The following is a 288,358-nucleotide window of genomic DNA, read 5'->3' as shown; positions in this document are numbered from 1 at the left end:
CGTACCCCACCCACCACGCGTTACAACTGGCGGCCGAACATTTTAACTGGATCCTCAGTCAAGTAAGGGATCCGTCTATTTTCTGGATCCGACGGTCCCACCACGTCTGCAATACTGGTTTCGGATCTGTCCATTTTTTTGATTCATCGGTCCCACAGCGGCTTTTCGGATCAGTTTATTTTGTGGAATCGACGGCTGCGACATTGCCATGGGATCGGTCTAATTCCTGGATATTCAGGTGAGTAAAAAAGGCGGATTTGGATTATTATTGCTCTTTTATGTTGACTAATCTTCGTGGGAGTTTTCCCCAAATCATACTAAATAATTAAAGCACTATGGCACGCTACAGTGACGACAGTGTCTCTGACATGGACCTCACAACAATGTTGGAGTTCGTCAGGGAACGCGTGTTTGCTTACTGCTGAGCTCCCGAGTGAAGAGTGGTCAAGGTGAAAATATTATTTTTTGTGAATAAATGTGCATATTGGAAGCTTCTCCCCTTTTTGGTACTTTTATACACGTATCCTGGCTACCACGCGTTACAATGTACAAGACATGGATTACACAAGGTGTGCTCTTTGGCCTGTACTGTATGTAAAGCACACGACAGCTCTGGATGCTAACAATCTACATAATTATATTGGGATAAGTTTGAAAACGCAATAGGCTTACCTTGAAAATCTGCTAATAAAACCGGACAGCATACACTCTCGCTCCCAACCGGAGTTCCAAACAGCATACACCCTCGCATCACCAGTTTTGCCCAACTTTTGTCTTATCAGGTATTTGCTGCACGCATTTTTCCCTGAAGCTCGTCTTGTGAACGACCGACAGTGCTGTCCTGCTCTTCACTTTTCAGATCTGGTGTCAGGGATTGCTGGGCGGGCAGGTGTGTGAGGACCCAAACGCAGGAAAACAAAAGCAGCAAAGCAGGTGGCAGAGAACTCAAAAAATGGTTTTAATTATAACTAACAAAAGCACAAAGTACAAACAAAAAGACTAGGGATCAAAAGGCAAGGTTCAAACCAAAACTTACTTAAACAGAGGGACTTGTACACGAGGGCGTGGAACAGACTCGACTTTGGCAAAGACGGACATAGACATAGACATGACGCAACAAGGAGTGACAAGAAACTGGGTCATTATATACGCAGACAAGGGGTAACGAGACGAGGAACAGCTGGGTAACACAGGTGGATGCAGATTGCAGGATACACTGGGAAAACACACACAGGTGAGAGCAATGGGTAATCACAGGGACAAGTCACACAAGGAGAAACGAAACACAAAACCTAACAGTACCCCCCCCTCAAGGGACGGATCCCAGACGTCCCGAGGAAACAAAAAGTCAGAAGGTTGCTCGGAGGAGGGAGCAACACCAGCCCGTCACGGCCAGTCAGGCGGGCGTCCAGGACGCCAGACGTTGGCCGATCGCACGGGTCGATCGGGAGGGCGCCCGGGGCGCCAGACATTGGGTGACCGCACGGGCAGATCAGGCGGGCGTCCCAGACGAGGTAGTGCTCGGTCGTCCATACCGCCACGTTGTGGGAGGAAACTGGGAGCAGCATCATCGGGGCGAGGGTCAGGAACAGAGTCGGAGTCGTCGTGCGGACCAGGAACGGAGTCGGAGTCGTCGTGCGGACCAGGAACGGAGTCGGAGTCGTCGTGCGGACCAGGAACAGAGTCGGAGTCGTCGTGCGGACCAGGAACAGAGTCGGAGTCGTCGTGCGGACCAGGAACAGAGTCGGAGTCGTCGTGCGGACCAGGAACAGAGTCGGAGTCGTCTGCTGGCGTGACAGCAGCGGAGTCGTCGTCGTCGTCTGCTGGCGTGACAGCAGCGGAGTCGTCGTCGTCGTCTGCTGGCGTGACAGCAGCGGAGTCGTCGTCGTCGTCTGCTGGCGGGACAGCAGCGGAGTCGTCGTCGTCGTCTGCTGGCGGGACAGCAGCGGAGTCGCAGGAGTCTGCTGGCGGGACAGCAGCGGAGTCGCAGGAGACTGCTGGCGGAACAGCAGCGGAGTCGCAGGAGACTGCTGGCGGAACAGCAGCGGAGTCGCAGGAGACTGCTGGCGGAACAGCAGCTTGGTCGTCTGCTGGCGGGACAGCAGCTGGGTCGTCTGCTGGCGGGACAGCAGCTTGGTCGTCTGCTGGCGGGACAGCATCTTGGTCGTCTGCTGGCGGGACAGCAGCGGGGTCGTCATCTGGCGGGACAGCAGCGGGGTCGTCATCTGGCGGGACAGCAGCGGGGTCGCAGGAGTCTGCTGGTGCAGTCGGCGCGGGCACTTGACTGCGGGGAGTCGGCGCGGGCGCTTGACTGCGGGGAGTCGGCGCGGGCGCTTGACTGCGGGGAGTCGGCGCGGGCGCTTGACTGCGGGGAGCCGGCGCGGGCGCTTGACTGCGGGGAGCCGGCGCGGGAGGCGCTTGACTGCGGGGAGCCGGCGCGGGAGGCGCTTGACTGCGGGGAGCCGGCGCGGGAGGCACTTGACTGCGGGGAGCCGGCGCGGGAGGCACTTGGCTGCGGGGAGCCGGCGCGGGAGGCACTTGACTGCGGGGAGCCGGCGCGGGAGGCACTTGACTGCGGGGAGCCGGCGCGGGAGGCACTTGACTGCGGGGAGCCGGCGCGGGAGGCACTTGACTGCCTGGAGCCGGCGCGGGAGGCACTTGACTGCGGGGAGCCGGCGCGGGAGGAACTTGACTGCGGGGAGCCGGCGCGGGAGGAACTTGACTGCGGGGAGCCGGCGCGGGAGGAACTTGACTGCGGGGAGCCGGCGCGGAAGGAACTTGACTGCGGGGAGCCGGCGTTGGAGGAACTTGACTGCGGGGAGCCGGCGCGGAAGGAACTTGACTGCGGGGAGCCGGCGTTGGAGGAACTTGACTGCGGGGAGCCGGCGCGGGAGGAACCACTGCACGCCGTCGGCGTTGATGACCACGCCGAGGCCTTTGGTGAGCGCCTTCAGGTGGCAGGGGTGGCAGAACGGCCTCATTAGGCCGCCTTGTCCCAGGGCGACCCCGCAGACCACCCCGGGGGGGTCCCCGATAGATGGCCCAACGGGACCCCAGGTAGGAGTCTCTGGCCAGGAGCTCCGAACGGGACACAGTGGTAGGGGGGTAGAAAGAAAAACGATCAGAGGAAACAGAGGCTGTGAAATCAAAATCCGGGTCAGAGTCAGAATCAGAAAATAGGAGATCGTATAAATTATGATCCTCCTCAAAATCAGAAAAATCAGAGTCTAACAAAATGTGCTGTGGTCGGGTTCGGGTTGATGGCCGTCGGCGTGCCTGCCGAAAATGAATTTTTCCCGCTGGTTGCGTCATTGGTTGCGTCATTCTGTCAGGAATTGCTGGGCGGGCAGGTGTGTGAGGACCCAAACGCAGGAAAACAAAAGCAGCAAAGCAGGTGGCAGAGAACTCAAAAAATGGTTTTAATTATAACTAACAAAAGAACAAAGTACAAACAAAAAGACTAGGGATCAAAAGGCAAGGTTCAAACCAAAACTTACTTAAACAGAGGGACTTGTACACGAGGGCGTGGAACAGACTCGACTTTGGCAAAGACGGACATAGACATAGACATGACGCAACAAGGAGTGACAAGAAACTGGGTCATTATATACGCAGACAAGGGGTAACGAGACGAGGAACAGCTGGGTAACACAGGTGGATGCAGATTGCAGGATACACTGGGAAAACACACACAGGTGAGAGCAATGGGTAATCACAGGGACAAGTCACACAAGGAGAAACCAAACACAAAACCTAACATCTGGTTCTAATAGGAATAGTAGAACTGACGACATGTTGGGAAAGCTAACGAGTGACATGCTGGAATTTCGGCAACGGGACCAGTGACATCACGCACTGCGACGTAACAAGAATGTAAAATTATTTTAAGTGATAGGTCGCCAAACAATATTAAAACAAAAACATTAAGAAGGGTATTAATATCAAATTATTATAACTCATACTAACATTTATGTTTTAAGAATTACTGTTCTTAAAAATAGAGGATCCCTTTAACAACACTGTATCTGAACATTTAAATATGTAGACTAAAGTGCAATCACATTCGTAAATGAATGACTTCTGGTTTTTGACATGTAAATAAACCATTCTATTGTGATAAAACAACAAAATTGCAATAACTGCATTAACCATCAAAGTGAAGTCTAACTGTAATTTTAGTCTTGAAACAAATCTGAATAAGGAAAAACATTGCAATAAAATAATGCAAACTGGTTAAACTAGTAGCTGAGATCTGTCATGATAGAACATCGCTTCAATGATATCTGGCGCCATCTAGCGTCTTGAATGGGGAGAGTAGCTGAGATCTGTCATACCAGAACATCGCTTCAATGATATCTGGCGTCGTCAATGGGTATAATGTCTAGACCGCGAATATAAGACTACCCCGTCTTTTTCAATCTTATTTCAATGCAAAAAACTCTGTCTTATATTCGGGCCAATACGGTATGTCATCACCAAGTAAAGGGACTTTCGCTGGAAATATCACGATCGCTGATGCACTTATGGATAAAGTTGGCCATGTCTTCTGTTGCCTTCTGTAAATGACGTCACACCTCTGGGGTTAGAAAGGCAGTATTGAAGGAGTGCTAAAAAACTAATAAAAACGCAAATTCTTCATAGTCGTTTCGACAAACATGTCCAAAGTTTAAATTTGTCAACTTACCCTGAAATCCAACAAACTCTTCATCTGCCCTTTAAGTGTTATTGTTGTAAATCTTTCAATCCATCCCTGAAAAAAGAAAAAATCCAGCATGTGCTGGTCTCAGCACAAGCAAGCCCAAATCCAACCTTGTATTTTTGATCTTGCTGGCACAGAAACCTGCATATTTCTTAGCAGGGATCAACACAACTGTTTTTTTTTTTATTTTTTTATTCGGGGGAGGGGGGGGGGGGGTCATTTTCAAGCCAGCGGAGGTATGAAAGTGGGCGGGAACGGTCAGGAACGCAGTTCCGGTATAAGATTCAGGGCTGGAACGCAGTTCCGGTGTAAGAATCAGGCCCAGAACGCAGTTCCGGTATAAGATTCAGGGCCGGAACGTTGTTCCGGTATACAGTGCTTTGATTCTGAAAATATGAAGGCAACTGTCCAATTGCTATGTAAAAAAATTAAAAAAAAATACAAAGCTGCTACACATGCATTTCTCCAAGAGGAAAACAATCTATAACAATCAGATTTACATACACAAGTGTTAACAACAAGCATAAAAAATTGCTTGTGTAGCGTAATCCGTTTCCACCGATATTTATTATTTATTTTATTCCACGGACGGCATGGAGGTTTCCCCAGCTGCTGTAGTTATCTGAGTTTGACGATGACGAGTCACGTTAATATACGAATGCACGCAGCAAAGCAAAACACCTGGACTTATTTATCCGTTTATTTGGCTGACATACTGACATGTGATCACCAGAGATAGTTAGCGCTGATTGGTTCAAATGTGTGTTTTCTGAAACAGCAAAAAAAAAAAAAAAAAAAGGGGGGGGGGGGGCAATGCCACAGAAAATGGATCAAATCTTTAAGAGCAAGGAAAGAGTTAAGGTGGGTTATTTATCATATTTAATTTTATTTGCTCTGATGGGGAGCTTCAGAACATCTTAGCTGTCAATGTGCACTTTGGACTTATATTTGTTCATTTATGTTAGGCTACTTATTCATTTCCTTTTAATTTAAAAAAGTCAATGTTTGCGCAATCTTCAAAATATATTCCATTTCATTCTGCATAATATAAGTCATTTGTACTTATTTTTCTGAATGTATGTTACTTATATCTTTATTATTATTTTTAAAAAAAAGTAAGTAATAGTAAATGTTTACATCAACTAAAATTTTAATATACATCTGATGTTCTTAATTAGTTAAAATTGAGATTTGGCACTTAGTATGTGAGGAGAAATAAAAATTAGGAGATGGAGGTTGGGGTTATAGCAGTTTTTGTTGACTTTTATTTTGTAAATCATTGAAAAAATACAATTTTGAATGAAAATCAATTTTTGTTTGTGTTATACAAATAACTGACCAAAAACAGTTTAATTTGCATTTCAGTAGTTTTGACTCCCCCCCCCACCTCCACCCCCCCCCGCCCCCCAAATAAATAAATAAATAAATGAATAAATAAACTAATAAATAAATAAATACAATTTCTGGCTCCGTGGTGACCTTCATGTCAGGGAGTTCCGGCAAGAAATCCTAACCACTTTCACCCCTGCTCTTGCATCACAGGTAGCTGAGCTACCTTCAATTCACTGAGATTTGAGATATGGATAACCTTCACTTGCAACCTGCTGTTTTTTTTTTTTTTTTTAACTTATTGAGGAGGACATGCATTATGTTTGCCTCCAATAACCAAGGACGGTGCACGGCAAATTCCACAGATCATGTCCTTTACGAAAATAGCAGTAGTCAATTACATTAGTCAACAGACAGCAGTGCAGTCAATTGTATTAGTCCTATACAGAGCGCCACCACATAGAGCAGACCAGATGATGAGAAACGTTCTGATTCACACAGCCAGTCTGTTGCTGTTAAGCTTCACACATAATTACAAATGCAATCTTTGAATCGTAGTCAAAATTAGTAAAGGTCCAAATGAATCAATACTCTATTAAATCATTGTGTGAGATCAGTAGCTCATTTATATAAATGTTATGTATCGTATGCATTTGTGGCCTCCTATTGAGCCAATTTGATACAGTTCAACAAGGGTGTCTGGTAGAGGGGAAATTCATGCTTGTTCATCACTGCAAGAAAATAAGAATGCTGTGCAATATTGATCTTTAAATTGAAAGATCCCAGGAACATGACCATCACATTGTGAATAATATCGCTATTCCAAATAATGGGATAAACAAACATTGGGCGTCATTCAGTGTCCACCACCCCGAGTCATAAAGCATTCGTAATGTGCAGAAAACTGAGCAGCCTTTCAATATACAGTGGTACCTCGACATACGATCGCTTTGACACACCATCTTTTCAACATCCAACGTAAAATTTGACTCGACATTTGTTTCTACATCAGACGACATGCTCTAAATACGACAATCTATGACAGCGGCAGTTTCTTTGTTTTCCCACAAGGCGGACGCACAGTAGATTTTCATGTGAAAGAAATCAACATGGGTTCTAGCAATGTTAGTGCAGGTGTTGAGAAAAAAGGGGAAAAGGTGATACTTACCGTTGAAATGAAATGATAGAAAAATATGAGCGTGGTGTGCGGTCCGTGAACTGGCTCGACAATACGGCCGTAGAATGTTTACAATCTCGACGGTCCTCCTCCGACCTCTGTTCACCAGTCTTTATAAGTTAAGGTCACAATTATTGTGATTGTAAGACTGCCCAAAAAATCGCCAGCTTCGTTAGTTTTTTAATCATTTATTTCAGAACGTGTGCAACACAACATTCCTACTGTCCGTTCCAGCTGAGCATGAAAAGTGAAAGTAAAAAGTCCTCTCTCACTCTGTCAAGTCAGCCATGTGGTGCATTCAGGTACAGCACGCAAAACACAACCGCCACATTAGAACCCGATTCGTTACATTATTACAGGTATTACTATTATTACTATAATCACTATTATCATAGTATTATTCTGTAATACCGTATTGGACCGAATATAAAACGGTGTTTTTTGCATTGAAATAACACTGAAAAAGAGGGGGTCATCTTATATTCGCGATCTAAACATTATACCCATGCACGACGCTAGATGGCGCCAGATATATTGAAGCGATGTTCTGTCATGACAGATCTCAGGTACTAGTTTAACCAGTTTGCATTATTTTATTGCAATGTTTTTCCTTATTCAGATTTGTTTCAAGACTACAGTTACAGTTAGACTTCACTTTGATTGTTAATGCAATTATTGCAATTTTGTTGTTTTATCACAATAGATTGGTTTATTTACATTTGAAAAAACAGAAGCCATTCATTTACAAATGTGATTGCACTTTAGTTTACATATTTAAATGTTCAGATATTAAGATTTGAATAAGGCAAAATAACATGCTTTTTCTCTCAAATATATTGTTATAATCATTTGTTTCGGATGTACTGTAATTATTTTCTGTATCCAAATTAATTTGGTGTTCAAAAAGTCTTTTTTCAAACTTGAGTCTTGAAAAAGGGGGGGCCTTCTTATAATCAGGTCCGTCTTATATTTGGGCTAATACGGTAAGTAATATTGTAAGTAAGCCTGTTGCAATATGCAATAATTCCATTTATCGCACGATAAATAAAAATGAAAGCGGTAATTTTTCCGCTGTGATTTATCGCCTCGCGTGTACGTGCGTGCGCGCGTGCGGCAGACGTGCTGTTAAAAGTTTGGATTCCTTGTTACCAACTGCACAAAATGCATCTTCGTTCCAGGTCCGGCATAAAATAGTGCCAGAGCCAATCGTTCCCACTATATCCTATTGTTCAATGCATACTGGCCGGTGGCCAGTGCTCCGGATTGACCATCTCCGGCACGCCGGTGTTGTTGACGTGTGGGCGCTCCCATCAGGGGTGACATTTCATGCGGGGCAGCTATTTTTCGTCACAACGCCGGATATTTACAACGAAGTCCGCCAAAACATTGTTACCGACTTGGCTGCTACGAACAACCTCGCTTTGACAACGGACAGCTGAATGGACATGATGAACATTGAGTGGCAAATTAAGAGCGCTGTGCTTCAAACTCATCCTGTTTATGAAAGTCGATTGTCATATGCTGGTGCTGTGCAGTAATGAGCAGACGTGACTTCAGCGGCGTTTGCTAACTTTTTTAATGCGCGCACACTAGATATAATGAAATAGCAACCTAGATGTGCTCCCATGCCATTGGCTATGTGAGCCCAGAGTGATTATGGGACACGTAGTCCATATACTACACCGATGAATTCTAAACTGTCATGACTGAATGGAAGTTAAGCAGTCCAAATCAATCCATACCAGTGACTATAGATAATGCTGCACATATTGCTAATTCAGTACGTGACAGAGATGGATTCGGACCACAAATGGGATGCCTTGCTCATGTAGTAAACCTAGCTGCTAAGAGAGCTGTAGCAATCAACAGTATGCCCCGCCTCACTTTACAAACAGTAAAGATTGTTCTTAGCACTTTTATACAAAATTTTTTCTGATGAGTAAGTAAGTAAGTAAGCATATAAATATTTTGCACTAAAATGCATGTTTATATGATGGCAATTTAATTTTTGCGCGTTAGCAAAAAAACAAACAAACAAACAAACAAACAAAAAAGAAACAAAAAATATAATTATTTTTTTTCAGAGCATTAAATGTATTGAATCGGATCGAAAATCGTGTCCCCCGTATCAAAAATCGTACCGAATCGTGACTTAACTGTATCGTTGCTAGAAGTGTGCATCGGTACTGCCCTCACGATTCGATTCGATTACGATTCGGAGGGCCACGATTCGATTCATTTCGATTCGATTCGATTCAGAGGGTCACGATTCGATTCGGTTCGATTCGGCAATGCATCGCGTTGCCTTAAAGCCTGGGATGCATTAAAATTCTAAAGCAAAGCATATTTTTCGTGAATCATGAGGCAACACAAGCGGTCAGACATTAAACAACTTTTTATTGGCTCTTGTGTCATTCCTGGTTTAAGTCAAATGAAAATACTTTTAGATATATATTTAAAAAAAAACAAAAAACAGATCACAGCATTTAATTGGTGCTTTGAATGAGACCAGGGCTTTCTCTTTTTTTTTTCACACAGTAGCAGCCTTTCACACAGTGCAACATCTGAACTCCTGTGCAAAATCAGTAATAACAGTCACTGTATTTTAGTCACAACAACCCATCGACAAAAATATTCAAGTAAATATTAAAGAAAGCGACAAATAAAATATTGTAGTGCAGCAGCATCTTTATCGCAATATCAATCCAGGGATCAGTTCAGTTGCAAACAAAACATCCAACTAAATTGCAATGTAGAACAAAAGTAAAATGTTGGCCTAGCCCACTATATATGTACAATCAACTTAGAAATGCAATCAGTAACTACCACATAACAATAAAAAATAATGAATTAAAATGAAGTGTAGCAGCATTTTAGCAGCCATAACAATCTGTTTCAACATGAGGAAATATCATTTTTTTTTTGCAATTGAGAGAGCAGAGAGATAGTAGAGGTTAGATGGGGCCTAAAAAATCCAGCCCGACCCGACACAGCCCGCTGGTATTGAAGCCCGACCCGGCTTGGAGTGACGCGAAAAAAAAAAAAAAAACGCAGCAGCAGCAATTTATTTTCATTTCTTCGAGATGGCAGAAAAAAACGCATGTTTCTTAATGTTTAAATAGTCTACATATTTTTGTGATCATTATAGAAGCATTTGCACAATGAAATAACGCTGGGAAAGTTTAATATAAAAAAAAAAAACGAGTTTGCAGACACACAGAGGAGAGGATTCAAAAGGATCACATTTGTGTTGCCTTTGTGTGCATAAAAAAAGTGTCTTTCGTTACAAATTCTCAGTTGGCAGAAAAAAAACGCAAGTTTTCTTAATGTTTAAATAGTCTACATATTTTTGTGATCATTATAAAATCATTTACACAATAATGAATAACGCTGGGAAAGTTTATTAAAAAAAAAAAAAAAAAAAAAAACGAGTTTGCAGACACACAGAGGAGAGGATTCAAAACAAGGATCACATTTGTGTTGCCTTTGTGTGCATAAATAAAAGTGTCTTTCATAACGAATCGCAAGCGCCACAGCGGAGGAGAAGAAGAAAAAGCGGGCGGCGCCACTGCTTCATGTGAGTGCACAAGCAAATGCACAATACAGAGAGCCTGCTCTCGGTTTTATCCCATTTTTTTTTTTTTTTTAAAAATAATTTATTAGTCCGGCGCGGGGCGGCCCGACCCGACCCGACCCGACCCGACCCGAACGTGAATGCTTAACATTTTGGGCCCGAACCCGAACTCGGGCACAAGATCTAACCTTTAAGAGATAGGACATAACATAACAATGGCTGAAGCGGAGAAAGAGGGAGCAAGAAAGATTCTTGATGCACCTAAGACATTGAAAGCTGACATCTGGAGACATTTTGGCTTCTATGAGGTTGGTGGGAAACTTGACCAGAGTTATGCAGTGTGTAAAAAATGAAACATGACAATAATAATACAAATGGGGAAACCAAATCCATTGCATCACCGGAATTGCGCAGGGAAGATTTTTGAACGTACTTATATATTTTAAAATGCGCTGAATCGATTCGGCTTGTTGCCCGCATCGAATCGAATCGTCCATGCTGCGCATCGGAATGCATCGCCGCATACTAATCGTTGCATCCCTATGGAACACTATTGCAGAAGCTATGAGGGGAAATGTTTTTTCATTTGCCTAAATGCTTAAGTTATTAAGTGCAATTTTATTTTATTTTTTTTCTTGAAAAACACATTTTATTTATTCTGTGTTTCTGTGCGGTATTAATATTGTTGTCTTTTACATGAGAGGCATGGTCAATATATACTGTATTCTCACTGTGTTATTGTGAATTGGTTTTAAAAAAATGGGGGCGCGCAATAATATCGCATATAGCAATAATTTGTGGGATAAATTATTGCACACTAAAATTTGTTATCGCGACAGGCCTAATTGTAAGTAATATTCATCTCATACTGTATTTGTATCACACTAATAGTGTAAAATGGGTTCGTATCATTGGTCAATGTATGATCGTGATTTGTTGTTTTTTGGTGGCTTGGCAGTCATGAATTCATTAATTTTCCATACCGGTTTTTCCTCACAAAGGAGGTGGCTCGGCAATCAATCACAAATGTGCTTGTACAGGCGCTCTCCCTGACCCTTCACAGGTAAAGTCGTGTAGAAAATAGATAGCTGATGAATATTTAAAACATTTATTCATTATGAAGTGGTTTACTCAATTTCAACTGAAATGTAGCTTGACCAATGAATTGTTAACCAGTGTATTCAAATACCACATTTCCTCGAAAATTACTTGAACATTGTATGAGAACATGTTTTTTTGGTAATCAGTTATAAAGTTTCAAAAGCAATAGTAAAAATATGTCTTTCACCCAGGGGTGAAAGTGGGCCAGAACGGTCAGGAACGCAGTTCTGGTATAAGATTCCGGGCCGGAAAGCAGTTCTGGTATAAGATTCAGGGCCGGAATGTTGTTTTGGTACACGGTGCTTTGATTCCGAAAATATGACAGCAACTGTCAAAGCGCTATGTAAAAAAAAAAAAATGCTAGACTGCCACACATGCATTTAATCTCCAAAAAGAAAACAATCTACCAACATCAGATTTACATAAACAACTGTTAACAACAAGCATAATAAAGGGCTTGTGTAGCGTAATCCGTTTCCACCAATATTTATTATTGATTTTATTCCACGGACAGCAAGGAGGTTTCCCCAGCTGCTGCAGTTATCTGAGTCTGACGATGATGAGTCACGTCAATGTGCGAATGCACGCAGCAAAGCAAAACGCCTGGAGTCATTTATCCATTCAAATTTGACATACTGACATGTAATCAGCAGAGATAGTTAGCTCTGATTGGTTCAAATTTGCATATTTTCTGGAACAGCAAAAAAAAAAAAAAAAATGTTTATTGAATTGATGCGACAAAAAAGGGCAATGCAACAGAAAATGGATCAAATCTTTGAGAGCAGGGAAAGAGTTGAGGAGGCTTATTCATCATATTTAGTTTTATTTGCTCTGATGGGGAGGTTCAGAGCATCTTAGCTGTCCATATGTACTTTGGACTTATATTTGTTAATTTATGTTAGGCTACTTATTCATTTCCTGATGATTTAAAAAAGTCACTGTTTGCGCGATCTTCAAAATATATTCCATTTCACTCTGCATAATATAAGTCATTTGTACTTATTTTTCTGAATGTATGTTACTTATATCTTTATTATTAAAAAAAAAAAAAGACAGTAAAAGTAAATGTTTACATTTACTTCAATTTTAATAAATATCCTATGTTCTTAAGTAATTAAAATTGAGATTTGGCATTTAGTATGTGAGGAAATAAGGGAAAACAGTAAATTAGGAGAGGGAGGTTGAGGTTATTGCTGTTTTTGTTAGCTTTTATTTCGCAAATCAGTGAAAAAATACAATTTTGAATTAAAATCAGTTTTTGTATGTATTATAGAAATAACTGTGCCAAAACAGTTTTCTTTCCATTTCAGTAGTTTTAGGAGGTTTTAATTTCTGGCTCCATGGCGACCTTCACGTCGGGGAGTTTCGGCAAGAAATTCTAGCCACTTTCACCCCTGCTTTTACCATAATCTGTGATTTGGAACTCTGAGCAAGAGTGCAGATATCTGCGATTAAAATGGGAAATATTAAACTGAAGGGGAAAAATACCCAGCTAAATTTGGGACTACTAAAAGATCATTGCTGATTCAAAGATACGCTACCACATAATTGGTGTTTTGGAAAATATACAGAAGATGAAAACTAAATTATACAACAGCAGCAGGCAGCAATAGAAACAAAGGAGTCACAGAGACGAACGTTATCTTTGCAATTATGAACACAGTAGAGAAGGATCAGATGATAGCGTGACTGTCCCTAGGGGTCATTGCCTAGAGTCTCGCATGCCTTTTGTGCATCTCATTGGTTGGCATCAAAGCACAAGATAAAAGCTTGGAATTCATCTTTTGAACTCAAATACCAGATAATTTACTCACACATGACATGTTTCTGTAATGTTAGTAAGTGTTGTTTGTAAATGCAAAACGAGCAAGTAAACATTCAAAAAGAACATGTGAGCCAATCTTGTTATCTCCAGTGTCCTCATGTGCTAGCTTCATTCTGTTGCTGCACCTTTCCCGCGTTGCCAAAAAACTTTTCATTCGTAATATCGACACAGTGCCTTGTTGATTCAGAGAGTCTCCTTCGTGAACCTACCTGCTCCGATGCAAACCACCTGTTGAATGAATTATTCAGGTTACCCCTGGTGAGCCTGTGTTTCTACTGGCACTACTCTTCCAGCATCAGAATACTACACAAATAATGTTCAGTACAGTATAGGTAGGAGAGCTTCTATATTTCCCTTTCACAATTATTCATAATGCTTGTCTTCACAGTGAAGATTTCTTCACAATACAAAACAGTTTAATTTTTTCCACGACCAAGCTCGGAACTTAAAATAAAAATAAAACATAATAGTATGTTTATTATGTAATTATAAAATAATAGTAAAACAAAATAAAAATGCGGCCAGCGCAAAATAGGCTGACATAAATGCTGTCAGAAAGTGAAAAGCGATACTCCAAGCAAATTGACGATCGTCCAAAGCACCAAAACCTTTTCATTGCTGCACAACAAAACAGCAACTTTTCCTATTTTAATGAGTAGGGGAGATTATAATGGCCATGTAAAGAGTTTTGCAAGTTTCAGCAAGGTGAGTAGGCTTTTTGTCATTCATTAACTGCAGTCCACATGCATCAAGATATAATTTAGCTTAGCAAGGAGAGTTGTGAGAACGTTTTTGAGTGTCCCAGAGCTTGCGAAACTAGACGCAGTTATCAAGGTTTTGTTGGCCTTGATTTGTGTGTGTCTATCTGCCAAAACAGCCCAATAGCACGGATATCAGCACACCTGCCACGCCGCTATGGGATGTGTTGTTGACCTCGGCGTGGCAACACTGAAAATAAAAGTTTCTTGTTGTTAGTATGCGTTCCAGATTTTGAACTTTTTGAAGGTAATTCCAAACACAGCATATGTGATAGTCATTCCCACCTACTTCCTTTTTTTTTTTTTGTACCACCTACTTCTAATAAATGAAGCTGACTCACATAGCCCCCTACGGGCGGGTGGTGCGCGGAGAATACCTCAAGTGACTCGTCAAGTAAATTATGATGTCTATGGACAGGGAGTCCTCTTTTGCCCGGACATGTTCACTTTTTTTCATCCTGTTCTGGGCGTCGGGCAGGGTTTTATAATTTCAAGAAAATGTCCGCTTTTTTGACTGATGAGCTGCACAGAATACTACGATACTAGTAGTATTGTATGATACTACGTGCTCCCAAAGAGCCTGCTCAATTGTTAAGACTTGTGTTCAAAACGTATATAGTCAAATGCTCATGCACTTAAAAGTGTAATTAAGTCAAAAACAGTGTTGTTAATAACGGCGTTACAATATAACGGCGTTACTAACGGCGTTATTTTTTTCAGTAATGAGTAATCTAATTAATTACTTTTCTCATCTTGGCAACGCCGTTACCGTTACTGAGGCGGGAAAGGCGTGCGTTACTATGCGTTACTAAGTTGGTTAAATTAAAAAAAGTCTGAGAGAAACGGACTCACGGGGACGAGAGCAGAGCAGGAGTGGGGAAGACGCCGTTGCAACCGCGATGCTAGATGGCTCCAATAATACCTGACTGCAGCCATAGCCGACAAACTACGCCCACATGACACGGTAGATATCATATTATAGAACTAGATGCAATGACAGACACCGCTGCATTGCCAACATGTTTTAAGGACTACATGCGTTTGTAAACAGCCGCCATCTTAAAGCAGTAAGACCTCTCAGGAAGGCCCTGATGTAGAGATCCTTCCTAGCGAACCTAAGTAATTTTTTAAAATCTAAAATGCTCCTAAATCGGCAAAATCTTAACTTAAATCTATCTTTAAATGATGAAACAGTTTTAAAACTTACACATGTTTAAAGTAGACAGAAGGGAACTAATGCAATAACGGGAGAAATTTTAACAACTTTAACGATTGATTCACAACTTTAAATGACTTCCACACATAGCAAAGGTTACTAGCTAGTTATCGCAATACCCTTGTGTCTAGTTAAGTGGAGGGTAAAGAATTGGGCTTGGGCCAATTGTCCCCCAAACCCTTTAAGCTTCACATTGTGTGACCTGTTTTTTTTTTTTTTTTTTTTTTTTTTTTTTTTTTGAGAAAAAAAAAATATCACTAGTTACTTTGCCAAGTAACTAATTACTCTTACATTCAGGTAACTGAGTTACTAACACAATTACTTATTGGGAGAAGTAATTTGTAACTGTAATTAATTACTTTTTTAAAGTAAAATTAACAACACTGCATGGCACTAAATGCGTTAGTAGACAGCCGCCATCTTAAAGCAGTAGACTTTTTAGGACGGCTCTGTTGTAGAGAACCTTCCTAGCGAACCTAAGTAACTTTTTATCTAAAATACTTCTAAATCGGCAAAATCTTGACTTGAATCTATCTTTAAATGATGAAACAGTTTTAAAACTTTCATATGTCGAAAGTAGAGAGAAGGGAACAAATGCAATAATGGGAGCAATTTTAACAACTTTCAACAGTTGATTCAGGGTAAAGGGTAAATTAGGGTAAAGAATTGGGCTCGGGCCAATTGTACCAAAAACCTTCACAAAAAACTTCACATAGTGTGGCCAATGTTTTTTTTTTGTTTTTTTTTTTGAGGAAAAAAAAAAAAAGTAATTATCACCAATTACTTTGCCAAGTAACTAATTACTCTTACATTCAGGTAATTGAGTTACTAACGCAATTACTTTTTGGGAGAAGTAATTTGTAACTATAATTAATTACTTTTTTTCAGTAAGATTAACAACACTGGTCAAAAATACCTTTATTCTACTTTGAATACAAATTTGCGCATGCGTGCGCAGTAAAACACTGGCTTTATTATGGCGTCAACTGTCAATTCTTATACACAAACAAATTTTCGTCACGACTGGAGCTCACAGGTACAGTGGGGCAAATACGTATTTAGTTAACCTCTAATTGTGCAGGTTCTCCCACTTGAAAATATTAGAGAGGCCTGTAATTATCAACATGGGTAAACCTCAACCATGAAAGACAGAATGTGAAAAAAAAAAAAACCAGAAAATCCCATTGTTTGATTTTTAAAGAATTTATTTGCAAATCATGGTGGAAAATAAGTATTTGGTCAATACCAAAAGTTCATCTCAATACTTTGTTATGTACCCTTTGTTGGCTATAACGGAGGCCAAACGTTTTCTGTAACTTTTCACAAGCTTGTCACACACTTTTGCTGATATTTTGGCCCATTCCTCCATGCAGATCTCCTATAGAGCAATGATGTTTTGGGGCTGTTGTTGGGCAACACAGACTTTCAACTCCCTCCACAGATTTTCTATGGGGTTGAGATCTGGAGACTGGCTAGGCCACTCCAGGACCTTGAAATGCTTCTTACGAAGCCACTCCTTTGTTGCCCTGGCTGTGTGTTTGGGATCATTGTCATGCTGAAAGACCCAGCCACGTCTCATCTTCAATGCCCTTGCTGATGGAAGGAGATTTTCACTCAAAATCTCTCGATACATGGCTCCATTCATTCTTTCTTTTACACAGATCAGTCGTCCTGGTCCCCTTGCAGAAAAACAGCCCCAAAGCATGATGTTTCCACCCCCATGCTTCACAGTGGGTATGGTGTTCTTGGGATGCAATTCAGTATTCTTTCTCCTCTAAACACGAGAACCTGTGTTTCTACCAAAATGTTTTATTTTGGTTTCATCTGACTATAACACATTCTTCCAGTCCTCTTCTGGATCATCCAAATGCTCTCTAGCGAACCGCAGACGGGCCTGGATGGGTGCTTTCTATTGCAGTGGGACACGTCTGGCAGTGCAGGATTTGAGTCCCTGGCGGCGCATTGTGTGATAGTAGCCTTTGTTACTGTGGTCCCAGCTCTCTGTAGGTCATTCACTCGGTCCCCCCGTGTGGTTCTAGGATTTTTGCTCACCGTTCTTGTTATCATTTTGACGCCATGGGGTGAGATCTTACATGGAGCCCCAGATCGAGGGAGATTATCAGTGGTCTTGTATGTCTTCCATTTTCTAATAAGTGCTCCCACAGTTGATTTCTTTACACCAAGTGTTTTACCTAGTGCAGATTCAGTCTTCCCACCCTGGTGCAGGTCTACAATTTTGTCTCTGGTGTCCTTCGACAGCTCTTTGGTCTTGGCCATAGTGGAGTTTGGAGTGTGACTGAGAGAGCTTTTTGACAGGTGTCTTTTATACCGATAATGAGTAAAAACAGGTGCCATTAATACAGGTAACGAGTGGAGCCTCGTTAGACCTCGTTAGAAGAAGTTGGACCTCTTTGACAGCTAGAAATCTTGCTTGTTTGTAGGTGATCAAATACTTATTTTCCATTCTAATTTGGAAATAAATTCTTTAAAAATCAAACAATGAGATTTTCTTCTTTTTTTTTTTCCACATTCTGTCTCTCATGGTTGAGGTTTACCCATGTTGACAATTACAGGCCTCTCTAATCTTTTCAAGTAGGAGAACTTGCACAATTGGTGGTTGACTAAGTACTTATTTGCCCCACTGTATGTACACTTGCTAAACTTACCTTTCGGCAACTGTTTACTTCTGTCGGAGCTTTGTACTGGTGTGATCTGTAAAATCCCGTTTGGTGTATCATCCTTACGCTGCCGATGATGGTAAACTTTTCTAGCAATGTTTGATTTTTGCCTCGGTTACCTGTGCTAGCTGTCAGTGAGGTAAGTCGCACTAAGCATTATGGGCTATGTAGTTTTGAAGTGTTACGTTTGGAAACATGCTGGTTGAATCTTTTGTTTGTTTATGAGAATAATAACTGAGAGGGAACAATGACAATTAGTGGTAGTCTTGAGGCTACGGATAAATTTCCATTATTTGAAATGAGCTTTTTGTTAAAGCTGGATCTAAAGAAGAGGTATTATTTAGAAAATTGTTTTAGATTATTTATTTGTACAGTAAGAATTGAAAAGATTAAGGGGCCGTTTACATGGTGACTCTCCGAGAATACGAAAAATGTCAAATTTGCATTTGCATTTGCGTCTCCATTTGAACAATGTCGCGATTCCGCATGAAAACGATGTAGTATTCATGCCAGGCCCTAGGGGGCAGTGCAGATTTACTGGGCGACAGAGAATGATGCACTTTGACCCCAACAAGCTCCCTCAGCCCGGAAAAAAAATATGCACGCCCACTCGAAGCAATGTCATTTTTCTTTTGCTCAAAAAGGCACAAAAATTGAAACGTTCAACATATTTAATTTAAAAAATATTATTAAAACAGTAAATTAAAGCCAACTTTCCGCCATATTTGCTGGTTTTAATGTTTAGTAGCACCGCTGCGCACACCGAATGTGACGTGTACGAGTGCTGACGTTAACGACGCGGTCTTGCGCTGCAGGAGCCTTTGATATGCATGCCGAGGACGCCCCCCTCAACCCCCCGCAATCGGATTCTTCCACTTTGGAGGCAGGATTCATAATTTTTCGTCTTCGCCGACACCATATGCATGCGAGGCGAGTCCACAACTCAGTCATTGCGTCTTTGTGTGGCAGAGTCTCCATGTAAACTGCCCCTAAGCTATTATTTTGTTCAAGAATTCAAAGATTCGCCAATACCGAAGCCAGTGTGTCACATGGTGGAACACCAAGAGAGACACATTAAATTTGGACTGACCCTATTTCCACTGTGTTCATCAATACAGGACCTGGTCTGTTGTGTTATATCAGAAATGTTGCCTGAGAGACCCCTGTACCCTTGAGCAAGACACTGAACTTTCCCACCAAAAACATGAATGGTTCCCATTTATTTACAGTGTCATATGAGACAAAAAGTTAATTTCCTGCGGGGATTAATTATGTAATTCTTATCATCAAAACCGATCTTTCCTCGTTTAGAAAGTCATAAAATTATCCCATGAACTGACAAAGAACCAGCAAAGTACTCACACAAGGGCAAGAGACATCGTGATAACAATCTAGCATTTTTTCCCAAAGGCTAATTATCAATTACCAGGCACACTGTTGTGAGACCAAGTGTACTAATGACTAACGATATTTGCGTCTCAGCGTAATATATTTCAGACTGCATGACAAGATCCCAACATCCTGTAAAACCACACCCACCCATCTGTCTTGATAAAATATAGTGTATGTGGGGGAGAAGCAATTTTCACTAATATTGATGCCCTGTGCATCCCTTATCGCATTACAGAGTTTCCTCATATGTTAATTCGTTTTCAGAAATACATGTGGTAAGCTGTCGGTACTGATCACTAATTTAATTGAAGTGTGTTTACAGCTTTTGGGAAATTCATTAAATATGGAGTGACTAATATACATCAAGTACTCAGTTTGCTACATTGCAAGAGTGTCTCTCTTCAATTCTGTATAATAGAGGATATTATGCGGGAGAGAGCGGAGTGGTCGGTTCACCTGCTTATACGGTTGGCCGCCTCGGCACGTGTTGCTTCTATCAATGAAGATAGACTACTTCCCCTGAGGTAGCGCATTAGAAATCCGATCACGATTTTCTGGGCTTTCATTGGAACATCTATTCACGAGTCTGTGCCGAATAATTGTGTAAGTTAGTGAAGCATGAAACTGCGGGCACTGGTGAATGTTAAATTCATCAGGTGAAACACCTGCATACAAAGGTAGAGTTGAACGGTCCAAGTGAAAACGTTCAAAAAGAACAGCCTACAACTCCAGTAAGTGAACATTCTGTACAGTGGAACCTCCAAGACAAACCCACGCCAAGTTCTAGGAGTTGAGTGGACGCTCATGATACGAACACCTCCCCTTACGAACTGTTCATGATATGAGAATCATCACGAGAGGAAACGAGTCTCATGATGCGAGCAAATTTCCATGATACGAGCAGTCTCCAATATTCCAGAAAACCTTCCCTCTCGTGTGTTCACTTACACCAAAAAATTTGTTCATGTTATGCTATCGTTCCCGCATATCATCTTTGAAGCCTATAAATGGTATTTTTAATGTATCCCAAGTAATAAAACACTTTCTGTTCGCAGATGACGTAAATATTTTTTACAGTAGTGATAGTTACACTGAACTTGTAACTACTGTGAAAAAGGAACTAAGCTTAATTAAAGAATGGATGGATCTAAATAAATCATCAATGAATATAAGTAAAACCAAAAGCAATGATTTTTGGGAATGTAAAAATTGATACTGAACTAACATTTAGTATTGAAGGTGTACAAATTGAAAATGTTGTTGAGAATAAATTTTTGGGGGTTACAATTAATAACAAACTGCCTTGGAAACAAAAAAATAAATAAATAAAAAAATAAAAAAGCTACAATGCTCAAGTAGGTTGAAATCCAGCGTAGGACTACTGCACCTTAAAACATGTCTTGTTTTCCCCTTTAGATAACTGTTGTTGTGATTTGGTCTAAACAAATAAAAGTTGATTTAATTGTATTTGACTTACAACACATCCATAACTGAATGGTATGGACATGCAGGTGACAATGTTTTTTTAGGTAACCTATTGTGGTTCCTCGGTTTTATTATTATTATTATTATAGTTATTCTTTGTTCCGCAGTCACTTTGAGCTCTATTTGACCCCCTTAGAATGCTTCAAAATGCACCAAAATCGACAGGCAGGTCAAGACAGGTGCAATCTTTGAAACCATGTAAAGACAAATTCCGAATACACTATGTAGCGCCCCCTAGCAGTCATTCTTTGTCCCGCCGACACTTTGAGCCCTACTTTGACCCCTCAGAATGCTTCAAAACTCACTAAACTCAACAGCCAGGGGAACACTGGTGAAAACTTTGATTAAAAAAAAAAAAAAAAAATCTAAATATGCGTAAATGTGTGTAGTGCCCCCTAGGAACAAAACCAACATTTAATTTAATTTATTTTTTTTTTTCTTTTCATTATTATTATTATTTTTATTTTTTTAAAGGTGAAAGAGGAGGTAACAACACAAAGGTTAAAACTTAGAACATATCAGTATTATATGAATGGGATACCATAATCGGTGCCCAGACTGCCGTTAGTACTACATCCAGTTTTCTTTGAGTGGGCGGAGCGTGTCCGTAGGTGGGCACTTCCCACTCCTGCCCCCCTTGGTAACACCCCTGCCTTGAATTATTATGTAGGAAATAACATGGGGCGTCATGGGAAGTGTTGCACGCATCAACTGAAATCCAGTTATTTCTTATGGAGAAAATCCATTCATGATACGAGCGACCTCACGTTACGAGCTGGGTCATGGAAATGATTGTGCTCTTATCATATCGTATTGTATATCATTACTTTAAAAAGAAAAGGCAATTTAATTAAATGAATTAATGCCTCAGGCTTCTGACAATCATATTGTATATCATTATTTTAAAAAGAAAAGGCAATTTAATTAAATGAATTAATGCCTCAGGCTTCTGAAAAACATTTCTACCATAACACACATCATAAAATGAACTTAACTAAATAAATGTTCAGAAATCAAGATATTATTATTTTTATGGACCATATTTGACATGTCTACTTTAGATATAAATGCAGCAATAAAAACCCAATTGAAGGGGAAAACTGTAAATCCCATCGGAGCGGAATGACTTATTGTGTCAACTTCATCTTTAAATGAGAATGTCACCACACAGTTAGAAAGGATAACAGAGTTGATGACTGCAGAAATTAAACCCTTGACTCCACCTTCATGAGACACATATGACTGCTAAAATTCACAATGAATCATTCTAACAACAAAGCAAAATGGACTCCTTCCCAGTGAGGGTTGCTCACGATTGCAAGTGTTATAGCATGCTCACTGTGGGAGCCACGCAGAATCTAAATGTACTTTGGATGACAAAACCCTTGGGAGGTGGCCCAAATATTCATGTGATGAAATTGTCCCACTGTAACCTATATGTTCACACAATTTTTCCCTGTTTTTCTATAAATGTATATAGTTGAGTTTCTTTTGGGTTAAAATACAACTCAAGCCCCCTGGTTAGAGATGTCCCGATGCCGATCGATTGGGTCCAATCACGTCATTTTCAAAGTATCGGAATCAGACAAAAAAATATCGGACATGCCTTTTTTTAATATATATATAGTATATATTTTAATTAAATCGTTTTCTAATTGTATTTAACGTTACAGACATAATATGTTACACTCATCCAGAGTCTTTAGTTTAGGCTTAAGGTAGGGTTATCAAATTTATCCCGATGACGGCAATAATTAATTTTTTAAAAAATGTATCACGTTCAAATATTTAACGCTATTAATGCATGCGCTGCACGACCCACTCACGCATTGTCGCGCTCAATCTGTAATGGCGCCGTTTTACCTATATAGAGAGCCAAAAGGCAGCCTAATATGAGTAGAGTGAATTTTGGCAGCCTTTGAAACCTTTTTTTAATTGGTTAAATCCTTACAATCCCTCTCCCTACAATTAGAAATATCGTGGGAAGCAACGTGGGGAAGCAAGGTAGCAATTGATCTTTTTCTTAACACCCTAGGTTATTTCCCAACGCAGAGAGGATATATCAATTGGTAGCACCACGCACAGTCATGGTTGCACTTCCAATCATGCATTTGGGAATGGCTACAGTATCATTTACTGAAAGCTCAACAAATACACTAGATGGCAATATTTAGTCACAATATACAAAGTCACATTTATCCTTTAAGAAGTACAAGTCTTTCTATCCCTGGATCCCTCTCACAGACAGAATGTTAATAATTTAAATGCCATCTTGAGGATTTATTGTCGTAATAAACAAATTCAGTACTTACCTGTATGTACTGTATGTTGAATGTATATATCCGAGTTTTATTCATTTTTTTTCTTAATGCATTGCCAAAATGTATATGATCGGGAAAAATTATCGGGAATGATTGGAATTGAATCGAGAGCAAAAAAAAGCAATCGGATCGGGAAATATCGGGATCGGCAGATACTCAAACTAAAACGATCGGGAGCAAAAAAACATGATCGGAACAACCCTACCCCTGGTAAATATGGGAAAAGAGCCTGGTGAAATACAAGTAAGAAACCTGTCCTGCACGTAAACAAAAGGTAGGAAACAATACCTCAACTGACACATTTTAAAAAGGCCAAGTAAACCCAGTTTACTTTAATTAATTGCGTACATATTGTTGCCTGTAGGTTCTGGGTCAGCCAGTAGAGGGTATGTGTCCTCTTCGGTTGTGCTTTTCATGTCTCTGAGCTGCGAGACGTTTAGGGAGCTGGACGGGCGGTAGTTATTCATTTTGAACTTGTTTTTAATCACTTACAGTACAAGCAATCATGGCTCAAGTTCATGACAGTTTTCAACGTTGTCTTTTCAAGATATTAGTCAAAGTAAATTGGCAACGGTCAATTGATTGAAACGTAATTCAAAAGTGACGACAGGTCATCCAATCATGTCTTTCTCAAAAATTGCCATGAAGAGAAATGTTGGTGACGACTGTGAACATTTTCAGGAAAAGTGGGAGATGTGAGAGGAAAGCGGGTCACCAATCTTCTTTACGTTCTGAAGAACCGTTAATCCTCGCAACTGTTTGAGAAGATTGGATCATTTGTAATTTTGTATTAAGACTTTTTGTGATATACTTCATGTGATCCATACTTGAAAATTGGAATTAGTTTTATTGTCGCACAACTGCCTAGAAATGGGGGTTGTGCACCAATTTATAGATGAAATCTGCCCAGTTGACGACTTCACATGAGAAATTTCTGGGGAAAATGCATGCATTTTGATAAAACTCACTATGTTTTCTGTTGGTTAAATTAGATGTGAGAGGAAAGCGGGTCACCAATCTTCTTTATGTTCTGAAGAACCGTTAATCCTCACAACTGTTTGAGAAAATTGGATCACTTGTAATTTTTTATTAATACTTTTTGTGAAATACTTCATGTGGTCCATACTTGGAACTTGGAATTAGTTTTACTGTCGTACAACTGCCTAGAAATGGGGGCGGTGCACCAATTTATAGATGAAATCTGCCCAGTTGACGACTTCACATGAGAAATTTCTGGGAAAAATGCATGCATTTTGATAAAACTCACCATGTTTACTGTTGGTTACAAAACAAAACCAAAAAACACAACAAAACAACAACACAAAACAACACAACCCAAAACAAAAACAAAACAGGAAATCTCTGCACATTTCTGACAAGCAAATATAATCAGGGGTGCACATATTTTTTTTGCCCAGGTTCTCAGAGGAGGACCTGGCGATGTGACTTGGTCCTCATTGAGCTTGAGAGCCGACTCGCCTGATGCGATAAAATTATGACAAGCTTTACTTAGAGCCAATTACCTTTAATTAATTATATAAACAATTAACGCTTGATTAACATCAACTGGCACAACAAAATTGCCATTACTTTGAGGTGGAATGTAAAGAAATATACATAAAAGCACTAATTCAAAATAAAGGGCATTCATATGCGGCTCCCACATTAACTCCAAGTCTTTGTAAAAGTGGGATGTCCTCCTCATAAGAGCTCATTGAACGTGCATGTTTAGCTCTGTGAAATGCGAGCAGAAACACGTTTGTCAGTGCATGGCGCTGTTCTTCAATAACTTTTTTCCGCCACTTGTCCATAGGGCGAGTGGGGTCCTGTCTGACATCGATAGTTTGCTTAATTGCCACATGCTCTGTTTTTTTTCTTGCTTTTCAAAGTTTGGATGGCTAAAATTCTTTGACCCTACATAAAATGCGCTGCTCTTATTAACGACACTGGGATTCTCACGGCAAATGTTGCACCATATTTCCGTGCGAGCATCATTTGCTTCTAGCCATGGTACCTCCTGCAGCCACTTTTCAGCAAAAGTCCTTTTTTCCGGTAGCTCCGGTGACATCTCTGTCGTCTGTCTGTCTTTTGACGGGGGTGGGGGAACACGGAAATAATTACTCAGTGTTGCCTGCCTCTTTGACATTTTGAGAAGTGATTTTCTCGTGTCCGCCGCAAATACAGTCGTCAGCCATCGGTACGCAAAAGCGTATGGAAGCCGTTGAGGGCCAGCGCATTTGTCTACCTCCAGTACGCATGCGCGCATGCGGACCACTTATGTGTGCACCCCTGTGTATATTATTTTCCCCAAGTGGGAGCTTCCATGATTCTAATAAATATAATAATAATAAAAAAAAAAATACATAAATTATATATATATATATATGTATAATATATAAATTGATTATTGTATTAAATAAAAATGCACGTTGATACAACGCACATAAAGGTAACTTCCATTTTAAAAAACATCGTTACAAAGTTGTATGGACTTACAATCCGCTAGCTTGTTGTTTCTTGTTGTCTTCGAAAATTATACTGGGGTGACGGCGCTTCAAGTGTTCGTTCATAGCCGACGTGCTACCGTGGTATGCGAGCTCAGTTTAGCAAAGAGTACACACAGTGGCACCCTCCATATTTTCCTTGAAATAATTCCAGGCTCTGGCTATTCTGGTCCACTTTTTTGGCTTTATGCCACTTTCACGTGTCACCAATTCTGCCCTTTTTGGTAATTGGCGGTGTTTTCAACTCCTCGCCGTAGTGAAGAGTGAACCGGCGATTCACTTGGCTCGTTGTCGGTTCGTCCGATTTCCTCCTCAGGTAGGTGGCGGCATGCATAATAACACCGAGAGGCGTCGGATGACTCTTTATAGATGGATTTGTTCCTTGACCAAAACAAAAACGTGGGGGATGCAGCAACTTTCCCAACTCACCAATCTCGCTCCCTCTCTCTCGCTCGCCCACTTTCTTCCTCTTTGCACAATCTGACAATGCCGGTCACATTGAAATAACAGCGGCCCCCTTAGGGGTGCCAGTAACAACCGCTTGCATCGCGAGCGCCCGCCATTCTAAACTTTATCCGCATGTAATTTTTTTTTTAACCCGTCATTACCTGTTGACTGTATGTTTTGCCCGTCGACGCATTTACGTCATCGATGACGTAGACAACGTCGACTAGTCGGGACAGCTCTAGTGCCGACTAACATCAAACCCTTCGTGGGGCATACCGGTGAGCGGTGACTGTAGGGTTGTGGGGCTGGCTGTAGCATCCGCACCCCGCTCTAGCTCCAGAGCTTTCACCCGAAGATGCATGGCTTCCAACTCCATGTGTCTCACCTCAACCTCTTTTATGCGAAGCGTTATTCTCAGCTCCTCGGCCGTCATGGCAGCCCGAACTGGGGAGGTACGGAGTGGGGGAATACCAGGCACAGCACCTGGCCCCTCTAATGGGGCTGGCTCACCGAACACACCCCTTTCATTTAAGACGTTAAACAGGAGCTCACGTAGCTCAGTTTTCCTGATGTTAGGTGGTACAATCACCTCAAAAGCGTGTGCAATTAGAACAAGATCGTCCTTTCTACATTTCTCAAGTACCTGTACAGTCGGATTATTAACAAAATCATCTACATTAAACTCCATTGTCGGCTTGTTGGCTTGTGAGTTTAAAAACAAGTGTATACAAGTTTTAATCATGCACTGTGTTTCTATGGCAAACAAGAAAAACTATTCAGACAATACAAATAATTGTGTTGACTTTAGTAGACTGGGCAAGTTTTGGGCCCTTTCGACATTGTATAGAACTAGCATAAAACTAATCACTTCCACTTTTGCTTTTACCTGCATTCACCTCTATTGAGAGAACAGATAGCATTCTGATGAGTACCCAGAAACTCCACTGCGTGCAACTTATCGCAGAAAAGAATCTGCACAAAGGCATTATCTCCAGGAAACAGTTTCACTTGTGAAATAAAAGAAAAACTTAAACAGGTCAAAATATGCCAAGACTGATATGAATATGTCTACCAATTGTCTTCTGAATTAATGTAAATGCTTGTTTGTTTGTTTTTGTCACACTGTGGTGAGGTTCTGTCATGTCTTGGTAATTTCCTGTTTTATTTTGAAAGTCTTTCCCTCCTTGTTTCAGAGCACTTGCCCTTCCTCATGTGCTCCCTAATCACCAATTGGTTCCACCTGTTCCCCATTGACTTCTGTGTGTATATATAGTCAGTCCCCCCCTTTGTTTTGTGCCAGAGTGTCATTGTCTGCCGTCGTGTCACCCCAGCTCACTTCTTGTCCAAAGCCACAGAGGAAAACCCAATCTTGAATCTTTTTTAAAGCATTCTTGAGTTTGCTTGCTACTTTGTTTTTTATAACGTTTTTGCCTTCCTTGATGAAGTGAATTTTTGTTGAAGAACCAGCCTTGTTTGTTTTCACCTTGAGAGACATTGTTAAAAAAATCATTTTTTGTTAACCAAGAAAACTGTGTTTGGGTCCTCCGTTGAGTCCAGTCGTGACAGTTTTTCAACAAGCATTTCTTTTTATTTTACAAATATTTTCTTAAATCATTCACCCGTCTGGGGGTTGCATTTTATTATATTGTTGTTTGGTCTGGTACTGTGTTGTGTTGTCTACGATGTGATGATTATGTACTGATGCTCTGTGCGTCCAAACTTCCTAACGGCCTAATAAAGTTTTTTTAATTTGTAGTAGTCCGGCTCCAAACCAGAGAGGTATTCAGTTGGAGCAGTCAGGGTGTAGTGCCTTGTTAAAGTGCAATTTTGTTGGTCCATTAAGCACATCTTTTACAATAAATGTATACTGTGTACATACCCGTATTACAAAAGGAGTTGCAACATATGTAGTTGGGTTAAGGCAGGGGTCCCCAACCTTTTTTGCACCACAGACCGGTGTGCTTTGGGTCTTTTTTTTTCACGGACCGGTGTTGTCAAATTTTGCACCCTTATATAATTTTGCTCCCAAAGCTTTTGTGGCGGTGAAAAAAGCCCTCTTTATATTCAGTTGGACTCTCAATGTTATCCAGCAGTGCTAAAAAGCTATTTACATCATAAACATACATGTGAAACACGAAAATGGTGTAAATTAATGCTTAACAACACGGCGAAGTCGTTAACTGAGAGAGCTGTGTGCAGTTGCTGTGTGCAGCTAACATGGCAGACGTAAGTTAATATTTGTTTCTTTAAAGAAATTTTATAGTGTGTACTTTGGAATCACTGCATTTACAGTCATTTTTAAAGTTAAGCGCATGCCAAATTTGTCAGAACACCGGCAATGTACGGCAAAAAAATACATCAAATATGAAATAACATTTAAGCCCCTTCACAAAGATACGATGTTGGAAATTGTAGCATAGTTTTCAGTGTTCTCCTAGCAATGTCAGGATATTCCGAAATGACTTTAATCCAGAACCTCGGTAGAGTTGTCTCAAATGTAAGTTTAAGGTCGCCATGATTTGCGATTTTTACAAGCTGATATTCCTGTTTCACAGCCATGCTCGAATCACTCGGTGTATTCATATACGGGTTACGAATCCACTCTTTCGCTGTTCGTGGGTCATTAGTGATTGAGAAGTAGCATAGATTTTGTTTTCTTCGAGGTTGTAGGCTCATCTTCTGGCTCGTCAGGTTCCCTTTTCCCTGTAAAAAAAATCTGTCCAAAGACATCCGTTTTTCAGTCATTCAAGTGCGGGGGCTAATTATTTCCGGGAACAAATGTGATGGGCGAGGACCTACATCATACGTTATTATCGAGGCCAAGCGCACATACAGTAGATACGTATACAAAACAAGATGTACTGCTAGCAGTCCAATCAATGCATTTCTATGACAACCTCCTATCCTGTAGTTGTATATATCTAGAGTAGACAGGGATATTGGTGTGTTAAGCGGCACAGGCCAAAGTCAATCAGCCATAATGCATTTGTTATTTCTGTGTGGCCCGGTACCAAATGCGCCACAGACCGGTACCGGTCCGTGCAGAGGCGTAGCAAGGGTCCCTGGGGGCAACAGGCAACATGGGGCCCTTTGAGCATGTGCAAGTAAGGGGGACAGTTGGACTTGGAGCAATAGCATATTTAATAAAAGTCTAATATCGCCTCGCTCTCATATAGCGCTTTTTAGAACACTCAAAGTGCCCCCCCCCCATTGCATTATTCATACACTTCACACTATCCTTAATTATTTACACACATTGCCTTAATAAACAAAATGTACTTCAGATTATTATTATTATTGTGCTTAGTACACATACCGTATTCTACTGACTAGCTGGTAAGTTATATTGCTTTTACTTAGTAAGGATAACATTCTGGCTCAGAAGTGAATCATGTAACATTTCATCAGTTTGGCTGATCAGTGTGTATGGTGATTCAATGTTCTAGGTAACATCTTTATGTATGAGGAAACGCTAGCATGCTGCAATGCTATTAGCAAACGCTAACAAGCTAGTTAAAACAAGTCAAGGCAGTTAATTGGTTTAGGACATAAAAATACTACTACTACTACTACTAGTCTGCAGTGTTTCGACTACATTAGGATATAAAACTACAGTAACATAGTACACTCACCGCTGTCTTGCTTCCTTTTCTCCTCTTCTGCTTTTTTTCCCCTTTCTTTTTTCATTTCCAGACGGATAACTTCTCTTCATTTTGCCAATTTAAAAAAAGGCCCGATCGCCGCCCACTCTCACTCTGAGTCACGTAACACACATACATATTTGCGCAGTAAAATGAACACGAAGGTGGGGGTGGGGGGGGTTCGAGTGCGCGCTGCGTGCGGTCATCTTGGTAGCTATTTTGAATTAAACATAAAAATTACATTTTGTGCAATATGGATTTGAAAACAAAAATGAAAAGGCAGAATGGTGTTTTTCGAAAGTAGTTGTTGTCAGAACAGTATACCACCAGTGTGTCAGTCAAAAACTGGCTTTGCAACATTGCAATGCAAACCAGTTTTGGAGGCTCGCTTCCTGGAGGAGGCGAGCCTTGTTGACGCCTTTAGTCATACACTGATTGTACATGGGAGCAACACGCACATGTCTCCGGGGTGGGATTATGAGGAGGAACCCCGTTAATGATTGTTATTAGAGAGCACTTTCACAAATTTCATGTGAAGTGGAGGACAGCACTGATGGATTATTCAGCCGCATCTACTGGCCAGCTCAGGGTCTTCAAGAAAAATGACTTTGAAAACGACTGGACTAGAGTGGCAGAAGGAAAATTCAGCAATGTTTATCAAGTCAAGATCAAGATTTGGCGTGAAACATTTGCCCTGAAAGTCTACGACACAACTGATGGTATGAACCACCTTCACAGGTGAATAGCTACACAATTTATGTTACACAAAAGTTGTTTTATTTATTAGGCTCGAGCGTATGACATGGCACTCGCGAGGTTTCTGCCGCTATTGCTATTTTGGAAGCGGGAAACATAAACAGTAAGGCATTTCAACACAGGTCGCTCTTTAAAAATGGTTGGAAATTATTGTGCGGTAAAGAATTGCAACAACCGATCGAGTAGAGAGGAGAATGTACAGCTCGATGGAACACCATTGAGTTTCTTCCGGATCCCTACATGGAGAAAAGGCGAGGGAAAGGTCATATCTGAACTTACCAAACGTCGAAGAATGGCATGGGTGGCCTCGATCAGAAGGAAGGGCATAACGTTTGATTCTCCAGTTACACACAGAGTTTGCTCTATGCACTTCCACTCCGGTAAGTTAATTTCGTTTGTTTACGCAAATGTCGGTTACTTTATGCCCTAAGTCGGCCTGTTGTTAGCTATAGCTACAGCTAAACAACTAGCATGCATACATGTGCATTGTCTTCATAAGACATAATCCCTGTCGTTGCTAAATGAAAAAGCTGTAATATTTTGACGTGAGAGAGTGGCAAAGAATTTGTACACAGGCTACATTTTCTGCAACAAAAAAATTGTACATCCGTGGTCACAGACTAATGTAAACACACATTGCCTACCTTTGCTAGAAAGATGGTGTTGCCGTATGCTATGGTCATAATGTGCAGATCCTGCACCCATCCGCAGCAAAACTGTTCGTAGCTTTGTAGCGATTTGTAGTTTCGGAATTGCTGATGAGTGTAGTAACTTAAACCAAACACTAAATACAGCATGATGTCCATTTCGCGTAGCGGTGGAAGCTTGTCGACATCTTTATTCCATTTGTGTTCGGCTTGCTCGTAAGGGTCAACATTGTTCACATCCTTAAAATTGCTCACATATCTGTCCTTCGCCGTGGTTACAAGTTTGTCTCTGTATCGAACTGGCAAGTTTTCCTTACTTTTTTTCCATCTTTGGCACTCGTAGTTGAATTCTATTTGCCGTTAAGTTTAAATGTCCCTTGATGCAGACGTGCTTCCGAATTGGCTGCGTTGTCGCAAATCTCGCATGATCCCGTGCTGCTGTGACGTAAACGCTCGAGCCTAATTAAAAAAAAAAAAATTTTTTTTACATTTTGTGCTGTTATGTTGTACCACAAAGTGGTCGTTGAAGACCATTATTTTGTTACAGGAAAGTAATGGAGGATGTATCCAACATAGTCAAAGTGAAATTCAAGTACATAGTGGCAGTCTATGGAAAGTGCAATGATGTGCCTGCCATTGTAATGGAGTACATGAGCAATGGGTCACTGGGAAATCTTATAAACAATACCAACCTTATGTGGCCCAAGAAGTTCCAGATGATTCACGAGATCTCCATGGGCATGAATTTTCTCCATAGCTTGAAACCTTCACTATTCCATCTCAACTTGAAACCATCCAACATTCTACTGGATGACCATCTCCATGTCAAGGTTAGCTGTATAAATACACAATATAGTATAATGCACATTTGTAATGAAATTTGATCATCCTTGATGAATATTGAACATGCCAGGAATGCTGGCTTTCAAGGCTATCTACATTAGGACGGATAATGGCCTTAAACGTGTAATTAGTTAGACTATACGGGATGTCGGTTACACTAATCTGCCTCGTATCCGTGTAGGAAATGATATAGATAAGTTAGTCGGCTAATAGTACCTGCCGCTTATTATAGATTAGTGCGTCTGTACAGCAATCAGATACTAAGGAAGTGATGTCATGCCGTCGCCATTTTTAAAGCGGCATCGTAAACAACGGAGGTGGACGATTAAAACATGGCATGCCTATTCTTTTCTTTTGCACACATTTTCCTTGAACCTTCAAACTATGTCGCACTAATGTGCTTCAATTCAGTGCCCATTTGTGGTCCTCCCATCGGGGATTACGCGAAGATGAACATTTTCTTTCAGAGCTCGTCTGCCGCGTCTCTGATCAACCAGCTGCGAGGCTGACTCCTCCCAACTCAATGCAAACCGAACATGAGTATATAAAAATTAGGGCTGTCAAAATTATCGCGTTAACGGGCGTTAATTAATTTTTTAAATTAATCACGTTAAAATATTTGACGCAATTAACGCACTAGGCCCGCTCAGACAGATTTAAATGTCAGTACAGTGAAAGGCCAACTTGTTAATTGTGTTTTATGGAGTTTTTCCGCCCTCTGCTGGCGCTTGGGTGTGACTTGCATATGTTATGTGGCGTAATGTCGCCCTCTGCTGGCGATTCAGTGCAGCTGATTATTTGGGTTTCGGCGCGCTTTTCTGACGTGATTATATGTCGACGCGAACTCACACTAATAGACAGTGCTATTCAGACCAGCTAACGTCCGCATCCAGTATTCAGTGGCAGTTCTCATAGCCCCATCACACTGTTTGTGTCTAATACATGCACCGCTTGTGAGTTATATTCCTCCTTTGTTTATATTCATGAGCATTAGATAGTTATTGATGATGTGTATTTGAATTTGTTCACATATATGGTGAAATGCAGTTACATTGTTAGATGCTTGTGAGCTAATTGGCTAGTGCTACTGCTCAAATGGACACGTGTGTGTACATTTTATGTGTTTTTGTGATTTATGCAAGTTATTGACACATTGCCTTGTTTTTTTCAGTTTTACAAAAATACAAGAAATGTGCTCCTGTCAAAAATAGATGACTTCAGTAAAGCCCATGCAACTTTGCCACACCGTCTGATTTCTTTTTGGAACTTATGTTCGCTATCTGTCAATTTGTGTACTCACACACATTGAGGACAGAATAGGGCTACTAGTTTATTTTTTGATTGAAAATTTTACAAATTTTATTAAAACGAAAACATTAAGAGGCGTTTTAATATAACATTACTATAATTTGTACTAATATTGTACTAATATTCATCTTTTAAGAACTACAAGTCTTTCTATCCATGGATCACTTTAACAGAATGTTAATAATGTTAATGCCATCTTGTTGATTTATTGTTATAATAAACAAATACAGTCCTTATGTACCGTATGTTGAATGTATATATCCATCTTGTCTTATCTTTCCATTCCAACAATAATTTACAGAAAAATATGGCATATTTTATAAATGGTTTGAATTGCGATTAATTACGATTAATTAATTTTTAAGCTGTAATTAACTCGATTAAAAATTTTAATCGTTTGACAGCCCTAATAAAAATGTGTAGATGAAAATTAAACCCCAAAAAGTGAACTGCGTGGTACCCCCAGTCAAAGAGGCGCGCTATCAGTTTTGTCATGAAATTTCCGCCTGTCAAAAGTGTCGCCACTTCCAGGACCGTCACTGTTATGCACAAGCACTCCCGGTTGCGGCTTCCAGGAAAAATATGCAGCACCACACCATATGTTTCTATTTGTCATTTTCCAAGTGGTGAGAACGCAACTGAGCAAGGATTGTAACATCCCAAGTAACGATGTCAGGCTTTCGTTGTTGCTTTCTAAATATTTATGTCAATCCCAACTTGGCGACTGCTCGTAAAAGCCGAGCAAGCTCTTTCTTCTCTCTGGCTCCCGCGTGATGCATTCAATTGCATTCATGAAAAAAAGTGTGATCACAAAACGGAGTTGCCGACCCCTGGTCGAAAAGTTGTAGTCATTTCGAAATTTCCTGCCGGCGAGCAGAGGCGTAGCAAGGGTTCCCGGGGGCCCCAGGCAACATGGGGCCCTTCAAGTGTGTGCAAGTAAGAGCGACAGTTGGACATGGAGCATTAGCATATTTATTAAAAGTATAATAACGCCTCGATCTCATAGTGCGCTTTTTAGGACACAAAACTACAGTAACATAGTACACTCAACGCTGTCTTGCTTCCTTTTCTCTTCACAAGGCTTTCACTGGCACTGTCGCTGTGACAGTGCAGTAAAGCTGCGTGTGCTAAATCTGTTGGCCCTCTGGGGGCCCTGCTGGCCGGGGGGCCTAGGCAATTGCCTGGTTTGCCTAATGGAACGCGACGCCTCTGCGGGCGAGTAATGAGTTTCCGGTTCAGAAGTAAACCGCGAGAGCGATGACGTAACACATGAGGTTGCTCCTTACAACGCATGTGTAGTTTGCGCATATGAAGGCGTACCTTGCAGAAGCGGGGGGGGGGGCTTAAACCCACCTTAAACGTAGTGCGGACAAGTATAAAATAGTCAGAAAAATACCCTGGAGAAAATTATCTGTCCTACTGTAGATGTAGTCAAAGTCAGACTTTTTGGTAAAAAAAGGAAGAATGGTCACCCTCCCTCCTTGACAATTAAAAGCTTGTTAGAATTTCATGATTATTTTCTAAAATATCTTTAAAATAGTTAGATCAACCACCTTTTTACTGTTTTATTTCCTTAGTTTCAAAGTTATGAATGACAACATTCCAAATTTACTGTGTAGTCAATGTAAAAACGTATTTTTTCGAGCAGATGTGGTTCATCTAGCTGCTAGATGATTGTAGCCAATGAGTTAAAAAGTACTTATACATTGAATAGTTGGACACTCAACAGAAAAATAAACTGTGTGGTATTGTAAGGTAGTTAAGATTTGCCACATTCCATATATAAAATTAGGGATGGGAATTCATACGATTTTTAAGATTCCGATTCCATTATCAATACTGCTTAACAATTCAATTCTTGATTGATTCTCTTATCGATTCTAATTTGGGGAAAAAGAAGAACAAACATTTTGATTGGCATCGAGTTTGTTTAACCAGAAGTCACAACCTTACAAACACACAACGAGGTCAAAAGAGGCCCAAACCCTCTGTTAACTGTGACAATATGTAACTGGCGAATACACAAGGATGTGTAACATTTTACTAAAACATTTTTCTAATAGAAATAAAAAATATCCTCCTTTTTAAAAGGACACATGAGCTGATAGCACTCAAAAATAATAATAGAAGAAAGATAAATAGAGTCAAATACAACAGAACAGCGTGTAGTGCAAATGTGCAAAATTAACGATTCTTTTGCAGAAAAATAAGCATGTCTGCTTTTTCAGGAAGGATACGTGATCTTTCTTCACTTATTGTGTCTCCAGCAGTGGAGAACACCCTCTCAGATGGGGTGGAGGAAGCCTGCACACACAGAAAATGTTCAGCTTGTCCAGACAGCAGGGGCAAAATCTACGTGGTGTCATTGTTATGTTTACGGCTGCAATGCGTAACCTAATCACGTAGTCGTACCTGCTGAATCGAGCGTGCGTAACATGTGTAAGTTAGGTGACGTAATTCGTGTTGGTTGGAATCGATAAGACAATTGGTAGATAAACTGCCAAACAATTCCATGGAATTGAAACATACGATTCCCATCCCTACATATAATTCCCAAGAATCACAACACAAAGAACTAATCCACCAAAAAAAAAACATTTTCCCAAATGTTTAGATTTCAGACTTTGGTTTAATCCACTGGGAAGCGGGGACAAACAAGAAGCTGTTCTTGGAGCATCTGACAGTTAGAGGGAACATAAACTACGTCCCTCCTGAGATTTTCAGTCAGTCCTGTGATCCTCCCGGATTTTCCTTCGATGTTTACAGGTGACTTGCAAATCGCATGCATGCCGGGTTCATCAAGTCTTCTTGCACAGACGGAAAATAATCTTACTTCTCAGTGCAATATGTGTAATTGAGCTCATGTGGGCTTGAAGTGGTAGTGTATTCACATCAGATGAAAGCAGTAATGCGAAACTTTATTTTCTCCCACCTCTTTTATCTACAGTTTTGGAATTATAATCTGGGTGATTCTGACACAACAGAAACCTTACACAGGTAGGGAATAAGCAATTGAACCCACATTAAGGATTTTTTCAAGAAAAAAAATAAAGATAAGAAGAAACAATACAAAGAAATAAGGAACACTACTTTCATTGATGTAGAATGACAAAGATAAAGCAAAAAGACATATTCAATCAATGTGTATCATTTATATATTGCTCAGGCCATTAAATTACACATGCATTTCTCATTTTTACAAGTAGCATCTCTCACAAACACTGTATAGTTTGGATTCTATGCCAAAAAAGTAAAGTGAAATACCATTTTGAAATGGAGCATCCTTCATTTGTCACACAGATGTATTTTCACAGGGCTTTTAGACCACTGTGGCTATGCATGACCAATTACTTTTGCATCATCTTGGCTGATATCTATTTTGTGGATACAGGGTGCAGCATGACCACCGTGCTCTTAAATGTCTCACAAGGCAGGAGACCCTGCCTGGAGATCATTCCTGAACATAGGCCATTTCAGTGTGGTGAGATGATAAACATCATGAAGCAGTGCTGGGATCAGGATGAAAATAAGAGGCCACCTTTCTCAGGTACGATTCAGCAAAATACTGTAGCTAGTAATAATTTATTTATTTAAAAAGTTGTTTTACTATATATTGAGGGGAAAAGAGAGAACGCCTTGCATTGGTTTATCACGTTTGTTTTATATCCCTTGTCTTGTGTTAGAAATGAGCCCATATTTTTGCTAGTGAATTAAAAATTTGATCTGAAAATACTAAACCTTTGCACTATATGGTTTTCGGGTCAAGAAGGACCCGCTTTTAAGTTTGGGTACTGTATGTCAAAAGTACCATTGATTTTTGCATACGAAAATTTGAAAACGGGTCAATTCTGACCCCAACACAATACGACAGTATTCCAAACTCTACTTTTCAATTGGGGATTGGTTGTACAGTTAGTCCCGGGGTTACGAACGAGTTCCGTTCCTACGCAGGCGACGTAACACAAATTTCCGCGTGAATTGAAATGAAAGGCAATTTAAAATACAATAGAGAAGAACAGGCAGAATAGGTGTACGGTATGCTAATATTACATGACGCTAGAGGTTAGATCGTGCCTAAAAAATCCAGCCCGACCTGACCGGCTCGCAGGTATTAAAGCCCGACCTGGCCAGCCGATCAATTAACTTTATTTGCAGGCCCGAGCCCAAAAACCTCCCTGAAATTTTATGTTTTGTTTGTAGGCACGATCCCAAAAAAACAACTGAAATTCTATGTTAAATTTGTGAGGACTCAGGAGAAGGAGCAAATGCGAGGATGCGATGTGTAGTTGCGCTTTTTGTGATCACATTTGTGACGATGCCTGTGCATATACAGTATGCATAATGATAACAAATTAAAGCCTGTCTTTTGTAACAAATTCTCCCAGTAAACAAGACTAAGATGAATATTCAATAAACATTTATATCTTTTATATTTGTTTGTCTGTCCTAACAGGCAGATAATGGATTTTTATTTTAATTTCTTCGAGTTGGCAGAAAAAAAAACTATTATAAATGCATTTACACAATGAAATAACGCTGGAAAGTTTTGCTAAATATATTTCTCGTATGAGACCAAAGCGCCACATCAGTTTACATTCAGCGAAGCAGACACAGGTTTCTGTATAGCATCTTCAACAATTTGAATCCTTTCCATACCCCACTCCTACCACAGTTGTTTGCTTTTCAATTTCCGTGTCTTTAGTTTGTGTTTCATTCCTAGCTGCTGCATATCGAAAAGGAAGTACTAGAATGCTGACTTGCGGAGGGCGCCAGGGCAGGAGGGGAAGATTGAAAAGAGAGCGTTGCCACAGCGTTCACAGTGCCTTCTCTGTTTTAACCAAATGATTTATTTTATTTAACATCCATACATCGTTTTAATATAAATATATGAATATATATTTATTTTATAAAAACTTAGCGAGAGAGAAGTCTGGCCCGACCCCACCGTAAATAATCACACATAAGTCGCTTCAGAGTATAAGACGCACACTCTGCCTACATACGAAAAAACTGCGACGTATACTCTGAAAAATACGTAAATATGTATTTACAGTATGTATACTTACACACACCTCCACACATGTATAATATGAAAGAGTTAGAATGAATGTACCGTCTGTATTCTTTATACATTAATGTTTGTAATTTATATTATTTATATTTTATTTACGTTTCAAACTATTATTCAATGTTCTAATGATAACACATGCATTTATAGAGTTTTATGTACACTTACTGATATTATATAGACACACAAATAATTTATATTAAAAATGGGGTGGGAGCGTTACAGTACTTCGTTTTTTTACTTTACGCAGTTGGTTATGGTCCTCATTAACAGCGATAAGTGAAAGATAACTGTCTATACATACTGTATGTGATACTCTATTTACATAAAGGATTTGGTCAAACAATATTTTCTAAGTTAATTCCTTCGTAGCGGACACACACACTCACACAAATCAATGAATCACTCATGTGGTTGAGACAACTGACTGTGATCATACACTTAACCAGTAGGTGGTACCGTTCTCACATGAAGTTTTGAGAAATGAACCCTTTCTCGAAACAATTGGCACAGGTGGTTCAATGCCTCATGAAACTTTATCTCACCATCACTAGTAGTTATCATAAACACAAAATAGCCAACAAACTCAGAGATGCTTACGAAGGACTCAGGATCAGATTTTCTTCTATGGCTCGGGTGACACGTTGGCAGACGATGACACTATGGCACAAAACAAAGGGGAGACTCCCCATATATACACACAGAAGGTAATGGGAAACAAGTGAGACCAATTGGTGATTAGGGAGGACATGAGGAAGGGCAAGTACTCTGAAACAAGGAGGGAAAGACTACAAAATCAACAACAAACCTCACCACGGTGTGACATGCTCCATCATTATTAATTTATTGTCAAGTGTCTAATTGGTTTAAAGTTTCTGCGACAGCATAAGAAAAATCTTAAATAGCCTTATTACGTGAATTTGAATCATATTTTGAGACAATTCGACTGTATACAACAATTTGGCAAAGCGCAGATGATGAGAAATTAGTCTTTTAATCTGCCGTTTAGCCATGCCTATCAATATAGCGCTCTAACGTCCCCAGCTGGAGGATGACGTCGGCAGGGTCCCGGTTTCAGCTGATTTAGAATTCAGCCCATTGAGAGGAAAAATTAAGACACAAATATGACACAGTGCAGCAAAATGCCCTTATTGTTTCAATCGCTCTACACCAATATTTTTACAGGATATTCTTTTTATCGAAGCATTTTCTCCAATTGCTAAATAAATGGTATGGTCATGACAAATAAGTCTTGTGCAAAATGTTATGTGAAATATTAAAAATGCATTTATTCAGTACGGCAAAATTACTCCATAATGGTCAAAACTATGTGTTTATGCCACCGGAGTTAGTCTGGCTTTTGTCATTTCCATGCCCCCGGCTTCGGAGAGCATAAACAAACCAAGAGGCGTGACAGCTAGCCGACATGCTACCAAGAACAGAGTAATGTTTCATAGTCTATTCTTGGCTTTCCAAGCGAAAAATCACGCAAAACTACCCGGGGATCATGTCACACGATGGTGGGGTTGTCGCTTGTCTTCACTGATCGGCAGCTCGTCCCATGCTTCGGGCAGGAGAGTATGTTTGCCGGAGAAACTGCCCGATGTCGTAGGAGCGCATAGCTGCCACATTGTCAACACGAATATGGCGTAACCTAACGCTTAACTACTTGACGAAGACACAGCGTGCAGTCGTTGTGCAGCTAACAGGGCAGAATGTGACTGATGAGAACTTTTCTACATGTTCGTCCATGACTAACCTAAGTCCTTTATTTAAAGAAAGTTTGTAGTGTGTACTTTGTAATCGCTGTATTTGCGGCCATTTTTAACACAAAGTTCCAATTTCTGATCGGGTGGAAAATTTCACAGAACACCGGGCACACGAAGAGGGCAATAAGCCGAGTATAGCGCTTTCTCTGCGGGGGGATGTGCGGCAAACCGCCGGTCGTCGGCAGAGTGGCATTCTTGGTGGACAAGGAGCATATCAGCCACAAAATGCAAGCCACCTCCGTATTACAACGTATGCCACGATCCCAGTATTTGACATAATACAAAACCCGATGTTTACTCACTTCCTCGTAAATCCAATGGTCCCACAGTAGTAGGGCTTGCTTTGGCCAATATCCGCCGGCGAATGGGAACCTTTTGAAAACCCAAAAAGGCTCACACGCCTCTCCCTGGTGCAGCAACAATTTTCTGCAGCAGTTTGGCTGGCGTGATGCGACAAATAAACGAATTACTCTGCAGTCCATCTGCAATGCTGTATTGTGAGATGATGACCCGGGTGACGTCACATTCACATTCGTCCTAAACCCGAAATTGGAGCCAGAAGTAACTCATTTTCATGACGCGGGATTGAAAAATTGAATATAAAACAGTTGCTTCCACACACATCCAAGTGGTCCATTTCATTCAGTAGCATAAAACACTGTGTGAAATATAAAATAAACATGATTTTTGGTGTCATCCACACTTTAAGTGTTTTTTTTTTCTGTCAGTGAGTGTTATGTTTGAGTGAAATCAGTGCTTTTAAATGAGAGCTGATGCCTCACCTGTCCCGCTTCTGCTCATACAAGCTCTTAAACCTTCAGCGGTTATGGTTATTCATAGACAGCTGCTAATAAAAGATAGTCTTAGAGAACATGAACCGCCAAGTCATGCGTGAAGTTATGTTCAGTGATGGGGCTGCAGTGATAATGAGATCCCACTGAATAATTTGGATAAATAATTTGGTTTAATTAGTCAAATGTATGCCAGTCCTTGACTACAATTGTTGTTGCAGAAACTGTGAGGCACACGGAAGCCCTGAGTGAAGTTTTGAAGATCCCAGGACCAATTGATTGTCACAAGAGCGGTGCAAACGGATGGAGTTTGGAACCCCAACATCCATGTGTTACAACTTATGAAGTTAATACCATTTGATAAGTATAAACACATAGCACGTCACACTATCTGTTTAACAGTGTTTCATAACCTATTGAGCAAAGGAACCCATTGCTGTGCTACAATACAAAATTATGACAATAAGTTTGAATACAAATGTATTCATTATATCTTGATTACTCAAAAATGCAGTGTGGAATGAAAGTAATCAGCAGTAGAACATGTTTTTCCCCCTCTAAAAAATCCCGCCATTCCTTCCAAATCCAAATTTCCACTCGTGCCTTTCAATGGACTAAAATTTCTCCCACAATACTGATATACTGTAATACAGTTTTGAGGTTGATTGTTTGGTAATTGTATAGCTATAACAAGCCAAATGTAGTCTCTATTGCTCTGAAGAGACATCAAATAAGACACCATTGTTGTTTTGTAGGGTCTTAAGCTTAATGAGTAGATGTCGAACCACAGCCAAAATTACTATTTTCTTGTTTTCCTTCTATATTTCTCTTCTAGATTCCTTCACCTGAGTTGCCTGACCTTCCTACAGGTAAACACAGAAAAGAGTATCATGGTAGCCATTTTAGAAAAAATGTGTCACATTATTAATACGACTGCAGTGCGAAGTCAACAATCGGTGCATTAATTTACAGTGTTGTTAACCTTACTTTAAAAAAGTAATTAATTAGTTACAAATTACTTCTCCCAAAAAGTAATTGCATTAGTAACTCAGTTACCTGAATGTAAGAGTAATTAGTTACTTGGTCAAAAACTGGTGATAATTTTCATTTTTCAAAAAAAATAATAAATAAATAAATAAACCAGGTCACACAATGTGAAGTTTGAAAGGTTTTTGGGTAAATTGGCCCTAGCCCAATTCTTTACCCTAAACTTCGTTTTATTTATTGTTTTGCGGATATTGCGATAACTAGATAGTAACCTTTGCTAAGTGTGGAAGTCATTTAATGTTGTGAATCAACCGTTAAAAGTTCTCCAGTTATTGCATTAGTTCCCTTCTGTCTATTTTCGACATGTGTAACTTTTTGAACGGTTTCATCATTTAAAGATAGATTTAAGTTTTGCCGATTTAGGAGCATTTTAGATAAAAAATTACTTAGGTTCGCTAGGAAGGTTCTCTACAACAGAGCCTTCCTGAGAAGTCTACTGCTTTAAGATGGCAGCTGTTTACTAACACATCAAGTTATTTATCATACATGTTGCTAATGCCGCCCTGTCTGTCATTGGCATCTAGTTCTGTATGGCAGAAAACACAGACAAGACTGAAAAGGGAGTTTCTACTCTTGCACCCCTCTGTGAAAGAAACTGCTGTATTTTAAGCCAAAACTGTTATGTTTGATAGAACAATATGTCTATATGCTGCCATAGCAGATTCATGGCACATAAAGCCCCCGAACTATTTTCAATGTGTCTATTTTACCCTGAAAACCCCCGTTTACAGACGTCGCGCAACCGCTTTTGTTTCAACCCAGCCATAAAACCAAGGTAATTAATTATATTTATTATTCAAAATGTCTGTCATTTTTAGCTTAGAATCATTAATTGATGTCTTATATTTCGTTTAAAAAAAAAAAAAAAAAATTTTTAAATTAAAAAAATATTCACTCGCGTATTTTAAACTTTTAAACAAATTACGTCAAAATGAAAAAAAGGCGTCTGCAAAAAATGTCACGGATATCTACCTCATAACTATGGCTTAATTGTATTTTTTTGTTACTGTCGTATTTTCCCCGATATGTTAGATGATAAAAAAAAATCGATCCAAACAGAAAAATTGGAAAAAACAAACGTTTAAAAGGGTAAATATATGAAAAAGAAAATCTCGACCACTCCTTGATGTCTGCGTTGCGACCCTTGTTACATTCCCATGTTTCACAGATAAAATCCCCTAAAAACCCAGCTGTGGCCATTCACAGCTGTGTCTTGACACTCGGTGATACATGGAGTTTTTGGATAGAAACAAGGTAGGTACGCGATATCTTGTTAAAGTCATGGCGTCTGTAATTCTGCTCTCGCGTGCGCTCACCTCCACATATGGTTTTGCTATTTAAAAAAATAAAAAAATAAATAAATTAAATGCCCTCTTGTTCAAAATTTTTCTTCCCCCAGAAAATTGAGATTTTAAGATTTCCAATGATATATCACACATGCATAACGGACAATTTTGAAATGTGGCCAAATTGGGGGTCTCAGAGCGGAACCTCAAGTCACCTGTTTTCTGCCGTATATATGTGATATCTACCGAAGCGTCATATGGGCGTAGTTTGTAGCCTATCGGCTACAGTCAGGTAATATTGGAGCCGCTTAGCATAGTAGCATTGCGTTTGCAACAGCGTCACACTCCCTTGCCTCCTCCCCACTCCTGCTCTGCTTTCTCGTCTCCGTGAGTCCATCTTTCTCAGACTTTTCTCGCGTCAGTCAACCAACATAGTAACGCTGCACGCATAGTAACGCATCCCTTTCCCGCCTCAGTAACTGTAACGGTGTTGCCAAGATGAAAAAAGTAACTTACTCACTACTGAACAAAATAACGCTGTTAGTAACGCTTTTATATTCTAACGCCGTTATCAGCAACACTGCCATTAAAGCGAATAAATAAGATGTTATTACAGAAATGAATCACACACAATCTCATTGATACTTTCGTCGGTAACCTCGACCGAGTAATATCTATAAATGCTACTGCAAGGTATGTTTTTTTTGCAAGGTTAACATTGAGCACCACTACATACAAGAGTAACTTGACTTGAAGTGTATTCCTGGAACCGTCGTGTCTATTTCTCTCGTTTGACAGAGGAACAATCAAGCAAGGATAGAGTGCTTTCGCTGCTCCTTAGGAAGAACTTCGGTAGTTTTCGAACGTCGGTGAAACGGGAGCATGTCAGCACGCAGTTCATAGGTACAAAGAGTCTCCTGCACTACACGGTAGCCAGCGGGGATGCAGAGAGCGTGGAGCATGTCCTGAGTCTGGGTGCTGAAGTCAACTGCGTCATGGCCAAAGGGTACACACCGCTGATTGTTGCTGTCCTCAATCGGTTAGTATTGTGACAAATTTATGCCAACTATAAAATTTGGGTTTATTTGTTTAAATAGAAACCTGTTTGGCCAGTTTTGGACACTTATCGAAGCTCATTTAAGTCTGTGAGAAAATAAACAGAACTCCTAATAGATTAGCTTTCCATGAAACTTTAAACATTTGCCAGGTTAAGATGTAATGAGGTGCAATGCGTTCTCACAATTCCTCGCAAGGTAGGAATAGCAAGTCTTAAAAACAATTATATCTGTTGTTCCAAACACATGTGCTAATGCTTTGACGGGCGTGATGGTACTTACTGTAATTATAAAACACATTGTGCTTTACTTGTGGTTACAGGGGATTTTTTCTTTTTTGCTATCTACTTGAAGTTGCTTAAAGGGATTACGCTGAAGTGTGAGATGTGCAGAATTGAAACGACACATGCTAAAGAGACAGACCATTATTCACACTCACGTTCACCCTTAAGGAAATTTAAAGTCATGGTGGAATTGAAAGGTGATTGATAGATGTTTCTTACTCGGGTTCGGAATGAACTAGGATGCCCAATAAATTGATTCTGAAAAGAAAATTAAAACGAAATAATGGAATTCAGAATCAAACTATTTTAAGACTGTTTTTCTCTTTCGTTGAGGATTAGAGGTTTATTTTTAAAATGATTTTTTATTTTTTTTTGATTGAAGGAACTATTTGGTATTGAATGATCTAGACACAAATGTCCTAATCATAATATGGCCCAAACATAAAAAGGATTGCTTGAATCAAAGAAAACTTTTTCAATGAAAAGTTAAGTGTTCAAATGCAAAATTTTCAATCTCAAATATTTTTTCGCATTCAAAAACTTTTTGATTGAAATTTTTCTTTTTTTGATTGAAATGTTTTTCTTTTTGAAAATCTATATTTTTTTGAAGCAACTTATTTTTTGATTGAATAATAAAGACAAAAATGTCCTAGCCAAAACGTGGCCCAAACATAAATCAACATTACTTCAATCAAAAAAGTTGCTTCAATATAAAAACAAACAAACAAACAAAAAAATACCTTTCACATGTATTTTTATTTTAGTTTTTTGTTTCAAACTTCGTTTTGCATTCAAACACTTTTTTTTTTCTTTGACTGAAGCGACTTTTTTTGGGGGTTGAAAATATATAGTTTGATTGAAGCAATTTGTTCTTGTTTTTTTGAAGCAACTTTTTTTGATTGAATAACAAAGACACAAATCTACCGCCATATGGCTCCGCCCAGGGATACAATTTTTGACTAGGGTAACTACATTGGCACGACACCGGCGGGCGTACCATATTGAATGGATGACGATCTTGGCGAAAAGTAGCTCGATTTAGAATTCCCCTCAAGAATGATGGTAAACAAAAAAAACGCTCATTGTCAACTTATTATTATAAATATTCTTGTAAGTCAATTTTATTGCTGACACTGCGTTGTGGGGTCATCAACATGTTGTGCCCCCCTACCCCAAAAGGCAAACTCCGCCTATGTGTAAAATGCTTACACCAATTCATGCAACACAGCTGCAAGGTTGCTACTTCCTATATTAAAAATACTAGCTTTTGTTTTCAGCAAGCTTTCTGTTGTTCTTGCCAACACGTGCTTGGTGATCATTTGATTTCAAACTGCAAACATGCAGTCATAAAGTTGACGTGTTGACTTCTCGATGAACCTCTGTTTAAAGGGAAAGACAGAATTCTTCCTGGTATTTAATTAGTCAATTCAAGGTGTCGGGTTGGGTTTTAGATTATGTTTTTACATGTTGAGTTAAGGTACTACTTGATGACAAGTTGAGGGATGTTCTACTAAATATCAAACCATGTAGTCAGAGACCTTCAACGTCAAACACAGAAAAGCCTGAGCCAACAGAAAAACCTGGAACGTTCTTCCTTCAAGGAAGCCACATTAACCAGTACCAGAGAGTCACATACTGGCAGCTGAATAGAATAGTATTTAAAAAATGTAGGTCATGTTTCTTTTGTTCAACCGGTTCTTTCACATTAATTATTTCGTCATTTCCCCGGGTATAGTAAGCAGTTATTGTTATGGAGCGCTTACCGTATTTTTCGGACTATAAGTCGCACCTGAGTATAAGTCGCACCAGCCATAAAATGCCCAACGAAGAGGAAAAAAACATGTATAAGTCGCATTTTGGGGGGAAATTTACTTGATAAAATCCAACACATAGAACAGATATGTCATCCTGAAAGGCAATTTAATATGAAAATACAATAGAGAACAACATGCTGAATAAGTGTACGGTATGATAATGGCGAATATACTGTCCTCACCAGGACGTTACGGCTCAGTCCTGGCTATACAGCGAGCTAAACTCCCAAATGACGCTGCTGGACATCCGTATAATTTGCTGACTTTATTTTGGCCTTCGTTATGACACCATCATTTGAAGAGTGAAACTAAAAATAGAAATAATACTAAACAATTTCGTCCTCGATACCAAACAGGTTTGCATCAGCGTAAATAAATCATAATTAGCTGCTATTACAGCAATGACACAAACTGTTAGCATGCATTCGCTAGCATTAGCACATCGTGAAAAAATACCACACAACAATTTTGCAAGCATAAACAATGAACGTAGGTTCGCAGCCGTGTTACTCTCTCTCTCTCGCTCAGACGCTGCGTAGCTGTCAGTCTTCTTCTGGCGTGTGAGCGCTCTTCTCAGCGTAAACAAGTGCGAGTACGCCCCCACTTGGTCGTGAAAGCGCCACAAACTAAAAGTATGCATTTCAATATAAAAAAGTCAATAATACAATTGAACACACATTACCAAAGGCAGAACACAAACGTGACCATAGCTATTAAGAGTTATTCAGATAACTATAGAATAAAGAACATGCTAACAAGTTTACCAAACCATCAGTGTCACTCCAAAACACCAAAATAACATGTGAAATGATATCATATTGTGTTATTAATATCACACATAAGTTGTTCCCCCAGCCAAACTATGAAATAAACTGCGACTTATGGTCCAAAAAATACGGTATGTCACTTTTATTTTCACTGCAGTGTAAAAGTTAATTACCCTAAACTCTAGGGTTAAATGTTGCATAAGTTGATGGGAGATTTCTTTCTGCAGGTTTCATGATATCATGTTGTTACTGCTGGAGCACGGCGCTGATCCTAGGTTGGGAGACGATGACCAGTGGAGTGCCATTCATTTTGCGTCGCAGAACGGTGATGACAGAGCCGTACGCCTGTTGTTGGACAAAGGGGCCTTGGCAGATGCCTGTGAAAAGTCAGGATGGATGCCCCTTCACTTGGCATGCCAGAATGGCTATGAAACAGTCGTCCGCTTGTTGCTGACACGGCTGTCTGTCAAGGCGATCGGGGAGCAGGAGAAGATGCAGGAAAGGACGCCGCTTCACCTGGCTGCCGCTTACGGACACATCAATATAACCAAACTGCTCCTTTCTCAGGGAGCCAATCCCAACGCAACTGACTGCTCCCTTTCCACTCCTCTTCACTTGTCAGCCGAGGCAGGGCATAACAGAATTGTACGACAGTTGGTGCAGAGTGGGGCTGCGGTCGATATTGCGGACAAAAGAGGGCACACTCCGCTTCACCTGGCAGCTCTTAATGGCCACAAAGGCATATGTAGGCAGCTGCTTACAAACGGAGCTAGCCCAGACTGCAGGACCCACAATGGCTGGACCGCCATGCACTTGGCAGCTATAAAGCGACATGAAACCACCATGGAGGAACTGAAAAGTCTAGGTGCGAATGTGAATGCTCCTGGTGAGAATCAATGGACCCCGCTTCACCTTGCCTGCCAGCAGAGTGAGGCCGAAATGGTGGCCAGGCTCCTGGCTGCCCAAGCCGACCCGAACGTGACCGAGAGCAGTCAACAGTGGACGCCGTTACATCTGGCCTGTGCCAGCCTCAGCTTCCCTAGTGTCCTCCGTTTGATTTCTCATCATGCTAATGTGAATGCTGCGAGCGCAGAAAAAGCAACACCTTTGCACCTTGCTGCTCAGCATGGTAACGTGCCCATTGTTAAGGCACTACTGCTAAATGGTGCAGACAGAACTCTACGAGACTCTTCTGGATCGACGCCTGCCGAAGTGGCCCAGAGACATGGAAAATATGAAATTGTGCAATTATTGGAGGAATAAAATGCAGTATTGGTAGATTGTATCCCTTGAACTGGAAATGTTTCACTGTCCAAGTGGAGCCTTAGATACACTCTCTGGAAATACAGTGGTACCTCTACATACAAAGTCAATTCGCTCTAGGACCTTGTTCGTAACTCGAAATGGTCGTATGTCAAGCAGGATTTTCCCAAAGGAGTACATTATAATCCCATTAATTCGTTCCACAGCCCGAAAACATACACTAGATCCTGAATAAATACTGCTTGTACTATTACACTTCACAATTACACATCGAAAAACTAATAAACTATAAATAAAAAATCACAATGAGATTTCCTGTAGTAATGTAACAAATCGGGTTCTAACGTGGTGCGCGTGTTTTGCGTGTTGTACCTGAACGCACCACGTGGCTCACATGACAGAGAGAAAGGTGCGGTAGAGATTTTACTTTCTCTTTTAGTGTTTTGATGTTGACGTCAACTGCGGAGACAGTAGGCCTGTTATGTTGCACAAGTTCTGAAACAAATGATTTAAATCCTGACGAAGCTGGCGATGTTACCACAATAATAATAGTCACCTTAACTTATGAAGACTGGTGAACGGATATCGAAGGAGGACCTTCGAGATCGTAGACATTCTACGGCCGTATCGTCGGGCTAGTTCACGGATGCGCACATCTTGCTCATATTTTTCTATCATTTCCATCTTCATTTCAATGGTAAGCGCCACCTTTTTCCTTTTTTTTACCACCTGCACCGACCTTCTTGGAACCTATGTTGATTTCTCTCACAAGAAAATCCTCCGTGCGTCCATCTTGCGGCAAAACAAAGAAACTGCGGCACATGTCATCTGATGTAGAAACAAATGGTGAGTCAAATTTTACATCAGATCTCGAAAAGATCGTGTTTCGAAACAATCGTATTTCAAGGTACCACTGTAGATATTAATTGGAACTGCTGTCAGACATAGCAAAACAAAAGAAAACAAGTAATGACAAACATTACACAAGAGTTGTATTTTATATACTACATGTTCAGTGAACACCTATTTATAGTACAGGTTAGATGCCACCCAAACCACGATGAATAAAATTCCACAATATAGAAACCATATCTAATTTTAATATACACATAGTTATACTCATCTCTCATTTATTAAACATATTAAAACTTATTAAAATACAATTAAATTTGACAAATGACAAATAAGAATGTTGAGATATCAAAACAATAATTACCAAGCATATTAAAAACAAAATTGCTCTCCAGAGCTGTGGGCGTGTGTGCTGGATGTGCTGATATTGTCTAGCAACTTTCAATTTCCAATTTAGCCTCCAGTACCTGGAATATATCTCATATGGTTGTTACGGGGCTTTTCCACACCAGCAAAATGAGGTACTCTAAAAGGGTCACCCCCTCACCAAGCCCATGTCCGCACACAATATCACTACCTACCAAGCTACATGACATAACGTGTCACTTGCAAGTTACACCTAGGGTTGACAACTGTCCCTTGAAAATCGGGAACGTCCTGTTTTTACAAACAAAAGTACTCGCCCCGTACTGAGTTTCCAAGGGATGCACTTTGTCCCTTATTATCATGAAACTCTAATATTAGTGTCTTATATTTGTAGAACGAACAAATACAGTCAACATACGATCGCTTCGACACACGATCTTCTTGACATCCAACGTAAAATTTGACTCGCCATTTGTTTCTACATCCGACGAAATGCTTGAAATATGACGATTTATGACGGCATCGCAATTTCATTGTTTTCCCGCAAGACGGAAGCACGGTGGATTTTCATGTGTGAGAAATCAATATGGGTTCCAATAATGTTAAAGCACTTAGTGAAAAAAGAAAAAAGGTGAGGCTTACCATTGAAATGAAGATGGGATGATGGAAAAATTTGAGCGCGGGGTGCGCGTCCGTAAACTGCATGACAATAATCCTCCAAAGAGATCGCCAGCTTCGTCAGGTTTTTGATCATTTATTTCAGAACTTGTGCAACACAACACGCCAACTTCCACCAACAACAGAACCTTAAAACAAATATCGTAATGGCCCGAATATAAGATGGCCCTGATTATAAGACGTCCCCCTCTTTTTCAAGACTCAAGTTTAAAAAAACTTTTTGAACACCATATTTTTATACAGAAAATAATTCCAGTCCATCCGAAACAAATGATTATAACAATATATTTGAGAGAAAAAGCATGTTATTTTGCCTCATTCAAATCTTAATATCTGAACATTTAAATATGTAAACTAAAGTGCAATCACATTCGTAAATGAATGGCTTCTGGTTTTTGAAATATAAATAAACCAATCTATTGTGATAAAACAACAAAATTGCAATAACTGCATTAACCATCAAAGTTAAGTCTAACTGTAACTGTAGTCTTGTAACAAATCTGAATAAGGAAAAACATTGCAATAAAATAATGCAAACTGGTTAAACTAGTAACTGAGATCTGCAATGACAGAACATAGCTTCAATGATATCTGGCGCCATCTAGCGTCGTGAATGGGTATAATGTCTAGACCGCGAAAATAAGACGACCCCGTCTTTTTCAGTGTTATTTCAATGCAAAAAACACCGTCTTATATTCGGGCCAATACGGTAATATCTCAACTGCACTCTCTCTCACTCTGCCATCAGCCCCGCGGTGTGTTCAGGTACACCACGCAAAATACAACCACCACATTAGAACCCAATTTGTTACACCATTACAGGTATTATTATTATTACTGTTATTAGATTATTATTCTGATTTTTATTCATAATGTGTTTGTTTTGCTATTTGCTAATTGCTATTTGCAATAGTAACAGCAGTATTTATTGTAATGATTTAGTGTAAGTTTTCAGGCTGTGGAACGAAATAATGGAATTATAAAGTATTCTTATGGGAAAATCTTGCTCGCTTTATGACCATTTCGACTTACAAATAAGGTCCTGGAACTAATCAACTTCATATGTAGAGGCACCACTGTACTGGTATGGTGCTTTACAAGAATATGCAGGGAAACACAGTCTCCCGCCTCTCCTGCTTTTTGACCAAAGAGCTGTGGGAATTTGACAGTACGAAATCCCACTCATCTCATTGGTCGAGGTACTGTCGCTTACCAGAAGGCAACATAAGAGTGTGGGAGATAAGACGTTTTAGTGAAACATTAGTAAAAAGTCCAAAATGATGATTATTTCTTCTCTATGTACTTTTCATTAATTGTATAATATTTTGGTGTTTTCTTTGTATTCCCACATTATATTTGGAGTGATCAATTGCAAAAATGTGATAGCTATGGGGACTTTAAACAGCGTAAACAAGATGGGCCCGAGGACCGATCCTTGCGGCACACCATAACTAACTCTAGAGTACGATGATGATTGCTGGTTTATATTGACAAACTGGTACCTATTAGATAAATTTGATTTAAACCAGCAGAGGGCTGCTCCTCTAATGCCTATGTCACATTCTAATCTCTGCAATAAGATATTATGGTCGATTGTGTCAAAGGCTGCACTCAGGTCCAACAGAACCAGGATCGAGACTAATCCAACGTCAGCGGCAAGTAACAAGTCATTAGTTACTTTAACTAATGCAGTTTCAGTGCTATGATGAGCTCGAAAGCCAGACTGGAAATGTTCAAATAAACTATTGTCCTGTAGGTGCTGACAGAGCTGTTTAATTACCACTCTTTCAAGGACTTTGGAGAGAAATGGTAAGTTAGAAATAGGTCTATAATTGGCCAAAATATCAGGATCAAGAGTAGGTTTTTTCAAGAGCGGTTTAATAACTGCATATTTAAAGGACTGCGGCACGTAGCCAGTAACTAATGAGGTATTTATTATATTTAAGATAATGTCAATAGTTAGAGGCAGGGTCTCTTTAAAAAGTTTGGTTGGGATTGGGTCGAGGAGGCACGTTGATGGTTTGGAGGACATTATAATTGAAATTACATCGTTTTGGTCTACAGTGGTAAAGTTATTTAATATTTTAGAGGGGCTTATAGGAGACTCTGAATTCTTTTTCTGCACTTTATCAGACCTAATAACTGGAAGTGATTCATTTATTTTATTTCTAATAGTTGCAATTTTATTGTTAAAAAATTTTAGGAAGTCATCACAGCTAAGGGTGGTTGGGATATAAGGTTCTATTGAGCTGTGACTGTTTGTCAGCCTTGCTACAGTGCAGAACAGAAACCTAGGATTATTTTTGTTTTCATCTATTAAGGATGAGTAATATCTGGTTTTAGCCGTACGCAAGGCCTGCTTATATGTCACCAAGCTGTGTTTCCAGGCAGAGAGGGTGTGCTCTGTGTTGGAACGGCGCCAAAGTCTTTCTAATTTACGTGTCGATTGTTTGAGAGCGTGTTTCAGCATTATACCAGGGAGAGGCTCGTCTCGGCTTGACAAACTTTAATTTGGGGGGAGCGACGACATCGAGGGTAGTACGAAGTGTAAACATAACACTATCAACAAACTCGTCATTAACAGCAAGGCCGGACATTATTCCTTCATAATTAGATGACATGGAGGCAAATATAGGCTGAATTATCTGTTTATACTCTGAAACAGAGCGATCACCTAATGTCCTTTTCATCTGAGTTCTAGTCACTCGTGGCGGATTATCTTGAAGCACAAACTGAAAGGTAATTAGAAAATGATCAGACAGTTCGGGGTTGTGGGGATGGACACTAAAATCACTAATCACCGTACCGTAGGTTAAAATCAAGTCCAGGGTGTGCTTGTGACTATGAGTTGGTTTATTCACATTTTTAATGAAGCCAGTCCCATCTAGTAGGTCATTAAAGGCCTTACCAAGGGAGTCACCTTCATCATCAACATGTATATTAAAATCCCCTACAATTATAATTCTATCCCAGCTTAGCAAAATACTAGATAAAAAGTCAGAGAAATCTAACAAAAACTGTGAGTAGGGACCAGGGGGACGGTAAACCACTATGAAAAGAACTGGTTTTTGGTTCTTCCAGTTAGCATCTATAATTGATAGTGCTAGACTTTCAAAGGAGTTATAAATGTAATTAGCTTTACTTTTTGGGCTCATACCTAAACAAGAGTGTGATATTACTGCCACCCCCCCTCCACGGCCCGTGCTTCTAGCTGTGTGAAAATTCACGTGACTTGGGGGTGTGGATTCATTAAGTCTAACAAAGTCATCCTGCTAAAGCCAAGTTTCAGTCAGGGCCAAAATATGAATATTATAATCCCCAATTAAGTCATTAACTAACAGAGATTTGGGCGAGATTGACCTGATGTTTAATAATCCGTATTTTATATATTTATTAAGAGCTATTTTATTTTCACCGCTATCAGGGGCTATATGTATTAAATTCTTTGGTCTCGTTCCGATAGTACTCTGTTTTCCCCTGTTCACTATACGAGGCACGGACACAGTCTCTATCTTTTGTCCTGAATGTTGGATTTGTGACAGCTCGGAAAGAGGCGGGTGATCACTACTAACAGAGTTGTGTTTTACACTACAACACTGCGCCCGGGCCCCCACTTTGAGGTGTCACTTTGGGAGACTAAGTTTGGCGGCCAAATTTCGAGTTAAGAGAGCAGCACCGTCCCAAGTCGGATGAATGCCGTCTCGGCGCATGAGCCCGGACTTGCCCCAAAACGCGTGCCAGTTATCAATAAAGACTATATCGTTTTCTGGGCACCATCAAGACAACCAGCGGATAAATGATGAGAATCTAGAGTACATCTCATCATTGACCAAATTAGGCAGAGGACCAGAGAAAACTACGGTGTCCGCCATCGACTTAGCAAGTTTACACACTGAGGCTACGTTTCATTTAAGCACCTCAGACTGTCTCCGCCGGGCGTCGTTACCGCCTGCGTGAATCACGATACGGCGGAACCTCTTCCTACTCTGCTTTAAGAGCCTGAGGTTTCCTTCGATATCACCGACTCTGGCCCCTGGGTAACACCTGACAGACACCGCCGGGTGCTTCACGTCTCTAACTATGGAGCTTTCAATTACGAGAGTGTCTGGTTCAGCCAGTGTGTCGCTGAGGGGGGCAAACCTATTGCTGACATGAAGCTGCTGGTGCACTAAGGTTGTGCGTTTACCACTGCGCTTCCCCCGTACAGTCACAAATCCGTCCTTAATTTCCCCCGGCTGCACGGGGCTCACTGGGGGGCTAACTGCGCTAGCAATCCTACTACTGCAAGCACGACCTGCGGGCCCTGCCACTACCTGGCTATAGCTCGGACTAGCTTTCGTCTCTAGAGTGCAGAGCCGTGCTTCTAGCTCAGAAACCCTGGTCTCCAACCCTGAGACTAAGCTACACTTCCTACAGCTACTACTGTCCTCGACGAAGGAACCAGGGTGCTCGCTATACATACAGCACACTGAGCAGAAAAGACGGGAGGAAGAAGGCAGAGGGCTAGCCATAGCTCGGATAAGCTAGGCTAGCAAGATAGAGCTAAAGAGGAGAGTAGAGTAGTTTTAATCCACGACCTGTTAAATCGTGGGATAAAACAAATTAAGGAGCACTAGGAGAGCCGAACCAGCCTAGGATCGATTCTCCGATGTGTCCGTGGGATAAAACAAATTGAGGAGCACTAGGAGATTAGCGACTAATAGCAGCGCTAACAAACAAATGATACACTCACCGGATGTGACGTCACCTTCAGTGTCAAAGGGTCAAAGTACATCATTCTCTTTCGCCCTGTAAATCTGCACTGCCCCCTAGGGCCTGGCATGAATACTACATTGTTTTCATGCGGAATTGCGACATTGTTCAAATGGAGACGCAAATGCAAATGCAAATTTGACATTTTTCGTATTCTCAGAGAGTCACCATGTAAACGGCCCCTTCTATTCAAGATGCTATTTGCAGCTATCCAGAGTGAAACCCCTCCTTCACACCTAGGCAGCGACTCCACAGGAGTGTGTAGGGGGGTGGCCTGCTTGATTGCTTGTTTGAGTGGTCAATTGTTTGACAAAGCCCAGTAGTCAGTTTGGTATTGGGGTCATTTGACGGCTTTCTGGTATTTCTTTATAGCCAAAAAAACCACCCCGGACTTCCAGTGTTAATTCAGGTTTGAGTAAAATGAAAAAAAAAAAAGTAAATTAAAAAAATATCATTTTTCTTATACAAAAAAAAAAAATATTTCAAGGGTGACGGTTATCAGGACGGCTGGCTCTATTAATGAGGTGTTCCTAAATTTTTTTCAGGGAATTGTGTTGGGTTTCTGGGTGAGCGGGGGACCCAAGCGCAGAGGAGGCAGGCAAGGTGGGGCAGGGGTTACAATAGTTTATTGTATAATGTGACAGCAGTCTGTGTCCAAGTGATCAGGCAGGCATTTGGTGATTGAGCAAGTGAGCTGACGAGGAATGCAGGTCCTGTGAATAAAGATAAAATGAGCTAAACCAAGGCAATACAGATTTGTAGAATTATCAAGGGCTAGTGTCACAAACTCTTGGAGTGGAGTTGTTGATCTGGCGATGAGGTGAGGCCAGGGACTGGCTTAAGTAAGCCGTTAACGATGATCACCTGCACCTGGTCCCAGGCTCACCCATCTGTCCAATCCTGCAATCAAGGCAGACACACATACACACACACACACACACACACAAAGTGGAGGAGCAGGGCTCAGGGGGCAGGATCCCTAACAAGTTGGAAACCCTAGTTGCACTGAATAAACGTTACGGTGTACAAAAGCTCTTTGAGTGTGGAAATGGCGACTAAAGCTGGGCCCAAGTGGATCATGCACTCTCAGAATTCCATGGAAACTGAAATTTGACGAGTGAACAGTTTAACACTACAGGAATACTACTTTAATTTTCAGTCTAAGTGGACATTTTCAGTAATGTTTTTTTTTTTTTTTTTTTTTTAAATCAAATTCACTTTAGAAGTCTTTTAACTTATCAATTAAAAAATAGTATTCCTTCGCACATTTATAGGTAATTGAAAAATTAAGTAAATAAGTAACATTAACATTAAATAATAACATTAAATAAATAATAAATGGTAAGTGGTTGGTGAGGACCACACCACCATACTAACCTCAGTTGTATTCGATATAAATTCATTGTCTTTTTGTCAAGTATTACATTACATTGTTTAGGTAAGCTCTTACATAAGTAATTGTAATATGTTGTCATAATGTGGGAATAAAAATAAAAACAAAATGACAACTACAAATTTCAAAACTTCTTACTACTACTGCTCTTTTTCATTAGAAATTGTGTGCTTTATTTAGCCGGATGAACATTTTTTTTTCCTGACATGCAAAGCATTAAATTGAAAGTGGTTGTGAAGATGACTGCTCATTGGCTTTTAACAGATCAGAGGTGCAAAATGCACTCTTTCAAATGCATCTGCTTGCGCATGTTTAGCAAATTACTGACCACAAACTGTCTGCTTGCCCATCTAGAAACAAAGCTGGAAATGAAAATAAACCCCCTCAAAGCTTAAAAATCTAGTAATGAATGAAACAAGAAGCTCAATCCTGAAGGTTCTCTGTCATTCGTGGTACTTTGACTTGCTTTACAGAACTTTTCTAATTAAAAGTGCATCAATGAATTGTGGCAAGGTAAGATGTGGTGCTATAAGATAACACCAATGATTAAGTTAGTCCCTGCAGATAGAGAAAAATGTATCCCGCATGCACGCTGCTCGTTTACCACAATGACACCTTATTAAATTGAAATGAAATGCATAAAGTCTGTGCTGTATTGACCCCCACATTCAATTTTAATTTTTTTTTTTTTTTTTTTAACATTTAAGGAGCCACGAGAGAATCAGACTTAAAAACATAGATTTGTGAGCAGAGAAGCATCAAACAACTACCGGTATACATGAATTGAGGAAACAGTTTCCATTTTCAATTCACAATAATGATTGACTGTTTTTTGTCTGATTAAATGAAGAAATCGTTTTCCCCATCATTTCACTGTCAGTGGTTTTTCCACGGTTGCTTTCGTACTTCACTGTGGAAAAACAATTTTCTGGAGAAAGAAATGCTGATCCAAATTTACACTGAGCTGAGTGCAATACAGGCAGGGGTGAAAGCATAAGCGGATTTTAGGGGGGGGGGCAGCCCCCCCGGTGGCCGAAAAGTGTCATTGCATGAAACTGACTTTCCTATATATATATATTAAAGTTGTATAGCAATAAAACTGCGACAAAAATGAATGAAATGAACAAAAAAATACATTTATAATGGGTCAAAATTATTTTTCGAACAGATCATGTGACTAGCACCTTAGACGGTCATTTGCTTTGCATATAATTTTCAAAATAAATAAATAAATAGTGGAGGGTAATTTTATTTTCCAAATGATTTTTTTCTTGGATTGAAAATATTTTTCTTGATTGAAGCAACTTTTTTGGGGGATTGCTTCAATCAAAGAAAACTTTTTCAATGAAAAATTAAGTGTTCAAATGCAAATTTTTTCAATCTCAAATATCTTTTTGCATTTGAAAATGTCTTTTATGATTGAAATGTTTTGTTTTTTGATTGAAGTGATTTTTCTTTTTGAAAAAAAAATGTATATATATATATATATATAAAAATATATATATATACATTTTTCTTTTTGAAAAAAAGTATATATATATATATATATATATATATAAATATATATATATATATATACATTTTTTTTTCAAAAAGAAAAATCACTTCAATCAAAAAACAAAACATTTCAATCATAAAAGACATTTTTAAATTTTCAATATATATATATATATATATATATATATATATATATTTTTTTTTTTAAAGCAACTTATTTTTTGATTGAATAATAAAGACAAAAATGTTCCAGTCAAAATGTGGCTCAAACACAAATCAACATTACTTCAATCAAAGAAGTTACTCCAATTAAAAAAAAAACAAACAAAAAAAAAACACTAGACTCTAATAAAAAAAAGAAAGAAAAATAGCTTTCACATGCATTTTTTTGAGTTCCAAATTTACTTTTGCATTCAAAGACATTTTTTTTTTAATTAAGCAACTTTTTTTGGATTGAATAATAAAAACACAACTCTACCTCCATATGGCTCTCCCCAGGGGATACTATTTTTGACTGGGGTAACTACATTGGCGCGACACCGGCGGGCGTACCATAATCAATGGATGACGATCTTGGCGAAAAGTATTGCCTAAGCAGCCTGATTTAGAATTCCCCTCAAGAATGATGGGAAACAAAAAAACGCTCATTGTCAACTAAACTTAAATATTCTTTTAAGTTAATTTTATTGCTTACACTGCGTTTTGGGGTCATCAGAATGCTGTGCCCCCCTGCCCCAAAGTCAGACTCCGCCTATGGATGAAAGTGGGCTGGAACGGTCCATAATGTTGTTCCAATATAAAATTTGGAGGCGGAACGGGGGGAAACGATGCTTTGATTCCGAAAATATGACAGCAACTGTCAAACCTACATGTTAAAAAAAAACAAAAAGTGCCAGGCTGCCAAACACGCATCTCTGAGAGGAAAACAATCTACTAACTTCAGATTTTTACATAAGCCTAATAAACTGCTTGTGTAGCGTCATCCGTTTCCACCAGTACTTATTATTTATTTATTCCACGGACGGCACGGAGTTCTCCCAGCGTGTATCTGATTAGTCCGACAAGAGACTCGACTCGAGTCGATGTGCGCATGCAAACCACCCTGCCTGGATTCCAGCTGCCCTCTTAATAGGTTGACATACTGACATGTGATCAGCATGGCTAGTTAGCTCTGATTGGTTCAAATGCCAAATGATTCAAACCCTAGCCCCTGCGGCTAAGCCAGGCTGCTAGCTTGCCCGGCTAGCTCACCCAGCTGCTAGTTTCAATCCTCCTGACGCCTTTCCAATCTCATCGGGTCCATCTTTTGTGGGCCCGCGCCAGTAAGAACTCAGCAGCACGCCTCATCACTCGAACACCCGCAACACACCACATCACCCCCATCCTCAGTCAACTTCACTGGCTTCCCGTCAAACAAAGAATCAATTACAAGATCCTCATCATCACCTTCAAAACACTCCATGGCCTGGCCCCTCCCTACCTTTGCAATCTACTCCATTTAAACAATCCACCCCGTCCACTTCGCTCTTTCACTATCCCTCCCCTTTCCGTCCCCCGTGTCCGCCTCTCCATCTTTGGTTCCAGAGCTTTTAGCCAGTGTGTCCCCCAGCTCTGGAACTCCCGACCCCCTGATCTTCGCAGTATATCTACCCTATCACTTTTCAAATCCAGACTGAAAACACACCTGTTCACTCTTTCTTACCCACCATAATCCCTAGCTCTGTTATATCTTTACTTCTCTTTATCGTGCTTTTAATCTTTGATCCTATTAATACCTTTTTTGATCGTACTGTGATTCCATGTCTCTTGTGAGGTGTCTTTGTGTGGTTTGAAAAGCGCTCTAGAAATAAAATGTATTATTATTATTAAATGCACATGTTTCTGGGACAACAACAAAATAAATAGAGCAAGCCTGTTGAATTAATCCGATAAAAAGGGCAATGCAATGGAAAGTTGATCAGATCTAAGAGAAAGGAATGAGTTGAGGCTTATTTTATCTTCCATGTTATAATGCCTGAACACAGAAATAATGTACATACATTTCTTTTTTTTTTTAATTCAAAGCTTTATGTGGTGCTTAAACATACTTTAAAAAAAAAAAACATTTTAAAAAATTAATTTGTATATATACTGTATGTTCTCAAATTTTTATCATAAATGATACATTAAGCATTACACGCAGTGCTCGTAGTAAAACAAATATAACTTATTTATTTCCTTATATAAAAAAAGTCAATGTTTGCATTATCTTCAAAATATTTACCATTTCACTGTGCATAATGTAAATCATTTGTACTTATTTTTGTTAATGTATGTTACTTTTTCAAAAATAATATGTAAGTCAATGTGTAGAATCCACAACGAAAAGCCCTACAATCTGACGCTATCCTCATGTCTTCCTCCTCACCGTGAGACAGCGAGCCAAGAAACACTCTCACGTCGCTCCTTATGTTAGTTCTTTAATGCAACAAAAATTAATCCACGGCTTGACATCAAATACAAACAAAAAAGAGCAACTGAGATCAATGGAAAAGGAGGTAGATATAAAGAACTTAGGTAGTTCAAAACATTTTCTGAGCCCTATCCTTAATACTTCCTGCCGCCACGCCGACTTACTACTCAAAAAACAGCCTCCGCTGCCCACTTATGTCATACAACATGACGTCACTAACCAGTCCCACCAAATCCGAATAAACAAATAGCAATCCTTTCTTACTTAACCAAATAACAATTAACAACTAGTTTAGTAGAACCAAATAAATGACATACAATTATACAATTAATACATAAATAATTATCCAAACGTTATTTTTGGCACCTACACATTGTTTACATTAGCCTCAATTTTAAAGTACTGTACAGCCAATAGAAGTGGGAACCTCTTGATACCTCACGATACGGTTCGATTTGCAATACAAAGCTTACGATAACGATAATCTGACGATATGGTGATACAACGATTATTGATACAAACAACTAATAAACAGAAAAACAAGTTTCTGCTGTGAATTGGAATGAGTTTATCACTAGTAGACGTCCAATCCATTTGAACCGGGAGGGTGGCAGCGAATGAACATATGTTCATTCGCTGCCATCCCTCCCAATTCAAACGGATTGAACGTCTATGGCCGTCAGTGGCAGCCAATGCCAGGCAATGAGGTAATTTCGGGCCATTTCAGGTCATTTACCTGTTGATTTTCACTTACTTCCTGTTGATTTTGGGGTATTTTATGGGCCACTTCCTGTTTTTTTTTTTTTTTTTTAAGTTACAGAACAGGAAGTGACCTGGGAATCACCCAAATAAATAGGAAGTCACTCAAACTCAACAGGAAATGACATAAAAATGCCCTTAAATGAACATCATGTGACCTGTAAATGCCCTGAAAATCGGACAGAATGACTGTGAATGCTCTGGTTTCAAATGAACGAAAGTTCCAAGTCTAAATGGATTGGGCGTTGAGCAACGTCATTGGAGTTAACTGAGACACTATTATGGTGGAAAATTTTGGTAGCAACTTGTTAGTCCGTTCTTATTTTTTTTTTAGACATTGACACCTTTTTAAAACGATATCTCGATTCTCGGCAGGCGCATTTCTATAACCTTTTGGGATACAAAGTATCACGATATATCATCATTTCGATATTTTGTCACACCCCTAACATCCAATGCCCATAAGTAGTTAAAATTGAAATAAAAATTAGGAGATTGATGTTGGGGTTGCTGTCTGGTATTTTCGTTAACTTATTTTGCACATCATTTAAAGAATTTTGAATGAAAATCAGTTTCTCATGTATGCCTTGTTACAGTAAGTGCAATGCAGAAGGCTAACGCAAAACCTGTTTTATTGTGTGTTATAGGTATAACTGACAAAATCAGTTTTCTTTGCATTTCTGTGGTTTTAGGAGGTTTGAAACAAAAAGCTGACTCCGTGAGGACCTTTATGTCAGGGAGTTCTGGTAAGACATTCTAGCTACTTTCCCCCCCTGGTTACAGGCCAAATTGTAGTTGTGGCTGGTTACAATGATGTAACAATAAATTTTGTTTAGTAATGACATTTTGATTTGTCATTAGATGCAGTAAGAGGACAAAATGTTAAGCTTTTGTGTAAAGAAAAAATGATCCAATGATTTCTAAATACCGTATTGGCCCGAATATAAGACGGTGTTTTTTGCATTGAAATAAGATTGAAAAAGAGGGGGTCGTCTTATATTCGCGGTCTAGACATTATACCCATTCACGACGCTAGATGGCGCCAGATATCATTGAAGCGATGTTCTGTTGTGACAGATCTCAGCTACTCTCCCCATTAACGATGCTAGATGGCGCCAGATATCATTGAAGTGATGTTCTGTCATGACAGCTCTCAGCTACTCTTTTTAGTTTGACCAGCTTGCATTATTTTATTGCAATGTTTTTCCTTATTCAGATTTGTTTCAAGACTACATTTACAGTTAGACTTTACTTTGATAGTTGATGCAATATTGCAATTTTGTTGTTTTATCACAATAGATTGGTTTATTTACATATCAAAAACCAGAAGCCAAGAGTTAGCTTCTGCAGCTGGGGTCGGACCGCCAAGGCCCCTGCCTTTGGCTGCCGCCCAACTTCCTACGCACCCGGCCCCTTTGGCCCCTCCCACAGGTGGTGAGCCCATGGGAAGGGGAACCCACATTGCCTTTTCGAGCTGAGCCCGGCCAGGCCCCATGGGGACAGGCCTGGCCACCAGACGCTTGCCTTCGAGCCCCACCTCCAGGCCTGGCTCCAGAGGGGGGCCCAGGTAACCCGCGTCCGGGCAAGGGAAACTGGAGTTCATTTATGTTGCTCATCATAAGGGGTCTTTTTGAGCCATACTTTGTCTGGCCCCTCACCTAGGACCTGTTTGCCAATTGGTGACCCTACCAGGGGCTTAAAGCCCCAGACAACATAGCTCCTAGGATCATTGAGACACGCAAACCCCTCCACCACGATAAGGTGATGACTCACCTCATGAGCTGAGGTGGCCCGGGCATCTGGTTCGGATGCCTCCTGGGCGCCTCCCTGGAGAGGTGTTCTGGGCATGTCCCACCGACGGGAGGCCCCGGGGACAACCCAGGACACGCTGGAGAGACTATGTATCTCGGATGGCCTGGGAACACCTAGGGATCCCGCCGGAGGACCTGGTTGAAGTGGCTGGGGAGAGGGAAGTCTAGGCTTCCCTGTTAAAGCTGCTGCCCCCGCGACCCGACCCCGGAACAAGCGGAAGATAAAGGATGGATGGATGGAAAAACAAGAAGCCATTCATTTACAATTGTGATTGCACTTTAGTTTACATATTTAAATGTTCAGATATTAAGATTTGAATGAGGCAAAAAACTTTTTCGCTCAAATATATTGTTAGAATTATTTGTTTCAGATGCACTGTAATTATTTTCTGTATAAAAATTAATTTGGTGTTCAAAACGTCTTTTTTTCAAACTTGAGTCTTGAAAAAGAGGAGGTCGTCTTATAATCAGGGCTGTCTTATATTCGGGCCAATTCGGTACTAGTATGTTCTATACTAGTTGCTCTCAAAGTGTGGTACAAGTTACATCAGTCGTACACTGGCTTTCTCTAGTGCATTTCTCTAGTGCCTTTTCAATTAGTGGGGCGTGCAAAGCGTTGCCTTGGGTGTGAGGAGGGGTGGATATGACCTGGGGGAACATTCTTTCTTACCGTACTAGAATGAAGTGTTACTTTACATCCACTCAGTGGGTGGCTGTGGCACTCTCATTTTCAGAGTTTGTGCAGTATTTTGCACGCAGCAAACGCCGGGGATATGAAGTGCATTGAACAAACCCTTCAGTGACAACATAAAAAAGTATTTGACAGGGATGTTGGAGATGTCTCCCGAAAGCTTAGACGAGGAAATATGACAAAGTGTATGTACCGCTTGGATTCACTTTTAATACAAGTGGGAGACAAGGAAATACCGGTATATTTACTGTGTCTAAAATGTTGGCAGCGGACAGCATGAAGCTAAAGCAATTAAGACGCCACTTGAAGACATTAGACCCCAATCACATTGATAAGTAGCTTGATTTTATTTTCAGCGAAAACCTGCCGAATATTGCCAACAATCGTCCCACTTTGTGAACGCTACATCAGTAAACCAGCGAGCACTGTAAGCTTCATATAAGGTGGCATACCAAGTTGCTCATTGTAAAAAAAAAACCCAAAACCGTAGCAAAGGAATTGATACTGCCTGCAGCGTTAGACATGGTCTCTGTCATGCTGGACAATACAAGCGCTGCGAATATAAAAACTGTCCAATGACACTGTCATTTTTGTTTTATTAATTTTTGTTATTTCGGTCATCTTGTTTGGCATATTGTGCTCTGAGTTAATGTTGCTAATCAATTTGAATATATTATTATTTACTGATTTTGTAAAATTTTATTTTTCAGTATCAAATGGACAAAAAATGTAGTTGTATTTTAAAGTTGATACATCTCACTTTTTTTCTTTAGTGTTAACGAGGAAACAATGTGATGCAGAGGTGTACTTATAATAAATTTATCGACAAATGATATTATTTACAGTGGCGGCAGAAAGTGGGGTGTGTGAAACCTTTACTTCTATCTGGGGTCAGGGACGTAACAGAAAATCATTGAGAAGCCCTACTGCGGGGGTCAGCAAGATGCGGCTCCAGAGCTCCATGCGGCTCTTTAGTGCTGCCCTAGTGGCCCCTGGAGCTTTTTAAAAAAATTTTACAAATGAAAAAAGATGGGGGAGGGAAATATTTTTTTTGTTTTAATATAGTTTCTGTAGGAGGACAAACATGACACAAACATTCATTCATTAATATTGGAATAAAGTTAAACTTGAGACATTCAGTATTCACATGGCGCGTCATTCTCTATATGATGCACTGCAGGGAAAATAAACATTTAATCATGCAGGCTCATTATGTATTCGTAGTTAACTTAGTTATTTTGGTAGTAGGCTAATACAGCAATTCCTCGTTTTTCGTGGTTAATGGGGACCAGTGTGATCTAGTGATCTACCCCCCCCCCCCTTTTTTTTTTTTTAACCTATCCTGTTCAGCTGCTTGGATACAGGAGATTCTTTTAATGTGTAGTACATTCTGTATATGGCGGAAAACACTCAGGTGACTTGAAGTTCTGCTCTGAGACCCCCAATTCGGCCAAATTTCAAAATTGTCCGATATGCATGTGTGATACATCATTGGAAAGCTTAAAATTTCAATTTTCTGGGGGCAGAAAATTTTTGAACTGGAGGGTATTTTTGGAAAAAAAAAAAAAAAAAAATTTAAACAGCAAAACCCTATCTGGAGGTGACACCACGCGAGAGCAGAATTACAGATGCCATGACTTTAACGAGATATTATTGCGTACTTATCTTGTTTCGGTCCAAAAACTCCATGTAGCATGTATCACTGAGTGTCAAGACACAGCTGTGAATGGCCACAGCTGGATTTTTGGGGGATTTTATGGGTGAGACATGGTAATATAACAAGGGTTGCGATGCAGAAATCAGACATCAAGGAGTGGTCGAGATTTTCTTTTTCATATATTTACCCTTTTAAATGTTTTTTTTCAACTTTTCTTTGTTTGGATCGATTATTTATAACCTAAAATATCGAAGAAAATGCGACAGTAACAAAAAAAAAATACAATTAAGCGATAGTTATGAGGTAGATATCCATGACTTTTTTACATACACCATTTTTTTCATTGTGACGTCATTTGTTTGAACGTTTGAAATATGCGAGTGAATAATTTTTTTAAGGTCGTTTCTTTGTTTTTAAATGAAATATTAGACATCAATTAATGATTCTATGCTTAAAATGACAGACATTTTGAATAAGAAATATAATTAATTAACTTCGTTTTATGGCTGGGTTGAAACAAAAGCGGTTGCGCGACGTCCGTAAACGGGAGTTTCCAGGGTAAAACGAACAAATTAAAAATAGGTCGGGGGCTTAATGTGCCATGAATCTGCTATGACAGCATAGAGACATATTGTTCTATCAAACACAACAGTTGTTTTGGCTTAAAATACAGCAGTTTTTTTTTAAAGAGGAGAGCAAGAGCAGAAACTGCTTTTTCAGTCTTGTCTGTGTTTTCCGCCATATATATTTTTGTGCATACAGTACACTAGTTTGAAACATAAACACAATATTAATATATAATAACATGCATAAGAGGAATACAATGTACTCAGCACACTAATAATCTTTATAAATAAAGGAAAAACTGCAGAACAATGGAGATGAAGAAGGTAAAGATGATTTGTTGAAAAGCTTCTGCAGGAGGTGTCCTGCGCACAAGGAACGTCGTGATGGGGAGTTGTGACCGTTGGTTTTTCTTCTGAGCAAAGAAAGCCTTGCATCTTTACTTCCTCCTTGAAAAGGAACGTCTTGGACTCTTCCAAAAAAGGCCGGTCAATAAATGTTAAACACCTGCTCCAAGAGATAGCAACCCTCTTCAATTTATTTGGGAAATTGGTCCTCGACGTAACGAACAGCTGCGTCATGGTCCGCCGAGGAGGCCTCCCCATGCAATGTAACGCTGCGAAATTTTTCAAACTAGCCCTTGCTGGCAACAAAACCATAATTTTCTTCACTTGAGCACTGGTAAAAAGGCTGTGGTTCATCTTAGTCGTAGTCGTCATCACCTCCATCTTCATTCAACTCTCCTTCAGGAATGAGGCCATCATACAGCGCTTTGGCTTTTGCCCTAATCATGTTTGTATCGAGACTCACCTTCTTTTCCTGACAGTGCGATATTCACACTGTTAGTGAATTTTCATTTTTACAATCCTCTTGTTGCGAGGAGTCACAACTCGCTTAGTGTCCATGGAAAACGACGTTGAGGCCGTCTTACGGATCTTCGCTTCGTCTTTTTTTTATGGAGCAAACGGTTGTTTCGTTTAGTCCGATGTGGCGTGCAACAGACACATGCCTGTGGCCAACTTTAAGAATGTCCAATAATTGAACTTTCGCATGCACTTGCATCATTTCTTTTTATCTTGGGTTCGCTAGAGCATTTAGCAGGTATCGGATGCTTTGGAGTAGGGCTGCAGCTATCAAATATTTTAGTAATTGATTAATCGGATAAAACTTTTTTTTTAGGTAAAGAGCAATTATAAATATACATGAGAAAAAAAGACATTTAGTCCAATATTGAACCATTTTCAGTCAATCAATGTCTTTATTTTCGATGTACATTGTTGAAAACAGCCAACAATTGCATCTCAGATATGACAAGAAAAAAAATTCACTGCTTTCACTCAAAAAAATCACTTGAAAGCTACATTTTTTCCCCATGTGTTTCAATTTAATTTTCATTTGTGTCAAGCTATTTTTAGGTTCTAGTTAAGTTTTAAGTTAGTCTAAACTGTAAGTACTGATAGGATTTTGAGTTTTTGCAGTGTTCAAAATAAATGCATGATACCTGCTGTATTGGAGCACATTAGGGACCAGTGCTACTTGGTTTTTCATTCAGCAATGACTACTGAGCAAAAACTGACAGCTTTATTATGTTTTAATTTTACACCCTCATCACTCTACAGCGCTGTGTTTTTACAGATTAAATAAAGCCTGTAAGTAAGACACGTTAACCACGTATCGACAGTGCTCATAATCAACAGAAACCTAGCCCTCCGAAGGGCTAAGGTTACGTGAGCGAGTGACAGTAACATTATATTTATTAGCGATGAGAAGTCTACTGCTTAAAGATGGCGGCTGTTTACTAATACTGCCCAGACGCAGTCGAGTCTGTCATTTCGCATCTAGTCCTAAATGCATGCGATATCTATGGGACGCATCTGACACTACCTGCTACCACACTAGTATCATGCGGGCGTAGTTTTTAGCAACGTTGGCGTAGTGTGTAGCGGCTGTCAGCTGCGGTAATTTTTAAAATTTATTTATTTATTTTAATTGCTTCTTCCACTACGCACGTGACGTCAGCGCGTTGTCCCGCATTAAAAGTAGTCCGGGCAAAACATGATGCTTAGAGCTGGCTAAATTAAACGATTCCTCGAGGTGAATAAAATTACTCGGATCAGTTTTTAAACTCGAGTTACTCGAGTTGCTCGAGTATTCGTTTCAGCTCTACTTTGGAGCCATTTTCAACGACATCACAAGCTCAAGAAGGTGAGCGAGAGCGGTCCCCTTCGATAGTAGCAAGTTTAAATGAGCTTGCGATATTCCCGAGTGATGCTGGCCAGCGAATCAGAGCGGTGGGTTTTGATTTGGACGGGCTCTTCTTGCCTTCTGCGAGGGAACGCACAGCTTTTACACTATATTCCTCAATTATTTTTTATTTTATTTTTTTTTTTAAATAAATATATATGGCGGAAAACACGGACAAGACTGAAAAAGCAGTTTCTGCTCTTGCATACAAACTGCTGTATTTTAAGCCAAAAGAACTGTTGTAGTTGTTGAACAATATGTTTATATGCTGCCATAGCAGATTCATGGCGCACTAAGCCTCTGAACTATTTTTAATTTGTCCGTTTTCCCCCGAAAACCCCCGTTTACAGACGTCGCGCAACCGCTTTTGTTTCAACCTAGCCGTAAAAAGAAGGCAAGTAATTATATTTATTATTCAAAATCTCTGTCATTTTTAGCTTAGAATCCTCAATTGATGTCGAATATTTAGTTTAAAATAAAAAATAAATTAAAAAAAACGACTTTAAAAAATTATTCACTTGCATATTTTAAACTTTTAAACAAATTACCTCACAATGAAAAATTTGATTTGATTGAAAAAGTCATGGATATCTACCTCATAACTATCCCTTGATAGTATTTTTTTTGTTACTTTTTGTTTTCCCCGATATGTTACATGATAATTGATCCAAACAAAAAAGAATTTCAAAAATAACGTTTAAAAGGGTAACTATATGAAAAAGACAATCTCAACCACCCCTTGTTGTCTGCAATTTCTGCATCGCGACCCTTGTTATATGACCATGTTTCACCCATAAAATCTGAAAAAAATCCGGCTGTGGCCATTCACAGCTGTGTCTTGACACTCGGTGATACATGCTACATAGAGGTTTTGGATCGAAACATGGTATGTACGGAAATCGTATCGTTAAAATCGTAGCGTCTTTAATTCTGCTCTCGCCTCCAGTTAGTATTTTGCTGTTTATAATTTTTTTTTTTTTTTTTAAAGCCCTCCTGTTCAAAAATTTTTTCCCCCCAGAAAATTCAGATTTTAAGCTTTCCAATGATGTATCACACGTGCATATCGGACAAATTTGAAATTTGGCCAAATTGGGGGTCTCATAGCGGGACTTGAAGTCACCTGAGTGTTTTCCGCCATATACACATTTTTTTTTTGACTGAAAAAAATCAGCGATAGACTGAGGGCGCGAAATTCAAAGTGCGAAGTAGCGAGGGATCATTGTATAGCTAATATAGATACATACAGCATGTGTTGCCTTCATTATATAAGGCTATTCCTTTCTTTTTTCGTCTCCAGACATATTTGTCATTTTGTTTCTTTGGTCCAATATGGCTCTTTCAACATTTTGGGTCGCCTAGTCATACAAATAAAATTGACTACTGTATTTTTCAAACTACAAGTCGCAATTTTTTAAAAAATAGTTTTGCTGGGGGTACGACTTATACTCTGGAGCGATTTATGTGTGAAATTCTTAACACATTAGTATATCATTTCACATATTATATTGGTGTTTTGAAGTGACACTGGTGGTTTGGTAAACTTGTTGGCATGTTCTTTATGCTATAATTATCTGAATAACTCTTAATAGCTATGCTACGTTAACATATCTGCCACGTTCGCATTTCTTGTTCATGCATCATGTAACATTATCATACTGCACATTTATTCAGCATGTTGTTCTCTACTGTATTTTTATTTTAAATTGCCTTTCAAGATTACATATCTTTTCTATGTGTTGGATTTTATCAAGTAAAATTCCCCCCAAAAGGCGACTTATACTTTGGTGCGACTTACATGTTTTTTTTCCCTCTTCATTGCGCATTTTTGGGCTGGTGCGACTTATCGTCAGAAAGTCAGTCTGAAAAATACCTTATATTAAATGTTCAAATGACCTTTTTTTTGGAACCCACTTGCATTTATCAAGAACGGTTCAGTTGTTTATTCATTCATTTTCCGTCCCGCTTATCCCAATGAAGGTTGTTTCAGGTACGAGACAGGATAACCAGTTGCGTATCGCGAACACAGGGTTTTATTAATGTTGGCAGGCAATGAAAACAATTAGGAACTGGAGGGATGGCATGGTCGAGTCGAGCAGGTCAGGCTGAGCAGGGTTGGAGAACAGTTGTCGTTCAGACAGGCAGGAGAGGCAGAATGGGTCAATCGGTCAAGGATGGTTGACAAGCAGGAGTGTGCTGAGTCTCTGACAAATTCACACTGACTGTTTAGAGGCAGTGCCTTAAATATACAGATGGGCTTCCTGATAAGTGGAGTGGCAGCAGTCTGGGTGTGCAGGAATACTCCAACAATTAGTGGCAGTGTTAATGGTTTGTAATGACATGACATGACATGATATGATATGACATTTGTTCATTGGATCGCTGCCAACCCTTCCCATTCAAAATGGATGGGACATCTTTAAAGTTGGTCGTGTCAGTGGTACTCAGAAAGTCAAGCATTCTTTGAGGTGGTTCTAGCTTTAAAATGTTTGTGAACCACTTTTCTATACAACTTTGAGTTTACACACTGTCTTATTGCCCTGTATCTCCTATTTATTCATTTGGGCTGTTTTCATGGACGGCACATCTGCACCTACGTGTTAAAACAGGTATATCATCATTTTTGTGCAGAGCAAAGCCTTACTCTGCGTTTTTGCACGCATACATACTGTATATGACAATTTGGTGAATGACAGTCATAAAGATGGGAGGCGTCAAGTTGTTTTACATGTTTGATCAGGTGAAATTTCACATATAGCTGTGGTGATATGCATTTCGTTTAACAGTTGAGGGTGGTGTTGCCGAACATGGCGGGCCGGGCCCCTAAGATAGATACATTTTCCCAGTTCTTAATTTGTAAATCATAAGGTGCCGGAACGCAAAGTACATATGACAGCGCAGGGATGACGAGACGGGCACAGGTCCCGGAACATACGCAGAAAATGGTGCTAAAAACAACACGCAAATCCCCACTTGCCATGCTATGGGACTTACAAGCCTCAATTTCAGATAATATCCATGGTAGAAATGTTATGATAGCAATTTACGATTATTTAGGCTATACTCTGCACAGCACGGGCAAGTGCCCACATAACCACAGGTGGGACTTTATAGTACACTGTCAGCAATGAGTTTTTCAACAGGTCTAACTTGTGAAACATAAGTAAAAATCATAGATTACAATAGATAACACAAACCCATTCTTTTACAAGTTTCATCCATCCTGTCTTCTCTGGCCCCAAAGTTCCCACCACCTTACAAATTGTGCAGCCCAAACCCGAATTTCCCATAAGGCTACTGGCCTGTTGCTCCGGCTGTTGGTGGTTCACCTGGCTGACTGTTGGCGCTGGTCCCCACTCCGGGTGGCGCCGAGCCCGCCCAGCTGCTGCCACGGTAGCAGCCTCCTGCCTCGGCTTGGCTGGCTGTCCGTGAACCTGGCTAGCTACTGCGGCGCTAGCCTCCTGCTGCACCCGGTCCTTCCCCCGTAGCATGATCGCTGCAGCCGCTCTCATCGTTGGTTGTTGCTTTTCTGACTGGTTTTGAACCATCTTCCATAGACTTCATAATATAGTTTTGAAGTCTATGCATCTTCTTTCTTTTTGTAAAAAGTAAATGCAACTGTCTTTTTGGAATGTTGAAATACCGTTTGATCCAGGCTGCTTGCTCCCCAGATGCCGCAAGTTTTTTATGTCAGGGGTGTGATTTGTTGCTCCAGCTTTTCAGTGGATCAACAAATCACTCTTTCAAATGACGTTAAATTTTTATAAACAACATGCAAATCTTGGGATTTGTTCTGTAAATGAATTTATGCATATTATTATTTTATTTCATACATTTAATTTTTTTTTAAATTTTTTTTTTTAATTATTATTTTCTATACACGAGAGGTGCCGGATCTGCCCAAATAAGTCCCGGAACTCAGGGAGGCCAAAATCAAGAGGTGCCGGATCTTGTTCCGGCAGGATTTGGCACAAATTAACCCCTGCATTTTCCACAGATGCTAGCCTCGCAAGAAAAACTGCGTTTTGACAGCGTTGTCGTCCAACCAGCTCTCGGGCCTACAGACCTGACATCACAAGACACGACTATTTGGTTGAATACAATGTGGGGGGAGTGCAAAGCGGTTCTTGTACATGGGTCAATTTCCAAAGTTTTGTCAGAAATACACTCATTTTTCTCCATGAAAGAGGCACATAGAACATCACTAAAAGCATTTTTGACAGGAAACAAGATTTTTGCTTTTTTCCCGTCCAATACTGTGGCTTAATGTGAATTGGTCGATGATGAGTGAGACGAGAAAGCCATTGTCCATTCAGCAGCTGTAAATTTTTTTAAGGTTCCTTCTATGAAAAAGGTCTCAACTGAATCTTTCCCAGATGGATATGTAAAATATTTCCGTGGCGGATGTATGGGGGAAAAAATCCATCTGGTGTGCTACACAAAAGTGTGTTACACAAACGGCATTTTAATCAACGGGTTTGATTAGATAACTTATTCTTGAAAAAAATAAATAAATAAATAAATAAAAAATAAAAAGAGTGAAGGTTTTCTAAATCTGGAATACTTATGGTGATAAAAACAAACAAACACAAAACTAAAATGTCCTTCTCACAATGTTACACAAATTCGTTCTTACCAAGTACAATGGACCCATACTCTTGCTGTAATGCAGTGACTGTCTTTTTCACCTCGAAGTGATCGCTGTACTCCATAAATATCCCCACTTCTTTCTAATCCTTTTAGACAGCAATCAAAGAGAACTTGCAAAAGCTGCCTCTGATTTAGATGGGCAACATGCGGATTTATAAAGTCGTCAAAGAGAACAATCAGTTGACCTTGCAATCGCTGTCATTTATTCACAGGACTTTGCGGAGCGACCGTGCTGCTAAGAAGTCATATTGCAATGGTTTATGGATGCATGCCTTTGGTGGCAGTTTGAAAATGATAACGCCCTCAGCATCTTAAAAGTTACATAAAAACAATGTTGTTATTGTCGTTAAACAGGTGACACAGACATGCACCTGGGCGGACACGTTTACCAACATTTCTGTCCATCCGCCTTTGGGCGGATCCACCAGGGTGGCATGGGGTGGCAACTACCACCTTAAAATACAAGCTTGCCACGCTAGTTGGCACCAACGGGGAAAAAAAGCTCTAGTTTAACCTGACTTTCACAAATGCGCAACTCTAATATGCGACTGCAGTTTACGCAACACTAGTTGAAGTCAGATTAGTTGTGACCTACAGTGTCCGCGAGTCTAATCCACACAGGTGATGCAAGTAGCAAATTATTTTTTGTAAAAGCAAGGGTGCTTGTTTTTACAAAAGAAAAAATAGCAAATTATTTTTTGTAAAAGCAAGGGTGCTTGTTTTTACAAAAGAAAAAAACTCAAGAAAATCAAGGTAGAAATGGATTTACGCTCTATAAAACATTTATATGTAAAAAAAAAAAAAAAAAAAAAAAGGTGTTATTGTACTTGCAATATATTACTACAGTGGGGCAAATAAGTATTTAGTCAACCATTAATTGTGCAAGTTCTCCCACTTGAAAATATTAGAGAGGCCTGTAATTGTCAACATGGGTAAACCTCAACCATGAGAGACAGAATGTGGGAAAGAAAAAAAACAGAAAATCACATTGTTTGATTTTTAAAGAATTAATTTGCAAATCATCGTGGAAAATATGGATTTGGTCAATACCAAAAGTTCATCTCAATGCTTGTTATGTACCCTTTGTTGGAATTTCACACACTATTGCTGGTATTTACCATAGCGATACCACTTTGTTTGAAATCATAAATATATGGCGGAAAACACAGACAAAGCTGAAAAAGATGTTTCTGCTCCTGCACCCCTCTTTAAAATAAGCTGCTGTATTTCAATCCAAAGGAACTGTTGTGTTTGATAGAACAATATGTCTATATGCTGCAATAGCAGAATAATGGCTCATTAAGCCCCGAACTATTTTTAATTTGTCCGTTTTACCCTGGAGACCCCCGTTTACAGATGTCGCGCAACCACTTTTGTTTCAACCCAGCCATAAAAAGAATGTTAGTAATTATATTTATTATTCAAAATGTCTGTCATTTTTAGCTTAGAATCATTAATTGATGTCTAAAATTTAGTTAAAAAAAAAAAAAAAAAAAACGACTTTAAAAAATTATTCACTCGCATATTGTAAACTTTTAAACAAATTACGTCACAATGAAAAAAATAGTGTCTGTGAATAAGTCACGGATATCTACCTAACAACTATCGCTTGATTGTATTTTTTTTTTTTTTTTTTTTGTTAGTCGGATTTTCCCCAATATTTTACATGATAAATAATTTATCCAAACACAGAAAAATTGAAAAAAAAAAAAAACATTTAAATGGGTAAATATATGAAAAACAAAATCTCAACCACTCCTTGATGTATGTGATTTCTGCATTAGATCCTTGTTATATTACCACCCATAAAATCCCCCAAAAATCCGGCTGTGGCCATTCACAGCTGTGTCTTGACACTCGGTGATACATGCTACATGGAGTTTTTGGATCAAAAATAGGTAATTACGCGATAATATCTAGTTAAAATCATGGCGTCTATAACTTTGCTCTCTCATGCTCTCACCTCCGTTTAGGGTTTTGCTGTTTAATTTTTCTTTTTTTTTTTTTAATGCTCTCCTGTTTAAAAATTTTCTTCCCCCAGAAAATTGAGATTTTAAGCTTTCCAATAATGTATCACACATGCATAAAGGACCATTTTGAAATATGGCCAAATTGGGTATCTCAGAGCGGAACTTCAAGTCACCTGAGTGTTTTCCGGCATGTACTAGTATATATACAAAGTGAATCCAGTAGAAAATTTTATTGCATACCTGGTATGGGTGACAACAGTTATATAAACCTTTGGCTGTCAAAGGCCAAAATAGTGCTAAATTTGTGAAATTAAAACATGTATATAGTTTATTCAACATGGCTAGTGCGAGACAGACTTGGTTTTAGCGACTCACTGTGTTTTTGGTCATTTAAAACTGAATTTACCGTGGATAGGAACATATTCTCAGCTCTCCCGTTCGCCATCTGTGTTGTTTTGAAGACGAGTTCCGATCCGCAAGAGTGACGTTGCTCATTAATAACACGTCACACAAATAAACGAATTTGATTGCACGGACAATTTCGTTCTGGTTCAAGAGGCCAATAAGCAGCTCAGTCCCAGACTCTATAGCTGGAATAGCGGTGAGCCTGGAGTTCCAGGCTACTTATTCGCCGCTACAAATGCTTCAATTACAAATTCTGATGAGGGTACAAAATTTGTCAGAACAACGGCTTTGGGCACGAGGGGGGCGTACCTTATTTCTATTTCTGAAAAGTGGCAACCCTACAGTGCCTTGCAAAAGTATTCGGCCCCCTTGAACCTTGCAACGTTTCGCCACATTTCAGGCTTCAAACATAAAGATATAAAATTTTAATTTTTTGTCAAGAATCAACAACAACTGGGACACAATCGTGAAGTGGAACAAAATTTATTGGATAATTTAAACTTTTTTAACAAGTAAAAAACTGAAAAGTGGGGCGTGCAATATTATTCGGCCCCCTTGCGTTAATACTTTGTAGCGCCACCTTTTGCTCCAATTACAGCTGCAAGTCGCTTGGGGTATGTTTCTATCAGTTTTGCACATCGAGAGACTGACATTCTTGCCCATTTTTCCTTGCAAAACAGCTCGAGCTCAATGAGGTTGGATGGAGAGTGTTTGTGAACAGCGTCTTCAGCTCTTTCCACAGATTCTCGATTAGATTCAGGTCTGGACTTTGACTTGGCCATTCTAACACCTGGATACGTTTATTTTTGAACCATTCCATTGTAGATTTGGCTTTATGTTTTGGATCATTGTCCTGTTGGAAGATAAATCTCCGTCCCAGTCTCGGGTCTTGTGCAGATACCAACAGGTTTTCTTCCAGAATGTTCCTGTATTTGGCTGCATCCATCTTCCCGTCAATTTTAACCATCTTCCCTGTCCCTGCTGAAGAAAAGCAGGCCCAAACCATGATGCTGCCACCACCATATTTGACAGTGGGGATGGTGTGTTCAGGGTGATGAGCTGTGTTGCTTTTACGCCAAACATATCGTTTTGCATTGTGGCCAAAAAGTTCAATTTTGGTTTCATCTGACCAGAGCACCTTCTTCCACATGTTTGGTGTGTCTCCCAGGTGGCTTATGGCAAACTTTAAACGAGACTTTTTATGGATATCTTTGAGAAATGGCTTTCTTCTTGCCACTCTTCCATAAAGGCCAGATTTGTGCAGTGTACGACTGATTGTTGTCCTATGGACAGACTCTCCCACCTCAGCTGCAGATCTCTGCAGTTCATCAAGAGTGATCATGGGCCTCTTGGCTGCATCTCTGATCAGTTTTCTCCTTGTTTGAGAAGAAAGTTTGGAAGGATGGCCGGGTCTTGGTAGATTTGCAGTGGTCTGATGCTCCTTCCATTTCAATATGATGGCTTGCACAGTGCTCCTTGAGATGTTTAAAGCTTGGGAAATCTTTTTGTATCCAAATCCGGCTTTAAACTTCTCCACAACAGTATCTCGGACCTGCCTGGTGTGTTCCTTGGTTTTCATAATGCTCTCTGCACTTTAAACAGAACCCTGAGACTATCACAGAGCAGGTGCATTTATACGGAGACTTGATTACACACACGTGGATTCTATTTATCATCATCGGTCATTTAGGACAACATTGGATCATTCAGAGATCCTCACTGAACTTCTGGAGTGAGTTTGCTGCGCTGAAAGTAAAGGGGCCGAATAATATTGCACGCCCCACTTTTCAGTTTTTTATTTGTTAAAAAAGTTTAAATTATCCAATAAATGTTGTTCCACTTCACGATTGTGTCCCACTTGTTGTTGATTCTTGACAAAAAAATTAAATTTCATATCTTTATGTTTGAAGCCTGAAATGTGGCGAAAGGTTGCAAGATTCAAGGGGGCCGAATACTTTTGCAAGGCACTGTACTTTTGAAATAAGTCTCAAATTATGAGACGTATAAGCCACAGCAAACAGACGGCAGAGTGGACAAATCCGCGACGGGTGGGCGTGACGTTGGTAAAGCGACAAGAAACTCTAGCGCGAGGACGTCAACATATGAGGAGAGTGGAGAACAGAGAGGTTTATTCAACATGGCTAATGCGAGACAGACTTGGTTTTAGCGACTCAATGTGTTTTTGGTCATTTAAAACTGAATTTACTGCGGATAGGAACATATTCCCGGCTCTCCTGTTCGCCATCTGTTTTGTTGTGAAGACGAGTTCCGACGCGCAAGAGTGACATTGCTTGTTAAGAACCCTTCACAAAAAAACAAAACAAAAAAAAACTTGATTGCACGGACGATTTCATTCGGGCTCGAGAGGCCAATAAGGAGCTGGGTCCCAGACTAAAGCTGGAACAGCGGTGAGTCTGGAATTCCAGGCTACTTATTCACCACTACAACAGCTTCAATTACAAATTCTGATGAGGGTGCAAAATTTTTCAGAACAACAGCTTTGTGCGTGAGGGGGGCGTCCTTTATTTCTATTTCTAAAAGGTGGCAACCCTACTTTTGAAACATGTCTCAAATTACTGCAGCAATTCTTTCAGTAAAAGACAATAATAGTAAATTAGATGTAGTGAGCTGACCAGGGTTTGTTGCTCTGGTCCAGCCCCCTTTGTACTGGTAGCAGTGGCTGCTTTTGTAGCCTCAAACTCTTTGTGTTCGTTTACGTTTCATCTTCAAATGTTTTATCAGGTTCCAGGTATTGAAACGGGCCGATTTCACTCCACCTCTCGGAACTTTCAGGCATTGTACTCGATGGAGATTATCAGATGAAATATTTCCAGACTGCCGCCATTTCTCCTGGTTTGTTTTTAATCCATATGAAAAAGCTGCCCCGGCATTGGTTAAGAGCGGCTATTGGTCCGCTCTTATTGGTCTGGAGCAGGCCAATAACAATAGCTGCTTGGCATGCAGAGTGATCACCTGTGATCACACAACAGAGAGTGTAGTGAGCGTCAGGAGAAAAAAAGGCTGTGGTCAAGTGTTATAATACTGGAACGGTAAATGGTATCAGCACCCTCTTTTTTGGTACTCGCCGATACTGATAACACCATTTCGGGCTGGATGAGTCCTCCCTGCAGATACTGGTATTGGTATCGGTGCATCTTTAATATTTATCATAGAGTATCAAACGCATATCACTGGAAAGTTAAGGTATTTTTAAAGAATTTGGTCATTATAACATAGGAACAATTTTCTAAATTAAAATACATGTCCACTGGTTTTTATATCATGTTGAATATTATTTGCTTAATATAGACTACAGCTAGGCTAGATTAGTGGTTTGATATTTTTTAGAGTACAAAGACTAATACGGTTTCCACATTTGTCAGTTTGTATCGTATGTAGTGTTTACATACAATTTTTTATTTTTTTATTTTTTTTTAGAAAACTAGTTCAGTATGTTGACACTAGGGGTATAACAATTAATAAAGATATTGATTTGTTAAGCACAAATGATCAAAATGCAAAATGATTATAATTTTGATATTTGTTTTTGTAAAAAAAAAAAAAAAAAACTAACATTTTTTCATTAAAAAAAAGCAGAATCTGATGTTTCATCTTTTTTTTTTTTTTTTTTTGTTTTTTTGCTTTAGGTAAATTGGAATTGTGTTAAATTTTTTCATAATTTTGTGTTAAATTGATTTAAAGGCCCTTGAATATAATTGTCGCAGAATATCATATCATTGTCCAAAAAATCGATATTTTATAATACCATCATGAAATATTTTTGCCACACCTCAAAAAGTTCCTGCCCCCCTCTCGCACTCCATAGATATTTTTCTAGATCCAACCCTGCCTTCGCCTGTCAAATACGGTTTCTGTGGACATTGCTGTCATTCCAGACCCTCAGCCATTAGACTCCCTTTTGAAACAACATTTAATCAGCTCAGTCAATGGTGCTGCTGCAACCTTTGAACACATAGGATGACACATCGGATCCCCTCTATTAGGGGCTAATTGAGTTAAAGCACCTCAACTAATTTTATTTTCAGCAAGGTTTCAGGCAGGAAGAAGATTCCACCCCAGATTTCTGCACGCTTTCACCAGGACAAGGAACACAATGTTATTTGGTTTGTTTAGCAGCATAATGCTTCACTGTAATATTCAATAGCTTCCTTTATGATCAGCAACTAATGAGCAGTTTTACAAAGCTCCTACTGACTTCTAAGTTTGTTTTGATGATTAAATAAAGACACGGTTGATTGCTTCAACTTTGGAAGAGAATTAAAACAACTTGCAGAGCAAATGAACTTTGTTGTTATGGAATCGCAACTCTGGTAAACCTCTGCTTTGATGGAATTTTAAAAATATTTTATAAAACACAGCATTACTCATGCTGATGGACCAAACTGAGAGACTGAACAATGGATGCTTATTGATGATCAGATGAATTTTTGTTTTGATGGTGCATCCACCCGTGCTTCCACTCATCTTGGTTGTGTGATGTGGGGGGATAAGTAAAGGCTTCCTAAAGCTCGGTTTATGCTTGACGCGTCCGCAAGGCATCACATGGAAAATTGATGTGATTTTAGCAGCCGTGCTGTGCCACGCGGCGTATAACCATTTGAAAATTTTCACCCGTGCAGACATTTCAGTATGAGAAATCATCATGGACAAGCTACTAATGCTGTCTTCATGTGATATCGTAATTAATGTAAATACAACTTGTCGAGTTGAAAATTGCATGTGAACGCCCCCTCAAATCGTATTTTCTACTGGGGAACTGGGATTTTATTATGATACCTGGGATTGGACGACATTTTACTTTTCAAAATGGTGGCGTGCGAACAAGAATTTGTGAATGGTAAGAAATGTTTGTTTGCAAACAGTTTGCTGAAGACATGTCAACAAAGCACATGGATTACTGGAAGCATGTCCTATGGTCTGATGAGATGGGCGGGCTTTCTTGTGTAACGTCTTCAGAAGGGTGCTTCTAGGGTGACAGCCATGCACACCAATTTGATGTAGAGTGCGGCGTACGGTCTGAGCACTAACAGGCTGACCCCCCACCTCTTCAATCTCTGCAGCAATGCTGACAGCACTCCTGTAACGAGTCACATGACATTTTGGAGGTAAAATTACAAGCGGTACTCAATTTGGACATTTAGGGATGTACGTAGTTTCTAAGGGGTGTACTCCCTTTGTTTTTATGTTGCCAGGGGTTTAGATATTAATGACTATATTTTGAGTTATTTTGAGGGGAAAATAAATTCACTACTCTATTATATAAGCTGCACACAGACTACTTTTCATTGTGTCAAAGTGTCATTTTGTCAGTGTTGTCCATGATAAGATATGCAGAAATGCGAGGGGTGTACTCACTTTTGTGATACACTGTATATATTTAACCTGTCCTTTTCAGCTGCTTAGACAAGGAGAAGGCAAGGCAAATTTATTTATACAGCACAATTCAACGCAAGGCAATTCAAAGTGCTTTACATCACATGAAGATCATAAAAATCACATTTAAATCAATACAACGTTAAAAACCAAAACAATCAAAATCGGAAATAAAATTATACATAAAAATTGCATTTAATAACAAATAGAATAAAAATAAATATAGTTTAAAAACAATAAATAATATAATATAATAATATAATAATAATATAATAATAATAAAAAATAAAACAAACTACTACTACTAATAATAATTAAAATCAGCAATGGAGATAAGCACAAGAGGAATAGAAAGCAAGTATATTGAAATATACAGACAGTTATGGATATGCAGTGCTAAAGAAAAGCGTTTTTAGCCCTGATTTAAAAGAGCTAACAGTTTGAGCATACTTCAGACGTTCCGGTAACTTATTCCAGAGGTGAGGAGCATAATAACTAAATGCTGCCTCACCCTGCTTGGTTCTTGTTCTTGGAACATGCAGAAGACCGGTTCCAGACGACCTTAGGGGTCTAGATGTCTCATAGGAATCTAAAAAATCAAGCATGTATTTTGGTCCAAGGCCATGAAGTGTTTTGTAGACGAGCAGTAGTATTTTATAGTCTATCCTTTGACTCACTAGAAGCCAGTGTAGCGATTTCAAAACCGGTGTAATGTGGTCCAGCTTCCTTGTATTTGTGAGGACTCTGGCTGCAGCATTCTGTACTAGCTACAGCTTCCTGACTGATTTTTTATCAAGACCCGTAAATATACCGTTGCAATAGTCCAATCTGCTGAAAATGAATGCATGCATAAGTTTTTCCATGTCTTGTTGAGTCAGAAGCCCCTTAATTGTGGTTATATTTTTTAGGTGGTAATAAGCGGATTTAGTGACGGACTTTAGATGGCTATCAAATTTTAGGTCTGAGTCACTAATTACGCCAAGGTTTCTCACTTGATTTGTAGCTGTAAGTGACATTGAGCTAAGTTGCCTGCTTATCTTTGACCTTTCCTTTTTTGGCCCAAAAATGATCACCTCTGTCTTCTCCACATTTAACTGGAGAAATTCTGGCACATCCATTCATTGATTTTATGAATGCATTTACTCAGGGAGACTAAGGGACTATAATCATGTGGGGACACAGAAATGTACAGTTGTGTGTCATCTGCATAGGCGTGATAGGAGATGTCATACTGTTCCATTATCTGAGCTAAGGGAAGCATATAGATGTTAAATAAGAGCGGTCCCAGAATTGACCCTTAAGGGACTCCACACGTGAATCTGGTTCGTTCTGACTGACGGTTTCCGATTGACACAAAGAAATCCCTGTCATGTAAATAGGATGTGAACCACTGAAGTATAGTGTCAGTAAGCCCTACCCACTGTTCCAATCTGCTGAGTGGTATGTTGTGATCAACCGTGTCGAATGCGGCGCTGAGATCCAATAGTAACAGAACAGATGATTTGCCTGCATCGGTATCCCGACGAATATCATTTAGGACTTTGATAAGCACGGTCTCGGTGCTGTGTTGTGGCCGAAATCCAGACTGAAATGAGTCAAAAAGATTGTTTTGCATCATGAAAGTCTGGATCTGTTCGAACACAATCCTTTCGATAATTTTCCCCAGGAATGTCAGATTTGATATTGGCCTGTAATTACTAATGATTGAGGCATCCAGATTAGGTTTTTTTTAGGAGAGGTTTTATTACTGCAGTTTTTAAAGTCTGTGGAAACTCTCCTGTTTGGAGAGAAGTATTTATAATCTGAAGTATGTCTGGGGCTATGCAATGAAAAACAGTTTTGAAAATGTTTGAAGGAAGGATGTCAAGGCAGCATGTTGTGGGCTTTAATTTTGACACAATTTCTGTTAAAGTGGCATAGTCCAAGAGGCTAAACTGTCTAAGATTGACATTGAAGGAGCAATGAGAATCTGAGTGTCCTTATGCTCAGGACAGCTTTAATGTGTCACATGTGGTTTGACATACTCTCTGTGTGGTTGTTAAATGTTTTATTTACAGGCATGAAAATGAGTCAGGGGTTAAAAAGGTGAGAAGGGTGTGGAGGAAATATGTTCCGGTAGGGCTGTCCCAAATGACTAATTTTCTCCCGACTATTTTTAAAATTACAAAACACTTAAATTCTTTATTAAAGTACAAATAAACATGTAAATAACATTAATTAATCACACATGAACACTAAGGTCAAATGCTGATAGTAGGCCTGAACGATATTGGAAAAAACTATCATTGCGATTTCTGGGGAGTTTGCGATATTATATTGCAATATTAAAACGAGAAAATTTTTACCGAATAACTTGAATAGCTCCGTTCGGGATAGCTGCACTGTTGACGAAGAAAAACAATTTGGTCGCACTGCCTAGCAGGAGGGAGAGTGAGACACTACGGTGCTGTATGAGCATGAAGCAGAAAAACATGAATGTATGTTGTTTTTAAATTCCGATGCTCTGAAAAATGGCGCCATCAGCCCTAATTTTTATAACTCAGTTTAATCCAGGATCTGCACACTTGCTGCGTTCATGAAGTAAAACAAAAGTTAAATGTTGAAATTTTTTTTTAAAAATTACACGTCCTGTGACATTACTATTGCGCATGCGCACATTGTGATGGCGATGTTCAAACGATATATTGTGCAGGCTTAGCTGATAGCATTCACTAGTGCGAAAGAATGGAATGTAAACAGATTCAGAACACTGACTATGCCTTTCCAACATTATTAAAAAACAATTCTTATTAAAAAAAAAAAAAAAATGTCTAGCATTATTATTATAGTATACTACTATATATAATACTATTATAATAATTATAATATTAATTGCCAATCTTTTTTTTTTTTTTAAAGGTGTCATTTTAAAGTTATTCTTAGTGTAAAATCTGAATTCTGTTGTATTATAGTATTTACATATTATGGTATTGATACTGAAGTATGTGGGATTAGCTCCAGAGATCGTTATCTATATGACAAACGTGCTTTTATTTTGAAATGTTCACCGGAAATACGTTCACTAAACCACTAACAACTTTACACTCCGCAAAAAGCACTTTTCGTCCATGCTTGTGGTGTCACTAATAGATTATTTTTTTTTTTTTTCATTTACAAATGCTGTTAAGCAGCAATTTTTCATGTTTGAAGTGTCACCTTTTAACCGCAAGCTTGCGTTTTGGAAAAGACTGTGAATGTTTTCTAGCAAGCTAAAGTAGGTTGTCTTTTTTCCCCAGTAGTCTCAGTGTAGCAATGCTAACGTTTACAGTGTATAATATAGATGTGGTTCCTTATTTTGTATGATTGAACTGTAATTCTACGGCGTGTTGTTGACCAATAAACATCTGGACACAACAACTGGAGTCTCATACTGTATGTCATCTACACGTACGCACAAATGTACGCGGTGATAAAACGCAGCCGTGAAAATTACCGCCCTCATTTTTATTTACCTTGCGATAAATGGACTCATTGCATATCGCGACAGGCTTAGGAACTTCAACAAAACATGTCGTTAGTTAGTTAGATGGACTTACGACCCCCCCAACCCTAAAAATTTTCTCCTCGGATCTACGCAATTCACGTAGGTCACCCTTTTTGACTTCAAAACGGTGAATTTCACCGAAAGGTGAGTGATTTTCATGCCTGATTTAGTAGGAGAAAGCAGCGAACAGGAAGGGATTTAGGGGGGACAGAAAGAATGGAAGAAAACAGAAGAGGAAAAGAACAAACAACAAAAAGTACATTATTCAACGCCTATGCTATGTAGTGATTAGGCCGGAACAGGCGTACCTAATTCCGGCAATATGAGGTCTGGAACCAAGTATTATGAAAATCACCTACAGTGGGGCAAATAAGTATTTCATCTTGGCTTGACTTCGCGAATGAAGATTTTATGAAGGCGGTTTCCCACGTCGACTGCAGGCTCGCTCGTGGCTGACAATGCCAATGCGAGATAGGCAGGTGCGGCCGTAGCGGCTGCAGTCAAAGGTCACATCAGGTACGACTGCTGAGGCTTCTTGAGTTTTCCTCCTGAGGCGTTTATCCCTCAGGTTGTTTTTGCGGGAATCCTCGAAGGAGGAGGCAGCATGGTGGATGATGTGGCGCCAGGAGTCGCGGTCAGCAGCCAGATTAGACCACTGTCAATGGTCAATGTGGCAGGTACCGAGGGACTTCTTCAGGGAGTCTTTGTAACACTTCTTTGGTGCCCCTCTATCAGGGTGGCCAGTGGACAGCTCGCCATTCAAGACTATCTTGGGCAGGCGATGATCGTCCATTCTGGAGACATGTCCTGCCCAGCATAGCTGTGACTTCAGCAGCATGGCCTCAATGCTGGTGATCTCAGCCTGTTCAAGGACCTCAACATTTGTGACGTTGTCGCTCCAGTGAATGTTGAGGATAAAGCGGAGACATCGCTGATGGAAACGCTCCAGGAGTCACAGGTGGTGACGGTACGTAACCCACGACTCGGAGTCATACAGTAAGGTGGTGATTACGACGGCTCTGTACACGCTGATCTTAGTGCTCTGCTTCAGATGTTTGTTTTTCCAGACTCTGTTGTACAGTCTGCCAAAAGCGCTGTTTGCCTTGGCCAGCCTGTTGTCTACTTCTCTGTCGATCTTGGCGTCTGATGTGATTGTGCATCCCAGGTAGGTGAACGGTCTTCAACACAGTCTCGCCAATGGTGATGTGAGGAAGGCGATACCCTTCTCGAGGTGCAGGCTGGTGGAGGACCTCCGTCTTTTTCAAGCTGACCTTGAGTCCGACAAGCTGGGCAGATTCTGCGAAGCAGGATGTCAGGCGCTGCAAGGCTCTTTCGGTATGTGCAACTAGGGCAGCGTCGTCGGGAAAGAGAAGGTCTCGAAATAGCTGCTCACGAGTCTTTGTGTGGGCCTGCAGTCTCCTAAGGTTGAATAGACTGCCGTCAAGGCGATAGAGGATGTAGACAGCATCGTCATCGCACATAGAAAATCTGTGGATGAAGTTGAAAGTCCGTGTTGCCCAACGGCAGCCCCAAAACATCACTGCTCTAGAGGAGATCTACACGGAGGAATGGGCCAAAATTACCAGCAACAGTGTGTGAAAAGCTTGTGAAGACTTACAGAAAACGTTTGGCCTCCGTTATTGCCAACAAAGGGTACATAACAAAGTACTGAGATGAACTTTTGGTATTGACCAAATACTTATTTTCCACCATGATTTGCAAATAAATTCTTTACAAATCAAACAATGTGATTTTCAGTTTTTTTTTCTCCATATTCTGTCTCTCATGGTTGAGGTTTTCCCATGTTGACCACTACAGGCCTCTCTAATATTTTCAAGTGGGAGAACTTGCACAATTAGTAGTTGACTAAATACTTATTTGCCCCACTGTATAAGTGTTGATAGGTTGACATCCTATTCTATGCTACCTAAACACTAAACATGGCACTAACAACCTCATTTACTTGAATGTGCTGTACCAATTAGCACGATCGTACGAGTCACAAATAAGTCCTGAGTCTTAACTCTTTTGGCAAGTTGAGTAGAATTGAGTCTCGAGGTCATGTCGAGTCGAGTCGAGCCGAGTCACAAGGTTGTAAAGACGAGCCGTGTCAAGTCAGAAGGTTGTCGAGTCGAGTAGAGTCACAGATTAGTCAAGGACTTCATCATTGTTCCCCAGCTAACCCAGGTTTATATTTGAGGGAAACCTTACTGTCATTTGCCACGTTTACATGGAGCCAAATATTCCAATTACAATCGGTTTAGATGTTCAAACCGAATAAATGTGTTCCATATAAACACCTCATTCGGAATGAACAGGCCCAAACCGAATGGAATTTCATTCCGATTCACAGGGGTGGAATATTCCTTTTCCCAAACCGATTAGAAGTAAAATTATATCATGTAAACAGGGAAGCGGAATGGTGTCTGGTTGCGTTCTTTCTGCACATGCTCCGTACTGACGTGGTGACGTCACTTGGTGATGTAAGTAACGTCACTTGCAACATGGCTTCCAAGCACACGCACAGTGCACCTAATTGGAGTCCGGCGGAAAGTTTATATCCATGAATCCCTCCACCAGCCCACACAACTTTTTAAATGAACGGCGTGTCATTCTGAAGTTTTGTTTCCACTCGAAAAGTTAAAACAGCAGCTGATCTGACGATCGATCTCCATGTTTTGCAACGTGACGCTTTGTTTTGATTAATCTGCGCATGTCAGACGGCAGTTGTCAAACGTCCTTTCGGAATAAAGGCAGACACATGTAAATGCTGGATCGGAATAGATGAAGTGACATGTAAACAGCTGATCTGAAATTTCCATTCGGAATGATTTGAATCGGTATGAATAAAAGTCAGCATGTAAATGTGGCTATTGTAAGGCAATGTGTCTCAGGCTATTTGGAAACCAGGTCATTTGTGTTCTAGGGGTGATTGCTGTTTTTTTGTTTGTTTTTTTAACAATATTGTGTCTTCTGTAGCCTACACAGCTCTTATCAAGATACAGTTGTATTGACCTCGTCTCTTCCAAAAAGTGAGCCGTTATATGATATCACTCATTTCCTCACTGGTGGGTTTCATGTGGCTTTGACAGCTGCAACAGCTGGGTCTTTGGCCTTAGTGTGCCGTTGTGGGCTGCATCTTAATCCCAGCATCTCTTCTGGGGGGTTATTGTCATCTCTTGGTGAACTCTTATTTGACAGTGGAAAAATACACAGGGAGGTTTCCTGTTGTCCTCATGACAGCCCCTCACAGGTTACCGTGAAATGAAATGCTTTAGCGATTAAACTCGCTCGCTGGACTGAAAGACAAGCACACACACAAACACACATGCACGCACACAGTACCTTCTTGGTGAGGAGGTTTTTTTTTTCTTTCTGAAGCTGAATTTATTTTCGGCGCTATTGAAGTGTGGCCTCAGAAGGGCCTCATAGTCTCCAGTTTATTCTTATTATCCCTTTCAAGCTGATTTTTCTTGCTCTTGTCATGTTCCTATGCAATGATTAATGGTGGAAGCTGCTGCTATCTCTCAGGGACAGAACACAACCCCCAACACTCTTCACAATATTCAAATGCAATGCACTTGCTATAGATTGACAACACTTCTCCAAGGAAATGCTTCTGTCTGTAATGGACGCAAGCTTTCTTGGGAAAATCCAAGTGTGAGTCGATCTCACGGTTATTTGATCTAGCAGAGAATATCACAGTGTTATTGTCTTTGACAATAAAGCCAAGTGAGAAAAATATGAATCAGTCTGCATGAACATCTAAAGCGATGTGATTGAAAAAACAATTTAAGTGGGACTCAACAATAAAATATACATACACACACGCATTTATAGTGTTTGTTATAGACAAGTTTCCTGAGCGAATCACGGGCGGCGCCATCTTGGAAAATTCTGCTCCGAACTTCCGGTTTAGAAAGAACAACATGAATTGCGTTTGATGTAAGCAATGTGTTGACAAAGTTAAAACTGTGAAATCACAGCAGAGGAACCCACGGAATCTCCCAAAATGGATTCAGCACGACGTAGATGAGACTCCGAGATTTTTTGTGCTGTCCTAGAAGCGCCTATATATATGATTGGAAGTGAAATGTTTTCATCAGCGACCAGCTCGTAGCTACAATGCGCCAGTGTGGATCTACCTAGCCATACGCCTTAAATCGAAACCAGCTGCAGATAAGAAGTTAGGATATGATTTAAACCTCAGGGTATACCTAAAAGATTAGATGATTGTTCTTATCCTTTTGGTGATTAATCGTGGACAAAATTATAACAACCTCTCAGTCTGTGCTGACGTGAGGTGTAGATTGATACGGCGGCCACTTGAGTGACGAAAATAAAGTGAAATCACAAATATTATTACATTTGCTGAATGCAGAAGGGCTGACACGGATTTTGTTGTTACAAGGAAATACTACAAGGTATGTACATATAAACAAAAATAGTATGTCATTCTTTTTTATTGCAGATATTGATCACAATAAAACATTTGGACAACATGATTCCATTTCTTGTTTTATTTAAAACGATTGGTGCATATGCAAAACAGGTCATTAAATCACAATTTATAAAATTATGAGAAATATAGCATACAAGAATGTGATATCAGACAGCAGAGCTCCGGAGCGGCTTGAGAGTCTCGCCAAAATTTTGCCCAATATTACGCAGACCCTCGGCGACCTACTGATGGGCTTTCTCCTGCTGCCTTCGGTAATTCCGGCTCCAATAGCGTATCTTAAAGTTGCTGCAGTTAAAAAGCTCACAGTTGAAACTCGGGATCGAGCTGACGGTCTGCCGCAAGGCGAGCCACCATCTGTCAAATTCCCAGCTGCCCCCGGGTAGAACGCACGTAGTCTCGATATACAGTGGCGCAAATAAGTATTTAGTCAACCACCAAATGTACAAGTTCTCCCACTTGAAAATATTAGGCCTGTAATTGTCGACATGGGTAAACCTAAACCATGAGAGACAGAATGTGGAGAAAAAAACCCAGAAAATCACATTGTTTGATTTTTACAGAATTTATTTGCAAATCATGGTGGAAAATACCAAAAGTTCATCTCAATACTTTGTTATGTACCCTTTGTTGGCAATAACGGAGGCCAAACGTTTTCTCTAACTCTTCACAAGCTTTTCACACACTGTTGCTGGTATTTTGGCCCATTCCTCCATGCAGATCTCCTCTAGAGCAGTGATGTTTTGGGGCTGTTGTTGGGCTACACGGACTTCCAACTCCCTCCACGGATTTTCTATGGGGTTGAGATCTGGAGACTGGCTAGGCCACTCCAGGACCTTGAAATGCTTCTTACGAAGCCACTCCTTTTATTCCCTGGCTTTGTGTTTGGGATCATTGTCATGCTGAAAGACCCGGCCACGTCTCATCTTCAAGGTCCTTGCTGATGGAAGGAGATTTTCACTCAAAATCTTTCTATACATGGCCCCATTCATTCTTTTCTTTACACAGATCAGTCGTCCTGGTCCCTTTGCAGAAAAACAGCCATAAAGCATGATGTTTCCACCCCCATGCTTCACAGTGGGTGTGGTGTTCTTCGGATACATTTCAGTATTCTTTCTCCTCCAAACACGAGAACCTGTGTTTCTTCCAAAACGTTTTATTTTGGTTTCGTCTGACCACAACACAGCCTTTGTTACTGTGGTCCCAGCTCTCTGTAGGTCATTCACTAGGTCCCCCCGTGTGGTTCTGGAATTTTGTTCACCGTTCTTGTTATCACTTTGACGCCACAGGGTGAGATCTTGCATGGAGCCCCAGATCAAGGGAGATTATCAGTGGTCTTGTATGTCTTCCATTTTCTAATAGTTGCTCCCACAGTTGATTTCTTTACACCAAGTGTTTTATCTATTGCAGATTCAGTCTTCCCAGCCTGGTGCAGGTCTACAACTTTGTTTCTGGTCTCATTTGACAGCTCTTTGGTCTTGGCCATAGAGGAGTTTGAAGTGTGACTGACTGAGGTTGTGGACAGGTGTCATTTTATACCAATAATGAGTTAAAACAGGTGCCATTAATACAGGTAACGAGTGGAGCCTCGTTAGACCTCGTTAGAAGAAGTTAGACCTCTTTTACAGCAGAAATCTTGCTTATTTGTCGGTGACCAAATACTTATTTTCCACTGTAATTTGGAAATAAATTCTTTAAAAATCAAACAATGTGACTTTTTTCCACATTCTGTCTCTGATGGTTGAGGATTTACCCATATTGACAATTACAGGCCTATCTAATCTTTTCAACTAGGAGAACTTGCACAATTGGTGGATGAGCAAATACTTATTTGCCCCACTGTATGTCTATCGATGTACAGTAAGTGTTGATGTGAGGAACATCAACTTGTCTTCCCTTGCTTTACAGCGTTTTCCACCTGTAAACAAACAAACAAAAAAATCTAACACTTGCGTTTATGCGTTGACATAATTGTGCCATCCTACATCTACCGATTAGCAACAGGCTAGCAGCCACAGCAGTACAGTAGTTGTAGTAAATAATATTAAAGATCATCATAATTACAATCATTATCATTATAACAATATCAAAGGCAACAAGTGGTTTCATGCCCAAGATTTTAGCTTTAGTATTTATTGAGCACTGGACACAGGAAAATTCAGGGATAGGAAGAACATACCTTTTATAGCACAATGGTAACACGGCCACAAAAACACCTGGTCTTTGTGGGGGCATGAGCTTGGTTCCACATCTGCCTTCATGATGACATGTTGTCCTCCCCTGTCGAAATTATGGCAGATGTATGCGGTATTTCCAAATTGTCTTTTTTAAGGGATTTTAATGAGTAATGTTACTCTAGCTCCACTGTTGTTTTGGATGGAGAAGTTCTATAACAGCAGTTGCTAGCAGACATGCGAAAAGTACCTTGGAAACTTGTCTATACAGTCATACTGTTGAAATTCAGAATTTCAAAAAGAAATGGCATCATAATATTCAGACTTTCATCAAAGTGTAATTTCAAGTTGTTGTTTTTTTAATCCTCTGTCACAGCTGGGTGTGGGTTGTCATGTCTTGGTATATTGTTGTCTCTTCCTGCTTTATTTTGAAGGCTCAACCTCCTGTTTCCACCACTCACCCTTCCTGCTGTCTCACCTGTCTCTGATTATGATTAGCTATTGTTCTCACCTGTGCCCCATTCCTCATGTGCTTAAATTGTTTGTCACTCCCTAGTCTTGTGCCAAAGTGTCTTCGCCCTTCGTTGCCACCAAAGCCAGTCCATAGCCAAAGATATTCTAAGTTATAAGTTGTTCATAGTATTCTGCCATAGCCCTTTGTTTTAATTGTATACTCCAGTGCATTTTGCCTGGCTCTCTTGTTTCTCGTTTTTATTATTTTTGTTTCATAGCCTGTTATTTCCACCAACTGGACCGCCCTCAGTTTGTACTTGTCTCTGACCATTTCATGTTATTAAAAGACTGAATTCTGCATCTGAGTCCGCTCATCTTGTCTAAGGGGCCATTTACTGTCGCCCAGTAAATCTGCACTGCCCCCTCGGGCCTGGCATGAATACTACATCGTTTTCATGCAGAATTGCGACATTGTTCAAATGGAAATGCAAATGCAAATTTGAAATTGTTCGTATTCTCGGAGAGTCACCATGCAAACGGCCCCTAAGTGTGACATCCTCAAGGACCTCTAATTAAGGATGTGCATTCAGTTACGCGGCGGTCACAGTACACAACTCAAAACTCTCAGAAGAGTATGTGGTGTCCCTGCTTCAATTAAAATGCCTTTAAAATTATGAATATTCTGCTTGAGCAAAACGTGAAATTTACAACTCCACTTTATATTTCAATTTAACCCACGGTCTTGTTTGCGTACTGTACATTAAGTTCCTGAATACATTAGAAGAAATGAAATATGTGAGTGTGTTTGTCATGCATGAGGGCTGTAATGGATTGTCACTTCATTTTTTCCCCTTTCAATAATTAATCAGGAACAAGGGATAAGGTTTTCAACACCAAATAAAATCAAAGAAAACTTTCTGTAACGGTCCCTTTCAGATCAAAACCTCCAAACACGCCCTTGCTATATATTACCAACAAGACTGAAACCACTGTGAATTAAAGCCCACTTAGATATGCATCTCTTTCATTTCCTCTCCACTTCCCTCATCCTCAGATGACATCATGTCCAGCCACCACAAGTGTCTTGCCTCCTAAGTCTTTATCCCCTACAGCAAAACACCAGAGCTAAACTGTCATCAGTGCTGTCATTTAAAATATAATACAGTATTAATAATAAACGCAAAGAGTGGTTCTGAGCAGAAGCCGTGCATAAACAAATATGTTAAAAGTCAGGATGTCACACCAAGCACTGCTGGAAATAGTTTACAAAATAAATATGGCAAAGTCTGCAAAGTGGTGCAGAATTAATTGAAGGTTTCAAAAAATCTTTTGCTCTAAAGTTAATAAAGTTTAGTCCATGGGTGTCAAACTTTTTGGTTCGCGGGACACATTTATGGCAATTACATCTTATGTGGCCCGGACTAGTTTATTTAGGGCCAAATAATTAACTCGTTCATTCCACCCCTCCTAGTCAAAATGGAATGGACGTCAAGCACCGTCAATACCACTGGAAGATATGCATTTACAGCCAGTTCTTCCAGTATAAGTGTACTTAACATCTGTCGTTGTCAATGGCAGGCGATGAGTTGATTTTGCGTCACTCCTTTGTAATTATAAGATAATTACGGGTCACTTGCTCGCCTCAAAGTGGACCATCAGAGCTCGATCCCGCAATCCAACTACGAGCTTTTTAACTGCAGTAACTTTAAAGTGCGTACGAAAGGAGAAAAAAAGTCTTAAATAGGTTTATTATGTGAATTAGAATCATATTTTGAGACGATTCGACTATATACAACAATTTAGCAAAGCGCAGATGACGGGAAATTAGTCTTTTAAACTACCGGTTAGCCACGCCTACCATTATAGGGCTCTAGCGTCCCCAACAGGTGGATGACGTCAGCGGAGTCACGATATTATCTGATTTAGTATGCAGCCCATTGAGGGGGAATTATTCACAATGAGGAAAACGCGATGAAGAGAGCAGCAAAATGTCATTGTTTCAGTCTCTATACTCCAATATTTTTACAGGATATTCTTTATATCCAAGTCTTTTTCCCTAATCGCTAAATAAATGGCTTGAGCAGGACCAGTCAGCCCGTTGAGGGGGAATTATTCAGAACGAGGAAAACGTGACGAAGAGATCCGCAAAATGTCATTATTTCAGTCTCTCTACTCCAATATTTTTACAGGATATTATTTTTATCCAAGTATTTTTCCCCAATAGCTAAATAAATAGCATGGTCAGAACAAATAACAGTCTTGTGCTAAATGGAATATGAAATAATACAAATGCATTTATTCAAAACGACAATTACTCCATAATGGTCAAAACTGTCGACTTCACCTTTACTGTCGCACCTCCCGAACGATATTTTATGCCCCCTAAATCGGGTTTATGTCATTTCCCTTCCCCGTCTTCGGAGAATGTAAACAAACCAAGAGGCGTGACAACTAGCCGACATGCTAATCCGAACCGAGTGATGTTTCAAAATCTTCGAAGCGGAAAATTACACATGACTAGCCCGAATCATTTCACATGACGGATGGGTTGTCGATTGTCTTCGTTGATCGGCTAACCACCCGGCGGAGAGCAATTTACAGCTTGTTTCCCTGCTACTACGGACAGGAGAGCTCGCTGAGGAAGCAGCTGGACAATGACTGCTGAACAAACCGGCCGACATCGGAGGAGCGTATAGCTGCCAAATGGTCAACACGAGTATGACAAAATAATGCTTTACTACGCGGCGAAGTCGTAAACAGCGAGACTCAGTTGAGGAGGGCGGCTCCAGTTGTTGTGCAGCTAACGTGCAGCTAATGTGTATGAGGAGAGCTTTTTACATGCTCATCCATGAGCAAACTTAAGTAGTCCTTTATTTAAAGAAAGTTTGTAGTGTTTACTGTGTAATCGCTGTATTCACGGCTATTTTTAACTCAAAGTTGCAATTTCTGATCAGTTGGAAAATTTGACAGAATGCCAGGCACATGAAGAGGGGAGTAAGCCGAGCATAGTGCGGGGGGATGTGCGACAAGCTGCCGGTCGTCGGCTGAGGGGACAAGGAGCATGTCAGCCAAAAAATGCAAGCCTCCTACATATTAAAATGATCCCAGTATTTGACATGATACAAAATATGATGTTTACTCACATCCTGGTAAGTCCCATGGTCCCACAGAAGTAGGGCTTGTTTTGGCCAATATCCACTGGTGAATGGGAACCTTTTGAAACCCCAAAAAGGCGCACACGCCTCTCCCTCTACAGCAAGATTTTTCTGCAGCCATTTGGCTGGCGTGATGCGAGAAATAAACGTATTAATCCGCAAAATCAGCTGAATCCTTGGTCTTTCTCATACAACAGTACGGCTGTATAGTGAAGAGGACTCCTTCCTACGTACACGTCACAGCGCCCTCTTTCTCAATTCGAGACTGTTGCCGGAACCCACTCATTTTCATGGCGCGGGATTCAAAAAACTAAATAAATATAGCGATCGCTTCCACACACATCCAAGCGGTCCATTTCATTCAGGAGCATAAAATACCGCGTGTATTATGAAATACACATGTTTTTTTGTGTCACAGGCACTTTAAAGTCCCAAGGACAGCGGGATAAAGCCCGTCTGGATGCCACTGAGGGTCTCCATGATGTCGGGTGAAAGTTTGGAGAAGCTCCCTTAAGCTCTGGTGTCTGATAACACATTCCTCATATGCTCAACCTTCGTTAATATCTTCCTAATAATTTTATAAACTGTGATTTATTGACCTGTTTTGCACATGCACCAATCATTTTAAATAAAACAAGAAATGGAATCATGTTGCCCAAATGTTTTATTGCAATCAATGTCTGCAATAAAATAAATTGACATACTATTTTGGTTTATATGTAGATACCTTGTAGTATTTCCTTGTAACAACAAAATCCGTGTCAGCCCTTCTGCATTCGGTAATATTTGTTATAATATTATTTTATTATTATAATACACCCGTTCCTCCTTCGGCCTCCCGCGCCCGCCGGCGCCCCCCTCCGGTCCCGCGTCCCGGCCGCTCCAAAAAACAGCCTCTACTTAGGCTGCAGAAAGGGGGGGGTTGGCTTGAGGCAAAAGGGCACTTTTTTCATGCAAGGCAGCAGCTCTGTTGCTGTAGCTAGAACGTTTTGTCTCCAGGTATTTTACTGCAAAATTTGGTGAGTGTTTGAGTGTAACAAAGTCAACAAAAAGACAATTTTGTTCCTTGAATAATAACAGACTAATTGAAGAAAAACAAATATTATAGCAAAATTTCCATTTCGATAAGAGTGTCGATCCTAATTTAAAAATTCAAAACATTTTACTTGTATTACAAAAAAATAACCCGTAATAATCCCTTTGGCAGTGTTTGCTCAAGGCATCAGTGAAATTCCTAAAACACATCTTAACAAAATCTCGTTCAAATGCAGCTAAGCGCTATATTTCCCTTGATATTTCTCTTTGCTGCGAGGCAGAATAATTGAATCTGAAATAAGGTAGGATTTGTCGCTGTGAACAAATTGGCAATGCAGAGAGAATATGCATATTCAGTGTGGGGTGGGTGTGACTTGCACCGGGACGTAGACAGGAAGACTTCGAGCATGTAATGTCAGTTTAATAGGGACATACTGTATTAATTCTTTGTCATTTAGGAATAAAAGCCAGAAATAAATATTTCCCCAGCTCACTGGAAAGCAGGAAATGCTCCATTTAAATGACCTAAGGATTGAGATTTTTCTTTGTATGGTTGCTAATTTTGATACTTTTGTTAAAGAACAATGAATTTCCCTTTTATTTAATTCGAATATAATTATGTTAGGTTTTGTGTTGATTCCTTCCTAGTGCGTCCTTGTAATTGCCATTGATTTCACCTGGTGTACCGCTCCTTGTGTATCCTCCAATCTGCGTCCACCTGTGTCACCCCTCTGTTCCTCATTGTCTCGTTACCCTTTGTCTGCGTGTGTATATAAGTTCTTAGTTTCTTTTCAGTCCTTGTTGTGTCATCGTCAATGTCCACGTCCATGGTCTGGTCAGCATTATTCCAAGCCCTCGTGTTCCGTGTAAGTTTTTGAAAAGCAGTCTTTTGTTAGTGATAGTTTTGTTTGCCTCAGTGCTATATTTTGATTACCACAGCCTTTGTTTTGTACTTTGTTTTTAGTTGGCTTTAATTAAATCATTTTTGCACCGTTATCTGCTTCGCCTCAATTTCCCTGCGCTTGGGTCCACCTTGCCCGCCCGCACTCCCTGACAGAATGACGCAATCACTTGTGGACCCAGCGGGAAAAATTCGGCACGGCGTGCATGCCGACGACCATCCGCCCATTCCCCTGATTATGTTTTTCCTTGACACATTTTTTTGGATTCAGATTTTTCTGATTTTGAGGAAGATCATAATTTATATGATCTCTCCGATTCCGACTCTGATTTTAATTTCATGCCCTCTGTCTCCCCTGAGTATTTTTCTTTCACCCTCCGCTCTCTGCGTCCCGTTCGGAGATCCAAGCCGAAGACTCCTACCTGGGATCCCATTGGGCCATCTATCAGGGACCCCCCGGGGTGGTCTGCGGGGTCGCCCAGGCTCGTTGCGGCCTAATGAGGCTGTTCTGCCACTTCTGAAACCTGAAGGCACTCGCCAGAAGCCTCGGCGTGGTCGTCAACGCCAACGGTATACTGCGGTGCCGACGTCCTGGCCTCCCGCGCCGATGTCCCGGTCTCCTGCGCCGATGTCTAAGCTGCCCGTCCCGGCGCCTCGTCGCCAAGTCCCCGTCCCGGCGCCTCGCCGTCTGGCCTTCGTTCTGGTGCCAGCGCCGACTCCCCGCAGTCCCGTGCCCGCGCCGACTCGCCGCAGTCCCGTGCCCGCGCCGACTCCCCGCAGTCCTGTGCCCTGGCCGACTGCTCCTGTTTACTCCTGCGACCCCGCTGCTGTCACGCCAGCAGACTCCTGCGACCCCGCTGCTGTCACGCCAGCAGACGACGACGACGACTCCGCTGCTGTCACGCCAGCAGACGACGACTCAGTTCCTGGTCCGCCCGACTCAGACGACGACTCAGTTCCTGGTCCGCCCGACTCAGACGACGACTCAGTTCCTGGTCCGCCCGACTCCGACGACGACTCAGTTCCTGGTCCGCCCGACTCCGACGACGACGACGTTGCTCCCCGCTTCCTGCCACGGCTTGGCAGCATGAATGAGTCCAACCTCGTCCGGGGCGCCCGCCTGATCAACCCGTGCGGTCGCCCAACGTCTGGCGCCCCAAGCGCCCGCCCGATCGGCCCGTGCGGTCGCCCAACGTCTGGCGCCCTGGACGCCCTCCAGATCGACCCTTGCGGACAGCCCATGTCTGGCGTCCTAGATGCCCGCCTGACTGGCCCTGACGGGCTGGTGCTGCTCCCTCCTCCGAGCAACCTTCTGCTTTCAAAGTGTTTGGGATTTTTTGTTTCTTCGGGATGTCTGGGATCCGTTCCTTGACGGGGGGGGGGGGGGTACTGTTAGGTTTTGTGTTGATTCCCTCCTAGTGCGTCCTTGTAATTGCCATTGATTTCACCTGGTGTACCGCTCCTTGTGTATCCTCCAATCTGCGTCCACCTGTGTCACCCATCTGTTCCTCATTGTCTCGTTACCCTTTGTCTGCGTGTGTATATAAGCTCCCAGTTTCTTTTCAGTCCTTGTTGCGTCATCGTCAATGTCCACGTCCATGGTCTGGTCAGCATTATTCCAAGCCCTCGTGTTCCGTGTAAGTTTTTGAAAAGCAGTATTTTGTTAGTGATAGTTTTGTTTGCCTCAGTGCTATATTTTGATTACCACAGCCTTTGTTTTGTACTTTGTTTTTAGTTGGCTTTAATTAAATCATTTTTGCACCGTTATCTGCTTCGCCTCAATTTCCCTGCGCTTGGGTCCACCTTGCCCGCCCGCACTCCCTGACAAATTAAATATTACAGTTTGGCCCTTCTTACATCTTTCAAAACTGCTGTGGATATGTCTTATATACAGAGGTGAAAATGGCAAGAATTTCTTGCCGAAACCCTCTGACATGAAGGGTCGCCGTACAGACAGAATGAATTTTTTTTCATTAATTTGTGTGTTATTTTATTTTTTGTTTTTATTTTTTGTTTTTAGAGGGGGTCAAACCTCCTATAAAGCCACTAAAAGGCAAACAAACTGATCTCAGCACAGTTGTAACACAATAAAACAGCAGCTCTTACACATGCATAAGGCTACTTACTGGAACATGATTGTAACAAGGCATACAAAATAAACTATTTCCCATCATTCATTCATTCCCATCATTCCCTCAATTTTAACTTTAGAACATAATTTAGAAACATAGAAGGACAAATAAAATACCTGACCCTGTCCTGTTCAGCTGCTTAGAAACAGAGAATATGAATAGGAGTGTCCTTATTATCTGAACGGTTTCAATGCATCACATGGGAGCATGATATACTCTTATTGTGGTCGTTCATTGTTTTATTTATTATGAGAAAGCAGTGAACAGGAAGTGGTTATGGGGCGGCAGAAAGAGAGGAAGCAGACAGAAGAGGGGAAGAACAAACAACAACAAGAAATGCATTATTACCGTAATTTCCTAACTATTTGGCGCCCCTGATTACAAGCCTCACCCAGTACATTTTTAAAAGAAAAGCCATTTTGTACATACATAAGCCTCTCCTGGCTATAAGCCGCATGTGCCCACTTAGTAACATGAGATATTGACAAAGAAATACATTTTTCAAAATTTTAATAACACACCTTAACTTTTCGTTCCAAACAGCGCCAGCAAACACGACAGTTATATAGCAGCGGCACGGAAGTTGAATAGCATCAGCACGGTGGTACAGCACAAATTGGGCTGGTTATTAAAAACATAAAAGTTTTTGTTAGCAATCTTCATCTTCCTCCTGTGCACTCAAACCATGGAAGTCTTCACTCTCAGTGTCGGATATGAAGACGCTCAGATACACTTCGCCACGCACCTACTCAGTCTCTCCGTCGCCATCACCTTCAATGTTTCCCATACTGAGGCAAATGCACTCCTAAGCCCGTGCTGTCCTCTTCGGCATGCAGCAGACTGGCCCCTTCGAAACCCGTTGGTGATGGCGGACTTCTTTCACACTGCTTCACGCTGCCAGGCTCCCCCGGCATAGCTGTGCAATAGCTGCTCTTCGCATGAGGTGAGTCTTGTCAAACGATCTCAAAACTTCCCATACAACTCGGATGGCCAAATTAATTTTTTCTAGCGTTCTCCATGATGCAGATCTGCCAATTCTACTCTGCACAAAGACGAGGGTCCGCCACCTCTATTCATGCACAACGTACAAAGTTAAACCACCGGTCATAGTGCAAACAAGCGTCTTCCTCGACACTTATATTCCACGTGTCTCACTCCCACATTCAATGCTCGAACGCCCCGGGCGGCCGTCAGAAAAATGCATAAATTGGCCGCATCACTGCACACGCCGCAGGATCCAAAATGAGGGAAAAAAGTAGCGGCTTGTAGTCCGGAAATTACGGTACATGCCTGTGCTACGTGTGCCTATGCAACATAGTGGTGTTGTCTTTCGTAAATTATATAAAGTGAGTCAAAAGGAGACGTGATTAGACGGGTTGGAGCGTATACGATTAAGCAATGTGAAGTGCGGAGCCCAGGATTATGTAAATCACTTGTAAGTGTGGATATGTTGACATCCTATTCTATGCCACCAGATCACTAATCCTGGCTCTCTCTACCAGAGTGTGTCTAATGCTGCATTCGAGGAAGGTGGGAACTCGGACTTATACCACGCAGATGGTACCATTTGCAACCTCAAAGCGTTCCAAGCAAATTTTTTTTTAAATTTTGGCCATCAAAACACATTTTGACCTATAGCAAACCTGCCTTCTTGTAAGCGATTAAATAGCTGAGGAAAAACGATGGCTGAGGTATAGCCCACACTGTAAACTGCCTTTTTTAGTTACATCCTGGTTGAAAGTCAATAGAAAAACATCTTTAAAATTATTTAAGATAATTCACTGTATGAGAAAAAAAAATACATGCCGTCTTAAATAAACTTAATTGTTGTGTCATCAATATGTTGTCTTGAGCGCCATTTTGTTGAGTGACGTCAAATTGAAGCAACTCGCCAAGTCAGGGGGAAAAAAAGTACCCAGACTACGAAGGGGACCGCCCCAGCTAACCCTTCCCCTCGCAACTCCTTTCTCTTCAACTGTCTTTTTTTATCCCATGAATTCAGCAAGTTGTTCATTACCTTGCGTTTGTTCTTTCTTCTTTTGTTGTTGCAGAAAACACATGTGCCTTAGAATCATTCAGAGCTAACTATCCATGCTGATCACCTTCCAATCTGTCAGCCGATTGAATGCTCAACTGAATCCAGAGTGATTTGTTGCACGCAGGCGCACATTAACACGACTCATCAACTAATGGAATAAATAAAGAATATCAGTGGAAATGGATTACTATCAGTGTTGGGAATAGACCCTACCCACCGACGTCACAAAATCACGTGCTCGCTGTATGGTTCCGCCCACTTGTCCGTCATTTTGTGTCTGTATTATCAATGGTCTCAATTGATCGAGCAATTTATAATGCATTTCATGGAAGACCCGGTGCTTTCGGATGCCGTAAACTCACTTGATGCGTTGCATAAAAGGCGTTATGTGGAAAAGCTTTAGTTTATCCATTCGCCAGATCCATATTTGATGCCTAAATCGATGTTTTTCGACCCGCTGTCTCCGCCGTATTTGCCTGACATCTGCTAGCTACCCTGAACTGTACAAGTATCTTGTCCACACAAAATCAGTCTATTCTCACGAAAGTTTGACAAACTTTAAGAGCTTGGAGGCTTATAAATACTTCGTTGCTGGTTGGGTGAAACAGGTCCTCGTCCACGAAAATTTGGCAGGAATCTATCTTGTGCTTGGAAAGGTGAGTTACGAAATTTTCAATTCAAAATCTTTTGTTATTGCTAACATCCACTGTCAAGTCTAATGTATTTCATGTCGTTTGTCAATGGAGTTAGGGCTTTTAATGTTTATATGGTTTAGCGATAGCACTCTCACTACATACATACGTGTATGTTGTCGGCGATTAGCCTAGCAATGATCTTAATTGTGGTTGTCAGCCCAAAACCCTCTAAATATATATTAAATGCATCTCACCAGATATAAAATGACTACTACATAATCTGTGGTAATCGTTTGGAGCCCAGTTTTCTCGTCGAATTGCAGCAGCCCATCTCGCTCTCTTCTCTCCGGGTCTCTCGGAATCCGGTAGAACTTCAAGTCTCTCCGTCTTCTCCGTCTATCTTCTCTGTTATTGCAACCGACCGCCACACACGCCTTCACCATTTTGATTATTAATGTTAACGAGCAGAAAAACACGTCGTAAATAGGAGGAATGTACGTAGCCGTAACAGGGAAACATGATGTGTTGACAGACAATTGGGCGGCACCAGTCAGGAGGAAGGAGTTGTGACGTCACGTGGGTAGGGTCTATAACGCCGTTATGAATAACGTCGTGACATAACTGTGTTATTTTTTTCAGTAACAAGGGAATCCAACTAATTATTTTTTTTCGCCGTTACCATTACTGACGGTCAAAAGCGGTGCGTTACTTACTCTGAATAAATTGAAGAAACTACCAGCCGTAGCGAGTCTACTCTGCTCTGTTTATTTGTCATCCAAGACTTGGGGTGCGTTCAGGTTCGAGAATAGCGCACGTGTTTTGTTTTGTGCTTTTTCTTAGCAAAGATATACCACACAGGACGTGCTGGCACTCTGTTTCTTTAATAGCACATATAACTTCAACATTAACACAAACGTACGGCTCTCGGCAGGCCGTGTCTCTAACTCACTCCCACATCATGTGAGTAAAACAATACTGGCGCCGTGTGCACTTTAGGGTGCCTTGGATAATTCTGTATCAGAATATTACAGCACACACTTCTAATGACTTCAGGCTGTTTGTCCCTGCTCATTCAATTAGACAATGCTTTCCAAAGCTTGCTAACGTTTCTGTTTTTGCTACACCTGAATGCTATAGCCTCGTTCCCATCCCCCACTGTCAGCCAGCAAGAATGCTTCTTCCATCTTGAGGACGGCAGACGCTTTGAGGGTGACCGGAGGAGTAGGGGGACGAGGCTACCTGAATGCACCACCTGGATAGATGCGATGGAAGTGATTGTGATTGGCTGAGGGTTAGAGTCATGTGTCATGGTAACCCAATCAGAGCCGGTGTTTTCACACACAAACCGGAACACCGCGTGCAGCAAACACACACACACGCAAAACAGATGCAGAGGGATATGATGGCAGAGCATTCAGAGGAAAATTTGTCCTTTACGAGGTGGAGATATAAACACTATTTCAAGTCAAAATACTTGAAGTACAGTAGGCTATGTCTACTTGACCAGTTGTCTCAGGTTGTGAGAGTTAGATTTAATTGATTAAACTCACTTTATATTGTTTACTGCTGATTCTTATTTTATTATATTGTTTACTGTTTATTTTTGTTGCACTTCAAGTGTAGAATAAATCTGTTGCTGGTGAGGTGCAATAAATATACAAGGTTCTATACCAACAATTACCTGTCTTCTTTATTCAACTGACTCCAATACTGCTCAGAAAATTTCAAATTCTTTGACATACAACAACTTCTTTTTTAAAGTAATGAAAATAATTACTCTCCCAGGTAACTCAGTTACTTTTTGGAGGAAGTAGTGAGTAACTATAACTACCGTAATTTCCCGAATCTAATGCGCACTTTTTTTCCCCAAAATCAACTTGTAAAACCATGGTGCGCATTATAAACGGGTACATGGATAGAGAGAGAAATATATATATATATATTAGATGTATATACTGCATAAAACGATTTTTTTTATATTGACACGGCCACGTTGTGTTGAAGAAACGTATGCGGGGACCCGTTGCCGACCATTACGGTACGTGACATCACCATTTTGTTTCGGTAACACTTCACTCTAATCGGCCGAATGATTTCGTCTGTGTTAAATTCAGCTTTTTTCACTCTTCATAAAGCACAGAATTTAGTTTATTGAACTCATTTGAGTCAACGTTTATTGCAGCTCCGTAACTCGGACCATAACAAACGTAAGCACACACTTCATCTGTCCGTCAACTATATCTGTCCCTCGGGAAACTCAAACCCAAATAATAATAGTTCCTATTGTTACTGTCGTGTTGACAGCGATGAGCTCTCACGGATTTCCGACTTACGTTCTCACTTTCATTTTACTGTATCAATCCACGGAGGAAACATTTATTCATCATGATGAAACGAACAAGTTATACAGCAGCCTTTAAAAGAAAAGTCACATCTGTTTTGTTTTCTCCTAGATTCTGGTAAGTTGTAGAAGTTGTCAAATCATATTATTACCGTAAATATTGTCAGTTTATGGTAATGTTATGAACGACCAATGTGCTATGCTTGTGCTGTGTTGTGTTTCACCAGTCAGTAAAATGACATTTCTGTATCCGTACACGAGCAGTGTTTTCTTGTAATTTTCTATTTATTGGTGCTAAAATTAGGGTGCGCGTTATAAACGGGTACAATAATTTCCCCTAGATTTTGCAAGTAAATTTGGGGTGCGCATTATATTCGGGAAATTACGGTAATTTTCTTAAAGTAACGTGCCCAACACTGATTACTATACAAAAGCACGCTGGAACAATTCAGAAGCATTTTATTAGACTTGTTGTGAACACATATTGTATGTATGCAAGTCTGACGTTAGTAGATAGTTCTCTTCTTGGAGATCAGCCAGACTAGCAGGGTATTTAACATGGAGTTTTGACAGTAGCCGTCGTATTTTCGGGACCGAATCATCATACTAGACGGTTCCAGCCCACTTTCACCCCTGCTTAGATATACAGTACTTTTTGTATTTTTGGAATTTAAGTCAACATCATGCCAGGACATGTAAATTTTAGAATACATAAAATTACCATCAATAAAAAGAAAATAACTGCTGTCCATTCATGATTAAAAAAAAAAAAATGCAGTTGATAACAAAACATGTCTCTGACACTCCAAGTTCGGATTCTACTTGACGGCTTTTCTCGTTGTTGCTAATGAAAAACTTGACATGAAAATGTTACTCAAAAAACAGTGGCGATGAAAAAAAGTTAATACATGAAACCAGAGGTTGCGCTAGACATTTTTGTTGTCTGTCATTTTGACTGACAGGGTCCTAAAAATCCGGTCATAGTCTATTTTTACCCGTCACTTAAATTTTTAAAATGATAATGATGACATATTCAATAGTATTTAGTTTTCATTCATTTTTAATTAATATTGTAACACTTGCTTGGCGGCGAAAAATTAGACACGGAAGTCGTGGTATTTTTCTCCCTTTTTACTCTGCTTACCAACAACTCCGCCCCCAAAGAAAAAGAGGCAACGATATAGACCCCAATCACCAACGTCACACAATGATCTTAATTGTGGTTGTCAGCCCAAAATCTTCTAAATATATATTAAATGCATCTTACCAGATATAAAAAGACTACTACATAGTCTGTGGTGATCGTTTGGTGCCCAGACTTCTTGTCGAATTACAGCAGTCCATCTCGCTCTCATCTTCACCATTTTGATTATTAATATTAACGAGCAGAAAAACACGCCGTAATAGGAGGCATGTACGTAGCGGTAATGTGTAAATATGACGAGCTGACAAACAATACGGCGGCTCCGGTCAGGGGGGCGGAGTTGTGACGTCATGATGATTGGATGACGCGCTGGCACACCGGGTGCACCAATAAAAACCTCGCGTTGATGTGTCAATCACGGTGCCGCCGCCAGACCCCGGTGACGCTACAATATTCTGACAGAAGAGCCAACGACGTCATGCATTAAGAGAGACAATAGCTAATATGCTGACTCGCCACCCTGTGGTCTGGGGTGTGAATTGCAACCTGTCAAAATGACGGACGGATTTCATTTTTTTCCGTCACCGTTTTAAAAAACCGGTCAACGACGGAAAATATCCGGTTAACGCGACCCCTGCATGAAACATACTACAAAGAGAGGCTAAAAAAGCTGAAAAATGATGTGAATGTTGCAAATCTGTCTTTCAGATTATTATACACTTACACTCAAGAATTTCGAGGGGGTAAAAATGACTTGAATAACCTGAAAACATTTAGTTCTGAGTTTTCAGTAGTCCTCCACTTGGTCAATAAATGCAGCTGTCAGCTTACTGATAGATGAGCTCAGCTCAATGAATAGAAGTCTTGACCGGCGCCTTGAAATTCCCTTGCTCTTAATTGCTTTGCAGGTATTCTGACAGAGCTAAGCACTTATCTCAGTTATGGTAGTAAAGCTGCTATGATTTAAATCATAGACCTCTTGAATGGCTGCCTCTACTTCATTCAGAAGCCCTTTCAGAAAAGTGTTTTTCCTTGTAATGGGCTTGACACGCAGGAGGCAACGTCGCTCACGTTCAATACATAGAAATATGGCACGAGCGCTAAGAGATGAAAATTGCCATCCCTTTTACGGCAAAGCAACACGCGACATTCTTGCACGTGAAATTTCACGTTCCGGCATGTACACATGCACACAGGGACCAGCGACACGAATAAGAAAACGGGTTCTATTGCTGTCAGTGTCACGTAGCACTACAATCAATCAGCAACAGATTCATTGATCGACAAATCACCTGCAAGGGTCCTGGCCAGCCTGGAACATGACATCCAAACGCCACACTTTGTCAACGTGGAGGAGCATATTATTTCAGCAGTGTGCGACCAGCACATACTGTATGACACCTTTCGGCATGATTTCCATCCATCATCTACTGCCTAATCTGGTGTCGGGTTGAGGGGGCAGCAGCTTTAGCAGGGAAGCCCAGACTTCCCTCTCCCCAGCCACTTCAACTCTCTCCAGCGTGTCCTGGGTCGTTCCCGGGGTCTCCTCGACACTGAGTCCCTCCCAGATGATCGAGCTTCTCACCCTATCTCTAAGGGAGAGCACGGACACCCTTTCGGCATTATTTCCGGGACATAAATAAAAAAAACAGTGGTATAGGAAGTTGTTAGGGCCCGAGCACCAACATGGTGCGAAGGCCCTATTGTTATGCTAAGGATTATTATTATTCTTTTTTCATGGCAAATGAAAATCGCCAATTTGGAGGTCTCAACATGCTCAAAAACTCACCAAAATTTGCACAAACATGCGGATTCCCGAAAATTTCGATAATTTGGCAACGTTGTGAAAAAATGTCACAAAATGGCTCAGTGGCGCCCCCTGGAATTTTGAAAAAAGGCCTCTCCATTGAGGTTTTTTCAGCGTAGAGCGATGAAATTTGGGGAGTCGATACCTGGTGTAAAAATGCTTCAAAAAGTCTCTTGCACCCATATTCCAAACCCAACAGGAAATCGGATATTTTAGATTGAATATTTAAAAACATGCCATTTTTGTCGAAAACCAGGGTGCACGTTTGAGACCATTGCACCAAGGCAGTAAGTTGGATCCTCCTCAAAATTGGTGAGACTCTTCATGAGACATATGAGATGTTAAGTTACCAAAATGGTGAGTTTTCATTCACGGGCCTGACCTGGGCGGAGTACCAAAGTCGGCTTATTTGGGGATTAGGGTTAGGGCTTCTTCAGGGCAAATGAAAATGGCCAATTTGAAGTTCTGAACATGCTCGAAAACTCAGCAAAATTTGCACATATGAAAATGGTGACTTTTCATTCACGGGCCTGACCTGTGCGGGGCGTTTTTTTTTTTTTGTGTGTGTTAGGGTTGGGGTTTAGGGTTAGGTTTCACACTCTGCTACTTCTTCTGTGGAAGAAAAAAATACTATGTATTTTTCGATGAAATATTTGAGGGATAAAATCATTTCTTCTGTGGGAGAAAAAAAATACTATGTACTTTTCAATGAAATTTATTAGGGATAAATTGGTTCATTTGATGACAGAAGTGAAGAACTGCTTTGACTCATTAAGGCTGTTGCTTTACACTCTGCTACTTCATCTGTAGGAGAAAAAAAGATACAATGTATTTTTCAGCGTGCCAAAGTCGATGGGGTCCCAAAGTCGTACATTTTTTTGACAAAACACCAAATTCAGAAAATGACTAATAACTCCACGATACAAAACACCAAATTCAGAAAATGACTAATAACTCCCCGATACAACGTTCAATCTTTTTCATATTTGGCATGTGCGTGATGCATCCCAGCCTGAACTCGACTTCATTGAAATATCACCCATTAGGCCTGGTGCTCCCTGCTGGGAACAGGAAATGTCCTTTTTTACGAGACTGACTCCTCCTGGAAGGGAAAAAAACCTAATGAGCCCCCAAAAAAATCCCCGAAAAGAAATTGGAGAAATTATTATTATTATTATTATTATTATTAGGTGGTTGATATGTCTTATTTTCTTGTATTATTCTTTTTTCATGGCAAACGAAAAGGGCCCTTGCTTTTTTTGACATTATGTCGAAGTGTAGGCCAAATGTACTTAGCATCCAAAAAAAAAAAAAAAAAAACACTGAAAAGAAATTGGAGAAATCGATAGGTTCCCTGACAAGAAATTGGAGAAATCGATAGGTTCCCTGACGAGAAATTGGAGAAATCGATATGCTCGCCCTCGGGCCCGTTGAGTCCTGCTTGCAGGCCTAGTTACATGATGTTATTCTCCATTGACCATCCTAGTTTTAAGATGGGGTGACTCCATAGTCATTTCTTTTTTATATAAAGCAAGGTTAAATCAGTATCTTCGTTAATTCCAACAAAACCTTCTGCCTCCGTATGGTTGCAATCGGAAAAGACTGGAAATTTTAAAATTCCCGCCAAATTCATAGCCAATCAGAGAGGAGCGATGAAGCACAAGCAGAGGGCGGTGCGTGTCGATGTCGCTGCAGTCACATCGCGCCCCGTGTGTTGGCTTTCAGCTGAAAGGCTGTGACTTCCGTGTGTCGAGCCCTTTACGCACAAGAAGAGCAACGTCCTAATATCACTATTTTCTCAATGTAAGCCTATTTCTATGAGTTTGTGTACAAAGTATGTCTTCTGAATGGCCTCAGTAACCATTTGAGTCTTTTGACTTACCATGCTTTTAGTTTCTATTTTTCTTAACAGGGATTCATAAGACTGATGTAGGGTGACCACCTGTCCAGTTTTAGGACGGACATTCAGCCATTTCAGTGTCTGGTGTCTGGCACAGCCCATTAGCCAGACACTTTTGTCTGGCATTTAAAGAAAACGTGTCGCAGTTCAATTTATGTGACGCAAATAAGCCCTTTTATGTGACGCAAATAAGCCCTCTGGTTATTACAAGTGGTCTGTGATTGGCCAAGAGTGGCTTCAGTTAAAAATGGCCTATATCATTGGTTCAATGAAATGTAAAACAAAGCTTCACGTGTGGCTAGCTAATGCCAACATTTTCTCGCTGAGATTTTACAACAGTGCAAGTAAACATGCCAAAACAGCGGACCTCTTTTACCATTGAATGGACGAAAAGAGCACAATTTCCTCGCTAAAAGCTGTCGAGACTCGTTCCACAGTTTCTGCGTGCTTTGCTGGTGCAACGTGGACATGAGCAATCATAGAACGTGAGGAACGAGGGCCGTTGATTTTGCCACCACAGCGTCAAAGGGGCTCAAGGAGTTTTATTAGTCCTGTTATCAGTTGGATATTGGGAATTGTCCGGTGTTACTTGTGTTGGGACAGGGTGTCCCGCCATTAGTTCTGGACTATCTGGGAGAACTGATCGTGAGAGTTGGTGGTGCAGACGTGGGCTTGTCAGCGTCACTCTTGATCAGTCAGTTGCATGATGCACACGTTGGGCTTCCGTCATGAGAAGGCATCATGTATCTCTTATGCCCTATATTCTGCTTCTTTTCCTTAAAAATTTGCTATTTATAGTGCTATTTATTTCATATTGGGTATCTTACAGCATTACAAAAATTCAACCATTAAATATGAGAGGTGATACTATTCCCTGATTGATTATATTAAGTGTAATAGAGTAATACAAACAGTTAGACGGTGCCTACGAGAAAAGGCACAACACTATCAGTCCAAATGAGTAAGGCAAAAATTAGAAGGGCTCCAAAAAAAAAAAAAAAAAACAGCAACGGTACATCAATGTCAATGTATTTGTTAATAAATGGACTGAAACTTCAGAAAATGTGCAATTTAATGTGATCCAATGTACGGCAAGGCAAATTTTTTTGTATAGCACAATTCAACACACTGCAATTATAAATGTTTTACATCATATGAAGATCCACAAAGAGAAATACAATGATACAGTGGGGCAAATAAGTATTTAGTCAACCACTAATTGTGCAAGTTCTCCTACTTGAAAATATTAGAGAGGCCTGTAATTGTCAACATGGGTAAATCTCAACCATGAGAGACTGAATGTGAATTAAAAAAAAACAGAAAATCACATTGTTTCATTTTTAAAGAATAAATTTGCAAATCATGGTGGAAAATAAGTAATTGGTCAACACCAAAAGTTCATCTCAATACTTTGTTATGTACCCTTTGTAGGCAATAACAGAGGCCAAACTTTTTCTGTAACTCCTCACAAGCTTTTCACACACTGTTGCTGGTATTTTGGCCCATTCCTCCATGCAGATCTCTTCTAGAGCAATGATGTTTTGGGGCTGCCGTTGGGCAACACGGACTTTCAACTCCCTCCACAGTTTTTCTACGGGGTTGACATCTGGAGACTGGCTAGGCCACTCATGGACCTTGAAATGCTTCTTACAAAGCCACTCCTTTGTTGCACTGGCTGTGTGTTTGGGATCATTGTCATGCTGAAAGACCCAGCCATGTCTCATCTTCAATGCCCTTGCTGATGGAAGGAGATTTTCATTCAAAATCTCTCGATATATGGCCCCATTCATTCTTTCCGTTACACAGATCAGTCGTCCTGGTCCCTTTGCAGAAAAACAGCCCCAAAGCATGACGTTTCCACCCCCATGCTTCACAGTGGGTATGGTGTTCTTCGGATGCAATTCAGTATTCGTTTTCCTCCAAAAATGAGAACCTAACCTAACCTAACCCTAACCTGTGTTTCTACCAAAAGTTCTATTTTGGTTTCATCTGACCATAACGCATTCTCCCAGTCCTCTTCTGGATCAACCAAATGGTCTATAGCGAACCGCAGACTGGCCTGGACGTGTATTTTCTTCAGCAGGGGGACACGTCTGGCAGTGCAGGATTTGAGTCCCTGGCGGCGCATTGTGTTACTGATAGTAGCCTTTGTTACTGTGGTCCCAGCTCTCTGTAGGTCATTCACTCGGTCCCCCCGTGTGGTTCTAGGATTTTTGCTCACCGTTCTTGTTATCATTTTGACGCCATGGGGTGAGATCTTACATGGAGCCCCAGATCGAGGGAGATTATCAGTGGTCTTGTATGTCTTCCATTTTCCAATATTTGCTCCCACAGTTGATTTCTTTACACCAATCGTTTTACCTATTGCAGATTCAGTCTTCCAAGCCTGGTGCAGGTCTACAGTTTTGTCTCTGGTGTCCTTCGACAGCTCTTTGGTCTGGGCCATAGTGGAGTTTGGAGTGTGACTGACTGAGGTTGTGGACAGGTGTCTTTTATACCAATAATGAGTTAAAACAGGTGCCATTAATACAGGTAACGAGTGGAGCCTCGTAAGACCTTGTTAGACCTCGTTAGACCTCTTTGACAGCCAGAAATCTTGCTTGTTTGTGGGTGACCAAATTTATTTTTCACTCTAATTTGAAAATTCTTTAAAAATCAAACCATATGATTTTCTGTTTTTTTTTTCCTCATTCTGTCTCTCATGGTTGAGGTTTACCCATGTTGACAATTACAGGCCTCTCTAATCTTTTCAAGTAGGAGAACTTGCACAATTGGTGGTGTCCCACTGTATCTAAGAATCACATTTAATCAACAAGAAAGTTTAAAACAAAGACAATTGAAACAGGAAATAAAATGATACATAAAAATCACATTAAATCATCAAGAAACAATTGAAATGGGAAATGGAAATATAACCAAAAAGGTAATAAAAAGTAAGAAACTTGAAATATATAGGGAGTTATGAATATGTTGTGGTAAACAATAGCGTGTAAAGTAAGAGGTGCATTTAAAAAAAAAAAAGTGTTAATTGTACTAATTTTAAGTACTTTGTTCTTGTTGGGCTTGTGAAAAGGCATCAATTCAGCCCCCAAATCTTGGCAGTCTCAGGATTAAGCTTTCAGAAGGTTGTTGTCTTTGCCGAACTTATACACACTCTGTCTATTTGGGATCCTTGCCGGTCCTCTGGGATTGGAGGAGAAGCTCCTAAGCAGCTGGCAAATAAATCCGCTCATGCTGAGGATGGAAGAAAGAAATCAATTATTTAAATTTGATGGCCTTTTTCACCGCTTGGTGGGTACAGTTGGTGAATGTTCACAAATTAGTTTTCTTTCGACACAATTTGGAAGCTTTAAGGTAGACAGGAGTGGTGAGTTGTTGCAGCTGGCCGTCCCAAAATGTTTGAGTGCAGATTGGCACACTTTGGAATCAAATTGAGAATTTTTTTTTTTTTTTTTTTTTTTTTTTACCATTAAGGTCTAGTAGGAGATGCCTGTTTGATTTCCCCCAGAATTCAAAACACTCCTTAGGTGAATTTCATAAAATGCATGGCAATTGCTTTGTCAAAATTCCCTGCAGCTCAAGAGTCATAGAGTACTTTATACACCACTGCCATTTGAGAGGGAGCCTCTGTCACATAAAAGTGAGAAACTGGACATCAACCAGCACCGTGTATAAAATCAGAAACATCAAGTAGTGAAGTCACAAGTGCAAATGCCTGGAATGTCTCATGAAGCAAACTGGAAAAATTCCAATGACATGCTTGATTTGCTGAATGATGCATGAATGATTTGCTAAAACTGACTGGCAACCAGTTTAGGGTATAGTCCGCCTTTCGCCCGAAGTCCGGGATAGGCCATTTCCTGGAAAGACTGCCTTTTATGTATTTTTATTTTCTTCACTTTTACCCAACAGAAAAATGAAATTCTGTTTTTTAATTGCTTTAACAAGCTTTTGCTGGGATGACAGGATAAACGTGATGTCTGTTCCTTTAACTCATCAGCATGAGTGCAGTGCACGGTTATTTTAAATGATTAAGGAAATAATTTAAGGAAACGGATTGAGACCATTATGCTGTGTTCAGACCGGCTGCGTTTTTTTTTTTTTTTTTTTCATCGCGTGATGGGTTCTGATACAAAGTCAATGTGACCACACGCGGCCTTGCAATGGGTAAAACGTGTCAGGCGCGATGCGATGTCGCCAGTTTGACCAGAAAGGCGATGTTGTGCGATGAATTTTCGCTCTGCAGAGTAGATGGATGGATTAAACTTTGCACAACAGATTTCAGTGATGGTGAGGAAGCAGACAATCAAATGAGTTTTCACATGAGTCAGTGGGAACGGTCAGGAACGCGGTTCCGGTATAAGATTCAGGGCTGGAACACAGTTCCGGTATTAGATTCAGGGCAGGAACGCTGTTCCGGTATACGAGTCTGAAAATATGATGGCAACTGTCAAAACGCTATGTAAAAAAAGAAAAAAACAAAGCTGCCACACATGCATTTCATCTCCAGGAAGAAAACAATCTACCAACATCAAATTTACATACACAAGTGTTAACAACAAGCATAATAAATTGCTGTGTAGGGTAATCCGTTTCCACCGATATTTATTATTTATTCTATTCCACGGACGGCATGGAGGTTTCCCCAGCTGCTGCAGTTATCTGAGTCTGACGAATCCACGCAGCAAAGCAAAACACCTGGACTCCTTTATCCATTCAATTGGCTCACATACTGACATGTGATCACCAGAGATAGTTAGCTCTGATTGGTTCAGATATGCAATTTTTCTGAAAAAAAATAAAAATAGGGCAATGCAAAAGAAAATGGATCAAATCTTTAAGAGCAAGGAAAGAACTAAGGTGGCTTATTTATCATATTTTGTTTTATTTGCTCTGATGGGGAGGTTTAGAACATCTTAGCTGTCAATGTGCACTTTGGACTTATATTTGTTAATTTGTGTTAGGCTACCTATTCATTTCCTTATGATTTAAAAAAGTAAATGTTTGTGCGATCTTCAAAATATATTCCATTTCACTCTGCATAATATAAGTCATTTATTCTTATTTTTTCTGAATGTATGTTACTTATATCTTATTATTGAAAAACACAACAAAAAGTAAATGTTTACATTATCTTCAATTTCAATATACATCTTATGTTCTTAAGTAATGAAAATTGAGATTTGGCATGTAGTATGTGAGGAAACGAGGGAAAATAGAAATTAGGAGATGGGGGTTGGGGTTATAGCTGTTTTTGTTAACTTTTATTTTGCAAATCATTGAAAAAAAAATACAATTTTGAATGAAAATCAGTGTTTGTGTGTTATAGAAATAACTGACCAAAACAGTTTTCTTTGCATTTAAGTAGTTTTGACCCCCCCTCCCCCCCAAAAAAGTTTTCTTTGTATTTCAGTAGTTTTGACCCCCCCCCAAAAAAAAAAAAAAAAAATAATTAAAAAAAAATAAATACAATTTCTGGCTCCGTGGTGACCTTCACTTCGGGGAGTTCCAGCAAGAAATTCTAACCACTTTCACCCCTGCATTTACGTGACCTCAGTTGCTGGAACCAGAACCTTCCTCCACATCCAGTCAATTAAAATTACAAAACGGAAGAACATGCATATTCAGTGTGAAGTGGGCGTGACTTGCACCGGGACGTAGACGGGAAGACTTCTAGCATGTAATGTCAGTTTTATAGGGAAATACTGTATTAATTCTTTGTCATTTAGGAATAAAAGCCAGAAATAAATATTTCCCCAGCTCATTGGAAAGCAGGAAATGCTCCATTTAAATGCCCTAAGGATTGAGATTTTGGTTGCTAATTTTGACACTTTTGTTAAAGTGATCCTCTACCTTAAATACATGTAGGCTCTAATAAACCACAATTGTTCTCTTGTACTAAAATATATTGTTAGAAACACATAAAATGTTAAATCAATGGCAATATCTTATAATATTTAGCACACATTTTGACCGATAGTTGGCGCCATGTTTTGCAGGCTCGCAGTGATGACGTAAAGGGGATCTTTCCAAATGTAGTGTATACAACAATTGCGTATTGCTGCCTAAACTCGTGAAGTAAAATGCCACGATGTGCTGCTTTTGGATGCCATTTCCAGTCAAATTGAAACAAGGGAGTGGCGTGAGTGGTCAAGGTGGAATTATTATTTTTTGTGAATAAATGTGCATAAGTGGAAGCTTCTCCCCTTTTTGGTCCTGTATGCACGTATCCTACCTACCATGCGTTACAACTGGCGCACGAACATTTTTCCTGGGTCCTTAGTCAAGTAAAGGATCCGTCTATTTTCTGGATCCGACGGTCCCACCGCGGCTGCAATATTGGTTTCGGATCTGTCTATTGATTTTCTGGATTTGACGGTCCCACAGCGGCTTTTCGGATCAGTCTGTTTCGTAGATTCGATGGCCTGGACGCGGCTGCAACTTTGCCATGGGATCAGTCTAATTCCTGGATCTTTGAGTGAGTGAAAAAAACACGGATTTGGATTACTATTGTTATCTTTTTTGTTGACTATTCTTCGTGGGAGTTTTCCCCAAATCATACCAAATAATCAAAGCACTATGGCACGCTACAGTGACGACAGTGACTCTGACATGGACATTACTTTTATGTTGGAGTTCGTCTGGGAACGCGTTTGTGTGTACCGCTGAGCTCAAGGTGGAAATATTATTTTTTGTGAATAAATGTGCATAAACGGAAGCTTCTCCCCCTTTTGGTACTTTTATTCACTTATCCTACCTACCACGTGTTACAATGTACAAGACATGGATTACACTCGATTCCAGGATTTGTTCCCGTCAGATGACGAATTTAATGAGGACAGTTAGCACACGACAGCTCTGGATGCTAAAAATCTACATAATTATAGTGGGATAAGTTTGAAAACGCAATAGATTACCTTGAGGAACAAACCGGTGTTCTCAACAGCATACACTCTCTAGCTCCATTGTCATTGTGACGCACTTACGACGAGTACATCAGCAGTTTTTCCCAACTCGTCTTATCAGGTACTGTATTTCCTGCTCTCATTTAGTCTTTGATGCTGGTCTTGTGAACGACCGACAGTGCTGTCCTGCTCTTCACTTTTCCGATCTGGTTCAAATTGGAAGGGCAGAACCGACAACATGTTGGGGTAGCTAAGAGTGACACGCTGAAAGTTCGGCAATGGGCCCGGTGACGTCACGCACTGCGACGTAACAAGAATGGTGACCTATCACTTAAAATAATCTTACAAACTTTGTTAAAACGAAAACATTAAGAGGGGTTTTAATATCAAATTATTATAACTCATACTAACATTTATCTTTTAGGAATTACTTTTCCTAAAGATCGAGGATCACTTTAAAGAACAATGTATTTTCCTTATATTTAATTCTAATATACAATATTTTTCGGACTATAAGTCGCACCTGAGTATAAGTCGCACCAGCCTTAAAATGCCCAACGAAGAGGAAAAAAACATATATAAGTCGCACCGGAGTATAAGTCGCATTTTTGGGGGAAATTTACTCCAAAAAATCAAACATATAGAACAGATATGTTATCTTGAAAGGCTATCTAAAATAAAAATACATTAGAGAACAACATGTGGAATAAATGTACAGTATGATAATGTTACATGATGCATGAACAATGAAATGCGAACGTGGCCGGTATGTTAACGTAACATAGCTATTTAGAGTTATTCAAATAACTATAGAATAAACAACATGCTAACAAGTTTACCAAACCATCAGTGTCACTCTAAAACACCAAAATAACATGTGAAATGATATAATAATGTGTTAATAATTTCACGCATAAGTCGCTCCAGAGTATGAGTCACACCCCCAGCCAAACCATGAAAAAAATTGCGACTTATAGTCCAAAAAATACGGTAATCAAATATTAGGGTTTGGTCCTTCTTACATCTTTCAAAACTGCTGTGGATATGTCTTACACTTGTATACAGAGGTGAAAATGGCGAGAATTTCTTGCCGAAACACTCTGAAATAAAGGGTCGCCGTACAGACAGAATTTATTTTATTTATTCATTAATTTGTGTATTATTTTTTTGTTTTGTTTTGTTTTTAGAGGGGGTCTTACCTCCTATAAAGCCACTGAAAGGCAAAGAAACTGATTTCAACACAGTTGTAACACAATAAAACACAACAGCTCTTACACATGCATAAGTCTACTTACTTTAACATGATTGTAACAAGGCATACAAAAGAAACTATTTCCCATCATTCCCTCACATCAAAATGCAAAACCTCAATTTTAACGACTTAAGAACATAACTAAGAAACATAGAAGGACAAATAAAATACCTGATCCTGTCCTGTTCAGCTGCTTAGAAACAGAATATGAATAGAAGTGTCCTTATGGTCTGAACGGTTTCAATGCATCACATAGGAGCATGATATAATCTCATTGTGGTCGTTCATTGTTTTATTTATTACGAGAAAGCAGTGAACAGAAAGTGGTTATGGGGCGGCAGAAAGAGAGGAAGCAGACAGAAGAGGGGAAAAACAAACAACAACAAGAAATGCATTATTACATGTCTATGCTACGTGTGCCTATGCAACATAGTGGTGCTGTTGTTAGTAAATTATATAAAGTGAGTCAAAAGGAGACGTGATTAGACTGGGTGGAGCGTATACAATTCAGCAATGTGAAGTGCGGACCCCAGGATTATGTAAATCACTTGTAAATGTGGCTGTGTTGACATCCTATTCTATGCCACCAGATCACTAATCTGGTGATATTTTAATCCCTTAAAATATTGCGAGATTAAAGTCACAATAATAAGAGAATTAAGTCACAAATTGTTACATTACAAGATTCAAATTGTAATTTGATCGATTTAAGTCGTTTTGTTGCCAAGTTTTACATTATGTGAATTAAATTTTCACGGGCTTCATCTTTTGGCGACATATGGTCTGTGGGAAAACAAAACTGCTTTTGGCGTAATATCAGGAAATTGTAAATAATATTAGGAGAAAGAAGTCATACAACTACAAGATTAAATTCGTTATGTTGAGACTGCAAGCATCTATGAATCCAATCTGTTTTGTCCTCAAATCCGATTTTAAGGGCTAGCTGTTCACATTTTTTGCAGGTGTCAAAACCGAAATTGAGCCTGTTCAGACTGTTCATAAAATTGTAAAATGTAAGGGCACTTTCTCACTAGCACTGCTTGGTTGGTTTTAAACGGACCAGAGTTCTTTTTCTAAGATAGTCCGCTTTGTTTTGTAAATGCCAACATGCATCTCAACTCTAATTCGGACCAAACAAACTAATTCTTGTCTCGGTCCGCTATAAGCGTACCCTGCTTTGCTTGTGAATGCAAGCGGACCGGGGTGCGCTTATGCTACATTCCATGCATTGTCACGCAACGCTCCCTCCCCTCCGCTTCGAGGGATGTATTTCCTCTTCTAAATGTGTCCAATCAATGAGTGCGCCTTTCGTCTACGTGATGCACTTCGGAAAGTTCGTTTGGTGCAGTGTGAATACTGAACCATTTCAAGTGTTGTTGCGATGTAACTCTCCAACTGGACCCTGGTCCTCTTGGTCTAATGTGAAAGTGCCCTTACTGTTCAGATTGAAAAGTATGTTGTCCATATCAGATGTGAAACCATAGGCGGAGTTTGACTTTTGAGGCAGGGGGGGCACAACCTGTTGATGACCCCAAAACGCAGTGTCAGCAATAAAATTAACTTCCAAAAATATTTATAATAATTAGTCGACAATTAGCGTTTTTTGTTTCCCATCATGCTTGAGGGGAATTCTAAATCAGGCTGCTTAGACAATACTTTTCGCCAAGATCGTCATCCATTGAATTTGGTAAACCCGCTGGTGTCGTGCCAATGTAGTTACCCTAGGCAAAAAGTGTATCCCCTGGGCAGAGCCATATGGAGGTAGATTTGTGTCTTTATTACTCAATCAAAAAAAAAAAAGTTGCTTCAAATAAAATATATTTTTTAAACAAAAAAAAGTTGTTTCAATGCAAAAAAAAATGTTTTTGAATGAAAAAATAAATTTGAAACTCAAAAAACAAAAAAATGCATGTGAAAGCTATTTTTCTTTGATTAATTTTTATTTTATTTTATTATTTTTTTCATTTAAGTCGTTTTTTTTTTTTTTTTGAAGCAACTTTTTGATTGAAGTAATGTTGATTTGTGTTTGGGTCACATTTTGGCGAGGAAATTTTTCTCTATTATTCAATCAAAATATAAGTTGCTTCCAAAAAAAAAAATAGATTTTCAAAAAGAAAATCACTTCAATTAAAAAAAAAAAGGAAATGTTCAATCATCGAAACAAGTTTTTGAATGCGAAGAAATATTTGAGATTGAAAAATTCAAATTGAACACTTAATTTTTCATTCAAAAAGTTTTCTTTGATTGAAGCAATCCTTTTGTGTTTGGGCCATATTATGATTATGACATTTGTATCTAAATCATTCAATCGCCCAAAAAGTTGCTTCAATCAAATATAAATATATATATTTTCAATCAATGAAAAAAATCAATTTAAAAAATATTGTTTCTTTAATATATATTTAATTATATGCAAAGCAAATGACTGTTTAATGTGCTCGAAAAATAAAAAATAATTCCGACCCATTATAAAAATGTTTTTTTGTTCATTTCATTCATTTTTGTTGCAGTTTTATTGCTTTACAACTTATACATATATATATAGGAAAGTCAATTACATGCAATGACAATTTTCAGCCACCCTTAACATCCGCTGAAGTGTGAAACTACTGTACCTCCTGTATGTGGTTTCAATCCGGATTTCTGTGCTTTGTGACTGTGCAGACTACAAAATAGCCATCCAGTTTCAATCTGGATGGGTTTAAAATCGGATTTTGGCTGCCACAAGGCCAAAATCTCCTGCTTGCGAGCAATGAGAGCTACTTCTTTCACAACCACCACACTCTGATGCAGGGGCACGAAAGTACGGAGGGCATGTACAGTGTATGGAAAGGTTACATTGTCTTGGAGTTGGACTGGTAGAAGTGGAGGGGTCACTTAAGGTGAAAGGCTGCAGACTAAGGAAGTTGGACAAGGGAAAGAAAGCACACAAAGTCAAAGTTTGGGAGGACAGCATGGAGGTCAGGAGGGAAGTGAGCTGCATCGCAGACAGGCATACTATGATTATGTTTAGACAGGTAGTCTGCAATCAAATCACCTCTTAAGCCAAGCTAAGATGACAAAGCTGCCCCACACACTGGCTGAATTGGTGATGCAGCGTGGTTGCGTGAATAACATGTTTAATATTCTGCACACTTGATGAGATGATAGATGGCAGGTGCACCGGCTGATCAGCAATCAGTCAGGTGGGTGAGTGTGACACACACACATACGCAAACAGGATTCAAGTCACAGTATGATTTTGATTGGACATGCAGCTGAGATTGAAATGTGAACTCAGATCAATGTCATTGATTATTTAGTTCTACAAATTATTTAGGCTTTATTTGGGCTCTTTCCTGTTGCGGTACGAGTGACCTGATAAATAAACAAACAAACAAACAAAAAAATAGAGCTGACTTTTTTGTCATTATTGCAAATTTCGTGACTCAGAATTTGAAATGCTCATTTTTTTAATCTGTGGGAGGGCAAAAAGTGCAAAATTGAAAGGGACAACTGTATTTTTTGTTTTGCACTGTGAAGCAGCACTCAGTGTGGTTCCTAAGAAACGTTAACTGCGCAAGTGATTGTGATATTAGCAAGCTCTCGAATATGCTGTACTTCCAGCACTCTTTTGTGGTCTCACTTTGGGCCTGTGTGACTAAAACATATCGTCCATTCGATAGCTGAGGTCAGTCACTGCAGCTGCTCAATCCTTTTCTGCTAACAGAGAAGGATTTATGCTCCTGACCTCAGATGACATGCATTGCACTTCTTCACTGAGCCTGCTACGTGAATTAACATTTTCTAACCCTCTCCGTCGAGGCTAACCATATAAACTTTGCTTAGAACTTGCATACACTTCAAAACTCTATTGACCTGACACTTCGTCATTCTTTGTGTCACGCCCTACCGTAGGAGGCCAAGCTTCATTTCGTAATAGTCATTCGAAGACAGCACAGGCTCATGTCCAAACTGGATTTAAGCTTGGATTTTTGAAGAAGTACGAAAGCTGTACCACATACAAACAGGACGTGATACCCACCCTGTGCTAATTGCTAACGCTAATTTGACTACATTGATGAGGCTAAAAGTTTGTTTCCAATTCACTTCTCAATCTAGGTTGTTATTCTAATTTCCTGCTTAATGTGTTTGCTGATTATTGTCAATAATGAGCAATTATATGCATTATGTTAGCGGTATATTTCACTCATATTTAATGTGTTAATTTAGGTAGATATGTTCATACTAAGGGTGTAGGTTTGCATAGGGAGGATAGGGACATAACACTACCAACTTTTCAGGATGCTAAAATTCAGTGTTGGGCACGTTACTTTAAAAAAGTAATTAGTTCTAGTTACCCACTACTTCTTCCAAAAAGTAACTGAGTTAGTAACTGAATTACTCAATAGTAAAAGTAACTACTTACCAGGGAAAGTAACTATTTCCGTTACTTTAAAAAGTTGTTGCATGTCAAAGAATTTGAAATTTTCTGAGCAGTATTCGAGTCAGTTGAATAGAGAAGAACAGACAGGTAGTTGTGTTTATAGAACCTTGTAATATTTATTGCACCTCACCAGCAACAGATTTATCCTACACCTGAAGTGCAACAAAAATAAACAGATTTGAATTGCTTACCACGGATGTTGACAATAGCTTTGCCCCGGGACATAAATTACACTTTACATGCACGTTCTTTCTTTTAATTCCAACCAACTTGAAATAGTTTTTATATCTCCACCTCGTAAAGGACAAATTTTCCTCTGAATGCTCTGCCATCATATCCCTCTGCATCGGTTTTGCGTGTGTGTGTTTGCCGCACACGCTGTTCCAGTTTGTGTGTGAAAACACCGGCTCTGAAGTACGTGCGCTATTAGGCTCGAGCGTTTACGTCACAGAATGGGGGATTACGTGAGATTTGACAACAACGCAGCCATATTGGAAGCAGGTCTGGCTCACGAGACATTAAACTTAATTAAACTTGCCAGTTCAATAACGAGACAAACTCGTTACTAAGGCGAAGAACAGATATGTGATCAAACTTAGGGATGTGAACAATGTTGACCCTTACGAGCAAGCCGAAGACAAATGGAGTAGAGATGTCGACGGGCTTCCACAATTACGCGAAATGGAGATTCTGCTGTATTTATTGTTTGGTGTATGTTACTAAACTCATCAGCGATGCCGAAATTACAAATCGCTACAAAGCTACGAACGGTTTTGCTGCGGATGGGTACAGGACCTGCACGTTATGACCGTATGAAACGGCAACTCCATCGTTCTTGCAAAGGTAGGCTATGTGTGTTTACTATTTTCATTGCCATGAACCTGAAGTCTTGGATGAGTAATAAACAGAGCAGAGTAGACTCGCTACGGCTGGTAGTTTCTTGAATTTATTCAAAGTAAGTAACCCACCGCTTTTGACCGTCAGTAACGGTAACGGCGTTGTAACAGCGGAAAAAATAATTTGTTTGATTTCCCCGTTACTGAAAAAAATATATAACGCCGTTATGTAACAGTGTTATTTATAACGGCGTTATTCACAACACTGCTAAAATTGTCCCCACCAACTTTTAAGCAACCTTATTTGCATTACATAATGAGTTCAGTTGTATAGGGAATTTAGATTGTCTTCTCATATGTTGTAAGAATAGAATTGACCCTACCGTTATTTAGTGAATTAGTTTCATTATGTTTATGTTTGTTGATAGAAAGTTTTTTAAAACAAAGGTTTGAATCAAACATTGCATCACGTGAACTAATGCACGTACAAGTTATTATCAGTCGATACGGATTTATTTTGCATTGATCATTTAGCCCATAAATTAATTGGGTTCATATTAATGAGAAATGTGGCCCTTTGCCCTGTTTATATGATTTGTTTGGTCGTATTAATGTCCCGTCCCCAGCAAAAAGTGTACATGAAGGTTATGCTGTTATATCATCCCTACCAATGTTGAGACCAAACCTACGCCCTTGGTTTATACAGCATATGTGCCTGTGTATTATTTAACTTACATGTTGCATATGGTTATACTGTACTGCAGAAAACCAAACACACCCATCCTCATCATTCTGTGAAGTAAACCAAAAATAAATCCTGAACAGCCTCTTTGAATCTTTGATCGGATTCACAACATCATACCGGCTTTATTCCACGCACCCATAGAGAGATCCCGATTCGAAATAGCTCTCTTTTTCAATCTAGACTGTTTTACATTCCTATCTATAAAAAAAAAAAAAAGAGAGAGATTTACACATGTATTCACAAGATTTTTCAACTTGTTTTGCTACTTCGAAATATTTGCGTAAAATGAATTATAACCCGTTTTTCTTTTTTTTTTTTCTTCTTTTTTTTTTTTTTTTTTTTTTTTTTTTGCTTTTGGTCAGCAATAGGCCAGCCCAGCGCCTCCACTTGCTGAAGCTCGTCAGGTTCTTCCCCGGGGACGTGCAGCCCGACCTGGACCGCACCAAGTTAGAAGAGAAAGAGGATGAGGAGGAGATCTTGGCCGAGCTTGCCAGAGAGCTAGCCGGACCCGCCAACGACCGACGGCTACCTGGCCAGGAAGGTCCAGGCCAAGCAAGAGCTTGCCCAGCAGGGGAACAGGGAGATCGCTGTGGAGTTCGAGAGGTGTAACCCGCCCTCCGTAATGTTCGACGTCCTGGTCAAGCTGGTGGACACGGAAGAGCTGGAGACAGGAGAGCTGGGCTGTCCTCATGTCCTGAAGCAGCCATCTCTCCCCATGACCTATAGTAACATCGGAATTCAATAAATAATAAGTTGTGATTGTATATAGAATTTATAACTTATTTGAATATTGTTTATAGTTGAGTCTGCATGCTTTCCTCAAGTATTACGTTTCTGATGTGAAAATTAGGTTTTCATTAGCTTATAAATTACCCATGTCAAATTTTCACTAAATAAAGTAAAATTAAGTTAGTATTTTGGGCATAAATTCATATGATATGTTAAATATTGCTATTGATCCTCAAACTATAGGTGATTATCTCTGCATTTGGTGATTTTTGTGTATCTAGTGTAAAATCAGAGAATTTTATAGCCATTTTAAGTTTTGTTATATAAAAAAATAATTAATTGGGATTTTATAAGGGAATGACTTTGAATTTTTTGATCCCGCTGCTCATGGAGACTCATATATGCCTAAGGTTGGAGCCTGTTTTGGTTTTAGGTCGGTAGCAGCTTTGGTTTTGAAAAATATTTGCATTTGGAAGTTTTTGAAAATCAGCGCCCTATGAATCGGCCCTGTCATGTCAATATATCATCAAGTCTATGGAACTTTTGTTTCTGTTAACTATGTTTGAACTGTGTGTAAACTGAAATACACAGAAAGTATATCAAAGTATGATATTATATCTACCATATATTTAGTTGGTAGTTATCATTTTTACATAATAGGTTTTTACATAATGATTTTCACGTTTTTACATAATTATCATTTTTACATGAAGATAATTATCATGTAAAAATGTGAAATCTGTTTATACATGATTAATTTTCAACATTTTTACATGGTATCAAATTTTTATACGATACCATCATGTAAAAACATGCTAACTATTATATAAATATGTGACACTGTACTTTTCTTTTGTATCGGGTGTGGCAGCAATACGCTCCTGTAGTAATACAGTCAGTTAACAAACAGGAAACTTATGAATGTGTTGGTCCACTGTAAAGAAAAGCCCGTTGATCTCTCTGTGTGAGTGGGGCCATTGAGTGTTAAGTTAAAAAAAAATAAATAAATAAAAAATCATAAATTCAATTTGGTTTTAACTGGAAAATTAATATCACCAAAACAGGTGGCTGGGTAAAACCTCCATGCGGCGGTCAGAAAAGTATTTTTCCTTGTAATGGGCTCGACACACAGGAGGCGACATTGCTCGCATTCAATACATTTTCAATGGCGCGAGCGCGAAGAGGTGAATATTGCCAACCCTCTTGCGGCAAAGCGACACGCAACGTTCGTGCACATGAAATTTTGTGTGGAGCGTGGTAACGCGTCCCTTCGTCTCATCCCTGAAGGCCGGTTGATGTGGGCGCGGATGGCCTGGGGAACCACCCTGGATCCCGGGGGGATGGTGACGGCCCCCTTGCTAGGCAGCGGGAGGAGAGATGGACTGCGCTGGCTCGCTCCCTCCCCCCCGATTGGCTGGGAAGGGCTGCGGCCCAGGGGGGCTCCTGCCGGCATTTCCAGTCATCTGTAGGACTATCACATGTCTGATAAGATTCACACATGACTAGGTGTAATTAGACACACTTAAGTAGTAAAACTCAGTGTCAGGATTTGCAATCAGATAGCTAACAGGATGGCAGCATACTCAGACTCACAAGGGATTCACACAGATATTAGCCTGGAACTCCAGACTCACCGCTGTTCCAGCTATAGAGTCTGGTGACTGTTCCGCGGATCAAATTCCAAGGGCAGAGCAAGCCACAGCAAACAGACAGCAAAGTGGACCAATCAGAGACGGGCGGGCGTGACGTTGATAAAGCGACAAGAAACTCTAGCGTGAGGACGTAAACATACGAGGAGAGCGGAGAAGTTTATTCAACATGGCTAGCGCGAGACAGACTGTTGGTTTTAGCAACTCAGTGTGTGTTTTGTCATTTAAAACTGAATTTACCACGAATAGGAACATATTCTCGGCTCTCCCGTTCGCCATCTGTGTTGTTGTGGAGACGACTTCTGAAGCGCAAGAGTGACATTGCTTGTTAAGAACACGTCAAGCAAATAAACAAATCTGATTGCACGGACGATTTTGTTCGGGCTTAAGAGGCCAATAAGAAGCGGGGTCCCAGACTCTATAGCTGGAACAGCGGTGAGTTTGGAGTTCGAAGCTACACCAATACACAAATCTGACTCTCCCCCCCTCTTCTTTTTTCCTTGCTCATCAGGCCCTCCACATGGTGTCAACAGGAAATACAACTTGCTAAGGATAGCACCAACATAGTCATAGTTAGTGTAAGCGTTCAATATATTTAGGGCCAGAGCACTAAGCGTGCGAAGGCCCTATTGTAATTCTTCTTGTTTTTTTGAACATCTTCTGTCTCTTTCTTTTCTTCTGTCCCCTTCTGTCTTTCCTGTTCACTGCTTTCTACTAATAAACGAGGCTTGTTGAATGATCGCAATGGGAGTATGTCATACTGCCATGTGATACTTTAAAACTGTTCGGACCAATCGGACGATCAGATTTCCATTCTTCGTGTCAAGGAGATGAACAGGACAGGTTAAAAAAAAACAAAATGTTTTGAAAATGAAAACAACTTCACTGTTATTACTGTCAAGTGCGGGGCCCAAATGCATGGAAAAACGCAAAGCCAAGGCAGGGTGTCGGGGAACTCAAAAATACTTAAATAATAATCGAAGACTGAGAAACAAAGTACAAACAAAAAAACAACAACCTGAAATCGAAAACTTATTAGAGCAATAAACAACTGATATCGATTTATATAATATATATATACATATATATATATATATATATATATATATATATATATATATATATTAGGGCTGTCAAAATTTGCACGTTAACGGGCGGTAATTAATTTTTTAAATTAATCACGTTAAAATATTTGACGCAATTAACGCACAAATGCCCCGCTCAAACAGATTAAAATGACAGCACAGTGAAATGTGTACTTGTTGTGTTTTTCGGAGTTTTGTCGCCCTCTGCTGGCGCTTGGGTGCGACTGATTTTATAGGCTTCAGCACCCATGAGCATTGTGTAAGTAATTATTGACATCAACAATGGCGAGCTACTAGTTTATTTTTTGATTGAAAATTTTACAAATTTTATTAAAACGAAAACATTAAGAGGGGTTTTAATATAATTTCTATAACTTGTACAAACATTTATCTTTTAAGAACTACAAGTCTTTCTATCCATGAATCGCTTTAACAGAATGTTAATAATAGTAATGCCATCTTGTTGATTTATTGTTATAATAAACAAATAAAGTACTTATGTACCGTATGTTGAATGTATATATCCATCTTGTGTCGTATCTTTCCATTCCAACATTAATTTACAGAAAAATATGGCATATTTTATAGATGATTTTATAGATGACACAGACAATGGAAGTCTAAGCGCCCGATTTGTCTGAGCAGTTTTTGTTTCACATTGAGAGTATAACATACTCCCATTGTGATCATTCGACATACCTCGTTTATTATGACAAAGCAACGAACAGGAAGGGGTTATGGGGGAACAGAAGAAAAGCAACACAAGAGAAGAAAGAAAAGAATCAAAAACTACAACAAGAAATACATTGAACATCTACACTAACTACTAATATGTTGGTGCTATCGTCAGCTAGATGTATTTCCGGTTGACACCATGTGGGGGGCCTGTTGACCAAGGAAAGAGGGGGACAGGGGTGGGGGAGTCTATAAGCTAAGTCACTGAAAGGGGTAGAGTGTACACAAATCAGCTCTGTGATCTAGAACCCAGTAATCATGTGAATCCCTTGTGGGTGTTAGCCCGTTGGCGACCGACCCTGCACCGCCCCATCGCCATGGAGTCATGACTGAGGTGGATGTCTTTTTATTTATTTTTTTTGGTGGGGGGGGGGGGATTCACCTTAACACACACACCTCAGATCACAGAATTCTAATATAATCTATAAGAGCCAGAAGAACATATCAGATGGCCACGATACCTGACCTCAGGTCCTTAATTATACCATTTCTATGTATTGTTCTTGTTGGCAAAAGGAGGAACACTTTTCTGTTATTGCTTCTGTATTCTATACTCATTTGTGCCGTATTCGGGGTTTCAACCAGAAGAACCCCTTTACATTAAGCTCTAAAAAATAGCAGTCACAGGCAGGAGGTGTGAAAGTTTTGAATTCTGAAAACTAAAGTACACAAAGTTCAAACTTAAATGGCTTCATTGTAAATGTTGTTAATAGATAGCTTGCACTCTAGACTTTACGTTTTTTAAAATCATCATTAATATATCTTTCACATGTTATCCCACGTGGGAGGGAGCTATGTTTTAAAGGCAAAATGGGGACTGATGTTAAACAGAGCTCAAGTGGATCCACTGAAGAGCGAAGTCATCTAAGAATGTGATTACGACTACCTGCGCCAGGAGAGCAGTCACAATCATTCTCGCAGACTCCCAGCACAATTAACAGCGTATCCCGCTTCCCTTATTCCACGCTCATTGCCTTTGATTGGCTTGCTTGTGTTTAGATTTAGATTGATAAGCTGCCTGGGGGGATTAAATGATTACAAATGGCTTGGAGACTCATCGTTGCCGACCTCAGAAGAAGTGAGGGAGAGGCAGATTCAATCATGAATGTAAAGTGATGCGCACAAATAACGATGGAGAGACGAAGATCATTTTGGCATTTTGTGTGTATGTTATATTAACTAGAATAACTATACGTTGAAAACTAGTGTTGCCAGATTGGCTAGGTTACTGCCCAATTGGGCAAATTTGAAAGACTTGAGGCCGGAGAGAAATGCATTTGACAGGTTGATAAAATGCTGGATACTTTTGACAAAATTATTAAGGAAGAACCGATTTGATTTGTTGTAACAGATGTACTTTTATGTCTCCACCTTGAAGGTCAGCTATGTTGCTTGGTAACAGCGGCATCTTCTAGACCAGGGGTGGGCAAACTATTCCACAAAGGGCCGCAGTGGGTGCAGGTTTTTGTTGCAACCCATCAAGAGGACACTTTTTCACCAATCTGGTGTTTTACAACTAATCAGTTGATTGTAATTACGTGCTTATTGTTTCTCAGGACCAGGGGTCGCGATAACCGAATATTTTCCGTCGTTGACCGGTTTTTTAAAACGGTGACGGAAAAAACAGAAGTCCTTCTGTCATTTTGACAGGTTGCAATTCACACCCCAGACCACATTGTGGCGAGTGAGCATATTAATTAGCTATTGTCTCTCTTGATGCATGACGTCGTTGGCCTTACTCGGAAAAATGTCAAGGCAACTGAGTGTTTGCCTGGCACGGCCAGACTGTTCTCCCTGTATTTTTCAAACACTGAGAGAAAAGTCTGGGACCCAGCCTCTCGAGTAGGTACTAAATCAATCGACAAATCAGATTTGTTTATTTGTGTTACGTGTTCTTCACGAGCAACGTCACTCTTGCGCGCCGAAAGTCGTCTCTACAACAACACGGATGGCGGACGGGAGAGCCGAGAATATGTTCCAATCCGCGGTAAATTCAGTTTTAAATGAGCTAAAACACATCGACACGAGTCATTGACAACAGTCTGTCTCGCGCTAGCCATGTTGAATAAACTCCGTTCTCCTCGTATGTTTACTTCCGCGCGCAAGTCCCTCGTCCTGCCCTCGTCGCTTTGCTAACGGCACGTCTGCCCGTCGCTGATTGGTGCACTCCGCTGTCTGTTTGCCTCTTGTTAAGCTTTTTCGGACAGAATATTAATTAAAAATAAATGAAAACTAAATACTATTGAATATGTCATTATTATCATTTTAAAAATGTAAGTGACTGGTAAAAATAGATTATGACCGGATTTTTATGACACTGTCAGTCAAAATGACAGACAACGAAAAAGTCTAGCGCAACCTCTGCTCAGGACCCCTCATTGGTTAAACTTTCTGTGCTGGATCAGGTGTAACAAAGACCAGGACCCCCTGCAGCCCTTGAGGACCGGTTTGCCCATCCATGTTCTAGACAGTATTGAGCCTACTAAACTGGCCACTCAACGTGTGAGCTTTGAACTGCACGTAATTTCTGATTTGTAGGTACACAATCAAATTAAACAAACAAACAAAAGAAACAGTAATTCCAGAATGACATAATTCGAGCTGAAACGAATAACCAAGCAACTCGAGTAACTCGAGTTTAAAAACTGATCCGAGTAATTTTATTCACCTCGAGGAATCGTTTAATTTTGCCAACTCTAAGCATCACGTTTTGCCCGGACTACTTTTAATGCCGGACAACGCGCTGATTTCACGTGCGTAGAGGAAGAAGCAAAAAAAAAAAAAAAAAAAAATTAAAACCTTTCTGCAGCCGACAGCCGCTAAAAACTACGCCGTCGTTGCTAAAAACTAGCCCGCATGATGCGGTGGTAGCAGGTAGCATCTGATGTGTCTCATAGATATCACATGTATGTTGAACTAGATGCGAAATGACAGAGTCGGCGGTGTTAGTAAACAGCCGCCATCTTAAAGCAGTACACTTCTCAGCGCTAATAAGATTAACGCTACTGTTACTCGCTCACGTACGTAACGTTAGCCCTGCGGAGGGCTAGGTTTCTATTAAGACCACTGTCGATGCATGGCTAACGTGTCTTACATACAGGCTTTATTTAATCTGTGAAACATAGCGCTGAAGAGTGATGAGGGTGTAAAATGAAAATATGATAAAGCTAACTGTCAATTTTAGCTCAGTATTCATTGCTGGATAAAACACCAAGTAGCACTGGCCCCTAATGTGCTCCAGTACAGCAGGTATCATACTGTACCGTTGACAAAGAGTCACCCGCTTCGTTAGGTTGCAATTATTTCTTTTTTGGGAAATTGTGGAACGACAACAACAATTGGAAGGCACGTCTCTCGCGCTCCTGCACCTACCTCACCCCCGCACGTCACGCGGTGCATTCAGGAAAGCATGCAAATATCCCCGCCATATTATAACCTGATATGTTACAATACATTTATTTTGAACACTGCAAAAACTCAAAATCCTATCAGGCCTTACAGTTTAGACTAACTTAAAACTCAACTAGAACTTAAAAATGGCTTGACACAAATTGAAATTCAATTGAAACACGTGGGAAAAACACCTAACTTTTAAGTGATGTATAGAATTTTTAGGTAAGAAATATGTATATATTTTATGAGATCTAAAAGCTTTTTGAGTGAAAGCAGTGAATTGGTCTTTTTTTTTTTTTTTTTCTAGTCACATCTGAGAGGCAATTGTTGGCCGTTTTCAAGAATGCACATCGAAAATAAAGACATTGACTGAAAATGGTTCAATATTATATGAAATGTCTTTTCTCATGTATATTTATAATTGCTCTTTACCTAAAAAATGTTTTATCCAATTACTCAATTAATCGATAGGATTTTCAGTCGATTATTCGATAGCTGCAGCCTTAGACATAATATTAAAACACATTAGATGCACTGCCATTATGTTGTTGTTGTTTTGCTGTGTATTCTTGTGTCTTTCGAATCATTTCCTTAATTTTATTAGCTTCTGCACTACATTTCCCGTAATGCTCATCTGTGAAACAGAAATGATTCCACTTCGATGTGTCACTCCATTCTTGACTTTTTTTTTGCTGTTGTAATATGACAATATACATAGTGTTGTATAAGGGAAATATCTTATCTTGTATGGGACGTTGTAATTATTTTAATTTTAAAGGGGACAATAGTAGCGAACCAATGAGACAACTTCGTAATTGACCATTGCGCTGTTTCACCTCACAATTACGAGGTCCGTGATTTGGCCAAACATTGTGCCGTGCCAGAGCATTAGGATTTATGATCGTAAATATTAGAGTTATCCGATAATAACATTAAACCGGTAACCCGATATTGTGCAACTCCAAAAATATGATACCAATATCAAACCGATACTGATATATGTGGTCGTGAAAATATTATGGCTAATGGTATTGTGATGCCCCACTGGATACTTTAATAATCATAAATGTTACAACTTCAAGGTTTTACAAATAAACATTCTGTGAAAAATAAGAGGGATGGAAAAGTGCCTATACTGCACCACTACGAATATTGTTGTAATAAAAAAAAATAGTATACATTTTTGTTTTTTTGTTTTTTGATCAAATACAAGTGCAAAGTGCCAATAAGCCACTTATTCTGTCCTCAGTGTGTGTGCGGGAACACAAATTGACAGATAGCAAACAAATCAGGCTCTAAAGAGAAGTCAGATGCTGGAGTAAGTTTAAATTGTCTTTACTGTAGTCAACTAAAAACAATAAAACATGGTGTCAGTAATACAAAAAAAAGTCACAATTAAAGCAAAGTATACACCATGTGTCAATTTGAATAGCAATTGGTAGTACAGCATGCAAGAAATTAAATAATGTAACCACATTTTACCACAAAAGCAAACAAAATGAAATCTGCACATCTCCAATATACTACATAATGCTCATGAATATAGCACAAAAGAATATAACTTCCAAGCGATGCCTGGGTAAGGCAAAAACAGCGTGGTGAGATGGCAAGAACTGCTACGGTACATTAGCTGGAGACATTAGCCTCTCTATTCGCAATGAGTTCGCGTCAACTTATGATGACGTCAGAATAAAGTGCTTTTCAAAACTAATTAAACCTAGCTCCAGCGAGGGGCGTCAAATCGCTAGAAACACAGACAGGCAACAAGTGGACATGGCAGCACTCCCATATGCATATCAGAGCAAAACCAATAATGAAAAACCGATGTCGATATTATCCGATATAATTTTTTAATGCTTTTATCGGACCGATATAGTCAGCTACCCAATTATCGGACAACTTTAGCAAGTATTCAAAGAGGATCAACATTTTACTGAGCAGATTGCAGCAGAAAAAACACTCTACACATAACAGGCTTTCAATAATCGTTTTAAAGTGATCCTCGATCTTTAAGACAAGTAATTCTTAAAAGATAAATATTAGTATGAGTTATAATAATTTGATATTAAAACCCCTCTTAATGTTATAGTTTTAATAAAATTTGTAAAATTATTTTAAGTGATAGGTCGCCATTCTTGTTACGTCGCAGTGCGTGACGTCACCGGGCCGAACTTCCAGCGTGTCACTCTTAGCTACCCCAACATGTCGTCGGTTCTGCCCTTCCAATTTGAACCAGATCAGAAAAGTGAAGAGCAGGACAGCACTGTCGTTCGTTCACAAGACGAGCAGCAAAGGCAAAATGAGAACAGGAAATACAGTACCTTTGTAAGAGAAGAATTGGGCAAAACTGGTGATGTACTCGCTGCGAGTGCGTCTCAATGATAACGGAGCAGAGAGTGTATGCTGTTGAGAACTCCGTTTTTTGTTGGCAGATCTTCAAGGTAACATATTGCGTTTTCAAACTTATCCCAGTATAATTATGTAGATTGTTAGTTTCCAGAGCTGCCGTATGCTTTACATACAGTACAAGCCAACAGTTTGACAGGAACAAATCCCGGAATCGAGTGTAATCCATGTCTTGTACATTGTAACACGTGGTAGGTAGGATACATGCATAAAAGTACCAAAAAGGGGAGACGCTTCCACTTAATCACATTTATTCACACAAAAAAATAATATTTTCACCTTGACCACTCGTCACTCGGGAGCTCAGCTGTATGCACACACGCGTTCCCAGACGAACTCCCAACTTAAAAGTAAGGTCCATGTCAGAGTCACTGTCGTCATTGTAGCATGCCATAGTGCTTTAATTATTTGGTATGATTTGGGGAAAACTCCCACGAAGAATTGTCAACAAAAAAGAGAGCAATAGTAATCCAAATCCGCGTTTTTTCACTCACTCGAAAATCCAGGAATTAGACCGATCACATGGCAATGTTGCAACCGCGATCAGGCCATCGAATCCACAAAATAGACTGATCCCAAAAGCCGCTGTGGAACCGACGAATCCAGAAACTACACAGATCCGAAACCCAGTGACGTGCGGTGAGGTTCATGGTTGGTGAGGCGCTGACTCCTTTAGTGTCAGATTTCCAAATATATAAACCAAAAATGGTAGCTTATTCAATTGGCTACTGGTTATTTCATATCTCATCAGCATTCTTCACAAAACACGCACACACGGTACATATTATCGATACGTAAAAGTAAGAAAATAACATGCATTTGCCCCACACCCTCAATGTGTTGGTCGTCGCAATTCTATAATTCATGCAACATAAATGAGAGTAAAGAGTGGTGTACAAAGCCACAGAATTCAATTCTGACCTTTAGTGAAATATTCAGTTGTTTTTAAAACTTTTAATTCTGATACTTTAATCAGTTTATTACAGATTGCTAAACAAAAAGTGTGAAAAGAAAAACAAAGAATATTTTATTTAAGGCCAAAATTTAGTTTTTAAATATTCTATTGTATTTTTCTTGGTCTAAGCTCTTTTTTTTTTTTTTTTAATAAGATTGAAATGAAAACTGTTTGTGTTCTTGCGCCTGTCCTTCACCACAAAAACTGGCATTACTTTGGAAGGGCATAGGTTTGGTATCAACATTCGTAGGGACGATATAACAGCATAACCTGCATGTAGGTACACTTTTTGCTGGGGACGGGACATTAATTAGACCAAACAGATTGGATGCAGGGGGCAAAGGGCCATATTTCTCATGTATTTGAACCTAATTAATTAATTGGCAAAATGATCAATGCAAAATAAATCCTTATCTTCTGATAACAACTTTTACATGCATTGGTTCAGATGATACACTGTTCGATTCAAATCTTTGTTTTCAAAAAATACTAAAGAAACATTTTGAAAACTTCCTGAATAAATGTCTGGTTTTTATTAGCAAACATAAACATAATGAAAATAATTCACTTAATAATGGTAGGGTCAATTCTATCCTTACAACATATGGAACTATTGAAAGATCTAAATTCTCTATATAACTGAACATTATATCATACAAAAAAGGTAAGGTTGCTTAAAAGTTGGTGGGGACAATTTTAGCATCCTGAAAAGTTGGTAGTGTTATGTCCCTACCGTCCCTATGCAAACCTTCGCCCTTTTTGTAAAAGTCCTCCTTATTTTCCTTTACTTTAAAAAAAAAAAAAATCTCTCCGCCTCAATGGAGAGGATTGCTTCAATTAGATCGTTCTGTGTTCTATTTGACAAGCCAGAAAACACAGTGGATGTGTCCAAAAGTCTAGCTAACCTTTCATCTTTCTCAGCAAAACCATGTAATCGTTCTACATATATGCCACGTTTAGAAGAGCTTACACGCTCATCGTTACCACGAAATGTTAACTCCTGTTTAGCTAGGATGCAGGTTGCATTAATGAGGTCTTTCAAACTCTTTTCTTTACCTTAGCTTTTGAGGATGCTACCGTTGAGCTTCCGCTGTTCGTCAAAGCCAAATCGATCCTTGAGCTTCCAAAAGTTTTTAAAGCAATCAGGCTTTGAATGTGAGTGGTCGAGCTCTCATGTTTGCTGAGGCTTCGTCGTAGTTTTTTAATGTCACAATATCTTGTGTTAGTCCAGACATTGGCACAAGTTGAGAAGAAAAGGCAGGGAAAGCAGCAAAGGCGATTTTTCGAAGGACAGCCACATAGCCAGTCTTTTCGGGTGTACCAGTCAGTTTGAAAAGCGCGAGTTATCTTCTGTCCCGTAGTTTGAAGCAAACCTTCTAGCTCCGGTGTTGTGTTAACCGTGTCCACATTTAACGGAAAGTCCAGTTTCACGTACGCCCCCTTGCAGTGCGGCAGAGTACTATCTGCCGCAGCATGTGCCTTTTCACTGCGGTTTTATGTCCCATCAGCAAAACTAAATATGTCGCTAACAAACATTAAACTTTAAGGGATAAAGACATTAGCCAGAATGTGGAAAATCAGGTCAAATAAACGTATCTAGAAACATTATAACGGCGACATGCAGATGTACGGCAACCAGCACGCTCCAATTCCATGTATCAACCCAGTTTGTTATGGATTGCGCAATCAGAGGTGAGGCTTTACTCGTTGCTGCCGCATCTCTCGTTTCATTTCTTTATTTGAACAGGAAATAGGCAAATTCAGCGATTTTGACTATAAAAAATGTTTGAAATGAGTCATACATAAAGAGCAATGGACAAATATTCATATAAATTTGATGATATAATTATTTTTTTGTCATGATGACAGGTGAGGCTCTGCCTCACCTGCCTCCCCTGACTGCACGTCACTGCCGAAACCAATATTGCAGCCGCGGTGGGACCGTCGGATCCAGAAATTAGACGGATCCCTTACTTGACTGAGGATCCAGGAAAAATGTTCGGGCGCCAGTTGTAACGCGTGGTAGGTAGGATACGAGCATAAAGGGACCAAAAAGGGGAGAAACTTCCATTTATGCACATTTATTCACAAAAAATAATAATTCCACCTTGACCACTCACGTCATTCCACTTGTTACCATTTGACTGGAAATTGCATCCAAAAGCAACACATCGTGGCATTTTACTAAGCGAGTTTACGCAGCAATACGCAATTGTTGTACACGCTACACATTTGGAAACATCCCATTTATGTCATCACTGCGAGCCTGCAAAACATGGCGCCAACTATCGGTCAAAATATGTACTAAATATGATCAAATATTGCCATTGATTCAACATTTTATGTGTTTCTAACAACATATTTTAGTACAAGAGAACAATTGTGGTTTATTAGAGCCTACATGTATTTAAGGTAGAGGTAGAGGAGAGCTTTAATCCCCACTAAACGTTTTGGTCCTTATTTTCAGCCACACTTGTCAATGAAAAATCAACTTGAGTTCACTGAATCAGAGTAATAAAAGGTGCTATGCATATCAAGTGGCCCAAATTAAATCAAACCTGGTAGTTTTCATGTCAAACACTTTCCCATCCCTCAGGCACCTTTTACAATGAGAAAGGATGCTGCTTTTGAAGCTGCACTTTGTTCTCTTTTTACGCTTCTCTGTGCACTTGATTTACTAGAACCACAGTGGAAGAACACGGGCCACTACTCCCTTAATGGTACCATCATTAGTGCTGCCTCACCCCTCAGAAATCAAGATGAACATTTTGGCCTTGGTAACCATTCACACTGATCTGTTTGGTGCTTCACTCTCCGCTGATAATCTATGAGGAGTTAAACGCCGCATTTTAAAGAGCTCCACTCTTGATAGCACTACGATATGGATAGTCATTTGAGGAATTCCCATTTATCCCTTGACATTGAAAGCACAAATTGAGCCAGTGACAGGCTACATAGTGGACAGAAGACTGGCCAATCAGAGCCAAACCATTCACTTTAAAAACAACACCTTTAACATCAGTGTTGGACATGTTACTTAAAAAAGTAATTAGTTATAGTTACTCACTACTTCTTCCAAAAAGTAACTGAGTTAGTAACTGAATTACTCTATAATAAAAGTAACTAGTTACCAGGGAAAGTAACTATTTCCGTTACTTTAAAAAGAAGTTCTTGTATGTCAAAGAATTTGAAATTTTCTGAGCAGTATACGAGTCAGTTGAATAGAGAAGAACAGACAGGTAGTTGTGTTATAGAACCTTGTAATATTTATTGCACCTCACCAGCAACAGATTTATCCTACACTTGAAGTGCAGCAAAAACAAACAGTAAGATTTTTCGCCACTAGCTTTGTGGTAACGTGTGTAGTTGTTAGGTGCTTCAGCAGATTTGAATTGTTTACCACAGATGTCGACAAAAGCTTTGCCCCGGGACATAAATTACACTTTACATGCACGTTCTTTCCTTTAATTTCGACCAACTTGAAATAGTGTTTATGTCTCCTCCTCGTAAAGGACAAATTTTCCTCTGAATGCTCTGCCATCATATCCCTCTGCATCTGTTTTGCCGCACGCGCTGTTCCGGTTTGTGTGTGAAAACACCGGCTCTGATTGGCTTACCATGACGCATGACTCTAACCCTCAATCAATCACAATCACTTCCATCACATCTATCCAGGCCCTGCATTCAGGTAACCTCGTCCCCCTACTCCTCCCGTCACCCTCAAAGCGTCATGGTGGTTCATTTGGTCTTATGACTGTCTTATGATGCCACTGTCAAATCAAGTGTTATCGGTTAATATTGTTTGGTGTAAATATCCCATAATACAGTAATGACAGCCACGGCCTATAGTTCAGTGTGGCTTATCTATGAACAAATGGAGTTTTTGTGTCAAATTTGGTGGGTAGCAGCTTATAGTCAGGTGTTCCCAATAGTCCCAAAATTACGATAAGTAAATGCTAGTTTTGCCAGATACTTTTGTGCCTCTTTAAATACTTTGACCAACCGTCTTTTACATGATTGTCAATCATACTAAGTGTTATCTATCCCTTTAACCTCAAAAACACTACTAACAAATATAACAATGTGCTGCCAATGTGTCGGCTATGTTAACTCCATTTATCTAATCATTTATGAATTCTCCCTTAAAAACAGCGCAATTCTTCAATTTGGAGACATTAAAGAGCATATGACACGAGAAAAAAAAGTCTTAAATGGCATTATTATGTGAATTAGAATCATATTTTGAGACAATTCGACTATATACAATAATTTAGCAAAGCACAGATGACGAGAAATTAGTCTTTTAATCTGCCAGTTAGCCACGCCTACCATTATAGGGCTTTAGCGTCCCCAACAGGTGGATGACGTCAGCGGTAGACTGGGCTCATCGGTTTTACTATTCAGTCCATTGAGGGGGAATTATTCACAACGAGGAAAACGCGACGAAGAGAGCCGCAAAATGTCACTGTTTCAGTCTCTCTACTCCAATATTTTTACAGGATATTCTTTTTATCCAAGTATTTTCCCCAATAGCTATATAAATGGCTTGAGAAGGACCAGTCAGCCCGTCGAGGGGGAACTATTCACAACGAGGAAAACGCAACGAAGAGAGGGGCAAAATGTCATTGTTTCTGTCTCTTTACTTCAATATTTTTACAGGATATTCTTTTTATCCAAGTATTTTCCCCAATAGCTATATAAATGGCTTGAGAAGGACCAGTCAGCCCGTCGAGGGGGAACTATTCACAATGAGGAAAACGCGACGAAGAGAGCGGCAAAATGTCATTGTTTCTGTCTCTTTACTTCAATATTTTTACAGGATATTTTTTTTATCCAAGTATTTTCCCCAATTGCTAAATAAATGGCATGGTCATGACAAATAACAGTCTTGTGCTGAATGGAATATGAAATAATAAAAATGCATTTATTCAGGACGACATGGCAAAATTACTCCATAATGGTCAAAACTGTGGACTTCACCTTTACTGTCGCACCTCCCGAACGATATTTTATGACACCTAAATGGAACATATGTCATTTCCCTTCCCCGGCTTCGGAGAATGTAAACAAACCAGAAGGCGTGACAGCTAGCCGACATGCTAACCCGAACCGAGTGATGTTTCAAAGTCTTCGAAGTTGAAAATCGCACAGAACTATCCTGGATTATTTGACATGACGACCCGGTTGTCGATTGTCTCCGTGGATCGGCAAACCGCCCGGCGGAGAGCAATTTACAGTTCGTTCCCCGGAGGAGGGTGGCTGGAGTTGTTGTGCAGCTAACGTGCTGCCGCTAATGAGCATTAGGAGAGCTTTTTACATGCCTATCAATGATCAAACGTAAGTAGTCCTTCATTTAAAGGAAGTTTGTAGTGTTTACTTTGTAATCGCTGTATTCGTATTTGACATAATACAAAACAAGATGTTTACTCACTTCCTCGTAAGTCCAATGGTCCCACAGTAAATATCCACGGTGAATGGGAACCTTTTGAAACTCCAAAAAGGCGCATACGCCTCTCCCTCATACAGAATGATTTTTCTTCAGCCGTTTGGCTGGCGTGATGCGAAAAATAAACGTATTAATCCGCAAAATCAGCTGAATCCTTCGTCCTCATACACAACAGTACACTGTAGCGTGAAGAGGACGTCTTCTACCGTACACGTCACAGCGCCCTCCTCCTCAATGCAAGACCGAAGCCGGAAGTCACTCATTTTCATGGCGCGGGATTCAAAAAACTAAATAAAAATAGCAATCGCTTCCACACACATCCAAGCGGCCCATATCATTCAGGGGCATAAAATACCGCATGTATTATGAAATAAACATGCTTTTTCGTGTCACAGGCACTTTAAGAAAGTTGACCATTTCAAATATATATATCTTTTTCTCCAAGGACATGGGTTGACTATTGAGGTTCATATTAAGACTGCACACAATGACTTGCTCAGCCCCTTTATAGTCATTGTGATAGCCAAGAGTCAGCACTAATGCTGCAGTGATGATGCAGCTATAGTGGCATCATCAACATACACTCATGTTCACGCCCCAGACTAAAGTCTATGTCAGACTGCAATCGATTTACATAGATTATATCTTTTCAAAACACGTTTTCAATTTGCGTATCACACGGCCCACCTTCAGGCTCACCCGAGAGACTAAATGAGTATTTAACTTTAATCTCACCTACACATTTTGTCTAAATTTAGGGATTCAATAATTCAGGAAAGTCATTATGATTGAGTTAATTAAGATCATTCTTATTGATAGTAAAGGAGGTGTAGCCAGTGTCACTTCCTGGCAGCTTTGCATACACGCTCACAGAGCACAGTCCATGCATTGCAAAAATTGCAGTTGAAAGATGTCTGTGATGGCACAATGATTCTGTTTCATTATTTTCCCACCTAGATGAGGTAACTGACTACGGGGCTGAACATGGGCTAACTACACAACGACATATCAGAGTGACATTGATTTTAAAATCGCACTTGCATATTGCTTAAAGCAGGGGTGTCCAAACTTTTTGCAAAAAATTTGTTGTTATTTAAGTGGCGCGAACCCATACGCTTTTGTGCTAAGCTAAAGTAGCCACTTCATTTCATTTGCTCATAATTCTCGAAGTCGGACATCCGGGCATTAATGACGTCACCAGCCACAACAAAGCGTCGCCATATTGAAATGGGGGCAAAACACGAGTCACAAGCAGTTGCTCTGTCGTGCATTGTAGTAAGAAGGCGTTGAACTTTTGTCTTATTTGCGTTCTTTTTTCCGTCTGAATGACTAAAAGCTGCCGGGTTCCGGGTTGTAACACAAGGAAGAGTTCGGATCCCGCATTTGAAGTTTTTCATTCTTCCTCGTGAGAAGAAAAGGACAAGCAAATGGCTGAAAGCAATCAATCGAGGAACATTAAAAGAAGACTGTTCCGTGGACCATTCTCACCAGTGGGAACTTAAATCCCGGCACATTTACGTTTGCAGCCGACATTTTATTACTGGTGAGTAAACTTTAATCGATTTTTTTGTTTGTTTTTTTTTTTTTGCCCCAATTAGCTGCTAGGATTCAATAGACTAGGCAGTGGTTATTATTACCGTAACCGACAACTCGCAAAGCGTTATTTTTTTATCGGTCAATCGGTATATTATTGCCTGGTGGGAATTGGTTATTTTGCCGTGACGTGTTCACAGCTAAATAATGCTTGGAGGCGAATTACCGGTTACGGCAGAAATAATCACACCGTATATACTACCAATTTTCTTAGTTCCACACAGTACAGAGTCCACGTAATTGATAAAGGTCAACTTACTGGGTGACTTTATGAGGTAGTTGTAGAAGTTTCTGAACTCCACTGCAGGCAATTCCTTTGAATTGTTTATCCAGCTATCAGCTGCGACTTTGTATGGGCAGATTTGCAGGCCAATACACGCTAATTTTAAGTTGTATAGCCTCCTCGCGTCTGTCGACAGTGACTCGTGATAATAATAAGTCATGTTTAAGACGTTTTTATAAAAAAAAAAGACACAAAACACAGCTGAAATAAATGAACTTCAGACGTTTGTCTACGGATGTTTACCTGTGCGTGCCCCCCTCTCAAAATGGTGACTCGTTGCTATGCGAGATGACGTCATCGTGACATCACGCCGATTGCGAGAATAGAGCCAGTTTTTCTGTTATTTACTTGAACACATAGTTGTTGTATAAAACCATTTATTTTGTGTATAAAATTTGTGTTTTGTATGTTTTTAGTTTTACCACACACACTACACAAGGAAATAGAGGCCCGAATCTCCTTTCTCTCCTTTATTTCTTTGTTGGTTAGCTCTCTGTCTAGGTTGAGTAGCAATACGCTCAACTGAGGGCAGAAGACCGAACTTATAATATTATATTATTATATTAATAATATATATTATTATTATATTATTGAATCGTTTCGGTATGTGGTGCTCGGTTCGGAACGGACGCGTACCGAACGAGTTTCTGACGTAATATAACCCTTACTTTTGGAGGCTGTGAGTCGATCGGGTTACAGTTTCTTTGTGTAGATTATATTTACTCCGTCTTCTCTACTATATTGAGAACCAACACGGTAGGACATTATAACCCAGAAATGTCAACGGCGCGACAACGTGGCCATTAGAGTCAATCAGCCAATGCACACTAGTCGCTGTGCGGCCGCGTGTTAGATGCGTCCCAGAAGCGGCTCAACGCGACGCACGCGAAAAGAACAGCAGAGTTTATTATTTGACACGAGACACGGCCCTCCTCCGTCAATACTACTACTGGTAGCTAGGATCGGGCCGGAAGTCACTCGTGTAAAAATACGGTGGATCTGGTCGATTTTCAAACTAATATGCAATCGTAACCTACTTTTTGAGTCCATCAGATCTCTTGAGTGGTAGATCGGGGCACAGTTGACTTGTCTTTGTTGATTTATTGCTGTCTTCTCTGCTATAATAATAACCAACACGGCCCCGTGTTCAATACAAAACCCTCCTACCACAACAAAGCAAGTAGGAACTAATATTCACATAGGAACTAAAGTTATACAACATAAAATATACAATAAGAATTAATACTACATCACATTTGTAAAATATGAACACATAATAAAATAAATAATAGCCCATTTAAATAAAATAAATTGAAATGAGCTAAAACACCTGTAATTAAATAATAAGAATAATACACAGATCCTGCTTACACAATTAAATTTATTAATTTCTGTGTGGCGCTTTAACTTGAGAAAATCCACCAATAAAGCTTTTGAAAACTATTCATAAGAAAAAAAAATGTTTCATTTAGGCATTTCATTTGTAAAATACATGTTAAAATCTTTGTCATTGTATAGGCTAATGTTCCTATTGTTGAAAGCACAAAAGTGTGTAACAAACAGCTAGTACATTTATATTTTGCATTTTGTTTTCTCACTGGACCGAAAATGAGTTGAACCATGACCTCAAAACCGAGGTACGCACCGAACCGAGATTTTTGTGTACCGTTACACCCCTACAAACTTATGTACAAAATATACCTTAGTACTTTGTAACTGACTAGTTTTAAACAGAACCACTTCTGCTCTCCTGCAGTGACCCCTGTGGCTATTTTTAGAGCTGTTTGTCACCAAACTGTGGCATGACAAGAGAAAACACTCAGAGGAGAAAGAACACTGATGGAACGGATGCTCTCATCTGTGACAGCGGCTGCCGGATATTCCCATCATGTGCTGCCATCCTCTGAGTTTATCTGACACAGCTTTGGAAATTCCTCGAAGCAAAAATTGATGATAGCTGGCACAAATTAATAAATCACAGCTGAGTACTGGCACATGATCATGTGTCGTTTTCGGATGTCTTGGAGAGAGATATGTCAGGAGATTGATGAGAATGTCCTGTGAGCAGTTTCATATTGCAGTGTGTAGATTAAAACCACATTAGGTGCACTTGTGTAGGTGGCCAACAATGAAGGGATTGTATCTCATGTATTGATGAAATTAATCAGTGCATCCCTGCAGCAACAATGATGAAAAAAAATAATCAAATTTACACCATACACACCAATCAGGCCTGATTGAATTACACATAAAGCAAATCACTGCAGTGGTTCTTTAAACTTGCACGCCACTGTCACAGAATAGAACCAAGCAGAGTGCCTGCAATTCAGGTTATTCAGATGAATCTCATTCGCTGTAACTTCACTCAGAGAGGGAGTTAATTATTTACACAACCATGTAAATAAGACGGCATAGACTTGATCAACAATCAGCAGGAAGCTTTAATGCCAGATGGATCAACATTTCCTTTAAATTATATGATTATCAAAAGATACTTATAATTGTATGAATGCTTTGCTGTTCTTCCGAGAAAACATTCTAAGCTTTCGTGTCACAGAAGAGTCCTACTTTTCTATAATTAGCAAGCATGAAATAAATGATTATCCAAACAAGACACATTAAACATGAGTCGGTAATTAAACTGATTATATGGATATAATGACTGAAAGGGTGCAGGAATAGAAGATGTCAGACGTTATCGAAAGTTGGGGTGCACTTCATTAGTGTAGGAAATTAGTTTTGTTGGAGGAAGTCCATATGGCCGACATTAATCTCATTCAGTTATTTTACTAGCGATAAAACACATGGACCAGGCTACAACATGGTTTCTGCAGATGAACATTAGGTTAGGGGTAATAAAAATAGAAAATAAATAATGCTTCTAAACCTAACAACTTCATGGTAGAATCACTGACTGTAGAGTGATATCCAGTATATGTTGAATGCATTTATCCAAGTAATTTTCCTATTTCTTTCCAAGTCATCCTGTAACTACTCCCCTCCGCTTATCCAGGGGGCCCCAAACTAAATCCAAATGTCCTTGGAGATGCTGTAAGTCCATTAAACCGAGTCGCCAAGCACATCGCATCAGTCATTCATTGCCTGAAGGAACAGAGTGGAAATGACACGACACCTTCTCAAATTATTTTGTTTTTACTACCGGGAAGAGGTAAAGCAAACCCCCCTGAAAAGCACCCTCACCAATCACATTGCAGGATTAAAAGAAATCAAATACGTTCCTGTCACTTAATCTTTATTTCTCTAAAAGTACAGTAGGGAGAACAAGTATTTGATACACTGCCGATTTTGCTGGTTTTCCCACTTGCAAAGCATGTAGATATCTGTAATTTGTATCATAAGTTCTCTTCAACTGTGAGGGACTGAATCTAATACAAAAAAAAACAGAAAATCACGTTGTATGATTTTTAAATAATAAATTTGCATTTAATTGCATGAAATAAGTATTTGATAGATCACAACAATTGAACTTAATATTTGGTACAGAAACCTTTGTTTGCTATTACAGATACCAAATGTTTCCTGTAGTCCTTGACAAGGTTTGCACACACTGCAGCAGGGATTTTGGCCCACTCCTCCACGCTTCTCCAGAGCCTTCAGGTTTCAGGGCTGTTGCCGGGCAACACGGACTTTCAGCTCCCTCCATAGATTTTCTATTGGGTTCAGATCTGGTGACTGGTTAGGCCACTCCAGGACCTTAAGATGCTTTTTACAGAGCCACTCTTTAGTTGCCTTGGCTGTGTGCTTTGGGTCGTTGTCATGCTGGAAGACCCAGCCACGACCCATCTTCAGGAAGGAGGAAGGAGGTTGTCAGCCAAGATATGGCGATACATAGCCCCATCCATCCTCCCCTCAATACGGTGCAGTCGTCCTGTACCCTTGGCAGAGAAGCAGCCCCAAAAAATGTTTCCTCCTCCATGTTTCACGGTTGGGATGGTGTTCTTGGGGTTGTACTCATCCTTCTTTTTCCTCCAAACACGACGAGTCGAGTTTAGACCAAAAAGTTTGATTTTGGTCTCATCCGACCACATGACCTTCTCCCATTGCTCCTCTGGATCATCCAGATGGTCAGTGGCAAACTTCAGACGTGTCTGGACATGCACTAGCTTCAGCAGCGGGACCTTGCGTGCGCTGTAGGATTTTAATCCATGACGGCGTAATGTGTTTCCGATGGTTTTCTTCGAGACTGTGGTTCCAGCTCTCTTCAGGTCAATGACCAGGTCCTGCTGTGTAGTTCTGGGCTGATCCCTCACCTTCCTCATGATCAGTGATGCCCCACGAGGTGAGATCTTGCACAGAGCCCCAGAACGAGGCAGATTGACCGTCAACTTGAACTTCTTCCATTTTCTAATAATCGCTCCAACAGTTGTTACCTTCTCACCAAGCTGTTTGCTTATTTTCCTGTAGCCCATCCCAGCCTTGTGCAGGTCTATTATTTTATCCCTGATGTCCTTACACAGCTCTTTGGTCTTGGCCATTGTGGAAAGGTTGGAGTTTGTTTGTTTGAGCACGTGAACAGGTGTCTTTTATACAGGTAAGTAGTTCAAACAGGTGCAGTTACTCGCGGTAATGAGTGGAGAACAAGAGGGGTTCTTAAAAAAGAACTAAGAGCCGAAATATTTACTAGTTGGTAATGTATCAAATACTCATTTTATGCAGTTAAATACAAATTTATTATTTAAAACCTATAAAATGTGATTTTCTGGATTTTTGTATTAGATTCCGTCCCTCACAGTTGAAGAGAACTTTTGATACAAATTACAGACCTCTACATGGCTTGCAAGTGGGAAAACTAGCAAAATCAGCAGTGTATCAAATACTTGTTCTCCCCACTGTACATGAATGAATCTTATGGAGTGGATACGTAATTTAATGTAATCAGTTGTGTGGGGATATGCTTTGTACCCTATGTTACATAGTATTTTAAACACACTCAAGGAACCAAGTAGTATTGGGTTTAGAGGTCCCTCAAAGAAACTAGTTCCTTGAAAGACTTTGAAAAGAAGAGTTAAAAGTAAAAAAAACAAAAACAAAAGAAAAACTATTATATATGACCTTCATGTGAAAGTCGGTTGCTCAAAATGATACTTAAAGAGTATGAAAACACCTGGGGAAATGCTAATATTCCATCATTTATCCATAAACGCATACCTTTTGGATTCATATCATGCCACTTCATGTAATTACACACATCGCAACACAAAGAAAATGATAGAAATTTGGATCGATCGTTAAGCTAAAATGACTGGCGCCCGAGATCCCGGAAATCTAGCATATTGTGTGTGTGACGTCGCAACTAGGAAACACCCGGCTCAGTGCTTAATACTGAATGGTGGCGATGATGGTGGACAATTTTGTTTCTAGTTGCAGCGACGAATCCGACGAAACAAACGTTCTAATGGTGACGAGGAGAGTTATGAGCCATTCTTTGGTGTTTTGGGTTATCAATTTGAGCCCAAACGAAAGCCAATGCAGCCTAATGAAACAATCATTGAGGGGAGCAATCACACTGATGAAACACCGGCAACAGATCGTGTGGGAAACACCGAATGGTTTGTTTTGCATTTCTTTTTGTGAAGCTGATACACCGTGACCGCAAAATAATGTATAGAATAATTATCATTTATTGTGCTATCATAGGTTTTCGCTCTGCCAACAGACACAAATATGAATGGGATTAGAGGATTTGTTGTATATATTTTACGAGCGATAATTTATACATGTGTCCAGTCCTATATCCAATGCGTGATATGTTTTTTATTATAAAAGAGTACTCACTCTGGCCATTTCGAGCTTGGCTGCTCCCCTCCTTTGCTTAGCCTGGGGTAGTGGGGTGGTCTCATCAGTGCCAGTCATCGTCCTTTCTTGATATCTTTGGACATTTTGGTGGCTGCGCGTGTGTGGTGGGCACCGCATCTGCTTTCAGTAGCAATTTCTTAGCAAAACCTGATTTCATTTGTCCATAATTCGAATAGCTTTCAGGTGTAAAATGCTCACAACACAAAACCGTGCCGGAGGCTGGGTCTGCAAGATTAGCCCTCTTTGCACGGACGAACTTTACTCATTGTCTGCATAGTCCAGCTCTTTTTCTCGCATTCGGGAACTCATGGGTACTACATTGCGACAAATGGCTATTTGTACACCGCATAGCATGACAGGTTTGAACCATTTGAGGGATTTTTTGATAAAACACAGAGGCAACTACGTATCTCATCAATTAACAACGATGGCACCTGCCTCGACCTTTTGTTTCCTGGCTGTGACGTCAAAGCCCCATTCGGCTGTTTCCGGAATACTTTCGGAAATGTTCGTAATTTTCTATCTATTTTCGATAATTGCTCATGAATGTGATTTATTTTTTTGTTAACTTTATTAATATTTGTGATCTTGCCACATAACGGTTCTATTGATATCTCACAACCCCTTTGTATTATCATTCTCTTTAAGTATGCAAGTTTAATTTTAGGCCTCTGATAATTGACTATTATAATATATACATATATATATATATAATGTATATGCCGTAAAACACTCAGGTGACTTGAAGTTCCGGTCTGAGACCCCCAATTTTGGCCAAATTTTAAAAATGGCCTATATGAATGTTTGATACATCATTGGAAAGCTTAAACTCTCAATTTTACTAGGGGAAGAAATATTTTGAACAGGGGGGCATTTAAAAATAAATAAATAAACAAATAAAAATTTAAACAGCGAAACCCTAACTGGAGGTGAGAATATGAGAGAGCATATTTAAAGATGCCATGATTTTAATGAGATAGTATCGCATACCTTGTTGATCCAAAAACTCTATGTAGCATGTATCACAATGGCCACAGATGGATTTTATGGGTGAAACATGGTAATATAACAAGGGTCGCGATGCAGAAATTGCAGACATCAAGGAGTGGTCGAGATGTTCTTTTTCATATATTTACCTTTTTAAACGTTTTTTTTTTTTTTTTTTTCAATTTTTCTTTGGATCGATTATCATCTAAAATATCGTGCAAAATGCGCCAGTAAGAAAGAAAAATATAGTTAAGTGATAGGAATGAGGTAGATATGTGTTACTAATTCATAGTGTTTTTTTAAAATTTGTTTAAAAGTAAAATATGCGCGTGAATAATTTTTTAAAGTCGTTTTATTTTTTGGACATCAACTAATGATTCTAAGCTAAAAATGAGACATTTCGAATAATAAATACAATTACTGAGCTTCTTTTTATGGCTGGTTTGAAACAAAAGCGGTTGCGCAGTGTCTGTAAACGGGGATCTTCAGGGTAAAACGGACACATTAAAAATAGTTCGGGGGCTTAATACGCCATGAAACTGCTATGGCAGCATACAGACATATTGTTCTGTCAAACACAACAGTTATTTTGGCTTAAAATAGTGCAGTTTATTATAAAGAGGGGTGCAAGAGCAGAAACTGTTTTTTTAGCTTTGTCTGTGTTTTTCACCATATACAGTATATGTTAAGAAAAAAAACACCACTAACGAGTGCAGTCAACTGTGATGACAGATATGCACTCGTTGAAACACCACAACAACAAAATAAGTATAAAACAGCTTAATTTTTTTTTTTAACTTTTCAAATAGGCACAGCAGTTATAGTGCTGTATCAGTTCAATCTGTCACTGTAGTTCTGCTTTCTCTATCTGAGACAAAATCCGTGTAGAAAACGACTTTAAATGAATGACTCGTGTTTATACTCTTTGTCGATGCATGAAACTAGGGGTATTGCAAGCTTGACAAGAAGGAGGACGTATGTCACAGGTGGAGGGAGCAATCGATTGGCTAAAATAGTACTAGCATTTCGTATCTACTTTTATTTATGTTTTCCTCACTATTACAGATTAAAACAAAATATCAACTTCAATTTATTGAACATCTTTCCGTAAGGATTCATGGATTAATGTGTTCCTTTGAAAAACAAAAAAACACTGTCAGTTCAGAAGTTCAACACAAATCATACCAAAGGACAGTGGTGCAACTAGCAATTCTTGTTAGGGTATGTGACGTTGTTTTAAGGCATGTTGTAACTAACAATGAAGATAAAATGGGCGACTATTTCTTTCACAAATATTTTTATTACAGCTTCCTGACTTAACTGTAGTCTACAACTGTACTGTTTTAAGTACATAAAACTTGTTAGTTTTTAATTAAGGTTCTGAGTGAAAAACAGAAAAAGAATTTCTCATTACACAAATTAGACAAAAGTCCTGTTTGTTCAAATAAAAAAAGGCTGCTGATTGACTTTTTTTTTTCCTGTGGGCAAAGCGCTAATAGAAATTGTTTCAATGACCCATTTAACATCTTTAAAGAATTAAACATCAAAAACGAATTAAGGAGGAGGCTTCATGAAACAAAATAAGGTAACTTTCCTATCTAACAATAACTCAAGTGCTAATATGCTTTTCCAAAACACAATACAAACTGACACTTAAGACACTAATTTCCATAACTGCTAACTAGGCTAGCACTATGCATTAAGTAGTAAGGTCTCATCAACAAAGCATACCAACAATACAATTGGCTTCATTTACTCACCTCTGGCGAAGGCACACTGAATCTAACAACACACAAGACAATCTAACTCTCGACACTTCGTAATAGTCAGTGTTGTCAAAGATTACTTGAAAAAGTAATCTAATTTCTGATTACCGATTACGCCTCAAAAGTGTAATCTAGTTACTTTGATAATGAAGTAATCAGTAAAGTAACTAGATTACTTTAATAGTAATTCATCAGCACAAAACAGAAAAATTTCATCGCATGTAATTGACTTTCTGATAACTGAATTTAAAGGAAAAGACCAAAATTTTTCATATAAGGCTTTAAATTTCGAGTTAGTGAGGTTTAATTAGTCGATGAAGTTGATTTCAACCACCATTGACTAGCGTTAGCTTAGCCCCTCCGGAGCTCTAAAACTAACACATACCTGACAAACTGCATGGAATTTGTTGAAATCCACTCCACTTACTAATTATACCCCACCAACTTGAAGATTAAGCCTAATGTCAAAAATTCTGAATTTGGGATTAGGGTCAACAGTATATCAGTGCCAATGTAAAACAATGCAAATTGACCGCACAATAATCAACAACACACAAATGAATTGCACAGTGCAATAAACACAAAGGTGGCGGCAGGCGCGGATGCGTGCGCTCAACCAACAAAACGTGGCGGCAACTAACCACTTTACACTTAATCGGATTTACAACACATCCCAAAGATACTAAACGAACACATAACTTCACAACATAAATGTACAACACGAATATGATGTAAAAAAAAAGCTTACCAACTTGTAGCGATGACTGCCCGTTGTTGCAGCGGCAAAGCAACGAAACGGCCTTGCATTTAGGGGGTCCAATCTAATGTTGATACCATCCAGAATGAAGGAAAAATACTCACCTTCATTCATGGATGCACACAGATCAACATTCCCTCGCACATCTCAACACTCGGCCCGAATGTGCCTTGCCCACGCCTTTCTCAGTCCCACAAGACTGAGCATGTGTGACTCGAGACCAACACAGGAAGTAACGATGAATGGTTACCATGGAAACATGTACCGGGAAGCTTTCTAGCATTCATTCATTCAAAATGATGAAAAATGATGAAAAATACATGCCTACAATATTTTTCATTCTGCATACATTATGAGTCAATAACAAAATAGTAACGCAAAGACACTAAGGAAACTAACTTTAATCAGATTAAAATTAGATCTCGTTTGGAAAAATGAACGCGTTAGATTATTCGTTACTGAAAGAAAGTAACCAGATTTCAGTAACGCGTATCAGTAACGCGTTACTGAAAACTGGTAATAATATTGATTTAGCAACCCAACCTGACTGTGGCAGTGAACTCTCTCTCTCTTACTCTAATCACTGGCACAAGGACCCCAACAGGACACATCATAGCTGCAGACAAAAATCGATGATCAAATTCGTTGGCAACAACCCATTGACTTTCATAATGAACATTGAAAGGTGTAAGTGAAAAAAAAAAGGCAGTGGGAGTAATTTTGTCACCGGGGCTGATAGGGGGGATTCCTCGAGATGGCGTCCCCTGCCGGCTCGCGCTCTCATATGGCAGATTTGCCGCTCAACTGCCAAAGACAAGATAAGAGAACTAGATCTAAAGTCTTAAATCTTACCTACTGGTCCATCGATATAGGCGTTAAATTCTCTTATTCATGCTTGCCACAAATCATCATCATCCATTAAAATGCATATACAGTGGGGCAAATAAGTATTTAGTCAACCACCAATTGTGCAAGTTCTCCTACTTCAAAAGATTAAAGAGGCCTGTAATTGTCAACATGGGTAAACCTCAACCATGAGAGACAGAATGTGGACAAAAAAAACAGAAAATCACATTGTTTGATTTTTAAAGAATTTATTTCCAAATTAGAGTGGAAAATAAGTATTTGGTCACCTACAAACAAACAAGATTTCTGGCTGTCAAAGAGGTCTAACTTCTTCCAACGAGGTCTAACGAGGTGTAACGAGGCTCCACTCACTACCTGTATTAATGGCACCTGTTTTAACTCATTATCGGTATAAAAGACACCTGTCCACAACCTCAGTCAGTCACACTCCAAACTCCACTATGGCCAAGACCAAAGAGCTGTCGAAGGACACCAGAGACAAAATTGTAGACCTGCACCAGGCTGGGAAGACTGAATCTGGAATAGGTAAAACGATTGGTGTAAAGAAATCAACTTTGGGAGCAATTATTAGAAATGGAAGACATACAAGACCACTGATAATCTCCCTCAATCTGGGGATCCATGCAAGATCTCACAACAAGGCGTCAAAATGATAACAAGAACGGTGAGCAAAAATCCCAGAACCACACGGGGGGACCTAGTGAATGACCTACAGAGAGCTGGGACCACATTAACAAAGGCTACTATCAATAACACAATGCGCCGCCAGGGACTCAAATCCTGCACTGCCATACGTGTCCCCCTGCTGAAGAAAGTATACGTCCAGGCCCGTCTGCGGTTTGCTAGAGAGCATTTAGATGATCCAGAAGAGGACTGGGAGAATCTGTTATGGTCAGATGAAACCAAAATAGAACTTTTTGGTAGGAACACAGGTTCTCGTGTTTGGAGGAGAAAGAATACTGAATTGCATCTGAAGAACACCATACCCACTGTGAAGCCTGGGGGTGAAAACATCATGCTTTGGGGCTGTTTCTCTTCAAAGGGACCAGGACGACTGATCTGTATAAAGGAAAGAATGAATGGGGCCATGTATCGAGAGATTTTCAATGAAAATCTCCTTCCATCAGCAAGGGCATTGAAGATGAGAAGTGGCTAGGTATTTCTTGCCTGGTATACCAGACTCACTGCTGTTCCAGCGATTGAGTCTGGCGACCGTTCGGGGGATCAAATTCCGGAGCAAGCCACAGCAACCAGACAGCAGAGTGAACCAATCAGCAACGGGCAGACGTGACGTTGTTAAAGCGACAAGTGATTAGCGTGAGCGGAGAATGGAGACGTTTATTCAACATGGCTAGCGCGAGCCATGTTGACTGTTGTCAATGACTTGTGTCGATGTGTTTTTGGTCATTTAAAACTGGTTTTACCGCGGATTGGAACATATTCTCGGCTCTCCCGTTCGCCATCTGTGTTGTTGTAGAGACGACTTTTGGCGCGCAAGAGTGACGTTAGTCGTTAAGAACACGTCACGCAAATAAACCAATCTGATTGCACGGACGATTTTGTTCGGGCTTGAGAGGCCAATAAGAAGCGGGGTCCCAGACTCTATAGCTGGAACAGCGGTGAGTTTGGATTTCCAGGCTCCTAAAATCTGATTGGACAGTTGGTTTTGTACTTGTTCGAGAGGCCGTTAATGGGCTGGGTCCCAGACCATTTCTCACAGTGTTTGAAAAATACAGGATAAATAGTCTGGCGGTGCCAGGCAAGGGTCTTTCAGCATGACAATGATCCCAAACACACAGCCAGGGCAACAAAGGAGTGGCTTCGTAAGAAGCATTTCAAGGTCCTGGAGTGGCCTAGCCAGTCTCCAGATCTTTCTGTTTTTTTTCCCCCCACATTCTGTCTCTCATGGTTGAGGTTTACCCATGTTGACAATTACAGGCCTCTCTAATCTTTTCAAGTAGGAGAACTTGTACAATTAGTGGTTGACTAAATATTTATCTGGCCCACTGTACATGTCATGAACATGGTTTCCGATGCATACATTCCGCAAATTTTGTAATCCAATTGCCTTAAAAATGCTTATTAACTTAATTAAGGGACAGCTACACAATTTGATTACTGCATTACAAGCAAGAGGTTTATCTCCAATTATTTTTATGCTGTTCTGGTGGAATATGATACGCATGCTTTTCATTAGACATCGACCATATCAATTTAATCACAAGACGACGACAGGGTCAAATTTTTGTACAGCAGCAGTTAAACTGATGCTAGCAGGGAAACAACACGAAGATGCGCTTTCTTTGAACTGGATGCAGCCTCTTTAAGTCAACTTTGTTTATAGCCTAAGCCACTAAACCATTAAATATACTGTGTGCCATTAAAATTATACATTTTTGTTTTCACTGTAATTGCAGTTTCAGCATCTCCCCTTATGTGGCCAAATGGCATTGATGAATCAATATTCATCTGACTTTTTTTTTTTTTTGCAAAACTGTCATCACGCATTCATCCATCATGTCCTATCAGTTAATTTTCCTTTGATTAAAAGACACTCTTCCACCATAAAAAAATACACAAAAAAGCCTCTTCTGCATTTCCTGACTGTCAACATAAGCACTGCACTGCAGTTGATGAATTGCTTCGAAACGCACAACTATTTGAGCCACTGAATATTACCAGCTGCTCAGCAAACGTCATATCTAGTTCAAACCGTACCGTAGCTGAATATCTTTACTTGGAATTCGTTGAATCCATACTTTTTCGTGATCACACAGGCCCACTGTGTTTCTTGGACTCATGATGCCTCATGCTCTCTCGTGGGAGTCTGCAGAAATTGTGTTTCAAGGTCACAGTGAGACAAGGATAGATTTCTGTAGGATACAGCAGCACACTGGCTGTGTAACGGCACATAGAATGCCAAATTGCTAATTTACATTCTTTTTTTCCCCCCTGAGAAATTAACCTCCCACCCCACCCACTGCCTCAAAGGAACGCCACCATACACATATACACAGTATACACTTCACTTATCTCGTGCAGTTTTGCTTTTGCAACTTGTCTTCACATGATTTAAATAGGGGCACTTCAATTCTTTGTTATAAGGAATGGTGCAGTTTGCATAATTCACAAAATGAACCTGATCATTTTGCACTCATGGGTACACCTACACTCTACTACAATAATTGCAAGAAAAAGAAAAAAAACAATATATTGCAATAATGGCCTCCATTGTCATTGATTGCATACTTCCGTTAATCGTTCTCTGTAAACTGAACATAAAAACATCATCACTTTCTAAATGTGATGTGACAGATTAAGCAAGTGTGGGTATTGGCAGGCCAAAGCACAGCGCGTGCAGCTTAAACATGGCATGCGTAAGGCTGACTTTTACATGTAAAATTGCACTATCTTAGGTCAGAATGCAGTGCACTTTATTTGCTGCCAATCAAAATGGTTCCTCTCATTCCTTTAAAATAGAGCATATTAGAAATCACTTGAGAAACCACTATTTAGATGTGCAGGTGACCTTTAGACCATGGGTGTCAAAGTCATTTTGGTTCACGCGCCACATTCATGGCAATTAGATCTCAAGTGGTCTTGTTCATATTTTGGCCTAAAAGGCCAAATTAACTCACTGGCTGCCATTGACAGCGCTCGACGCCCAATCCAGTTATGTCCATTCGCCGCCTGGAACTGGAAGGTTCATTCACATTCACAGTAAGACTTTCCAGTATAAGTGAATTGGACATCCATCATTGTCATTGGCAGGCAATGAGTTAATTTGGCGTCACTTCCATGTAATTTCAATATACCTATGGTACACTTTCTGTAAATTTTGCATGACTTCTTGTTGATTTTTCAGACGTATCCAGGCTGCTTTCTTTTGATTTTGCAGCATTTGAAGTTTACTTCCTGTTGGTTTGGTGACACTTCACGTTCATTTTAGGGTCACTTTCTTGCTAACTAATTGGCTGCTATTCACGGCGCTAGACGTCCAATCCATTTTGACTAGGGGTGTCCCGATCGGATATTTTTGCAACAAGGCCGAGAACCAAAAGTGGTATTTGCCATGTGGCAAAATGAATTTTGCCATATGGCTTTTTTTTTTTTTTTGGCAATGTGGCAAAATGTATTTTGACGTGGTATTTTTTTGCTATGTGGCAAAATGGATTTTGGTTTTATTTGTATGATTTTCTGCCATTTAATATGAATGGAAAATTTGGATGTGCATAGCTGTCAATGGCATAGCCTGACGTGGTTGCCAGTTAAATGTCAATGCGCTGTGATATAAAGTGTATGGTAAAAAAATTACAGCCACAAATGTTTTTCTGCCATTTAATATGAATAGAAAATTTGGACGTGCATAGCTGTCAATGGCATAGCCTGACTTGGGTGCCAGTTGAATGTCAGTGTGCTGTAATGGTAAGTGGATGGTCAAAAATCACAGCCACACATGTGTGTATATATATACATCTAATTTAGCCAACTTTCAAAATTGTCCGATATGCATGTGTGATATATCATTGAAAAGCTTAAAATCTCAATTTTCTGGGGGACGAAAATTTTTGAACAGGAGGGCATTTTTTTTTTTTTTTTAAATGTTTTTAAACAGCAAAACCCTATCTAGAGGTGAGCACACGCGAGAGCAGAATTACAGACGCCATAACTTTAAGGAGATATTATCGCGTACTTACCTTGTTTTGATCCAAAAACTCCATGTAGCATGTATCACTGAGTGTCAAGACCCAGGTGAGAATGGCCACAGCTGGATTTTTGGGGGATTTTATGGGTGAAACATGGTAATATAACAAGGGTCGCGATGCAGAAATCGCAGACATCAAGGAGTGGTCGAGATATTCTTTTTCATGTATTTATCCTTACGTTTTTTTACCCCCCAATTTTTCTGTGTTTGTATCGATTATTCATCATCTAACATATCGGACAAAATGCGACCGTAACAAAAAAATACAATTAAGTGGTAGTTATGAGGTAGATATCTGTGACTTTTTTACAGACGCCATTTTTTTTCATTGTGACATAATTTTTTTTTAAAGTTTAAAATATTTGTGTGAATAATTTTTTTAAGTCTTTTTTTTTTTTTAAACGAAATATGAGACATCAATTAATGATTCTAAGCTAAAAACGACAGACATTTTGAATGATAAATATAATTAATTACCTTCGTTTTATGGCTGGGTTGTAACAAAAGCGATTGCGCGACGTCAGTAAACAGGGGTTTTCAGGGTAAAACAGACAAATTAAAAACAGTTCGGGGGCCTACTGCACCATGAATTTCCATTGGCAGTATATTGATATATTGTTCTATCATAAACAACAGTTCTTTGGGCTTAAAATACAGCAGTTTATTTTAAAGAGGAGTGCAAGACCAGAAACTGCTTTTTCGGTCTTGTCTGTGTTTTCCGCCAAATACATTTAATTGCAAACAAAGTGGTATCGGTATGGTATCGGCCGATACTGTACAGCCAGGTGTTGGTATCGGGGCCAAAAAATTGTGTATATATACTGTGTATTATAGTTAAAACCTGGTACTTTTCACCCAATTCCAATCCTGGGAAAAATGGCACAATAGGTCCAATTTCTGATCATGTAATCAAATCAGGGACATACCTAATTTTGACCGGGAACTCGCTAATGAACAGATGTAACAACGGAAAGTGAGCCAAGTCCTGTAGTGGATACTATCGATCACCTAAATCACAGTTCCTATCTCTGGTTTTACGGCGCCAATGTCAAAATAAAAACATGTGATTTTGTATGTAAAGTATGAATGATCTACAACGTGGCTGTTAAGCAGAACAACCCCGCGGGCCAGATTTGACACCCGAGCGCGTCCCTTTCGTACATTTGACATCACTGCTTTACTTTCCACCACCAAATTATCATTGTGGCTGGCCTATCTTCAAGGACACTCCTGCCTTAGCCAGAACAATCTTTTTATACTTCATGACTGTATGTGTGAAAGGGTACCGTATTTTTCGGACTACAAGTCGTACAAGCCATATAATCCCCAACGAAGAGAAAAAACATATATAAGTTGCACCGGAGTATAAGACGCATTTTTGGGTGAAATTTACTTCATAAAATCCAACACATAGAACAGATATGTCATCTTGAAAGGCAATTTAATGTAAAAATACAATAGAGAACAACATGCTGAATAAATGGAGAGTGTACAGTGCATGAACAACGAAATGCGAATATACTGTCCTCACCAGGACGCTACGGCTCGGTCCTGGCTATACAGCGAACTCCCAAATGACGATGCTGGATGTCCGTATAATTTGCTGAATCAATTTGGTCCTCGATACCAAACAGGTTCCCATCAACGTAAATAAATGACAATTAGCTGCTCTTACAGCAATGACATAAACGGTTAGCATGCATTCGCTAGCATTAGCACATCGTTCAAACAACCACACAACTGGCTCTAAGTGTCCAATCGCGGGTGGAAAACACAAAACAACAACAAAAAAGATGATAAACACAGGCGTTGCCTCTGTAGAGATATTTTAAAAGCATAAACAATGAACGTAGGTTCGCAGCCGTGTTTCTCTCTCGCTACCTCACCCACTCACTCAGAGCTACGTAGCTGTCCGTCTTCTTCTGGCGTGTGAGCGCTCTTCACGTAAACAAGTGCGAGTGCACCCCCACGTGGGCGTGAAAGCGCCACAAACTAAAAGCATGCATTTCAATATAAAAAAAGTCAATAAGACAATTGAACACACATTGCCAAAGGCAGAACGCGAACGTGGCCATAGCTATTAAGAGTTATTCAGATAACTATAGCATAAAGAACATGCTAACAAGTTTACCAAACCATGAGTGTCGCTCCAAAACACCAAAATAACATGTGAAATGATATCATAATGTGTTAATAATTTCACACATAAGTCACTCCTGAATATAAGTCGCACCCCCAGCCAAAATATGAAAAAAAAAAAGCGCGACTTATAGTCCGAAAAATACAGTAAATGTGTGCAAATGTAAAGCGCTTTGGGCATTGTAACCATGTAGATAAATGCGCTACATAAGTACTGTCCATTTACCACTTAATATGATTTTTTTTTCTAACTAAAAAAAAAAAAAAATCTTTTCTGACTGGACATTTAAATGTTGATCCTGCAGTGGTAAAAGTTTTGATATATTGTTTACAATATGTTTGTAAATATGTTAAATTCTTATTTAAATGTTTTACAATCATTGTAACAGAACTCAAAGCAACAACGAGAAAATAAAAATCATGCATGATTGTAAGACTGAATTTTATGGCATCATCTTTTAGTTGCCGTCTGCTTGAAATCATTTTGAGGAAAAAATTGTGTCATATATCTAACCACTTCCCACCTTGCTTGTTTGTCTGTCTCCTTGTCTCCTCGATGGGATTTCTGATGACAGGAAAAATGGAAATCCACAAAAAGGAGCAAAGCTGTAAAATAACACCACTGAAAAGACACACATCTGTAGAGAATGCGATTCAACACGCCTGGCATGTCATTGGCAAAGTCATTATTTGAGTGCTGAGGACCCAATAGTTTCTAGAAAACGGCATCAGTGAAAGCTGTTTTGAGAACACTGCTGAATGATGTCAGTCTAATTTCATGTTGTAACTGTATCCATGAATCAAATGGTGGTGATCAAATTGCACTTGACAGTGTGTCATCATTTATTGGACATCTTTTTGTCTTTTTAACTTCAACATATACGGTTAATGAGAAGCCGAGTGGAGAAACAGTGTAGCATGCATCACATTTTCATCGCAGGCATATATTATAAACACAGTAAACATTAAGAAAAAAATATTTACAGCAAATTAATAGAACAAAAACAAATGAAATCTGACTTTCCAATTTATAAAATTGCAATCATGTGGGTATTAGCAAAGCCACATTTACAGCAAGTACCATAAAGTCTTTCGCCATTAATATACATTCCAATAAGAATTCCAGAATATAGAGCTCACATATCTTATTGAACACTGAAATTAACACTGATTTCATATATATATATATATATATATATACGGCATATATGAACGCTAAATATATACGCCATATATATACTGTATATATGTGTTTATATAAGTTTTGCAATTTTAGAAACAAGAAATACACACAGTAAAAAGCAGTTTCTATGTGTGCAGTGTATACAGTCCACAGTGACAAGCACAATGTTTTTCTTTTTTTGAACAAGGTACAGTTGACTTTGCCAAACAAGCCATTGTTACAGACATTTCTTGTTTTACATTCAGAGTATCAGAGGTGGGGGCGGGGGGATGCCTCCTCAAACAATTCATATGAAGGAACCTCTGAAGAAAAAAAAAAAGCGTCCTGTTCATTTCACAAGCTCCCTGACTTAGAAAATCAAATCTCAATTACCCCCTGTGGTGCGTTTTCCTTTCCAGGATGAGGTATTTGTCCGTTGACACGCTTGTGGTTATCCTTTAGTCTAAAATAGAGTTTTTAGCAATGCAAAATCTTCATGAAAGCCTTTCGGAACTCCACGTTAAAGGTGGTGTAAATGATGGGATTTACGGCGCTATTGACGTAACCCAGCCACGTAAAGGCATTGTACATCTCTGCAGGAACCTTGCATTGTGTGCAGTGGGTGTTCAAGATGTGTGTAATGAAAAACGGCAGCCAGCATATGATGAAGACACCTGAGGAAAGAAGAGAAAATGGGTATTTTGAATGACAAGTTTGTGAATGTGGAGGCAGTTGGTCCCTCGCTGACATGCCATGTGAGACGTTCAGTCCTTCGTCAATGCATCACCGCCTCCATAGTAGGCCTGAACGATATTGGAAAAACTATTGCTGTGATTTTTGGGGGGATTTGAGATATATTGCGATATTTACAACAACAACAAAAAAATATAATATTGCAACCTTTCGCCACATTTCAGGCTTCAAACATACAGATATAAAATTTTAATTTTTTTGTCAAGAATCAACAAGTGGGACACAATCGTGAAGTGGAACAAAATTTATTGGATAATTTAAACTTTTTTAACAAATAAAAAACTGAAAAGTGGGGCGTGCAATATTATTCGGCCCCCTTGCGTTAATACTTTGTAGCGCCACCTTTTGCTCCAATTACAGCTGCAAGTCGCTTGGGGTATGTTTCTATCAGTTTTGCACATCGAGAGACTGACATTCTTGCCCATTCTTCCTTGCAAAACAGCTCGAGCTCAGTGAGGTTGGATGGAGAGTGTTTGTGAACAGCAGTCTTCAGCTCTTTCCACAGATTCTCGATTGGATTCAGGTCTGGACTTTGACTTAGCCATTCTAACACCTGGATACGTTTATTTTTGAACCATTCCATTGTAGATTTGGCTTTATGTTTTGGATCATTGTCCTTTTGGAAGATAAATCTCCGTCCCAGTCTCAGGTCTTGTGCAGATACCAACAGGTTTTCTTCCAGAATGTTCCTGTATTTGGCTGCATCCATCTTCCCGTCAATTTTAACCATCTTCCCTGTCCCTGCTGAAGAAAAGCAGGCCCAAACCATGATGCTGCCACCACCATGTTTGACAGTGGGGATGGTGTGTTCAGGGTGATGAGCTGTGTTGCTTTTACGCCAAACATATCGTTTTGCATTGTGGCCAAAAAGTTCAATTTTGGTTTCATCTGACCAGAGCACCTTCTTCCACATGTTTGGTGTGTCTCCCAGGTGGCTTGTGGCAAACTTTAAACGAGACTTTTTTATGGATATCTTTGAGAAATGGCTTTCTTCTTGCCACTCTTCCATAAAGGCCAGATTTGTGCAGTGTACGACTGATTGTTGTCCTATAGACAGACTGTCCCACCTCAGCTGTAGATCTCTGCAGTTCATCCAGAGTGATCATGGGCCTCTTGGCTGGATCTCTGATCAGTTTTCTCCTTGTTTGAGAAGAAAGTTTGGAAGGACGGCCGGGTCTTGGTAGATTTGCAGTGGTCTGATGCTCCTTCCATTTCAATATGATGGCTTGCACAGTGCTCCTTGAGATGTTTAAAGCTTGGGAAATCTTTTTGTATCCAAATCCGGCTTTAAACTTCTCCACAACAGTATCTCGGACCTGCCTGGTGTGTTCCTTGGTTTTCATAATGCTCTCTGCACTTTAAACAGAACCCTGAGACTATCAAAGAGCAGGTGCATTTATACGGAGACTTGATTACACACAGGTGGATTCTATTTATCATCATCGGTCATTTAGGACAACATTGGATCATTCAGAGATCCTCACTGAACTTCTGGAGTGAGTTTGCTGCACTGAAAGTAAGGGGGCCGAATAATATTGCACGCCCCACTTTTCAGTTTTTTATCTGTTAAAAAAGTTTAAATTATCCAATAAATGTTGTTCCACTTCACGATTGTGTCCCACTTGTTGTTGATTCTTGACAAAAAAATTAAATTTCATATCTTTATGTTTGAAGCCTGAAATGTGGCGAAAGGTTGCAAGATTCAAGGGGGCCGAATACTTCTGCAAGGCACTGTATATTAAGCCTGAACGATATATCGTTTAAACATCGCCATCGGTGAGCAAAAATCCCAGAACCACACGGGGGGGACCTAGTGAATGACCTAGAGAGAGCTGGGACCACAGTAACAAAGGCTACTATCAGTAACACAATGCACAGCCAGAGATTCAAATCCTGCACTGCCAGACTTGTCCCCCTAATAAAGAAAGTACACGTCCAGGCCCGTCTGCGGTTCGCTAGAGAGCATTTGGATGATCCAGAAGAGGGCTGGGAGAATGTGTTTTGGTCAGATGAAACCAAAATAGAAGTTTTTGGTAGAAACACAGGTTCTCGTGTTTGGAGGAGAAAGAATACTGAATTGCATCCGAAGAACACCATACCCACTGTGAAGCATGGGGTTGGAAATGTCATGCTTTGGGCCTGTTTTTCTGCAAAGGGATCAGGACGACTAATCTGTGCAAAGGAAAGGGGCCATGTATCGAGAGATTTTGAGTGGAAATCTTCCATCAGCAAGGGCATTGAAGATGACGTGGCTGGGTCTTTCAGCATGACAATGATCCCAAACACACAGCCAGGGCAACAAAGGAGTGGCTTCGTACAAGCATTTCAAAGTCCTGGAGTGGCCTAGCCAGTCTCCAGATCTCAACCCCATAGAAAATCTGGAGGGCGTTGAAAGTCTGTGTTTCCCAACGACAGCCCCAAAACATCACTGCTCTAGAGGAAATTTGCATGGAGGAATGGGCCAAAATACCAGCAACAGTGTGTGAAAAGCTTGTGAAGTAAAAACGTTTGGCCTCCGTTATGGACAACAAAGGTTACATAACAAAGTAACCTAGAACTTTTGGTTTCGACCAAATACTTATTTTCCACCATGATTTGCAAATAAATTCTTTAAAAATCAAACAATGTGATTTTCTGTTTTTTTTCCACAGTCTGTCTATCATGGTTGAGGTTTACTCATGTTGACAATTACAGGCCTCTCCAATATTTTCAAGTGGGAGAACTTGCAAAATTAGTGGTTGACAAAAATACTTATTTGCCCCACTGTATATTGCCCCAGTTTCCCTAAACTTGTGCAGTTACTACCCATGTTGGTCATGTCAGCTTTGTTTCATAGCAATCGTAGTTGTCTAGATATTATCCTACATTTGGAGTGCTTTGTGCTTGAACTTTTGATCCTAGTTATCTAGGCTTTTTCCGCTGTTTAGAGTGTTTTATGTTTGTACTTTTCATCTTTTTTGGAGTGCTTTGTGTTTGAATTTTTAAACGTAGTTGTCTTGACTTATTTCTCCGTTTGGAGCGTTTTAGTTTTGTACTTTTCCTCATCCCTGCATGCCAGCGTAAGAACTTTAGTTTTCCTGATAAAACTGTTTCCAAATCTCCGCAGCTGAGTCCGCCTCGTTACCTCAGCCTGACAAAAATAATCAAATGACTACGTATTCTTTATTTATTTCAACAGGGACAATTCCTATTAATCAACATGTCATTTCGCAAGTCCATGTAAATGAGCTAGAGTTAACTGATTTCATCATGATGATGTGTCACAGTGTGCCTGTAATGCAAAAAAAAAAAAAAAAAAAAAAGAAGCTGTACCAGGAATGTGTTTAACTTCTAGTGAAAAATATACCATCACTAGGCATGTGTTTTGACGGTATGATAACCTTAAGCCAAAGTATCACGGTTTCACGGTAATGCATTTACAGCTCTAAAATGTGTTTGAGATACCTGGGTTAAAAAAAGAAAAAAAAAAATCCATTGAAATGGATTTTTCAAAACAGATGAGCAAACTGTAACATAAGTATAATGTTAATTTAAAATACGTTTAAAAGAATAACTCTATTATTTCATAAAACACACGTGTGTATGACTCGTATCATGTTTACATTTTACACACACTCTCTCAAGACAGACAGTTGCAAGAGAGAAAAAAAACCCCACCACCGCTAGACACACTTATCACGTTGGAGTAGCTGGCGGGAAACGTTCATGACATTGTTCACTAACCTTTAAATTTGTATAATTGCGAAATCATATTGGATGTATTATATTGCCCCTCCAGCTCTAAGCCGCAGCTGTATGTAACTTTTCTGTAGCCGAAGTATTCCCATACCAGAAAAATTGTTGTCTTTGATAGGGAAAAAAATTTAGGAGTTTCACCTCCTCCAGCCATCGTGTAGCATAGCTGACTCACTAACACTAAGCACCAACCGGTAGGAGAGGGTTGAGCCTTACAGCTGCAAGCAAGATTTCTCCATGTATTATTGGGACCTAAAAAAAATAACATACCTCAGGGAAGGTATGACGGAAAATTTCTGCGGTTTTGAAACCTTGACGTTTCGTGATCCTTCCATACGTTCCATGTTAATGCCCTTCTCCCTGTTTGCAGGTTGCACGGATGCGAAGGGGACTGGTCTCCTCAGAGGTGAGGATAACTGGCAACACTTGTGGCCCATTTGTAGAGCCCCTTTAAGCGCAGGCCAAACACAAACCAGAAGATTCCAGCACAAACACTGAGAAGCCTCACTCCTGAGAAGACTACGTTTCCCGAATTCTCTTTTTGTAGCGCGTTTTCCCCTTTAGGGTGTATTTTATTTTGACACCTTTTGCTTTTTGAGTAAAACCTTAACCATCTCTGCAACTGGGTCCTTGGCATTTCCTGATCGTCGCACAACACACGGTACACCTTAAAACCGGTAATCAGCACATGTCTAGTCATCACACTTTGAAAATGATGCAATTATCGAATCAAATGAAACTGTTGAACACCTAAAGTAAGTGACTAAACTTACCGAGGACTATGGCTAACATTTGTGTGGCCTTCTTCTCCTTCTGCTGGGAGATCTTCCTCTTACTCATATTTTTCAAAGAAGTCTGCGTTTTGCCGTTGGGCAACGCCTGCGTCTGAAAGACTTTGGCCACCTTTTGCGTTGGCTCCTCCAGGGCATCCTTGCCGGGATCTCCGTTCTTTTCCACTCTCTGGCACTCTTGAGGAGGTGTCGGAGGCGTGGAGGGAGGGCTAGCGTTAGCCTTGGCGGGCATCAACTGCTGGTTGCTGGTGGCCGGAGTGTTTCCCAGGGCGCATTGTGGCTTCTGCTTATGGCTGCTGCTTCCGCTGTTGAGCTCATCCAGCTCCAGATGCTCACCCTTGTTGGCGACATCTTTAATAAATATCTGAAAGGTTTCAAGAGTGGCAAAAATATGGAGACTGATCATTGTTGTTAAAAGGTCACCCAAGCTTTAATGTCTTCAAGAAAGTCATTTTTCCTCTTATTAACCCTTTAACACCGAACATGTTGGCAGCGACGAGTTTACGCATATCGTCTTTGAAGCTTCGTCACGCTGTAATTACGTCACCCACGTGCCGCTGGTTGGTCTCGTTTGAAAATGCGGAAGTTGATGTTCACACCAGTTTTTATTTGAAGTCAATCGGCCAAGAAAAACGGGAGATAATGTCATTTGAGTTTTATAGTTTTATTGCACTCATAAATATGCATTAAAATGCTGCATGGACCATGTATCCATCTCCATATTTCCATCATTTCTTGTCCTTTTTCAAAACCGAAAGCAGCACAAAAGACTACTTATTCCAAGAGCCGTTGTGATGTCAAGAAGGACGAACCGAATGTGATCTTTTTTAATACATTTCCAAGCGAGGCGCCAACTATTGAAAGGGAGGCATGCGAAGCAAGCAACGGCCGGTTGGTTTGAGCGAGCGACTTTGAAACGTGCAGAATTAATCTAAAACTACATTTAGCGCGAGCTAATGCATTATTTCATTAACTCAAGGAAGAAGATGAGCTTTATTGGGTCGCATGCCTGAAACATTTGAATTGAACTGATCTACTTGTCAGTATTTTTTAAAATACTTTTTTTCAATGTTATATATATTTTTTCTTCACTATAATCTTTTCAATTTTTATGTAGATGTCTGTTCGAGAAGCTTGATTGCATGTACGTATATACTTTTGTTAAGGTGGTGGGTACAACACCTAACTTCACAAAGAGATATCCTCCAAACCCTTTTGTGTTGGATGATATGTATAATTTTTTTTCTCACTATTTTGCACAGTATATAGCCTGTTTTGACCATCGTATGTGTAAAGGCCAAAAACGCCTATGACCATACCTGCTGTTTGTGTTGAATTGTCAAACATAAAACTATTCAATCTTATTTTTTTCTATTGAATGTTTATCCTAACAAGTTGAATAAATATTATCAAGCTTCAAAACGGTTGGTCGAGCATGTTTGGTTGTCAAAGGGACATCAACATTACAAATTTTGAAAAAAGATTTTGGGATTTTTTTGTCTTTTTGAGTCCAAAATGTGGATTATAATTGGTCAGTGAAGAAAACAACAGTTTAGACATGAAGTTCAAAGTGTCCTGAAAAAGGGGACCCAACTTGGCCATTGTAAACATTTTTTTCTTTGAAATATAAAGGCAACATCAAATGCATGCAAATTCGGTCAAAATAGGCTTAGGTGTTAAAGGGTTAATGGGACTCTTATAAGCATAACACGACAGTGAAAATTTAAAACGCCAACCAAGACTACAGCAAAAGCAGTGTCCCTAGAATAGAACCCTGTGGTACCCCATAGGACAGCATACGAGCTGCCTCTGAAAGGATTGAAGTCCAGACAGAGGCTCAGTGTGATAAAGATTTTTCTACTGCTTGTCACAAACTATGGAATTACCTTTTATTGCATATTAAACAAGCAAACATTGACAGCAGTAACTGCCCATGAATATGGCCTATTAATTCAAAATGATAAATCCATTCAGATTATTGTGCCTATCCCTAGTTGAAGACAGTGAACAGTATGTCACCTAACAGGTGACATATGCCTAAATATCTCATTGAGTCCATCACTTTCACTCTCCATCACACACGAGAAAAAGAAGAGCGTAAGAGGCACGCACCACCTTCTTCTTGTTGGCAGGGAAACTCCCGTTGGACTTAACAATCACCGTGCACAGCCTCACGTCCTCTGGATGAGTGCACTTATCCTGCAATTTGGAGGAGAAAATATAAGAAGAAAGAAAGATGTGTCAAGCATGCAGCGTGTACAATGTCAGCTGAAAAGTGACAAAAGGGGGCTGTCGTGGCAGAGATACGGCAGCTAGGAAGGTCAAAGCGGAAAACATGAGCGTTGGCACGGCAAGACAACTCAGTGAGAATGTGATCTGCTGCTGAAAGTCAGCCCATTAACTTGACAGCATCATAAAATAGACACTGGGGTTATTTGACTGCAGACAAACAAGTGCAGCCAGTCAGCCAGTAGCAGTATTGAAGTGTGATTAGTCTGCTCTATAATGATTATTTTCTCATCATAATCATCATCTCCTCATTTGTCAATATGCTACCATGTAATGGCTTCACAGGCTATTGGATTATATAGCAATAAAGAACCATACAAAACTATTTTTTTGGCGATTACATGCACACTCACACAAAAGACTTTGCTTTTGAATTTTAGACTGACTGCTTAAGCAGGTACACACATTAACAGTGTTGGGCACGTTACTTTAAAAAAATAATTAGTTATAGATACTCCTTCCAAAAAGTAACTGAGTTAGAAACTGAATTACTCTATAGTAAAAGTAACTAGTTACCAGGGAAAGTAACTATTTCCGTTACTTTAAAAAGAAGTTGTTGTATGTCAAAGAATTTGAAATTTTCGGAGCAGTATTCAAGTCAGTTGAATAGAACAGACAGGTAGTTGTGTTATAAAACCTTGTAATATTTATTGCACCTCACCAGCAACAGATTTATCCTACACTTGAAGTGCAACAAAAATAAAGTTTTGAATTGCTTACCACAGATGTCAACAAAAGCTTTGCCCCGGGACATAAATTACGCTTTACATACATGTTCTTTCCTTTAATTTCGACCAACTTGAAATAGTGTTTATATCTCCACCTCGTAAAGGACAAATTTTCCTCTGAATGCTCTGCCATCATATCCCTCTGCATCTGTTTTGCGTGTGTCAGGTTTGTGTGGGAAATCACCGGCTCTGAAGTTTGTTTATAAAACAAACAAACAAACAAAAAAACTTTATTAACAACAAATACACGTGCTCCATTAGGCTTGAGCTTTTACGTCACAGAATGGGGGCTCACGTGAGATTTGACAACAACGCAGCCATATTGGAAGCAGGTCTGGCTCGCGGGACATTAAACTTTAACTTACCAGTTTGATAAAGAGACAAGCTTGTTACCAAGGCGAAGAACAGATATGTGATCAAACTTAAGGATGTGAACAATGTTGACCGTCACGAGCAAGCCGAAGACAAATGGAGTAAAGATGTCAACGGGCTTCCACAATTACGCGAAACGGACATTCTGCTGTATTTATTGTTTGGTGTATGTTACTAAACTCATCAGAGATTCTGAAATTACAAATCGCTACAAAGCTATGAACAGTTTTGCTGCGGATGGGTGCAGGACCTGCACATTATGACCGTATCAAACGGCAACTCCATCGTTCTTGCAAAGGTAGGCTATGTGTGTTTACTTTTTTCATTGCAATGAACCTGAACGCACCCCAAGTCTTGGATGACAAATAAACAGAGCAGAGTAGACTCGCTACGGCTGGTTGTTTCTTCAATTTACTCAAAGTAAGTAACGCACCGCTTTTGACCGTCAGTAACGGTAACGGCATTGTAACGGCGGAAAAAATTAGTTAGATTACCCCGTTACTGAAAAAAATAACGGCGTTATTACCAACACTGCACATTAATAATGAGCCAAAAAAGTGTTTTGCTCAAAGTCAGTAAAGGACCATTATTGGGTGTCGCGGAAAGTTTATACTGAGTAATTATGCTTTAGTATGAGGTGTGTTAGGAGCTCGGAAAAAGGTTCGGGCTTACATGATTAAACCTGGTCAGTATTTACGCTTATAAATCATTGTGTGTGTGGCAAACACTGAGTTTGAACAAACTACAAAATCTGTGATTAGGATGTGTCCCCAATGAAGAGGCAATTAGGATGAGGGGTAACATACAGTCACATGAAAAAAATTAGGACACCCTATTAAATATTCAATCCTTTATTAAGAAATGCTTACATATCCATGTCAGATCTTGGTTTTCCATGTCACTGGATAAGAAAGTGATTTAATTGTGGGTAATCAACAATAATTAAAATTGTTTTACTCATTGAACCAAATATATCAACAAAAATGCATATTCTAACTGAGGAAAAAGTTAGGACACCCTACCACCTGATAGCTAGTGTTACCCCTTTGGCTGAAATAACTTCAGTGAGACCCTTTTTGTAGTCATCTACCAGTCTTTGCCATCGGTCTGAAGAAAGTTTGCCCACGCCTCAAAGCAGAATACTTTGAACAGTGAGATGTTTGAGGGGTTTCTTGCATATACAGCCCGTTTCAAGTCACCCCACTGCATCTCAATGGGATTAAGATCTGGACTTTGACTCTGCCACTCCAGGACTTTCCGTTTCTTTTCAACCAGTTCCGTGGGTGATTTACTGGTACGTTTTGGGTCATTGTCATGTTGGAGGGTCCAGTTTCGCTTCATTTTTAATCTTTCAATCTTCAGTCTGGCCTTCATATTCTTCTTGGAGAGCAAAGATTTTCTCCTTGCACACCTCCCATGAATGTTAAATTTATGTCGTCTCTTTCTGATGGTACAGGCATGCATTTTCACATCAACAGTAGCAAGAGCCTGCTGTAGGTCACGTAATGATCTTTTAGGATTTTTGGAGACTTTTTTTAGCATCTTGCGGTCTGCTCTCGGGGCAAACTTGCTTGGACGGCCAGACCTGGGCATTTTGGCAGTTATTTTGAATACCCTCTACTTGTAGACTATTTTCCGGACAGTGTAATGGCGGATTTTATATTCTTTTGAGATCTTTCGAAATCCCTTAACAGACTCATAAGCGTTTTCTCTCACTTTAACAGTCAGTCACTGTTGAAAGTATTCTGTGTTGAGGAGTGGGGCAAATTTTCCTCAGACCGATGTCAAAAACTGGTACAAGGCTACAAAAAGTGTCTCACTGAAGTTATTTCAGCTAAAAGGGGTAACATTAGCTATTAGGTGGTAGGGTGTCCAAACTTTTTCCCGTAATAGAATATGCATTTTTGTTGATATATTTGGTTTAATGAGTAAAACAATGTTATTTTTTGTTGTTTACCTTCAATTAAATCACTTTCTTTTCTAGAGATAAAGAAAAACAAGATCGGACATTGATATATGAACGTTTCTCAATAAAGAACTGACTATTCAATGGGGTGTCCTAATTTTTTCACATGACTGTATTATTTGTAAAATAATGGGTTGAGTGGTCATAAATTGAACTCCAGTGGGGGGTATACTGTTACTTGAGAAAAATAGGACTCAAGGAGAAATAGGCTGTAGTTAGTAAGATTAATAAAATTACTGTAGAGACAAAATAGCTGCAAGCCATTAATGTTTTTTTTCTGTACAGAGAACAAAAGGCTCTGACAAATATGAATAATTCTATGACTAATGGCAAATATGACTAATTCTATATAATTTAAATGTAATCTGATTGTAATTAACTTGGACAGGTGGACTCTATATATAATTTCCCCCCCATAAAATGAACTGGAGCTCTGCCACCCAACAACTTAATTCTGAGTGCTATTGATACACAAAACTCAATGACAAGAAACCGAGAACTCCAGCAGCTCTGAATTTTAGACAAATACAGATGATTGGTAACTTATACAGTGGGGCAAATAAGTATTTAGCCAACCACTAATTGTGCAAGTTCTCCCACTTGAAAATATTAGAGAGGCCTGTAATTGTCAACATGGGTAAACCTCAACCATGAGAGACAGAATGTGGAAAACCCCCCCAGAAAATCACATCGTTTGATTTTTAAAGAATTTATTTGCAAATCATGGTGGAAAATAAGTATTTGGTCAATACCAAAAGTTCATCTCAATACTTTGTTATGTACCCTTTGTTGGCAATAACGGAGGCCAAACATTTTCTGTAACTCTTCACAAGCTTTTCACACACTGTTGCTAGTTTTTTGGCCCATTCCTCTATGCAGATCCCCTCTAGAGCAGTGATGTTTTGGGGCTGTGGTTGAGCAACACGGACTTTCAACTCCCTCCACAGATTTTCTATGGGGTTGAGATCTGGAGACTGGCTAGGCCACTCCAGGACCTCGAAATGCTTCTAACGAAGCCACTCCTTTGTTGCCCTGGCTGTGTGTTTGGGATCACTGTCATGCTGAAAGACCCAGTCACGTCTCATCTTCAATGTCCTTGCTGATGGAAGGAGATTTTCACTCAAAATCTCTCGATACATGGCCTCATTCATTCTTTCCTTTACACAGTCCTGGTCCCTCTGAAGAAAATCAGCCCCAAACCATGATGTTTCCACCCCCATGCTTCACAGTGGGTATGGTGTTCTTTGGATGCAATTCAGTATTCTTTCGCCTCCAAATACTAGAACCTGTGTTTCTACCAAAAAGTTCTATTTTGGTTTCATCTGACCATAACACATTCTCCCAGTCCTCTTCTGGATCATCCAAATGCTCTCTAGCAAACCACAGACGGGCCTGGACGTGTAGTGGCTTCAGCAGGGGGACACGTCTGGCAGTGCAGGATTTGAGTCCCTGGCGGCCCATTGTGTTACTGATAGTAGCCTTTGTTACTGTGGTCCCAGCTCTCTGTAGGTCATTCACTAGGTCCCCCCGTGTGGTTGTGGGATTTTTGCTCACCATTCTTGATATCATTTTGATGCCACTGGGTGAGATCTTGCATGGAGCCCCAGATCGAGGGAGATTATCAGTGGTCTTGTATGTCTTCCATTTTCTGATAATTGCTCCGACAGTTGATTTCCTTTACCTATTGCAGATTCAGTCTTCCCAGCCTGGAGCAGGTGTACAATTTTGCCTCTGGTGTTCTTCAACAGCTCTTTGGTCTTGGCCATAGTGGAATTTGGAGAGTGTGACTGACTGAGTTTGTGGACAGGTGTCTTTTATACTGATAATGAGTTAAAACAGGTGCCATTAATACAGATAACAAGCCTCATTAGACCTTATTAGAAGAAATTAGACCTCTTTGACAGTCAGAAATCTTGCTTGTTTGTAGTTGTCCAAATACTTATTTTCCACTCTAATTTGGAAATAAATTCTTTAAAAATCAAACAATGTTATTTTCTATTTTTTTTTTCCACATTCTGTCTCTCATGGTTGAGGTTTACCCGTTTTGACAATTACAGGCCTCTCTAATCTTTTCAAGTAGGAGAACTTGCACAATTGGTGGTTGACTAAATACTTATTTGCCCCACTGTAGCTTTCTCCCATTTTTACTAGTATATAAATGGGTCACTGTAAATACTTGTCACACGACTGCTGTGTTTTATTGGTCAAATGGAGTCAAACTTTGTGTTGGATTGGTGTGAAAGTGTGACAGGTATAGCAATAGGAGTATAAATACCTCTTGGTCAGTGAAAATAGAAAATCACTTTTATAAAGAAATAGACAGCAGGATGAACCTCAACAGGCTACTCTAATGAAACTCAACAGAATCGAAGTTCCAAAAGTGTCAAGCAACTGTATACACAGACTGAAGCCCACCTTGAGAGAAGTGGCCACATCAGGGACGTTGGCCTGACACATGCGCTGCTTGGGTTTAGTGTTTACACGCTTCCTGCGCTTCCTCAGTACCACGTAGATTTGCACGTAAACTAGCAGGGTGATGATGAAGGGAACGTAGAAGGACACGATGGAGGAGTACACCACAAAAGCTGGGTTAGCGATCACACACAGCGATGCTTCTCGCGTTGCTGTGGGAAGAAAAGAGAAAATTCAAAGCAGCACGTCCAAAAGAAGAAAGTTTTTTTTCAGCCTCTCTTAAAAATAATTGGATTTTCTTTTGGAGCTGTTGTCTAACCTAAAATTGATCAAATTCTCTTATTTCAGACACTCAACAGTACATATTTCTCAGATATCTGTAGTCCTCAGTTTAAGCAGAATAATTATCTTTTATATTTAATCAGAAAAGTACATTTGCTAACATCTACATTTGCTTTGGAAAACAACGATCAATATTTTCCTGTATTTTCTGACATGCTACAGACCAACAGCAGCTGGGGAAATAAATTGTAATGTAAACCAAATCTTTATCTGGTTATTCGCTTTGATTTAAAAAATGATTATTAGAACTAAATATAGAAATAATATTAGGGCTGTCAAAATTATTGAGTTATTGGGCGGTAATTAATTTTTTAAATTAATCACGTTAAAATATTTGACGCAATTAATGCACATGCCCCGCTCAAACAGATTAGAATGACAGCACAGTGCAATGTCCACTTGTTACTTGTGTTTTTTGGAGTTTTGTTGACCTCTGCTGGCGCTTGGTTGCGACTGATTTTATGGGCTTCAGCACCCATGAGCATTGTGTAATTATTGACATCAACAATGGCGGGCTACTAGTTTTATTTTTTGATTGAAAATTTTACATATTTTATTAAAACGAAAACATTAAGAGGGGTTTTAATATAAAATTTCTATAACTTGTAATAACATTTATCTTTTAAGAACTACAAGTCTTTCTATCCATGAATCACTTTAACAGAATGTTAATAATATTAATGCCATCATTTTGATTTATTGTTATAATAAACAAATACAGTACTTATGTACCATATGTTGAATGCATATATCCAGCTTGTGTCTTAAATATGGCATATTTTATAGATGATTTGAATTGCGATTAATTACAATTAATTAGTTTTTAAGCTGTAATTAACTCGATTAAAAATTTTAATCGTTTGACAGCCCTCATTAATATACAAAGTAAATATTCGATAGTGACAGCCCTCGACTTGATTAGCATTTCGTCCTTTATTCAAAAAAGTTTCTTTGGTGCATGACATGCTGTACCTTGAAATTGCATTCACTTTGGGCTTTTTTGAATCCAAGCACTTGATACATCATAAAATGTGACCTCAACTCACTGGGGGGTTATTTACACCAATTCTTTTATTACACGCTATTCCATTCGCTTGGAACATGACAATCCTTTTTATTCCCACCAGTTTAGGGACTTAAACAAGTGAATCATCGAGGTACCACTCTTGAAGGTCTTTACTTGGCAGACGCATTGATGAGAGTCCAAGGACACTATTTACTGTTTTAGCACTATCCACCCACCAATCAATTTTCGACACCATGTCTTCATTTGAGTTGTGGGTTAGCTGGAGACAATCCAGCTAGCTTTGGGTGAGACATATTCACATTATTCACCCTCAATCTCAAACCTCAATCTGAATGAAGGCTGTTTAAAATGTAAATGTATACAGAATACAATGATTTACACACCTTTTTCAATATATATTTTAGTCAAGTCAAGTCAAGATGGGTATATAATGTTCAAATTGATTAATGTTATTAATTTTTTCCCAATAGCGTTTCTTTGGTGCGCCGTCAAGCCAAAAACGTTTGACCAACAGACACCATTCATACACCAAAATAACCGGAATTGTAATGCAATACGGAGTGTCTTTTCTTTGGAAAAAAAATAGACCATTCGCCCATAAATGCGTGTTTCCTGGAAAAAAAACAAGCAAAACATACTAAAATTTCAAAATGCTGCTTCTCCTACAATGTTTGTCCAAATCACATTAACTATGCACAACGAAAATTCAGGACGCTAAGGGGCACAAAAGTTCTATGTAGTTTTTTGCAAAAAATTTACATTTCGGTCAAAATTTTGCTCAAAACATACCCATTCATTTCTAATGGCCAACATTTCCAATTCATTTCCAATGGCTCTGTTGGCCATTCATTTCAAGGGCACAAAAACCATTCACTCCTATTGATTTTCAACCCTTCGTCACCCTTTCATATTGTAAACATATCCTGCAATTTTGAAAGTAATTCCTTTATTTTTTTCTTGAGTTGAACACAACATACAGACAGACATAAGGAATCAAATACATAACCTCTGCCTTCTGTAGGTTTCACCAGCTGGCGAAATTAAAATAAATCCACTCGTAATATGTCTTTGTAGCACATTCAATTGAATATACAATAGTTTGAAAATGATGTGCAAATCATTGTAATGTTTTCATTTAATATTTCACACAACCCAAATTCATTGAAATTGGGGTTGTAATACAACGTGATTCATTTATATTGATTTATTTTTTTTGTGTAAATCTTTTTATTCACACTTTTTGGTCACAAGAAAATAATCCAATAACACCATGTTACAGAAAAAAAAAGTTTTCTCCTGGCTTGTAATCACTTTATTTGTGTTGCTTGGGTCCAAAATAAATTACAAAGTGCCACTAAAAAGGTAAAAGTCTGGTTTTCTTAAAATTAGAGGCTATATTCAAAATTTCCAATTTTACGTCCTAGTTATGCAGAAAATACTTAAATGTCATTTCTTCTTTGTGCCAGGTCAAACAAAGCCACTAAAATAAGGAGGAAAATGTACATATACTGTGTACAGTATGTATACAAGTATTAGAAAGTGCGACAGTAAAGAAAAGTGGAAAATAGAATTTCAAAGTTGTGACCACAAACCCAAACTTATTTGGCAACAAAAGTGTTTTTATTCGTCAATGCCACGAAACAAACTAGGAAATACCACTTAGAACCTAGGAACAAAATATCTGTTACATGGTGTAGTTCACAGCCAGAACAAAGGTTTGTCGTAAAAAAATATTCCCTATCCTTTTCATTGTCCAATTGATATGAGAGGAAAAAAATGAATAACATAATAATAATAATAGCAATTACCGGTAAATAGTATTTGCAGAAATTTCAAAGGAAAACAGAATTGTGCTTGTTTGTACAATGACCAATCTATTTTACACGAAGGATACATATTGTACTTACATCACTCTTACAAGACAGAATGTTTACCTTACTGGCCTCTGGTAAGAGGTTCTGCAGCATGCGGTGCAGGACCACGTTCACATATAGTTTTGTCCCTGGTAGTGCTGCAACTATTAATCGATTAGCTAGAGTAATTTGATTAAGAAAAAAAGTTTCGGATTAAATTTTGCTGCTTCGAGTATTTGTTTAGAGTGTCATTGTAATGTTCTTTTTTGAAAGTGCTTGCATTTAGTTTTATTGATTTGGGTGGGTACACTGCCCTGTAGTGCAACAGTGAATATGCAATAACTCATTTCATGGCCACTTGATGGCTGAATCCAGCTGCTCCCTGTTAAGACCAACATAAGGTAAGTTTTGGTTTGAGTATTCGCATTTAATGCTCTTTTGAAAGTGCAATCTTGGCAAGCCTTTGTTTTACCCCTCCTAAAATTTATCCTGCAACGCATTAAATGTTCTTAATTTGATTACTTGATTATTCAAACTAACTAGTTGATGGATTAATCGACTACTTAAATAACCGATAGCTGCAGCCCTAGTCCCTGGGGCCATTTTGACTGCTAAACTTCATACATAACATGTCTACCTAGCTTGCACATTGTAACATCTCTTTCTCTTTGCACTCTTTTACAGCATTCAGATAGTTTACATCATTTACCTATCACTGCATATTGAAATATTGTGCCTTGTTTGAACCTGGTACTAGCTTGCTCGTTTTTACTCCAATTGACAGATTTTTTAATTAACATTATTGTATTCTATTCTCAACACTGTGCGGCTCAAATGCAATGACATTTCGTTCTGTATTCACGTATGCATACAGAATGAAAAAACAAGTCAGTCTCTCTGTCGGTCTATCTATCTACAGCACAGGTGTCAAACCGATTCCAGGAAGGGCCTAGTGGGTGCAGGTTTGCTTTCCAACCAATGAAAAGGACACCTTTTCACCAATTAGATCTTTCACATGTGTAATCAGTTAAACTTTGTCAGGCGCTGCTTGTTTCAGCAGGAAGTTCATTGGTTAAACTCTCTGCGCGTTATCGGTTGGAACAAAATCCAGCACCCACTAGGCCCTTTCTGGAATCAGTTTGACACATGTGATCTACAGGATCTATCCATCCATCCTTAAGAGGAAGAAAAAAAACACATGTACAGTATATCACAAAAGTGAGTTCACCCCTCGCATTTCTGCAGATATTTAAGTATATCTTTTCATGGGACAACACTGACAAAATGACATTTTGACACAATGAAAAGTAGTCTGTGTGCAGCTTATATAATAGAGTTAATTTATTTTCCCCTCAAAATAATTCATTGTGTCAAAGTGTCATTTTGTCAGTGTTGTCCCATGAAAAGATATAGTTTAACTCATCTGCTCCCAAAGACGTATGAATATGTTCTATTTTTAATTGTTTCAGTGTCCCAAACCGGTTTACGTTTTTTTTTTTCATAAAAGACATCTCTGGGTCCTGATTCAACTGAGCTCCAAAGCACAAAGCTGAAAATCAATTTTAAAGCAATAAACTGGCCACTGGAGGGCAGTAGCGCATTTGGTAAGACCCGCAACCCGATTCAACAGCAACGAACGGCCGGGCAGCACGGTCGGAGCGCTGGCGGAATGATGCCAGGTGGCGGACAACCTAGGAGAACAACCGAGAGGAGGCCCGGGATGCCAGGCGCTGGAAGAACGAGCAGAACGACTGGGACCACCAGTGCAGCGGGTTCTGGGCTCAGAATGGCATTCTGTCAGGAACGCAGGCATGCAGGTGGTGTGGACCCAAATGCAGGGACACAAAAAACGCAGCAAGGCAGGTGGCGGTGATCTCAAAAAACGTTTTAATAATAACTAACAAAAACACAAAGTACAACCAACGAACTGGGGATCAAAAAGGCAATGTTCAAACAAAACTTACTTTAATCGGAGGGACTGGTACACGAGGGCTTGAACAAGACTTGACTTCAACATTGACAATGACGCAACACGGAGTGAAATGAAACTGGGAGCTTATATACACACACACAGAATGGGGGAACGAGACAACGAGGAACAGATGGGTGACACAGAAGGATGCATGTTGGTGGATACACTAGGAGCAGGCACAACAGGTGAACTCAATGGGCAATCACAGGAACACACTAGGAGGGAACCAACACAAAACCTAACAGAGGGAAAAGTTTACCAAGCTGACGCGGCGACAACAGTGTCATCTCCGCAACAACAGCGTCATCTCTCAGTTAGTCAAGTATAAATAAATTGTTACTTTGCTATCAAAAGCTCTATTTGTCTTGTTCTTTATGATATTTTGTAAAAGGAAAACATTATTCAGTTGTTTGCGATTTAACTACAGCAATAAATAGCTGTGTTGAAGTCAGTTATGTTTGAAATGTATGCATTTACAAAAAGCTCATTTTCTCAGTTTTTTCATCAGAAATTGGAAAATTGCTCAAACTAAGCTATTTTTTAATGCTGATTTCTAAGGAATGGAAAAAGAACTTACTTTTTTTCAGCTGAAAGAAGAGAGTCTAATCATGTTGAGTCATGTTTATATAGCAATAGAACAGAATTTTCTGTGGGCCTTGCAAAATCAGTCAAAATCCAGTAAAACGGCCGGGAGCGAAGGGCCTTGCTCTGGTGAAAATGGCTGGGAGTGAATGAGTAAATATCTGCAGAAATGCGAGGGGTATACTCATTTTTGTGATACACAGTATATCTATATTCAACAAAACACATCATTTCAACATTCAATAACACATTAATTAAGCATAGATATTGTGATGAACAAAATTCAGTGAAATGAAAACAAATTAAAAAGGGATGGAAGGGGGTGGCAGGGCATCTAATCGCTATCTGGGGAGATTATATACATCCAAATGTTCTTTGAAAGGCTGCCAGGTTTTACAGAAGATACTTACCATACTGAAAAGTGAAAGTCTCATGTTCTTAAGCCTATAATGAGTCAAAACCTCTTTAAGCCAACTATTATGTGATAGAGGCAGTTAGTCAACAATGTGATTTCTACAGTTCTCCTCTACTCTACAGTCACAATTTGTCATTTTCAACTTATGGGGGATGTTTAACTTCCAATCTCGATATGAATCCGTACAGACTTAGAATGAGAAGTGTGACGCGGCACATGTTGAAGGTCAGCGAAGCACAATTTTTTTTTCTAATTGCAGCTGAGTGATGTTTTTACAGGGAACGATTAACATAAACAAACAAACAAAAAATACAAGTCTGTACTTGATGGAAAATAACATCATTATCAAGTTTAACCCTCAAGGTTCAACAATTCGAAATGAATAAAATGCAAATCGAGAGTTAAATCACCATGCTAATGTTTGGCAGGAATTTTTTTTTTCTACTTTTCATTTTACAACAGGCTTAACTATGAACTGTGCTTTCTCTTACCTGTGTTATTGAGCCCAAAGAGGAGAGGGCAGGATATGGCGAAAGACAGCACCCACACCACAGATATCATGATAGTGACTCTTCTTCTAGAACTGTAGCGGGTATTGTACAGCATAGGCATTGCAACCGCTGTGTAACTATGAGGGGGGGGAAATAAAATTCAGTTTCAGTTTACATAAAACATATGATATTTAGATACAGTATAGAAGCTATACTAAAAGACAACGGTGACAAAAAAGTTTTACAATCCTTATGCGTACCCACTGCAAGTGGTAAATGGTCATCTTTTAGCCCACTTGTTCAAGCATTGCAGCTTGTCCGGGATCACTCTTTCATTCATGCACCATGGCCAGAAGGTTTTCTGTGTCTCATGTCTCTGTGTCATAACATGGAGGAGACACCTTCATACAGGCCAGATCAGTTTAAAGGGGGGCAATTTTTTTTTTAGCAGTGTTATTTTGTTGATCGCAAAGGCTAGGAATAAGTTGAATAGTGTAACAACATCCCTCAGGACATCTGACAACCATCCCCCTCTATCACAAGAACCAGATTAAGGTAAACAACGGTGTCTCTGAGCATCTTTACAAGAGGACTCATTCATAAAACTAAATGGCAAGATGGTTTGACTGATTAACTCAATGTTTTTATTAAAGATTTGCTGTGCACTGTGTAGAGAAAGTGGACGAGATTCCAGGAGACAGACTAGTATGACCTGTTGTTGATTGGTGTCATTGTGTTTATGGTTATCCTGATCTGATCACATGAACAAAAATTGAGGCTGATCACATGAAAAAGATGGCTTTTTCAGATTTTTCCTATTTTTTAAGGGGTCACAAATAGAGGTGTGTCATATGACAACATAAGTTGTCATGTGTCATAATATCTGCTGTGTAATATAACCCACATTCATTTAGATTATTTGGTGTGGGGTATTGGGATAAAGCACCTTTGACACTTGAAAAATAAATGCAGAGACGCAAACGCAACAACAGTCTCTTTCCACCAAAACTAATATGTATATGGCGGAAAACACAGACAAGGCTAAAAAAACAGTTTCTGCTCTTGCATCCCTTTTTAAAATAAACTGCTATATTTTAAGCCACAAGAACATTTTTGTTTGATAGAACAATATGTCTATATGCTGCCATAACAATTTCATGGTGCATTAAGCCCCCAAAACTATTTTTAATTTGTCTGTTTTACCCTGGAGACCTCAGTTTACACTGCGCAACCGCTTTTTTTTCAACCCAGCCATAAAAAGAACGTAAGTAATTATATTTATTATTTGAAATGTCTATCATTTATAGGTTACAATCATTAATTGATGTCTAATATTTAGTTAAAGGGAAAAAAAGACTTTTATAGGATTATTCACTCGCATATTTCAAACTTTTAAGCAAGTTACGTCACAATGAAAAAAATTGTGTCTGTAAATAGGTACGGATATCCACCTCATAACTATCGCTTTTCTCCCCGATATTTTAGATGATAAATAATGGATCCAAACAAAGAAAAATGGGGAAAAACAAAACTTTAAAAGGGTAAATATTTGAAAAATGAAATCTTGATCACTCCTTGATGTCTGTGATTTCTGCATTGTGACCCTTGTTATACTACCGTGTTTCACCCATAAAATCCCCACAAAGTCCGGCTGTGGCCATTCACATGATAAATAATGGATCCAAACAAAGAAAAATGGGGAAAAACAAAACTTTAAAAGGGTAAATATTTGAAAAATGAAATCTTGATCACTCCTTGATGTCTGCGATTTCTGCATTGTGACCCTTGTTATACTACCGTGTTTCACCCATAAAACCCCCACAAAGTCCGGCTGTGGCCATTCACATGATAAATAATGGATCCAAACAAAGAAAAATGGGGAAAAACAAAACTTTAAAACGGTAAATATTTGAAAAATGAAATCTCGATCACTCCTTGATGTCTGCGATTTCTGCATTGTGACCCTTGTTATACTACCGTGTTTCACCCATAAAATCCCCACAAAGTCCGGCTGTGGCCATTCACAGCTATGTCTTGACACTAGGTTTTATAGATCAATAGTTCACTAGATTTTATCAAGTAAATTTCCCCCCAAAGATGCGACTTATACTCCAGTGCGACTTATACAGTGGAGCAAATAAGTATTTAGTCAACCACTAATTGTGCAAGTTCTTCTACCTGAAATGGAAAGATTAGAGAGGCCTGTAATTGTCAACATGGGTAAACCTCAACCATGAGAGATAGAATGTGGGAAAAAAAACAGAATATTACATTGTTTGATTTTTAAAGAATGTATTTCCAAATTAGTGTGGAAAATAAGTATTTGGTATAAAAGTCCACAACTCAGTCAGCCACACTCCAAACTCCACTATGGCCAAGACCAAAGAGTTGTCGAAGGACACCAGAGACAAAATTATAGACCTGCACCAGGCTGGGAAGACTGAATATGCAATAGGTAAAACACTTGATGAAAAGAAATCAACCGTAGGAGCAATTATTAGAAAATGGAAGACATACGGGACCACTGATAATCTCCCTCGATCTGGGGCTCCATGCAAGATCTCACCCCGTGGCGTCAAAATGATAACAAGAACGGAGAGCAAAAATCCCAGAACCACACGGTGGGACCTAGTGAATGACCAAATGACAAAGGCTACTATCAGTAACACAATGCACCGCAAGGAACTCAAATCCTGCAGTGTCAGACGTGTCCCCCTGCTGAAGCCAGTACACGTCCAGGCCCGTCTGCGGTTCGCTAGAGAGCATTTGGATGATCCAGAAGAGGACTGGGAGAATATGTTATGGTCAGTTGAAACCAAAATAGAACTTTTGGGGAGAAACACAGGTTCTCGTGTTTGGAGGAGAAAGAAAACTGAATTGCGTCCGTGTTGACCCATGTTGACGATTACAGGCGTCTTTAATATCTTCAAGTGGGAGAACTTGCACAATTAGTGGTTGACTAAATACTTATTTGCCCCACTGTATGAAGTGTCTGTGTCATAAACCAATGTGAGTACTGACAGGATGTGAGTAGCACATACCTAGTACACACAAAAGCTAAACGTGCATGCGTTGATTTGTGACCTTTCCATAACAGTTTGGGTATGTGATGTGTTTCAGGATTTAAAAAAAAAAAACTTTTTTAAACAATACTTATTAATATTTGATAATGATCTACTAATACGAATAATAATGACTTTACTTTGAGTTATTTTGAGGGCACAATAAATTTACGCTGTTATAAAAGATAACACTGACTAGTTTTACTTGCGTAAGTCATATCTTCAGTGTTGTCCCATGAAAAGATATAATTAAATACCTGCAGAAATGTAATGTGTGTTTTCATACATGAAAGCGCTATTTAATAGCAGTTTAACACAACATCGTTTCTGCTTCCCGTTCAATACTTACTGTTCACATGCGCAACTCACATCTGTCGCCTGTCGTAAACGGTGCGCATGCGCGTTTCACCTGTGCATGCGACACTCACATCCTGTCGGTACTCACTTTGGGTTGCGACAAATCCGAAAGCTAAGATGATGAAATATGACAAAGCGTACATTGAGTTTGGCTTCACCTTTAATACAGTGGGAGAAAAGGAAAGACCAGTATGTTTGTTGTGTCTAAAAATGTCAATTTAGACGTCACTTAAAGACATTAGAACCCATTTACATTGATAAGCCGCTTGAATTTTGTCAGCGAAAACGTGCTGAATATTGCCAACAATCATCCCGCTGTGTAAGTGCTTTATCACTAAACCAGCGAGCACTGTTGGCATCATACAAGGTGGCACACCAAGTTGTTCAGTGCAAAAAAAAAAAAGAAACACACCATAGAAAAGGAGCTGATACTGCCTGCAGCATTAGACATGCTGGGCGATACGATTGTATTCAATTGTGTGACAAAACATATACTACACGTTCTGTGCTCTTAAAGCACAGAAGATAATTTGGAGAGTGTTTCTGCATTTAAAGTCATTTCAACAACAAAAAATACATCGTGAAGTTCCACAGAATGAACATTTGTATGTGCACACAGCTGCAGTGTGAACACAAGGAACAAATACATACTGGAGCCTGTAATGTGAGCCCCATCCAATTTGCTCCACTTTGATAAACAAGAACATGTTGATGGAGGCGCACGAAGAAGAAAACTATCCTTTCATGCATAAAATAGGACGCTGTCTCCAGCTGTTTAAGTGAACAACGCATTTCATCTTTGACTTTTTCTCTGGATGGATGTTAAGATGTTTTCAAGCAGGAGGAGGAGTGTCTCAGAAACTACCACAGTCATCCCCTTGAGAATCGGCAAGTGCACACCCAGCATATACGAGTCATATAAATAACATCTAAATGCAAATTGGGGTGTCACTTACCTTTGGCATACATACAGGCAGTCATTTCTAATACAAATGAAGATGTATCAGGTGATTATGTGGGATGATGTGATTTTCTTGACGAATGAGAGATTTATGTGTGTTCTAATTCAGTCCCATCAATAAGGTGTGAGAATTTGTTTTTTTTCTGTGCAGCCAAGCAGAACATTGTGTAAAATTAATTATGACAGGATTCTATATAATAAAAAGACATCTTTACACTCCATACACAACAAACACCTCATTTACAGGGTAAAATGGTTTCCAGGATTACATGATTATTTCCTGTAGGTTTTTTAACGAATGCCAAGAGGAACACGCGCATCAAAGACAGGCACAGCTCTCAAGGAAAATCAGTTTTCACACATCAATATTTTTTTAATGGCTTTTGATCTTTCCATCTCAAAATACTCATAAATAAAACCTTCGGGGTGAACTGTTTGTTTGTTTTTTTGGTTTGTTGTTTAAAGCCGTAGCTCTCATATGATAATTTACTCCCCTCCAACAAATAATTAGTTGCTCATCTGACCGCAACAACGGTTCTCGTCCGCATGTAAATTTCAACAGCTTCTAATTATCTCTGTTGTGTACTTTCCCTTGTAAATAGTTAACACGTCAAATCAGAATTCCAGCTACAACCATACCGTATTTTTCGGACTATAAGTCACACCTCAGTGTAAGTCGCACCAGCCATAAAATGCCCAACGAAGAGGAGAAAAACATATATCAGTCGCACCTGAGCTTAAGTCGCATCTTTGGGGGAAATTTACTTGATAAAATCCAACACATAGAACAGATATGTCATCATGAAAGGCAAGTTAAAATAAAAATACAATAGAGAACCACATGCTGAATAAGTGTATAAGTGTATGATGATGTTACATGATGCATGAACAACGAAACGCGAACGTGGCCGGTATGTTAACATAACATAGAGTAGGGCAAATAAGTATTTAGTCAACCACCAATTGTGCAAGTTCTCCTACTTGAAAAGATTAGAGAGGCCTGTAATTGTCAACATGGGTAAACCTCAACCATGAGAGACAGACTGTGGAAAAAAACATAAAATCACATTGTTTGATTTTTAAAGAATTTATTTCCAAATTACAGTGGAAAATAAGTATTTAGTCACCTACAAACAAGCAAGATCTCTGGCTGTCAAAGAGGTCTAACTTCTATTGAGGTCTAACGAGGCTCCACTCGTTACCTGTATTAATGGCACCTGTTTTAACTCATTATCGGTATAAAAGACACCTGTCCACCACCTCAGTCAGTCACACTCCAAACTCCACTATGGCAAAGACCAAAGACCTGTTGAAGGACACCAGAGACAAAATTGTAGACCTGCACCAGGCTAGGAAGACTGAATCTGTAATAGGTAAAACACTTGGTGTAAATAAATCAACTGTGGGAGCAATTATTAGAAAATGGAAAACATACAAGACCACTGATAGTCTCCCTCGATCTGGGGCTCCATGCAAGATCTCACCCCGTGGTGACAAAATGATAACAAGAACGGTGAGTAAAAATCCCAGAACCACACTGGGGGGACCTAGTCAATGACCTACAGAGAGCTGGGACCACAGTAACAAAGGCTACTCTCAGTAACACAATGTGCCGCCAGGGACTCAAATCCTGCACTGACAGACCTGTCCCCCTGCTGAAGAAACTACACGTCCAGGCCCGTCTGCGGTTCACTAAAGAGCATTTTGGATGATCCAGAAGAGAACTGGGAGAATGTGTTATGGTCAGATGAAACCAAAATTGAACTTTTTGGTAAAAGCACAGGTTCTCTTGTTTGGAGGAGAAAGAATACTGAATTCGCATCCGAAGAACACCATACCCACTGTGAAGCATGGAGGTGGAAACATCATGCTTGGGGGCTGTTTTTCTGCAAAGGGACCAGGACGACTGATCTGTGTAAAGGAAAAAATGAATAGGGGCCGTGTATCGAGAGATTTTGAGTGAAAATCTCCTTCCATCAGCAAGGGCATTGAAGATGAGACGTGGCTGGGTCTTTCAGCATGACAATGATCTCAAACACACAGCCAGGGCAACAAAGGAGTGGCTTCGTAAGAAGCATTTCAAGGTGCTGGAGTGGCCTAGCCAGTCTCCAGATCTCAACCCCATAGAAAATCTGTGGAGGGAGATAAATCCGTGTTGCCTAACGACAGCCCCAAAACATCACTGCTCTAGAGGAGATCTGCATAGAGGAATGGGCCAAAATACCAGCAACAGTGTGTGAAAAGCTTGTGAAGAGTTACAGAAAACGTTTGGCCTTCGTTATTGCAAACAAAGGGTACATAACAAAGTATTGAGATTAACTTTTGGTATTGACCAAATACTTATTTTGGTCATATATTATTTGGTTCTGGGATTTTTGCTCACCGTTCTTGTTATCATTTTGACGCCACGGGGTGAAATCTTGCATGGAGCCCCAGATCGAGGGAAATTATTAGTGGTCTTGTATGTCTCTCATTTTCTAATAATTGCTCCCACAGTTGATTTTCTTTACACCATGCGTTTTACCTATTGCAGATTCTGTTTACCCAGCCTGGTGCAGATCTACAAATTTGTCTCTGGTGTCGTTTGACAGCTCTTTGGTCTTGGCCATAGTGGAGTTTGGAGTGTGAATGACTGACATTGTGGACAGTTGTCTTTTATACCAATAATGAGTTAAAACAGGTGCCATTAATACAGGTAGCAAGTGGAGCCTCGTTAGACCTCGTTAAAAGAAGTTAGACCTCTTTGACAGCCAGAAATCTTGCTTGTTTGTAGGTGACCAAATACTTATTTTCCACTCTAATTTGGAAATAAATTCTTTAAAAATCAAACAATGTGATTTCTGTTTTTTTTCCCCACACATTCTGTCTCTCATGGTTGAGGTTTACCCATGTTGACAATTACAGGCCTCTCTAATCTTTTCAAGTAGGAGAACTTGCACAATTGGTGGTTGACTAAATATTTATTTGCCCCACCGTATGTCATCATGAAAGGCAAGTTAAAATAAAAATACAATAGAGAACCACATGCTGAATATGTGTACAGTACAGTATGATGATGTTACATGATGCATGAACAACGAAATGCGAACGTGGTCGGTATGTTAACGTAACATAGCTATTAAGAGTTATTCAGATAACTATAGTATAAAGAGCATGCTAACAAGTTTATCAAACCACAGTGTCACTCCAAAACACCAAAATAACATGTGAAATGATATAATAATGTGTTAATAATTTCACACATAAGTCGCTCCACAGTGTAAGTCACACGGGTCACAGCCAAACTATGAAAAAAAACTGCCACTTATAGTCCGAAAAATACAGTACATGGCAGAAAGTGTTCCCTACACGAGATATGTAGAAACCTCTCACAGACTCATTTAATTAATTGATTTATTTTTTTATTAATTGGCTCTTACTGGCTGCACTGATGAATATTGGACTGTATTTTTAAACGTATCTAATTATTGAAGTGTTGAATTGCGTCTTTGGGGTAACTTTATTGGTCTTTAGGATATTACATAATGAGTTCATTACACTGACTATCAACATGCACACGTAATTATGTTCAAATTGCTATTATTAATCTAGATACAGAGAATTTTCCTAAAAATGTGAATTCCTTTTTAGAATTTTTTCTTGGTATTTAAACATCGATATGAAGTGACAAATGGTCTTCTGCTGGTGGAGTATTTACTGTAACTGATCCAGCATTCCGTCACGTAATTTCCTAAGCATTTATATTCGCCGTAATTTCATGTCTGAATCCTAAAATCCATGTGTTTGAATGCTGACTTGTAAACTCATAATTGACACGAAATGGGTATTGTAAAAGTAAACTGTTTTGTTGTATAATTGGAAGTGATGGGGAAGAACTGAGAAGGGTTGGAAGCAGCTCCCTTGTTATTCATAGGGTAAAGATTTCCTTTAAAAAAAAAAAAAAAAAAAGACAATCCATGCAAAGCTGTCAGGCTGGAAAGAACAAATCTGAGCATTGGCCAACTCACCGATCAATGCTGATGGCACACAGATTGAGGATGCTCGCTGTGCACATCATCACATCTAGAGTGACAAAGATGTCACAGTGGATCTTGCTAAAGCGCCACTCCCTGACGACCTGCAAGAGGAAAAACACCAACAAGACGTAGCAATCAACAAAATCCAAGGCAGTCAACAAAACATCCATTTCATCTGAATAATACACTATTCCTGGATTTACATTACAGGTCCAAGTGCCCAATTCCAATTTACATGCCTGTATCAAAGCTATCAAATTATACTATTTATAAACTAAACTCAGTCGTCAACAAAGGATGGTATTGGCTAATGTGATGAACTCTGAAAATGGATGAAAATTGACGAATGAATCTGTTTAATTCTTACTCTTCAAATGAAATAGTCATTAGAAATCTAACCTACAGTATGTTCAAAATACCGAAAATTTGTTTTTGTTTCCCTATAAAGATGAAAGAGTGTCAGAATTCACCACAACATTCCAAATTTTATTGCAAGAGGAGTAGGGGTCGTTACTTTAAAAAGAACCACATTTTTTACACATTACTCTCAAAAAGAGTAATGCCTTACATTACTTTATCACTCCCAACAGAAAGTCATTAGTCATACTACTTGTTACATGTCTTTTCTACTTTAAAATTCTCTGAGATGAGAGAAAAATAAGTATCAGTCAGTGTCTTTATTATGCCAGTATTGCGGCTCATTCCTGAAAATGTAATATATAACAAATCGATATGTTGCTGTTACAACCCATACACGGAGATTTGGGGGGGGGGGGGGGGGGTGAAAAGTGTCACTGCATGTAATTGACTCTCCTATATACAGTATGAATTCAAAATTAAGCCTTTGCCGGTAAAATGTTGTCTGTAAAAGTTGTAAAGCAATAAAACAAACAACAAAAATGAATGAAATCAACAAAAACTATATTTTCATAATGGGTCAAAATTATTTTTTGAACAGATCATGTGACTAGCCCCTTAGACAGTCATTTGCTTTGCTTAGCCAAAACCAGCTGAGAACAGAAGAAGCAAGATGGATATACATAATTTTTTTAAACCTTAGATTTCAAAACTGACAACAGCTACTGAGCAAGAACCAAGGATTGAAGATGTGGACCATGAAACACTGGAGAGCACAGCCAAATTGGTGAGCGGCGTTTCGACTTGCCCCACTAAAGACGCTACTTGTACAACAGAGCCACCGCCAGACGTACCATATTCTTCTTCAATAGGTAAAACAGAAAAACGCGCCCGCTCACACACGCACACACACGCACACAGCTGAAATGCCTGTATTTACGAGCATGGGCTAAACTAACCGAGTATTTATCTATCTTGTAAGGTAATTTTATTGCTGACACTGAGTTTTGGGGTCATCAACATGTTTTGGCACTGTGACATATTTATGTCACACTGCTGTTGCCATAGTGTGCACTTCCTGTGGGCGTGGTATTACAGTATAAAAAGGTATCTCTGTTATATCTCTGATATATATGATGAGAAGCACACTGAATAAAGAAGTGTTTTTCCATTCAAGTCTCGGCCTTACATGTACTTAGATCAGGGAAGTACATACCAGGCACCCCTGCCACAAAAAGTCAAACTCCCTTTGCCATATAACGGCAAGTGAAAAATTTTAGCAGCTTACTAGCTACATACAGTAGGTAGCTGCTGCTAGCCTAACGGGTGCCATCTTGCACTCCATGCAGCCTTCAAACAAAGACGTAGTCACCGGCCAGTTAGGGTTATTAATTAATAACTGTGGCTGAGGAAGTTGCCGGGCCAGCCTTCCAGGGGCATCGGTTTGGTCTCAATATTGATAGGGACGATATAACAGCATAACCTGCATGTACACTTTTTGCTAGGAACGGGGCGGCTACATTTCTACGGAGGACCAGGAGTGCAAAAATTAAATAAATAAATACACAAATTTCAATATTTATTTATTTATTTAAATATTTATTTCAACATTTATTTATTTAGTTTAGGGCTGTCAAACGATTAAAATTTCTAATCGAGTTAACCACAGCTTAAAAATTAATTAATCGTAATTAATCGCAATTCAAACCATCTCTAAAATATGCCATATTTTTCTGTAAACTATTGTTGAAATGGAACGATAAGACACAAGACGGACATAAACATTCAACATAATGTACATAATTACTGTATTTGTTAATTATAACAATAAATCCACAAGATGGCATTGACATTATTAACATTCTTTCTGTTAAAGGGATCCACGGATAGAAAGACTTGTAGTTCTTAAAAGATAAATTTAAGTACAAGTTATAGTAATTTTATATTAAGAAAAAGAACGGCTCCTGCTCTGCCAAAATGCATGATGGGAAGTTGGGCAACCATGACTGTCAGTGGTGGCTGCAAATAGTATACAGAATGTACTGCGTTGTGATCAATTAGGTGTGTTAAGAAAAAGATCGTCTCCTGCTTTGCCCAAATGCATGATGGGAAGTTGGGCAGCCATGATTGTTAGTAGTGGCTGCCAAAGCTTAAGCCAATAAAAGGCGCGTTCCAATGAATGCCTGTGTCCACTCACAAACTGTTTGAGGCAACGCATGAACGGGTCATTCCGTGCATGCGTTAATTCCGCCAAATATTTTAACGTGATTAATTAAGAAAAATAATTACCGCCCGTTAACGCGATAAATTTAACAGCCCTAATTTATTTCAATTTTTATTTATATTTTTAACTTTCTATTTATTCACTCCAATTTATATTTATTTATTTAAATTTATATTTATTTATTTCAATTTGTATTTCCATTTTTATTCATTTCAACAATTATTTATTTATTCCAATATATATTTATTTCAATTTTTATCTATTTAATAATTTATTGATTTATTTCTGTTTTTATTTATTTCATTCTTGCACCTTTGTTCCCCGTGAGGCCACAAGAAATAATTTTATCTGTCATTGGCTCATCAAACTCGGTCGGCGGGCTTGAGCTAGGCGGGGCTTGAATTGAACGAGTCTAGCTACATGGCTTTGGAGTCAAGCTAGTGCTCCTTCCATGAGCTCTCTCTCGTGATAAACCGCTGTGTTCTGTAAGCCACGTGCTTTGATGACACTTTGATGATAAAGCAATCAGTAAGAGTAATTAGTTACTTGGTAAAGTAACTGATGATAATTTTGATGGTTTTTTTTTTTTTTCTTCAAGAAAAAAAAAAAAGAAATCAGGTCACACAATGTGAAGTTTAAAGGGTTTTTTGGGACAATTGGCCCTAGCCCAATTCTTTACCCTAAACTTAACTAGACACGGGGGTATTGCGGATATTGCGATAACTAGATAACTTTGCTATGTGTGGAAGTTATTTTATGTTGTGAATCAACCGTTAAAGTTGTTAAAATTGCCACCGTTATTGCAGTTCCTTTCTATCTACTTTTGACACGTGTACGTTTTAAAACTATTTCATCATTTAAAGATAGATTTAAGTCAAGATTTTGCCGATTTAGGAGCATTTTCGATAAAAAGTTACTTAGGTTCACGAGGAAGGTTCTCTACAAAAGAGCCTTCCTGTGAAGTCTACTGCTTTAAGATGGCGGCTGTTTCCTAATGTTTCTAGTTCTTTATCATAGATGTTGCTAATGCAGCCCTGTCTGTCATTTGCATCTAGTTCTGTATATATGTGATATCTACCGAAGCAACATGTGGGCGTAGTTTGTAGGCTATCGACTACAGTCAGGTATTATTGGAGCCACCTAGCATAGTAGCATCGCGTTTGCAATGGCGTCACACTCCCTTGCCTCCTCCCCACTCCTGCTCTGCTCTCTCGTCTCCGTGAGTCCGTCTTTCTCAGACTTTTCTCGAGTCAGCCAACCAACATAGTAACACACACCTTTCCCGCCTCAGTAACGGTAACGGCGTCGCCAAGATGAGAAAAGTAATTAATTAGATTACTCACTACTGAAGAAAATAACGCCGTTATATTCTAATGCCGTTATTAACAACACTGTTCATCAGCAAATCGAACGAGCATTTGAAGGGAAAAAAATGGACTGACACATTTGGCAAGTGAAAAGGGGTCAATTTAAGTCTGAACATAACGAAAGTACTGTAATCAACTTAATAACGGTAGGGTCAATTCTATCCTTACATATGGGAAGACAATCTAATTTACCTAAAGTATATGACTGAAGTCATTGTATAATGCAAATAAGGTTGCTTAAAAGTTGGTGGGGACAATTTGAGCATCCTGAAAAGTTGGCAGTGTTATGGCCCCACCGTCCCTATGCAAGCCTACACCCTTGCAGTCTTAGTAAGCTCAAGATCAGAACCTGCAGCCTCGACATAGCACACTGGGCTGATACAGCCAGGCCGCAGCCAGCGGGTGAATAGGCACTTTGAGAGAAAAAAATTGCTGGAATCCTGTCATAGTGTCAGAAGTCCTTAAACGCTGTACCCTGTATTTTAAATCTCATTGTACTTTAAGGCTCGCTGTACTCTTTACAATGACAATAAAGGCTTTGTGTTCTAATCTTCTAGCAATGTAACGCAAGTAACAAGCTTGTAAAACCCCCAATTTGGCCAAATTTCAAAGTTGTCCTATATGCATGTATACATACATCATTGGAAAGCTTAAAATCTCCCATTTTCTGGGAGAAGAAAAACTTTTTTGACACCTTAAAAATACCGTAATTTCCCGAATATAACACGCACTTTTTTCCCCCAAAATCAACTTGTAAAATCATGGTGCACATTATAAACGGGTACATGGATGGAGACAGAAATATATATATATATAAACTGATTTTGTTTTATTGACGCGGCCACGCTGTGTTGAACAAACGTATGCGGCGATCTGTTGCGTACGTGACGTCACCATTTTGTTTCGGTAATAGACCCTACTCACATGACGTCACAACCACGCCTCCGCACCATATTGTCCTTCAACTCGTCGTGTTTACGCATTACCGCTACCTAAATTCCTCCTATTATGGCATGTTTTTCTGCTCGTTAACATTAATAATCAAAATGGTGAAGGCGTGTGTGGCGGTTGGTTGCAGTAACAGAGAAGCTAGACGGAGAAACTTGAAGTTCTACCGTATTCCGAGAGACACGGAGAGGAGAGCGAGATGGACTGCTGCAATTCGATGAGAAAACTGGGCACCAAGCGATCACCACAGACTATGTAGTAGTCATTTTATACCTGGTAAGATGCATTTAATATATATTTAGAGGGTTTTGGGCTGACAACCACAATTAAGATGATTGCGAGGCTAATCGCCGACAACATACAGTTTCAAATTCAAGATGTTTATTTCTTCCGCCATCATTATTTTTTGAATAATATTAAGCTGGTACCAAGTGAAAGAAGCTGGCCTCGTCTCCGGATCATCAGTTAAACAGGTGTGTCCAAACTTTTTGCAAAGGGGGCCAGATTTGGTGTGGTAAAAATGTGGGGGGCTACCATGGCTGATTTACGTAGAACAATATATTTTAACACATTTAAGCAAGCCCTTCTGTGTGTCACATTTGCTTTATTATAATTTTTTAAATTCATAATTTCAACAATCTCGCCTTTGTGTGCTGCTGTGAAATTAAACTAGCTTCAAGTTGCTATAATTTCTCACTGCGTATCTTCCCTGTAATATTGTACATGTCAGCGTGTCTTGCTTGGTAATATTGCGTTACATCGAACTGTCTGAAAACAGCGACTGTCTCTTTGCAAATGAGACAGACACAGTTGTTGCGTATTTTATAGAAAAAAATAGTCCAATATCCACCTATCCTTGAAGCGTCGGCCATCGCAGTCAACTTTTTTTTTTATTGTCATCATTTTAGAAAATTTAGAAAAGTTTCGTGAGAATAGGCTGAGTTTCTGTGGACAAGATAGTTGTAGATATCAGGGTAGCAGATGTCAGGCAGAGAGGGCGAAGACAGCGGGTCGAAAAATATCGATTTAGGCATCAAATATGGATCTGGCGAATGTATAGACTGAAGCTTTTCCACATAACGCCTTTTATGCAACGCATCCAATGAGTTTACAGCGTCTGACAGCACCGGGGCTTCCATGAATTGCACTATAAATTGCACGACAAATTGAAACCATTGAGAATACGGATAAACAATGACGGACAATATGGCGGCCGGATACAGCGACACGTCATTCTGTGACGTTGGTGAGTAGGGTCTATACTTCACTCTGATTGGTCGAATGATTTCGTCTGTGTTAAATTTTGCTTTTTTCACTCTTCATAAAGCGCAGAATTTAGTTTCTTGAACTCATTTGAGTCAACGTTTATTGCAGCTCCGCAACTCTAACCATAATAAACGTAACAACACAGACTTCTTGTGTGTGTCCGTCAACTATATCTGTCCCTCGGGAAACTCAAACCCAAATAACAATAGTGCCTATTGTTACTGTCATGTCGACAGCAATGAGCTCTCTCGGATTTCCGGCTTACTTTCTCACTTTCATTTTTACCGTATCAATCCATGGAAGAAACATTTATTCATCATGATGAAACGAGCAAGTTATACCGGAGCCTTTAAAAGAAAAGTCACATTTGTTTTGTTTTCTCCTAGATTCTGGTAAGTTCGAGAAGTTGTGAAATCATATTATTACCATAAATATTGTCTGTTTATGGTAATGTTTTGAACTACCAATGTGCTATGCTTGTGCTGTGTTTCACCACTCATATCAGTAGTCATATCATATTATTGTAACAAATACAAGTTTTTTGACAAAATATTTAACTTCTGCATTTTAGAAACACTACTAGCATTCACTCGTCGTCCGCTCGCCATTACGAACATATCTGCAGTCATACATAAACATACTAAATAATTAACATATTTCAAAACTATATTAACACACAGTACACAACACAATCATCCTAAAATAAAGCAATCCGCTAATATACACAGTCAAATTATACTCTTTTTCTCACCTGACACAAGAAAAAAAATACTACTTTACAACGTCCGTCTCGCATTGCCGCAAAGACTGCTCATTTCTTATTCGTTCTAAAATGCGAGCATTTATTGCCCATGCACGCCGAGAAGCGAACGCTGCCCCCTGATGGTTTAAAGTCATAATTACAACAGTCTTTTCAGGCTGAAACTTGTGTGTATATTTTCCACAAACACAACGAAATAAGATGTAACATTGTAAACATAGGGTGAATCTATCTGTGGACACAACAAAATATTAAAATAACTATTTTAATATTTAATTGTTATTTCTTATTTAATTGAATTATTATTATTCATTTAATTTATTAAAAAGAATTCAGAGACTTATTGTACTTTAAAAGTGTTGAAATTACATAAAATGCTCATATTACTTGTATTTTCAGTTTTAAACATATTGGCTCTCACAGAATTACATTAAAAAATATGTGGTGCTCATGGCTCTCTCAGCCAAAAAGGTTCCCGACCCCTGGTCTAATGTATCTAATACATCTATATCATCCCATAATAAATAATCCAAACGGTAACATGGGTTGAAAAGATAACGGACAGCACGCTAGTCACTTAGCCTACAGTGTCCATAATTCTTGCTGTAGCGCTCGACTGCAATGTATGTCTTTTTGTGGCTCTCCGGTCTCTCGAGGTGCAAGCATGAGGGTGCATAATTATAGACTCCATGATTTTAACGAGATATTATCGCGTACTTACCTTGTTTCGATCAGGAAACTCACTGTAGCATGTATCACCAAGTGTCAAGACACAGCTGTGAATGGCCACTTTGTGGGGACTTTAGGGGTGAAACACGGTACTATAACAAGGGAGTGGTCGAGATTTTGTTTTTCAAATATTTACCCTTTTAAACTTTTTTTTCAATTTTTATTTGTTTGATTATTTATTACCTAAAATAATGAGGGAAAGTAAAAAAAAAAAAAAAAAAAAATACAATTACGCGATAGTTAGGAGGTAGATATCCGTGGCCTATTTACAGACACTATTTTTTTTCATTGTGACGTAATTTGTTTAAAATATGCGAGTGAATAATTTTTTAAAGTGTTTTTTTTTTTTTAACTAAGTATTCGACATCAATGATTCAAAGCTAAAAAATATAGACATTTCAAATAACAAATAAACTACTCGCCTTCTTTCTATGGCTGGGTTGAAACAAAAGCAGTTGTGCGGTGTCTGTAAACGTCTCCAGGGTAAAACGGACAAATTAAAAATAATGCTCATCTATCCCCACCATTATTAATGTAACATTATCAACATTGCCCTGATAGATCACCCATCTCACCTACCAAAAACCCACTTGCTTCCTTTCACCATTCTGAAAAGGGTAATAGATGTACGTAACAGGGGGTCGATTTTTCTTTGTCCCAGAGGCCGTGTAGTTAGAAAATTAAGCGTCAAATGTTTCTTCTACGCTTAACTAAATTGACAGGGATTACAAAAAGATTAGAACCTAATGAGTGGAATCCTCCATTCCACACCTTTCCCCATTCCTTCTGTTTTGCATTCATCAACCTTTAGCACCTGATGTCTGTTTTGACTGACCACTTTACCTACTTCTCTACCAAGTCTAAGGACTCGCCAAATTTGACTAGGGATGCAACGGCCGTGGAAGATTCGAGAACGACAAACTTTCAAATTCCGATTATTGAATTATACCAGGTAAAGCGGAAGTAAAACACAGTCAGCGCGGTTTTTGGGACGCAATGAGGAACGGACCGAGAGTAAATATCATGTTCAACTCATGCCGCTAGATTAAAAAAAACAATCATACCTGACTGCGGCCGACAGCCGCTCCAAACAACGCCCGGTTGCTAGTTGCTACAAACAAACAGCTACAGTAGATATCATATATATGTACAACTAGATGCACAATGACAGACAACGGCGGTGTTGGAGCGTGTATTATTGAACAGAGATGCGAAATGACAGACTTGCCGGCGTTAGTAAACAGCTGCCATCTTAAAGCAGTAGACTTCTCTAGAAGGCTCTGTTGTAGCAAATCTAATTAACTTTTTATCTAAAATACTCCTAAATCGGCAAAATCTTGTCTTGAATTTATCTTTAAATGATGAAACAGTTTTAAAACTTTGACATGTAAAAAGTAGATAGAAGGGAAATTATGGAATAACGGGAGCAATTTTAACAACTGTAACAGTTGATTCACAATAATAAATTAATTGAATGTAGTTTAAAGTTGCTGTTACAGAATGGGGACTGGAGTATTTTATTTACAGTTATTTTTGTATATTTGTTTACTGTTATATGTTAACTTGATACTGAAATAGTAGTTTGGTTTTGCCTGAGAGGATTTTTGAACAATTTTGGAACTAATGCAAAAAACATTAAAAAAAAAAATAAAAGCCTCTGAATCGTAATCGTAATCAAATCGTTAGGTGCCTAAAGATTCCCAGCTCTATAAGTCACGGTTCGGTACGATTTTCGATACGAGGGACACAATTTTCGATTTGATTCAATACATTTAATGCTCGGAAACAAAAAATACAAGTTTTTTTTTAGGGGCTGTCAAAATTATCGCATTAACGGGCGGTAATTAATTTTTTTAATGAATCACGTTAAAATATTTGACGCAATTAACGCACATGCCCGGTTCAAACAGATTAAAATGACAGCAGTGTAATGTCCGCTTGTTACTTGTTTTTTGGTGTTTGGCGCCCTCTGCTGGGTCCAAATGATTTTATGGGCTTCAGCACAATGAGTGAGCATGGTGTAATTATTGACTTCAACAATGGCGTGCTACTAGTTTATTTTTTTATTGAAAATTTTACAAATTTTAATAAAACGAAAACATTTAGAGGGGTTTTAATATAAAATTTCTATAACTTGTACTAACATTTATCTTTTAAGAACTACAAGTATCTCTATCCATGGATCGCTTTAAGAGAATGTTAATAATGTTAATGCCATCTTGTTGATTTATTGTCTTAATAAAGAAATACAGTACTTATGTACCGTATGTTGAATGTATATATCCGTCTTGTGTCTTATCTTTTCATTCCAACAATAATTTACAGAAAAATCTGGCATATTTTATATATGGTTTGAATTGCGATTAATTACGATTAATTAATTTTTAAGCTGTAATTAACTCAATTAAAAATTTTAATCGTTTGACAGCCCTAGTTTTTTAATTTTTTTTATTTTTATTTTGCTAACAAGCGAAAATAACAATGCCATCAATATAAACATGCATTATAGTGCATACTATTTACGTGCTTACGTCTTACTGATCTGAATAAATTTTGTATAAAAGTGCTAAGAACAATCTTTACTGTTTGTAAAGTGAGGCGGGGCACACTGTTGATTGCTATTACTCTCTTGTCAGGTATGTTTACCACATGAGAAAAACATCCTATTTGTGGTCCGAGTCCATCTGTGATGCGTACGGAATTAACAATATTTGCACCATTATCTATAGTCATTGGTATGGATTAATTTGGTCTTCTTAACTTCAATTCAGTCAGGGCGGTTTTTCATTCATTGATGTAGTACCGTATTGGCCCGAATATAAGACGGGTTTTTTTGCATTGAAATAACACTGAAAAAGAGTGGGTCGTCTTATATTCGCGGTCTAGACGTTATACCCATTCACGACGCTAGATGGCGCCAGATATCATTGAAGCGATGTTTTGTCATGACAGATCTCAGCTACTCTCCCCATTCACGACACTAGATGGCGCCAGATATCATTGAAGCGATCTTCTGTCATGACAGATCTCAGCTACTCTTTTTAGTTTAACCAGTTTGCATTATTTTATTGCAATGTTTTTCTTTATTCAGATTTGTTTCAAGACTACAGTTACAGTTAGACTTCACTTTGATGGTTAATGCAGTTATTGCAATTTCATTGTTTTATCACAATAGATGGGTTTATTTACATTTCAAAAACCAGAAGCCATTCATTTACCAATGTGATTGCACTTTAGTTTACATATTTAAATGTTCAGATATTAAGATTTGAATGAGGCAAAATAAGATGCTTTTTCTCTCAAATATATTGTTATAATCATTTGTTTCGGATGTACTGTAATTATTTTCTGTATATAAATTAATTTGGTGTTCAAAAAGTCTTTTTTCAAACTTGAGTCTTGAAAAAGAGGGGGTCGTCTTATAATCAGGGACGGCTTATATTCGGGCCAATACGGAATATGGACTACGCATCCCATGATCACTCTTGGGTCACGCAGCCAATGGCATGGGACTCGGGGGGATCTAACGTAGCACATTCTGGGTTGCTCTTTGATGATATTTAGTGTGTGCGCGCGGGCATTAAAAAAGTTAACAAACACCACAGAAGTCCCGTCTGCTTATTTCTGCACAACACCAGACTTTGACAATCGAATTTCATAAACAGGACGAGTTTGAAGTACAGCGCTCTTAATTTGCCACTCACTGTTCATCATGTAACCCTAAGTTAGCTCTCTGTGACCCACGGTCTTAACCTGTCTGTTGTCAAGGTGAGGTTGTAGCCAAATTGGCAATCATATATTGGCGGACTTTGTTGTACATATCCGTAAAGGCAGTCTTTGTTTAATATGTACGAGTGCGGATAGCATATCATTTCCCCCAAACTGCTGCCAAACAACGGATTTGTTCGATATTGTAGCCGGCAAGCCGCCTCCTTAAGTTTTTGTCTTTCCTCACGTGCATCTTCCTCATGAGCAATGATCCTCGTGCGCCACAGCTCCCTCCTTACTTGCTTGCTATGCCTCTTTTTGTCAGTGGCATCCAGACATAAGCGAGCTAGTCAGCATGACCACAGCTGCTTTGATTTCTGCACACTCAAAACTCCATCTAACAAATATTTCTTTACAAGTCTTTCGTGATTCAAATCGTGTCAGCACTCTGGTTTGTTATGCAAAGGTGTTGGGATGAGAGATTGAAAATGCCGTAATGGAGGCTAGGGAGCCAAGAAAGCAGATGGAGTGAGCAATTTTGGATGTCAGTTGAATTCAAAGCCAAAGGAAAAGACAGGTGTATATACATATCAGCGATAAAGAGATGTGGAAGATTTAAAATACAAAAACAGCTGTTGAATGAAAACTATATTGCTGCTATTTGATGAAAACATTGCAGCTCTAATCCTTTCGACATAATTTCCTCCCCAAAGCATCAGTACAGTATCTTTATTCAGATACTTATCGGCTCATGAACAGGGATGAAGGGGGAAAAACAGAAGCTGTCATGAATTTGACATTAAACCTTGGTAAGATTCCCACTATCACAACCCACATAGCCACTCCCACTCGCATGCCACTGAGGCTATCTAAATAGATAGACATTTAATTAGCCCCTACCACCCCCCCCCCCGCGTCAGGTGTGTGTGACTCTTCAGAAATGGCAATTATTCTCTAAATGAGCAGCGTCCGCACCACTGGATTCCAAATAGGGAAAAAAGAAATTCAATGTGGCACCATGACCATAACACGCCCACCTTAAAAAAAGCAAGACAAATCTGCGTAACTGAAATGTAGCATTTACTTACAATAAACTGTAAGATGCGACTAAAATAATTCAAGATGCACGATAATAATGGTTACCGATAACTATCGGCCGATAATAGCAATTATGACGTTACACAGATAATCCAAATTTTAAAAAATTTAACCGATAATGCAATTCGATTATTATATATTTGATTTAGCCTTCAAATGTGCACAATTGACGCAGTTTTGTACAATTCTGCACCGACGCCTCAACCCCACTTCCCTCTAAAGCCCTAGTAGCATGACTGTGTCACACGAAATGCTTGATATCATAACGGCTCCGTCACAAGTGTGCGTTTACTTCTCCGCTCTCATTTAACGTTCTCACCATCTCCAAAACATGTACTACAGAAGTTCCACAAGGCTGAAAGTAAGCGTTCTCATTCAACACTACTAACCTGATCAGCCATTTAAAGCTCTATCACAAAGATTTGTGGAACGAATATGAGGCTGCCGCTAGTGCGGAAGCTAAAGCCAATAGTAAACAAATGCAAAACTAGGGTGCTTGTGACAATCGGAGACGCTTTTGACAAGCAGCCACCGGCTCGGTCTCAGGAAAGCCCCCACTCCTCTCCGATTCAACTCATTAAGCACCACGGCCAGACTGAGGCCTGGCATGGATGCTGATTTTGCGGCCAGATGGACAGAAGAGCACAGGCGGGAGTAGAGGCCAGGCTCGGTCGGACGAGAGATGTTTTGACGGAAGTGACCTGAGAGCCACAGCCCCGGATGAAAAAATAATGCAGTTTATAGCCTTTGGTAACCAGTCGTGGAGGACATGGGGTTTCGGTTGCATCTGGAGCACCGCTACTTTTCAGGTGCGTGCTTACCTCCCTTATATGACCACCATTCTTTATGAAAAATATGCCAATCTCATCAGTTTCACCACGGATATTTGGACAAGTGATGTCAGTCAAGGCATGCTTATCATGAAGGCACAGTGGTTAAATGATAATTTCCAAATGCACCAAACAAACCTCACCAGAACTGCCTGGCTCAGTAATGCATTCAGCACACTGCAAATTTACAGCGGATTAATGATTAATAAATAAATAATAATTAATTTTGTTTTGAGAGTTAAAGACTAGTTAACAGATGAATGCACCAGATTATTCACTTGCTTGAAGTAAATTTTACTATTTGTTCTTATGAAGCCCATACATCTAAAAATTTGTCATTTTTCACCTAAATCAAGGAAAATTTGCTTTCAAATTAGTTTTTTTTTCTGATAAACACATTTTTTTAAGACTAAAGACAAAAATGATAACAGAAAGATAAAAATGTATTGCTTAAAATAAGGCTGTTAAGCTTATTTTTAGCTAGCTATTTTTCTTATTTCAAGAAATCCGAGTGAAATTTACTTGAAGCGCCTGCAGATAACAAGGGGATTTAACTTGTTTTAAAGTGCGTATGACACAAAAAAGCATGTTTATTTCATATTTAACGTGGTGTTTTATGCTCATGAATGAAATGGACCGCTTGGATGTGTGTGGAAGCGATCGTTTTGTATATTCAATTTTTGAATCCCGCGTCATGAAAATGAGTGACTTCCGGCTTTCAGACGAATGCTAATGTGACGTCAGCCCGGGTCAGCATCTCACAATACAGCATTGCTTTATAGTGTGCAGATGGACTACGGCTTTAGCTGATTGTGCAGATTAATTTGTTTATTTGTCGCATCACGCCAGCCAAACGGCTACAGAAAATTGTTGCTGCACCAGGGAGAGGCGTGTGATCCTTTTTGGGTTTCAAAAGGTTCCCGTTCACCGCGGATATAGGTCAAAACAAGCCCTACTACTGTTGGACCATTGGACTTAAGAGGAAGTGAGGAAACATCGTATTTTGTATTATGTCAAATACTGGGATCACGGCACACGTTTTATATGGAGGTGGCTTGCATTTTGTGGCTGATTGTCCACCGAAAACGCCACTCGGCCGACGCATGTAGAGTGCTATACTCGGCTTATTGCCCTTTTCGTGTGCCTGGTGTTGTTAGGGCTCCTTGATTGCTGCCTTGAGCGGAGCGGCGACAGGTGTGAGGCATTAACATCAGCTGCCTACAAAAGCCTGATCGTCGTTGCCACTGGTCGCCAGACCAACTCTTTCGGCATTCCTGTCAGTCACGTCCAGCACTCAGGTATTTACCGACATATATACACCCGGCTAATCTGACATTTGTTCGGTCCAAGGATTCCCCGTGTCTGTTCCCTAACCTGTACCGTCGCGTGAGATCACAACTATGCTTGCCAGCTACCACCTGACGTGTACGTGCGCTGCTGTGACCATCTGCGCGCACCTGACAATAAAACTTGTCAATAATTACTGCCATCTCATTTGTCTGCTTTGGGGTCCAATTCCCCAGCACATCCTAACAGGTTGTCAAATTTGAACCTTATAAGAAATTGCAACTTTGTGTTAAAAATGGCCGCGAATACAGCGATTACAAAGTAAACACTACAAACTGTCTTTAAATAAAGGACTATTTACTTACGTTCGATCATGGACAGAAATGTAGAAAAGTTCTCCTCAGACACATCCTGCCAAGGTAGCTGCACAACAACTTCACGCCGCTCTCTGTTTACGTCTTCGCCGCGTAGTAAAGCATTATTTTACGCCATATTCGTGTTGACCATGTGGCAGCTACGCACTCCTCCGACGTCGGCCGGTTGGTCCGGCGGTACTCTCCACCTGCTTCCCCGGCGAGCTCTCCTGTCCGTAGCAGGGGAACGAGCTGTAACTTGCTCGCCACTGGGCGGATTGCCGACCGGCCAACACAACCGACAACCCCACCGCTGTGTGAATTGATCCGGGCTAGTTTTGTGTGATTTTTCGCTTCGAAAAGCGAAAATAAGACTGAGACGTCACTTGGTTCGGGTTAGCATGTCGGCTAGCTGTCACGCCTCTTGGTTTGTTAACATTCTCTGAAGCTGTGGCAGGGAAATGACAAAAGCCTGACAAACTACGGTGGCATAAAATATCGTTCGGTGGGTGCGACAATAAACGTGAAGTCGACAGTTTTGAACATTATGGAGTAATTTTAACATGTCGTACTGAATATATGCATTTTTATTATTTCATATTTTCCATTTAGCACAGGAGTGTCATTTGTCATGACCATACGAGAATACTTCGATAAAAAGAATATCCTGTAAAAATATTGGAGCAGAGAGGCTGAAACAATGACATTTTGCGGCTCTCTTCGTCCCATTTTCCTCGTTCTGAATGATTCCCCCTCAATGGGTTGAATTCTAAATCAGATGAAACTATGAACCTACCGACTTCATCATCCTGTTGGGGACGCTAGAGCCCTATAATGGTAGGCGTGGCTAAACGGCGGATTAAAAGACTAAATTCTCGTCATCTGCGCTTTGCCAAATTGTTGTATGGAGTCAAATCATCTCATAATATGATTGTAATTCACAAAATAAATGCTATTTAAAACTTTTTTATCCTGTTGTACGCACTTTAAGGAGGTGTATTTTTGCTGTGTAGTAGTGTTATATCTGTTAGGAGTGGCTTACTTTTAAAGGTATTTTTGAACAACTTAGGTATTTACTCTGTAAGGAATTGTTGCCAAAGGTTTACCATTATACAATGCCAGACAATGTGTCGTTGTTTAGATGAATTTACTACTTGTTCACATTTGAAATGGAAACAAGAGCAATAAATAAAATAATAATAATAATAATAATAAAATAATAAAAATACATTCTATTTTTGCACAGTAATATTTACCCTTGTGTACACTTTAAAATATTGCATATATCTTTTCATAGAATTATCGGCTTGACATTATCGGTTATCGGCTGGAACGAGGAGGAAATTATCGGTATCGGTTGAAAATGTATTATCGTGCATCAATAAAATAATGCTAGGAAACGCCCACTACAACTTCATTTGAGATTACTAAGAGAGATATAAAAAAGCTGTATATGTGCTGATTCCTGTTTCAATGTGATTCATTCTCAAAACAGCCACATTGCGGGTTTTAAAATACACTTTTGCAATCAGGGGTTCGACTTGATTTTCATATTCAGAAATATATCTTCTTGTCACAATATTCATTCACCCATTTTCTGAGCCGCTTATCCTCACAAGGGTCGAGGGGGTGCTGGAGCAAATCCCAATTTACATTGGGCAGTAGGCAGGGTACACACTGAAATGGTTGGCAGTCAGTCAATTGCCGGGCACAAGGAGTTGAACAACCATGCATGCACGCATTCATACCTACGTACAATTTAGAGTTTTCATGTTTTTGAAATTTGGGAGGAAACGGATTCTGATATTTGCTTTAGAAAACTTGCATGATTGTTTATGCCTTAATCTAAAGAATGACATCCACTTACTGGAGACAATCACATTAACAAGTATTTAAAATTTCACATTTTCATTGAAACAATCCATCTAGGCCTGTCGCGATAACAAATTTTAGTGTGCGATAATTTATTTCATAAATTAATGCGATATGCGATATTATTGGACCCCCCCAATTAAAAAAAATAAAAATAAAAATACAATATTACTGTGAGAATACAGTATATATTAATAGATCAGGGACAACCATTTACACGCAATAAATGTTTACTCTTAAATTCAAAAATACTTTTTAAGAAATCACAACTAAAAACAATAGACCATGCCTCTTTAAAGTAAAAGACAACAACATTAATACTGCACAGAAACACAGAATAAATAGACTGTGTTTTTTTTAAGAAATAAAATTCCACTTAATAATTTAAGCATCTAGGCAAATGAAAATGTTTCCCCTCATAGCTTCTGCTATGGCGTTCCATGTGTAATACAGCGGTACCTCTACATACGAAGTTAATTCGTTCCAGGAGCTTGTTTGTAAGTCAAAATGGTCATATGTCGAGCAAGATTTTCCCATAAGAATACATTATAATTCCATTAATTCGTTCCACAGCCCAAAAACCCACACTACATCCTTAATAAATACTGCAGTTACTATTGCAAATAGCAATTACAAAGAGCAAAACAAATAAAATATGAATAAAAATCAGAAAAACAATAATATAACAATAGCATAGGCCTGAACGATATTGGAAAAAACTATTGCTGCGATTTTTTTGGGGGTTGCGATATATTGCGATATTATATTGCGATATTAAAAAAAATGTATATATATATGTTTTTCAAGAAATTTTCACAAGATGACTTAAATAGCTGTTTGGAAAGACTTTAGACGACTCACCATCACCACTGTGTACAGTCATCCCTTGTTTTTCGCGGTTAATGGGGACCAGAACCCTGCCGTAATAAGTGAAAAACCGCGAAGTAGCGCACCCCCAGATTTTTTTTTTTTTTTTTTTTGTGTGTGTGGTTTTTGTGCCCAATGTGTTTATTCAGATTTAGCATTGGAAAGAGATACATATAAGACATGTTTTTTTCTCACTTTTCCCCCCAAAGTGATTTAAAAAATGTATATAAATAAATGGTTTTTGAGCACTTTAAATGTCATAATTATGATAAGTTTTAAACATAACTGTCCAACCAAATCATTTTTGAACAAGAATAATTGTACAGATAAATGCTTGGCTTTATTAAATGCTTCTGTTTATCTACTTTAGCTGTGACCGTTGAAGTGACATGTAGAAATTTCAAACTCCTCATGATCACTTCTGGCACTTAAATGTCTCCAACGTCCCCACAGTACACACATTCATTCTAGCGCGGCTTCCTTGCAACTGTTTAACAAGTTAAACGATGATTGACAGATGCCCGTGTGAAGTCTGCTTCTTTGCCCAGATCAAAGCCATCGTTGTGCCGCAGTGACTGAGAGGATCAAAAGGCTGGGAGAGGGAGGGTCTGAGGCTGTGCACAGACCAGAAAGCAAGGCGTATGTGGATCAAAAAAAAGAAAAACTATCGTATGTCCTTGCGATGGGACTATCGCGCACACGCACATCGCGATGGCGATGTTTAAACGATATATCGTTCAGGCTTAGCAATAATTATAATAATACAGTACAGTACCTGTAATAATGTAACGAATCGGGTTCTAATGTGGCGGACTTTTTCGCTGTACCTGAACGCACCGCGGGTTTGACGGTGAGCAGGAGAGCGCTATTTTACTTTCTGTTTCGATCCTGGCATCCACAGCAGTGGACACTCGGCGAGTTGATGGAAAAAATGATTAGAAACCTGACAAAGCTGGCAATTTCTTTGGCGATGTTACTGTGACATATTTATGTCACACTACTGTTGCCATAGTGTGCACTTCCTGTGGGTGTGGTATTACAGTATAAAAAGGAATCTCTGTTATGTCTCTGTGACATATATGATGAGAAGCACACTGAATAAAGAAGTGTTGTTCCATTCAAGTCTCGGCCTTACATGTACTTAGATCAGGGAAGTACATAACAAAAGTGGCGACGAGGACGTCTGGACCTGCGTCAGCTTGGACGTGCTGTTTTTGGAGTTTACTGCGGGTCGCGGTGCTCCTGGGGACAGACGGCTCCGACCTCAGCTTCCACGTCGTGACTTCGTGGGGAGGACGAGCGGAGTTTTCAAAAGGAGCTTGAAGGTGCTGTATAACCAGGCACTATGGCGGGAGTTATCGGCTCTGTTGGTCTTTTTGATGAGCTTGTGGAAAAGTGGAGCTCGTACACAGAGCGGTTCGGCTATTTCGTGGAAGCTAACGAAATAGCGGAAGAGAAAGTGGTGCCCACGTTTTTGAGCGTTATTGGGCCAAAGACTTTCAATTTACTGAGAAACTTGCTTCAACCCGATAAATCTAGTAGTAAAACGTACAGGGAAATCGTGGAAACTCTTAATGGACATTTTTCACCCAAGCCCTTGTGATAGCAGAGAGATTCCGATTTCACAGGAGAAATCAGGAAGAGGGGGAATCTGTCACTATGTTCGTAGCGGCGCTGCGCTGCGGAAGCTGGCTGAACATTGTGAGTTTGGTGATGTTTTAGAAGACACATTAAGAGACAGATTGGTATGTGGACTGAGAAATGAAGCAACACAAAAGAAGTTACTCTCAGAAAGTGGACTGACATGAAAGAAAGCCTTTGATGTAAGCGTGGCTATGGAAATGGCTTCAAAGGAGGCTCAACAACTGAACATTACGAGCAGAATACACCAAGTGGCAAGTACCCAAAGCAATGTTGCTGGTCCCTGTTTTAGGTGCGGTAAAATAGGGCACCTTTCCTCCACCTGCTGGTGCAAAGAAATGAACTGTCATCATTGTGGGAAGAAGGGTCATGTTGAGCGTGCCTGTCGGAAAAAAACAAGCACAGACAAAGATAAGGAAATGAATGACAAGAAGAAAACAAAGAAATATGTCAAAGCGGTAGAGAGTACCTCTACTTCCGAAGATGAAAGTGACGTGCACACCGTGCATGTAATGAGCGTGGACGGGAAGTCAGGGTGTTACTGGGTCACACCAAAGTTAGAGGGTCACTCAGTCAAAATGCAAATAGATACTGGATCACAGGCATCGCTTGTGTCTTACCAAGTCTATAAACAGTGTTTGAGACACCTTCCATTAAGACCGTCAGACACTGTGTTCAAAGCGTACACTGGACACAAAGTGCACATGAAAGGAATGACTGACATTACTGTGCAATGCAAGGATCAAACTGCTAAACTTCCAGTGTATGTCACAAAAGGGAATTTTGCTTCCATAATGGGACGACTGTGGATTAATGCACTTCGTGTAAATTGGCTAGAAGTTCGGCAGCTGTCAGATGGTTCTTCACAACTACAAGTCATACTGGACAAGAATGAAGAGGTTTTCCGTGAGGAATTGGGCAGCATGAAGGACATTACAGTGAAATTGCACATTAAACCAGGAAGCAAACCTGTGTTTATGAAGGCTAGGACAGTGCCGTATGCTATTCGTGACAAAGTCGAGGCTGACCTGGATGCGTTGGTCAAAAGTGGGGTTTTGGAACCAGTCACCACCAGCGAATGGGCGACACCAATTGTGCCGGTTCCGAAAAAGAATGGCGGAATTCGCACATGTGGCGATTTTAAAGTGACTATGAATCCGGTGCTTTGTGTGGCGCAGTACCCACTTCCATTGATCGATGATTTGTTTGCAGGTCTGAGCGGTGGTCAAAAATTCAGCAAAATTGACCTCAACCAAGCTTATCTGCAGATGCATATGGATGAAGAATCACGGGAGTGGCTGACAATGAACACGCACAAGGGACTTTTCAGATATTGCAGATTACCTTTTGGCATCACATCTGCTCCTGCTCTGTTTCAACGGGCTATGGATCAAATTTTGAGTGGATTGCCAGGAGTACATTGTTACTTGGATGACATTCTCTGCACCGGTGCCAACGACGAGGAGCATCTTCGCAACCTGGATGCTGTCTTAAAAAGGCTAAGGCAGTATGGTCTTCGAGTGGGCAGACTCAACTTCTGCCATCGCCCAAGCTGCTTCCACGCCCCTGGTAGGCAGACCGGCCTTCTGCTAGAGCCCAAGCTGCTTTCATGCCCCTGGTAGGCAGACTGGCCTTCTGCCATCGCCCAAGCTGCTTCCACGCCCCTGGTAGGCAGACTCATATCGGAACCTGTTTCCACAAGTGGGAAATCGGAAGTGACTGTTGAACGTCGTTATCCTGCACGCGACAGGCGACCGCCGGATAGATTGGATTTATAAATAATAAGTAATGAGGGGAAAACAGGAGGTATTTTTGTGTTTATTTCTGGGACATGTTATGTAAGGGGGGAGGAGATGTGACATACAGTATTTATGTCACACTGCTGTTGCCATAGTGTGCACTTCCTGTGGGTGTGGTATTACAGTATAAAAAGGAATCTCTGTTATGTCTCTGTGACATATATGATGAGAAGCACACTGAATAAAGAAGTGTTGTTCCATTCAAGTCTCGGCCTTACATGTACTTAGATCAGGGAAGTACATAACAGTTACCACAATAAGAACTGTCACCTTAACTTATAAAGACTGCCGAACGGAGGAGGACCGCCGGCCGAGATCGACATTCTACGGCCCTATTGTCAACCCAGTTCATGGATGCACACACCATACTTATATTTTGCTATCATTCACATCTTCATTTCAATGGTAAGCATCACCTTTTCCTTTTTTTCTCCACCTGCACTAAACTTAAACTGCACTAAACTAAAAAAATTGCCTAAAACATCCGGCGGGCTCCGGCACGCCGGAGATGGGCCGCAGTCAATCTGGAGCACTGACGCAGCCGGTACACCTTAGAAATAGGATATAATGGGAAAAAATTTGCTCTGGCGCTATTATTTGCCGGACCCAGAACGAAAATGTATTTTGCATAGTTGGTAGCAAGGAAGCCGAACTTTTAACAGCGCGTCAGCCGGACGCGCGCACACACGTTCATGCGAGGCGATAAATCGCAGCGGAAAAATTACCGCCTTCATATTTATTTACCGTGCGATAAATGGAATTATTGCATATTGCGACAGGCTTCAATCCATCGTAATCTGTTACCATGAGACGTATTTCTACTGTATGTACAGAAAAAAATGCACCGCCACTGCCACCATTATGACATCATACAGATTAAAATACTGTAATTGGATCAGAGTGCTAATCCCGATGATTTACTGTGAGACATAGCAGGTTTAGTGACCCTTCACTCCTTAATTGCCTCACTACATTACACGGTACAAAATAAAATCCACCACTCCATCCAACTACAACCTTGACCAGAAGAAAATATATTTTTTTAACAACTGATCTTTCTGATGAAGCCCACATCCTGATAGCTATTGATTTTTTTCCTACTCCAGAGTTCATGTTCAACCCAGTTTTGTGTTGCATTAGTCAGCCGTTGCTGATGAGTCACAGCAACTGAAAGGAAAGTTTTATCACTATTCTAGAGTACAATGGGAAATGTTAGGAAAAAAAACTAGAAAGAATTAGTCATAATCATGTGAATTTTGATTGCCATTACATTTTTGCTTTAGTTCACTGTCTCTACATTATGTATAGATCATCAGTCGTTGCTGAGCTGGTATTTACAATGTATATGTGGCCTGCTCCCGATAAATGTGTACTCTTTGCAATTTTAACCCACTTAAGAAGGACTTCCGTAAATAAGTGTTTCTAAAACCTGAACCTCAGAACTGTGCAGCAGACGTTTTAACCATTAGTCCATCATGGAACCACCATTTTACGTGATTATTTCTAAGTATTTTCTACCATACTGGATAAGCCTGTACTGTATGGGTTAAAGAAGAAAAAAAAAAACTTTTTTCAATTGAACAGGATTTTTTTTTTTTTTTTTTCAGAACATATTTCCAAATTGGAACATGAATATAATGGTAAAATAAATACATAAATTAACAAAAAAACAAAAAAAAAAAAAACAGCAACTAATATTTTATACTAAATTAAAATAAATAGAATTTACTGTATGACTTTTTTTTTAATGGGCGGGGGTTAAGTGAAGTTTTGCCATTTTCAGCCACTGTGTCGACTCTACATGATGTCATGCCTTTATGTTAAAAAGTACTTAAAGAATTCATAAGTTAATAAGTTAGTTAAAAATGTATAAGTTAGTTATGATGTAAATATTGTTGTGGAAAGGTTTAATCTAAAAAAAAAAATAAAAATAAAAAATACATTGGGAGTGAGACCTCTCGCTGTCCAGCGAAACGTGGATTTGTGCCTAGGGTAAGATCATCTTTCACAATTAGCGATCTTTTGTTGCTATCCTTTTTTCCCCCTTCATTCAAGCTTGTTTCTATGGAAGCCCATTCCCGCCACAAAAAAAAAAAAAAAAAAAAAAAAGTAAGTATGAAAACTTTTTTTTTCCCTTCAACAAAATAAGACGCCCATTTCCGCCAGTAGAAAAAAAAGTTTTTTTTTTCCTTTTTCTTTTTTTTCTAATTTGCTGTTGACTGTCTCCGCCACTGGAATTTTTTTTTTTTTTTTAACTTGTCGGAGTCTTTACGCACAATCTTGTACTACTTGTACTACTTGTAGACTCCAGCCGATGTTGCACACTTGTAGGCTCCAGCCGATGATGTAGATGTTGCACTCAACGGCAACCTTATCCGTGACTTTGTGAAGGTATCGTATACGTTTTCTCAATAGCATGAAGTAAGCGATGTGTCCAACAGATGAAATTAAAAATATATTGACTGTACTGAAATTGTAATGGCAAAAATGTATAATCAATTCACAAAATCTTCCATATCTTTTGCAATGACACAATTTCTAACTACCCACCTTACAGAAGACTAGAGAAAAAAACACACCAGACAACGCTATTATTTTAGCCTGCTGCAAAGTTTGCACAAAGCTAATATTAATGCTCATGACGATGCTTGATCGAACACAACAGACCTGTATCACAGAGTAGGAAATCAGAAGTTACCATGGTGACTGGAGAGCTATTTCCAATCCTTTCTAATCCAGGGTGGCATGAACATTAGCTGATATTCAAAGTTATATTACTAGAATTAGTTCTTTTCATTTAGTGGAACAAGCATTCATCTTGTTTTATAGTGTGTTTGACAAGCGATATGATTAGAGCTGAAACGAATACTCGAGCAACTCGAGTAACTCGAGTTTAAAAACTGATCCGAGTAATTTTATTCACCTCGAGTAATCATTTATTTTGACAGCGCTAAGCATCACGTTTTGCTCGGACTACTTTTAATGCGGGACAACGCGCTGATGTCACGTGCGGAGAGGAAGAAGGAAAAAAAAAAAAAAAAACTTACTGCAGCCGACAGCCGCTACAAACGACGCTGATGTTGCTAAATACTAGCCCGCACGATGCTACTTTGGTAGCAGGTAGCGTCTGATGCCTCTCATAGAGATCACATGTATGTTGAACTAGATGCGAAATGACAGACTCGGCCGCGTGTGGGCAGCGTTAGTAAACAGCCGCCATCTTAAAGCAGTAGAGCGCTAAGCGCTAATAAAGAGTGCTAAGCACTAATAAATAAGATTAACGTTACTGTCACTACTAGCTCACGTAACTTTAACCCTGCGGAGGGCTAGGTTTCTATTAGTTATGACCACTGTCAATGCGTGGCTAACGTGTCTTACATACAGGCTTTAACATAACATAGCATTGTGGAGTGATGAGGGTGTAAAATAAAAACTTAATAATGCTAACTATCAATTTTAGCTCAGTAGTCACTGCTGGATAAAACACAGACTAACTTAAAATTTAACTAGAACTTAAAAATGACTTGACACAAATAGAAATTCAATTGAAACACGTGGGAAAAAATCTTTTAAGTGATGTGTGTTATCAAGCGTAACGGCATTTTTAGGTAAGAAAAAAAAAAATATATATATATATATTTTAATAAGATCTACGTTTTTTTGAGTGAAAGCAGTGAATTAGTCTTTTTTTTTTATTCTAGTTACATCTGAGATGCAATTGTTGGCTGTTTTCAACAATATACGTCGAAAATAAAGACATTGATTGGCTGAAAATGGTTCAAGATTAGATGAAATGTCTTGTTTTCTCATGTATATTTATAATTGCTCTTCACCTAAAAATATATTTGTTTTATCCGATTACTCGATTAATCGATAGAATTTTCAGTCGATTACTCGATTACTAAAATATTCGATAGCTGCAGCCCTAGATATGATACCTCTGTACCTAAGAATTCTGTGCTATCGTACACAAAATGAAGGAACAAATTAAACTCATACTTCCAGCTACAACTGACTGCTAGTCAATTGTGTTCATATCATTATTTCTGAATACCTCGGAGTACACGACCCAGGGCATGACCAGCGTGGCCACTAGAAGGTCAGCGACCGCCAAGCTGACGATCAGGTAGTTGGTGGTGGTCTGCAGGGCCTTCTCCCTTGACACGGCCATGCACACCAGCACGTTACCGAAGACGATGACGAAGATGAGCAGCGTGAGCAGCATGGCGTAGTAGTTGTACTCGTGCTTCTGCTCTTGATCGGTTTCGTTGAAGCCCCATGTTCCATTTTCATAGAAACTGTCGTTGTAGGCATAGTGGGTAAAGACATCCATTAGCTGTGAGTGATACAGGCCAGCAACAGGCCCTGGAAAAACACAACAGGATATCTATTAGAATTTGTACAGTTTTTATGAGGAAAATGGATGATTGTCCAACCATTGCTCACTTGAGTGTTACTAACCACCCCAGATTTATATAGGATACTTGGGTTGACATAGTTACAAAATTATAAGTCCCATTTTTTTCTTAAGGAATAATTTATTGGCCAAAAAAAAAATTATAATAATAACTGTAAGACATAATATAGAACGTGGCAGTAGGTCAAAAAAATATGTGGTTGTCCCAATCGCGGCAGTAGAGTAATACAAAAAAAAAAGTGGTTGGCCCATCTGCACACAGTTCTATGGTGGCCGAGAAGTGGGAATGCAAAATGTAAGGTGACCATATTTTGATTTCCAAAAAATCGAACCCTTGAGATATTTGAATTTTACTTACACTCAAAGATGCCTTATCACTTTAATATATTTATAATGTGCCTTCCTCGCTTGTATAGAAAATGCAGGTTAAGACAAAATAATAGCTACTAGTACATAACCAAGGGAGAAAGTGGGCTGTTCCGGTAAAAGATTCGGGGCCAGAAACAGTGCTTTTGATCCTGAAAATATGACCGCAACTGTCAAAACCCCATGTTAAAACTGCCAAGCTGCAACAAACGCATCTCCAAGAAAAAAACAATCAACCAATGTCAGATGTACAGTACAATACATATTACGCCGGAGTATTAGGGCCAAACAACAATGGCAACAAATACACCTACCGTATTTTTCGGACTATACGTCACACCTGAGTATAAGCCGCATTTTTTGAGGGAAATTTATTTGATAGAATCCAGCACCAAGAACAGACATGTCATCTTGAAAGGCAATTTAACTCATTTGCTCACCAAAATGTATAAATACGTTCTATTTTTAATTGCTTCAGTGTCAGTGTCAAAAACGTATTTATACGTCTTTTGCGTTTTTTTTTTTTTTTTTTGACAAGAGGCATCTATAGGTTCCTATGTATCTAAAATACAATGCACAAAGCTCAAAACCCATTTTAAAGCAATAAAACTAGCCGCTGGAGGTCAGTAGAGCATTTGGTAAGAACTCATCTCGGAAGGAAGGAAGTGAAGAAAAACAGTTGGAACGGAGGTTGGAGGGATCTTCTGAAGACGAGCGAGATTTTGAGAAAAATGTGGAGAACGATCGGGAATAAAAAGGCAAATGACACTGGATGAGTGTTTGAAAAGAAAACGAAACCATTGTCAACGAAGGATTCAAAAAATATCTTGAGAAGACAGACGGTGACGTCCACAACAGTTACAGGTTCCACACGCGTTCTGCGGAGCTCACGTTGCGTTACTCCTGAGCCCGAGGTTGAAACTGACGATGAAGATGGTGAAAAAAGTGAGACCGATCTTGATCCGGACTCATCAGATTAGCCACAATCAGCCGAGAGCCTTCCCCGTTGTTATGTGCGCAAATAGTTCAACAGTTCAGTAGTTTAGTTATGTGTAAATAAATTGTTACTTTGCGATCAAAAGCTCTACTTGTCTTGTTGTTTGTTATTTTGTAGAACGAAAACATTATTCAGATGTTCGTAATGTCACATAAGCTAAAAATAGTTGTGTTAAAGTCAGAGTTATGTTTGAAATGTATGTTTTCACAAAAAGGTCAATTTCTCCGTTATTTTCATCAGAAATTGGAAAATTGCTCAAACTAAGCTATTTAGCTATTTCTAAAGAATGGAAAAAGATACGAACTAACTTTATTATCTGCTGAAAGAAGAGAGTCTTGTTTAATCTTTCCTTTGTTGGGTTCCTTGTTTATATAGCAATAGAACAGAATTTTCTGTGGGCCTTGCAAAATCAGTCAAAATCCAGTCAAACAGCCAGGAGCGAAGGGCCTTGCTCCGGTGAAAATGGCTGGGAGTGAATGAGTTAGAATACAATAGAGAACAACAGGCTGAATAGGTGTACGATATGCTAACATTACATGACGCTAGAAGTTAGATCGGGCCTAAAAAATCCAGCCAGACCTGACCGGCCCGCGGGTATAGAAGCCCGACGCGGCCCGAACCCGGTCAATTAGCTTGATTTGCTTGCCCGAGCCCGAAAAAACAAAACATTTTTGTTTTATTTGTAAGCACAAGCCCGAAAATAGAAAGAAAGTTTATGTTTTATTTGTGAGGACTCAGGAGAAGGAGGAAATGCGGGGATGCAATGCATGGTTGCGTTTTGTGTGATCACGTTTGTGACGATGCCGGTGCATATATGGATAATGACAACAAATTAAAGCCTGTCTTTTGTAACGAATTTGTAACGAATTTACACAACGAAATAACGCTGGAAAAGTTTGTTAAATATATTTCTCGTATGAGACCACATTCGTTTACATTCAGCGAAGCCGACACAGGTTTCCCGTATAGCATCTTCAACAATCAATTTGAATCCTTTCCATATCCCATATCCCAACTCCTACCGCAGTTATTAAGCTTTTCAATTCCCCTGTCTTGAGTTTTTCACTCCTATAGCTGCTCCATATCGAAAAGGAAATACCAGGATGCTCGCGGAAGGCGCCAGGGCGCGGGAGGGGAAGATTGATAAGAGAGCGGGGCCACTGCGTTCACGTGCGCAGGCATGCACAGCGCCGTCTCTGTTTTATCCAAATTATATATTTTATTTAACATCCATACATCGTTTTGGTGTGAATATATGAATATATATTTATTTAAAAACAAGTTAGCGAGAGAGAAGTCGGCCCGACCCGATAGTAAATAATCACACATAAGTCGCTCCAGGGTATAAGAGGCACACTCTGCCAAACTATGAAAAAAATTGCAACTTGCAGTCCGAAAAATACAGTAAGTGCTGTATTTGGATGGTGTTCAACACACATTCTCTTTAGAAACTGCCATTCTAAAATTATGCACTATTGTTCACGCAAACAATAAATAGCAGTGCATGCTGGATGTGACAGAGGAGAGCTAGAGCTGACTTCACAGCCATAACTTATTCTTCATCACCCTTTTTTTTAGACAAAACTGTTGTCACAGTGCTAGACAGCTTGATTTTCATACTCCATGCTTAAACTGTTGAAAACGACAGGGGGGGGGAGAAACTACCATTATACATTATATCTATAATCATACCAGAAATAATGCAGTGGGATACAAATGTAATTTCTGATCATTATTTTTCTTTATACCACTAGATCTAAGAAATAAATGCAGCATCATTCTATGGAAAGACAGCAGGGGGACCTCGGACCATGGCTCCACCTTTGGACAGTGATGACAGCTGTCATAGTGAAAGTGGGGACAGTAATGAGGAATACAATCTTGAACCAGGTGGTTACAATATCGCTCAACAAGGGGTGTGAGAAGCGAATTTATCAAACAAAAAACAGACAAAAAATAAAAGGCCAGTGTCATGCAAATCATTTCTATCTAGATTATGGCAATACAATATGTAGGCACACCGTAAATCCTTAGCAGAAGATGTACAGTGGGGCAAATAAGTATTTAGTCAACCACTAATTGTTCATGTTCTACCACTTGAAAATACTAGAGAAGCCTGTAATTGTCAACATGGGTAAACCTCAACCATGAGAGACAGAATGTGGGAAAAAAACCCAGAACATTACATTGTTTGATTTTTAAAGAATTTATTTCCTAATTAGAGTGGAGAATGTATTTGGTCACCTACAAACAAACAATATTTCTGGCTGTCAAAGAGGTGTAACTTCTTCTAACGAGGTCTAACGAGGCTCCACTCGTTACCTGTATTAATGGCACCTGTTTTAACTCATTATCGGTATAAAAGACACCTGACCACAACCTCAGTCAGTCACACTCCAAAATTTACTATGGCCAAGACCAAAGACCTGTCGAAGGACACCAGAGACAAAATTGTAGACCTGCACCAGGCTGGGAAGACTGAATCTGGAATAGGTAAAACGCTTGGTGTAAAGATATTAACTGTGGGAGCAATTATTAGAAAATGGAAGACATACAAGACCACTGATAATCTCCCCCAATCTGGGGCTCCATGCAAGCTCTCACCACTTGGCGTCAAAATGATAACAACAACGGTGAGCAAAAATCCCAGAACCACAAGGGGGGACCTAGTGAATGACCTCCAGAGAGCTGGGACCACAGTAAGAAAGGCTACTATCAGTAACACAATGTGCTGCCAGGGACTCAAATCCTGCACTGCCAGACCTGTCCCCCTGCTGAAGAAAGTGCACGTCCAGGCCCGTCTGCGGTTCGCGAGAGAGCATTTGGATGATCCAGAACAGGACTGGGAGAATGTGTTATGGTCAGATGAAATCAAAATAGATTTTTTTGGTATAAACACAGGTTCTCGTGTTTGGGGGAGAAAGAATACTGAATTGCATCCGAAGAACACCATACCCGCTGTGAAGCATGGGGGTGAAAACATGCTTTGGGGCAGTTTTTCTGCAAAGGGACCAGGACGACTGATCTGTGTAAAGGAAAGAATTAATGGGGCCATGTATCGAGAGATTTTGAGTGAAAATCTCCTTGACAGCCCCAAAACATCACTGCTCCAGAGGAGATCTGCATGGAGGAATGGGCCTAAATACCAGCAACAGTGTGTGAAAAGCTTGTGAAGAGTTACAGAAAAGTTTGGCCTCCGTTATTGCCAACAAAGGGTACATAACAAAGTATTGAGATGAACTTTTGGTATTGACCAAATACTTATTTTCCACTCTAATTTGGAAATAAGTTCTTTAAAAATCAAACAATGTGATTTTCTGTTTTTTTTCCACATTCTGTCTCTTATGGTTGAGGTTTACCCATGTTGACAATTACAGGCCTCTCTAATATTTTCAAGTGGGAGAACTTGCACAATTAGTGGTTGACTAAATACTTATTTGCTCCACTGTACCTGCTAATGCAAACATTTCTAAATGAAATTCTTACTGTGATGTGAAAAGAGCAGCATTTAGCTGCATAAATGAGACTGTAAAATACATAATAATTTTCATTTTAATTATTGTTTTTCAACAATAAATAATGATAAATTTTGTCCACACATTTTTTTCTTTCGAAAAAGTTACACAGTATATCCATTATGAGCTTGTTTGTTGAGGTTGACACTAAGAGGAGGTTGCAGTTACTTGAAAAGCGCATGAGATGATTCACTAAATGATATATATATTTATATTTTTGCCTGAAGCTAACTGCACACCCAAGGAGCAAAACCGCGACAGAGGTGTCAACTTCCTGTCTTTTAAACTACCACGAACGCCCCCGACACACACCTATTTTATTCAGTGACTTCAGTGCGAGAGACAACCACACAAATTCCTCTCGTGTAAAAATATCCTAACGGAGGCATACCCAAGCCGGAGAGACATTTAGACAGAAAAAGATGACACAAACCTGCACGCCTCTTGACTCAGTATGTCTTCATGTTGCTACCTTTCAACAAATGACTACTGCAAATGCTATTTGTTCACCATGCCGAAAGCTTGAAATTATGTGTATGCAACCATACAGTACAATATAATGTTAATGCACGTTTGATGAATTGTTTTTGAATAGGTTCAATTTATTAGCCAATCTTTGGCCCCTTTTTCATCGAGCTGGTAACTGTGTTCGTTCCGGGCTAGTGCTTGGGTTAGCGCCAGGCCCAGTGTTCTTCTACCGTGCGCTTTCAGATTGTTCTGTTTAGATGCATACAGGAAAAACATACTAAAAGATGTCTTAAGAAATATTTAAACGTGGTAGTATCAGACAAGGGTGGTTTAACTACACCATGTGGTCAACAGATCAATACTCTGGTGCTTTAAAGTTACCACAAGAAAACAATGCTTACAAGCTATGACAGAAAATCCCACGCTAATAGTATTTTGAGGCAATGAAAAAAAATTAAATTAGACTTAATTATAACGAAAATACTAATTCCTCGCCATTTTTAACCGAGGTGCGCATGCGTACACAAGTGCACTGGGCATTGGTAGCAGGTCTCGTGGGGCAGGAAGCAATTCCAGAACAGCGGTTCTATTTCTTTTAAATGAGCATTGGCTCAAATCTGTGCTTAGCAAGAACGAACTCATTGCTGGGCCAGAAAAGCGGAGTTATTGTGACAACGAGGGGCTGTGAACGATTGGTGTTCCACCAAAATGTCCTACCCCTCTGAATTGTCTACCAGAGGCAAATTTGACACCAAAGTACTACCGTGCTCCTTCAACTTGTTTTGTTTAGACGCATAGAGGAAGTAAGTACTTAAATGCCTTAAGAAAATACTTAAATGTAGTAATATCGAATAAAGGCGACATAAATCCACACAATACATATATAATGTAGTCAACAGATCAATACTCTGCTTTAAAACTACAAGAAAACACAATGCTTAAAAGCTATGATAGGAGAAAACACACCACAGATCAATACTCTGGAATTCCAGAACACAGACAGTCAACTGGTGGAGGTTAAGTCTTTACTTGGAGCCGCCATCTGATGTTGAGTTATGACTGTGGCTGGTGAATTTGCCGACTGGCCAAGCTCGGACGCCGCGGCCTCATATGGGGAGTGGTTTTGTCTTAAAATTATTCGCACAAATACATCCGTGATTCACACATGTGTTTTCAAGATCTAAAAATATGTCCAAGATTTTCACGTCGAGATTCAGACAGTGGGGCAAATAAGTATTTAGTCAACCACCAATTGTGCAAGTTCTCCAACTTGAAAAGATTAGAGAGGCCTGTAATTGTCAACATGGGTAAACCTCAACCATAAGAGACAGAATGTGGAAAAAAAACAGAAAATCACTTTGTTTGATTTTTAAAGAACTTATTTCCAAATTAGAGTGGAAAATAAGTATTTGGTCACCTACAAACAAGCAAGATTTCTGGTTGTCAAAGAGGTCTAACTTCTTCTAACGATGCTCCACTCGTTATCTGCATTAATTGCACCTGTTTTAACTCATTGTCGGTATAGAAGACACCTGTCCACAATCTCAGTCAGTCACACTACAAACTTCCCTATGGCCAAGACCAAAGAGCTGTCGAAGGACACCAGAGACAAAATTATACACCTGCACCAGGCTGGGAAGACTGAATCTGCAATAGGTAAAACATTTGGTGTAAATAAATCAACAGTGGGAGCAATTATTACAAAATGGAAGACATAAAAGACCACTGATAATTTTCCTCGATCTGGGGCTCCATGTAAGATCTCACCCAGTGGTGTCAAAATAATAACAAGAACGGTGGGCAAATATCCCAAAACCACACGGGAGGACCTAGTGAATCACCTACAGAGAGCTGGGACCACAGTATGAAAGGGTACTATCAGTAACACAATGCGCCGCCAGGGACTCAAATCCTGCACTGCCAGACGTGTCCCCCTGCTGAAGCCAGTACATGTCCAGACCCGTCTGCGATTCGCTAGAGAGCATTTGGATGGACCAGAAGAGGACTGGGAGAATGTGTTATAGTCAGATGAAATCAAAATAGAACCTTTTGGTAGAAACACAGGTTCTCGTGTTTGAAGGAGAAAGAATACTGAATTGCATCCAAAGAACACCATACCCACTGTGAAGCATGGGGGTGGAAACATCAATAAATAAATGGGGCCATGTATCGAGAGATTTTGAGTGAAAATCTTCCATCAGCAAGGGCCTTGAAGATGAGACGTGGCTGGGTCTTTCAGCATGACAATGATCCCAAACACACAGCCAGGGCAACAAGGGAGTGGCTTCATAAGAAGCATTTCATGGTCCTGGAGTGGCCTAGCCATTCTACAGATCTAAACCCCATAGAAAATCTGTGGAGGGAGTTGAAAGTCCGTGTCGCCCAACGACAGCCCCAAAACATCACTGCTCTAGAGGAGATCTGCATGGAGGAATGGGCCAAAATACCAGCAACAGTGTGTGAAAAGCTTGTGAAGAGTTAGAAAAAACGTTTGGCCTCCGTTATTGCCAACAAAGGGTACATAACAAAGTATTGAGGTGAATTTTTGGTATTGACCAAATACTTATTTTTCACCATGATTTGCAAATAAATTCTTTAAAAAACAAACAATGTGATTTTCTGTTTTTTTTTTCCACATTCTGTCTCTCATGGTTGAGGTTTACCCATGTTAACAATTAAAGGCCTCTCTAATATTTTCAAGTGGGAGAACTTGCACAATTAGTGGTTGACTAAATACTTTACTAATACTTTACCGTGTTGCCCAATGACAGCCCCAAAACATCATTGCTCTAGAGGAGATCTGCATGGAGGAATGGGCCAAAATACCAGCAACAGTGTGTGAAAAGCTTGTGAAGTGTTACAGAAAACGTTTGGCCTCTGTTATTGCCAACAAAGGGTACATAACAAAGTATTGAGATGAACTTTTGGTATTGACCAAATACTTATTTTCCACCATGATTTGCAATTTTTTTTTTTTTTTTTCAAAAATTAAACAATGTGATTTTCTGGATTTTTTTTCACATCCTGTCTCTCAAGATTGAGGTTTACCCATGTTGACACTTACAGGCCTCTCTAATATTTTCAAGTGGGAGAACTTGCACAATTAGTGGTTGACTAAATACTTACTTGCCCCACTGTATAAACAGGAATACATATATATTAATTAAGGATGCTACAGTACTCGGTTTTATATGAAACGTTCGATACGCCCTCTTCGATTCAATAGGCAAAAGCATTCGATCTAAATGAAAAATTCCCAAAATGTATTTTCCAAATTTATTTTTGTCGTCTTTCTAGCTAAAATGTCCGGCGCAGCTTTGCCTTGAATAAACAAATTCTGCCGCTAGCAGCCCCCCTGCTCTACTCCTCCCCCAAACTGCATGAAAGGTGGGAGCTGTAGCACACGAGGATCATTGTTCGTGAGGAATGACAAGAAACTTAAGGAGGCGGCTTGCTGTCTTTAATATCATACAACTCCATTGTTTGGCCAGATTTTGGGTGAGATGATACGCTAGACCCACTCCAACATATTAAACAAAGACTGTCTTTACGGATACGTACAACAACGACCGCCAATATACTGTTGACGACTTGGCTGCTACGAATAATCTCGCTTTGATTACAGACAGGTTAAGACAGTGGGTCACAGAGAGCTAACTCATGGTTACATGATGAACAAGTGAGTGGCAAATTAAGAGCGCTGTACTTCAAACTCGTCCTGTTTATGAAAGTCAATTGTCAAATGCTGGTGTTTTGCCATGGTGTTACACTTATATAGCGCTTTTCCACCTTTCAAGGCTCAAAGCGCTTTACACTATCTCACCATCCACCTACTGGTGACGCAGCACCAGGAGCAATGTGGGGTTCAGTGTCTTGCTCAAGGACATTTAGACGAGTTCATCAGAGCGGAGAATCGAACCCACAACCTCTGGGCTGGGGGGCAATTACTCTACCACTTAGCCACGCCACCCTGATGCGCAGACGGGACTATTGTGGCGTGTGTTAACTTTTTTTAATGCCCGACAGCACTCGCGTGCACACACTAGATATCATCAAATAGCAACCTGGATGTGCTACGTTAGATCCCCCCCAACTCCCATGCCATCGGCAGGCCAAATCAATCCATACCAGTGACTATAATTAATGCTGCAAATATTGTTAATTCAGCACATAACACAGATGGACTCGGACCACATATAGGATGTTTTTCTCATGTGGTAAACATACCTGCTAAGAGAGTAATAGCAACCAACAGTGCCCCGCCTCACTTTACAAACAGTAAAGATTGTAGAGCCAGGCGGTATACCGAAAATTTACAGTTACCAAAATTCTTCAAGATGACCGACGTGATTTTGACCATGTCGGTAAATTTGGTAATTTAACAAAACAAGAAAATATAGTCTTTGACTCATCCCGCTTTGACTCTGTGTTGTTCGGCTATGTTCATTCCCCTTTAAGAAAGCAGTCAGTGTGCTTACTTATGAAGTCACGTGGTTATCAGGAAATCAAACAAACAGAAGCCCGGTAGGCTAACACTAGCGGCCAACGCTACAAGCAAACGTGATAGAGTCGGCTTAAGGGAGCCTCGCCAAACTTTCACCCGACATTAAGTAGACTCTTGGCGGCCTCCAGAGGGTGCTTTCAGTGCGTTCTACTGGTAGCCAGGCCACAAGCTAACGCTAGTGGCTAACGCTACAAAATGAACGTGATGGAGTCTCATAGTGGCTCTAACCTTGTCAAAACGGCTGAACTTAATGAGTGGATTAGGCACGGACTGCATCTAGCAATTAGTATGTCGTGTTATTTTGTATTTGTGTGTGTGTGTGATTTCTTTGATATCTTTTTTGAGGGTAAAGCATTCAGCATAAAGTATAATCCAACAGTGAAGCCTGTAATATGACTGTTTAATGGCCACAGTATTCTGTTTCTGTATGTGCTTGCTTTATTCCGTGTCATTACTGCCATCATATAATCTTAAATGGTTCATTGGCAAAACAGCAATATAGCTGTAATATGTGTCTGTGTGGGGGTTCATGTGTGTGTGCATGTATTAAAAATGCTCTGGAAAAAAACCCATGGCGGTGGCATGCAAGTTTTCTTTTTTATTCCACAGTGGATGGGGCGGTGTTGTACTGAGATAATTATTGTTCATGGGAGTAGTTAGATGTCACGTCAGCACAGCCAAGACATTATTATAATGCCATTGTAAAAATATCTCTTTTTAACTTTTTGCTTTGTTTATAAATCTGTCAGACATAATCATTTAATGAACAATGCTGAGTATTTCAATTGACAACATTTTTTGTAATCCTCTCTACAGAAGACAAAGTGGGGGAAATGGAACAACACCAGCTTTCAAAGTGCAGAATTATTGTTATTTCGAAGTCCAACAAAAGCAACAGCAATCCTTCTTAAGCACCACATATTGATGTGATTTTCATACCATTATGATGGCCCAAGGACCAACAACAGAAGCCTGGTGTGGTTAATGAGCATACAGTATCTCAAAAGCCTGAGGCAAATGTAGCAACATCATGTGCAAACCTTAATAATAATCTGTGCAAACACGTCGAAACAAAAGTGAACATCTCCATAGGTAAAGGCTAAAGTTGCACCGATACCAGTATCGGCAGGGGGCAATGATCCGGCCTGAATTGGTGGTATCAGTATCGACGAGTACCAACATTTAGGGTGCCGATACCATCTACTGGCATCACTTGAACGCAACTGGACTATCCTCCCCAAGTGAGCTAAATTCCCAAATTCTGATGCATGACATTTGTATGATTTTGTCACTAAGATACCAAATGAAATAATCACCTTCGTCTTCAGTAATTGATGTGTTCGCAACAATGCAAATCTGCGATGATACGCTACTTATGCAAATATGGTGGTCACAAATGGTTAGGATGTGTTTACTAGCGTCTGCTGATGTGACAACATTGGGATCAGAAAGGTTAGGACCGTGGGACACTAAGCAAAAACTCACGGTTTCATGATGAACAATGAGTGGCAAATTAAGAGCGCCGTACTTCAAACTCGTCCTGATTATGAAAGTCGATTGTCATATGCTGGTGTTGTGAAGTAATGAGCAGAAGTGCCTTCTGTGACGTTTCTTTCTTTCTTTCTTTCTGTTTCATTTCCCAGAAAACACCGCGCACAAACAATAGATATCATCAAATAGCAACCTAGATGTGCTACGTTAGATCCCATGCGATTAGCTGCGTGGGCCCAGAGTGACACGTCGTCCAAATACTACATTGATGAATTAAAAACCGCCATGGCTGAATGGAAATTAAGCTGGCCAAATCAATCCAGCCCAGTGACTTCAGATAATGCTGCAAATACTGTTAATTCAGTACGTGACACAGATGGACTCGGACCACAAATAGGATGTTTTGCTCATGTGTTAAGTATAGCTGCTAAGAGAGCTGCAGCAATCAATAATGTGCCCCACCTCACTTTACAAACAGTAAAAATAGTTCTGAGCACTTTTATACAAATTTTCTTTAGCTCAGCAAGAAGTAAGCAGATAAATATTATGCACTAAAATGCTTGTTTATATGATGGCATTGTTATTTTTGCTTGATAACAAATTAAAAAAAAAAAAATCACAAAAAAAAAAAAACATCACAGTTGTATTTTCTGTTTCGGAGCATTAAATGTATTGAATTGTATCAAAAATTGTACCGAACCGTGACTTAACTGTATCGTTGCATCCCTTATGCATATATATTTTTGCAAAGAGAGTGGTATCCAAATGGTACCGGTCTATACTGCACAACCAGGTATCGGTATTGGGTCAAAAAATGGTATCGGTGCAACACTAGTAAATGCCAAACAAAGTGCTGACGCAAAGATCAAACTAATGAAATATCTACGCAGCCAAGCAAAAAAGAAAAAGCAAAGTTGACATCTGTGGGAATTGTCTACATTAGTTTGTGAACTGTTGAATGACAAACCAATACAATAAGAAATTAACTGATAGTGTACTACCATTGGGAAGCCTTTTCGTCCACTACTCTTTTGTGAAATTACTAATGATCTCAAAGTTACCAAGGACAAATTGTCACTACCATAAAATTTTCTCTGAAGCACTGCTTCAAGCTGCACAAAATGAATCAGCCATTATGAAGCAATAATGCACAAGTGTTACATCTTGATCAGCAGGACACACTTTAGTTGAAGGACAATCTCTTAATACAGTGATTAAAAAACATTTAATGCCCTTTTCCTACTGGAAAAGAAATGGCGATGTCTAATTATTAAAATGGGTACATTTAACCTTCAATACAAAATCTATGCAATAATTTTTCCCACTGGTCCATACATACCATCTCCAACGCTTTTATTTATTTTTTGGAGGGGAAACACATAACTTCAACTCTCTTCACATAAATTCAGGCCCAGGAAAATGGCGAATCCACGAGAGGACCTTGGGTGCTTTTGATGGAGCTACTCCTCAGTCTGCCTGGCCATGTGTTGCAGGTCATTGTTATGCTGGAAGATCCAGACAAAATACCTGAATTTTATGACTTATAAGGTGCAACTTTTTCCTCCGCTTTGAACCCCTGGCTTTTATTCAATTGCTAATTATTTGAATTTTTACATGATAATGAGCTGCATGTCTTTTATAAAGTCCCCAACACATCAGGGGGTACTTTACTGAATTTGAGAGATTAAACTTCGCTGAGCAAAAACCCGTAGTCCTTTTATTTGTAAAATGAACCAAAAACAAGTGCAAAACACCGTTGACCAGGAAGTCAGTCAGTTAACGGAAGAGATGTAATCAAAGGCAGGCTTTTTCCTCCATTTAGTTTCATTGCTGTGGCGGCCAGCGTTTTAGTTGTTTTTCCAAGAAATTAAATTTCACTCCATTGGTTAACACAGTGGGGCAAATAAGTATTTAGTCAACCACTAATTGTGCATGTTCTCCCACTTGAAAATATTAGAGAGGAGTGTAATTGTCAACATGGGTAAACCTCAACCATTAGAGACAGAATGTGGAAAAAACCCAGAAAATCACAGTTTGATTTTTAAAGAATTTATTTGCAAATCATGGTGGAAAATAACTATTTGGTCAATACCAAAAGTTCATCTCAATACTTTGTTATGTACCCGTTGTTGACAATAACGTTTTCAGTAACTCTTCACAAGCTTTTCACACGCTGTTGCTGGTATTTTGGCCCATTCCTCCATGCAGATCTCCTCTAGAGCAGTGATGTTTTGGGGCTGTCGTTGGGCAACACGGACTTTCAACTCCCTTTACAGATTTTCTATGGGGTTGCGATCTGAAGACTGGCTAGGCCACTCCAGGACCTTGAGATGCTTCTTACGAAGCCACTCCTTTGTTGCCCTGGCTGTGTGTTTGGGATCATTGTCATGCTGAAAGACCCAGCCACGTCTCATCTTGAATGCCCTTGCTGATGGAAGGAGATTTTCACTCAAAATCTCTCGATACGTGGCCCAATTCATTCTTTCCTATACACAGATCAGTCGTCCTGGTCCCTTTGCAGAAAAACAGCCCCAAAGCATGATGTTTCCACCCCCATGCTTCACAGTGCGTATGGTGTTGTTCGGATGCAATTCAGTATTCTTTCTCCTCCAAACACGAGAACCTGTGTTTCTATCAAAAAGTTCTATTTTGGTTTCATCTGACCGTAACACATTCTCCCAGTCCTCTTCTGGATCATCCAAATGCTCTCTAGCGAACCGCAGACGGGCTTGGACGTGTACTGGCTTCAGCAGGGGGACACGTATGGCAGTGCAGAATTTGAGTCCCTGGCGGCGCATTGTGTTACTGATAGTAGCTTTTCTTACTGTGGTCCCAGCTCTCTCTAGGTCATTCACTAGGTCCCCCCGTGTGGTTCTGGGATTTTTGCTCACAGTTCTTGTTATCATTTTGACGCCACTGGGTGAGATCTTGCATGGAGCCCCAGATCGAGGGAGATTCTCAGTGGTCTTGTATGTCCTCCATTTTCTAATAATTGCTCCCATAGTTTATTTCTTTACACCAAGCGTTTTGGTGATGGGCTACAATTTTGTCTCTGGTTTCCTTCGACAGCTCTTTGGTCTTGGTCATAGTGGAGTTTGGCGTGTGACTGACTGAGAATGTGGACAGGTGTCTTTTATACTGCTAATGAGTTAAAACAGGTGCAGACTAATAAGTATTTTCATCCAAAGGACTAAAACTAAGACGAAAATTAAAATGACTTCCAAAAACAACACTGCTTGATAGTTCATTTTTTAATACTCTTTGACAAGATCCAATCATTAGTGCGAAAAAAAAAAAAAAAATGTAATGGGGGACTTTAACCTATTCACTCCCAGCCATTTTCACCGGAGCAAGGCCTTTCGCTCCCAGCCGTTTTACTGGATTTTGACTGATTTTTCAAGGCCCACAGAAAATTCTGTTCTATTGCTAGTATATAGTAACCTACCAAAAGAAAGATTAGACTCTCTTCTTTCAGCAGAAAAAAAGTTTGTTCATATCTTTTTAGGGTTAGGAAATCAGAATTAGAAAATAGCTTAGTTTGAGCAATTTTCCAATTTCTGATGAAATTGAGCTTTTTGTGAAAGCATACATTTCAAACATAACTTTGACTTTAACACAGCTATTTTTAGCTTATGTGACATCCCATACATCTGAATAATGTTTTCCTTTTACAAAATAAGATAAACAACAAGACAAATAGAGCTTTTAATAGGCAAGTAACCATTTATTTACACATAACTAACTGAAAGATGACGCTGTTCTGACCGCGACAGCCGGTTAAACTTTTCCTCATCGCCGTCTGTCTCATAAAGATGAATTTTTTTTAGTTTCTGCGGGCTCTGCTCGCATGCAGCACAGACTCAAAGGCATTGTCCGCTGCACTAGTGGTCCCGGTAGTTCTGCTCGGTTGTCCAGCGGCTGGCATCCTGGGTGTCCTACTGGTTGTTCTGCTTGGTTGTCCGCCGCCTGGCATCCATTCGGTCGTCTTCCGCTGGCGTCCGTCCGGCCGTGCGGCTTGGCCATTCGTTGCAGTTACCAAGTGTGCTACTGCCCTCCAGTGGCCAGTGTTATTGGTTTAAAATAGATTTTTAGCTTTGTGCTTTGGAGCTAAATTGAATCAGAACCTAGAGATGTCTTTTTTGGAGAAAAAAAAACAAAACATAAAAGACTTATTTATACGTCTTTGGGACACTGAAACAATTAAAAATACAACAAATTTATAGACCCCAATCACGCGACGTCACAACTCCGCACCCCTAACTGGTGCCGCCATATTGTCCGTCAGCTCATCGTGTTTACATATTACCGCTACGTACATTCCTCCTATTACTGCGTGTTTTTCTGCTTGTTTAAGGAATCACTGCCTAGTAAACGAACCCAAAAACCTTCCGGACAATCGTTAACATTGATTTATCAAAATGGTGAAGGCATGCGTGGTGGTTGGTTACAGTAACAGAGAAGATAAACGATCATTTTAGTAGTTACTGTGTGCCCATTGTTGAAAGGGCACATCTCGAAAGCAGCACGGTTTGTTTATCTCGGTCCATGATGCGTTTGTGTCGACAGCCGTTAGACAGCGGCGAAAACATCAATATGATGCCAACACGATCGCAGACGGAGACTACGAAGCTCGTGCCACGGTCGCGCAGAAAGAAGGTGAGCGCAACAACAGGTGTTGTGCCGAAAAATAGCCGCCCAGCGTGAAATGTCCCCCCTGACGGGAGCGCCCACACGGAAATGACTTTCTTGTACCGTGAATATGTATTATAATACCCTGCTTCAACTAATAAATGTCATACCTGCGTGATTGTCATTGGGATATGGTCGTGAAAACCAGTAGACTAATACATTTCTGTTCAAAGATGGTTATGTGGCCCAGTCCACAATTTGTTACTAAAATACAGTACTAATATTTTGTGTAATTTAATTATTTAAAACTGATCTTACAGTCGTAAATCCATTAAGGCCGAGTTATACTTCCGCGTCAGACCTGCGCCATCAAGGAAGACCCGAGTTACGACCCTGCGCCATAGCCTGACGCGCGCCTCTCGAATTTTCTAACCTTCGCGTCGCGTAGACGTGTATGACGTGGCGAAAACGGACTGCGATTGGTCCGCTCAGACTGTTGTTTGCGGTTTAGCGCGAAATCACCGCCATTGTAGAATAGAATCAAACATTATTTTCTACACACAAAAATGGACCAAGCCGACGGGAGTATCATCGAAGAGCAAGTCTCGTCAATACATTAATGTGATCACCAAATGGCAAGGTCGGCGATTGAAAAAAAAAATGTAAGAACCACCGAGACGTGTGTGTTCGGAATTGAGAGGCCACACGAAGCGGTGACCTAGTCGGCCAAAAACTGCCAATTTTTTATCACTTTATGTTGTATTTTTGGTTGGTGCACTTCATCATTTATTGTGTACATATGTTTGCTGTGAGTCTGTGACTTATTTACGTGTCACACTTCAAGTATATGAAGAATAAAGCACAGATTTGGTGTCAAAAGAGTTGTTTTGATCTTTAATTTTAGATAACAGACAGTTCACATACGATACATCATCACTGATTGAGAGTGCCTCGGTGCTTTTTATGATAACGATAAAATCAAGGCTCCCAACGCAGTTTGGGAAGTTCCATAGACGCCAGAAATCTGCTATGGCTTCCCACTGGCTGGTTGTAGGACACGGCAAACAAATCAGGCTGGAGGGCTTTGCAGACCTTGAACGCAGTGCTCGACGCCAGTTTGAAGCTAGCCGCCACAGCTAGCTCTCTCCACCCGAGTCTAAAACTCTGTGCGGCATCAAAAGTCGGCCAGACCGCCTCGAAACCATCTTCTGCGTCGCCTGCCCCTCAACATTTGTATGTTCAATATTTATTCAGTGTTGATGAGCAGAATATTTACTTTCAAGAGTTCCATTTTGCATTGTTTATTTTTTCTCCGACTAGCGGAAGTCAACAAGCATGCCCCAAAACCGTACAAACATAACGCCACATCCCTCTAGTGGCTTGGCGGTAAATTACAGAGCAACGCGTTCCCTCACCGCAGAACTATCGAATGTCGAATGACGCCGTAGTCGCTGCGCCGTCACCACAACGCGGGAGTATAACTCAGGCTTTACTGTAATGCGTCCATGAAAACATTTGATGTTTTCACGTCAATAAAGCGTTATAAATCAGTGCTCCCGTCAGGGGGGACATTTCACGCGGGACAGCTATTTTTCGGCACACACCGGCCCGTTGTCCATCAAGTTTCATTTTACAATCGTGACAACGGTGACGCTCAGCTGACCAAAATATCGGTTTATTTTCGGGCCAGTGCCGATTTTGGGTACCCGACTTCTCATCGTGACAAAAACTGGAGTATGATTGGAGATTGTGTGGTCTCAGGACGAGCTCTGATGCACGGGACGGGACCGGACGGGAGGAAACATCGGTTTGGGCATCAAATATGGATCTGGCGACAATCGACCGAAGCTTTTCCAAATAACGGCTTTTATGCAACTCATCCAATGAGCAACTGAAAGCACCGGGGCTTCCATGATTTTCAAGTGAATCCACCTTTAGAAACTGCGATCAATGACAATACGTACACACAATGACGGACAATATGGCGGCACAACACAGCGATCACGTGATTGTGTGACATTGGTGATTGGGGTCTATACGTTTTTGGGAGCAAATGAGTTAATGTGTATCCCATAATATGCAGACACTTGCGGCTTATAGCCCAGTTTGGTATATATGTGAACACTGTTGTTTAAAATAAAAAATAAAAAAAGGGGGTGGGTGTGTATAGGTGTGGGTTTTAAACCGGCGCGTCTTATCGTACAAAAATAACAAGAAATAGATTATTTTACAATACATACGATGAAAATTTAAAGTTGCCATTGGCATATATAATGCTTACTGTATATTCCCTATTGTAAGCTTATGAGGAGGATTCTTTTGCCACAATTGTTGATAAGTTCATCAAAGTGAGAAGAGGATAAAAAACAAATTATAGAGAAATTAGACAAAAATATTTTACAATATGTTCATTAAATTAGTTCATTGAATTACGTAACTAAAATATACTAAACACCTACGTACATATTTGTATGATGAATGACAAATGACAACTTCAAAAATCTATAAATGCATGTGCACCAAGCCTCCACCTAAAATGGGAGTTTATTTTACATTTCTGTGTCTACAAAGGATTTACCAAAACAACTCCCCTTACACACTATATGTAAATGTGCCAACATAATGAAGCAATGTCAACACTTTGCACTCTTGTGCAGCCTGGGTATGCCGTGTGTGTGTGCATATGCATGAGAGCTTGTGCTAGTGATTTTTTCCCACCACGTAATCAGCCTATTTAATAGAAGAAAATGCCAGAGGGATGATGCCTCAGTGCATTGAGAGATGGTAGAATTTCAGGAGTGAAACAATGAGAAGAAAGACTAAGTGAGTGAGTGAAGCGAGAATGATGTGCTCCGGGGGACCAGTTTGTGGATGCAGCCTGCAGATGCCTAAGCTGCCGATTCTTATTTATTTTGGCTGCGCTGCTTATGTACAGAATGTGAAACTGAGTTAGTTTTGACTTTAGCTACCGAAATCGTTGATTCACAGGGCGAAACGGCTGGGCGGATTTTGACAAAATTTTACACAGTTGTACTTTGTGTCTGGCAGAATTCTTGGATGGGTTTGAACTCTCTGGGCCTCCATTTAGTGCGGAAAAATAACTCGAAAAATTAGCATAGAAAATGTGACCTGATTGAGCCATCTTTTAGGCAAAAGACATGTCTCTTGTGATTGCCATGTCGCATTTGGCAGCAGATTAATGTACAAATTTAAATGTGCTTTGATGATACGTTGTGGCTTTGAGTACTCCACAACAAAATGGTGGATTTAAAAAAATTTTTTTCCGAAATATTAATAAGGGATTTATTTCGGCTGGATATCTTAATGCCTATTAAGTTGAGTTTGTCTGTGTGGCTTTCTGTGTGGTCGTATTTTATGGACGCCGAGATGGCTGGGCAAATTTTGACGAAATTTTAAACAGTTGCACTTCATGTGTCTAGGACTGTTTTTAGATGGGTTTAATCATCATAGGCCTCCATTTAGTGCAGGAAATTAATTTGAAACTCCAAAAAAATAGCATAGAAAATGCCAATTTTCCCTTTTTCACCCGAGCAATGTCAGTCTATACAGCTCGATTAATCTATCCAGCAAATATTGAAAAAAAAAAAAATGTCATGGGGAAGCCCACCTTTCAAGGTTTCCTATATGTCGATTTAACAAACTTTGGCCAAAACAACCAAGGACAAGTTGCATGCTTGGCAATGCCAGGCCATACTTCATAAGTCCAAAAATTAAAAAATCTGACATTTAATAGGCATGACTGTCAAAACACTGCTACTAAATAGTGGACTGTTAAACTATTTAACAATGTTGCCAACCAAATAGGGTTGAAGCAATCTTTTGAATGAAATAATAAAAAATATAGTTTTAAAATGGACTAATCACAAAAACTTAGGGACATTCAACTTTTAAGTACAATTTCAGGATGAAGACAATTAAAACTATTCAAGTATATCTGTTTTCTCAAAATATTTGTTATAATTAAACCAGGACATTAAGTATTTAACAGTATTTGTATTCGTCCCGTACCGTGACTGTTGGTGCACACAGTCAAACAGTGAATACGTTGAGTTAGGCATGTCCCGGTATGATAACCTCAAGTTAAAATATCACGGTTTCACTGTATCACAGAAGTGCAATTACAGCTCTAAAAAGTGCTACTAAAATGTGTGGGTTTAAAAAAGAAGAAAAAAACTTTTTTCCATTGAACAGGAATTTTTTTTCAGAGCATATTAGCAAATTGGAACAGAGGTATAATACAGTATAATGTTAAAGTAAAACCATATTCTAAATAAAATTAAAACAAATGCAGTCCTTTAGGTGAGCAAAAAACCACAACCACAGCTCAACATTATTACCATCAGAACAAAAAAAGGAGGTACAGTGGGGTGAATAAGTATTTAGTCAACCACTAATTGTGCAAGTTCTCCCACTTGAAAATATTAGAGGGGCCTGTAATTGTCAACATGGGTAAACCTTAACCATGAGAGACAGGATGTGGAAAAAAAAACAGAAAATCACATTGTTTGATTTTTAAAGAATTTATTTGCAAATCATGGTGGAAAATAAGTATTTGGTCAATACCAAAAGTTCATCTCAATAAAATTGTTATGTACCCTTTGTTGGCAATAACGGAGGCCAAACGTTTTCTGTAACTCTTCACAAGCTTTTCACACACTATTGCTGGTATTTTGGCCCATTTCTCCATGCAGATCTCCTCTAGAGCAGTGATGTTTCGGGGCTGTCATTGGGCAACACGGACTTTCAACTCCCTCCACAGATTTTCTATGGGGTTGAGATCTGGAGACTGGCTAGGCCACTCCAGGACCTTGAAATGCTTCTTACGAAGCCACTCCTTTGTTGCCCTGGCTGTGTGTTTGGGATCACTGTCATGCTGAAAGACCCAGCCACGTCTCATCTTCAATGCCCTTGCTGATGGAAGGAGATTTTCACTCAAAGTTCTCGATACATGGCGCCATTCATTCTTTCCTTTACACAGATCAGTCGTCCTGGTCCCTTTGCAGAAAAAAAGCCCCAAAGCATGATGTTTCCACCCCCATGCTTCACAAAGGGAATGGTGTTCTTCGGCTGCAATTCAGTTTTCTTTCTCCTCCAAACACGAGAACCTGTGTTTCTACCAAAAAGTTCTATTTTGGTTTCATCCGACCATAACACATTGTCCCAATCCTCTTCTGGATCATCCAAATGCTCTCTAGCAAACCGCAGACAGGCCTGGACGTGTACTTTCTTCAGCAGAGGGGACACGTCTGGCAATGCAGGATTTGAGTCCCTGGTGGCGCATTGTGTTACTGATAGTAGCCTTTGTTACTGTGGTCCCAGCTCTCTGTAGCTCATTCACTAGGTCCCTCCGTGTGGTTCTGGGATTTTTGCTCACCGTTCTTGTTATCATTTTAAAGCCACGGGGTGAGATCTTGCATGGAGCCCCAGATCGAGGGAGATTATCAGTGGTCTTGTATGTCTTCCTTTTTTGAATAATTGCTCCCACAGTTGATTTCTTTACACCAAGTATTTTACCTATTGCAGATTCAGTCTTCCCAGCCTTGTGCAGGTCTACAATTTTGTATGTTAGATCTTGGCTATAGTAAAGTTTGGAGTGTGACTGACTGAGTGTGTGGACAGGTGTCTTTTATACCGATAATGAGTTAAAACAGGTGAAATTAATACAGGTAACGAGTGGAGCCTCGTTAGACATCGTTTGAAGAAGTTAGACCAATTTTGACAGCCAGAAATCTTGCTTGTTTGTAGGTGACCAAATACTTATTTTTCACTCTAATTTGGAAATAAATTCTTTAAAAATTAAACAATGTGATTTTCTGTTTTCTTTTTCCACATTCTGTCTCTAATGGTTGAGGTTAACCCATGTTGACACTTACAGGCCTCTCTAATCTTTTCAAGTAGGAGAACTTGCACAATTGGTGTTTGACTAAATTTTTGCCTCCTTGGCAGCCACCGTCCATAATCATGTTTTACATGTCGGTTGGTCCTCCTCCTCTAAGCCACGGCCGTCTGTAACTTTTCTGTAGCCGAAGTATTCCCACACCAGCGATTTCGTTTTCTTCGATTGGGGAAAAAGTTCAGGAGTTTCACCTCCTCCAGCCATCGTGTAGCACAGCTGTCTCAATGACACTGAGCAACAACCGGTGGGGGAGGGTTGAGCCTTTCAGCTGCAAGAGAGAGATTTCTCCTTGCATTTTTGCGACATAAAAATATAGCTAATACTTTAGGGACGGTATGACAGAAAATTTTGGCGGTTTTGAAACCTTGGCGTTTTCATACCACCGTATACCTTGAAAAACCGGTAATAGGCACATGTCTAGTTAGAGTTATTTATTTATTTACTTATTTTTTAATTCATGTTGAAATTTGTCCTATCCCCTCCAGGGGGCGGTAGAAGTAGTGCGCCTCAGCCAACAACCGACATTATGGGGAAAAAAGACAAACGAAAATCAACTTCTTCGTCTGTTATCACTGATCACTTCTAGGAACATTAAGGCGAATGCACAGAAAGGGAACTATAAAATGCAGGATTACTAACACTTTTTTAAGTGTATTTATTTTATACTTTCAAATCAGGGAATGTTTATTTTGCACTAGCCAAAGGCTGAAGTAATTGAAACACTGAGTGAGTATTTATAATTTCACTATTTCAAGAGATGTTTTTCAGTTTTGGAAATATTTGCACTTTTTAGTATATTTTAGCCATTATAAAAATATATGTAACGTGGGAGTGCATGTTCACTGGTAATGGTTTAAAGTGAACAATGTTATCCAACATTGTCAGTCAGTCCCTTCAAAAACAGGGTATGATGTCTATTTTTGAACATAAACTGAATTTAAGAATGTTGGAACAATAAATACACAAATTCATAAGTTTGATGTTTTTTTTCTATTTATTTGGCACTTTATTAAGAGTTGTTTATTAGTTTTAGCCAATAGAACTTCAACCTTCAAATGCTGTGATTTTAAAAAAGCCTTTTTGTTTCTCCTTTTTTACAGAATCCGGACTGAAACGTGACTTGTTTGTAACGTAACAACCCTACACAACATGTACAACCCTGAGCAAAAAGTATGGAATCACCAGTCTCGGACGAGCACTCACTCAGACATTTTATCATGTAGAACAAACTCAGATAAAAAGATACTAGAGATGTGTTTTGATTATTTCTTTGTTTGTTTCTCATGATTCCATATTTTTTCCCCTCAGAATGGAGTTATTCCATCTATATTTCCCTGCACTTGCTCTATAAAAGTAACATTTACTGACCACCACAATGTTTTTTATTCATTTTATTCAGTTTATGAATGCTAAAGAGTTGCACTTTTGAAATAATTCATTATTTTTTCAAGCTTTTCATCTGAGTTTGTTTTACATGATAAAATGTCTGAGTGAGTACTCGTCCAAGACTGGTGATTCCATACTTTTTGCTAGGGGTTGTATGAGCCTGTTTATAAATCAAGCAATTTTGAAACCCAATACAGACAGACATCCAAAATTACTCATAATGTAAGATATGAACCATATTACACAAAATATCTCTAGAAAATCTTTAGCTAAGGAAAAAAGTTATCAATTCAGTGCAGCCTGAAGGCCAAGAATAAGGTTCATGCCATGCTCAGCCGAGTGATAGAGGAAATCTTTCCTCCCCTGTGCCATTCGGTTATTTAATCCCACCTGGGGGTAAAATCAGATATTACATTTCCTCCGCATTGGTTTTACGCAGTAAAGGGGTGCCTCTTGAGTAAATTGTACCTCCTGGTAATGACCTCTAAATTTCGCCCCTAAAATTTGAACAAAGCTAGCACATATTTCATCTACTTTTTGCATTTTTCACCATTTTTTTAGTCAGCATTAACAAATTAACACCAACAACAAGTCATTAGACCTCTGACATTAATGATAAGCCCTGCTAGACCTCCTAGTTCAAATGGATGGTACGTCTCTCGTTTTAAGCAAGTGTCAAACTTCTACGCCACACTTTGGAAACATTGTTGGCAATATTGCACAAATGTATGTTCTGTTAACTGACGTTACCTCTGAATCAAGAAGAAATAAAACAAAGAAAAAAATGTGTGCGCATGTCAGTTCCATAAAAGCTGTTGCCTTGCCTTAAAGTCAGCCAAAAGCTGCAGTTGTTTGTTATTTCTCATTAAGAGTGATAGATTCAATGTGCTGTTCATTTGTGTTTCCTGAGCTGCTGTTTTAAAGTTGAAAAAGTACTGCTGCCAAATACCTCCAACGCCCAAAGCTGGTGAACTTAATGATGTTGGCTATGCCCGTTGGAGGACTGACAAACCGACACCCAATTACTTCACCAAAACACAACATCATTTTTTATGCGAAGAAAACAAGTTTAGATACGAGGAGACTACAGAGACCAATCAAATTGTGAAATCAAAACACTGATTTGCAATGTCAGCATGCCGTTTTTGCCTACTTCAGCAATTGACTCATTTTCTTAGTACTGATTAGCCCAGTAGCTTAATTTGGCCACAGAATATTAAAGCAAACATGTACGCAGCCCCTAAGAGCATATTCATGGAGGGAGGCAATGTGGCAAAACGAAAAATTGCTAGGAGCAGCTAACTCATTGATAACAATAATCCCTGCAGTTGTTTTTTTCTTATCTTGTCAAAAATTGAGCGCAGGTTTCTGTGGATAAACAAGCGGTGCCTTAAAGGGATCCTTGATCTTTAAGACAAGTAATTCTTAAAAGATAAATGTTAGTATGAGTTATAATAATTAGGGCTGTCAAAATTATCGCATTAACGGGCGGTAATTTTTTTTTTTTTTTTTAATTTATCACATTGGTTGGTTGGTGTTATACTTATATAGCGCTTTTCCACCTTTCAAGGTGCTCAAAGCACTTTACACAATCTCGGCATCCACCTACTGGTGACGCAGCAACAGGAGCAACGTGGGGTTCAGTGTCTTGCTCAAGGACGCTTAGGTTCATCAGGGCGGAGAATTGAACCCACAACCTTTGGGGGACAACTACTCTACCACTGAGCCACGCCACCCCACGTTAAAACATTTGACGCATTTAACACACATGCCCCGCTCAAACAGATTAAAATGACAGAAATGAAATCCATCCCACGCAGCACTGTTGCTTTCTTTTATAACACTGAAAAAGAATTATAAATCACACAATGGCGTGATTTCGTAAAGTTCTTTGTTGGCGTATATCTGCAGCCTCGGTTGTTTCGTACAACAGATTTAGAAGCTCTTCCCACATCTGAAATTGTCATTCAAAGGTCAAAGGTCACAGGATAGATTTGACATTAGAAACAATAAACCCGGTCAGCATCTGTTTTAATGTTGCTTTTAATTGTCGATCCTCAGACGGAATACATGTTCAGTTCATGTGAATGCATAGTACATTTAAAACAATTTTGTTGGGTGTCACATTTCATGCCTTTTTGTAAAAATGTAATGAGGTTGTGTGGCATGGAAGGGTGCACTGATACATAATTTGTGTATTTAGAAAACGGCACTGGTAAACAGGCTCATAGCGCAATGCCTACTTGGCAAACTCGTTGAAAATATTACAAACACGATTAGGGATGAAACCCTCGTGAATACACAATGGCATATCTACTCTAATCCACTGCTAACAACTGCAAACACATTCTGAATTGACTGAAAACGGCATTGGGGCAGATGCATGCATCAATCACAGGGATTGGCTTTGGCAAAGCCTCAAACACGTTCTGTCACATTTGGACTGTTTCTCATCTCTCCTGATCATTGGACAAAATGCTTGCTTATTTTGTGCGACTGTAAGCAAGCACAATGCCCAGAAAAATGCTTCCCATTTCCATTTGAAATTTACTTTGTTGACTGCTTGATTGTGATACTGATTATGAGGCTGCTTTAACATTTTTGTCACTTCCTACATTTACAGCACAACGAGTGAAAGGCTTGAACCGTATATTCAAGTGACTCAAAAAGCTGTCACATCCTAGAAAGTGTCCCTATTCTGAAAGTAAACTCAATGGGCGTCTTACAACAATGTATTCCCACAAAAATGACAAAAAATCCTTACACTGCTTTTTGAAAATGGAAATTACAGAACATATTCAAGTATATAAGACTGACCCTTTTTGGGTGATATTTCAAATAAATTCACTCTGAATTCTTAAAACATCAATAAACCATGATAAAAATTATATTATCAAAAAATTATGAATAAACAAGCAAAACTGTAAGCTTTGAACACTGAATGAACCAACCTGAAAAGTTTGTGCAACCCAGGCATTGTTGTGACATTCCCAACCCAAACAGTTTGTGCAACCCGAGCGTTGTATGACATCAACAGCAGGCTCAGTATCCCGAACAGTTTGTGCAACCCAAGGTGATTGCGTACCTTCACCTGTCTATCCGAAGTGAAGTAAAAGAAAGCCCCGAGCGCCCAACACTTAAGGCTTACGTGCAAAAACAGCTGGTTCCGCACGTAGCACTTAACTCGCAGTAAAAATAAATTTTATACGGGAAAAAATGCATAAAACTGACACGGTACATAAGTGACTCAAACTGAAAATACAAAACCGAAACGGTCCAATACACCTCCATGAACTGTTACATTCTTGCCATTTGTGCTGAAAATCAAGGTTCATAAAGGGAACCTCGGACTTAAATACTTGTACGCTCTAATAAGCCACGATTGTTTTCTTTTACTAAAATATGTTATTGGAAACAAATAAAATATAGCCATTAATTTAAAAATCTATAATATTTAGTAGAGGTGGGAATCTTTGGGCACCTAACGATTCGATTACAATTCAGAGGCTACGATTCGATTATAAATCGATTATTGATGACCCCCCCCTAGCTATTAGCTGCTTTTAATGTTTTGTACATTAGTTACAAAACTGTAAAAAAAAAAAAAAAAAAAAAAAAAAAAAGCCTCGCAGGCTTAAATAAACGACTATTTCAGTATCAAGTTACCAGTTAAAAACAATAAATAATATACTCAAATCCCCATTCTGTATTAGCAGCTTTAAACTACATTGAATTAATTTAATGTTGTGAATCAACCGTAAAAGTTGTTAAAATTGCTCCCGTTATTCCATATTTTCCTTTTGTCTACTTTCGACATATGAAAGTTTTAAAACTATTTTAAAGATAGATTCACGTCAATATTTTACCGATTTAGGAGTAATTTAGATAAAAAGTTAATTAGGTTCGCTTGGAAGGTTCGCTACAACAGCCTTGCAGGGAAGTCTACTGCTTTCAGATGGCGGCCGTTTACTCACGCCCGGACCTAGCTTTCTGGACATGTGCTGCTATCGCCACAGAGTCTATTTTGCATCTAATCCTATATAAATATGATATTTACCGTAACATTATGTGGACGTACTTTGTTGCAGCTGTCGGCAGCAGTCAGGTATGTTGTTGTTTTTTTATCTCGCGGCATGAGTTGAGCTAGAGCCGTGAGTTGAGCATTGGCATTACAAATCGGAATTTGGATGTTTGTGAATCGTTCTCAAATCTTCCACGGCCGAATCGCGAATAGTCTAAGAATCGGAAATTTCGCACACCTCTAATACAGTGGTACCTCTACATACGAAGTTAATCCGTTCCAGGAGCTTGTTTGTAAGTCGAAATGGTCGTATGTTGAGCAGGATTTTCCCATAGGAATACATTATAATTCCATTAATTCGTTCCACAGCCCAAAAACCTGCACTAAATCCTTAAAAAATACTGCTGGTACTATTACAAATAGCAATTACATATAGCAAAACAAAAAAATAATAACTTAAAATCGGATTAATAATATAATAATAATAATAATAATAATTCCTGTAATAGTGTAACGAAACGGGTTCTAATAAGGCGGACGTTTTTTTCTGTACCTGAAGGCACCGCGGCGCTGACGTGACAAAGAGGGAGGGGAGCGGGTGAAAGTTTACTTTCGCTTTCAATGCTTTCTTGAGAACATCGTCAATTGCGGCAGACAGCAGGCGTTTTGTGTTGAATAAGTTGTGAAAGAAATGATGAAAACGTGGCGAAGCTGGCGATTTCTCTGGAGATGTTACCACAATAAGAATTGTCAGCTTAACTTATAAAGACTGGTGAACGATGGTCGGAGGAGGAAAGTTGAGATGTATTGTTGAGCCATTTCACGGATGCCCACCCTACGCTCATATTTTTCTGTCATTTGCATCTTCATTTAGAAGGTAAGCTTCAACTTTTTCCTTGTTTCACCACCTGTACCAACCTTTTCTGAAACATGTGTTGATTTGTCACACAAGAAAATCCGCCGTGCATTCGTTTGCGGTGCTGCCATTGTCGTCGTATTTCGAGCATGTCGTCGGATGTAGAAACAAATGGCGAGTCAAATTTTACGTCGGATGTCGAAAAGTTCGTGTGTCGAAGCGATCGTATGTAGAGGTACCACTGTATTTAGTATATGTTTGGACCTACGTAGAGCGCCATGTTTTATGCGCGCAATGGACGCTCTGTGTGATGACGTAGTTTGTCACTGTCACTAGATGAACACTACCAGTGTTCTGCAATTCCTTCCTAAGCGGCTGGACTTCCAACACATGCGCACATCGGTTAAAAGCGGCAAGTACTTACTATTTGTGTTTTTATTGAGTTTTTTATTACCTTTTCATTGACTCAAAATACTTTTTGCATGTGTTTCCCTCTCATAGTTTTAAGGATTTTTTTTTTTTTTTTGTGGTAGCTTCAAAGCAGATTGTTGATCTATTGACCACATTAGTCATGTAGCGTATTCAAACCACCTTATTTGATATTACTACGTTTAAGTATTTTCCTATGGTATCTTTAGTATGTTCTGTCTGTATGCATGTAAACAAAACAAGCTGAAAGCACATAGTAGTACTTTGGTTGTCAAATTCGCCCTTTGTAGCACGTTTCGCCAGTATAGCACATTTTGGCAGAACACTGGTTTTGTCCTATTATAGTCTCTTCTAATCCGGTTTTTCCTGTTCATTTTGCTTTTGCTTCTCGTTTTGTAAATTATCGACAGTGCTGTCAAGCTCGTTAATGTTCCTTTAGGGTTCAAATTGAAAGGGCTGAACAGATTAAATGTTTATGTCGCTAGAGTCATAGTCTGGAAGCACGGCAGCGTAACCCAGTGACGTCACCACCCTGTGACGTCAACAACAATGGTGACCTACTAGTTAAATTAATTTGACAAATTGTATAAAAATGAAAATATCAAGCTGGGTATTAATATCAAATTATTTTAAGAACAAAAACTCTTTTTATCCTTGGTTCTACCCTAATCCAACTCACAACCAATATTTACCATGACAGGTAGTGGGGTCAGCAAAACAAAAGTTCACAGTATAAAGCAGGGGTAGGGGACCAATGGCTCGCGAGCCAGATCTGGCTCTTTTGACGGCTGCATCTGGCTCGCAGACAAATCTTCATTAAAAAAAAAAAAAAAAAAGTTTCGTCATAGTCCTTTGCCCATTGCGCGAAACAGCGACGGTCACCGGTCATACGCTGGTGTTGTGCAGTAATGAGCAGACGTGACTTTTGCGCTGTATGTTAACTTTTTTAATGCTCCGACAACAGTCGCGCACTTCGCACATCATCAAATAGCAACCTAGATGTGCTATGTTAGATCCCCCAAGTCCCATGCTATTGGCTGTGTGAGCCCGGGGTGAACATGGGACACGTAGTCTATATACTACAACCGGTGACCAGAAAGCTGGTTCGCAGTAATTTTAATGTTCGTTTTCAATTTCGTTTTCCGCATTGTCATCTAATTTTAGAAACCCTTTTGTGAAGATGGCAAAAAGAAAAAAAGACGAGGAGTATCGTACTTTTCAGCAGCACATAAGGACATAAATGCAACACCGTTTTTTCCTCTAACTTTGGATGAGTCAACAGACGTAAGTTATTTATTCCAGTTCAGCGTGATTGCAAGGTTTTGACTATGAAAGGGACAACAAGAGGGGAGGATTTATTCAAGTCCTTCAGTGAATTCGCTAAAGAAAAAAAAATCTACCGATGGATAAACTTGTTTCGGTGTGCACTGATGGTGATCCGTGCATACGTTTCTCAACACCTGCAATAAGCTTAACCCCACCAAGTATCAACCAGACTACAAAGCCATCAGAAAAACCATGCAACACCAGAAGTCGCATTAATGGTAATAAATACTCATCATTGATCAGCAACAGCATAACAATGTTATTAAAAAAACAATTCAGAGACTTATTGTACTTTAAACGTGTTGAAATGACATAAAATGCACACATTACATATTTTTACTTAATTTATACACTTTACTTATTATTTACTTACATTTTTTTAAGTTTTTAACATATTGTATGGCTCTCACAGAATTACATTTAAAAATATGTGGTGTTCATGGCTCTCTCAGCCAAATAGATTCCCGGCCCCTGGTATAAAGTATTATTATTGAAGTGCATAATGTAATCATACTGTATATAAATTAATAAGTGTATTGATGAATCGATTAATAAATGGTGGTGTGTGGATAGTTGAAAAATTAAAAAAAAAAAAAAAAGAAAATAGATAATATAGATAATATTATAAATTACTGAATATTTTACTTGAAACGAAACTCCCAGAAACATGCAGCCATTTAGCATTTTAGGTTATGTATTTGGTGATAATGTTTGCAGAAATATCTTTTGTATTGTATATCATTTTGATATTTTTAGATATACAAATGTCATCTTCCTCAATTGTTAAATTGTGTCTAATTGTGTAGCCTTTTGATGTTTACTATTATTTTACTCCTCACCTGATTAATAATAGCGTTGCTTTTTGTGTGTTTCGAAAGACATTTTATTTTATTTTATTTTTTTATTTTTTTTTAAAAGCTAGTACATTATTTGCGTCTGTTGACCCAAAGTCAAACTGCAGTTCTGGGTCACGATAATTAATTAATTAATTATATTTTTGGGGTTCTGACTTATGCATGCAAGTGGCTAAATTGTCCATTAAACGGTAAATTAGTCTTTAAAATGTGACTATAGCTATGATACAACACATGCTACCTTACATAATAATATATGCTTATTTGAGGGAGGCATTTGTTAATATAATCCAGTCAGTAGCTAGATTTCAAAAACTTAGTTACTGCTATGGAACAAAAAATAAAAAACGGACAGAAAAAGTCTCCCGCAGTCAATACCATGAGCTTCTTTTTGTAACTTCTTTGATGAGAGGTTGCAACACTGGATATCTGCCAGCATGACTGTGTTTTACATGTCGGCGTTTAAATTCTCCTCTCAAGAGTGCTCCTGTGCTGTTTGAAGTGCAGATGAGCGGGCCAGTCAATAAACCCGTACACAGTATTAAAGCTTTCAACTGAAAACCTGCATGATAACTCCATCTGGCCACAAAAACTTTAATTGGGGGTTTAAAAGCTGACTGGAGCAGAAGCCTGAAGGTATTCAGAAAAATGTCAAAGTAGTTCTAAAACTTCACCAAGTTGGCTTTCAAGGTTTATTTGACATAAAGAAAATGGTTTGTAGAATAGAAAAGCAAATATGAAGGCTGACTTACGTTATTTTGGCTTCAACTAACGGACTTGTTGCTTGTAAAGAAGAGTTATACAGGTTGTCCCCTGGTTATGAAGAAGTTCTGTTCCTACGCTTGCGACGTAACCTGAATTTCCACATAAATCGGAATTAACCCTTTAAGTACCCCTAAATTTCAAAATAACTATCCAAAAACATGTATTATGCGTCATTGTACTGTTCTCGCCAAGACAATGGAGCTAAGTCCTAGCTAGACAGCAAGCGAAGCTATAATCTTTTCTCTCTCGTACAAAGAACACTCTTTTTCTTCTTCGTGTGTACTCTTACTCTGCGTAGTACCTGCTTGACACTACCTGTCATATTGAAAAAAATAAAAATAAAGTTAAAATAGAGATACTGTGAGGTACAATATGGTATGTTTACACGATTTATTTAAAAAAAAAAAAAAAATGACTGGAGACAAAATGGCGGACGAGACCCCGGCGTCGTAAAGTCGAAATCACGTAAGTCGGGTACGTCGTAACCCGGGGACTACATGTACTCAAAAACGAATGGTGACATGATTTCTTTAAACACCATTACATAAATGAATAAATAAATCCATAATACAATAAAGTGCCACTGCAAAACCTTGAGAAATTCAACCACAATGATTTCTTAGCACATTCTAGCTGTGATTTAAATGGTAATTCCTCAACAAAACGTTTTGCAATTCTAAGAGATATCGACCTTTACAAATAGCGATGACGTAAATTGAATACTGTTCAAGCAGCAGTTGCACACAATGGCAGCCAACAAGAAATTGTATTCATAATTATTATTTCAACATGGCTTGAAAAAGAAAAACACCATGACAAAGGCAGATCTTGAATCTCCTTTTTTACATAAATGTGGATGAATAAACAGGTTTCCATGCGTTTAAATAGTTAAAAGTTAATTTTTTTTTTTTTTTTTGTACGTAGGTGAAGGATATATAGTAAATATACAATTCAAAATTTACAATCAGGTTGACAGGTACTAGACTTTTGACTGTTCTCGGCTTCGAAAAAGTCCCCAAAGGAGTGACACAGCAACAGACAATGATTTTTCAATAAATAAAACCTTAAGGCCATTTACCTGGAGCATAAAAGAGACTTATTAGTGAGCTGAGGCAATGGCAAAATCCTACAGTTTAGAGCATGCAAATCACTCTGTGAGTGGTATTAAACCTACTTAAAGATGTTCCTTTTGTGTTCTATTTTTCTGCCCAACTTAAAAGCAATCAGGTTAATAAAATTATGGTCTAATTGCACTTCTGTAACACTGGTTCACCCGTAAAATCTGTTATTTATTGTTCGTAAGATTAATAAATGATGATGTCTTTAGGAATTAAAAGGAAACCGATGCAGTACGAGTTCTTCATTTTTATGTCCCTGTTGCAAATGATCAATTAAAAGGATGGTCAATATTTATAATACATTGGAATAGCAGTTTTTATAGGAAGGATATTATTTAAAACTGCTATTAAGAAAAAAATGTTTTCACTAAATACAAGATCATTTTGCCAAACCTGCAATGAAGAAATAGGCCAAAAATATTTAGAAAAAATGTTTAATTTATGTAATTTTGAACAATATGCACAGTTCTACATATTCAACTGATTTACTGCCATGGAAGTCTGTAGTTATCACATCACTTGCTGCCATCGACATCACCTGGAGACGAATTTATTTATTTTTAAAAAGGTGGTGAGGAGGAGGCTCTAGACTGTGAATATAACTGTCAACAACTATAATGATGAACAAATTGTCTCATCCGGCTGCTGGTAAGATGGGCGGTGGCCGGGGTTCCCTGGTCACACCTGCATCCAATCTTATCAGCGGTGTATTTAAACACAGGCGACCAAACGAAGGGTTGCCTTGCTGGTTGCCATCGGATATTTGTACTCTCCCGCCCTTCGTTGCATATAGCTAGTTTTGCCCTTGACTTGGTTTCTGTTGATCTGCTGCCTTTGTTTTGGAATCCTTTACCTTGTGCAGGTATTTGAGTGTGTTATTTGTTGCCTTCGTGACTCGCTGCCGACCACCTCGGTTTACCCTCGGGATAGTTTTATTGATCCCCGTCGACCTGCTGTCACGAATAGTGATGTTCCCTCTAACATGGGGTTCTGAACCACCCTCCAAAAGTCGAAAGGACTATTTTCTGGAGCAGTGCTCCGGAGCTTGCCTGAAATTACGTGACCTATGACATACAGGTATATCCCATTTTACTCCTTCATTCAGACTGAATCAAGAAGTGATTTGGCCCGATGTGTGCTGCTTTGAAAGACTGACAAGTACCAGATGAGTTTAAAATGGATGAAACAGTGCGATGCAATGCTGATCCTTTCGAATTGATTTGAATAACGTTTGTATTGCCTCCGACAGTTTGCTTTTACTGCTCTGCAATGGAAACAACTAGGAAGACATTTTGAAAATTGAAATGGTGCTGCCGAACAAGTTAATTTGTTATGAATGTAACTTGTTTATAAGACAACAAAGAATACACTACCCCATGTCATCAATGACAAAGGAGTACCGGGCCGAACATGAGAATGAAGCCGGTAGAGCTGCCTTGATTACACACCTTAAACCCATACAACCATCTGCACATAAAATATGGAGAGAAATATTATAGATTAATTACCTACCTATATTGTTTGTTTAAAGCTGTGCTAAGGCGCACATGTAATCCTTCGTGTTTTCACATGTTGCATGACAATTGATAGAACCCCAGGGTCCCCCCAGGATTGATAAATCTAAATTCAAGACTTCTAAGACCTTTTTTAATGCCATTTCAACTGAAAATTAATACTTTTCTCGCACCCATCATTTAGATAATATTGAATCATATTAAAAAAATAAAGCACTGAACATGAAATTTAACCTCAATTACTAAGTGTGTTTGACAAAAGAATGCACATTTACTGAAGATACAATTAAAACACATTTAAACATAAGGTCTTTCAGATTTTTTTTCCCAGGATAAAATGGATTTTACACTATTTTTGTCAAGCAACTTCAGAAATTACATTTGGAATACAACAGGTTTCCCTTTTAAGAGGACCTAGTCAAGGTGGTAGATTGGTGATTGTCAAGTTGGTCACCTTAACTGGTGATTGTCAAGTTGGTCACCTTAACTGTAAAGTGTTTAGGAAAATCTTGCAATTGGCAGTGAAAGTTTAAAAAACAGCCACTAAATGGCAGTAGTTTACCATTAATTATCAGAAAATAAAAAAGCTACACATGACCATTTCCCTTGGTAATTGTTTTTCTCTAGTCACATTACAAGAAGTATACAAAACACATGTTAATCCTTTGTTAGCTATCCAAGACATTTCTTTTAATCAGATAGAGATAATCCATACTCTTATTCAATCAAGAAAAACATTTAAATATACCTGGAGGTGTTTTACTATCACCTACATTATAATTTGCCTATCACCATGCCATATTATTCAGATCAACGTTACCCCGCACTCGTTCCAATAATAGTGTCAACCGTGTTGCGTATCTGAGGGTGATGGTGGATCTACGACTCCGGTTTATCCATGCTAAGGCTAGTGCACCTGCCAATACTGGCCATTGCAGAAATACATTATAGCATCTAACACATTTTAATTGGAGAAATTGGCAACTTACTTTGAAATGTTAAGCAGGTCCACTGCCTTCGCATGACCCATAAACTGCGACCCAAAGTATCTGGATGCGACTTGGTCGCCGATCTAATACCTCACATGCTGGTCCACCTGTTTGGACTTGGTTGTCTTGTTGAGGCTTTCGTCGAACATAACTAAGGCATCTGAGCAGTTTCTTATGTTAACACACAGTACTGTGCAATTGCCTGCTGTTGTGATGTTGATGCTAATGATGCTAACAGCGCGCACGCACGGGGTGCATTATGATTTGTAGTGCAGTGCATCGTAAAAATTCTACGCGTCATCTTCGTTATGGATTTAAAAAAAAAAAAAAACTTTGTCACGGATATAATTTAGGTTGCACTGAGATGTTCTTCAAAATTAAAACCACAGTGAAAAAATTCCAGACTTACAACAACTAATTTAATACTTTTAATACCTTTAATAATGGAAAACTAAATTCAATGCTTTTTTTTTTATACTTTTAATAACCCGCGGGTACCCTGCTTATGTATTGGTAGGCTAGACGAAGGAAAAGCAACATACAGTATAACAAGAAATTGTAATGTTTTCTTGAGAAAAAGAAAAAAAATGACTACTATCCCAGCCAGGGAAATTTTTGGCTACTCTGCAGCCAACATACAAAACAGGACATATAAGATTACAGAGGAAGAGAACTATTTATGAAGTAAAGCTGCAACAACTAATCGATTAAATCGATTTTTAAATTAGTTGCCAACAAATTTGATTATTGATTTTTGCCGGCAGCTATGAGCAGTCCCATTTGGGTCCTTGTTTGTGTGAAAGGTGAGGCTGTGCGCACGCCAGTGATTTGAGCAAGATAGCGAGAGTTCACTGCTACACTCAAGTTGGGTTGCTGATTCAATAATATTACAAAGTATTAAGAGTTTGGCTGTCTTTAGTGTTCTCGGATCCAATGTGCCTCAGTCAGAGGTGAGTAAATGAAGCAAATTGAATTGTTAGTATTCTTTGTTGATGAGACGTTACTACTTAGCATGGAGCGCTAAGCTAGATATTGTTTATGCGAATCCGTGTCTTCAGTGTACGTTTGTAATGTGTTTTGGAGAAGCATCTTAGCACTTGAGTTATTATTAGATAGTAAAGTTGCCTCATTTCGTTTCATAAGAAACCACACACATAATGACAAAAGGCGGACTAACGAACCGCGGCATAAAATACCGTTCGGGAGGGGCAAAATGTCAACAGTTTTGACCATTATTCAGTAATTTTTGCCCTGTCGTACTGAAAAAATGCATTTTTAATATTTTCTGTTCCATTGAGCACAAGACTGTTATTTGTCATGACCATTTATTTACCATTTAATTAGCAATTGGGGAAAAAAAAATACTTTGATAAAAAGAATATCCCATAAAAATATTGGAGAGATTGAAACAATGATGACATTTTGCTGCTTTGTGTCGTATTTTCCTGTGTCGTAGTCTTCCCTCTCAATGAGCTGAATTCTAAATCAGCTGAAATCGTGACCCTGCTGACGTCATCCCCCAGCTGGGGACGCTAGAGCGCTATAATGACAGGCGTGGCCAAACGTCAGATTTAAAAACTAATTTCACATCATCTGCACTTTGCCAGATTGTCGTATATAGTCGAATCGTCTCAAAATATGATTCTAATTCACATAATATTGCTATTTAAGATTTTTTTATGCAGTCACAGGCACTTTAAAACAGTACAGTTGTATACTACAGCTGAGTCAGAAAACTGTAATAAAAAAAGATTCTTTTTGAAGGAAACAGTCGTTCATTTTGTCGTCATTGTTACTCACAACCAGTGTTGTTAATCTTACTGAAAAAAAGTAATTAATTATAGTTACAAATTACTTCTCCCAAAAAGTAATTGCGTTAGTAACTCAGTTACCTGAATGTAAGAGTAATTAGTTACTTGGCAAAGTAATTGGTGATAATTACTTTTTTTTTTCCTCAAAAAAAAAAAAAAAACATTGGCCACATTATGTGAAGTTTTTTGTGAAGGTATTTGGTAAAATTGGCCCGAGCCCAATTCTTTACCCTAATTTACCCTTTACCCTGAATCAACTGTTAAAAGTTGTTAAAATTGCTCCCATTATTGCATTAGTTCCCTTCTCTCTACTTTCGACATATGAAAGTTTTAAAACTGTTTCATCATTTAAAGATAGATTCAAGTCAAGATTTTACCGATTTAGAAGTATTTTAGATAAAAAGTTACTTGGGTTCGCTAGGAAGGTTCTCTACAACAGAGCCGTCCTAAAAAGTACTGCTTTAAGATGGCGCTGTCTACTAACGCATTTAGTGCCATGTCTGTCATTTTGCATCTAGTTATATCTATATACAGTACATGTGATATCTACCATGTCTACCATATCTACCATAACATGCGGGCGTAGTTTGTAGGCTATCGGCTACAACATGTATTATTGGAGCTACCTAGCATCGCGTTTGCTCGGCGTCACAACTTTCTAGCCTCCTCCCCACTCCTGCTTTGCTCTGTCGTCTCGGTGAGTCCGTCTCCCTCAACTTTTCGACCAATATAGTAACGCATAGTAACGCATGCCTTTCCGTCCTCAGTAACGGTAACGGCGTTGCCAAGATGAGAAAAGTAATTAATTAGATTACCCACTACTGAAAAAAATAACGCCGTTAGTAACGCCGTTATATTGTAACACTGTTATTAACAACACTGCTCACAACATGCCTAAAACAACTTCAAGTTAAATTGTGAAGGTAATTAAAAAGTGATGTTTATCCAATTAGTCATTTTATTAATCAATTATAAAAAAAAATCAATAAAAAATCATTAGTTGCAGCCCTATTATGAAGAATAACAAAAGTGCACAAAATACTGCAATGTTGGAGTTGAACATTTCTGTATGTTGTTAAGTTTTGAACAATTCAACATGCACACTTGTAGCGTCAACCTTTAGCATGGCTGCAGCCAGCAGATGACTCCCACATTCTTTATAAATGAAGCTTTGAGTAAAGAACCAATTTTCAACACAATGGGCCAATAGGGTTCAAAGCTCCATTGCACTAGTTAGGACCCTTTTTGTTATCCCCCCTTCTAGCAATCAAGTGTTTTTTGTGTGTATTTAATTAACCCTTGAATGCATCACACTGGTTTTGTTGTCTTGTTTTTGCAATCATGGACACAAATCCCTGTTATAAAGTGCTTTTCATTTTAAATCAATCGTGCCCTCCATTTCACAAGGGACCAGTCCATGGTGGAGTCCAACTTTTACCTACATTCAGGTAAAACTAGCTTCAGCTTCTATCAACCCTGAACAGCACAAGCAATGTAGAAGATGGATGGACGGTTTTAAAGCGTCCCTCTGGCCCATCCAATATATCGCAAATAGACCTTAAAACACACACTCTGTAAACCCTCCGATGACTTCAATTGCAACATTGTAAATTGACAGGATGTAATTGTTAAAAGGAAAAAAGTTGTAAAAAGCAGTGCTGGGATGCAATGAGGCACATATTTCTAAAGTGTGTACTGTATATTCACAAGAGCTGTTGAAAAAGTGACACCATACTGTATAAGTGTAATAAACTTCTTATGCAATAACAATGAGCTATGCATAGTTCTTATAAGATCCTGCTGTGGGCAGAAAATAAAAAAAATTAAATAAAAAAAAAACAAAGAAAGGACTTTTCAATATCTGCAATATAAGGGTGTCGTATAAAGTGCTGCAAAATTGTGCTTTGTCAGAGAAAAAAAATCACACTGAGTGATATGAAAATATTGATCTACTTCATTACAACATGATCTGGCCTCCAGTCTGACCTGCAAGTATAACTCATAGTTGTCCATGCAAATGGAACTTGAGTGCACTCAGTATTGTGCATGCATCTCATTCTATAAGAAAAAAAGACAGAACCTCAGCCAGGCAGGTAACCTCTGCATTGTGAGCAGTTGACCCGTCCGAAATGGAATCCTTAAATAGCCTGACCTCACTTTCTACCCACAATCCTCTGTCTCGCATCCGAGTGAGTCTACTTATTCCCTGGTGACCCAGAGAGTGATCTATGAAAGTGGGAGGCATTATCTGACTCTCCTACACTCGCACATAACAGTGACTTCAAGTCTCGTTTTCCTGGAGCGCCCAGTTTCGCCGACTCTCAGATAAGAAGCACAAAATTAATGCTTGTCGCCTTCACAATAACATTTTTTTTTGTTTCATCAGATAAAGTGCAGAAAATCTCACTTTCCAAAAATGAAAAGAAAGTGGATGTGACCTCTTGACAGGGAGTGAAGTATGAACGCGACTGCAACCTTTCCGTTCTTCCATGAGCAATGCCATTGAGTGTGTTATGCTGCAATAAAGGAAACTGTTAAACTGATAACGTTTTTGTAACACAGACAATCCATTGGGGTATGATTATTCCAATGCAATGGGACATAGATTTAATTTTAATTTGTCTTGTTCATTATCACTCTAATTAGCTAGGGCATTTGCCGGGCACGAGAGGTGGACCAAAACCAAACTGACTGTCATTACCAAAGTGCTAATACATTACGAATAATTAAGAATAAAGTCAGTTATGTGAAATTACGAATGTTCATTATAAATAAATATTAGGCAGTAATCACTCATTTTCGTGGTTAATGGGTACCAGAACCCCCCGCAAAGAGGGAAGAACCGTGAAGTAGGATTTACCCCCCCTCAAAGTACGGTATTTTAAATCTATTTACAATAATTACTGTCCTTTTACAGTCACTCTGTGATGTGTGAAAAAAAAATTCAACCGATAATGCAATCCGATAATTATATACAGTGGTACCTCTACATACGATCGCTTCGACACACGAACTTTTCGACATCCGACGTAAAATTTGACTCGCCATTTGTTTCTACATCCGACGACATGCTCGAAATACGACGACAATGGCAGCACCGCAGACGAATGCACGGAGGATTTTCTTGTGTGACAAATCAACACAGGTTTCAGAAAAGGTTGGTACAGGTGGTGAAACAAGGAAAAAGTTGATGCTTACCTTCGAAATGAAGATGCAAATGACAGAAAAATATGAGCGTGGGGTGGGCATCCGTGAAATGGCTCAACAATACATCTCCACGGTCCTCCTCCGACCATCGTTCGCCAGTCTTTATAAATTAAGCTGACAATTCTTATTGTCTCCAAAGAAATCGCCAGCTTCGCCACGTTTTCATCATTTCTTTCACAACTTATTCAACACAAAACGCCTGCTGTCTGCAGCAAGTGATGGTGTTTTCAAGAGAACATTCAAAGTGAAAGTGAAACTCAAGCTCACCGGTCCGTCTCTGGCACGTGAGCCCCGCGGTGCGTTCAGGTACACAAAAAAACGTCCGCCTTATTAGAACCCGATTCGTTACACTATTACTGGAATTATCATTATTCTTTTTATTACATTATTCCAATTTTGATTTATAATTTATTTGTTTTGCTACGTGTAATTGCCATTTGTAATAGCACCAGCAGTATTTTTTAAGGATTTAGTGCAGGTTTTTGGGCTGTGGAACGAATTAATGGAATTATAATGTATTCCTATGGGAAAATCCTGCTCGACATACGACCATTTCGACTTACAAACAAGGTCCTGGAACGGATTAACTTCGTATGTAGAGGTACCACTGTACTTGATTTAGCCTCCAAATGTGCGCAACTGAAGAATTCAGCACTGCTGCCTCCTCAACCCCCCGTAAAGCTGCCGTAAAGCAAGTATCGTAAGTGCCGCAAATGGCAAATGTAAACAAAGCGCTGTACAATGGATACATGACATCTCCCTCTTTTGAGTTAATCATTTTCACAGTGTGCAACAAAGCATATAACATTAGCAATCACTTTTCAAATTGTTTAACTTATTTGTCTTCTCAGTTACAGTCACAGTAGATAATCAAAACTTATTGGCACTCATTAACACTTCTCAATTTAAATAACGTTTCGAACAATAACTATTCTTGAATAAAGAACATTTCTGACAAACACGCTTTTTTAGGATTAAGTATAATAATTTATTGCTTAAAATAAGGCTGTTAAGCTTTTTTTCAGCTAACTATTTTTCTTCCAAGAAATCTGAGTGAAGTACACTTGAAGCACTGGCAGATAATATCACTTATTTCCAACAGATTCACACCTAAAATCGACTAGTTTTAAGGAGGTGTGTTTTTGCAGTGTAGAAATGTTATATATGTTAGGAATGGCTTACTTTCAAAGGCATTTTTGTGCAACTTAGGTATTTACTCTAATTTTTGCCAAACGTTTACCAATACACAATGTCATACAATCTGTCATTATTTAGATGTTGAATTTACTACTACTTGTTCACATTTGATGTTGAAAAAGAGCAATAAATTATATTTTTGCACAGTAATATTTTCTCTTGTGTATACTTTAAAATTTTACATAAATCTTTAAAATAGAATTATCGGCTTGACATTATCGGTTATCGGTTTGAATGAGGAGGAAATTATCGGTTATCGGTATCGGTTGAAAAATACATTATCGTGCATCACTAATAGTAATTAACATTAGTTAATGCATAACCAGACAGTAACTAAAAGTTTGGTAAAATTAAAAATATATACAGACCTATATAGGGTTAGGGTTTGTTAACTTAAGCATTTATAATTTCTTTGTTAAGGGACACATGTGCTACACTTTACAATAAGGGTCCGAAAAGCATTCAGTAATGGTTAATAAAGGTTAAGGGGGGCGAACCTAAGCATTTAGGTACGTTCACCTGAAATAATACCATACTTAAGGTTAGGTTATAACATATCCTTTATACATACATACATTACATTAATACATTACTTACCATTAGTTCACATATACATCAGTGCATTAATAAATAGTTATTAATGTATACTGGTACTAGTAAGTGATTATGTTATTTTAAAATGAGAAACATTGCTCTGTGAGTCCTTGGGTACTGCTAACCTAACCTCAAGTATGGTATTATTTCACGCGAACGTATCTCATTAAGTATTACTTAAAGTTAATTAACCATTACGGAATGTTTTTTGGACCCTTATTGTAAAATGTAGCACGTGTCCATTAACTAAGAAATTATAAATGCTTAAGTTCCCCCCTTAACCTTTATTAACCATTACTCAATGCTTTTTGGACCCTTATTGTAAAGTGTAGCACATGTGTCCCTTAACAAAGAAATTATAAATGCTTAAGTTAACAAACCCTAACCCTATATAGGTCAGTATATATTTTTAATTTTACCAACCATGAACTAATGAATTAACTAATGCTTTAACTCATGTTAATTCATATATAAATAAATGTTAGATAAGCAATTATATTAATTATTGTAATGTTACTTAAACATAGTTTTTGTCTAAAAATGCATTAACTGATGTTAATTAAAGGACCCTTAATGTAAAGTGTTACCAAATTGCAAAACACTTGCTGATAGCATTTTGTCAATGCTGTGGATGTGTTGATTTAGCCCTGTGATGGCCTTGTACCTAATTAGTTTTTCATCAGTCACAAGCATCTTAGTCGCCAGGTCAAAAGTCAATGATGCTGGCAAAGTCAATGACTATGTCACGGAATTCATGTTCCGCCTGAAAACCTCTGCTTTGTTTCCATATGAGGCAAGAGTAACAATTATGTTGCCATGTTCTCCAGGCTGTCTGTGTAGGTGGATGATGCAACGACTTTAACTTGGGCTCAAAATAATTCTGGCTTAAGCAATTACTGTGTCACTATCCTTGCATTGCAATTATACACTCCTTCTCTTTGCACTTGTCAGTACCAAAAAATTCTGTGTCACACCCCTAAACATACATTTATTGAAGTTTGATCATGAATTATTTTCTAACAGGGTGTAAATTATCTGTCCAAGATCAGGAATTTTCACATCACACCAATGAATCTGATACATTATCAGACATATGGAATCATTCCACAGGACATTCAAGTAACGTTTTACCTTGAGCTTATTCGTAGAAACTATACATTTCATACATGACTTAATATAAAATGGTGTCTGCTTCATGGCTGTCTCAAACGGCTCGGGGGAGGAGAGGTGCAGCACAGGAGGAGAACATTACGGCCAGCTCAGATCAGAGCAGAGGAGGAGCAAGGAGTAAAAGGTGGAGGTCGGTACCACAGTTTTTAAGCAGCCCCCACCAGCAGACAAGAGACAATTGATGACTTCTTAAACATAGGTGAATGTTTCAGAAAACCTGTCCAACTGTGTTTTAACCAGTAAATGACCATATAGCATGATTAAATGTAATCAAAGTTAAATTTGCATGTGACTTTAAAATAATCCCAATTAAGAGCAAAGAAAATGACACTGAAGCTCCACTTGGTATAGAATTCAAGCATATTATTGCTTGAATTATTATTTAAGTTAAAAGTAAAGAGAATAGATTTGCTATGATAACCATGCCAATCCTGGATTGCCTACTTTGTTTCACAACATTGGTGGGCCAGCCTGGGGATGCCATTTGTTCTTAGCCACTACATAAGTGCGATTGATACAGTTCAAACTAACTTCTTTAGCACCGCTGCTATTGCTGTGGAGCCTATGGATCCTTTACTTTACTTGTCTGTAAATAGCTTACGGTTAGCTGTAGCTTCACTGCTAACATTAGTTTTCTAGTTTTTTTAAAAGAAAGTATAGAAGAAGTAATTTATAAGAAGTATTATAAAGAATAAAGTATAGTATAATAAAGATTGGCTGGGAAAGGGCCATGGCCCAGGAGCGACACCCATGGGGCATCTCCACTCGTCTGAGGGACTATCACATGACAGATGGGACTCACGCATGACTAGGTGAAATTAGACACACTCATGTAGAAAGCCTTGGTGTCAGGATTAGCGATGAGACAGCATAGAATAGAATGCCAAACTACTTACACTCACAAGGGATTCACACAAATACTGGGTTCTAGACCACATGGCTGATTGTTGTACACTCCACCCCTCCCAATCACTTATCTCTCAGACTAACCACCCCTTTTTCCTTGGTTATCAGGCCCCCCACATGGTGTCAACCGGAAATACAACTAGCTAACAATAGCATAAACATTTTCATAGTTAATGTAGGCGTTTAATTTATTTCTTGTTGTTGTTAGTGCTTCTTCTGTCTCTCTCTCTCTCCCTCTTTTTTTCTGTTCCCCCATAACCCCTTCCTGTTCGCTACTTCCTCCTAAAAAACGAGGTACGTTGAATGATCACAATGAAAGTATGTCATACTCCCATGTGATATATTCACCCTTGAGAGTCGAAGGACGCGCCGGCGCGTCCTCAGCGCACGTCGTCTTTGAAGCGCCCTCACGTTTTAATTACGTCACCCACATGCCGTTGGTTGGTCTAGTTTTAAAGTGCGGAAGTTGCGGTTTACTCTCGTTATTATTTGAAGTCAATCGACCAACTAAAACGTGAGATATTGTCATCTAAGTTTTACAGTTTTATTGTCCTCTCAAAAAAACATTAAAATGCTGCATGGATCATTTGTTTATGTCTATATTTCCATCATTTCTTGTCCTTTTTCAAAACAGAAGCTCCATGAAAGAAACACAAATCAAACGAACCCTTTCGAAGTCACAGTGGAAGCACAAAATGCGTTTTTTTTTTAAAATATATAACTGCCGTGCGAGGTTCCACCGAACGAGAGGGAGGAGTGTTCTGAAGCAGCGAGGTGGCGAGCGACGGCCGTTTGAATCGAGCGAGCGACTTTGTGTGACTTTGAGAATGAACGGAAAACTAAAAGTAGCGCAAGCAATTGTGCTTTTTGATCAACTTGAGGAAGAGGATGGTCCAAATTCGTCATCATCGTCTTCTTCGGAAGAGTCCTCGAGTGAAGATAGTGACGGATTTGAACACGTGGATGACGCCATCGACGAGCAGAGGTAAGCCAACTCACTTCTTTTTCTTTATGCTGAAAATTTTTCTTTTGAAAGTTTCTTTTGATATTGCAAGACAAAGTTAATTTTGATGCAATATAAGTGTTTGTTTGTGTATATAATAATAAAATGTGCATATCAGATCAAAGTCGTACGTGCACTGTGTGTATCCCAGGCAGGAATTTATAATTTGTGGTGTTCTTCTTTCTATATGAAGATTAGGGATGTAGCACATATTCAGCTATGGTATTCTTTCTATTGTCATACATATAGATTTCCATTATTGTTTATTGCTGTATATATTTTTATTTTATACGTTATTATTTTCATAAATACTGACTTTTTTTTTCATGTACATTTATAGTGACAATGAAAGTAAAGTGAAATGAAAATGGAAGGGTGGAAGGGTGGAAAGAGGACCGACACCCCATGGAAGTGTGGGCTGTGTGATGTAGCCCTGTGTCTAATTCCAGGACGAAACTGCTTTTCAGAGTGGCATGCCTGAAAAAAATTTAACTTGTTTATTGTAAATATTTTTGAAAATACTTTTTTCCCCAATGTTATATATATATATATATATATATATATATATATATTTTTTTTTTTTTTTTTTTTCCCCACAATCAGTCTTCTCAATTTGTGTATATAAATGTGTGTTCAAGAAGCTTGATTGTGTGTACATAGTTTTCATCAGGTGATGGGCCGCAATACCTAAACTCATAAAGAGATGACCTCTAAACACTTTTTGTGTTTGATGGTATATATTTTTTCACTGTTCTTCACTGTTTGGTCTGCTGTATATAACCTGTTTTGACTAGAGCATGTATAAAGGCAAAAAACGCCTATGGCTATACCTGTTGTTTATGTTGAATTGTCAAATATAAGACTATTTATTCTAAATTTTTTTGGTTGAATGTTCATCCTAACATGTTGAATAAATATTACAAAGTTTCAAAACGGTTTGTTACGGATGTTTGGTTGTCAATTGGACATCAATATTAAAAATTTTGACAAAACGATTTTGGAATTTTTGGTCTTTTTGGGCCCAAAATGATGATTTATAATTGGTCAGTGAAGGAAACAACAGTTTGGACATGAAGTTCAAGGTGTCACAAAAAAAGGGACCAAACCAGGCCATCGAAAACAATTCTTTCTTTCAAATATAAAGGCAACTTCAAAGGCATTCAAAATCAGACAAAATAGGCCTAGACCTTAAAGGGTTAAAACTGTTCAGATCAATCGGACACTCAGATCTCCATTCTCCAGGTCGAGCAGCTGAACAGGACCGGTTAAAAAAAATTACAGTTGACACACTATTTTAATAAAGCCAAGGTTGAACTTTTTGACAATAATTCCAAAATGTATGTTTGTCGCAAACACTAAGCATTAACGAAACACAACCATATTTAAAGTCAGTATATGCAGAAAAACACAGGGAATTATTGCTATAGAAATTACAGTAAAAATATTAGGTTTTCATTGGATCATAAACAGTAGTCATCATTGCTTAAAAAAAAAAAAAATGAAGCCACTAAGTCATGTATTTGACTGACGCATGCAATGACCGTTGTCGGCATAAAAGCAACTCAATGAAAATATTTTACAGCTGTCAGGGGACCGTTCTCCATGGCGATACTGTCACAAAGTGATGAAAGTGAAACAGTGGAGACCTTCCGGGAGGTGTCACAAGAAGTCTTATTAAAAAAAACAAAAAAAACAGGATAAGAAACATACCAGGTTAAATATGAGGTGCAGGGGTGACATATTTCAGAAGCTCCCTATTCTTAATAGCTACAGAGTAAAGATGGATGAACGACCTCACTAAAGAAAAAGAGTGAGAGTGCGAAAGAGAGATGCTGGTAACAAGTTTCCATTAGACTCATTAGGATTGGAGGGTTGCTCCAACCTAGCAACCAGTCTTGTCTCATGTGGGTCTGTGTAAAACACATGCACACAAACCTAAAAACATACACTCCTGCTTGCATTTCCCATACAAACATTAAACACAAAGGAAAGATATGATAGATGATACCTATGATATCTGTGATACCTACCTGCGATATGAGATATTCTTAATAGTAGAAGCATGCGAAATTTCCGATTCTTAGATTATTCGCGATTCAGCCGATTCGAGAACGATTCACAAACATCCAAATTCCGATTAATGAATTATACCAGGTAAAGTAGAACTTAAACACTGTCAGCGCGGTCTTCGGGACGCAATGAGGAACGGACCGAGAGTAAATACTATGTTCAACTCATGCCCCTAGTAGTGTTGTATCGGTCGCGAACGATTCGTTCTTTTTGAACGAATTGTTTGGGTGAACGAGACCGAACTAATCACCATCTGCACTGATTCGTTCTATGAAGTTGGTGGCGCTTGTTCGCTGCGTGGGAGGGCGTTGAGCAAGCGGCAGCGTCTTCTGACATCGCACACGACCAATCAGACGCCAGCCTCATCGCGGGCAGGGGAGGGAGCGGAAACAGAATCATGGCGTATGTCACTCATTTCCACGTGTGGCCAATAAGCAGCCAGCGTGCAGGCAGGGGGGAAAGACTGAGTTTTGTCACTTCCCGTTCAGTGATTCGGTCCTCCGGTTCCTGACCTAGCTTGCTGCTAACTTGACTTTCCAGTAATGACTATGCGGTGAACGAGTCATAAAATGAAAGGAAACGACTTTGTCACATATTTGTTAACGTGGAGCCTATCAAATGCTGCTCAAAAAGACAAAAACACCACACAAATCTAGCGAGCATGGTTTAGTGTTCTACTTTTCTCAACAGACTCGGGACTGTGCCTATGACGATATACTATCAAATTTACAGTAATTTAAAACACGCGTAGCTGCGAGGCAAGCAAAACCTGAGCTGCGGTCGCGTGACGGCAGTGAAGCGGGCAGAGAACTGTCACTATATGGAGGCTTCATGGCAGCGATATGTACCTCATATGTGCACAGGAAAAAATAATATTTAGTATGATCACCATAATACTGATTTGCAATGAAACTGTATATACATGTCAATTTTTTCCGAGTGTTTTTTTTTTTTTTTTTCGTGTCAGAGGGTGTCGGTTGGTTTGACAAATTATGTCAATCCGTCCATCATGTGCTACTCAAGCGCCCCAAAAACAAAGCGCGCGGACACGGGAGATGTCGCAATATGTCTACATTTTTCTTAACAGACTAATGAGAGTAGAAAGGCGAAATCATAAAGCAAACAATTATTTCTCGTCAGCATTTGACGATCTGAGATGCGGGGACGACAGGGGAGCTGACCGGATTATTTTATTTATTAATACCAGTGCAAAAATTCAAAACGATCATCTTAATAATAAAAAACAAAAATACAACAGAGCGAGAGGTTAATATGATGTGTTGGCCGTTCCATAATTAGAAATTAAACTTTCGATTTATTTTTATTTTCGTGACAGCAGGCATGCCGCGTTGGCTGTTAGCAGCAGCATTGTATATGTGAGCAAGATCATGCTAAAGAAAGTCCGTGCGCCCCCGACCCCAAACCCCGACTTCCCCCTCAAAAGGAAAATGTTTAACCGTGTCCTAATTCGAAATGCAAGCACGAGCCATGACTTTGAGCCCATAGAACTAGGACAGACGACGCGGAAGTTCTCCCTCGCTTTTGCAGCAGCGGGAGGGAGACGAGGCTGTCTCTGAGAGCAGAATGATATCGCCTGTCACTCATTTCTGAAACTACGACGAGTGGTCAATGTGCAAGAGAGGGAGGGACCAAGCAATGTCACTTCCCGTTCAGTTATACTGCGAAGCGGTCTTTGGTGATTCGTTCGGCAACGTCACTTCCCGTTCACTAACCGAACGATTCATTTGGGTGGGGAGGGAGATGAGGGGGGCGAACGATTCGTTGAACGATTCGTTTGAACGAATCGTTTTACTGAACGAACCGGAATGGATTTGTTTACTCAAGTGAACGACAGATCCCGTCACTAGCCCCTAGATAAAAAAAGACAATAATACCTGACTTCAGCCGATAGCTGCTTCAAACAACGTCCAGTTGCTAGTTGTGACAAACATACAGACACATACAGCTATAATGTACTGTATAGGGCTGCAGCTATCGAATATTTTAGTAATCGAGTAATCGACTGAAAATTCAATCGATTAATCAAGTAATCGGATAAAACAAATATACTTTTAGATGAAGAGCAATTATAAATATACATGAGAAAACAAGACATTTCATCTAATCTTGAACCATTTTCAGTCAATCAATGTCTTTATTTTCGATGTATATTGTTGAAAACAGCCAACAATTGCATCTCAGATTAACTAGAATAAAAAAAAAAAGACTAATTCACTGCTTTCACTCAAATAACCTTTAGATCTTATTATATATATATATGTATATATACCTAAAAATGCCATTACGCTTGATAACACACATCACTTAAAAGTAAGTAGAAACCTAGCCCCCCGCAGGGCTAACATTACGTGAGCTAGTGAAAGTAATGTCAATCTTATTTATAAGCGCTTAGCGCTCTTTATTAGCGCTTAGCGCTCTACTGCTTTAAGATGGTGGCTGTTTACTAACGCTGCCCAGACGCGGCCGAGTCTGTCATTTTGCATCTAGTTCGACATACATGTGATCTCTATGAGACTAATCAGATGCTACCTGCTATCAACGTAGCATCGTGCGGGCTAGTATTTAGCAACGTCGGCGTCGATTGTAGCGGCTGTCGGCTGCGGTAAGTTGTTTTTTTTTTTTTTTTTTTGCTTCTTCCTCTACGCGCGTTGTCCCGCATTAAAAGTAGTCCGAGTAAAACGTGATGCTTAGAGCTGTCAAAATAAACGATTACTCGAGGTGAATAAAATTACTCGGATCAGTTTTTAAACTCGAGTTACTCGAGTTGCTCGAGTATTCGTTTCAGCTCTAATACTGTATATCACATATATGTAGAACTAGATGCGAAATGACAGACAACGGCGGCGTTAAAATATATAAAGACAACTAGATACGAAATGACAGACTTGCCGTTTAGTCAAGGGCGTAGGTTTGGTCCCAACATTGGTAGGGACGATATAACAGCATAACCTGCATGTACACTTTTTGCTGGGGAAGGGACATTAATAAGACCAAACAGATTGGGTGAACGGGGGTCAGGGATACATTTCTCAAGGATATGAACCTAATTGATTGATAGGCTATATGAGCAATATAAAATAAATCTGTATTGACTTATACTAACGTTCATATGTATTAGTTCAAGTGATTCATCATTTGATTTAAACCTTTGTTTTCAAAAAACTACGAAAGAAACATTTTGAAAACTTCTAGAATAAATTCCTGGATTTTTTTTTTTTTTTTTTTTTTTTTTGTGGTTTAGCAAATTTAAACTGCAATATTTTAACAGAATTTAAATTATATTAACATACACAATTATCTCTTAACTATCAGGTAATGCAAAAATAAAAAATAAACAATTGTCTTAAGACCACTCAACATTGTCTAAATAAAGAAATTAAATACAACTGAAAAAGTTAGGGAATACAAAAAACTAAATAAAAATGGAACCTTCTGTCAGGTAAAACACTACTGCTTTTGTCCACAAACATAACCAAACTCAACAAAAAAATGAAAGCTCCTTTGGGCTGCTTTATGACGACATAAATCAAATAATAATGAAAATTGGGGAGAAGGGGTTAGACCTCGGTTCAATACATTTCTCACAATTAACGTTAACAGTAAAAAAACATACCGAAGGACACTTCTCTCCAAGCAGCTACTATTCGAGTTTTGCAGGTTAGCAAATTCATACAGTGTAATATTATGCCAACCTGATGCAGGTCGGACTTTCAGTCGCAAATTTAGTGTTGTGTTCCCCACCTCCACAACATTGACATCTTTTTACATGACCTACAATGGTTGCTGCTGCTGGCCGAAATAAAATTCTAATATCCCTCGTCTTTGAGGGAGGCGGAGGAGGCGGCATGTTGTCAACATGTTGTATTCTGTCTGGGCTGTGAGTGCGTGTGTGTGTGTGGGGTAATGTCATAAGCCAATCAAACGTGTGTTTGAGGGAAAAAATGGACTGGGACATTCAGCAAGTGAAAAGGAGTAAACGTCAGCCTGAACATAATCAAAGTAATTCACTTAATAATAGTCGAGTCAATTCTATCCATACAACATATGGAAAAACAATCTCAATAAGCTATATAACTGAAGTCATGATATAATGCCAATAAGGTTGCGTAAAAGTTGGTGGGTACAATTTGAGTATCCTGAAAAGTTGCTAGTGTCATGTCCCTACCGTCCCTATGCAAGTCTACGCCCTTGCGTTTAGTAGTTGACGCGTTGTAAACAGCCGCCATCTTAAAGCAGTAGACTTTTCTAGAAGGCTCTGTTGTAGCGAACCTAATTAACTTTTTATCTAAAGTACTACTAAATCTGCAAAATTTTGACTTGATCTTCATCTTTAAATGAAGAAACCGTTTTAAAACTTTGACATATGGAAAGTAGACAGAAAGGGAAATTATGGAATAACGGGAGCAATTTTAACAACTTTAATGGTTGATTCACATCATTAAATTAATTTAATGTAGTATAAAGCTGCTGATACAGAATCGGGACTTGAGTATTTTATTTACTGTTTTTAACTGTTAACTTTGTAATGAAATATTAGTTTGGTTTAGCCTGAGAGGATTTTTTAAAAAAATTGGAACTACACTAAATGGGGAATGGTGGGTAAAATCCATTATCCATTTACAATCGATAATCATAATCGAATCGTTACGTGCCCAAAGATTCCCACCTCTACTTAATAGCAACTTTTAACAAAATAAAATACAGTGATCCCTTGTTTTTTTACGGTTAATCGGGTCGGCGCGTACCCGAAGGGCAACTAAACAGAAGAGCACGCAGGAGTCATGACACATCAGCGGATGACAAATTTGCATGGTAAGTGCTTTATTCAAAGTCATAATCGCGTTTGGAAGTCACTGCTTGACTGTTAAAAAAGTTATTCAACCAAGCGTTAATAAAATGGCTGGTGTATTCAAGTGAGCCGTCATGTCTGCAAGTTAAGTAATTCAAAATTTGTTGCTTAACAACACATGGATGGAGGAAGAAAGAATTCACTCTATTTTGATGTAAATATTACAATGTTTGAATACTATTATTCAAACTGAGCGCTTCCTTGTTTTTGTGTAACAAAAACCAGGAGCCACAGCGGCCCTTGAGGACCGATTTGGACACCTCTGATCTAGAGCATAAAACAAAAAAAGTTGTAAAGTCAACATGAAGAAGCAAATCTGATGTGGAACACACATTTTAGGGTTGTTCCAGCCAGAGTGAATTAATTGGACTAGAAAATCAGCACAGCTATTAAATAAGCAAATACACACCTTCTGGAACTTCTGGAATTAATCAATCATTAGCATGCCATGACATCCCAGTTTGTTAATTCATAGCCACCAATACTTAATCCAAATTTTTTTCATGGTGATTATACTGATTAAAAATGGCTACAATTGTGACATCCGATAGCAAATTGGCAATTGTGTATGCAAATGTGAATGTAGTATTTCTAGAGTGTTTACAAATCCCAATTCTATATTCTATGATTTATACTGAACAGTGGGGTTTTCCTGGAAGCATGATTGAGGTGACAGTTTCTTGATACTGGAATACATTTTCTAGGGTAGGCTGTTTATGTCACTTTGTATGATTTTCTTCAATTGCCCAGTTGTCATTTTGTCCACCATGCTGTTCGGGGAAAATATTTTCTGCCTCGACATCATAATTTACAACCAAACAATGAGCCAAGGTTTGACCCACTGAGAATAGAACAAGCAGCATGTGCAATATGAAATCAATCAAATGATGAAACACACTTTTGCTGCTTCGTTGAGACATACTTCGCTTGAAATGAACTTTTTCCAGCTTTCATCTTGTGTCAAATTGAACTGGCATTGTCTGCACCATTGTTGATTTCGTCAACAATAACGATAACGAAAATATCTCAATGATGAACAATTTTTCGTGATGATGATGAGCTAAAAAGTGGCTTAGGAGACTAGAACATAACGAGACAAAAGCCAGTTTCCGTCTGATGAGACAACAACAAAACGAAAATCTTTTTATATTGTACGTGGACTGTGTCAGCTTGCATCATACAAGTGTTTGGGTCGTGTCACTCATGTGAGATGTGCTGCGTCTCTCCCTCACTCTCCTCACCGGAGTTTAGGATGTGTTTCAAGCTAGGCTGCACTCTAGCTTGCTTGTTTGGAGGCATGATAAGATTTGTTTTCTTCTTCTTCTTCTTGGCAAAAGAAATGCATGCAATGTTGCTTTAGTCTTTAAAGGTCTGTGGTAGTGATTATCACACACTAAAAGTAACTCGTTGCACCAGCATTGCATCTGTGTTAGCTTTAGCATCAACTTTAGCATGTCGAGCATTCTCTAAAACGTTCGGACTGTTTTTTTTTACATACTGCATTTGACTTTTTGGTGGGCTTAATTGAAAATAATGTATTGCTTTTCCTGCTGGGCGTGTATAATCATCACAAAGTTGGCTTTGTCCTTGTAGATGAGAGGTGGACAACCCGGTCCTTGAGGGTCGCAGTGGATCCAACTGATCCAGCACAGGCAGTTTAACAATGAGGTTTTACCAAGAAGCAAAAAGCACCTGACTGCAATCAATTGATTGCACTTGTAAAACACCAGATTGGTGAAATGGTGTTCTCTTAATGAGATTTCATCAACTAAAACTAGACGACGATGAACACATTTTGAAATGACAAAAATATGACTATGCCTAATTATTTTCATCCAAAAAACAAAATTTAAAAGGGCTGCCCAAAAGTCGTGACCGAAAAAACAAGATCCTGCATACAGGCAGCCGAAATGAGTTTCCTCCGCAGGGTGTCCGGGCACTCCCTTAGCGATAGGGTGAGAAGCTCGGTCATCAGGGAGGGACTCGGCGTCGAGCCGCTAATCCTCCGCGTTGAGAGGAGCCAGCTGAGGTGGCTCGGGCATCTGGTTCGGATGCCTCCTGGACGCCTCCCTGGAGAGGTGTTTCGGGCATGTCCCACCGGCGGGAGGCCCCGAGGACGACCCAGGACACGCTGGAGAGACTATATCTCTCGGCTGACCTGTGAACGCCTTGGGATCCCGCCGGAGGAGCACCCTGGAGTATGCGGAACGAACGAACAAACGAACGTACGTACATACATACATAAATACATACATACATGAATACAAAAGAAAACAATTCAATAGCATAGTTTTAATTTTGAGTCCATTTTTTTCATAGATTTTGTATAAAAAGTAGGGCTGTCAAACGATTAAAATTTTTAATCGATTTAATTAGAGCTTAAAAATTAATTAATCGCAATTAATCGCAATTAATCGCAATTCAAACCATCTATAAAATGCCATATTTTTCTGTAAATTATATATATATATTCTGTAAAATAAATTGTTGGAATGGAAAGATAAGACACAAGATGGATATATACATTCAACATTAGGTACATAGGACTGTAGTGGGCATTTCACTCTACTGTCATTTAAATCTGTCTATGCTGTCCTCACTCCGAAGCGTCTACTTTTTCCAGAGCTAGACAGTTAGTGAACGACGCCTTAATAATCAGACTTCTTCCTTTTTCATCTGATTTATTAATAAAATGGTCTCAAACCATTGCCCTCTTTAGACCGTCGTAAAACTACAAAAAAAGTACACAAGCATTGCATTAGCAACAACGTTAGCTTAGCACACAATACAGGTTCACTAAACATAAACAAAAAGCGTCTCATACAAAAAATATAACATTTCGCTTACTAACATAATATGTACATTCTTTACAACAACCATACTTACGGACAAATCTTGTCCAAGGATCATATAAGCACAACATTACAACGTAGGCGTCAGCCCGGGACGTCGTGCAACCATATTGAACTGGCAAGAAAACAATAAACCATGTCGCAAAGCGACCACAAGAGTTCGCTGTTAGACAGCACAAAAAGCCTTGCTGTAAAACTTACCAAAAGGCAGAATACTGTCTGAGCGGAACATGTGCGTTAATTGCGTCAAATATTTTAACGTGATTAATTTAAAAAATTAATTACCGCCCGTTAACGCGATAATTTTGACAGCCCTAATAAAAAGAAAAAATGGTTGGATGGATGGATGGATGGATGGATGGATGGATGGATGGATGGATGGATGGATGGATGGAATGGACGGACGGACGGACGGACGGACGGACGGACGGACTGACTGACTGCCCAATATAACACTGGTCTGCACACAATAACAGTGAATGTCTCCCCATGACGTGCGATTAGTTTAAAGCACGCGATCTATATAAAAACAATTACTGGAAAGTGGCTGCAAACAATTAGAGTGACAGCTTTAGTGTTACACTTCCATCGAACACAAAATGGAACTGTATCCAAACATGATCACCTTGTGAAGTGCAGTTAGGAAGTTGGATTTGATAGCCAAAATGGCAAAGAACCTATTTTGTGATCAAATAAATCAATTGAAAAATAAAAAACAAGCACGACTGTGCTACAGCACACTACAGGCTGAAGGCTGTGATGAAGAAAACGCCCTATACTGGCTAACCAATTACTTACTTCAACAAAAGGTCCATGATCAATTTATCAGCTCTGAGACAAAAATTATTAAGGATCGATAAAAGTTTCATGATCGTTTCATAAATGACTTAGGAGTAGGACTTCGAAGTTAGTGTCCACAACAATGATAACAAAGAAAAACAATAACTACTTGTGACTTGGCGGGCCTTCTGCCTGTAAAAAGATAGCCATGTGTGGCAGTGGACACCTTTGCATTGCTAATGCTCTATGAGACAGAAAGAAACCTGACTTGTTTTAGATATCATAAAAGGCCATTTATTCAATCACCAATGTATTAAAAAAAAAAAAAAAAGAATATCGATGTAAAATGTTGAAATCCATTGTTGAGTGTCATCAGATTTATCTTTTTATATTACTCAAAATAATGTCTATTAGAAAGATGAAAAAACATTTGACAATCCATCAGAACTAAAAGCTGATTTAAACTTTTGGACGGACCTACGCCGTCAAGGCAGACCTGATTTATGAACCTACGGCGTAGCCGGACGTGCACCTCCTCAAAATCCCACGTCAACGCGTGGTGACGTGACTCAAATGGACTGTGAGTGGACTGACTGTTGTTTCTTGTTAAGCGCGAAATCACCGCCATTTACAAACACTCTTGCGCAACACTCAAAAATGGACCAAGCAGACGAGAGGCTCATCAAAGAGGTCCGCAAGTACGACCGCCTGTACAATGTTTCGTCAAGGCATTATGAAGATTGCCAAATGGCAAGCAATTCGTGGAAAGAGATTGCTGAAAATATGGGTCTGGAGGTCAGCGAATGCATAAAAAAACTGAAGAACCTCTGAGACATGTATGTGTTCGGAAATGAATGGTCACAAGAGGCGGTGACCCAGCCGGCCAAAAACTGCCAGCTTTTTTTATGTCGTATTTTTAATTGATTTTCTTTATCATTTACAAGTATATGAAGAATAAAGCACAGGTTTGGTGTCAAAAGAGTTGTTTTGATGTTTAATTTTCAACAACAGACAGTTTACACACTTGATACAACATCACTGATTGAGAGTGCCTCCGTGCTTTTATGATAAGGTGTTTACCATCAAGGCTTCTAGGGCAGTTTGGGAAGTTCCATAGCCGCCAGAAATCTGCTATGGCTTCCCACTGGCTGGTTGTAGGACACGGCAAAGGATTTGGATAAAACGCTGGACACATTGCTCAATGCCAGTTTGTAGCTAGCCGCCACAGCTTGCGGGCTTAACCCGAGGCTAGAATTCATAATGTGACTGCCAGTCTCTGTGCGGCATCAACAGCGAGACAGATCACCTCAAACGTCTTCTATGTCCCCTGTGCCTCAACATTTGTATGATCAACAATTGTTGTTCAATGTTATTAAGCTGAAGATTAACATTCAAGCGTCCCATCTCTTTTGCCATTGTTGTCTAACCAGAAGAAAATTCAAGGAATTTAACAAGAGTCCCCCAAATCCGCACAAACACAATGCAACACTCCTCTAGTGATTTGGCGGTGAATTACACAGCAACGCGTTCCCTTGACACAGAACGAATGATCATTGACGACGTAGGGTCTACGCCGTCGCTTCTCCGTCACCGCAAGGCAAAAGCATAAATTACTCTTAAGTGCAAAAAGGTCATCAAAGCAGCCAGTTTATCAGTTGTCTTTATTCACTAAACAAAAGCCTTGACGCCTCTTGAGTTACCATATTAGCCCGAATATAAGACGGTGTTTTTTGCATTGAAATAAGACTGAAAAAGTGGGAGTCGTCTAATATTCGGGGTCTAGACATTATACCCATTCACAACGCTAGATGGCACCAGATATCATTGAAGCGAATCCTGAACTTGAGGAGTAATGTTCTGTCATGACAGATCTCAGCTACTCTCAAGTTTAACCAGTTTACATTATTTTATTGCAATGTTTTTCCTTATTCAGATTTGTTTCAAAGACTACAGTCACAGTTCGACCTCACTTTGATGGTTAATGCAGTTATTGCAATTTTGTTGTTTTATCACAACAGATTGGTTTATTGACATTTCAAAAACCAATAGCCCTTCATTTACGAATGTGACTGCACTTTAGTTTACATATTTAAATGTTCAGATATTAAGATTTGAATGAGGCAAAATAACATGCTTTTTCTCTCAAATATATTATTATAATCCTTTGTTTCGGATGTACTGTAATTATTTTCTGTATAAAAATTAACTGGGTGTTCAAAAAGTCTTTTTTCAAACTTGAGTCTTGAAAAAGAGGGGGTCGTCTTATAACCATGGCCGTCTTATATTCGGGCAATATGGTAAACGTCAAGAAAGCTGCAACTGAAAATGCTGTTTAGTACCACGCAAGTTGTACTTGGCACATGACACGGTGGGGCTTTTGGGGTGAAAATAATTTTTAAAAGTGAGGCGTGCATTGTGTCGCTGTGCAGCTTGACTTTAATCATCTTACTTGACTGCGTCTATTTTCAAATACGACCTTTTTCATGACGTACATTCAAACCAGTGATTCACCAAGCTGTTTTGAGGTAGCTGAGAAATAAATGTTGCCCGTGTGTCAGGTTTCAAGTGCTGCAATCAGCCTGGCTGATTTAACAATCTATACCCCTCCAGTGTGCTGCGGCATTTGTTTGCACACCTTCCTGATGACTGATAGGTTTCCTTATTTTAGCCTTTCTTATTTACCCATCCATCCATCCATCTTTTCCTGCTTATCCGAGGTCACGTTGCAGGGACAGGAGATTCAGCAGGGAAGCCCAGACTTCCCTCTTCCCGCCATTTCATCCAGCTCTTCCCAGGCCAGCTGGGAGACGGTCTCCCCTGCGTGTCCTGGGTCGGCCCCTCAGCCTCCTCCCAGTGGGACGTGCCCGGAACATCTCACCAGGTGTTATTTACCCAATTCTTATTGATTATAAACCATTTTTAAATCAGACATTATTTTGAAGATTTGACCCACCCCACACATGAAGAGAATCCAAGCAGCCGGATTTAAAATTCCCCTCAAGAATGATGGGAAACAAAAAAAAAAAAACCCCTCATTTTTAACTTATTATAAATATTCCTGTAAGATAATTTTATTGTTGACATTGCATTTCGGGATCATCAACATGTTGTGCCCCCCTGCCCCAAAAGTCAAACTCTGCCTATGCTCTAAAGTGAATCCGATACAATTTTTTATTGCATACCTGGTATGGGTGACAACAGTTATATAAACCTTTGGCTCTCAATGCCCAAAATAATGCTAAATTCGTGACATTAAAACATGTACATATAATACTAGCTCAACAGTAATAAAGTAAAAATAGAATGAACAAACTGAACTTTTAACAGTGCAACTTTCATGATAATATTCGACCACAGCATCTCTGTCTCTCATCTGGCGTGCTCCGCCACGTCGGAGTTGTACTGCAGTCAATCCTAAGCGCATATGTGGCCGGTGTAATTTGAACAATATGATAGGATGGAAAGGGATTGGCTCCGCCACTATATCTTGGCGGATCCGGTATAAATTGGCTTTTAAGTGTTACAACTGTCAAAATAATTGAGAACTTGGTGGATGCATATGTGTTCAAGGACACACATGGAATCAATGTTATTGGACTGGCTTTGTTCTAAATCACACTGGTTCCCATTGAATACAATGTATTGCTAATACATAATATGCATCAAAACGACAAGTAAACTACCAAGACATTTGCTTGTATGTTCTCTAATATCCAAATTGAACAAATACAGGGATACAGAAAATAATCTCATTCTTCAGCATTTCAAAGTTATTGTTGTATTTGTGGTGCACACGATGCGATTGCTGCTTTGCTGTGAAAACTGACACCAATAACGAAAATCAGCAAATAATTAAACTAGTTATAAGTCCTATTAAAGAAAGTGCGGGGAATAATAACGTGGAACACGGAAGACATTAATTGGGGGTTTCCGTGAGAAACAAGGATTACTTTTCTAAAAGGTGAATTTGGGTTATGAAGTATGAATATGAATAATGACTGTGTCTGCTGAACAGTGTTTGCTATTTTTGTCAGTGAATACTTCACTACCGTAATTGATTTACATGTTTTTTTGATTTTGCAGAACTGGCTCTGTCAGTAACCACAACGACCCCCCTACTGATGATGATTTGTCATATCTTTTATTGTTACTTTTTTCCTCCAGAGAGTGCTTGTTTCACTGATCCTGCTGAAATAATTGCAGCCATTATCTCTTCGATGATTTTTCCCGCTTTTCTTTTTACACCTGCATTATGTGCACACAGAGTATTAATAAGAGTTGTAGTCGACTAGTCAGAAATGCGTCGACGAGCACAACATCCCGTCGACGGATGAAAAAGGGTTAAAAGAAATATATGCGTGGAAAGTTGAGAATCGCAGACCCTCGGTATGCAAGCGGGGAGAGCGGTACAAAACCAAAAAAGCGCACCAGAGTGGCCAAAACATTGACTTATTACAACGAAACAAAGGAGGGTACACTGTTGTGTTCTGTCTCATCAATGCCAAGCTTGGCTGCACGTCGGCCGTGAATATACACTTAAAGCGCCGTCACCCAGTTGTAATTTTGGAAGACGCCAGGAGACAACAAGCTCGCAACAAGCTTCAATCCATCTAACTAATGACATTTTTTATTGAAGTTGCTAAGCCTGTCGCGATTTTGTCCATGTATCGCACAGTAAATAAAAATGAAGGTGGTAATTTTCACGGCTGCTATTTATTGCCGAGTGCGTGTGTACGTGCATAAATTTGTGCGTGCGTGTTAGTGGCACATGAGACTCCAGTTCTTTTCACAGATGTTTATTGGTTATCAACATGCCCTAAAATTTAAGTTTGGACATACAAAATTAGGAAACACATCTATATTAAATACTGTAAACATTAGCATTGCTACATTGAGGCTAATGGGCTAAAATGACAACCTACTTTAGCCTGCTATAAAACATTGGCAGTCTTCTCCAAAATGCAAACTTGTGGTTAAAAGGTGACACTTCACCATGAAAAATCGCTGGTTAACAGCATTTGCGAACGAAAAAATGAAAAGAAAAAAAAAACGTATTACTGACACCACATGCAATGAAAAGTGCTTTTTTTTTGCGGCGTGCAAAGCTTACGGCTAGCAATTTAGCGACGTACTTCCGGTGAACATTTCAAAATAAAAGCACGTCATGTTCATCATATAAATAAGGACTTCTGGAGTTAATCCCACATGCTTCAGAATTCAGATTCTACACTAAGAATAGCTTTAAAATGACACCCTTTTATAAAAAATCTGATTGGCAATGAATAATTATTATAATACTATTATATACAGTAATATACTATAAAAATAATGCTAGATATATTTTTTAAATTGCTTTGAATTGTGTTGGAAAGGCGGAGTCAGTGTTCTTAATCTGTTTACATTCCAGTCTTTTGCACTGGTTAATGCTATCAGCATTTGATCTTATTGATTATTTGTGATTTTATTGCTATTTACGTTATTTGTACTTTAGTAAAGAATTTAAGTGTTCCAAAACATTTTTTTTTGTTGATTAATAAGCGTCAACAAAAATTTCATTGCTAAATTAGTAGAAAAAAAAAAAAAAAAAAAAAAAGACAACAAAAAACAAATATTAGTCGACTAATCGTAAAAATACTCAGTTGACTAATCGGGACAAAAATAGTCGTTTGGTATGGGACAGCCCTAATTTATTTTTTATTAATACAAAGGCATGACATATCCTTTTTATAAGGACATCTTTAAAGAGGAAGTTGCATGCCACAGCCGAAGCTATGAGCTATTTTTATGGAAAGCTATTTTTATGTTATTTAAAACAGTAATTAAATAGTAGAGAACGGGTTGTTGACGTGTTCGGGGTGTCACAAGCCGATTGTAAATGCAAAAAAAAAAAAAAATTTCGGGAAAAAAATTTCAGTCAAATCAAGTCCACCTCTCTCTCTACTTTCCTGTTGAGTACAGACTCCGTGTGTTTGTCATTGTTTTAAATGCCATATATTGCCGCATTCACGCGAGAGCTCACGATGGCTAGGAGCTACCGGACCAGAGTTGTGCACAGCAGGTATGTTTTGCCCTATTTTTGAGGTACTACGGAGCATGCAGCCAACACAGAGCTTGCCGGATCCCTACCGCACACGAGTCCGGTATAATTTGGCCTTAAGCTTTTTACTTTTAGTGTGTTTATGTGTGTATGTTGTAAGTTCTAACCTAGTGTGACTGGCAGAGAAGGGGGAATCAATTCCCATGACTTGAATTGAGTCGCCAATTTGAGGACCTGCTCGGCAAAAACACATGACATCTTTCCTGTTTACAAAATAAGAAATTAAATTATAGTGAGTAATTTGTTTGGCTTCTCAAAGAAAGGTTATTTTGTCCAAACAAAACCCCATAAATTAGCTTCTGAAATCTTCCAGAAAGAAAGAATTTTGAACGCATCCTGGATTTTTATTTACTTATTTTTATTCTATAGCTGAACTAGACCAGTACTTCTCAAAAAGTGGGGTGCGCCCCCCTGGGGAGGTGCAGAGCGATGCCGGGGGGGCGCATGTGACCTCGCGGAACATGCTTTTTTTCTTTCTTTTTTTTCGCCGTACTGGAATAAAGTGTACTTGCATATCCACTCAGTGGGTGGCAGTGGCGCTTTCATTTTCAGAGTGCGCGCAGTATTTTTGAACTAAGGAAGAGCACTCAGCACACACAGAAAAGAGATATGAAGAGCAGTGTGCCGCCGCCGTTTTCGAAAGCCGTTTTCCGACCGGACTCACTCACGCAGCGACCCACTGTCTTGTCCAGTTCTCACGTCGCCGCCTGAGAAGTGCCATTTTCGGCTTGGGATCGTCACGACGACCGCCCTCACCTACGGTTCTACCTCGGCCGCCGAGAATGCGCTTTTTTTGTGCCGTTTGCATTTTAGCTTTGACTTTTAATACAGTGGCTGATAAGGAAAGACCACTGTTTACTGTGTCTAAAAATAATTATAGCGGACAGCCAGAGGCCAAATCAATTTAGACGCCACTTAAAGACATTAGACCCCAATCTCACTGATAAGCCGCTTGATTGTTTTTCAGTGAAAACGTGCCGAATATTGCCAACAATCGTCCTGCTTTGTCAGTGTTATATCAGTAAACCAGTGAGCATTGTTAGCATGCTCATTGCAAAATAACTCCACATCATTGCAAAGGAGGTAAATACTGTGAGCAGCAAAAATAAAAACGGTCCTTCTGTCCAAGGACACTTTTTTTCATTTATTCAGTTTTGTATTTTCGGTCAGATTTTTTAGCATATTGTCCTCATGAGTGAATGTTTCTAATCAATTTTAATGTATTATTTACTCATTTTATTACATTTTATTTTTCTGTATCAAATGGTCAAAAATGTACCTTGAGTGTATTTTTTACAGTTTGGATGTGACTTTTTTTTTTTTTTAATTCAGGCAAATTGATGCGCGTCAAGTCTTCTCTGTTACAAACAAAACAATGTTAATAAAGTTATACTTTATTATAAGTTGATCTATGTTACTTTTTTTCTTTATTAGAGAAAAAAAAGGACCCAATGTTAGGCAGATGCGTATTTATAATAGTAATTTTATAGACAAATGATACTATTTACAGTGGCAGCAGAGAGTTTGGGGGGGGCAAAACATTTACGTCTTCCTTGGGGGGGCGTAACAGAAAATAATTGAGAAGCACTGAACTACACCAAGATTAAAAAAACTAATGCCTTTTTTTGGATGGCAGTTTCCCCGGCCTGCTGCTTTGCATGTCCTTGGTCCACCTGCCACAGATAAGCCTTTTACTGGCACCGAGGGACAATTTTTCGTGTGCTTTGCACCGCAACTGTCAACCGTGACTGAACTGGCACTTCAAGTGCCAAAACTTCAGGTATAACAAATCTTTTTTTAGGCTTACATGTTAAAGGTTTCAAGTTTAACCTCTTGAAATATCCTCCTTCAATACTATGATACGCCTCAAAGCTTTTCAGAACGCTGCGGCTTAAATAAGTTAAGTTGGGCTGTACTGGGAGAATAGCAGTAGGGATGGGAATTGATACGATTTTTACAATTCCGATTCCCTTATCGATATTGCTTAACGATTCAATTCTTTATCGATTCTCTTATCGATTCTAATGGGGGAAAAAGAAGAACAAACGTTTTGCTTGGCATTGAGTTTGTTTAATCAGAAGTCACAACCTTACAAACTCAAAACGAGGTCAAAACAGGCCCAAGGTCTCAATGTTAACTGTGGAAATAAGTGGCAAATACATAAGAATGTGCAACATTTTACTGAAACATTAATCTAATAGAAAAAAAATGGTATATATTGGCATATAGGTCATTGTTCTGCCTTTGGCAATATGTGTTAAAGTGTATTATTTACCATTATATTGAAATGCAAGCCTTTTAGTTTTTAGTGTGCTTTCACGCTCAAGTGGCACCGCCCTTGTGCTTCCTCACGAGAAGAAGAACGCACTCACGTGGAGAAGAGCGCGCTTACACGCGAAGAAGTGCAGCTACAAAGCATCTAAGCGAGTGAGCGAGTTAGTGAGAGAGGGAAACACTGCTACGAGCCCGGCAACGCCTGTATGGATCAACTTTTGTGTTGTTGTTGTTGTGTGTTTCCACTCACGATCGGACACTTAAATCCAGTTGTGTAGTGGTTTGAACGGTGTGCTAATGCTAGCCAACACATGCTCACCATTTGTGTTATTGCTATATTAACAGCTAATCATCGCTGATTTACAAGGATGCGAACCTGTTTGTTATTGGGGACGAAATTGATTTGTTTCATTTCTATTTTTAGTTTCACTCTTCATGTGATGGTTGAATAAAGTCAGCAAATTATACATCTTCTGCGTCGTCATTTGGGAGTTTAGCTAGCTGTATAGCCAGGACTGAGTCTTAGCGTCTCGGTGAGGACAATACAGTCGTATTCCCTCCCAATGCAGTTATCGCCACGTTGCAATGAATGCAAGTCGCTTTGTTTAAATTTTTCCTCGTGAAGATACACTTTCGAGCGTTTGAACCTACGTGCTGTCATTGTTATGTTTACGGCTGAAATGGTCGTGCTAAACCATCGTAACCTTTCATTTTCACCCTCTTTCCTGAAGTGTAGCCAAACTTTGGAGCGAGTGGTTCCTGGCGCCATGCTAGTTTGATGCGTCTGGACAACAAGACGTCACGTGATGACGCAATACGCGTCTTTAGGAATTGTTGAAGGGCTCGTTAAGGCTTTTTCATTGTGATGTCGAGGCCTCGATACACTAGGGAACCGGTTCGGAATTGGAATCCTGATTTCGATTCCCATCCCTAAATAGCAGTGCTAAATATTAGCGAAGCTAGTATGATGACTGATGATTTTGTCACATTCTGCTGCTGTTCAGATTGCTTTGTTGCAAAGGTGTGGGGTGAGTTCCCGATATCGTACCTGCATCCAATTCCAGCTCATCAGCAGTGTCTTTAGACCAATCCTAGGCGAGTTGCCGAGATATTGACTACTGTCATGGACCCTTTTTTGTCTCCCTTTTCGCGATCACATGTTTTATGTGTGTTCAATAAACCCTTTTATGCAAACCCTCTGTTATTGTTGTCTGCTTGCTTTCGCATTCGTGGACACTAATAGATTTGTTGGTGTTCATCTCAGGACTTTTTACTGATGGCAGCTAATAGATCCATAAACAACACATATATTATAGATGTAGAAAAAAATAATGTGGTCCTTGTGGTGGTAATGTTACTAAACAGTGTCGTCTTGAACGTACCTGCATGCAGCGACAGCGCGGAGTCCGCAGCTGTCACTGTCACTAGACGAACTTGACACATGAACACTACCGGTATTCTGCAATTCCTTCTACGCGGCGAGACGTCCTACACATGCACACATCGGTTAAAAGCTGCGAGTACTTACTGTTTGTGTTTTTATTGAGTCTTTTATTACCTCAAAATACTTTTTGCATGTGTTTTTCTCTGATAGCTTTGAAGTATTGTTTTCTTGTAGTAGCTTGACAGTAGATTGTTGATCTGTTGACCAGATTAGACACATAGCGTATTTAAACCCCCCTTATTTGATATTATTGTTTTTAAGTTTTTTCTTAAGGCATTTTTACTACGTTCTGCCTGTATGCATCTAAACAAAACAAGCTGAAAGCGCACAGTAGTACTATGGGTGTCAAATTGGCCTCTTGTAGGACATTTCGCCGGTGTAGCATATTTTAGTATAACACCGGTTTTGTCATACTCTCGTCTCATCCCGTCTTTCCTGTTTAGTTTGCTTTTGCTGCTCATTTTGTGAAATATCAACAGTGCTGTCCTGTTCATTAATGTTCCTCTCGGGTTCAAATTTAAAGGGCTGAGCAGATGACGTGTTTATGTCGCTGGGGTCGTACTTTGAAATCCCAGCAGCGTAACCCAATGACATCGCCACCCTGCGACGTCAACAACAATGGTAACCTACTAGTTGAATTAATTTTACGAATTTCATAAAAACGAAAACTTCAAGAGGCAATTTAATGTCAAATTATTATAACTCATTCAAATGTTTAACTACACAATCCTTGTTGTAATGTTTACTACTACTATCCTTGGTTCCCTTTTAAGAAAACTACTCCGACTGTGTTCTTAATCAGGCAATGGCCATATAGCGTGATTAAAAGCTCATGAACGTGAAGTTTACATGTGCGCCCCCAACAGACCTTTAAATAAACATTTCACATTACTACTATTTGTGTATTCTATAAAAACAAATCACTTACTTACAACTAACTTCCAACGTAACTTACTGGCTAATTGGCTTTCACTGTACATTGTATTTTTGCTATGTAATAATGCATACAGGTTTCTCAGATAGTCACCACATTTATATGTACCTGAAATAATAGGCACTCATTTTGTCTATTCCTGACATCATGAGCGAAATGCTTTTGAATTAAACATTGCTGATGAATTTTTGAGCCATCAGTCGTGCATCTTCCATAGAACTGTGGCGTGGGTATAGGAGTGTTTTTTCTGTTTTCTGTTAATTGGTTTCACACACTCTAAATATAAAATCAATGGAGTTTGTTAACTTGAATACAGTGAGGTATCTAGTCTGCTAATCATGTGACAATGTGGGCGTCCTCAGACTGAAATATGTGTGAATGCAATTATAACCACTGCTAAAAATAATAACGATTTTGTCAAATACAACACTGAGAGAACCAAAAGACTTCATATACTGCATAATATACCAAACAATGCATATACACAGATCAATACGTGACACAGAAGCGGACATAACCGGCTCAAGATGATGATGGATCACTTATCTTGTCTCGGATCTAATTGGTCTTCTGCTGTTCATTTAAGTAATGCTGCTGGTCTCCAGCTAAGCTGATGTATTTCACATTGTAAGTATTGAAGAAAGAGAAAATGTAGACCACTCATATGCATTCCTACAATACAATACAACAATTTACCTATCCTAAAAGATCAAATAGCCTGAGAAAAACAGGACATGACAAAAAAGAACCAGCAGCAGTTATGTACAGTAGACGCCTGGACAGTCACCTGACACCTATCCAATATGGTTGAAATATGCACAAAACCCACTGCTATTTCAGGGAAATGTACAGTCCGAGACTGTGCTATTTAGGGGTCAGTCCAAGCATCCTGTTAGCAGTAGTGCAGGACACTACTTCATATCGGTGCCCTGATGATCCTGATGGAAGCACACGCAAAGGTCAGAGAAGCTCCTGTCTACATCCCTTTGCCTTTTTGGGGGGGTCATACTGGGTCAAATAAAATCTTTCTGTTCTTTTTTTCAGTCCACATTGCTCACATAGATGTTGTACGCAGTCACAATGATATAGTGATGTTGTACAAAATATAGAACGTTGATATTCTTGTAAAGTATGACAATGCGCATAAAAATGATTGCATTTATGAATGCAAATTAGTAACACCATTTACTAGGACATTGTGTACCGTATTTTTCGGACTATAAGTCGCACCTGAGTATAAGTCGCACCAGTCCAAAAATGCACAATGAAGAGGAAAAAACAACATATAAGTCGCATTGGAGTATAAGTTGCATTTTTGGGGTCATCTTGAAAGGCAATTTAAAATAAAAATTAGGGCTGTCAAACGATTACAATTTTTAATCGAGTTAATTACAGCTTAAAAATTAATTAATCGCAATTCAAACCATGTATAAAATATGCCATATTTTTCTGTAAATTATTGTTGGAATGGAAAGACACAAGATGGATATATACATTCAACATACGGTACATAAGGACTGTATTTGTTTATTATAACAATAAATCAACAAGATGGCATTAACATTATTAACATTCTGTTAAAGCGATCCATGGATAGAAAGACTTGTAGTTCTTAAAAGATAAATGTTAGTACAAGTTATAGAAATTTTATATTAAAACCCCTCTTAATGTTTTCGTTTTAATAAAATTTGTAAAATTTTCAATCAAAAAATAAACTAGTAGCCCGCCATTGTTGATGTCAATAATTACTTACACAATGCTCATGGGTGCTGAAGCCTATAAAATCAGTCGCACCCAAGCGCCAGCAGAGGGCGGCAAAACTCCATAAAACACAATTAACAAGTGAGCGTTTCACTGGACTGTCGTTTAAATTTGTCTGAGCGGGGCATCTGCGTTAATTGCGTCAAATATTTTAATGTGATTAATTAAAAAAATTAATTAACGCCCGTTAACGCGATAATTTTGACAGCCCTAATAAAAAATACAATAGAGAACAACATGCTGAATAAGTGTACAGTATGATAATGTTACATGATGCATTAACAACAAAATGTAAGGTGGCCGGTATGTTAACGTAACATAGCTATTAAGAGTTATTCAGGTAACTATAGCATAAAGAACATGCTAACAAGTTTACAAAACCATCAGTGTCACTCTAAAACACCAAAATAACATGTCAAATGATACAATAATGTGTTAATAATTTCACACATAGGTCGCTCCAGAGTATAAATCGCACCCCCAGCCAAACTATGAAAAAAAACTGCGACTTATAGTCAAAAAATACGGTACATGTGAAGGACAATAAATTACATCACTAACAGTAATAAGATGAGTGATGTTTTTGCAAAAATGATCACATGTACATTCTGAGCAAATAAATTACATGCATTCAAAATCAAAAAGTCAAGTATAAGTCTGACAGTGAAAAAAAAAAAAAAAAGTCAAATTAGTTAAACTAGTCAATCCTTCAAGATATTGATTTTTTTTTTAGATTATGTATAACTATAATTTACCAAACTTTTAAAAAGTGTTTTTTTTGTTTTTTTTTAATTGCCTGTTTGAAAATCATAATTCTATGGGATTGCATGCTAAATATAGTATAGCATAATAGTTTAGCGTAATATGGTAATATGGTGTAAGTTTATCAATGTCATGACTGCTCTAGTATAGTGAATATGGCACTATTGTACGGTAATATGTAGAGATGTCCCGTTCACAAATTTTTGCACCTGAGTGTGAGTCCTGACTCCTGAGTCCCGATCTGATGGCAAAAAAAAAAAAAAAAAAAAAAAAAAAAAAGTATATATTTTTAAAAGTAGATGTTACAGTATTGCACTCTTTACAGTTCTCCCTCAGTTTCAGTCTCCCTCTTCTGCTTTTTCTGGGAGTATAAAATGTATATTTTTTGTTTCTTCTAGCAATGCAATTGTATTTCTGCATTATTTCGTTACTTTTTAGCCCTTAACAAATAAAGATGTATATATTTTTTTCAACTAATAACTCCATCCTTTTCACGCGATTCCGAGCCTCTGAAATATGGCCCGAATGGCCCAATTTCCGATCACGTGATCGGATCGGGGGCATCCCTCGTAATACAGTGTAAATTAGTACTGAGTAGTAATTTACATCACAGTGTAGTATAAAATTGTATTGTCTGTTCCACATATTAGAATGTCATGAATTGTATTTATTGTACAGCGCTGCCTCATGATGAAAATAAACTTTTTTTTCCGTGACTTTGCTCTTACTAAAAATGTGTATACCAAATAGTTTTACCCACTGAAAAGAATGAAAATGCCATGATTTGTTGCTGCCACCGACCCCAATAAATTAACACAAACGTATATAATTAAATAGTTTCAAAAATTGTGAATTTTTTGCCCGTTTTGCCGGTCCTATATGCCAAACAATATGTTTAGTATTGTAGTAATTTACAGCCGTGCTTTGGCCAGTTTTACTTGAAGAAAAAAGAAAAATGTCGGAAACTTAGCAACAAGATTGACGATGATGCAAATTGTGTTTACTTGTTTCCACTTTAATTTGGCTCAAACATAATCACAATGTGACTACCATGTGTTAGCAGCACTTCCCAGCGGCTCCCCAATGTTTGCAAGTCACAAGTGATGTTTATTTTGGTTTTATGAAATCAGGACCGTGAGATACTCGATTTGATGAAGACATGCAGCCTCCCCCAAGAGGGCTTTGTTCAATTTAAATGTCAGTATTGACTTACCAGTTGAGTAAAGTGATTTGACTTTCAGACCCCTTAAACACACACGCACACCCCCCCCCCCCCCCCCACACACACACACACACACCAACACCAATACACACACACATTGTAGTACCGTATATTTTTGGACTATAGTTTTTTTTCATAGTTTGGCTGGGGGTGCGACTTATGTGTGAAATTCTTAACACATTATTATATCATTTCACCTGTTATTTTGGTGTTTTGTAGTGACACTGATGGTTTGGCAAACTTGTTAGCATGCTCTTTTTGCTATAATTATCTGAATAACTCTGAATAGCAATGTTACGTTAACATACCGGCCACATTCGCATTTCGTTGTTCATGCATCATGTAACGTTATCCTACTGTACACTTATTCAGCATGTTGTTCTCTATTGTATTTTTATTTTAAATTGCCTATCAAGATGACATATCTGTTCTATGTGTTGGATTTTATCAAGTAAATTTCCACCCAAAATACGACTTATAGTCCGGTGAAACTAAAAATATATGTTTTTTTTCCTCTTCATTGCGCATTTTTGGGCTGGTGTGACTTATACTCAGGTGCAATTTATAGTCCGAAAAATACGGTATGCCTGTACCTTTAATCCCTTAAAGCCAACTTGTCACCCTAATGGGGAACACAACTTGAAGTGATGGCATATTTTACTCAGGAAATGCTTTGTGTTATTATTCCCTGATAGTTATCACATGCTGCTGGGCTGGACATGTCTTTCAGACTTGTCAAAATCCCTCTAGGAGATTTGATTCACTGGAGCTATTTCTGTTGAATAGTCCAGCTTGATAAGTGCTGTAGAAAAGCTGCATCAAGAGTGAGGGATGTTTAAGATCCATATGGACCAATCTTGAATACTCCAGCTGCGAAGCAAATATGCATAACATCCTTTCTCTATATGGCGGAAAAAACACATAAGGCTGAAAAAAAGAGTTTTTGTCCTTGCAACCGACTTTCAAATAAACTACTGTATTTTAAGCCAAAATAATTGTTTTGTACGATTGAACAATATGTCTAGATGCTGCCATAGCAGTTTTGTCACGCAATATGCGCCTGGACTATTTTTAATTTGTCCATTTTACCCCTGAGACTCCTGTTTACGGACACATCACAACTGATTTTGTTTCAACCCAGCCATAAAAAGAATGTAAGTAATGTTTATTATTTAAATTATCTATCATTTTTAGCTTTGAATCATTAATTGATGTCTGTTATTTAGCTTAAAAAAGAAAAACGACTTTGAAAAGTTAATCACTGGCGTGTTTTTAACCTTTAAACAAATTATGTCCCATGAAAAAATGTGCGTCCTTTAGTAGGTCACGGATATCGACCTCATAACTATCGCTTTGTTAGATTTTGTTGTTGTTGTTGTTACTGTCGTATTTTCACAATATTTTAGATGATAAATAATCGACCCAAATAACGAAAAATAATAGTTAAAAAAAAAACTTTTAAAAAATACAAAGGAAAAAAAAAAAATCTCAACCACTCGTTTTGTCCGCGATGTTTGTCTTGCGTAGAGGTGTGCAAAATTTCCGATTCTTAGATTATTCGCGATTCGGCCGTGGAAGATTCCAGAACGATTCACAAACATCCAAATTCTGATTATTGAATTATACCAGGTAAAGCGGAAATAAAACGCAGTCAACGCGGTCTTCAGGACGCAAAGAGGAATGGACCGAGAGTAAATATCATGTGCAGCTAATGCCGCTAGGTAAAAAAAAAACAAAAAACAATAATACCTGACTGCTGCCGTCAGCCTCTACAAACAGCGCCCAGTTGCTAGTTGCTACAAACATACGGCAACATACGGCTATGGTAGATGTCACATATATCTAGACTAAATGAGAAGTGACAGACTTTCCCGCGCTAGTAAACAGGCACCATCTTAAAGCAGTAGATTTCTCTAGAAGGCTCTGTTGTAGAGAACCTAATTACTTTTTATCTAAAATACCCCCAAATCGGCAAAATCTTGACTTGAATCTATCTTTAAATGATGAAACAGTTTTAAAACTTTCACATGTCGAAAGTAGACATGAGGGAAATTATGGAATAACGGGCGCAATTTTAACAACTTTAACGGTTGATTCACAACATTTAAATAATTGAATGTAGTTTAAAGCTGCTGATACAGAATGGGGACTTGAGTATTTTATTTACTGTTTTTAACCGGTAACTTCATACTAAAATAGTAGTTTGGGTTATTTAGTCTGAGAGGATTTTTGAACAATTTTGGAACAAATATACAAAACATTAAAAAAATAAAAATAAAAAAATAAAAAACGGGGGGCGTCAATAATCGATTTATAATCGAATTGGAGTCTCTGAATCGTAATCGAATCGTTAGGTGCCCAAAGATTCCCACCTCTAGTCTTGCACTACATGCGAAATGACCGTGTTTAAGATATAAAAGCCAGACAAATCCCGGTAGTGCCCATTCACAGATGTATCTTTACACACGTTGACACATGCTACACGGAGTTTAGCATCAAAACAAGGTAAGTACGCGAAAGTATCTAGTTAAAATCAGCGTGTCTTTAATTCCGCGCACAATTGATTGTGCAACAATTCGGAGCGTGCCAGAAAAAAGACATAGTTTGCAGTCGAACGCTAGCGTGAGAAGAAGTCCGCACATAGCAGCCTAACTAACTAGCGTGCTAGCCATTATCGTTTCGACCTGTGTTGCAGTTTGTATTGCTTATTATGGGATGGTATTGATGTATTAGATAGATTAGATGCTTAAATTATTTATCTTCTTTGCAAAGGCTAATTTTTACGTTTTTATCGTGACTTCTCTTCAAATGAAGTAGGCTTCGAGGCTAAACTAGATAGATATTTTTAGCTTGCTCTTCTTCTTTTTTCTAGCTTTTCTAATTTTTTTCTAGCTTTAATTAGATATTTTAATTCACATTCAAATTATTGCTTGTATTGCTTTTCATGAATCATTATGCCATATAGATATATACAGTGATGGCCAGAACTGAGGCAGAATGACCAGGATGAATAAGAGATGTTGAGGAATGCTATTACAGATGTGGGGACAGTGTGGTCAAGAGGGCTTTAGGAGACATGACATAAAATACAACCACAAGGCAGTCAATGAGTTTACAACAGACCTGTCAAGGATGAGCACAAAAATGTCAGTGAAAAGGCTAACAATGTGTGTCAAGTGATGGTGCGGTGAGTCAATACAGGGTACAACAATTTTTGTTTGCGAAAGACGTGAACTCAACTTGAAATTGAATTTTTCATCTTTTAAGTGTCCAGACAACAGCGGTCCTGAAGGTTATGCTGCCAACACAGCAAACCCCATGCAGGGTGATTTTGTCAAGATCCGTTGCACAATCCTGATGCTGGAGAAGCTGTAATATGCATACAATATCACCCAACGACAATGAAATGACAAGTAGGAGGGAAATACATCTTTAAGAAATAGATAAAATAAAGTTTCTATTACAAAATGTTACTTGAAGTGTTTGTTATTTATTATGTACCAGCATGGGTGTACAAAACCTTTTAATTAAATGAGGAACACATTTTCAAAGGTCTCAAAAATGTCTATTTTGAACTCACCTGATTTGACCTACTTTTAAGGTGTCAAAAAATGCCCTCCTGTTCAAAAATTGCCGTCCGCCCCAGAAAGGGATATTGTAAGCTTTCCAACATGCATAATGTACAGTTTTGAAATGTGGCCAAATTAGGAGTCTAAGATCCAGTGCTTCAAGCCACCTGAGTGTTTTCCATACGCTGTACAGTAAAGTGCTATTAAATTGGCCTCATTTTGTTGCTACAGCATGCATTAACAGAAAGTGCTTACATTCTGTAACTCAGTAACTTGGTCAAACCCAGCTGGGCTTGCGTTTCTTTATTATGGCAGTTCCAATTTTGGGCCATCAATTGAACTGAAAAGCTGCTAACCAAATATCAAAATATTTTTCCTCATTGACAATGTAGTTTTTGCTTGTTCAAACTCTGTGTCCAGAAAATTGAATTAATCTGCCTTGAAGCCTGCAGGTCAACAACAAATGATTAAAAAGGTAACGCAAATTAAGTCAAACTTATTTGTGACTTCATTTTTAGGAGCATCACATGCAATTTATTCACAATGATAGCAATCTCAGTACAAAAGCTCATTTTAATGACAACTTAACAAACACGGTATATTTGCAGACCCAGCATCAATAATGTAAGCAAAGGCGGGTTTTAAATTTCTAGCCTGGGCACTTTTATGACATACAACAGCTAACTATTTGTTTAAAAAAAAAAAAAAAAAAAAAAATCAAATCACTAAAGAACCACAGAAAACCCTGATGTATAATAACATACATATTGTCATCTTCCTTGTATCATGGCCATGATTTCACTAACCACAGAATACTGTACTGACTACATAAATGAATAATTTCATTTGAGAGGTTGACTAGCATCAATTTAGGCTGTTATTTTGGTGGGGCGACGATATGTGTGATGCTGATGTCACCCTGGAAGGAAAAAGGTACACCACACCTGCTTAAGGCAGTGTATCTTGTTCACGCACATTTAGAATCGGAGGATAACAAAACCCAGCGTTGACAATGGACCTTTCAAGTTAGATAATATCGGTGACGTCCATTCCAATACTCACTTTACCTCCACTCGTGAAACAAAATAGTTCCAATAAATATCGGGAGACAATAATTCGAATTCAAAGTTTGGAAATCTTACCTTCACGTCATAAGTTGGAGCGGCTCTCCGTCGCTGCCTGTGTTCTGTTACCTCCGGTTAAATCCAGCATTGACTATTAACTCCCCACTTTATTCGTCTTCATTTGTTTTGCATGTTGTCGACTGGTCTCACGTAGCCGCGAATGGGCACATCTTCTCGTGCGGAAGGCATTTGGAACAACGCCACAAAAGCACTTTTTAGAACTATAAAAGCCCGAGTAATGTTCAGCCAGCTCCGTATCATTGACCGTTTGCGCTTTGGAAACTATAAACCTAACTCCAGGGATACTTCGAGTGTTTTATCGAGAAGCAGAACGCGCGTTTCGTTTCATCCGGGGACGCAGCTTTTACGCACGGAGTTACCGTCCGTACTGACTCACTGAGGAGGCGCACGGTGAAGACGAGGAGTGAGGAAGAGGGAAGAGAAGGCGGGGTTACATCTACCCAAATCCCACCAGTGCTCAGTGTGCACACTTTGCCTTAACCCTTTATGGGGCACGTCAATTGACTATTTATGGTAATTAAAGTACTAATAATCCTAATAATCACCCCATAAAGACCTGGCGTCCACATATGTGCACATCACATTT

The 288,358-nt window shown here is 39.3% G+C and overlaps 2 protein-coding genes across 6 annotated transcripts; one reads left to right on the top strand and one right to left on the bottom strand.

The window, feature by feature from the left end:
• Positions 1–30,596: 30,596 nt before the first annotated feature.
• On the top strand, positions 30,597–57,245 carry ankk1 (ankyrin repeat and kinase domain containing 1). 5 transcript variants are annotated; one of them, XM_057839655.1, is made up of 9 exons: positions 30,597–30,866; positions 32,098–32,380; positions 36,316–36,467; positions 36,649–36,698; positions 37,093–37,248; positions 41,551–41,675; positions 42,165–42,198; positions 44,461–44,701; positions 47,810–57,245. In XM_057839655.1, the coding sequence occupies exons 2-9, from the start codon at positions 32,105–32,107 to the stop codon at positions 48,843–48,845; spliced, it is 2,070 nt and encodes a 689-aa protein (XP_057695638.1). In that variant the 5' UTR covers positions 30,597–30,866; positions 32,098–32,104; the 3' UTR covers positions 48,846–57,245. The 5 variants fall into 5 exon arrangements, with proteins under 5 accessions (XP_057695638.1, XP_057695637.1, XP_057695636.1 ...); XM_057839654.1 differs by having other exon boundaries at positions 30,597–30,885; positions 37,132–37,248; XM_057839653.1 differs by having other exon boundaries at positions 30,597–30,885.
• Positions 57,246–158,469: 101,224 nt separating this feature from the next.
• On the bottom strand, positions 158,470–288,129 carry drd2a (dopamine receptor D2a). Its single transcript, XM_057839580.1, has 8 exons — positions 287,770–288,129; positions 212,597–212,907; positions 187,428–187,537; positions 179,041–179,177; positions 172,362–172,570; positions 166,704–166,790; positions 164,574–164,955; positions 158,470–159,986 (listed from the first exon to the last, which is right to left on the bottom strand). Exons 2-8 carry the CDS (start codon positions 212,873–212,875, stop codon positions 159,790–159,792), a joined length of 1,401 nt encoding a protein of 466 aa, XP_057695563.1. The 5' UTR covers positions 212,876–212,907; positions 287,770–288,129; the 3' UTR covers positions 158,470–159,789.
• Positions 288,130–288,358: the final 229 nt, after the last annotated feature.

Source organism: Corythoichthys intestinalis, chromosome 6, assembly GCF_030265065.1.
Source record: "Corythoichthys intestinalis isolate RoL2023-P3 chromosome 6, ASM3026506v1, whole genome shotgun sequence".
In the NCBI taxonomy this organism is placed as follows: Eukaryota; Metazoa; Chordata; class Actinopteri; order Syngnathiformes; family Syngnathidae; genus Corythoichthys; species Corythoichthys intestinalis.
Note: the sequence above shows the minus strand (reverse complement) of the source record. Positions and strands in the feature narration are given on the sequence as shown.

Bases quoted from the DNA above. Each gene is read 5' to 3' on its own strand.
- ankk1 (XM_057839653.1), top strand. From the start codon at position 30,644: ATGATTGTTATTAGAGAGCACTTTCACAAATTTCATGTGAAGTGGAGG. The intron at 36,468-36,648 runs GTGACTTGCAAA...TTTTATCTACAG, and splicing joins TTTTCCTTCGATGTTTACAG to TTTTGGAATTATAATCTGGG. The intron at 42,199-44,460 runs GTAAACACAGAA...CTCGTTTGACAG, and splicing joins GTTGCCTGACCTTCCTACAG to AGGAACAATCAAGCAAGGAT.
- drd2a (XM_057839580.1), bottom strand. From the start codon at position 212,875: ATGGATGTCTTTACCCACTATGCCTACAACGACAGTTTCTATGAAAAT. The intron at 187,538-212,596 runs GTATTCAGAAAT...TTCCTCTTGCAG, and splicing joins CCTGGGTCGTGTACTCCGAG to GTCGTCAGGGAGTGGCGCTT. The intron at 159,987-164,573 runs GTAAGTTTAGTC...TTCTTTCCTCAG, and splicing joins AATGTTAGCCATAGTCCTCG to GTGTCTTCATCATATGCTGG.